The 288,358-nt window shown below is 42.5% G+C and overlaps 3 protein-coding genes across 9 annotated transcripts in view; 1 reads left to right on the top strand and 2 right to left on the bottom strand.

The window, feature by feature from the left end:
• Window positions 1–31,406: 31,406 nt before the first annotated feature.
• On the bottom strand, window positions 31,407–33,131 carry LOC139153845 (tigger transposable element-derived protein 1-like). The gene has a single exon (XM_070728266.1). It carries the CDS (start codon window positions 33,129–33,131, stop codon window positions 31,407–31,409), a length of 1,725 nt encoding a protein of 574 aa, XP_070584367.1.
• Window positions 33,132–45,558: 12,427 nt separating this feature from the next.
• VWC2 (von Willebrand factor C domain containing 2) lies at window positions 45,559–213,328 on the top strand. 2 transcript variants are annotated; one of them, XM_070729908.1, is made up of 5 exons: window positions 45,559–46,035; window positions 48,743–49,527; window positions 168,226–168,355; window positions 211,190–211,388; window positions 211,856–211,943. In XM_070729908.1, exons 2-4 carry the CDS (start codon window positions 48,814–48,816, stop codon window positions 211,366–211,368), a joined length of 1,023 nt encoding a protein of 340 aa, XP_070586009.1. In that variant the 5' UTR covers window positions 45,559–46,035; window positions 48,743–48,813; the 3' UTR covers window positions 211,369–211,388; window positions 211,856–211,943. The 2 variants fall into 2 exon arrangements, with proteins under 2 accessions (XP_070586009.1, XP_070586010.1); XM_070729909.1 differs by lacking the exon at window positions 211,190–211,388 and having other exon boundaries at window positions 211,856–213,328.
• Window positions 213,329–270,186: 56,858 nt separating this feature from the next.
• ZPBP (zona pellucida binding protein) overlaps window positions 270,187–288,358 on the bottom strand; it is a 174,077-nt gene continuing 155,905 nt past the window's right edge. For all 6 annotated transcript variants that reach the window (XM_070727175.1, XM_070727173.1, XM_070727176.1 and 3 more), the window contains one exon: window positions 270,187–270,361. In XM_070727175.1, the coding sequence (XP_070583276.1) occupies window positions 270,267–270,361 (95 nt within the window). In that variant the 3' untranslated portion in view covers window positions 270,187–270,266. The remainder of the gene's footprint in view (window positions 270,362–288,358) is intronic.

Here is a 288,358-nt window from a genome sequence, read left to right on the forward strand (position 1 = left end):
GGAAAAAAATTAGAGGGAACACTGTTGAGAGGGTCATTCATTTATGGAATTCACTTTCAGAAGAGGTCGTGACAGATTAGACAGATTCATGGATGTAAATTCAAGTGTATCAGTGGTTATTGAAACGGATGTCGATGTGCCGCCTCTATGTTGGTTGAGGCAGGCAGGATTCCCTTGAGTACCATTTGTTGGGGGTCAAGGGAAAGGAAGGGTTTTGCCTTCTCTTTCTGCTCAAGATCCCCATGTACAATTGGTGGGCCACTGGAGTCCAGAATGCTGGACTCGATGGGCTTTGCCCTGATTCAGCATGGCTCTTCTTATGTTCTTATGCTTCTCCTTTCGTGCCTAAATGGCACTCTCCATTTTCGCCAAGGCCTGCTTTCTACCTGCCCCAAAGATTGCCACCACCTGCCACCTCTCTTTTGTTGTAAGCCTTTTTGCACCCAAAATGGCACTCCCTGGTGATCATGAGGTGCGTTCACCAGCTGGTCCAAAAATCGCTGCCACCCAACTTCTTGCTGATCTTACCTGATTTACGCCTGCCGGGGCTGCCTTCCTGCTGCTTCCAACAAAGTTCTCAGCTGCTGCTTCTGTTTTGATGCTCTTCTGCATCCCAACCGACGATCTTCTTCTGAGGCCTGATGAGGATCTTTGGAGAGATGTCTAATCTCCTCACACTGCCAGTGGCCATTTTGAATAGTGCCATGTGACCAGTGATCATTTTGAATGCATTAACTCCCCTTTTTCTGTCTCGGTTTTAATGATACTTATGATTGTGATATCATGTATTATATGTACCTTTATTATGTCTTGTATTTGTTGTGTTTTTGAAAGTATATATTTAGTAAAGATTATTTTTGTTAAAAAAACCTCTCCCCTGCCATGTGGCCCCAGGCCATTTTAGAGAAGTCACAGTGGCCATTTTGAAAGTGAAAATAAGGGTAGCGGCCATTTTGAGAGCCAATCTAGGCTGATAGCTCCCATCTTGGATGCCCTTGTGTAGACAACCACTTTGAACACCTGATGGCCGCCATTTTGGTAGCCATTTTGCATGCACTTTTGCATGTATGTACCTGACTTATAGTGAAGGCCATTTTAAGTGTACCCCATTATGTATAAAAAGGGGAAGAAATGGAAAAATAATAGTAACTTTCTATGTCTACTGAAATATACAGTCAGTGAAGTTATTGAATTTTATAACATTTAATAAATTAAATAACAGTAATTAATTGTATTGTATAATATAAATATTTCCACCTAGTTAAACTTATATTTACATATCTACACAGTCCAATATAATTTTCAATACTCTTCTTTGTTATTACTTGATTACATAAAGTTATTAAGATTTATGATCTGATCTATCTACCTGTCTTGGTTTATGTAGAAATTCTAGTATTATTATTGCTGGGAATTATTTATGACTGTTTTTTTTGTTTTTGTTTTTTTTCCTTTGTTTTTGGATGAATTGTAAAATCTTGGTTACTTACATTTGACGAGTTTCAAACACTTACAATCAATGAACTCCAAAGAACTGAATATATATATTTAATAACCCTTACAATTTTTCAATGTTATAACTGATCTATTTGTATCTTTGTAGGAATATTGTATTGACAATATAGATTTATCTTATAATATTCAGATATTAATTTAGGCTTTGTTTGGAAAAATTTCCTTTTGGAAGTTTGGAAAAAAGTTAGAAGAAAAGGGGGAGATTAAATCTAGAGAGAAGAAAATCTCAAGAAAATTTTGCTATAAGACCCTCAAAACCTGTTTAGGTCTAAAATAAGCACAATATTATTAAGAGTGGAAGGAAACAAAAAAGTCATTACTAAGTGGGACTCCTGGTGGGAAATCTTAAAAATGACGAGTCTTTCTAATCTAACTAGACTTGGATCTGGGAGAAGACCGATTAACCAGTCTACTTCTGCCATTCCGAGCCCTTCCTCTCCAAGATCTCTTGAGGATATGCTTCCCAAGGAAAGATCAAATTCATTCAAGGACCTACAGAGTATGATGTTACAAATGCAAGATATGATGTCCAAAAATCACAACGATATTAAAGAAGAATTAGGGGAGGTCAAGAACGATACAAGCGAGTTAAAAGAAAGAATTCAAAATATGGACAGGAAACACGAAATTTTTCAACAGCAAATATTAAAACACGAGCAAAAATTCAAGATTTAGAGGACAGAATAGTTCAAGATCACAGATGTATGGAAGAAATGAATGAGAGATTAATGAAGGCAAATAAAGAGCTGGAATTGTCAGTGATCCAGCTAGAATCTGAAAAAGCAAACCACTTTCTCCGCTTTCAGAATCTGAAAGAGGAAAGAAACGAGGACTTGCCCGACACTATGGCTGACATTCTTCCCAAAGCCTTGGGTACAGAGAAAGAGGTTATGCTTAATGAACTTGACGAGATATATCAAATTAACACCAACTACGTGAGATGTCACAACCTGCCCAAATAGGTCCACGTAAAACTCGTTAAAAAATCAGTGAGAGACAAATACTTCACAGAGCAAGGGAAGACCCCATAAAACATAAGGGAAGGCAATTAGTAATTCTTAAACAGGTGCCAAAAAAAGTCAGAGACTTGCACAAGCCTTACTCCTTTTTGACCTCTAAACTAACCAGGCTTTAGATGGTTAGTTCCAGAGGGTATCTTAGTGACATGGCAAGAAAAAAGAATAAAAATAGATAACATAGCCAAAACAAAATAATTTTTTGAGCAAAATTTTAACAACGAACAACCACCAGAAAACAAAATTCTAAATGATGCTAGAGATGGACCAAGACAGATAGAACAGAAGACCAGGAATGGAAACGACAACAAGAGATAGTAAATAAGATAAGGGAAGTAGACGAAAGGACTGGATATTTAGTAGAGCCTAAAGAACTACGAAGTACTAGACCTAAGAACAAGTAAGACAACCTCGTAGGAACTATCTTAGGGATGGAAATATACTCGGCAAACGTTACTGGGTTAAATGCTCCTAAAAAGAGAAACAAATTCCTCAATAAATTAACTAAAAACAACTTAGATATAATTGTCTTACAGGAGGTGAATATTAAAGAAAAATTTAAACACCTTCTAAAAAAAAGATAAATTGGGCAATTTATTTGTTTCACTAGCACAAGGAAAAAAAGAGGAGTAATTTTTACATAAATATAAATATCAAGGCAATTTTTAAATACAGTAATACCTTGTCTTACAAACTTAATTGGTTCTGAAACGAGGTTTGTAAGGTGAAAAGTTTGTAAGACGAAACATTGTTTCCCATAGGAATCAATGTAAAAGTAAATAATGTGTGCAAACCCACTTTAAGGCTTAAAAAAAGCAGCAAGCAGACAAAGTGAAGGCTAATGGAGTTGAGGCGGACAGCGAGGAGAAGTGAGGAATGGAGGTCCTAATGAAGGCTAATGCCACCCCAAATCGCTCCCAAATCGCTCCCCCAAAAGCTTTGTATCTTGCCCCAAACCTCTCCAAATATTGCTCCCCCAAAAGCTTTGTATCTTGCCCCAAACCTCTCCAAATATCGTTCCCCAAAAGCTTCGTATCTTGCCCCAAATCTCTCCAAATATCGCTTCCCCAAAAGCTTCCTTTCTTGCCCCAACTCTCTCTCAAATTGCTCCCCCAAAAGCTTCATATCTTGCCCCAAACCTCTCCAAATATTGCTCCCCCAAAAGCTTCGTATCTTGCCCCAAACCTCTCCAAATATCGCTCCCCCAAAAGCTTTGTATCTTGCCCCAAACCTCTCCAAATATCGCTCCCCCAAAAGCTTTGTATCTTGCCCCAAACCTCTCCAAATATTGCTCCCCCAAAAGCTTTGTTTCTTGCCCTAAATCTTTCCAAATATTGCTCCCCCAAAAGCTTCATATCTTACCCCAAATCTCTCCAAAAATCATTTTAGCAGTGAGATGTGGTGAAGGAAGCGGCAGGCTAGGGGGGATTTTGGCAGCAGGATGGGGTGGCTGCAGGGAGCAGAGGAAGCGGAGGGCTAGAGGGGAAAGTGCCAGGGAAATGGGGCAGCTCCTGCGTTCCCCACTTCAGGTGCAAGCAAAAGGAGGGGGGAATTCCGGTGGGGAATTCCCCTGCAAGCAAATGGGAAATCCCGGTGGTGACAGTCACAAGGCAGGGGAATCCCTTCGGCAGTCAGATAGCTCATGCACAGTAGGAGAGCCCACGGACCCGGGCTCAGGTTCATAAGATGGAAAGAGTTTTTAAGATGAGGCAAAGAAATCTTAAACCCCGGGTTCGTATCTTGAAAAGTTAATATGATGAGGGGTTCGTAAGACGAGGTATCACTGCATAAAGATTTAGAGGGGAGAATACTAATTGTAGAAATTCAAATTTTTTAATTAAAAATTATATAACATAGTTAGGGAATTCACAAAAGAAAATGTATGTCTGATGAGAGACTTCAATGGAATAATTAGTAGAGAATATGACTACAAAAATGGGGGACTAAAAAAACAAAAGAAAAAAATCTTACCAAAAGCCTTTTTTGAAATAATTAAAGAATTTAAGCTAAAAGACGCTTGGAGAGAGAGGAACCCCCAAACCAAAAAAATTACTTACTATTCTAATAGTCAAAAATCTTGGTCAAGGCTAGATATGTTCTGTACTATCCTGAAAAGGCAAAAAGTCGATAAGTAGATGGACATGCAAAAAGTCAATTCTAAAACAAGAAACCTTCAAACAAAAATTAGGAAAATTTTATTTTCAAGAAAACATTAAAGAACATACTAACCTCCAAAACTTATGGGATACATCAAAAGCGGTAACTAGAGGTATAGCAATATCCTATATGGCTAAAGAATATAAAAAGAAGAACATAGAAAATGATAAATTGGAAGACGGTGACCAGAAAATCGAAGGCAAACTCCAAAAAATCCTCAAAATTCTGAACTAAAGCATCAGATGCTTTTAATTAAACATAAGCTAAATTTGATTGAAAACGATAAATTAGCACAACAGATTAAAAACAGTAAACAATACTATTTTGAAAATGCAGATAAACCCAGCAAATGGTTAGCAAATAAGCTTAAATGACAAAAAGGAAAAAAACTGATTAATTGCCTTAAATCGGAAGATGGAGAGATTTGCCATGATTTGGGGAAAAAACAGATTGCAAATGATTTCTGCACTAAATTGTACGAAAATCAAGACCCAAATGATGAGACTCAAGATTTAATGATACAGGATATATTTACACGAACAAACCTCCCTAAAATTCCACCAGAAACAAAAATGCTACTAAATAAAAAGATTACAATGACAGAATTAGAAGAATCAATTAAAAGGCTAAAAAATAACGAGGCACCTGGCCCAGATGGTCTTCCAAATGAATTGTATAAATTTCTTCCAAAAGAAGTTGTAGAATCTCTTTTAGAGCTTTATAATGAAGTTCTGGAGGAAGGAAAAACTCAATCTTCATGGAAAGATGCTAATCTAGCGTTAATAGCAAAAAAAAGATACTGATTAAACCGATATTGCTAACTATCATCCCATCTCCCTTCTAAATGTGGATTACAAATTTTTTAGTTCTATTCTTGCTAACAGACTTAAAATTTATCTAAATTAATTAATTCATTCAGATCAGAACGGATTTCTCTCAGGTAGACAATTAAAAAACAATATAACAATTATCCTAAATATATTGCAATATTAAGAACTTCACAACAAAAAACAAATAACCCTAATTTTTTTAGATGCACAGAAGGCATTTGATAATGTTTCTTGGAAATTTATGGTGAAACAATTAGAATTTATGGATTTTGGTACAAAATTTATAAATGCAATTAAAGCAATTCCTATGGGAAAACAATACGCTCACATTATAATAAATGACGATGCTTCAACAAAAATCAACATTCAAAAAGGCACAAGACAATGTTGTCCATTATCTCCCCTCCTTTTTATCTTGACTCTAGAAGTCTTAACTAGAATAATTAGAAACAACGAAGAAGAAATAACTGGGCTAAGGTGTAAAAAAGAAATGTATAAACTCCAGGCCTTCGCCGACTATCTGGTGTTTATACTAGAAGACCCAATGGAACCAGGACCGAATCTTTTAGAAGTATTGGAAGAGTTTGGCAAAGTGGCAGGTTTAAAAATTAACAAAACCAAAACGAAAATGATAGTTAAAAATATGAACAATATACAAAAAACAACTCTCGCCAAAAAGTTAAATTTACAAATAACTAAAAAGATTAAATATTTAGGAATAAACATAACAGCGAAGGTCTCTAGCCTGTAAGAGGACAATTATGACAAATTGGTAATCAAAATTAAAAAAGATATAGAGAAATGGCATAAATTGCAAATTTCTTTTCTTGGAAGAATAGCAACAATTAAAACGAACATTCTACCAAAAATAAACTTCCTCTTCCAAACAAATTCATTTGGCAAAATAAACACCCCAGGATAAGCTTAAAATATATGTTAGATAAAAAAGAGGATGGAGGATTGGCAATACCAAATTGGGAAGACTATTATCATACCTCATCTCTTGCCTGGATCCAAGACTGGATGCAACTATCTAATAAACATCTACTATCTCTAGAAGGGCATGACCTCCAATTCGGTTGGTATTTTTACCTATGGGAAAACAAAACAAAAATCCATAAATATTTTAAAAATCATCTTATAAGAAAATCCTTGCTTATAACTTGGCTGAAAATTAAAAATCAATTCTACAAGGGTATACCGACTTGATATGCACCTCTCAAGGCTCTTGTTCACCCGAACTTTAAAAAAAAGTAGTATAATTAGATATAAAGATATAATCAGAACAAATGGAGAAATAAAAAGAAGGCAAGAAATAGCAGATGAGGGTTTCAATACAGAATGGTGGGAATATTTGCTAATTCAATCAAGAATTGTTAAAGATAAAAACTCAACAGGAACAGAGAAAGAAAAACCCTTAGATAAAGTTCTAAAGTTCTAGGGGCACAAGACAAATTAATAAAAAAATTATACTGCTGTCTATTAAATAACAAAACAAATTTATGCAAAATAAAAACCAATATGGATAAATGAAACTCTAATTTTAAATCAGAGATAAAAATGGAAGAATGGCAACTGCTATGGAGTAGGAACTACAGATTAACTTTGGCAACATCCTATAAAGAAAATCTAATCAAAATGTTCTACAGATGGCACAGCTAAACTAGCAAAAATCAACAAAAAATTATCACTCCTTTGTTGGACGTGTCAAAAAGAATACGGATCATACTACCACATATGATGGCAGTGTGAAAAAGCCCAGATTTTCTGGAAAAAATTTGGGATGTGGATTGATGAAATCTTAGAGATAAATCTAGAAAAAACTCCACAATGCTTCTCATTAGAGATTATTCACCAACAGTTTAATCAAAATTACATTTACCTGATTATTCATATCACTACTGCGGCAAGACTAGCTTTTGCCCAAACGTGGAAAAAAGAAGAAATCCCACAAGAAGAGTTAGTATCACCGTTCCCTGTAGGCTGCGCGCATGAGCGTGCGCGCACCCCAAAATACCGTCCCGCGCACCCTTTTCCATGGGCGCGCAGTCCCCATCCCCCTGCCAGCCCGTGGGGGGGTGGGGGCGGGGAGGCGCCGGCAGTAGAAGGCGCTGCCCCCGCCCGCCCGATCCGCTCCCTCTCCTCCTCTTCCGCAGAAAGAAATGCGTGGAAGCTGCCTACTTGAGCCTCGCGTTGCTCCACCCCACTTCGTCCTGCTTGTCAGGACGAAAATGATAGTTAAAAATATGAACAATATACAAAAAACAACTCTCGCCAAAAAGTTAAATTTACAAATAACTAAAAAGATTAAATATTTAGGAATAAACATAACAGCGAAGGTCTCTAGCCTGTAAGAGGACAATTATGACAAATTGGTAATCAAAATTAAAAAAGATATAGAGAAATGGCATAAATTGCAAATTTCTTTTCTTGGAAGAATAGCAACAATTAAAACGAACATTCTACCAAAAATAAACTTCCTCTTCCAAACAAATTCATTTGGCAAAATAAACACCCCAGGATAAGCTTAAAATATATGTTAGATAAAAAAGAGGATGGAGGATTGGCAATACCAAATTGGGAAGACTATTATCATACCTCATCTCTTGCCTGGATCCAAGACTGGATGCAACTATCTAATAAACATCTACTATCTCTAGAAGGGCATGACCTCCAATTCGGTTGGTATTTTTACCTATGGGAAAACAAAACAAAAATCCATAAATATTTTAAAAATCATCTTATAAGAAAATCCTTGCTTATAACTTGGCTGAAAATTAAAAATCAATTCTACAAGGGTATACCGACTTGATATGCACCTCTCAAGGCTCTTGTTCACCCGAACTTTAAAAAAAAGTAGTATAATTAGATATAAAGATATAATCAGAACAAATGGAGAAATAAAAAGAAGGCAAGAAATAGCAGATGAGGGTTTCAATACAGAATGGTGGGAATATTTGCTAATTCAATCAAGAATTGTTAAAGATAAAAACTCAACAGGAACAGAGAAAGAAAAACCCTTAGATAAAGTTCTAAAGTTCTAGGGGCACAAGACAAATTAATAAAAAAATTATACTGCTGTCTATTAAATAACAAAACAAATTTATGCAAAATAAAAACCAATATGGATAAATGAAACTCTAATTTTAAATCAGAGATAAAAATGGAAGAATGGCAACTGCTATGGAGTAGGAACTACAGATTAACTTTGGCAACATCCTATAAAGAAAATCTAATCAAAATGTTCTACAGATGGCACAGCTAAACTAGCAAAAATCAACAAAAAATTATCACTCCTTTGTTGGACGTGTCAAAAAGAATACGGATCATACTACCACATATGATGGCAGTGTGAAAAAGCCCAGATTTTCTGGAAAAAATTTGGGATGTGGATTGATGAAATCTTAGAGATAAATCTAGAAAAAACTCCACAATGCTTCTCATTAGAGATTATTCACCAACAGTTTAATCAAAATTACATTTACCTGATTATTCATATCACTACTGCGGCAAGACTAGCTTTTGCCCAAACGTGGAAAAAAGAAGAAATCCCACAAGAAGAGTTAGTATCACCGTTCCCTGTAGGCTGCGCGCATGAGCGTGCGCGCACCCCAATACCGTCCCGCGCACCCTTTTCCATGGGCGCGCAGTCCCCATCCCCCTGCCAGCCCGTGGGGGGGTGGGGGCGGGGAGGCGCCGGCAGTAGAAGGCGCTGCCCCCGCCCGCCCGATCCGCTCCCTCTCCTCCTCTTCCGCAGAAAGAAATGCGTGGAAGCTGCCTACTTGAGCCTCGCGTTGCTCCACCCCACTTCGTCCTGCTTGTCATCCTCCGTTGTGTTTTCGGGGGAGAGCGGCAGGAAAGCCCTGTGCTGGCAGGAAAGCCGGGTTTGCTTTCCGTGAAAGCAGCATGCCTTTTAAACACGCTGCTTTCCTGTACCTCTTTCCTGGGGAGGGTGGCCTCCTCCCCCCCCAGGAAAGAGTTGCAATAAAGCAGCATGTTTAAAAGGCGCGCTGCTTTCACGGAAAGCAAACCCGGCTTTCCTACCGGCACAGGGCTTTCCTGCCGCTCTCCCCCGAAAACACAACGGAGGTCCAGGATGACAGGCGAAGCGGGGTGGAGCAACGCGAGGCTCATGCTGGTGGCGGAAGACCTTTGTTGTGTTTTCGGGGGGGGGGCCAGGAGGACCTTCCTGGCTTTCCCGGGCAGCTGGCTTGAGCCTTGTGCCGGTCAGCAAAGCCGGAGACGTGAAGAGAAAGGAAAGAGAGGGAGGGAAAGAGGAGAGGACAGAAGGAGGGAGGGAGGGAAGGAAGGGAGAGAAAAGTGAACGAGAGGGAGAGAGAAAGGGAGGAAGAGAGGAAGGAAGGGGGAGATAAATATAAAGGGAGAGAGGGAGAAAGAGAGGGAGGGGAAGAGGGGAAGGAAGGAAAAGAGAGAGACAAAGAGAAAAAAGTGGAAGGAAGAGCGAAGAAAAGTAAGGAAGGGAGAGAGAGAAGATAGGAAGGAAGAGAGAGTGAGAGAGCAAGAAAGAAAGAGGGAAAGAGGGAGAAACACAACGTGTGTGGGGTGTGTGCGCGCGTGTGTGTGCTGCCTATGGTCCGGGAGCTGCAGTGTGTGCATGGAGAGATGAAGGGAAAGAGGGAGAAACGCGGGGAGAAACGCAGCATGTGGGGGGGGGGGCGCGTGCGTGTGTGCCGCCGATGGTCCGGAAGCTGCAGTGTGTGTGTGTGTATTGGGGGGGGGGTGTCGATGCTAAGGCAGTCCGTCTGTGGTGGGGCTGCAGGGCAGGCACAGCAGCACAGGGAGAAAAAGGGAATTGAGATAAAGAGAGAGGGAGAGATGAAGGGAAAGAGGGAGAAAGGAAAGAGGGAGGATGAGATAGACAGGAGGGAGAGGGGGGAAATAGGATAGAGAGAGGGAAAAGGAAGGGAGAGAAAGAGGGAGAAAGGCAGGGAAAGAAAGATAGAAAGTCTGGATGTACCAATAGGTATGGTTAATTTATTATATTTGATTTGTTCTAGCACCCACTTAAGCACTGCAAACTACCTAAGATTAGCCTCTTACAACAGCTATTGCAAATTATAAATCTTTCCCTCTAGAAATACCAAGATGTATTTGAGAATGGACAAAGACAAAGATGGAATGGTCATCATCAATGTGAGAGACAGATGTGAGAAACTGTAATGCGAGCCAGACTTTTTTGACTTATTAAATACATTTATGAATATATTGGATATTGATAATGTTTTTAATCTGAGACTGACAGACTAAACCTAAAGTTCTCAAATACATCTAGGTATTTCTAGAGGGAAAGATTTATAATTTGCAATGGCTGTTGTGAGAGGCTAATCTTAGTTAGTTTGGAGTGTTGAATGATTACTGTGTATTTGAAAATAAACTATTAAAAATATAGAATTATGACTGCAAGAACTCGCTCATGTGTGATAGCGCACGCCCACACTTACTTTATTTGTTTGTTTATTTGTTTATTTATTTATTTATTTATTTATTTATTTATTTATTTATTTATTTATTTATTTATTTATTTATTTATTTATTTATTTATTTATTTATTTATTTATTTATTTATTTATTTATTTATTTATTTATTTATTTATTTATTTATTTATTTATTTATTTATTTATTTATTTATTTATTTATACTTTTATGCCACCCAGTCCCAAAGAGACTGCCGCTCAGACACTATACTTTTCCGCCCACCCCGAAAAAAAATTAGAGGGAACATTGGCTAGTATTAGAAAAAAATCACTCAATGCACAGAAATTGACCCTTGAAATCAAAGGCAAAGAAGAATCACAATTTTATGATTGTTGGAATTTACTCTACCACTGGTTAGAAAATAGAAAAAAATTCTTGCTAAGTACATTGTGAACACTTAAGTATGTAAAAAAATTATACCTGATGAAAACTTAATAGAACAAATAAGCTAAAGTTATGAACTATCAAGTTAGACTATTATTTGTTTTCCATGTTACTTATATGTTTTACTTCTATTTTTTTTTTGTGTTATCTGAAAGAGATAAATTGATTTCTGACAATAACTATAACTGGGCTAAAGAAAATATACACAGTTTTAGAAGAATACATAGACTGGTCCTGTACTCGTCTACATTTTAATATATGTTTTTGATGTATTGTGTTTTGTATTGTCTTTTTTTCTTTCTGTATTATAATTGTAAATAATTTAAATAAAATTTATATTAAAAATACAATTAATGATTGAGCAACCCCCAATTGTTATTTACTGATCTATTGAGATAGTAATGATTTTAACTTACAAAATATGTTTTAAATGGAAAATCTGAATATTTATCATATGGAAGTTTGATTTAAGCAATTGTTTTGAAATAATATATGAAATCCCAATTATTAAGTAAAGTATAATTGTTCTGTCGAGCTCTCTGGTAGAATCCTCCCAAAAATGCACAGATACAATTTCACACACACACACACACACATTTGAAAATTCAAAACAATGTTCTTTATAATGAAAATTCACTTAAACCAAGCCCTCTTTTGGTATAGCAAAGAGCACTCATCTCCAAACAAACTGGTAATTTGTACAAGTCCCTTATCAGTTCTGTGATACTTAGCTTGCAGCTATGAGGCAATTCACAGTCCTTCTTCTTTCACAAAGTGAAACACACTTTGCTCTGGTTTAGTTTCAAAGTGGGGAAAAATCAGCACACCAAAGATCAAAGTCAGTAAAGCAGTCACGAAACACAACGATCAGATAATCCTCCACAATGGCCAAACCCACAGGCTGCTATTTATAGCAGCCTCACTAATTACCACAGCCCCACCCAACCACAGGTGGCCTCATTTTCTTTGATAATAATCTCTCAGTTGTTGTTGCCTATGCATCGCTCTCCGCATGCGTGGCTGTATCATTAACTCTTGTTCTGAATCCAAGGAGGAGCTAGATAATTGATCTCCTTCTGAGCTGTCTGCCACACTCTCCTCCTCCCTGTCACTCATGTCTTCTTGGTCAGAGGAGCCTTCATCAGCAGATTCCACCGGGGGCAAAACAGGCCTGCAGCATGTGGATGTCTCCCCCACATCCACAGTTCTTCTTGGGGCAGGAGCTGGGCCAGAGCTAACCACAACACCAATGATAATGAAGATTAAGATAACAGATTTGATTACATTCCTAAAGATATTTTAAGAGGTTTTTGGTTATGATAAAAGAAGGAATTTTTAAAAAGAGAGATTTTGGAAGGGGAGGAAGAATGGTGCAAGAAATAAAAAACATTTTGGAGGGAAAAGTTCATAATAATAACAACAACAACAGAGTTGGAAGGGACCTTGGAGGTCTTCTAGTCCAACCCCTTGCCTAGGCAGGAAACCTTACACTACTTTAGACAAATGGATATCCAATATCTTCTTAAAAACTTCCAGTGTTGGAGCATTCACAACTTCTGGTGGCAGGCTGTTCCACAGATTCATTGTTCTAACTGTCAGGAATTTTCTCCTTAGTTCGAAGTTGCTTCTCTCCTTGTTTAGTTTCCACCCATTGCTTCTTGTTCTGCCCTCAGGTGCTTTGGAGAAACTAGATATACTCAGTTCCTGCAACCATTCTTCATATGTTTTTTTTATTCTCCCACAAAAACAATTTTAAGAAGCTATAATAGAAGAACATTCCATTTTTATAAGTTACCAGTAGCCACTGTATTTTCCACCCTAGGTTATATTTGAGTCAATAAGTTTTCCCAGTTTTTGTGGCAAAAGTAGGTGCCTTGGCTTATAATCGGGTTGACTTATACTCGAGTATATACGGTAACTATATTTCTGTATTTATCTGCTCTCTATGATGCAGATTCACCAACAGTCAGCATACAAATCCCCAAGAATTCTATCTTCCAACTGCCACACCTGGCCACAGACCAATATGCAATTTAGCTCTTTCTCAACATTCCATCCCCTTTTTCCATGCTATATGCTAGCAGGCACTAGACCCCGGAGAGCTCCTTTGTTTACTGAGGAACTCCAGGAGTTGAAACGCCAGAAGAGACATCTAGAGAAGCGGTGGAGGAAAATCTGAGTCTAATCGAACATTTGTAAGAGCTCATATTAAGACTTACAAAGTGGCGCTCAAGGCGGCAAGATGCATGTATCATGCCACCTTGATTGCACCAGCGGAATCCTGCCTGGCTGCCCTGTTTAGGATGACCCACTCCCTTCTAAACGGGGGGGGGGGGGACTGGGGAGCCCTTGCAGGGTAGTGCTGAGGACTTTAATACATTTTTCAGTGATAAAATTGCTCAGATTTTTGACCCAGATTGGAATGCAGTGTCCTTGACCCAGATTGGAATGACCCAGATTGGAATGCAGTGTCCACTGACAACGAATCAGTTGAGGTGACAGGGGCCCGTCTTTGTCCATCTGTCTGGGAGGAGTTTGACCTGGTGACACCTGATAAGTGGACAAGGCCATTGGAGCTGTGAGTTCCACCACCTGCTTGCTGGACCCATGTCCTTCCTGGCTGGTTTTGGCCAGCAGGGCGATGACACGGAGCTGGGTCCAGGAGATTGTCAATGTTTCTCTGATGGGGGGGTCCTTTCCGGCTCCCTACGAGGAGGCACTTGTGCACCCCTTCGTCAAGAAGCCTTCAATGGACCCAGCCGCACTTATAACTACTGTCCAGTCTCCAACCTTCCCTTTATGGGGAAGGTTGTTGAGAAGGTGGTGTTGCTCCACCTCCAGTGGTCCTTGGAAGAAGCCGACTAGGCCCTCAGCAGTCAGGATTCAGGCCCGGCTACAGCATGGAAAGTGCTTTGGTCATGCTGATGGATGATCTCTGGTGGGCCCAGGATAGGGGTTTATCTTGACCTCTCAGCGGCTTTTGATATCAGTGACCATGGTATCCTTCTGTGCCTTCTTTGAAACAACCAGTGGAGTATTATTATCCTTGGAACAAACTTCCAGCAGACATGGCTGGTAAATCCACAGTAACTGAATTTAAACATGCCTGGGATAAACATATACAGTATAGATCCTAAGATAAAATACAGGAAATAGTATAAGGGCAGACTAGATGGACCATGAGGTCTTTTTCTGCTGTCAGTCTTTTATGTTTCTATGTTTCTATGTTTCTATGTATTGGTGCAGGCTCTGATTGTGGAGCAGTGGCTTTTGGGTTTCTTTCTTCTGACCTACTCATGGAAGAACCATCAATATCCACGAGTAGGTTAGTTGCAGAAACAGGCTAGATTGATCTCCCTCTCTTTTGCTAGTACATACCAGCCATGGAGGTATGACTCTGGAGACATTATAGTTCAGCCTAACTTGGAAGCATTCAATTTGCATGTCTTGTGACCAGTCAGTTAGCCTACAGGCAAGGTCTTGGGTGTAGGTGGCTACCAGTCAATAATCCTGGCTTATGGTCTTGATTCATATTCTGGCTTTTTGTTGGCCAAGGAATCTTCAAGGAATCTTCAAAGAATCTTTGGAGCACTGTCACAAATCAGTATAAGTATTGTGGTAGTTCTGCCAATGCCATGCTCCCACACCATACTTTGGACCCTATGGCTGGTAAGTCTGGCCTGTCTTTTTACATATATGTAAGAATTATCTATAGAATCTAGGCATATAAGGCCTAGATACATTAAAAAAAAACCCACTCTTATTAGAGTACTGAACTTCCAAACTTTGGACCGTGGGCCTTGCCAGAAAATGCAAAAGAACAGAAAAACATGTTTATATCCTGTATCAGAGATGAAGAAATCCTATATAAGATGAACAACTTGATGGATTAATCTAGAGAGTTCCGAGGAACTATGATGAAATTGGAAGCAAGACAACCCCATATGTGGACAAATAATGGACAGGAAGGAGGGGTGTAAACAAGATGTAATAAACCTATATAAGATGATTCTTGTAATTAGGTACCTTACATTCAGAGGTATACGGGTATTCTTCCCGTGACTTCTCCGGGTCCCTGTATGATACTGTATGATCATGCCGGAAAATTAGTTTTATGTCATGTTATGTTTGTTATATGTTTGGGCTAAGAAAAATTCCAATTGGAGGACAAAGGTACTTCCTCTTTAACTTCCACATGCAGCTTTCCCAGTTTCTGTGTGTGAAAGTCACCCAGAGGGTTTCTCATCTCATTCCTCTTTCTTGCCAATCCCCAATAACCATAGGGGTTTCAGCTGGTTGTCGAAAGCTTTCCCCACCCCCAAAATCAGGGAGGTCTATTCTACCATGGAACTCATCACCACCACTTACACCACCACTTACACCACCACCACATCACCACCGCTTCAACCTCCTTCTGATCACTCTCATGAACCAACATCATTCACACGGTCCCCACAGGGATCCTCTGGTAACCAATATTGTAGTTCTAGTGTGTCAGGCTTGCCACACTAAGAAAAATTCCCAGGGAAAAAAGACTCAATTCCATTTGGTTGAAGTGATAGGTTCTTTTACTAAGAATTAGTGGTTACAGCATAAACAAACTAAAACTCTAGTTTCCATACAAAAGATTACAAAAGTTTCCCCTTCCTCCCCCTTTGATTCTAATAATTATTAATAATTATTATATTTAATAATATAATAATAATTGACTTGAACCAATCTTGTATTAATTGTGGTTTTAATGTAATTCTTGATGGGGGTGGGTGAAGATTATCTAAATGTTTACATCTAATTAAGTTTTGGTATGTCTGAGGGGTGAATGACTGGAGGAGTCTATCTCTGGGGGAGAGGACAGGAGCATACCAGTGCTGACTGGGAGAGGCAGATATGGCGGGAGCTGAGGACTGCTCTCGGGGAATGAGGGGTTACAGCTTGAAAGTGATCCCTTGTTCTGGCTCCTCAAGCTCATTCCATGGTACTGATGATAGACAAAATCCGGACCCTGGGCTCAGATTGCTACTGCTGAATGCCGGGTCAGTTGTGAATAAGGTTCCCTTCATGCAGAATTTACTCATGGATGAGGAGGCCGCCCTGGCATGTGTGACCGAGACCTGACTGGGTCCCAAGGGAAGTGTTCTTCTTTTGGAGATGTGCCCAGCCGTGTTTCATGTGTGGCATCAGCTCTGACCCCAGGGAAGGAGTGGCAATCATAGCCCATGAGACCTTCGGCCTATGCAGGCTCACTGTACCTGAGTTAGCCAGTTGTGAGTCCCTCTTTGTGTAGTTGGATCTAGGGGTTTAGGTGGGCTTGCCTCCCAGCTGTGTGACAATGGTCCCGCCTGCGCTACTCGAGGGTGTAGCCGGATTGGCGGTCAAGTTCCCTAGACTTATAATCTTGGGAGACCTCAATGCACTGTTACTCAGCGAATCCTCTGGGTTGGTGCAGAAGTTCAGGGCTTTCATGGCAACCATGGACCTGACCCAGATATTCAGGGTCCAATGCATGGGGGGGGGGACACTGCCAACATGATATTCCTCTTAGGGCAGTTGTGTAATGATCTGAATTTAAGGAGTTTAGACATCTCACCTTTGTCATGGTTAGATCATTTTCTGCCATGGCTTGATTTTAGGGCTCCAATCTTCCATCACAGGGAGGCGGAACCGATTAGGTGGTTCCATCCCAGCTTCCTGATGGACCCAACAGGCTTTCAGAGGGTGCTTAGGGAAATTCCAGATTTGCTTACACACAATTCGTCTGAGTCCCTTTTAACAGACTGAAATATGGCTGAAAGAGGGGCTCTAGACTGAATTGTGCCTTTGCGACCTCTCTCTAGCAGCAGACCCAGGAGATCTCCTTGGTTCACTGAGGAACTCAAGGGGATGAAGCACCAAAAGAGATGTCTAGAGAGACAATGGGGGGCTAGTAAATATGGATCCAACTGAACACTTCTAAGTTCTTATATTAAGACTTATTAAGTGGCAATCAAGGGGGCAAAATCTGCGTTATCTTTCTGACTTGATTGCATCAGCAGAATCCTGCCCAGCTGGTTCCTATTTAGGGTGACTTGTTCACTCTTTAATCAGGGTGGGGGGAATGACGTATCCCTTACAGAATAGTGCTGAGAACTTTAATTTGTTTTTCACTGATAAAGTCACTCAGATCAGGACGGACCTGGACTCCAATTGGAATGCAGTTTCGACTGACAACAAGTCAGTCAAGGTGACAGGGACCAATCTTAGTCTGGTTAAATGGGAAGAATTTGGCCTGAAGACATCTGATGAAGTGGACAAGGTCATTGGAGCTGTGACTCCTCCACCTGTTTATTGGGCCTGTGTCCCTCCTGGTTTGTTTTGGCCAGTGGGAAGGTGACACAAGGCTGGATCCAGGTGGTTATCAATAATTCGTTAATGGAGGGGTATGGCCCATCTCCGTTGAAAGAAGCAGTGGTGCATTCCATCCTCAAGAAGCCTTCCCTGGATCCGGCTATTTTAAATAATTACTGTCCAGTTTCCAACATTTCCTTTTTGGGGAAAGTTGTTGAGAAGATGGTGGCACTGCAGCTCTAATGGTCCTTGGAAGAAGCTGATTTTCTAGGCCATCAGCAATCTGGTTTCAGGCCCAGCTGCAGCACCGAAACTGCTTTGGTCACACTGATGGGGAACAACAATTTTGTTGTTTTAAATCTGTGGCTTGTTTTCAACTAACTTTTGACCTCTGGATCCAAAAATATTCACAGTTTTTGTCTATCACACCAACTTTTAAAGTTGCAGCATACCTTCAAAAGTTATTCAAATTGTATAACTTTTGTTATGAAGTAAAATAAAAAATACCAAATATACTATTCACAAATAATAATTTTATTCATACAAAGGCTATAATAGTTACTGCAAGTTAAATTGTGTTCATACAAATATAGTTGTTTTTTAATTGAACAGTAATTATACATATTAAAGTAAAAAATTTCACTTATAACTTTTTATGGAATGCTTAATCTGTAGACATTCTCACTTGATGCTCCAACAATAGTCAACTATCTTATGTACATCCCATCTACTTTGATACCATGCCTCCACGACCTTCAAATATTGGTGGAATCGCTCACCCTGCTTATCACTGACCACACCAAGATTTTCCAGGAATTTAGCAAAATGGCTATGTAAAAAATGCAATTTGATGCTCATGTTGCCTAATTAACTATATTATATATATATAAGGTGTAGAGAATAAACTTGACATGGTAGAAGAAAACTAACTACCGTTTTGAAACCAGCATGCCTAATTAACCATAAAAAAGCTCAAAAATAAAACTCAACAGAAATTGTGTTACAAATTGTTCCCCAGTGTAATCTCTGGCAGGCCCAGGATATGGGTTATTCCTCTAACCTGGTGCTCCTTGACCTCTCAACGGCTTTTGATTCCATCGACCATGGTATCCGTCTGTGCCAACTGGAGGGGTTGGGAGTGGGAGGCACAGTTCTGTGGTAGTTCTCCTCCTCCCTGTCTGGTCAGTCGCAGTTGGTGTTGGCAGGGGGTCAGAGGTTGACTCCTAGGTCTCTCCTTTGTGGGATCCCTCAGGGGTTAGTCCTCTCCCCCCTGCTGTTTAATATCTACATGAAACCACTGGGTGAGATCATCCAATGACATGGGGGGAGTTACCACCAATATTCCTTCTAATTTCTTTTGGTATAGTGTCTGAGCGGCACATTAGCCCTACATGGCATCGGACCAGAATACCTCCGAAACCACCTTCTGCTGCACGAATCCCAGTGGCCGATTAGGTCCCACAGAGTTGGCCTTCTCCGGGTCCCCTCTGGAACCAACTCCCCCCAGAGATTAGGACTGCCCCCACCCTCCTTGCCTTTTGTAAGTTATTAAAAACTCATCTTTGTCGCCAGGCATGGGGAAACTAACACACACCCCAATTGTCAAGGCTGGTGTATGGTTTGATTGGTTGTGTGATTATTTTATTTTATTATAAGGGTTTTAAATTGCATTTTAAAATTGGATTTGTTCACTGTTTATGCTTATACAAGTCCTCGGAGAGGGGCAGCATACAAATCTAATAAATTATTATTATTATTATTATTATTATTATTATTATTATTAGGTGAGTCCTTCAGGACTGGACGGCATAGAAGTAATAATAATAGACCTTTATTACAGTCAAATACCATCAATATAATAATAATAATAATAATAATAATAATAATAAAAGAAAAAAACAGAACATCCAAGAACCGTTTCAGATTCTTAGAATCTAAACATTTTAGTATCTCTTTGATCCTAGTAGCAGATTCTTGGGTGATAAATGTAGTCCTTGACTTATAGCAGTTCGTTGACCATCCAAAGTTGGTTGTCACCCAAGTCAACAAAGACATGATAGGTGTTGAGATTCTTGGACATCTGGAGACAAATGACTTACAAAATTCATGACTTTTGGCTGACCAACCAAAATTGACCCATTGTAAATATATAAAAGATGTACATATCTCGCTATGATGAATCACTACTGCTGCTGCGCAGAATCTGGCCACTTGTGCTGTAATTATGGCCTGTTCATCTTTAAGCAGCCACTGGAGATAGGTAGTGTCTGAGTGGCCAGAATACCTTGCAATTAGTGACAAAATATGTTTTTTCCTAATGTCTGTATAAAAGGAGCATCTCAGGAGCTTGTGTCCCTCAGTCTCCACATCTCCTGACCTACAAGGGCAAAATCTTTCAGTGAGTGGTATTATTTTGTACTTGCTGTACAAAATAGCAGATGTAAGCGCATGGCACCATATAAGAGCAAATGCTTTTTGGTGGTTTGCTGATTCCAGCTGTCTAAGATATCTGGTAGGAGCCACAATATATCTAGTGGCATCTGGGGCCAGAAACAGCAGAGCTTTATTTAAGTCCTCCTGTCTCTCGATGTCCTCCACCCTTGCTAGATCATAGTTCATCTCAAGTATTGAAGTTGGGGAGAAGCCTAATTTGTGAAGATTGAACTCAACAGCCTTAATCCACGAGGAGGAAAATTCGTCATGAAGGATTAATGGAGCAAGACCTTGCGGAAAAAAATTAAGCTTTAACCACATATTTAGAGATGCTATACAGATTCTTGCTTCGACTTTTATCAATCTAGTCTCCAGGCACAGAAGTACGTTTGAAACGCAATGTGGCATCTGGAGAATTGCTCTAATAAATTTGGATTGAACTATTTCTAGTGGTGTAAAGTGTAAAGCTGAAGCTGGCGGTCCAAGCAAGGACCCGCAAAGAAGCTGAGCTAGCGACTTGGCCATAAAAAGCTTAACAGCAGCAGGAACATAATAACCTCCCTTTGTGCAGAAAAAAATTGAGAATGGAGCTTGCTGATCTTTGGCCCAAGGCAGCTGCATATTCTCCATGTGCTTTCCTTGAGCCATTGGCCTGAAAGACCACCCCCAGGTATTTGAAGGTGGTTACCTGGTACAAACACATCTTTCCTCCTGTTATAATTAGCTCTCTCATATTCTGGCTACAATAGATGACCACAAAGTAGAGCCTAGCAATTTGCTACCCATACATAGTGGCTCTATTTATTTGGAAAGATATTACAAATTGTAGATTGGTATTTTCAGGGAAGATTTGAATCCTACTATCCTTTCTTCAAAAAAAATAAGTACTGTATTCAAATTTTTGATGATGATCATTCTTCAATCCCATTTTTTATCTATTCAACTGTCTTTCAAGATGGTATAGATATATAGTTCAAGATGATATATAGTTCAAGATGATATAGATAAGGAAAATGAAAAAAACCCCATGTTTTCCTCATCAAAATTTCTTCTCATATATTAGAATATTCTTGTTTGAATAAAAATGATACTATGATGGATTAGTTATAATATATACTAAAAAAAATGGTATGAAAAATGCCGACAGCAGTTGGAAGAGAGCTATCTTTTTAAACTACTGCGGCTCAGAAATCTATGCTTTAGCTCAGACCTTAACCGACCCGCTACCGGCCAACTCGGTTTCCTGGGACATTTTAACCACTAAATTGACATCTCACTTTAAACCTACCAAGCCGGCCATCGTGTACAGGCACCAATTCTCCCGGATGACTCAAATCGAGGGAGAAACGATCAATCAATATGCTACACGCCTTCGCACTGTAATGTCGAAATGCAAATTTGACAACCCTGAGTCAAGATTGATAGACGCTTTAATTTTCAGAATGAGAAAAGTGTCTGTTCAGAACAAACTCCTCACTGAAGATGAGCCATCTTTACAACAGGTCATTAAGACTGCGCAAACCACGGAAGTCTCTGAAGCTGCAGCCGCAGAATTAAAGCACAATGACAAATTGGAAGTTGTTTCCAAGATCGAGAGTTCACCATTCCGCCAAGACATCACGGAGGAACCAAGCATCCCAATCAGCTCGGAAGTGTCATGTTTCCTGCTCAGAGCTGACCCAGTGAGACAGCAGAGACAACTGAGGCAAAGTCATCTGTGCCCTGGTTGCCGAGGAAACCACCTGCGTCCGAAGTGCCCATTCAGAGAGTCGTTTTGCCGCCATTGTGATCACCGAGGGCACATAGCCGAAGCCTGAAGAGCGGTCTTTCCAGAGGAAACCATCTCCACCCAGTGACAACCCCACCAGCAAGGCTTGTCGTGGCAAAATCGTGATTACCGCTCTCCTCGTTTTCCTTTTAGAGGTTCCCAAAGAAACACAGGGACTCCCAAAGAAAGCCAGGACTACACGCGAGGTAATTTTAACTATACGGTTAATAGCACCATGACCCGAGACTCAAAAAAAATTATTGTTCCAGTGCATATTAACAATCACCCTTGCCAAATGGAATTGGACACTGGGTCTAAATTTACCATAATGCCTTGGGAAAAGATCAAACTTTATATGCCTAATCTTACCAAAGCTCACCTAGAGCCTATAACTGCGTTAATCAGGGATTTTCAAGGGGGGGGGCAATTCCTATTTTGGGCAAAACAATTGTACCTGTATCTTTTAAAAATGTCAAATGTAACTTGCCTTATTCTTGTAGTCTCAGGGCTGAGGCATACACTTTTGGGGCTAGAATGGATGACCCCTTTGGGTATTACTATGACAGGAATTAACAAAATAAGTCAAGTGACCACCCCAAACTTTTTAAGAGAATTCCCTGAGATTTTCAACCCCACTTTGGGATCCTATAGAGGCCCACCTATTTCCTTTTCTTTGGACCCTAAAGTGCCACCCACTAGACTTAAACCACAAAGAGTCTCCTTACCATTATTACCCAAACTGGATCAACAACTAGACAAGCTAATAGCTCAAGGCATTCTAGTACCGGTAGACCATACACCATGGGAAACTCCAATTGTAACCCCTTTAAGACCGGATGGGTCATTAAGGGTCTGCGCAAACTATAAATCTACCCTCAACAACAACAACACCCTTACCCAATTCCTGTAGTTCAACAACTACTTCACTCTTTGGGGGAAGGGAAAATATTTGCTAAAATCGATTTAGTGCAAGCTTGTCAACAGTTGCCCGTGGACGACGAAACCGCACTTGCTCTGATAATAGTAACGCGCAGAGGTGCTTTTAAGTGCACCAGATTAGAGTTTGGGGTCAGTGTGGCCCCTGGAATATTTCAGAGTCTCGTGGAGAGGCTACCTTTTGGCATTAAAGGGACCATACCATATTTGGATGATATATTAATATCAGGGGAAAATCAACTTCAGCTAAACCAAAGAATAAGGGAGGCATTAAGGAGATTACAACAAAAAGGGCTTAAAGCAGAAAAATGTTGGGGGGGGGGAATGCACAGCGTAGAGTTTTTGGGATACAGAATTGATGGTGAGAGAATTCACCCCACCCCAGAGAAGATAAGAACAATTCAGGAAGCCCCTGAACCCCAGAGCAAAACAGAGCTCCAAGCATTTCTTGGCCTTCTTAACTTTTATTCTGTTTTCTTAAAACAGAAAGCTACAGCAGCTGAACCTCTCCACAGATTATTCCAAAAGGGGACACCTTGGATGTGGGGGGATGCAGAACGCAGAGCCTTTGTCAAAATAAAATAATTATTATCATCAAACAGCGTAGTAGTCCAATATAGTACAACATTGCCGGTGAGATTGACATGTGACATGTCACCGTATGGGGTAGGAGCTGTACTGGCCTATGTGCTACCTGATGGCACGGAAGCACCAATAGCGTACTTCTCCAGAACATTATCTAGAGCTGAAAGGAATTATAGCCAATTGGATAAGGAGGTTCTAGCCCTGGTGGCTGGAGTCAAGAAATTTCATAATTATATTTTTGGCCGAAAATTTGAACTCATAACAGAGCACAAACCATTATTGGGGTTATTGGCTGAGAACAAACCTACACCCCCATTCATATCTCCCTGGTTAATTAGGTGGACTATTTTTCTTGCTGGATATAATTACAATCTTAAACATAAAGGGGATAAAGACATAAATCATGCTGACGGCCTGAGCAGATGCCCAATGACATTAACCATGGAGGATCCAGGTCCAGCATCTGACATATTACTGTTAGAATTAGAAGGCAACCCAATCACTACAGCAAAGGAAGTAGCTGAACACTCAAGGCTAGACCCAATATTACAAAAAGTTGCAAGTTATGTGTTGCAGAGGTGGCCCAACGATATTAGTGATGTGGATTTAAGAGATTTCAAGAACAAACAACAAGAACTATCCTATTTAAGGGGGTGCATTTTGTGGGGAGACAGGCAGGGCCGCCATCAGGAATTTTGGGGCCCCATACAGCCTAAGTGTCTGCCCCCCCCATTTTAAAACTACTTTATTTTGCGACATACCAATTGTGTATTAAATTTACCTTTCACAAAAAAAATTTAAACCCTGCCACTACAACAAGGTACACTTGTTTGACAGATTAATAATATGAGTCATTTTGTTAAATCTTTTGGTCAAGTATGTTTATTACTATAGTGCAAATATGACATCATAAAGGAAAGCACAGTGAACTGTAAACATATACAAATATTTCGGCTGCTATCTACTCTTTTAAGCAGGAATCCCAAGTGTAGGAAGATCTCCATATCGTCAAAAATGCAATACAGTAATTCTTCAGATCTGAGAGTCCCAAAACTCAGAGACACTCATGTCTCATGTCTCATGTAGCCAGTTTCTTTCCATCCAGATCCATACTCTCATTCAGATCCATATTCTCCAGGCTCTGGGTAAACTCTTAAATTGCATCATTTGCCAAGCCTGCCCTTTCCATTAATAAAATAGAGTTGAAGAAAACCTTTGAAAAAAATAATATTTTTAACTTGCAACATCTACAGAGTATATTTGTGTTGGGGATGAGGTTAAAATCTACAAGATGATGGTGCAGGTTAACTCTTTTGCTATGTGTCAATGCTGCATACATATACAAAAGGGACAGAACTTAGATTGTGACAACCCCCACAATCCACTCAGCACCTTTTAATCCCAACTGAAGCAAATCAGATCAAAGCAGTTGCTTTTAAAGACATCATATTAAAAGGTTCTGACATTTTAGAATGTCCAGCTTTACTTACATTCCACTAGTCCACCTGGATGGGCATAGCCAATACATCACTCACTTCCACCAGTCACATGACCCCCAAGCCACACCTACCCAGCTGGTCATTACGGCAGAGAACCGGTTGTTAAAAACCATCAGGAACCACAAAACCCTTTTGACATCTCTATCTCTGTCCCCCTCCCCCTCCCCCTCCCTCCCTGTATCTTTCTGTCCTTGCCCTGGCTGCTTTTCCATCCCCCACCATTGACTTTATCTTCTCAGGCCAGGCGAAGAGTGACTAAGAGGGGAGGGGGAAGGGTGGGGTCAACCAGTGGTAGGATCATCCAACAGGGAGCCAGAGCAGAGGACCCAAAGAGCCCCATGCGGCTCTGGAACTGCAGATTGCTGACACCTGTCCTAGATCTAGAGTCTTAAGCAAGGGATGGAATACCTTTCTGGATTAATTCTGGATTGCTTCTTCAGATACTTCCTGCAAAGCAACATGATCTCAGTAGACAAGACTAGGACTCTTGCATTTGATAGCCTATGGTCGGATATAATCTGGCCCAGGAAAAAGAGTCTAGGTTTTAAATCAAGAAGCTCATGGCCCCTTTCTAGCCCTACTCTTATATCCTTATCTCTATATAGACTAACAGTAAATGTCTACCAAATTTTCAACAAAGATATTTAATTGTCCATAAATATTACTGTCATTTTTCCTCCTGTTTATGGATGGATGGAATTTATTTATTTATTTATCCAATACACAAATATATAGGAAGAAAATAGATATGTGGTAATATATATAAGGGTAAAAGTGAACTTAGAGGAGAGGATATATGAAAGGAAGAGAATATATATGATAGGTGAAAGAAAGGAAAGACAGGGGACGAAAGGCACACCAGTGCACTTATGTACGCCCCTTACTGGCCTCTTAGGAACCTGGAGAGGTCAATCGTGGAGAGTCTAAGGGAGAAATGTTGGGGGTTAGGGGTTGACACTATTGAGTCCGGTAATGAGTTCCACGCTTCGATAACTCGATTGTTGAAATCATATTTTTTAAAGTCAAGTTTGGAACGGTTCGTATTAAGTTTGAATCTGTTGCGTGCTCTTGTGTTGTTGCGGTTGAAGCTGAAGTAGTCATTGACCGGTAGGACGTTGCAGCATATGATCTTGTGGGCAATACTCAAATCGTGTTATAGGCGCTGTAGTTCTAAGCTTTCTAGGCCCAGGATTGTTAGTCTATTTTCGTAGGATATTCTGTTTCGAGTGGAGGAGTGAAGGGCTCTTCTGGTGAAATATCTTTGGACATTTTCAAGGGTGTTGATGTCTGAGATGTGGTATGGGTTCCAAACAGATGAGCAGTAGTCTAGGATGGGTCTGGCAAAAGTTTTGTAGGCTCTTGTGAGTAGTGTGAGATTGCCTGAGCAGAAGCTGCGTAGGATCAGGTTAACAACTTTAGTAGCTTTTTTGGCGATATAGTTGCAGTGGGCTTTAGCACTTAGGTCATTCGATATTAGTATTCCAAGGTCTTTTACTGAGTGTGGGTTAGCAGTGAGTGATTGTCTAGTATTCCCAGGTGATTGATCCTAGAAACAATACAGCTTATCCCACCGAGAATTGCCCAAATTCTTGATTTTATGTTTGTTCTAGTAATATTCTACACACCGACTTCACAATTGAAAGTTATGACACATTTTGGCTGTTAGAGAAGCTACATAATCACACAAGTAGACCATAACCTACTACTAGATAAAGTAAAAATATTTGGGTTATACAGCAACACTACCAGATGGATTTGAAACTGACTGACCAACTGCACTTGTTGGGGTTCAGGGGAAAGGGAGGGTCTTGATTTGATTTGATTTATTAGATTTGTATGCTGTCCCTCTCCGGAGACTCGGGGCGGCTTCTCTTTCTGCTCAACATCCACATGGACAATTGGTGGGCCACTGTGTGACACAGAATGCTGGACTCGATGGGCTTTGGCCTGATTCAGCATGGCTCTTCTTATGTTCTTATGCACTCAACGTGTAGTGCTCAATGGAATTGTATCTATCTACATGGAGGGAAGTAACCAGCAGAATATCCCAAGGTTCTGTTTTAGGTACACTACTCTACAATATCTTCATCAATGACTTGGACGAGGGGATAGATGGGGAACTCATCAAATTTGCAGATGACACCAAACTGGCAGGAATAGCCAACACTCCAGAAGATAGGCTCAAGATACAGAAGGATCTTGGCAAACTTAAACATTGGCCGCTATCTAACAAAATGAAATTCAATGTTGAAAAAAGAAAGGTTCTACATTCAGGCAAGAAAACAAAATGCACAGGTACAGTATATTTGGTACATTATTCAACAGTAGCAATTGTGAGAGGGATCTTTGAGTCTTAGTGGACAACCATTTAAATATGAGCCAGCAGTGTGCAGTAACTGCCAAAAAAGCCAATACAATTCTAGGATGCATTAACAGAGGGATAGAATCAAGATCACATGAAGGGTTAATATCACTTTATAAGGCCTTGATAAGGCCACACTTGGAATACTGCATTCAGTTTTAATCGCCACAATACAAAAATATGTTGAGACTCTAGAAAGAGTACAGAGAAGAGCAACAAAGATGATTAGGGGACTGGAGGCTAAAACATATGAAAAACGGTTGCAGGAACTGGGTCTGTCTAGTTTAATGAAAAGAAGGACTAAGGGTAACATGATAGCACTGTTCCAATATCTCAGAGGTTGCCACAAAGAAGAGGGAGTCAAGCTATTCTATAAAAGGGTAGAACAAGAAGCAATGGGTGGAAACTAAACAAGGGGAAAAGCAACTTAGAACTAAGGAAAAATTTCCTGACAGTGGAACAGCTTGCCTCCAGAAGTTGTGAATGTCCCAACACTGGAAGTTTTTAAGAAGATGTTAGATAATCATCTGATAATAGCTGTAAATAAAACCCGATGTTCCCAGAATTAACTTTATTCATAAGATTATGATAGCAACAACTTGACCTTAGTTTTACTGGAACTATAGAATAATCATATAATAACCGCTGATGTTACAGGCCGTATAACTATATAAAGAAGGAACTGTGAGGATAACAGTTCAAAAGGGACAGGCACTTCCGGTTGTGACGTTGCCCTGGTGCCCTGCTTTTCTCATCTGCTCTGAGAAAGCTGGGCTTTTGAAGGGTTTTTTTGGCTGCCAAACGGGGCGATCGCAGACCTGAGGACCTGGGATCAAATAGGGGAAACTCCAGTGCAGCTGAGGGTGTGATCGGCACCCCCCCTAGACATTGGGGAACCCCCTTTGCCAACCTTCAAAGAGATCGGCCTTCACAGACCGATCCAGAAGCGCGACGTCTTTGACTCATTAGCGGAAGCTGTGAGGACGACTTAGCAATAAGATCGAGTGACAGAAAGAAACAAAGAAGAGGGAATCGTGAGTGATTAAACAGTGAGTGATTAAACAGTGGGTGGTTAAGAAAGCACCTCTTTCAGAACTTTGATTGCTGGGGGTTTCCAAAAGAAACAAAAAACATCGCTGGAACTACTTTGCTTTTGCCCTCCTGTACCTTTAAGGCTTTAAGCCTCAAACCTCCCACAGAGAAGACAACGTGAGGCAGGAGAAATTGCATCAGAAAGCACTGCAGCACCACAGAGTGTTAAGATCTAGCTGGAAGAGTGAAAGATTTTTTGAAAGTGAAGAAGGATTGTGAAAGTGTTGGATTACATTTGCTAAGCTGATACAGAAGAAAAGGAACTGAAAGAGACTTGAGTCAGAGGTACTGAAGATATAAAACAGGCATATACTTTATTAAAATCCTCTCCCTTTATGTCTTCGTGCTCTTTTGACTTGCCTTCTATCTGATTGCCCCACTGACATTTTTCTTTTCTACCGCCACATTTCAATCCAGACTTTCCTTTAACTATTTTGTTTTCAAAGTGACAACTACTAAAATATTTGGATTCCTTACTACAACTGGACTTTATTTTTCCCCCACCTCGAGACTATTTGGATTATACTAACTTTGAGCCTATTTGAACTGCACCAGTTACAGTGATCCCTCGAGTTTCGCGATCTCGATGTTCGCTAAACGCTATATCGCGAGTTTTCAACCCGGAAGTAAACAACACCATCTGCGCATGCGTGCCCTTTTTTTCTATGGCCACGCATGCGTAGATGGTGGAGTTTCCCCACCGGGCTGAGCGGCTTCCCCTGGGTCTTCCCCCTCTTGCCCCGGTAAGTGGCGCGAGCAACGGCGTGGGCGCGCGCGCGGGGCCCGCTTCCCAGCTGGGAAGCAACAACACCAACCGGGTGGGTGGGGGAAGCCCCGGCGGCGCGCGCGCGAGGCCCGCTTCCCAGCTGGGAAGCAACAATACCAACCGGGTGGGTGGGGGAAGCCCCGGCGGCGCGCGCGCGAGGCCCGCTTCCCAGCTGGGAAGCAACAATACCAACCAGGTGGGTGGGGGAAGCCCCGGCGGCGCGCGCGCGAGGCCCGCTTCCCAGCTGGGAAGCAACAATACCAACCGGGTGGGTGGGGGAAGCCCCGGCGGCGCGCGCGCGAGGCCCGCTTCCCAGCTGGGAAGCAACAATACCAACCAGGTGGGTGGGGGAAGCCCCGGCGGCGCGCGCGCGAGGCCCGCTTCCCAGCTGGGAAGCAACAATACCAACCGGGTGGGTGGGGGAAGCCCCGGCGGCGCGCGCGCGAGGCCCGCTTCCCAGCTGGGAAGCAACAATACCAACCGGGTGGGTGGGGGAAGCCCCGGCGGCATGCGCGCGAGGCCCGCTTCCCAGCTGGGAAGCAACAACACTAACCGGGTGGGTGGGGGAAGCCCCGGCGGCGCGCGCGCGGGGCCCGCTTCCCAGCTGGGAAGCAACAACACCAACCGGGTGGGTGGGGGAAGCCCCGGCGGCGCGCGCGCGGGGCCCGCTTCCCAGCTGGGAAGCAACAACACCAACCGGGTGGGTGGGGGAAGCCCCGGCGGCGCGCGCGGATAAGCAGCAGCAGCGAGGCGGCGGGGAAACCCCAATCTTCGGCTCCTCGCTGCTGCGGTGGAAGTAAAAACACCATCTGCGCATGCGCAGATGGTGGTTTTACTTCCGCACCGCTACTTCGCGAAAAATCGATCATCGCGAGGGGTCCTGGAACGGAACCCTCGCGATGATCGAGGGACCACTGTATAACTATTAATCATAACAACTATAATCTAAAGACTATTTGATAGGACTGATAGACTAATTAATTGCTGGGCTGAGGACTGATAGACTAATTAATTGATGGACTGATTGACGGAGGACACCAGACCGATCGACAAACTGAAATAAACAGATTTAATAAACTATTTTATTTCTACACCTCGATTAAAAAATCTACTTGAATACCGGCGGAATAATTCTGTGGAATATTTTTGAAATGTTTTAAGCTTCAAACATACTGAAGACAACTCATTGAAAAAGATAAGAAAACGACCTCATCAACTGTTTAATAAATTAACTTTATAAGCAATTATAATAATAGTTCACCCCCATTTAAAGTGATAATTGTATTTACTTACTATCTATTCTCTCCTTTCTTTTATTCTTTTTTTATTTTCTCTGTACTTAAATAATTCAGATCAATATAGTAAAAGATTTAGAAACGTAGTAGTAATATAGTAGTAATATATATATATATTTCTTTTTTGCATACTTCATATATTTAATTAACTGGAAAAAACTTTATTTTATATAATATTCCTGATATAGTCAATTACTAATTAGATTGCTACTTTTCTTTTTATACAAAATATATATATTTTCCACACTTTCTTCTTCTTTTCTAAATCTACTCTTCCTCTAAACCTATTATTTTATACTTATTCTCTTACCTACCTTTTATATAGAACATTAATTAATGAATTGTTTGAATCTTTACTAGATAAATTTATTTTGTAAATACTAATATTAATTAGAAATTGAAATAGTTGTATTGAAACATTTATAATTGATTCTATATAGATATTAATAGTAGAACTTTCATAGATTAAAACCAATTAACAAAATATAAAAATTCCTCCTAATTGATTGTATAACGTAACTTAATATAGAATATTGTGTTTCCTTTTTATATTTAATATATTATAGATAAAATTATATCTACTTAATAACATAATTTATTGTGTTTTCTTATATATACTATAGATAAAATTGATTGATAAAACTGAATGTCTTATTCTTCTATTCTATATATACAGTGGTACCTCGAGATACGAGTTTAATTCGTTCCGGACCTGTGCTCTTAAGTCGAGCAGCTCTTATCTCGAACGACTTTTCCCCATAGGAATTAATGTAAATAATTTTAATTGGTTCCAGCCCTCAAAAAACTCACAAAGTTAGTCTAAATTATGCAAAAATACATGTTTTTAATGAAGAAATGTACATGTACATATAAATGAATAATGAAGTTTCTTTCACTTAACTTGTAAACTTTCTTAAACTTTTAAATTTACATATGTACACAGTAGCCTAATCATCTGTTTTTGCCTTTTTGGCTGCACTTTCACTTGGAGCAGCTCTTTTTGTAAGAAATTTGTCCAATGACATCTGCTTTTGCCTGCTTTTCAAAATGTTGCGAAAGTGAGTCAATGAGGTGTCATTGAAAAGTGCTGCTGAACGACTCGTGGCTACTTTCTCTGGGTGATTTTTTTCCACAAAACTGACAACGTTCTCCCATTGCGCTAGCATCGCTTTTATCTCACTGGTAGGAATGGCTTTCTGTGGTTCCTGTACCTCTTCCTCACTGCTGCTCATCTCTTGGGTCATCTCCATCTGTTGCATCTCATGGAGCGCCTTCAGGTCCTCTGTAGAGAGCGGTTCTTCATGCTCTTTGACAAGCTCATTGATGTCACCCTCGTCTACCTCCAGACCCATACACTTACCGAGTGACACAATCTCCTCCAATGGGGTGTCAGTCTCGGTGATGTCCTCGGTCTCACCCTCGGGCTCAGCAGAGTCCCTTGGTGCAACAGCAGCAGGCCACAACTTCTTCCACGCCGAGTTCAAGTTTCGCCTTGACACTTCTTGCCAGGCAAGGTCAATGATGTTAAGGCAAGAAACGATGTTAAAATGATCCTTCCAAAACTCACGCAGTGTCAAGTTGGTGTTCTCTGTTACATCGAAACATCGGCGGAACAGATGCTTCATGTACAGCTTCTTGAGGTTAGCTATGACCTGCTGATCCATTGGTTGCAGGATTGAAGTCGTGTTGGGTGGGAGAAAGACAACCTTCACAAACTGAAATTCTTCAAGGATGTCCTCTTGAAGAGCAGGTGGGTGGCCTGGAGCATTGTCAAGCAGCAGTAAGGCTTGTAGGGGGAGTTCATTACTCAAAAGATATTCCTTCACCGTAGGACCAAAAGCAAGATTTACCCAGTCCACAAAGAACTGCCTCGTTACCCATGCCCTTGCATTGGAGCGCCACAGGACATGGAGTCTTTCCTTTAGAATTTTGTGCGTCTTGAACGCGCGAGGATTCTCCGAATGGTACACGAGAAGTGGCTTCACTTTACAGTCACCCAACGCGTTTGCACACAATGCAAGGGTTAGACGGTCCTTCATGGGCTTATGTCCTGGCAGGCTCTTTTCCTCGGCAGTAATGAAAGTCCTACGGGGCATTTTCTTCCAAAACAGCCCAGTCTCATCACAGTTAAAGATCTGTTGAGGGACATAGCCTTCTTTTTCAACCAGGCTAGCAAAACGCATAACAAACTCCTCCGCTGCCTTGATGTCTGCACTCGCTGCCTCCCCATGCCTAACCACTGAGTGAATGCCACTTCTTTTTCTGAACCTGTCAAACCACCCATGGCTTGCCTTGAACTCATCTGGATCTCCCGACGAGGATGGTTCATTGCTCTTTAGATCGGAGAATATCGCACGTGCCTTCTCGCTGATGACCGCCTCTGTTATTGTATCTCCGGCCAGCTCCTTTTCTTTTATCCAAATTAGCAATAACCTCTCCATCTCTTCATGAACAGACGTCCTAAGTTGGGAAATTATCGTCGCACCTTTTGCTGCTTTTACACCTTTAAGGATGTCCTTCTGCTTCAGGATTGTACAGATGGTGGACGTGCTGCGTTGGAACTTCCTCGCAAGATCAATAACACGAGTCCCTTTTTCGTGCAAATTAATGATCTCCTGCTTCGCTTCTATGGATATCAACATCTTCTTCTCAGCGGCCTTTTTTGGAGCCATCCTCGCTCTAAACACCGACACCACCGAGACAACTTAGGAAGTTCGGCTCCTATCCCGAATTTGCCTGCAAGCAGAAAAATTAAAATCAGCCAAGTAAGAAAGTTTTAATGCCAACACTTAGAAGGTCCTATTGGTCAGCACTTTGGCCCACAAGCCTATTTGCTCCTTCTGGGGGAAGCCTCTGACCATCCTTTGATAGGACTAGAATTAGAGAAAGTGGATGTAGAAATCCTATTTATTCTATGGTCTCAGAAATGGAGTGCAGAATGAATAAATCATTAAAGGTGATGTTTTTTCTGACCTTGTTAGGCCAAGTCAGGAAATGTAGACATTACAAGAACTTATTGTTATTAATAAGATGATAAGCTGAGAGTTTTCCTTCCCTTCCTCTTTTTACCCAAAACAATCAACATGGCAAACTTTATTCAACTTCTCTGCCACCCAATCCTGTAGGACAGAGGTCCCCAACCTTTTTTGCACCAGGGACCGGCTTTAAGCTAGACCAGTTTTCCATGGCCCGGTGGTGGTGGGGAGCAAGCTGTCAGCAGCGCCGTAAAAGGGGCAATCAAGAGAGGAATGGGTGAATGAATGGACGGAGGGTGGGTGGGAAGGAAGGAAGGAAAGAGGGAAGGGACAGGAACAGAGGAAGGAAGCAAGGAAACTTATGAAAGGGGAGAGTAAGAGAGGAAGGAGTGAAAGAAGGGAATGAGGGAGGAAAGAAGGGAGGAAGGAAAAGGAAAGCAAGAAATGGAGGGAGGAAAGGAAGGAAGGAAGGAGAGAAAGCAAGAGAAAGAAAGAAAGCAAGAGAAAGAAAGAAAGCAAGAGAAAGAAAGAAGAATGAAAGCAAGAGAGAAAAAGAAAGAGAGAAAGCAAGAAAGCAAGAGAAAGAAAGAAAGCAAGAGAAAGAAAGAAAGAAGAATGAAAGAGCAAGAGAGAAAAAGAAAGAGAGAAAGAAAGAAAGCAAGAGAAAGAAAGAAGAATGAAAGAGCAAGAGAGAAAAAGAAAGAGAGAAAGAAAGAAAGCAAGAGAAAGAATGAAAGCAAGAGAAAGAAAGAAGAATGAAAGAGCAAGAGAGCAGAGAGAAAAAGAAAGAGAGAAAGAAAGAAAGCAAGAGAAAGAAAGAAAGCAAGAGAAAGAATGAAAGCAAGAGAAAGAAAGAAGAATGAAAGAGCAAGAGAGCAAGAGAGAAAAATAAAGAGAGAAAGAAAGAAAGGCAACTTCAAAGAAAGGCTCACTGAGCATCTCTCACTCTCTCTCTCTTTCTCTCCCCCCTCTCCCTCTCTCTTTCCCTCCCTTCCTTCCTTCCCTTCTTTCTCTCTCTCCATCCCTCGCCCTCTGACTTACCTCCCTTGTTGCTGAACGGACGAGCGCGGCCTTTTTTTGTTCCCGCCTCTCGCAGCGAAAGTGCTCCGGTTTTTTTTGCTTCCCCCCCCCCCGCCTCTCGCAGCGAAAGTGCTCCGGGTTTTTTTGCTTTTTTCCCCCCGCCTCTTCCACAGCGAAATTGCTCCGTTTTTTTGCTTTCCCCCCCGCCCGCCTCTTCCACAGCGAAACTGCTCCGTTTCTTTTGCTTCTGCACCCCCCGCCTCTTCCACAGCGAAATTGCTCCGTTTTTTGCTTCCCCCCGCCTCTTCCACAGCGAAATTGCTCCGTTTCTTTTGCTTCCCCCCGCCTCTTCCACAGCGAAAGTGCTCCGTTTATTTTGCTTCTGCACCCCCGCCTCTTCCACAGCGAAAGTGCTCCATTTTTTTGCTTCCCCCCGCCTCTTCCACAGCGAAATTGCTCAGTTTTTTTGCTTCCCCCCGCCTCTTCCACAGCGAAACTGCTCCGTTTCTTTTGCTTCTGCACCCCCCGCCCGCCTCTTCCACAGCGAAATTGCTCCGTTTTTTTGCTTCCCCCTCCCACCTGCCTCTTCCACAGCAAAAGTGCTCCATTTCTTTTGCTTCTGCACCCCCAGCAGAAGCCAAGGACTCACCAAGAGCTGGATACGAGCTGAGAAGAGCCGGGCTGCTGGCTTGCTTTGCTTCCTTCCCGAGCTGATGCAGAGCCGAATAAAGCATCATGCCCCCCCTGACGCTTTTGGCGGCAAAAGAGCCCAGCGTCGCTTCGGAAGCCGCCGAAAGCGTCAGGGGGGGCGTGACGCTTTATTCGGCTCTGCATCAGCTCGGGAAGGAAGCAAAGCAAGCCAGCAGCCCGGCTCTTCTCGGCTCGTATCCCGGATTTGAGCTTGGGAGTCAAGCAAAAATGTCTCTCCTCTCCCAGCTCGTATCTCGGAATCCTCGTAAGTAGAGCACCTCGTATGTCGAGGTTCTACTATACTTTACTTCTATCCTATACATTAAAATCTCAGGGTTTTTTTTAACTAATTTATTAACACTCTTTAACCTTTAAATAAAATTAAATAAATTAATCAATTAATATATTAATATATGCTTAAAGATACTAATACTATTCTACTCTCTATACCTATTTAAATAACTCTACTAACCCAAGAATTGAATTGAATACTACTTCAAAACATAACGTGAAATATCGAACAATAAATTTGAAGATGTCTACAACAAACCAAACAACAATAACAAAAGCATGGAAAAAGAATACCACACAATCGGCAACATCATCTGCCCAACGTCCACCAGAGGCAACTCCTACAGACAAAACAACACCGCCTCAAGCCTCACAACCACCCCAGAATATTACAATGGCCTCACTCTTCGAAATGATGACAAAGATGCAAGAATCCATCGATCGCAACCACGAATCAATGTATGGAACCATGGGAATAATGCGAGAAGATATTTAAAAAATGCAGGATAACCTAGGCAGCCTAGACGAACGCGTTGGAAAACTAGACAACGAAGTAGAAATAGTACAGGAAATAGTAACCACAAATGGTCAAAAAATTCAAACAATAGAAGAAAAAAATGAACGAACAGAAACGCGCCTGCAATTTACAGAGGCCAGAGTAGAATACATAAACAAGAATTTAGAAGAGGCAGTGATGAACCTAGAGATGGAAAAAGCTGCCTTCTTCCTGCGATTTCAAAATGTGAGAGAAACGGATGAGCAAGATCTTCCACAAATCATGTCCGAAATACTTTCAAAAATTACTGGAAAAACAAAACAGGAAATGTTAGAACAAATTGATGAAATATATTGAGTCTCTACCTCGTTTGCACGCAGACACAGACTACCTCGTGAAATACATATAAGATTTACAAAGAGAAGTATATGAGATGAAATATATAGAACAGCAAAAGAAAATGTAATCTCACACGGAGGAAAAGAAATAACAGTACTAAGGCAGATTCCCAGACGAGTACGAGATAAACGTAAACCCTACCAATTTCTAACATCCAAATTAAACAAAAATAAAATTATGTTTAAATGGCTGATACCAAAAGGGATACTTATAACCCTACTGGACAAGAAATATAAAATAACGACACCGGAAAATGCAAAGGAATTTTATGAAGAATTATTAAAACCCCTCGAAGAAAGATTCTCAAAAGAAATAGAGGACAAAGATATAACAAATACCGAAGAATCAAGTTTAGAAGATATCATCCCAGAAAAAGAACCAGAAACAATACAGACCGAGGAAAATGACCCACAGAAACTACAAAACAAACATGAGAGACAAGGACCGATCACAAGGGCACGAGCTGAAACCAAAAAATAAAAATGAGAAAAAATTAGATACCACAACACAAAAAGATGACATTACTATATTCTCAACGAATATTAATGGATTGAACTCAGTTAGAAAAAGAGAAAAATTTTTCCACAAACTCCTAAGCCACAATTTTGACATTACATGTCTACAAGAAACACACATCGTAAAAAAAGACATCACGACCTTATTACTCCCAGGTCTTGGCGAACTTTTTACTTCATCAGCACTAGTTAAAAGAAGAGGAATAGCAATATACGTTAAAAGTCAACATAAACCAAAACTTATATATGAAGAACCCAATGGCCAAATTTTAATAATACAAATAACGATAAAAAATGAGCAATTAACAATAATAGGAATATATGCACCCACTATTAATCAACCAGCATTTTACACACAATTACATAAAAAAATTCTAGAATTAAATCTAACAAATTTCATTATAATAGGTGACTTTAACGCGATACACAACAAAAATAAAGACCATAAGAGTAGCAAACACCACTGTTCTCGAAAAATCCTCCCCTCTACATTTGATCACCTAACATACGAATTTGCCCTTAAAGATATATGGAGAACACACCACCCAGAAAATACACAATACACCTTTTTTTCATACCCACATAAATCCTGGTCACGCATAGATATGGCTTGGTCCAATTCTTATCCTATAAATCAAATAAGAGAAATAAAAATTTTACCTGCCACATGGGCTGATCATAATCCTATACTACTAACTCTCAATAACCAGACCCCACAACGTACAAAAGATGGACTATGAACTATTCCACCATAAATGAAGAACATTTTAAAACTAAAATACAAAATGAACTACCACCTTTTATAATGACCAACTGCGAAGGAGATACAACCTTACAAGTAGTTTGGGATGCAATGAAAGCTTATATATGTGGAATATATATATCTTACTCAGCCTACACTAACAAAAAAAAAAAGAGAAACTTAACAACCTTAACATAAAACTACAGGAAGCAGAAACAACATTACAGCAATATCCGGATGACCCAGCAACATTAACTAAAATCAAAACCATAAAACATGAAATAAACCTAGAAACTCAACAACAACTCACTGCCAAATATAAAACCCTAAAGCAACTAAATTTTGAATCCGCTAATAAACCTGGTCGATGGTTGGCCTTTAAATTGGCGCAACAAAAAGCTGACAAAATTATAGAATCTCTTTATGATAATTCAGGGCTACTGAAAACAAACACAGAGGAAAAGAAAAACAAAATACAACAATACTATCAGGACCTATATAAATCAGATAAACCAGATAACTTTGCAATCAAAAAATATTTAGCCTTAAATGAAACATTTCAGATAACAGAGGAAGAAAGAAAAAAACTAAATAGAAATATTACCTCTACAGAAATTAAATTGGCCATTGCAAAACAACACAATAATAAAACACCAGGACCTGACGGTATTCCGTCAGAATTCTATAAGCATCATCAGGACATATTAGAGCCAATAATGCTAAACTTATATAATCAAGCATTACAACAAGGCAAGCTTCCGAAAACATGGTCCGAAGCCTACATTACTATCATACCAAAGGAAAACAAAGACAAAAAATATTTAGAAAACTACCGACCAATCTCACTACTAAATACAGACTATAAAATTCTCTCATCTATAATTGCAGAACGCTTTAAAAATATATTAAATAATATTATACATCCGGACCAAAATGGATTCTTACCAAAAAGAAATATAAGCAATAATACCCGAATTATACTCAATACCATAGAATACTACAACGAAAATCGCGATAAACCAGTGGCACTCATGTTTATTGACCTGAAAAAAGCCTTAGATTCCCTCTACAGTGATCCCCCGGGTATCGCGATCCCGATAATTACGAACGGGCTAAATCGCGATTTTTCAACCCGGAAGTCAAAACACCATCTGCGCGTGCGCGCCCTTTTTTTTATGGCCATGCATGCGTAGATGGCGCCGGGCAGATCAGCTGCTGGGCGGCTTCCCTGGGTCTTCCCCCTCTTGCTGGCGGGAGGGCGAGCAGCGGGCATCAGCGAGGAGTTTCCCCACCGCCCACGCAAACTCCTCGCTGCCGCTCGCCCGCCCTTCGCCCGCCCACACCGTTCGCTCGCGCCGCTTCCCAGCTGAGTCCTGAAGCGAATTGGCTTCAGGACTCAGCTGGGAAGCGGCGCGAGCGAACAGCGTGGGCGGGCAAAGGGCGGGCGAGCGGCAGCGAGCAGTTTGCGTGGGCGGCGGGGAAACTCCAATCTTCGGCTCCTCGCTGCTGCTGCGGAAGTAAAAACACCATCTGCGCATGCGCAGATGGTGTTTTTACTTCCACAGCGCTACTTCGTGAAAAACCGATCATTGCGAGGGGTCCTGGAACAGAACCCTCGCAATGATCGGGGGATCACTGTATTGGGAATATTTTATATTACAAATCCAACACATGAAATTTGGAGATAATTTTATTAACTTTATAAAATCTATTTACTCCCAACAAACAGCAAAAATACTTTTCAATAAAGCCATCACAGAAGAAATAACAATAACAAGAGGAGTACGCCAGGGATGCCCTTTAGCACCTCTAATTTTCATATTAGCTATGGAAACATTTTTTAAAAATATAAGAAACAACGAACAAATAAATGGACTTAAAATAAAAAAGGAACATTTCAAAATTCAAGCGTTCGCAGACGATATAGTACTTATAATCCAAGACCCCCTTAAATCAGCCCACATTCTAATGAGTGAAATCCATAGATTTGGGGAAATAACTGGTCTTAAAATCAACCTTGATAAAACTCAAATTATAAACAAAAACATGACAAAAGAACAAAACTCAATGTTGGAACAAACCCTTAATATAAAAATAGTGAAAAAAACCAAATATTTGGGCATCACAATCTCAGCGAACAACAATACTCTGAAAAAAGATAATTATGACAAACTCACACAGGATACACAAAAAGATTTAAATAGATGGACAAATTTAAAATTATCATTGATGGGTAAAATTGCAGCAATAAAATCAAACGTTCTTCCCAGATACCTATATTTATTTCAGGTAGCTCCAATTAAGTTAAATAAATCGTTTTTTGAACAATTGCATAAAATGATTAGATAATTCATCTGGACAAAAAAAAAGGCAAAACTAAAACTAAAAAACTTGCAAGATCACAGATCAAGGGGAGGCTTTGGGCTCCCCAACTTTTATCTTTACTACCAAGCCACTATTTTAACTAAAATTAAAGATTGGATAATATTACAAAATACAAGATTACTTTCACTAGAAGGATTTAACTTACAATCAGGATGGCATACATTCTTAATGGTGGAACCAAATAAAATTCCAAAACACTTTAAAAATCATCATATTAGAAATACACTAATATCGACATGGCAACAGATTAAAAACAGCTACTACTTAGCAATTCCAAAATGGCTATCCCCCAATGAATCTTTCACGTACCAGACCCCCCTTTCAGTACCAAAAATAATAACTTACTCTAAATTATTAGATCCCAATGATAATATCCTCACTAGACAACAACTACAAGATAATGGAATACCCATAGATTGGTTTACATACATACAAATAAACACAAAATATAAACAACACAAAAGTACATTTGGCTTTCAAAATACAAACCCTATCGATTTAATAATATTTGGACCCAATATAAAAATGATCTCTAAACTATATACCTATTTGTTAAAACAGGATACCATAGAGGAACAAGTGAAAGGGTCAATGATTGCATGGACACAAAACTTTGGATACACAATAACACTTATGGAATGGGAAAATATATACACAATTAACTATAAAATGACGCTGGCTGTGTCCTACAAAGAAAATCTTTACAAAATGATATACAGATGGCATCTTCCACCAGCTAGGCTTTCTAAAATGTACCCAAACGTATCTTCTTTATGTTGGAAATGTAAAAAAAACCAGGGAACATATTATCATATGTGGTGGACCTGTACATACGCCCAAAAGTTCTGGACACAAATTAAAAAAATAATGGACCAAGTCATATTGACAAAGATCATAATTAAACCAGAGTTATTTCTTCTGGGCATTTTTAGACAGAAATTAAGTAAAGAAGACAGATACCTCACTATTCAAATACTAACGGCCGCTAGACTAACTTATGCACAACATTGGAAAAAAGAAGACATCCCGACAAATCTAACTATCATTAGTAAAATTATGGAATGCGCAGAACTAACAAAATTAACAATGGAAATTCAAAACAAAAATGATTCAGAGTTCTACAAGGCCTGGGAGAAATGGTTCAGATGGCTATCCAACCCTAAAGATGACAAACCAAAAAATAATCAAAATCGCTTAACATAAACTAAAATTAAGATACGTATAACCAAAAAACGGACCAAAAACAATTCAATCCCTATCTGAGTTCAATCCATTTGATAACTACTAGAAATGTACTAATATCACAACTTACGATAAACTTTCACTAACAAAAACAACAAATATAATTAATCTAAGTCGTCACAACTTAAACGCCTGCTTGGTTGCAGGTAATATTTCTTACTTTCCTATCTCTCTTCTCTTTCTCTTCTCTCCCTCTCCTTTTTTCTCTCTCTTTTTTCTCCCTTTTTATCGTTTATTTTCCCACATTATTGTTGGGTTACCAAATACTACAGCTATAAAATATTTAAGAAAGAACTCTCAATACAAAATATTTACATATGGACAAATATCTGAAATGTATATGCAATAATATATATAAGCTGTGATATAATAATACTGTCTACCCCACTCCCTTCCTACCTTCTTTTTTCTGTATCCCCATTTCCCTTTCCCCCCGTTTTATTCCTTTTTGTATAAATTAATAAAGTATATTTTTAAAAAAAAAACAGTTCAAAAGGGACGGGGGTGGTGTTTGTTATGTTGTGTTGTTTTGTTGCTTGTCTTATAAAATGCAAATACAAAATTTAAACAAACAAATAAGTATATTGTAAAATGATAGATTATATACTATCTTATTTTTTTAACGTTTACATAATAACTACCTTTAAAAAAAAATCATCTGTCTGAAGTAGTGTAGGGTTCCTGTCTAAGCAGGGGGTTGGACTAGAAGACCTCCAAGGTGCCTTCCCACTGTTATTCTATTCTAATTATCCAGGGGGTTGTGTAGTTATCAGTGGTATTAAAATAGGAGCTGTTAAAAAAAAACCCAAATACAATTTCATATTGCTTCACATCTCAATATCCTTTTCGATCTAGTTTTTACGCCCATCGGTGAACGCAGGTCTGAACGAGCCCGTGGTATCCAAGTTAATTTCAAAGTACACTGCTCAAAAAAAAGTGAAGGGAACACTTAAACAACACAATATAAACTCCAAGTTGTCAATCAGCGTTGCTTCCTAAGTGGACAGTTTGATTTCACAGAAGTTTGATTTACTTGGAGTTATATTGTGTTGTTTAAGTGTTTCCTTTATTTTTTTGAACAGTGTAGATAGAGCAGGAGGTCTCCAATCTTGGTGACTTTAAGACTTGCGGACTTCAACTCCTAGAGTTCCTCAGCCAGCGAAGCTGCCTGGGGAACTCTGGGAGTTGAAGTCCGCAAGTCTTAAAGTCGCCAAGGTTGGAGACCCTCTGATAATACAGGTATTCTATCGTTGTATAAGTTACAACCGGGTTCTGAAGACCAGCCCTACACGACAACAAGCCTCCCTTCTTTTGCTTTGGGAAGGCGCCTCGAGTTTCCCTCACGTCCATTCATCCGGGTTATTTTTCTTTTACCGAAGGGAAGCTCTGATTGACGGCGTTACCTCAACCCACCTGTTGCCAGAAGTTCTCCCTTCCCGGCCGGCCGTGGGTCGAACGTCCGGGCGTAGCGCACATGGCCCCCAAAAAGGCGCCCAGCCGCAATAGCGCCCACGTGTACTCCAAGAGGCGGCGGTGGAGGGGGCGGGAGAAAGCCGAGAAGAGGGGGAGGGGTTGTCTATCAAGGCGGAGGAAGGCGGAGCTTGGCAAGTCGGAGCGACGGAAGCGCCAGCCAATTAGGGGGCCCTGCCCCAAATGTGTCAACTTCGGAGAGCTGTTCTGCTACGCGAAGTTGCCACTGGCGGCGGCAGGGATTTCAGTGGGAGCGATGGAAGCCGGTGAGTGGGGTAAAGGTAGGCAGCCAGCAAAAGAGGGAGGGTACAGACTGGGCATGTGCAAGGAGCCGCTGACTGCGGGCCCCCCAATTTGTTCAATTTGCCCGGGCCCGTGACGGCACTCCCAGTAGTACCGGTCTATCGGCGGCCCTGGAGACAGGATTGTTATTCCATTTAATCTGAGGAACAAGGTATTAGAATTGTTGCACATGGGGCACCCTGGCATCATACGCATGAAGAGTTTGGCCAGAGGACATTTGTGGTGGCCAGGCCTGGACGCTGATATTGAAAAATGGATAGCCACCTGTGACCCCTGCCAGGAATCCAGACCAAATCCCCCTAGAACTTCTCCAGTAGAATGGGAGGGGCCAAAAGGACCGTGGTCTAGGATCCACATTGATTATGCAGGCCCCATGGGAACACATTCCTTCCTAATAGTCGTGGATGCCTATTCCAAGTGGGTAGAAATCATTGCCATGAGAAACACAACATTGGGTGCAACCATTAAGGCCCTGCGCCACTTATTTGCAACACACGGTTGCCCTGATGTATTAGTGCCAGATAACGGTCTACAATTTACGTCAAGACAAATGGAAGTGTTTTTAGACCAGTTAGGTATCAGACATGCGCTTATATCACCTTTTCCCCCTAATGGATTAGCAGAATGTTAGGGTGGCCAAAGAGGCTCTGAGGAGATCAGAACCAGGGGAGGTACAAGAATGTTTAGATCAATTTTTGTTGACACAACATATCACTCCAAACGCAAGAACACAGAAAAGCCCTGCTGAACTTTTAATGAGTAGAAAATTGAGGTCCCCATTAGATCGGTTACATCCATTATATTGCGAAGATAGAGATGTTCAGGTAAATCCAGAAAGATGCATGGTTATTGGGCAGACTATATTTGCAAAGAATTTTGATGGTGGGTTAAATTGGTTGAAAGGAACTGTGGTACAACAAACGGCTCCAGAGACATACTATATTCGTTTGGAGGATGGCCGTATGTGGAAACGGCACATTGATCACTTAAGGAGGCACCTGGAACAAGCGACCTCTCAACACCCAGAAATAAACTTGGACACTAACCGGAATTGTCAACCTTCAATTCCCACAGAGAACGCGAACAGAGGGACGGTACAACAAAACAGATACGGATCGAACAGTATGAACATAGACATTTACTTACTGAGTCTGCATCGTCCATCCAGCGATGCGGGAATGGCATCCCAGGAGGCCGGCGGCGTGTCTGCAGACTCTATACTTGGAACTGTTCTGCTGGCAAGGCCGGGGATGGCCAGTGAAGCCGCTGATGAGCCAACCTCCGCTTCAGCCGATTGCCAGGACTCAAATGATCTGCGCAGGTCTGAGAGAGAAGTACGCAGACCAAGCAGATTGGATGACTTTGTCACATGGCTTTTGGAGTGACCTTGTGTTGAACCAAGGAGGGAGGGGTGTTGAATATTCATTGGCATGATGTAAATAGTTGAGTCATAGAATGTTGAATGGTGATTGGTTTAAAATGCCGGGGAAATTCAAATACGCGGCAGTTACTTTGAGCGGGAAGAAACAATATATAAAAGCCAGAAAGCTGATACTGTTTCAGTTGGCACCTGGGTTACAACTCGCATAGCAACTCTGTTTCTGCTATGTCGAGAATAAACGCTACTTTAAACTGACTCAGTATTTTTCACCTTCCCTACCCAACACTCAACATTCACTTAGGTGGGATAGTTGGCTACTTTTTATTAAAAACAAAACATGGAGATCAGCACAATTTTGTCTTTAAGATAGAGTGGGTTAAGAAAGAAAGAAAGCATAATTTAAAGTAATGAATGAATTGGGAACAGTATTTATCTACAATACCATCTAAATTGTTGCACTTTAGGTGGCATGCGTTTTTCTTATACTGATGTCTCGTTTCCAACAAAATGTTCCTTCTTGAAAAAATAATAGAAAGGACAGTGTCCGTGCTGCCGTCTTTCTCACAATTCCTTCCGGTCGTCTTGCCTAACGGGCAAAGCGCTGTAGACCAGGGGTCCCCAACCACCGGGCCGCGGACCAGTACCGGGCTGCGGGGCATGTTGCACCGGTCCGTGGAGTCAGCAGCTGCCGGCCCTCATGCTGCCACCCCCTCCCTCCAGCGCTTCGCCTCCCGCCGGGCAAGAGGCCTCCGGAGGCAGGGTCTGCCGGCCACAGGACGATGGATGGGACAGAGGGGCGGGAAGGACCGAGAGGCTCAAGCCTCTTTTGGCGTCTGCCGTGGGGCGCTTTTGGCTGGGGGGAGGCAGGAGGGCCAGCCTGACCCCCTCTCTCCAGCGCTTAGCTCCCGCTGGGCAAGAGGGCTTGGGAGGCAGGTTCTGCCGGCCACAGGACGATGGCGGGAAAGAGGGGCGGGGAGGACCAGCACCCCCATGCTTAATCCCGCCCCCAACCACGCCCCTTTCCGCCCCCACTGGGCCATAGAAAAATTGTCTTGCTAAAACTGGTCCCTGGTGGAAAAAACGTTGGGGACCACTGCTGTAGACTACGATTTCATCATCGCTATCAGTCCCCTCCCAGAAAAAAGCCTCCTCCCGCCGCTTCATGAAAGCGGGAACCCGGAACAGGCGTGCTTGCGGACATTATTTTTCAAAGCAACTTTTACCCCTGGCAACCCCGACCGGTCATTCATCCATGGGGCAAAGAATGACGTTTCGGCAGCAGGCAGCAATTCCGGACGTCGTGCAAGTGGCCGAGAGAAGGACGAAGCCACTCAAAGCGGAGGGAAGCGCATTTCAAGCTACCCTTTTTATGCGGATGGAGGAAGGAGGTGGCAAGCGTGGCTGCAAGGAAATTATAATGTGAAAACGTCAGGGAGGAACCTGTCTTTGCACTCGGGTAACTGAGGTCGAAGCTTCGTTTTTTAAACCAAGAAAAGTGGGCAGCTGGTGGGAGATACGACCCCAGTTGCTGGTGGGTCTTCCTTTCGGACAGAGGATGTGAGACAAAAGACGAGTTGCTTGCTTTCCCGAGCTGAGGAGCAGCTGGCTAACGGGTCTGGAACGAGGCGAAGGAAAGGATCTGCCTAGTAAAGGCTATGCAGTGGAAGGTAAAGAGAGGAAGAGCTTGTCCGATCCTTTGGGGCGCCAGTCGTAGCGGGAACTTTTGCATTGGGGATGGGTAGGGGGACGGGAAAGTTGCAGTGTATGTATACTGTATGTGTGCAGCCATGAAGACAAAGCACTAAGCTTAACTTAACATTATCATGTGAAGACTTAATGCCATCCTTGCCTCTGTCTGTTTGCTCATCCTCAAGCTTCCTTGATATGAGTATTTGGTGGTGTTTACTTTAAAAAAAAAAGCCATGTCGATTGTGCTTTATAATGAAGATGAATACAAAATGGAGGGGGTAATCTTCCCAGAGAGTAAGATATATGAGCTTTTGATTTACAGTATATTATTTGCTAGATTTTCTGTCTTATTTCTATCGTAATAAAATTTAACATACAGTATTTAGATCTCAGATAAAAACTAGGAGTCTGATCGAGCCTTTCCATAATAAAGCATTTTACTACAAGCTATAAGCTTTTGAGAAACACATCTCATTTCCCTAGGCACTTGGAAAATCTAGCAAACGGCCTAGACATTGGTCTAGATCTTTTTAATATATATATAACATATATATCTTTTAAACATATAACTTATATTTACTTATCTAAGTGAAATATTAATATATTTTTCTAGGCTGTGTATGATATTCCATGTTAAATAATTTCAGCAAAGTGGTTGCCTTATATGATTTTTTTTTGGTGTGTGTGTATACAGTACACACAGATTATACTTGCACACACATAAACATACATATATACAAATATTGTTGCAATATTTCATGATCCTAACAAATCTGATGGATTTTCAAGTGTTTAGGTGTACAGTTTAGGAGGAATAACATATTCTGGAAAGTATTTTTTAATCAAATTCATGAATGTTCCTCTAATTTCATTAAGATATCTCTCCTCAACCCGATCTTACTTTTGAAAAATTGAGTACCTCAGTTTGAAAGACTTGTTGAAAAGAAATACTCTTTGGAACTTCCTTCATCAGGATAGGGAACTCTTTTCACACTGCAATAAATATTTTTGTCTTTTAAGGTTTTGTTTCTGCACCCAATTGCTTAAGTATAAGCTTATGGAACAACAGGATACTGGTAATTTCTGAATACATAATACCACATAATGCTGAAATCCAGAAATTTAAGATAAGATTGCTAAATGTAGTACTATTTACTACGATCATTTAAAATGATTCCTTGCCTTTTCTCAGCATCTGTTTATATGTAATAAGGTTTGCTTTCTTTTTTTAACAAAATAATTTTTTCTGTACTAAAAGAAGTTTTATGGGTTATTAACTTAGATGTCCACTGAGAATCTATAGTATATTCAGCAGTAAAGTGTAGAAAATATTGATTCAAATGATTATTTTTGGGCATATTTTTAAAAAAATATCCATTGAGATAATTTGTTATTACAAGAAAAAGGCCATGTTTTATAAACCAAAGTATTGTGGGGTGAAATACATATAAAATCGCATATTTATTTTACTCATTGACTTGCATAACAAGAGAGAAAGGGAGAAAGAGATGACATTTCATATACGGGTGTATGTTTTGGAATTTACAAAAATCAAAGTGCAAGCAAAAATAAAATATTGATAAATTTATAGTGCTTGTTCTAAATTCTCCTATGTTCTGGATAATGTTTATTTTTGTTTATATACATACAATTTTCAAAAAAGCAAATTATTATTCTCTCTCGCTGTCTCAAACACACGCATGCACACACACACACACATATATATACGCACACACACAAACCAATATTTTAAAGGTAAATTCATTATCTTACTTAGAATTTATTACTATTATGAGGCAATTGTATCCCTTCAATTTCTTCCCTTGGTTAAAGTACTACTTTTAAATATTTTTGTATTGACTTCTAAGTATTATATTGATTTTCTTCCCCATCAATATATACTTACTAAAAGGGCAAATTTCTCACTCTGCTTCTTTTTTAAAAAGTTACTTAGTTAGCTGTTTAAACTATATAGATGGGCAATTAATTTTGCCATGGGGCCACATGAGAAATTGGGATGGTTTTAGAGGGCCAGACTAATATAATTAACTCAGTTCTACCCAATACTGTAAAGGCCCCAGACCCTGGCCTGACCTAAACACCCAGACCCACTCTACAGACCCCTCATTGTTTGCTTTATGGCAACATGGTGCACCACAGTCACTGCGCTGGGGTCTTTGTGTGGTTTCTGTGCTCGGCCGCTCTCGATAGGAGGTTGGGGCCTGCTCCAGTGCGAGGATGAAAGAGCTCACCGCGTCTTCCGGGACTCCTCCGGTTCCTGCTTTCCTCATGATTCATCAGGAAAGCAGGAATTGGAGGAGTCCCATCAGACATGGTGACCTCTTTCATCCTCGCGTTGGAGTGGACTCTACGGGCCAGTCACAGATAGTGAGCGGGCTGGTCTCAGACAGTGGGTGGGACGGATGCAGCCCGCAGGCTGCCCCTTGCCCAGGTCTGATATAGATCCTTATTCCCTCTCAGATGTGGGAAACAAGTTGAAAAGCAATTTATTCAGGAATGGCCAGCATGTCCATAGTTAGGTTATAATTTGAAACTAAATCTTTAAGACCTAATGTTTTTCTTGACCTGCTTTTCATTTTATACATACTGGATAAAGACTACATATACTGCTTTCTATATAAAAATGCAGAATTATTTGAAGTATCCTAACTCATCTCTTCCCAGGGACTGTGTATTGACTGGTCGACATCCTTCAATTTGAATGAAATATGTTTTGTACGGCTAAGATGCCTTAGATGATGCCTAGTAATACTACAATGGCAATTGGGGCACTTTCTAGTTCCCTTCTTGTGACATGCTGCCTGATGGTTGCTTTGTGTAATTCTACTACACCATTGGAAAAACTATCCAAGGCTCAAGACAAGCAGGAGATAAAAACAAGTGAGGAAAAAATATATCAGTCATCAGTCCAGGAAAGACAGAATCATGGACCAGAAAAAATGAATGAAATGACTATGAATGGAAGAGAAGAAGGCACCAGGGACAGGAAAATCAAAGGCAACAGAAATAAAGAATCTTGGACAAAGCAAAAACAATTTTTGAGTATTCAGGCAACAAGTAATAATAAGCTTGGGAACCTTGAAGTTCATAATCAGATAAAAGATATTGAAGAGGAACTTCCTGCTGCTGAAGATTTTTCCGTCTTAGATATTATTGCTGATATCACATCTGAACCCCCAGAGGAATATGTTTATCCAGACTACCGTGGAAAAGGCTGTGTGGATGAGAGTGGCTTTGTTTATGCAATTGGGGAGAAATTTACTCCAGGACCCTCTGCATGCCCTTGTCTTTGTACAGAAGAAGGCCCACTATGTATTCAGCCAGAATGTCCTAGACTCCACCCTCGCTGTATTCATGTTGACACTACTCAGTGCTGTCCACAGTGCAAAGAACGTACAAATTATTGCGATTTCCGTGGGAAAATATACCAGACACTGGAAGAATTCATGGTAAGGCAACATTGTTTGTGATGAATTAGAGACTGTTCATTCATTGTTGATCAGTTCTTCCTATTGACTTGTGTATTCTCAGTTATGGAATTATTATCATATCCTTCTCTTTTTGTATTTTAACCACTACAAAAACAACCTACAATGTTAACTGAAATAATATATTTAACAGGAAGGCTATGACTAGTTTCAATTATTTGATTTTATACACTGTACCAACTACCGAAGTCACATAATTCTAGATATGTCATTCATAGTGGTATCAGTGCCTTGTTACCAGAATATGTTTTAAAAGTATTAAAACATATTGCTCTGGGAGGAGAATGTTTTACTTATTCTAGAAATTTTGCAAATATTTCACAACTATTTCCCACAAATAAGAGTTATGGAAAAATGTATTTTAGGTAACACATTATATTGATTTATTTTATCAATTTCCTTATAAATGGGTGGCAGACTTTTATAATCATACTTATTATGGGGGTAGTAAAATACTAACATTAAACTGAGAGAATATGGGAAATATAATCAAACTCAGCATTTATCGCTGATAAAACTTTCTCGAGAGACTAGTTTAATTATCCTGAAATACAAATGTAATTTATACTTGCATGCATACTGACTGATTGTGATTTGAGACGCAATCAAGAAACATATTTTAGATCAAACTGTGTTCTTAGGTAATTACATTACTTAGTACTGGAAAAGTACAGTGATACCTCATCTTACAAACTTAATTGGTTCTGGGATGAGATTTGTAAGGTGAAAGGTTTGTAAGACAAAACAATGTTTCCCATAGGAATCAATGGAAAAGCGATTAATGCGTGCAGGCCCAAAACTCACCCCTTTTGCCAGTCGAAGTGCCCGTTTTTGCACTGCTGGGATTCCCCTGAGGCTCCCCTCCATGGGAAACCCCATCTCCGGACTTCCGTGTTTTTGTGATGCTGCAGGGGGATCCCAGCAGTGCAAAAATGGGTGCTTCGCTGGCAACGGAAGTCTAGAGGTGTGGTTTCCCAGCGAGGGGAGCCTCAGCAAAATTGCAGCATTGCAAATACATGGAAGTCCTTGAAACCCCACGTCCGGACTTCTGTGTTTTTGTGATGCTGCCATTTCACTGAGGCTCCCCTCGCTGGAAAACCCCAGCTCTGGACTTCCGTTGCCAGTGAAGCACCCGTTTTTGCACTGCTGGGATTCCCCTGCAGCATCACAAAAGCATGGAAGTCCGGAGGTGGTGCTTCCCATGGAGGGGAGCCTCAGGGGAATCCCAGCAGCACAAAAACGGGCGCTTCGCTGGCAACAGAAGTCCAGAGGCAGGGCATCCCAGTGGCGGCTTGGGTTTGTAAGATGAAAATAGTTTGGAAGAAGAGGCAAAAAAATCTTAAACCCTGGTTTTGTATCTCAAAAAGTTTGTATGACGAGGGGTTTGTAAGATGAGGTATCACTGTATAATTTGTTTGTGGAGGATTGCATTGTATATAGTTTGCTTAAAGCCCATTCTGTCTGTCCGTCCGTCCGTCCGTCCGTCCGTCCATCCATCCATCCATCTATCCATCCATCTATCTATCTATCATCTATATCATGCAGTAATCCTAATTTTTAACTAAGAGTAATGGAATAATCAGGATTATCGTATTTTGGTGTATAAGACGCACTGGTTTATAAGACGCACCTAGATTTTAGAGGAGGAAAACAAGGGGGAAAAAAGCATTCTGAACCAAATGGTGTAGTATTATATTGTTTAATAAAATACCAGTGTAGCAGAATACTTTTTACAACCATGTATAGTTTTTAAAATGGTATACTTTTTAAAACTATGTACACCTTTTACAGACTTCAAACTTGACAGCTTCAAGACTTGTGGACTTCAATTCCCAGAATTCCTCCACTAGTCATGCTAGCTCAGAAATGGGAATTGAAGTCCACAAGCCTTAAACTTGCCAGGTTTGAAGACCTTTGCACTCCTAACCTCTAACTCAGGTGTCTTCAAATTTGATAGCTTCAAGACTTGTGGACATCAACTGCCAGAATTCCTCCACCTCATGCTAGCTCAGTAATGGGAGTTGAAGTCTAGAAGCCTTAAACTTGCCAGGTTTGAAGACCCTTGCACTCCTAACCTCTAACTTAGGGGTCTTCCAACTTGCAGCTTTAAGACTTGTGGACTTCAGCTCCCAGAATTCCTCTACCAGTCATGCCAGATTCAGCTCTCCTCCTGGTTCTCTCCCCTACCATACCCACTGCTCCTCTAGCTGGACTTAGAGCTGGCATCACTCTGCAACTGCATGACAGCTCCAGGCTCTGAAGACATAGCAGCCAGGAATAGGAAGCCAAGACCAGCTGAGGAAAATCTGAGAAAGGCTAAGCACCTGGGATCGGCTGGAGTGTGAGTTGGACTGGGGATAGCTAGCTTTCCACCAGGTTCTTTTTTTTTAAAGAGAGAGAGAGGTAAGGGAGTGGGTGAATAACCAGCTTCTCTAGAGAAAGAAATGTGTATCTCTCATTAATTGCAGTGTAATTCTGTCTTTCTGTCTTTACACTGCAATTGATGGGAGATACACATTTCTTTCTCTAGAGAAGCTGGTTATTCGCCCACCCACCCCTTTCTCTCTCTCTCTCTTTAAAAGAAAAGAACCAGGTGGAAAGCTAGCCACCCCAGCCAATCCTAGGTGCCTAGACTTCCTCAGATTTCCTTACAAGTAGAGCAATGGAAAAAAACCCTGCAAAGACTTAGGGCTTGAAAACATTCTTCACAGAGAGTAACAATGAAAAAGCTTGGGTGCATTAATAGCACCTGGTTAGGGCTGGAAAGAAATATCTGGAGCAAGTAAAGCAATGAAACACCCCCCCTACAAAGACAGTTTGGAATAAATTCTTGGCAGAGATTAGCAATGAAAGAGTTTGCAAGTGGTAAGAGCTGCGAACATCGTTAGCACCTGGTTAGGGCTAGAAAGAAGCTTTTACTCAGAGCAAGTTTGAGTAATGAAACAAACCCTGCAAAGATTTAGGGCTTGAAAACATTCTTCACAGAAAGAAACAATGAAAGACTAAGGAATGGAAGGCATGTAAAAGATGAATTGCATAAAACATTATAGGGAATGCAGGAGAGAAATTCTGGAATAGAGTGAGGAGGAATGGGGAAATTATATGTTTGCATGATAGGGAAATGGAATGCAAGCTGATGTCTATGTAAAGGGATGGTGTCAATCATTATATTATGTGAGAAAAGCTATAGTCTTTTGGGAGGAAGTAGCAATTCTGAGAAATCATGAGAAAGAAAAAAAAAGAAAAACATGAGAGCTGATCCCAAAAATATTTGTATTGGACAATGAGAAAGAGAATTTATCATAATTTGTCTATAAATTCTTAATGGGAAATTTAAAAAAATCTTGTTGGGTGATCTTGAGCTAATTTTGAGTAGAATGATTGTCAAAGTATCTTGGTTTTATTGAGTTTATTTTCTGTGAAATGTTTATCTAGCTTGGCAATTGATATTTAGATTTGACCCACCATCATAAACTTGTTTTCCTCAGCAATATATTTCACCTTAAAAGAGATTAGAATTACTTATTGCTGAAGAACCAGCTGATATTGGAAAGTTTAGATTCATCCAATATAGCCAAGCTTTTTTTCTGATGAAATGTCAACAGTGCAAACAAGAAATGTGTGAGTTTTCTGACATGGGCAGTACTAAGGAAGTACAGTGGTACCTCTACTTACTAACTTATTTCGTTACGTGACCAGGTTCTTAAGTAGAAAAGTTTGTAAGAAGAAGCATTTTTTCCCATAGAAATCAATGTAAAAGCAAATAATGTGTGCGATTGGGGAAACCACAGGGAGGGCGGAGGCCCTGTTTCCTCCCAGGAGATTCCTACAAAGGCCCCATGGAGGCTTCTCCCTGCATTTTCTGGTTACAGTTTCGGAGGCTCGGGTTTATAAGTGGAAAATGGTTCTTGAGAAGAGGCAAAAAAATCTTGAACACCCAGTTCTTATCTAGAAAACTGTGTAAGTAGAGGCGTTCTTAGGTAGAGGTACCATTGTAATGAACCCTCTTTACATTCATTTTCCGTTTTTGTGAAATATAGATTGCATTATCTAATTTAGAAATTATAGGCATAATTTGAATTACCACTCTGTAGGAAGTGAGAAGACTCTGTTCAGTAGGAGCATGGCAAACTTGAATAGAAAGTTTTAAAACTGAATGCTGTTGGGAGTTTTTTAAAAAAAGCAAAATCTTATGATACTGTATTGCAGAAGTAAAAAAGAGTAATGCTACTAGAATCCATTACAGTGATCCCCCGCTCGTTGCGAAGGTTCCGTTCCAGGACCCCCCACAACGAGCGGGTTTTCGCGAAGTAGCGCTGCGGAAGTAAAAACACCATCTGCACATGTGCAGATGGTGTTTATACTCCCGCAGCGCTAGCGAGGAGCCGAAGATTGGGGGCGGCGCGGCTGTTTTAAAATGTCGCCGCCGGCATGGGGGGCTTCCTAGCAGCCCCCCAAACCCGGGTTGGGGTTCCGGGGGGTGCTGGCAAGCCCCCCATGCCGGCGGTGACATTTTAAAACAGCCGCGCCGCCCACAATCTTCGGCTCCTCTCTAGCGGGCAGGCAGGCGGCGGACAAGCCGTTCGCTGCGACAGCCAGCGCGGAGAAGCCGTTCGCTGGCGCTGGCTGTCGGCGCTTTTGAGCTGAGTCCCGGAGCGAATTCGCTCCGGGACTCAGCTCGAAAGCGGCGACAGCCAGCGCGGAGAAGCCGTTCGCTGGCGCTGGCTGTCGGCGCTTTTGAGCTGAGTCCCGGAGCGAATTCGCTCCGGGACTCAGCTCGAAAGCGGCGACAGCCAGCGCGGAGAAGCCGTTCGCTGGCGCTGGCTGTCGGCGCTTTTGAGCTGAGTCCCGGAGCGAATTCGCTCTGGGACTCAGCTCGAAAGCGGCGACAGCCAGCGCGGAGAAGCCGTTCGCTGGCGCTGGCTGTCGGCGCTTTTGAGCTGAGTCCCGGAGCGAATTCGCTCCGGGACTCAGCTCAAAAGCGCCGACAGCCAGCGCGGAGAAGCCGTTCGCTGGCGCTGGCTGTCGGCGCTTTTGAGCTGAGTCCCGGAGCGAATTCGCTCCAGGACTCAGCTCAAAAGCGCCGACAGCCAGCGCCAGCGAACGGCTTCTCCGCGCTGGCTGTCGCCGCTTTCGAGCTGAGTCCCAGAGCGAATTCGCTCCGGGACTCAGCTCAAAAGCGCCGACAGCCAGCGCCAGCGAACGGCTTCTCCGCGCTGGCTGTCGCCGCTTTCGAGCTGAGTCCCGGAGCGAATTCGCTCCGGGACTCAGCTCAAAAGCGCCGACAGCCAGCGCCAGCGAACGGCTTCTCCGCGCTGGCTGTCGCCGCTTTTGAGCTGAGTCCTGGAGCGAATTCGCTTCAGGACTCAGCTCGAAAGCGGCGAGAATGAACGGCGTGGGCGGGCGAAGGGCGGGCGGCAGCGAGGAGTTTGCGTGGGCGGTGGGGAAACTCCTTGCTGATGCCCGCTGCTCGCCCTCCCGCCAGCAAGAGGGGGAAGACCCAGGGAAGCCGCCCAGCAGCTGATCTGCCGGGCGCCATCTACGCATGCGTGCCCATAGAAAAAAAGGGCACACATGCGCAGATGGTGTTTTGACTTCCGGGTTGAAAAATCGCAAATTACCCTGTTCGCAATGGTCGGGGACGCAATAACCGGGGTATAACTGTAATTGTCTTCTTAATTTATTGGTGAATAGTTTAGCTCAAAATTCATAGTCTTTTATTGTGATTTTAATAAGTGGAATATAAGCAAGTATCTATTAAAAAAATAATCAAGCCAGTTTAGTGGCTAAGTAGTTGTCCACCTTCAAAACCAGTTGGGTGACTGTGGGCCAGTCATTCTCTCAGTCCAAGTCACTTCACAGCGTTATTGTTCTGAGGAAAATAGGAGGAGGAAGGAGTAGTGGTGTGTTTTCTGCCTTGAATTAAGTAGGATAAAAATCTTTAAAAATGTTGATCTTCATTTTGCAGACTAAGCTAGATCCTAGAAAGAGAGAGGGATGAAACTGGCTGTTTTGTTTCTCTTGAGAAAAAATGACAAAGGTAGTGGGTATGAAAGCATTCAAATGGTTTCAAAAAATGGCCGTTACCTGTTGTTTCCCCAAAGTACAGCACAGAGAACAGTTTATAGTTCAGATCAATTTGACAATGGAACCAGTTACTGAGGGATATGGTGAGTTCCATTTCTTTGGATATGTTCCAATGGAGGTTGGACAACCATTTACTTAGAATTCTCTAAATTGGACTCGTACACCAAGGAGGAGTTAATATATATTATAATTTGTCAGTTAAGCCCAAATTTTCATTTAATTCTGTTAAACAGAATTAACAAAAAGAAAAAAATTCAATAACTATCTAGAAAGATCATCATTTGTGTAACTGAAACTCTTTATCATTTTAATTTTTAGTATTTTGAGGTTTTCGAGTTCTAGGAGAACTCAAACTGCCTAATAATGTGACAGTTGTTCCAAACTTATCCATATCTAATCAGTAGATGAACCTAAGCACATGGGGCATTTATTTTTTATTTTTTAAAAAGAGTATTATTGCATACCATCTGTCATTTCTAATTAACTGTAGATAACCTGCAATACTGAATTGTTTAGCATTAGTAAGAATTTAAAAGTGCAGCAGCAACAGCAGATTTTAAATAAACAGCAGATTCTTGAATAAAGAATATATACGTAGATAAAAGAAAATCATTTTAGTGTTCTGTATTATTATTATTTGCATTATTCTTCATAGTTCTTCCGCCCCCCACTAATAGAGTCACTGGGGCAGAAGTTGAGGATAATATCTCATAGTTTTGTGGTTTGAGATAGAAAGTTATTTGGTGTGTGGGACGGATAATGTATGTAAAATACATGAGCAGATAAAGAGCATTTGAAGAGTGTTCGGAAACTTCAGATTGTGCAGAATGCAGCTGCGAAAGCAATCATGGGCTTCCCTAGGTATGCCAATGTCACACCAACACTCCACAGTCTGCATTGGTTGCTGATCAGTTTCCGGTCACAATTCAAAGTGTTGGTTATGACTTATAAAGCCCTTTATGGCATCGGACCAGAATATCTCCGGGACCGCCTTCTGCTGTACAAATCCCAGCGACCAGTTAGGTCCCACAGAGTTGGCCTTCTCTAGGTCCTGTCGACAAAACAATGTTGTCTGGTGGGACCCAGGGGAAGAGCCTTCTCTGTGGTGGCCCCGACCCTCTGGAATCAACTCCCCCACCCTCCTTGCCTTTTGCAAACTCCTAAAAACCCACTTCTGTTGTCAGGCATGGGGAAATTGATTCCCCTGGACCATTTCTGTTTTATGTATGGTCTGTATGATTGTTTTTTATATTAAGGGTTTAAAGGGGGCAGAGCCAACTGTGGAGCAGGGTGGATGATGTGGAGCCGAGTTCTGTCTAACACCACCACTCTTTAGGTATTGATCGGTCCTTTGGGGGCCACAAATCCTTCGTGAAAGGATCTGAAGACAGGGGGGTACTGTTAGTCTGGTTTCTGGAGCGGTGGCTCGACCGATGGAGCAGTTTTCCTCCTGGAAAGGTCATGTGCCTTAAGAATAGGAGTGTCATGGCGGCCTAGAGTACTCCTGGTTGGAGAAGGATGAGCAGTAACCTAGTGAGGGTGATCGTGGTGACAGATCTGGCTTTAATACACACCAGGAGTGGATGGACATTGTAAACGCACCAGTGAGTTTAACCTTTAGGAACTGTGCTATTTCAAATCTCTGAATTGCTGCAAGGGTCTTATGAGGGAGGAGGGAGAAATCACCATCTTTCCCCTCCGTTAGTTTTGAGCTTTCACCGACAAGATGATTGGAAGATTTAAAAAAAGTGTCTTTTAACTCTCATCTAAAAAGACCGTCGCTTTCCTAAGGGAGAAATAAGAAGATTTAAAATAATTCCTTTCACTTTTCTTTTCAACTCATGATGGTAGGATTACAGCGCTAAAGAAGATCCCAGATTCTTTTTCTTTTCTTCCCTTAAGCAGACACAGCGTGATTAAGTGATTAAGCATAACTAAGTGATTGTTGCCAGAAACCACAGGAGGTTAAGCAGAGGTGCTATTCCCCTTTGAAGCTTTCTGGTTTCCAGTGGGGGAAGGAGGGTGGAATTACAGCTCCACCGGACTACGGTGAAACATCAGAAAATATAGAGAATATAGAAACCTCCCACGTCAAGTCAACAACCTGTTTTGGAGGTGAGGTGTCCCTGCTTCTGGAGACCTTGGGTTCGGCGGTGTTCGCGGCATTGGTGAGCTGTTTGGCCGCGAACCCGCCTGGAGCCGGACTGACAGAGACGCGGCAGAATGGCGGCTGCTGTTTGCAGCTGAGCCGTGTTGTGCTGTCGGGAGGGAGCCGGAGGCGCCGGACGGCCCGTCTGCAGCTCATTTGCAGCCCGGTGGCTCGGAGGGTGAGCATTTGGGATTTGGCTCAGGAGTCGGCTCGTCCCAGCTCAGGGGGTCCTTGCTGCCCCCCTGCTCCGCGGCGCTTCCGTTACCCCCCCCGCTCCGCGGCGTTTATTTTGCAACATCTTGGCCGCAGCGACTTTGTCGAGGATAGGGGGGCTTAGAGCTGTAGAAGGAACCCTGTGCCCAGCCTGCCCAGCCTGTGCCTTGCCTGTGCCTTGCCTGGGAGGATCCCGTTGCCCCCGGCTCCGCGGCGCCTGCTTTGGACTGTCATCGCCACGGAATTTGCTGAGGAATCAGCTGGGGCGCGGAAAATGGCGGCCGCAAATCAGATCGAAACTACCTGCAGCCCTTTTCTCTCTTTTCTTCACCGAGTTACAACCTTCAGAGACTGAGAGCTTCAGAGACTGAGAGGCTGAGCTGAGCTATCGAGCCAGCCAAATTGAAACAGCCAGACCCACCAGATACACTAAGTGGTCCTGAGACGCGGGAACACCGAATGGTGGGGGTGTTCGGCGTCAAAAGACCAGCCAAGTGGGGAACCGCAGGAGGAGGAGAGAGAGGAGACAGAGGGCTATGGGAAAACAAAGAGGCCAAGGAGGAGAGTACCATTATGACCACCAAAGGAGCATACTGTGGCTGCATGAAGGTTTGGAATGCCAATTTGGCTATTGCTGGGAACACAACAGACTGGGCATGTCAATTTATGAGATCTATAGTAATGAGACTGCTGCAAAACTACTGGGAACCAACGGAGGGCCGACCAGTGCGGTTTGGAGGCACTGTAAGAGTGGATGGGACAAGAGAGAAGGAAGATCTGAAATCATCATTGACACTAAGGACTCTGAGAGACAGGGAAATTAATTTAATAACCAGCATACTCGGGATAAGGACGTTCTACCGCCCCTTCTCTGAGGAGTGGGGGAGATATAGAATGACTCTTGACTCTGAGCAATTTGTGACTTTACTACCTGAGACCTTGGTGCTGTTGTTATTTGCTGCTGACTGGGTTCATTTTAATCAACTGAATTGTTACACTATTACCTATATTTTATATATTCTATATTATCTATTTGTATTTACTTCTTTTATTAGTATTTTAACCGTAGTATTTTAATTATAATTGATTTATATTTTAACTAAATTATTGGGGGGGTGTTTTATTGATGGATAACTGGGATGGGCATAGGGTGTATGGAGCAAATGATTGGTATGGATGGGGTGGATGGGATGGGTGGGGTCATAGTATGGGTGAAATGAATGGGAGTGATGTAAATAATACACTTGGCCAACCTGGCGCTGGAGAGGCAGGAGGGGGAGGGGCGGCTATCTCTGGGGTGACAGAGGGTCAGGATATCTCAGTGCTGCTGGGGAGAGGCAGATATGGCGGGAGTCACGGAGCTAGCCGTTACAGGGGAAGGAGGGATCGTTGCTTAATAACGATCCCTTGTTCCGGCTCCGTGAGCTCAACCCAGAATACTGGTGATGAGTGTAAATCTGGCCCTGGGCTCAGGTTGCTGCTACTCAATGCCAGGTCGGTGGTAAATAAAGCTCTCCTCATCCGGGATCTGATCCTGGATGAGGAGGCCGACCTGGCATGTGTAACTGAAACCTGGCTGGGCCCAGAGGGAGGAGTTCCTCTCTCTGAAATTTGCCCAGCTGGGTTTCAGATATGGCATCAACCTCGACCCCGGGGAAGGGGGGGAGGAGTGGCTATTATAGCCAGGGAGAGCCTTTGAATGCGTAGACTCGTTGCTCCGGAGATTGCGGGTTGCGAGTCCCTCCTGGTGAAGTTGGACTTAGGGGTTCAGGTGGGCTTGTTTCTCATGTACCTGCCTCCCAGCTGCGTGGCACAAGCCCTGCCTGTGCTGCTCGAGGAGGTAGCCGGGCTGGCGGTGGGGTTCCCTAGACTTATTGTCTTGGGGGACCTCAACCTGCCGTCGCTCGGCGAATCCTCTGGACTGGCACAGGAGTTCATGGCCACCATGGCAGCCATGGACCTGACCCAAGTAGTTCAGGGTCCGACTCATGAGGGGGGGCACTCACCCGACATGGTATTCCTCTCTGAGCAACTGAGTAATGGTCTGAGACTAAGGGGCTTAGAAGTGTTGCCTTTGTCATGGTCAGACCATTTTCTACTGTGGCTCGACTTCCTGGCTCCAATCCTCCCCCGCAGGGAGGCGGAACCAATTAAGATGTTCCGCCCCAGACTCCTGATGGATCCAGATGGTTTTCAGAAGGCGCTTGGGGTTCTTCCAGATACACTCGTCCGCAGCTCGGCAGAGTCTCTGGCTGAGGCCTGGAACAAGGCTGCAGCGGAGGCCCTTGACCGAATTGCGCCGCTGCGACCTCCGTGGCACTAGACCCCGTAGAGCTCCATGGTTCAACGAGGAGCTCCGGGAGTTGAAGCGCCAGAAGAGACGTCTAGAGAAGCGATGGAGGAAGAGTAAGTCCGAATCCGATCGAACACTTGTAAGAGCACATGTTAAGACTTACAAAGTGGCGCTCAAGGCGGCAAGATGCGCGTATCATGCCGCCTTGATTGCATCAGCGGAATCCCGCCCGGCCGCTCTGTTTAGGGTAACCCGCTCCCTTCTTAATCAGGGGGGAGTTGGGGAGCCCTTACAGAGTAGTGCCGAGGACTTTAACACGTTTTTCGCTGATAAAATCGCCCGGATCCGGGCGGACCTCGACTCCAATTGTAATACAGAGTCGACTGACAACGAGTCAGTCGAGGTGACTGGGGCTAAACGTCTTTGTCCAGCTGTCTGGGAGGAGTTTGACTTGACGACACCTGATGAAGTGGACAAGGCTATTGGAGCTGTGAGTTCCGCCACCTGTTTACTGGATCCGTGTCCCTCCTGGTTGGTTTCGGCCAGCAGGGAGGTGACACGGAGCTGGGCCCAGGAGATTACCAACGCTTCCTTGGGGAGGGGAGTTTTTCCATCACTCTATAAAGAAGCGCTCGTGCGCCCCCTCCTCAAGAAGCCCTCCCTGGACCCAGCCGTGCTTAACAACTACCGTCCAGTCTCCAACCTTCCCTTTATGGGGAAGGTTGTCGAGAAGGTGGTGGCACTCCAGCTCCAGCGGTCCTTGGAAGAAGCCGATTATCTAGGTCCTCAGCAGTCGGGATTCAGGCCCGGCTACAGCACAGAAACTGCTTTGGTCGCGTTGATGGATGATCTCTGGCGGGCCCGGGACAGGGGCCTGTCCTCTGCCCTGGTGCTTCTTGACCTCTCAGCGGCTTTCGATACCATCGACCATGGTATCCTTCTGCGCCGGCTGGAGGGGTTGGGAGTGAGGGGCACTGTCCTTCAGTGGTTCTCCTCCTACCTCTCTGGCCGGTCGCAGTCGGTGTTAGTGGGGGGTCAGAGGTCGACCTCCAGGTTTCTCCCTTGTGGGGTGCCTCAGGGGTCGGTCCTCTCCCCCCCTACTATCTAACATCTACATGAAACCCCTGGGTGAGATCATCCAAGGGCATGGGGTGAGGTATCATCAATATGCCGATGATACCCAGTTATACATTTCCACCCCATGTCCAGTCAGCGAAGCAATGGAAGTGATGTGCCGGTGCCTGGAGGCTGTTGGGGCCTGGATGAGTGTCAACAAACTCAAACTCAATCCAGACAAGACGGAGTGGCTGTGGGTCTTGCCTCCCAAGGACAATTCCATCTGTCCGTCCATTACCCTGGGGGGAGAAACATTGATCCCCTCAGAGAGGGTTCGCAACTTGGGCGTCCTCCTCGATCCACAGCTCACATTAGAGAAACATCTTTCAGCTGTGGCGAGGGGGGCGTTCGCCCAGGTTCGCCTGGTGCATCAGTTGCGACCCTATTTGGACCCGGAGTCACTGCTCACAATCACTCATGCCCTCATCACCTCGAGGTTCGACTACTGTAACGCTCTCTACATGGGGCTACCTTTGAAAAGTGTTCGGAAACTTCAGATCGTGCAGAATGCAGCTGCGAGAGCAATCATGGGCTTCCCCAAATATGCCCATGTCACACCAACACTCCGCAGTCTGCATTGGTTGCCGATCAATTTCCGGTCACAATTCAAAGTGTTGGTTATGACCTATAAAGCCCTTCATGGCACCGGACCAGAATATCTCCGGGACCGCCTTCTGCCGCACGAATCCCAGCGGCCAGTTAGGTCCCACAGAGTGGGTCTTCTCCGGGTCCCGTCAACGAAACAATGCCACTTGGCGGGGCCCAGGAGAAGAGCCTTCTCTGTGGCGGCCCCGGCCCTCTGGAACCAACTCCCCCCAGAGATTACAACTGCCCCTACCCTCCTTGCCTTTCGTAAGCTACTCAAAACCCACCTCTGCCGCCAGGCATGGGGGAATTAAGACTTCTTCCCCCCCCTAGGCTGATACAACTGTATGTATGGTATGTTTGTACGTATGTTGGTTTTATACATTTAGGGGTTTTAAGTTAGTTTTTAGTATTGGATTTTTTACTGTATATTGTTCATGTATATTGTTCATGACTGTTGTTCGCCGCCCCGAGTTTTCGGAGAGGGGCAGCATATAAATCCAATAAATTGAATTGAATTTAATTGAATTGAAGCGCTGCTGACCGAGTAGACTATACTTTTTTTCTTTACTGAGAAGTTTCTAGGTTTTGTCACTGTGGACTGCGGATTACTACTGCGTTTTGTGGATTTGTCGATTTGTGGATTGCTATTGCCTTTTACAGATATCAGTGGACTGTGGGTGATATATGGACATTGTAAGATCTATAGGGGACATACGGAAGATAAGAGCTTGATGGAACTTTAAAATAAGCCAGGATACTCAAGACTTTACTGGAACTTTCTGGAACTTTGCACTATTTTCTGTCTACTTCAGGCTTTATATACTTCTTATCACCTACAACACTGATATACTACATACTGGAATGACTAATCAACTCTGCGGTTAAAGAAAAATAAATGAATTGTAAGAACATACACACACACACACACACACACACACACACATGACGGTCTTGGTATGTTCGGGTTTCTTCCCGTGTAGGATTTGGAAATTTCTGGCAACGTTTCGACGAGGTCACACTCATCATCTTCAGGCTGGTGTTTCTGTCCTTGTTCTTTTTTCCCCCCCAATTTTTTAATTAATTTTCATAAAATAGACAGACACACATACAAACATTAAACATAAAGTGGGGGTGTATTTCCCCCGCTTCTTTTGAAAGTATACATTCAAGTATAGAAAAAGAATACATAATTGAATATATGTTAAATGTTAAAAGGTCTAGTAATTTTGGGTTAAGGTTTTACAAATCTTAAGTACAATGTAAATATTAGGTAAAATTCTTAATATGTAATATAGCATAGTCATCAAAAAATACCTTTAATGTAATCTTGGCTACTATACTAAGATACCATATTCATCAAACAAAACATTTAAACTAATTTCAACTACTATACATATATAGACCAAAATTCTTAATATGTTACTTATACATAAACTACTATATCATAATCATCAAAAAATGCATTTAAACTAGTATTAATATTGTTATCACCTAGGTAAAAACAAATACAAAAAATTAACTAAAAATAGATGTATATATCCTATTTTTTCTTATCTATCCATTTATAAACATTGTTCCATGTTTCATAAAATTTAGTATCTTCTTGATCATTTAATCGTCTTGTCATCATGTCCATTTCAGCGCAATCTAGTATTTTAGGTATAACTTCTTCTTCCTTGGGGATTTCCTCCCCCTTCCAATTTTGCGCATATATTATTCTAGCCGCAGTTAATATGTGTATAATTAAGTAAAGAATTTCTTTCTTGTAAGTCTGATTGGTAACTACTAATAAATAGAATTCCGGGGTATTATCTATATCTTGCTTTACTATTTCTTTTAATATTTTCTCAATCATCTTCCAATATATTTTAGCTTTACCACATGTCCACCATTGATGGTAATAGGTTCCTATATCTTTCTTACATTTCCAGCATAATGGGGATGTTTTGGGAAACATTTTTGCTATCCTATTTGGTGGGAGATGCCATCTGTAGAACATTTTGATCTGGTTTTCTTTTAATGAAACTGATTTAGTCATTTTCCAGTTATTAATCCAAACTTTCTCCCATGTGTCTATGTCTATTTCCTTGCCAATATTTCTGCACCATCTTATCATAGTATCTTTTAAAGTCAACTCTATATTTTTATGAGCAATGAGAAATTTATATATTTTCCCTATCATTTTTATTGGATTAGTAGTAATTAGATTGCTTAAAAGATTCTTACTTTTATTAAAAATATAAAGAGTTTTATCCTTCTGGTATCTAGATCGAATCTGGGCATAATGCCACCAATCTATTATTATCCCTTCTTCTTGTAATTTAATCCTAGATTTTAGCTTCATCTGGTCGTTTAGTAGTTCTTTATATCTATAAGTTATTTTCTTGTCTTTTATGGACTTTGGATGCGTTATTGCTTCTAGGGGAGCTAGCCATTCTGGGATATTTAAGAAGTGATTTTTCTTTATGTCTTTCCAGACTTCTAGTAGATACTTCCTTAATGTGTGCCTTTTAAAATATGAATGATTTTTTTCCTTGTCATACCCTTCCTTGTCATGCCATCCAAGCATGAGATCATGTCCTTCTAAGTTTAATATTCTTTTGTTCTCTAGAGTTATCCACTCTCTAACCCATGTTAATGCGGCAGCCTGATAATATAATTTCCAATTTGGAAGGCCAAATCCTCCTCTTTCTTTGATATCTTCTAAACAATTTATTTTTATCCTTGCTTTTTTCCCTTGCCATATAATTTTTTTAACTAGGTTTGTTAAAGTTTAAAAAAAAATTCCCCCTGGATTTATTGGAATTACAGTACCTGGAAGAGAAATAAAACCTTGGGTAAAATATTCATCTTAATTATTGCAATTCTTCCTAAAAATGATATTTTCAGGTTATTCCACATTGCTAAATCTTTTTTAATTTCTGTTAATAATTTTGTATAGTTATCATTTTTTAATGTTATTGTTTTCGCTGTTAAATTTATTCCTAAGTATTTTACTTTTTTTACAGTCTTTATTCCAGAAATGCTTTGTAATTTGATTTCTTGTGTTTTGTTCATATTTTTAGTTAAAAAATATGTTTTGCTTTTGTTTATCTTTAAACCTGCTACCTTTCCATATTGTTCAATAGCTTGCAGTAAAATAGGGACTGTTATTATCGGTTCTTCAATTATGAACGTTAAGTCGTCTGCAAAGGCTTGGACTTTATAAGTTTCATCTCCTACAGTTAAGCCTTTTATTTTAGGATCCGCTCTTATTTTAATTAATAGAGTTTCAAGAATCATAATAAATAGCAATGGTGATATAGGGCAACCTTGACGAACTCCCTTATTTATATCAAGTGTTGGTAATTGATTATTATTCAATATTATGTTGGTTGTTTGTTTTGAATATATAGTATCTATTAAGTTAACAAATTTTGGGCCAAATCTCATTTTATTTAATTGCATTTTTATGAATATCCAATTAACGTTATCAAAGGCCTTTTGAGCGTCTAAAAACATTAAAGATGCTGTCTTACCTGGATATTGTTCATAATACTCTAGTGTATTTATTACTGTTCTAAGATTATTTTTAATTTGTCTCCCTGGTAGGAACCCATTTTGGTCTTGGTGTATTATTCCATTTATAACTCTTTTGAGTCTGTCTGCATAAATGGCAATAAATATCTTGTAATCTACATTTAATAATGATATGGGCCTATAGTTTTTAATTTTTTCTGGGTCTGTGCCCGGTTTGTGTATTAAAGTTGTCAGTTATTCTGACCAAGATTTAGGAATTTTACCCTCAAGTCTACATAGATTGAAAGTTTCTAACATGTGGTTTCTTATTGTTTCATTTTCTATCTTGTACCATTCTGCCGGTATGGCGTCTGGGCCAGTGGCCTTGTTGCTTTTCTGTTTTTTAATTGTTGTTAGGAGTTCTTCCATTGTTATTGGTCCCTCCATGGTGGCCTGTTGGTCTTCTGTTATTTGTGGTAATTTTGAAGCTTGTAAATAGTTAAAGACTTCATCTTCACTAACATTATCTTTGGCATATAGATCTTTATAAAAATTATACACAATGTCTGCCTTTCCTTCTGTATCATATTTTATTGTACCATCTTTGTCTTCTAGTTTTTTAATTAATTTTGATTGACTCTGTTTTCTAAGTTTATATGCTAGCCATCTGCCTGGTTTATTTGCATGTTCAAAGTAGTGTTGCTTTGCTCTTTTAATTTTTTCAGTTATTTGGTTTTGTTCTATGATTCTAATTTTATGTTTAATTACATTTATTTCTGTTTTTAAGTCTCTGTTCTTAATGTGTTGCTGTGATAAAAATTATAATTGTTTTAATTCATTTATTATTTGTACATATTTTAATTTATTTTCCTTGTTATATCTTGCAATGTAGGATATTGTTAATCCTCTTATATAAGCTTTAACTGTATCCCATAAGTTCTGTGGCGTAGTGTCTGAAGTTTTGTTGATTTCAAAAAATATTTTTAATTCCTTTTCGATCCAATCCTTATATTTCTTGTCGTTTAATATGTTTCTATTCATCCGCCAATTATTCTGTTTGTTATTCATTCTCATAGAGACCACTATTGGATTGTGATCAGCCCATGTATTAACGTCTATCTCTACCTCTCTTATTTGTTCTGCAACCGTTTTTGATGCCCATACCATATCTATTCTTGTCCAAATTTTATGGGGGTTAGAGTAGAAAGTATATTGTCTCTTATGGGGGTATCTTTCCCTCCAAATATCATTTAACAATAGTTCCGCTTTCATTTTTTGAAAAGTACTAGGTAGCAAATTCCTTCTTGTTTTTTTCCTTTTTTTCCTTTTATTGTTACCTCCCCCCCCTGAATGGTCTAATTGTCTGTTCGCAATAGCATTAAAATCACCTATTATTAATACATTTTCAATAGCTAGGTCTATTATTGTTTGATGTAAATTTTTATAAAATGTCATTTGATCTTCATTAGGAGCATAGATAGAAACAACAGCTAAAGGTCTAGGTTCAATATCAACTTGTACAATCAATATTCTACCCTCATTATCCTTAAATATTTGTTTGGAATTTATAGAATTCTCAACATACATCACTACACCTCCTTTTTTTTGATCTGCTAATGCAGCATACATTTTTCCAATTTTGGGATTCAACAGTAATTTTTGGTTATTTTTTTTTAATATGCACTTCTTGTAATATTGTAATTTGAGCGTTTTGATTTCTAATTTTAGAAAAAATTTGTTTCCTTTTCCTTGGTTCATTAAGTCCATTAACGTTTACAGATTTTTTTAAAAAAATCTTTACTTATTGTCATTTGATAGGTTTTTTGGTTTCTCGCTGAGGTTGAACTCTTCTGGCACCTTGGTCCTGCTCTATTACCTGAGCAGTAGCCCCCAGATCTTCTTCTTGCTGGGTTGTTAGTTTTTCCCCTGGTTGTTGTTGAACTGGTTGTTGTTCAACCACTTGTTGCTTATTTGTATAGTCCAGGCGGCTGATGCCACTATTTTCAAAAAAGTACATAGCTTGTTCTACATTTTCCAATTTGTATCTTGTAGAGCGCCATGTCAGAGAAAGGCCTTGTGGAATAAGCCAACGGTAGGTTATATTTTCTTTGATCAAAATTCTGGTTAGAAAGTGGTAATCTCTTCTGCTTTCTCTGACACTTCTTGGAACTTGTTTTAATATTTTTATTTCAACTCCTTGATGTTGGAGTTTGGCGTTTCTTGACCAATGGAGTATGTCATCTTGCAGAGCTTTTCTTGTAAATTTGATGTGTATCTCTCTTGGGAGGTTGTGGCGACGAATGTAACTATTCGAAGTTCTGTAAACTTCATCGATTTCTTTCAGTAGTGCTGTGGGATCCTGTTGGAGTATTCCTCCAATAGTTTCAGCCATAGTCATTTTTAAATCTTCATCTTTTTCCTCTTTTATATTCTGAAATCGAAGTCCATACGAAGCTCGTTGCATTTCCAACTGAGTGATTGATTCATCATATCTTCTATATCTTGCATCAGCTCTCCCTTCAAGGTAGTCCATTCTTTTTTCATTTTTGTCAGATTTCTCTTCAACTTTTTTAACTCGGTCATCACTTTCTTGTAGTGTTTGTTGAATGTCCTTTATCTGGTCTTTCATTTCTCCCATATCAACTTTCAATTGAGCCATCTCCATTTTAAATTCTGCCAAGTCTGCTTTTATAGCTTCTCTTTGTTGTGTTGCATCCTCTTTTATGGCCTCTCTTTGTTGGGTGGCTTCTTCTTGGGATTTAAACATAAAGTCCTTCAAAGTATTTAAAGTTTCTTGTAGTGTTGCAAAATTAGACTGCATTGTTTTATCTTTGTCTTTGTCCTTGGTAGACATGGTTAACACCTGGTGCGACGGGGAAGGATGCGGTGACCCTTGTGGGGAGGGAATTGTTGCTGTAGTTTGTTTTTTAACCGTTTTAACAAAGGTTGAGGTATTTGACATTGTCAAATTTGAATCCACTCTTTAAAATTTAAATTAGTTTAAATTAATTTCAATTTATATGTAGTAGAAGGAAAAGAATTCCTATAAATTCCAAATCTGTTCAATCTATTTTGTTAACAATTTCCCTTGAAATATGACTATATATACCAATTCAATTACCAACAAAATTATTGTTATTTTTAAAACTTTAAATATGCAATGCCAAAAGGAGCAGGTGTAAAACTTTTTTTTTTTTAGAAATAAGTGAAAAGTAAGAGTTAAAAATAAGTAGTCTGGTAGGAGGGCAAAGTAAATAAAAGAAAGGAAAAATATTAGCTATTCATAAAAAATAAAAGAGAGAATGGAAAAGAAAAATTATGGAAAAAAAAAAGGAGAGGGAGAGAGGAGAGAGGAGAAAATTAATAAGAGGAATGGAGAAAATTGTTCTAGGGGAAAGAAAAAAAAAGGAGGTGATATTTTAATTCAGCTAATTAAAATAGAGCAGGGAACCAAGGTTTGTTAGCAATGCATATGTTTCAAATCAGGTTTCTTTTAAAACTAGCAGTGCACAGAAGAAAAGAGAAAGAAAAGAATCAAGGAGAAATCAGGAAAAAAAAAAGAATAATTATTCAAGAAACAATATCAATATTATATACTTATGTTCTTCTTATAGGTCCAGTAGTTGTGTTGGAGAGTAAAGGATGCAAATCCAAGTATCAAAGGATAAAGTTATGTTTAATTCCAATTTCAAGTTCAAAGGGAAAGTCAAATTAGTAGTTTTCTTGTGCTTAAAATGAAGTCAGTTTATTTTCCAAGTTCAAGACAGAAGCAAAGAAGCAAATCCCAAGATGGAGTCAGGTTAAAATTCGTACAGCAAGGCAGATGTTAAAAAGTTCTCAGCAAATAATCCAAAAGCAGTCAGCAAATAATCCAAAGACGCTCAGCAAGTAATCCAAATAGGTTAATCCAGGAGTAAATAGTCCAAAGGAAAGGTTTCAGTTCCTTCTATTTTCCATTTATTTTGTAATTATTGGGTTATTTCATTATTGTGAAAAAAGACAACAAGATGAGAAAAAAGGCAGCAAGACTGTGTTCCTCCGCTGTCAGAATTTTACCCCGGAACACTATATTTTTAGCGATCTATCAAAAACAAATTCTAATCATCATTACAAATTTCCTTTAGCAATTTAAATATTCTAAATAGTCATATCAAGTTTGAATTATTTTATTAATCCATAAAGTAAAAAGAAATATTTTTTAAGTTCCAAAGTTCAAGTTCAAGATGGAAAAAATGAAAGTGAAAAAATTAGATCCGGCTGTTATTTGCGGATGAATCCAAAAAAGGAAAAAACTTTCACCTTCGCCTTATTGAAAAGGAAAAAACTTTCACTTAGAACTTTCGCGATCGAGTCTTCTGCTTTTAAACATGGAACAAAAAGAGGTTTTTTTACCTTAGGTCCTTTCTCTGGTGTATTCTTTTTCGGTCAAATTAATTTTGATACTTTCGTTTCTTGAACTTTTTCTTGCTTCCCACTGGGTGAGGGGAGAAAGCGCTGGCCGATCCTCCTATGCAAGGAAGATCGGTTCTCCCGTCTCCGAAGCTGCGGGGCGAACCGCTGCCTCCGGAGTCTCAGCGACGGCTCCTCGGGCAGAGGGGAGCCCCCTGTTCTGGGATCGGGCCATCCGAGCCCGATCCGGCCGCGATTGCGACCTTCGGAGGGGGTAGAAGGGATCTCAGGGCAGAGCTCTGCCAAAGAGATCCCGCTGCGGTCTCCTCCAGACCGGAAGTCCGTTTCTGTCCTTGTTCTAAGGTGAACACTGCGAGTCCTGAGCTGCCTTCCTTCTATAAATACTGGTGGCTGGGTGTGGTTTGATGGCTCAGCAATTGCCTGCTGTGTAGAAACTTCCTGGTGAGTCAGTGGGGTAACATCTGGGGTCGTTGATGTAGCTGAAGTATGCTGATTAGTTAATGCTTGTTGATTAGGCGTGATATCCTGAGTAGTTGGAGCTTGCAGGCTATTTGATTGTTTTGCAATGTGTGTTCTGAGTCTAGTTTCAGTTTTTATGGCTGGGTTACTTTTGAGGGCTGGTTTCCAGATGTCTGGTAAGCGGGAGGTATCATCCCGCTTGTTCATATTTTGGGGATGTTTTTCTATCTCGATGGCTTCCATGATTATTCTTTTGCTATAGTGTTCTGTTTTGGAAATTAATTTAGTGCTGTCAAAATCAATTTCATGTCCTGTAGTTTTGCAGTGTTGGAAAAGGGAGGAGGTTTTTTCTTTTTTCCTTAATGCATTCTTATGTTCTGCAACACGTGCATTTACTCTCCTGTTGGTTTGTCCAATATATGTGGCTGGGCAGATTTTACATGGTATTTGATAAATTTGATTTTACATATTTAAAAAGAAATTGGAGAAGTAAGGAATGACATGACTGAATTAAAGGAGAGAATGCAAAACATGGATAACAAGCACGTGTTTCAACAACAAATCCTTAGACACGAACAAAAAATTCAGGAATTAGAAGACAGACTAGAACAAGATCATAAATGCATGGAAGAAATAAACGATAAACTAGTCCAGGCAAACAGGGACCTAGAAAATACGGTAATTCAGCTTGAAATGGAGAAAGCAATCCATTATCTCTGATTCCAAAATTTAAAGGAGGAAAAGAGTGAGGACCTTCCAGATATAATGGCGGACATCCTATCTAAAGCCCTGGGAACTGAGAAAGAAGAATTGCTCAATGAGCTAGATGAAATATACAGAATAAATACTAGCTACGCCAGGCGCCATAATCTCCCAAAAGAAGTGCAATTTAAATTAATTAAAAAATCAGTCAGAGACGAAATTCTCCACAGGGCCCGAGAAGACCCTATAGAATACAAGGAGAGACAATTAGTGATCTTGAAGCAAGTCCAAAATGCATTAGAGATCTACGCAAACCATATGCCTTTCTGTCTGCCAAACTAACCAGACATAATATTAACTTTAGGTGGCTAGTCCCCGAAGGAATTCTGGTGACATGGCAAGACAAGAAAATAAAAATTGACACAATTGATAAGGCAGAAGACTTCTATGAATTTTTTTTAAATGATGACCAATCACTAGATACGAGAAACCAAACGGAAGTAAGAGATCCCCCTACTACAATTAACCACGGGATTTGGTCGAGCTGCCTGTTGTCTACAGCTTGTTTACAGCTTGTTGTTCACAGTCCCGCAGCACGCTGCCTGCTGTCTGAGCTCAGCAGAGATTGTTTTTATTCAGCGTGGAAAGATCTTGCTGCACCCTTCTCCGTGGCATTTGTTTCAATCTATCTCAGCCGCGGAGATTTTGTGGAGGAAGCAGCTGGGCTGCGGGAAATGGCGGTTCCCCTTGATTATACCGGGAGGCTGTAGCTGAGACTGGGGGGAGAGATTGATACTGAGAAAAGCGGAGCCTTGAAGGGAGGAGAGAACGAGGAGAGACGGGACCGTGAGGCGAAGGTGACGCTGGTTGGAGATGCTGCTGCTGGGACGACTCCCCCCCCCCCATGAACTAAGGACGCTTTTGAGCTGCTTGGTGGGAGCGCCCAAGCGTCGGAGGCTCTACTGGGTGAAAAAAGACCTGCATGGAAAGATTAGACTGGATATTGCTGTTGAGGAGGAGGAGGTGGTGGTGGTCCGTGAGAGGAGCGTGGAGACTGGGGGAGATGTCGAAGCGATATCGAGGTGAAAAAGAGAGTTTTTGGAGGCCATGCAGTGGGGTCTGGCAGACAGAGAACTGGAAATGTCGCTCGGAAATCAGCGATGTCATCGGAGGCCACCGAGGAATGACCAGCGAGGGGCGAGGGTCCTATGAGAGCCAAGAGACTGGTGATGGAACTGAGGGACTGAGAAGAGACCTGGGAGACATCATAGTGCTAGAAAAAGGGGTGACTAATATCAAGAAGAGATCCTTCCTTTTAACCAGGTTGAGATACTCCCCTGGGACCCTGAACACTGTTACAATCCAGAACTTCCAATTAAGAACTAATTAAGAATTTAACACTATTATTGCTGACTAATTTCCAATATTTTTTTTTATATTTTCTATATTTTCTATATATATATATTATATTTATAGTTTTTAAATTTGATAAATTTAGATATTTTTCTTACTGTATTTTAATAATCAAGTTAATCTATTTTAATTATTACTAATTTAATCTTAATATTATTGGGGGGCTTCTTAATGAATGGATGACTGGGGTGTATGTAATATTGTGCATAGGATGAATGATTGGTGTGAGTGTGATGGTTGGAGTGGGTGTGGCTGTGGTATGCATGAGATGAATGAAAATAGTATGAATGACAGTTTTGGCCCACCTGACGCTCGGGAGACAGGAGAGGAAGGGGCACCGATCTCTGGGGTGGCAGAGGGTCGGAATATTCCAGTGTTGCTGGGGAGAGGCAGATATGGCGGGGGCCACAGAGTTAGCCATTCCAGGGGAACGAGGGATCGTTGCTTAATAATGATCCCTTGTTCTGGCTCTGTGAGCCCAATCTTGGGCACTGGTGATGAGTGTAACTCTGGCCCTGGGCTCAGGTTGCTGCTGCTCAATGCCAGGTCGGTGGTAAATAAAGGTCTCCTCATCCGGGATCTGATCCTGGATGAGGAGGCCGACCTGGCATGTATTACTGAAACCTGTCTGGGCCCGGAGGGAGGTGTTCCTCTCTCTGAAATCTGCCCAGCTGGGTTTCAGATATGGCATCAACCTCGACCCCAGGGAAGGGGGGGAGGAGTGGCTATTATAGCCAGGGAGAGCCTTTGCCTACGTGGACTCATTGCTCCGGAAATTGCGGGTTGCGAGTCTCTCTTGATGAAGTTGGACTTAGGGGTTCAGGTGGGCTTATTTCTCACGTACTTGCCTCCCAGCTGCGTGTCAAAAGCCCTGCCTGTGCTACTCGAGGAGGTAGCCGGGTTGGCGGTGGAGTTCCCCGGACTTATTGTCCTGGGGGACTTCAACCTTCTGTCACTCGGCGAAACCTCTGGGTTGGCACAGGAGTTCATGGCCACCATGACAGCCATGGACCTGACTCAAGTAGTACAGGGTCCGACTCACAAGGGAGGGCACGCACCTGACATGGTATTCCTTTCTGAGCAATTGAGTAATAGTCCGAGACTAAGGGGCTTAGAAGTGTTGCCTTTGTCATGGTCAGACCATTTTCTACTACGGCTTGACTTCCTGGCTCCAATCCTTCCCCGCAGGGAGGCGGAACCAATGAAGATGTTCCGCCCCAGACGCCTGATGGACCCAGAGGGCTTTCAGACGGCGCTTGGGGTTATTCCAGAGGCACTCGTCCACAGTTCGGCGGAGTCTCTTGCGGAGGCCTGGAACAGGGCTGCTGCGGAGGCTCTTGACCAGATTGCGCCTTTGTGACCTCTCCGTGGCGCTATACCCCGTAGAGCCCCATGGTTCAACAAGGAGCTCCGGGAGTTGAAACGCCAAAAGAGACGTCTAGAGAAGCGATGGAGGAAGAGTAAGTCTGAATCTGATCGAACACTTGTAAGAGCTTTTATCAAGACTTACAAAGTGGCGCTCAGGGCGGCAAGATGCGCGTACCATGCCGCCTTGATTGCATCAGCGGAATCCCGCCCGGCCGACCTGTTCAGGGTGACCCGCTCCCTTCTTAACCAGGGGGGAGTTGGGGAGCCCTTGCAGAGTAGTGCTGAGGATTTTAACACGTTTTTCGCTGATAAAGTCGCTCAGATCCGGGCCGACCTCGACTCCAATTGTAAAACAGAGTCGACTGACAATGAGTCAGTCGAGGTGACCGGGGCACGTACTTGTCCACCTGTCTGGGAAGAGTTTGATCTGGTGACACCTGATGAAGTGGACAAGGCCATTGGAGCTGTGAGTTCCGCCACCTCTTTACTGGATCCGTGTCCCTCCTGGTTGGTTTCGTCCAGCAGGGAGGTGACACGGAGCTGGGCCCAGGAGATTACCAACGCTTCCTTGGGGAGGGGAGTTTTTCCAACACTCTATAAGAAGCGCTCGTGCGCCCCCTCCTCAAGAAGCCTTCCCTGGACCCAGCCGTACTTAATAACTAACGTCCAGTCTCCAACCTTCCCTTTATGGGGAAGGTTGTTGAGAAGGTGGTGGCACTCCAGCTCCAACGGTCCTTGGAAGAAGCCGATTATCTAGATCCCCAGCAGTCGGGTTTCAGGCCCGGTTACAGCACAGAAACCGCTTTGGTCGCGTTGATGGATGATCTCTGGCGGGCCCGGGACAGGGGTTTATCCTCTGTCCTGGTGCTCCTTGACCTCTCAGCGGCTTTCGATACCATCGACCATGGTATCCTTCTGCACCTGCTGGAGGGGTTGGGAGTGGGAGGCACTGTTCTTCAGTGGTTCTCCTCCTACCTCTCTGGCCGGTCGCAGTCAGTGTTAGTGGGGGGTCAGAGGTCGGCTCCGAGGTCTCTCCCTTGTGGGGTGCCTCAGGGGTCGGTCCTCTCCCCCCTGCTATTCAACATCTACATGAAACCGCTGGGTGAGATCATCCAAGGGCATGGGGTGAGGTATCATCAATATGCTGATGATACCCAGCTTTACATCTCCACCCCATGCCCAGTCAACGAAGCGGTGGAAGTGATGTGCCGGTGCCTGGAGGCTGTTGGGGCCTGGATGGGTGTCAACAGATTCAAACTCAACCCGGATAAGATGGAGTGGCTGTGGGTTTTGCCTCCCAAGGACAATCCCACCTGTCCGTCCATTACCCTGGGGGGGGGGGAATTATTGACCCCCTCAGAGAGGGTCCGCAACTTGGGCGTCCTCCTCGATCCACAGCTCACATTAGAAAACCATCTCTCAGCTGTGGCGAGGGGGGCGTTTGCCCAGGTTCGCCTGGTGCACCAGTTGCGGCCCTATCTGGACTGGGACTCATTGCTCACAATCACTCATGCCCTCATCACGTCGAGGTTCGACTACTGTAATGCTCTCTACATGGGGCTACCTTTGAAAAGTGTTCGGAAACTTCAGATCATGCAAAATGCAGCTGCGAGAGCAGTCATGGGCTTACCTAGGTATGCCCATGTTTCACCATCACTCCGCAGTCTGCATTGGTTGCCGATCAATTTCCGGTCACAATTTAAAGTGTTGGTTATGACCTTTAAAGCCCTTCATGGCATTGGACCAGAATATCTCCGAGACCACCTCCTGCCGCACGAATCCCAGCGACCGATTAGGTCCCACAGAGTGGGCCTTCTCCGGGTCCCATCAACTAAACAATGTCGGTTGGCAGGCCCCAGGGGAAGAGCCTTCTCTGTGGCGGCACCGGCTCTCTGGAACCAACTCCCCCCGGAGAATAGAACTGCCCCTACTCTTCCTGCCTTCCGTAAACTCCTTAAAACCCACCTTTGCCGTCAGGCATGGGGGAATTGAAACATCTCCCCCTGGGCATGTTTAATTTATACATGGTATGCTTGTGCGTATGTCTGTTAGTATATGGGGTTTTTAAAATCTTTAAATGTTTTAATTAATTGGATTATTTATGATTTGTTGCACTTGTTGTGAGCCGCCCCGAGTCTTCGGAGAGGGGTGGCATACAAATCGAAATAATAAATAAATAAATAAATAAAATAGTAATAAATGACTAGAAGGACAGGAATGGTTCAAGCAAAACGAGATAACTGATAAGGAAAAATAAGTTGATAGAAAAGATGGCTACTCAGAAGGTCCAAAAGAAATTAGTAGAAGAGCAATTAGACCCAAATATAGATAACAAAAATACTATCCCATTAAGAAAGACAAACTTGGGAATTGAAATCTACTCCGCTAACACAAATGGCCTAAATTCACCAAATAAAAAAAATAAAGTTTTTAATAAATTAACCAAGAGTAATTTAGACATAATTGCTCTACAAGAGGTCTATGTAAAAAATAAATTTGAACACTTGCTTAAAAGAGACAAATTGGGAAATCTGTTCTCATCATTAGCACATGAAAAAAAGAGATGAGTGATCTTCTTTATTAATCCTAATATTCAAGCCTGTCTAAAATATAAAGATTTGGAAGGTAGGGTTCTGATAATTGAAATTCAGAAAGACCAAGAAATTATAACCTTAATCAATATATATGCCCCAAATGAAGGCCAAGATAATTTTTTTAAAAAATTGCAGACTATAATTAGAGACTATGCCAAAGAGAACATATGCATGATGGGTGATTTTAATGGTATAATCAATAAAGATCTTGATTATAAAAATGGAGGTAATAAAAAACAAAACAAAAGAACTCTCCCAAATTCTTTTTTTGACTTAATCAATGAATTCAAACTTAAAGACAGTTGGAGAGAAAAGAACCCACAAATAAAAAAAATTACCCACTATTCTAACAGTCATCAATCGTGGGCAAGATTAGATATGTTCTGGACAACGATGAAATTTAACACACAAATGGAAGCAATCAAGATAGATCCCAATTTAGCATCTGACCATAATGCATTAAAAGTAATCTGGAAAGGCCAAAAACAATGTTATAGATAGACATTTCAGAAATTGATCCTAAAGCAAGTGGATTTTAAACAAAAACTTGAAAAAGAAATAATTTTTTTCTTTCAAGAAACTGTAAAAGAACATACCAGTCTACAAAACCTCTGGGACACAGCCAAAGCTGGGACCAGGGGAATCACAATTTCATATATGGCCAAAGATTATTAAAAAAAGAGAGCAAAAATTGAAAACTTGGAAGAGGAATACAGAATATTAGAAGAACTACAAAAACAACCACAAAATGTCGATATAAAAGAGAAGATGTCTTGGACAAAACACCAACTAAACTTGGTAGATAATGAAAAACTAGCCAAACAAATAAAAAGCACTAAACAATTTAATTTTGAAAATGCAAACTAACCTAGCAAATGGCTAGCTAATCAACTTAAAAAGCAAAAAGAAAAGAAATTAATAAATTGTCTCAAAACAGAAGAAAGGGAATTGTATCACGACCTAGAAAAAAAAACCCAAATTGCTAAGGACTTTTATAGTAAATTATACAAAAATGAAGGAAATAAAAATGAGAAAATTCAAGAACAAAAAATACAAGATATTTTATAAAATACAAGATCTTCTTAAGATTCCTAATGAAACTAAAGAGTTGTTAAATAAGGAAATTTCAATTACAGAATTAAAAGAGACAAAACGCAAAATATAAATAAAGCTCCAGGACCAGACAGTCTCCCAATTGAACTTTATAAAGTCTTACCAGACAAAGCAATGAAGCTTTAGAGAAAGGTAAAATACCATTGTACTGGACAGATGCAAATTTGGCCTTAATAGCTAAAAAAGATACTGCCCCTATCGAAATTGCAAATTATAGGCCTATTTCTTTACTAAGTGCTGACTACAAATTTTTTAGTTCTATACTAGCCAGTAGGATCAAATGATATTTAAACTATTTTATTCATCCGGATCAAAACGGTTTCCTTCTGTTGTGGTTGGCTCTGGCCCAGCTCCTGCCCCAGGGAATGGGGAGGTGGATGCAGGGAAAACTTCAACATGTCACAGGCCTGTGTTATTGCCGACAGAATCAGTTCAGAGTTTAGTTTCCTCGGAAGAAGAAGAAGGTGGGAGTGACTCGGCAGAGGAGGGCTTGGCACACAGCCAAGGCAGTCAATCTTCCTTATCTTCTATTGCTTCAGATGATGACATTTTGGACCCATGCAAGCGCAGAATTATGCGTAGAAGAGACCAAGTAAGAACATATTACAGGAAATAAGGGAGGCCACCTGTGTTTGGGTGAGGCTCCAGTAATTAGGGCTGCTACTATAAATAGCATGTGGGTTTGGCCATTGTGGAAGAATATCTGTTGCAGTTTCGTCAGGAAACTTGTGTGCTAGACTTTGTTGCTTTTTCACGCCTTTGAAACCAAAGCAGAGCAACATGTGTGTGTGTGTGTCTCCCTTCGTTGGAAGAAGAACGGGTGTGAAGTTTCTCCACAGCTGCTGGCTAAGTACTTAATGACTGCTTAAGGGAAATTGTACAGACTACCTGGTTGTTTTGGGTAAAGTGCTCTTTGCAATACAAAAAGAGTGCTTAGTTTATTTTGACTTTTGTGATAAAGAACATTGTTTTGAATTTTCAAATGTGTGTGTGTCTGAAATTTGTACCCTTGAATTTTCGGGAGGCTCCTATCAGAGAACCTGGCAGAACACCTTCCATGTAGGCAATTAAGAAATAACATTAGGATGATAATAGATATTCTTGAATATTACGATGTCCATAGTGAAAAGCAAGTGGCTCTAATCTTTTTAGATGTCCGGAAGGCCTTTGACAACGTCTCTTGGAATTTTATGCTTAAACAATTGGAATACATGGAATTTGGTAAAATTTTTATAAACGCAAACAAAGCTATGTATACTCAACAATCTGCTTATATTATTATAAATGGAGACCGCAACAACTAGAGTTAATATCCGGAAAGGTACAAGGCAAGGCTGTCCCCTCTCTCCTCTGCTTTTTATTTTAACGTTAGAAGTTCTTACTAGAATTATTAAGAAAAATGATGAGATAAAAGGACTAAATTGTAAAGAAGAGTCATATAAATTACAAGCATTTGCTGACGATCTATTATTCATTGTAGAAGATCCGTTTGATTCTGGACCAAAACTGCTTAAAATTTTAGATGAATATGGCAATGTGGCAGGACTTAAAATTAACAAACTTAAAACTCAAATAATAGTTAAGAATATGAAAGACTCTCCAAAAACTAATCTATCTGCAAAACTAGGTATACAAATAACCAAAAAAGTTAAATACCTTGTGTTGTGGTTAGCTCTGGCCCAGCTCCTGCCCCAAGGAATGTGGAGGTGGATGTGGGGGAGACATCCAAATGCCACAGGCCTGTTTTGCTCCCAGTAGAAGTGCAAATTAAAATGGCTTTTTCCTGCCTTTTATACTTCCCAGTCTAATCCTGCCCCAGCCTAATCTGATTGGTCTGTGTTTGAAAACAAACTGCCAAAAAAATTGTCTGTTACAGTCAGTTATATCTGCCCCTTCTCCTTGAATTCAAAAAATGCAAAAAGCAAAACGCAAAAAGTAAAAAGCACTACCTTCTTCTCTCCTTCCCTGTGATCTGAAAGTGCAAATTAAAATGGCTTTTTCCTGCCTTTTATACTTCCCAGTCTAATCCTGCCCCAGCCTAATCTGATTGGTCTGTGTTTGAAAACAAACTGCCAAAAAAATTGTCTGTTACAGTCAGTTATATCTGCCCCTTCTCCTTGAATTCAAAAAATGCAAAAAGCAAAACGCAAAAAGTAAAAAGCACTACCTTCTTCTCTCCTTCTCTGTGATCTGAAAGTGCAAATTAAAATGGCTTTTTCCTGCCTTTTATACTTCCCAGTCTAATCCTTCCCCAGCCTAATCTGATTGGTCTGTGTTTGAAAACAAACTGCCAAAAAAATTGTCTGTTACAGTCAGTTATATCTGCCCCTTCTCCTTGAATTCAAAAAATGCAAAAAGCAAAATGCAAAAAGTAAAAAGCACTACCTTCTTCTCTCCTTCTCTGTGATCTGAAAGTGCAAATTAAAATGGCTTTTTCCTGCCTTTTATACTTCCCAGTCTAATCCTGCCCCAGCCTAATCTGATTGGTCTGTGTTTGAAAACAAACTGCCAAAAAAATTGTCTGTTACAGTCAGTTATATCTACCCCTTCTCCTTGAATTCAAAAAATGCAAAAAGCAAAACGCAAAAAGTAAAAAGCACTACCTTCTTCTCTCCTTCTCTGTGATCTGAAAGTGCAAATTAAAATGGCTTTTTCCTGCCTTTTATACTTCCCAGTCTAATCCTGCCCCAGCCTAATCTGATTGGTCTGTGTTTGAAAACGAACTGCCAAAAAAATTGTCTGTTACAGCCAGTTATATCTGCCCCTTCTCCTTGAATTCAAAAAATGCAAAAAGCAAAATGCAAAAAGTAAAAAGCACTACCTTCTTCTCTCCTTCTCTGTGATCTGAAAGTGCATTTTGGCTTGTTTAAAACCTTGGACTTAGTGACTCAAACATTTTGGTGGTTGTGAATCCAAGATGATGTTCACTCGTATGTTGCCACATGTGAACGGTGTCATGCGGCCAAGTCAGCCACAGGAGCCCAGCCAGGATTATTACAGCCATTGCCAACACCCACGAGGCCATGGGGAGCTGTGTCCATGGACTTTGTCACACACTTGCCTCCCTCAGCGCGGTTCACCTCAGTCATGGTGGTGATAGACATGTTGACAAAAATGGTCCATTTCATCCCCTGTCGCCAGGTACCCACATCCCATGACACTGCTAAATTGTTTTTGCAACATGTCTTCTGGATCCATGGACTTCCAGATCAAGTTGTGTTGGACCGAGGAACTCAGTTCACGGCACAATTCTGGAAAGAGTTTAGGTCTGCTTTACAGGTCCAAGTGTGTTTTGCTTCGACCCAGCACCCTCAGACTGATGGGGGAACAGAAAAAACCATTGGAATTTTGGAACTATACCTGCGGTGCTTTGTGTCAGACCGGCAGGCTGATTGGTCACGTTTCCTCCCGGTAGTGGAGTTTGCATTTAATAACTCCCGGCATACCTCCATAAGACTCACACCATTTGATGCAAACTATGGCTTCTATCCTCAGTTTTCCCCGTTAACCCTGTTAGATTGCCTGGTCCCCGCAGCAGAGGACTTCTTATCGGAACTGCAAGTGGTTCATGAGATGGTGAAACAGTATTTGATTAAGGCCAAAGAGGACTACAAATGGGTGGCGGACCGGTCCCGGCGGGACGTCCTCCTGTTGGCTGTTGGTGACCAGGTGTTATCCACCAAACACATCGCTTCGGAATTACCTTGACATAAACTCGATCCACGCTTCATGGGCCTTTTCCCGATTGAGACGGTCATCAATCCGGTGGCCTATCGGTTTACGTTGCCTGCCAACCTGCGTGTTCACCCCGTTTTCCACTGTTCCCTTTTGGTACCTGTTTCTTCTGAGTGCCCACTTCGTCCCAGTGTCCCTTTGTTGTCTTCCCCCTGTGTTTGAGATAATCTGCCCGAGGTCATGATCCATGCCATCCAGGACTCCCATTGGGTGGACGATTGTTTTCAATATCTTGTGCAATGGGTGGAGGGTGAGCCTGAAGATTGTTTGTGGGTGGAAGCTGCCCTGGTTGATGCTCCCGTCCTGGTCCTGGCGTTTCATGCACAATTTCCACAGAACCCTCGTCCCTTGCGCTGGAGCCAGGGGAGGGGCCTTCCGGGAGGGGATGGTGTTGTGGTTAGCTCTGGCCCAGTTCCTGCCCCATGGAATGTGGAGGTGGATATGGGGAAGACATCCACATGCTGCAAGGCTGTTTTGCTCCCAGTAGAATCTGACGACGAAGTCTCCTCTGACCAAGGAAGCGTGAGTGACAGGGAAGAGGGGAGTTTGGCAGACAGCCCAGGAGGAGATCAATCATCTGTATCATCCCTGGATTCTGAACAAGAATTAATGACACATCCACACATGCGTAGAGTGATGCATAGGAGACAACAAGTAAAGGATTATTACAAGAGAAAATGAGGCCACCTGTGGTTGGGTGGGGCTGCTGTAATTAGTGCTACCACCAGCAAAAGCCTCAGCGGTGGGGCGCGCCGCTTGCCTTTCGGCATCAGCGCTCCCCCCTCCATCACCAGCAAAAGGCTCAGCGGTGGGGCACGTGCTTGCCTTTCGGCATCAGCGCTCCCCCCCTCCACCACCAGTAAAAGCCTCAGCGGTGGGGTGCACCACTTGCCTTTTGGCATCGGTGCTTCCCCCTCCACCACCAGCAAAAGCCTCAGCGGCAGGGTGCACCGCTTGCCTTTTGGCATCGGCGCTCCCCCCTCCACCAGCAGCAAAAGCTTTAGCGGCAGGGCGCACCGCTTGCCTTTCAGCATTGGCGCCTTGCCTCCACAGGCAGCAAGAGGCTTGGTGGTGGGGTGCGCCGCTAGGCCACTTGCCTTTTGGCAACCTCTTGTCCGCGCCCCCCCCATGGACGCTTAGAGGCCTAGCAGCAGGCCGCGCCACTAGGCCTCTTAACTTTCCACGGCCCCTGGTCATGGCCCCCAACCCCAGTGCCCCACGGACGCTTAGAGGAGAGGCCCGGCAGCGAGCTGCGCTGCCAGACCCATTCCCCCCGGACAATTTTCTTACCTTACCCGGAGTTGAAGTTGGAGTTGTAGTAGTTGCTTGTTTTCGGGTTGTTGTTGTTGTCACCGAAGTCACACTTTGTGCCCTGTAAGAACCGTTCATATTCCAAAATTTCTACTTTGTTTAGCAATTACTTATATCAATCTCTTATTTATTGTCAATTACAGAAGAGAAAAGTTTTAAATCTATAATACTGGTAACAGAAAATAATATTTAAAAAAGGAAAGAAATATCAATTCAATTCTATTAATACAGTAAATAATTAAGGAAAAAGAAAGGAGAAAAAAAAAGTTCAATCTTTTAAAATCCAAAGCTTATGGGGGGGACCAGGTGGAGAAGGGAAAGAAACAAAACTTCTAACACATAATTAATAATAACAAAAGAAAGGAAGACAATAATTCTAGTGGGGAAGGGTAAGGAGAAAAGAGAAAAACTTTTAAGAATTATTTAAGAAAAATTATTGGAGAATTATTTATTTTGTTTTAAAAGAGTAAAAAAGTGAGGAAGTAATAATAACAATAAAAATTAAAAAAAATAGAAAAAAGGGAAAGAGAATATCAAAATCCAAAAAAAGGGGTCAAAAAACCCCTCCTAATAAGTCCAAATAGACCAAATATTAATTATGCTTTAATGCAAATGTCCAAAAAGAAAAACTCCAAAGCCAATATCCAATGTAATATCTATAATGTCCAAATAAAAATAAAAATAAAATAAAATCCACGTCTTCTTATTATATAAAAAGAAAAAAATACTGGAAAAAGAAAAAAAGATCCTCACACCTCTGATGTCTGGTTAGAAAAAATAGTCCCACAAATTCTGAGAAAAAGAGAAAAAAGAAAAAAAAGAGAGAAAAAAATAGAAAGATTGAATAAACAGTCCAAAATTTATTCCAAATAGTTAAAGTTTTAGTGAAATTTCATTCAAATGAAGTGATTTAAATTCAGTTCAGTTTATTCAGCTCATTTATTCATGTATTCAATTCATTTAAATATTCCTACTTCATCCAATTTGACTAATTAGCAATTCAGTCTTTTATTACTATTTTAAAAAATATAATATAATTATAAAAATATGAGTAATAAGAGAAAAAAACCCACACTATAGTCTTAAAATTCAAAAGAGAAAAATATACTATTAAAGTTAACAAAGACAAGTAGTTCCGGCCATTTTTCTTCTGATCATATGGATATCACTTACAGTTTTTTTTACTTTGTTTATGTTCGCCTTTCAATCTGGGATCTTCTCTTTTCAAGCTTAATCGTTAAAATACCAAAGGATTGTCTCGTGGTGCTGTCGATCTTTTTTATCTATTGATCTGCTTCTTGGTAGACTTCTTTATTCTATTTTTTGACTTCCTTCTTTTGGGAACTGCTATGGCTGCGCCCAGGCAGCCGCCTGGATGCAGCTCTCCATTGATGCAGCTGCGGGGCTTTCCCTAGCCCCCGGGGCTGCGGCGATCTGTCCCGGGGGATCCAGGAGACCCCCTGTCCTGGGCCGACCCCTCCAGGTGTGGGCACAGCACAAATTGCGCCCTGCAATCCTGGAAAGGTAGGATGTGGAGACAGAGCTGTGCCTCCGCACCCCCGACGCTGTCGTGCTCCAGCCGGAAGAACCAGAAAAATAATAAAGCAACGAGCCCAGATGCAATACCAGTAGAATTTTATAAGTTAGATATAGAAATACTTTTTAAAAATATGTTTGAGATTTATAATCAAATAATGGCAGAAGGTATATTACCTAAAACATGGTCAGAAACATTAATAACCTTAATACATAAAGTAGGAACAGAAAAAGAAAAAATTGAGAACTATAGACCAATTTCATTGTTAAACGTAGATTATAAAATTTTTATATCAATCTTCGCTAACAGGTTTAAAAATATTATAAATGATATGATACATAGTGACCAAAATGTTTTTTACCAGGAAGACAAATTAAAAATAATTTAAGAACAGTAATAAACACATTAGAATATTATGAACAACATCCAGAAAAACAAATGACGCTTATATTCTTAGATGTGAAAAAAGCATTTGACAACGTAGACTGGAATTTTATGAAAATACAATTAAATAAGATGGAGGTTGGAACTAAGTTTTTCAATATAATAGATGCCATATATTCTGAACAAACAGCTAAAATCATAATAAACAGCGAGCTGACTGAAAAAATAGCAATACAACGAGGAGTAAGACAAGGTTGCCCAATATCACCATTGTTATTCATCTTAACCCTGGAAGCACTGTTGATAAAAATAAGAGCAGACAGGGAAATAAAAGGACTGAAGATAAAAAAAGAGACTTATAAAGTACAAGCATTTGCAGATGATGTGGTCTTAATTTTAGAAGATCCCATAAAATCTATCTCAAGGTTAATAAATTTAATTGAAGAATATGGGAAAGTCGCAGGACTAAAAATAAATAAAGAAAAGACACAGATACTAACAAGAAACATGACAGAGACACAAAGAAAACATTTAGAAGATTTATCAAATATGAAAATTACAAAAAAGGTGAAATATTTAGGGATATGGATGACCTCTAAAGCCATATCTTTAAAAAACAATAATAATTTAAAATTATTAGGTCAGATTAAAAAAGACTTAGAAGTTTGGAATAATTTGCAATTAACATTGGTGGGAAGAATATCTACAATTAAAATGAATATCCTCCCTAAAATTTTGTTTCTTTTCCAAGTTATTCCAATAAACCCTGGATCGAAGTTTTTTATGGAATTAAATAAGATAATAAAAAAATTCATATGGCAAGATAAGAAACCAAGAATAAAACAAAATGCGTTAGAAGATCGTAAAGAAAGAGGAGGACTTGGCCTCCCAAATTGGAAATTATATTATTATGCCACCACCCTAACATGGATAAAAGAGTGGTTGACCTTAGATAATCAAAGGTTACTTAACTTAGAAGGCCATGATTTAATGGTGGGTTGGCATGCCTTTATATGGTATGATAAGATTAAAACACATTCATATTTTAAAAATAATATAATTAGAAAAGAACTGATTGATGTATGGACTGAAATAAAGAAAAATCATTTCTTAGTAATGCCAGAATGAATCTCACCCATAGAAGCTATTACACATCCGGATTTAGTAAAGGAAGGTAAGATCTGGAAATATAGCGACTTACTGGACAATCAATTAAAACTCAGAACACAACAAGAGTTACAAGATTTAGGTATTGATTTAGATTGGTGGCAATACATACAGATTAGTTCCAGATTCCACCATATAGAATTTCCGAAATGTTTCCAACTGTCTCACCTGTATGTTGGAAATGTAAAAAAGAAATTGGTACATATTACCACGCATGGTGGACATGTTCAAAGGCAAAAGAATATTGGAACAAAGTAGAGAAATAGATAAATGAAATAACAAAGGAGAAGATTAAAAAATCTCCTGAATTTTTCTTATTGAGTATTTCAAACATTAAGTATAAAAAATAAATTTATTATTTAATAATACATATATTGGTTGCAGCAAGAATTACACTTGCGCAGAAATGGAAAGAAAAGGAAATACCAAAGGATGCAGAAGTTTATAAAAAAATTATGGAATGTGCAGAATTAGACATGATGACAAAACGCTTGAATAATCAAGTAGAAACAGAATTTTATAAAATATGGGATAAAGTATACGAATGGTGGAACTTTAAAAATAGTATTAAAAGTTAAAGTAACAAGAAATTAGAACTACTTGAACTTATTGTTTTGAAATTTTATAAGATAGAGTGAAACAGTTTAAAAATGCTTATAGTATGATAAAGCTAGATGTGCTATTCACTATATTATATTTTTTGAATAAGTATTTTATAGATAAAGAAATTTAATTAAGATAAGAATATAGAGTTAAATTCAACAAGTATCTAATATATACGTGTGCTATTTCTGTATTGATCTGATCACAGTTAGGTTTTTACTTTTTGTAGTAGTTAGACTTCTAAGATAAGCGGAGCAATGGCAGCTCCTTGAGTGCTTAATGTTGTATGTCTTTGTTTGTCTTTTAAAAAAAACAATAAAAATTAATTTTCTAGATAAAATATTTACTGGACCACAGGAAAAATTAATTAAATTTTTTTATTCCTGCCTTATAACTAAGGAATTAGATACAGCCAAAATAAAAACTAACATTAAAAAATGGAACTATGATCTTAAACAAGAAATTAAATCTGAAGAATGGCAACTTATGTGGATCAGGAATTTTAAAATGATGCTAGCTATTCCATATAAAGAGAATATAGTCAAAATGTTCTATATGGGTCAGTGTTTTTCAACCAGTGTGCCTTGGCACATAGTGTGCCGCGAGACATGGTCAGGTGTGCCGCGAAGAAGGAAGCTCAGGTTCCGGTCTCACAACTTTTTGCTGAGAGAGAGAGAAAGAAAGAAAGCAAGAGAGAGAGAGAGAAAGAGAGAGCAAGAAAGCAAGAGAGATAGGAAGAGAAAGAAAGAAAAAAGAGAAAGAGAGAGAAAGAAAAAAGAGAAAGAGAGAGAAAACAAGAGTGAGAGAGAAAGAAAACAAGAGAAACAGAGAAAGAGCGAGAAAGAAAGAAAGAGAGAAAGAAAGAGAGAGAGGAAGGGAGAGAGAGAGAGAGAAATGAGCAAAAAGGGGAGGAAAAAAGTGAAATGAGAAAATGATTGAGACAGAGAATGAGAGGAAAGAGAAACAAAAGAGAGAGAGAAGTGACTCTTGATTTAAAGCATATGATAAAAAGCACCCAAAGAATAAGAGAGAATCCCCCCCCAGCCCTCACCTGTTTTTGGAAATGGTTCAAGAGTGTGTATACACACACACACACACACACACACAAGGGGGAAGGAGACAGGGATGGAAAAAGAGAGGAGAGTGTCTTAGGGTGTCATTTTGTGTCATTTTGGTTGGTGGTGTGCCCCAGGATTTTGTAAATGTAAAAAATGTGCCGTGGGTCAAAAAAGGTTGAAAATCACCGCTATAGGTGGCACACCACCCCTATAAAACTAGCAAAAGTAAATAAAAAATTGTCTCCCACTTGCTGGAAATATCAAAAAGAACAAGGCACTTATTTCCACCTTTGGTGGCAAGGTAAAAAATTGAAGGTTTATTGGAAAACAATTGGAATTTGGCTAGATGAAATCCTTAAATTAGATAAAACACCAGAATGCTTCCTTTTAGGTATTTTAAGACAGAAACTGGGGGGGGGGGGGGAATCATATTTATCTAGTTATCCATATTACTACAGCGGCCAGATTAGCATTTGCGCAATGGTGGAAAAATGAAGATATACCTCAAGATGGATTAATAATAGAAAAAACATATGAACACTTATTGAATACTAAGGGAGGCATAAAAACCAGGGAAAGACTTAAAAATGAAGGCATAGAAATAGATTGGATGTTATATTACCAAATACAAAGTAGATATAAAAAAGATCTAGTAGAATTCGGAATAAGTAAAAAATTAAATGAAATAGATAAAATTTTAACAGGCCCCGACAAGAAATTTATTACCAAAATGTATAACTATCTACTAAATTACGAAAACATAGAAGATATAGTTAAACACAATAAGACAGCGTGGATGACTAATTTTGGCTATGCTATCCAATTGGAAGACTGGGAAAAATTATGGAAAATAAATTATAAGATAACACTATATCTTACAAAGAAAATCTATACAAAATGTTTTTCCGTTGGCACTACGCCCCGGCAAGATTAGCTAAAATTCATACTAATACGAGTAACAAATGCTGGAAATGTAAAAAAGAGGTAGGAACCTATTATCACATCTGGTGGCTGTGCGCAGAAGCAAGGAAATTTTGGAACCAAATTCAGATCTGGATGGAAGAAATATTAGGTTATAAATTAGAGTGGAAACCTGAAATGTATTTACTAGGAATAATTAGAGGACAACACAGTAATGAAAATTATTATCTTAATAATCCATATATTAACTACAGCAAGATTGGCATTTGCGCAAATTTGGAAGCAAGAAAAGACGCCAAATGAAGAGATGGTAATTAAAAAAATATTAGACTGCGCTAAATTAAGCAAATTAACGAACGAAATGCAAAATCAACAAAATAAAAACTACAGAGTATGGGAAAAATTGTACAACTGGATCGAGAGAGAAAAAGAGTAACTAGCAGTAAAAGACTATTATGTACAGTAAATGGAATTGTAAAAAAATCAATTTATGTTTTATGTATATAGGGAAATGTAAATGTTTAATGTTAAATGTCTGTGTGTTGGTTTGTCAAAAAACTCAATAAAAAAAAGGCAGTGGTCCATGAAGAGGTCTTCTTGTGCTACAGGACAGCAATTTGGTGACATGACTGAAAGGCCAGGGAGAGCTGATGCACTATTTTCCCTATTTTTTTTTTACCCCCAGCTTATCTGTGCCCCTAAATTACTCTGCCTTTTATCTCCACACCCCAGAGAAGCTTTCATTGGAAGATTTACCTTTGTCCTTACTGCTGCTGTCTCTCTTGTCTATATTTATATGCCAAATAAAAATACTTTATTATTCAGAAAAAATTAGAAATTGTGCAGAAATGACTAAATTAACACTGGAACTTAGAAATGATGAAGAATCTGTGTTTTATAAATGCTGGGACCCCTTTTACCACTGGTTGGAAAAAGAAAAATCCGACCAATAACTGCTTAAAACGTATTACACATTTGTATGTATATATTTAAAGATAATAGTCTGGTGTTTAAATTGCTTCAGTAAAGGATTGAAATATGTTATAGACAAAAATTAAACCTATCCTCTTAAAATATTTTTATGCTATGTTACACTCAATTTTACTTCTTATTTATATATAATGTAATTTTAGTTATAAGGTAATGGGCTATAGAGAATATTTAGAGCACAAATTTCTGATACAGATCTGCCGTTCACCTGCCCGATTTTTATTATTTGTTCATTATTATTGTATACTGTTCAATGTTTGTCTTCCCCCCCCCCATTTTTAATTTTCTTTTCTTTGTCCAATAATGTATTGCTATTTGTATTGTTGTTGTGTTTATTGTATATATTCTTGTAAATAAAACTATTATTAATATATATATATATATATTAAGGGTTTAAAATTTGTTTTAATCATTGGATTTGTGTTGTGTCCTGTTGTGAGCTGCTCTGAGTCTTCGGAGAGGGGCGGCATACAAATCTAATAAATAAATAAATTTGAGAGAATACATGAGGATTCTCTATACTGGGGAACGGGGGCAGTAGTCAGGTGGGTAAGTTTGCTGTCCTAGCCAATCAGGATTGAGCCATAAATCTTTTTAAACACAGCTGGATCCGCCCCTTTCCCAGATTTTGCTGGGTCCTTGTCGTAATAGGACATGTGGTTGGTTTCTCTCACCTAAGGTCTTCTCTTAATTCCTTTCTTGTCTTCTCTGCTGTTTCATTTCGTTTTCATTCCCCCACCAGGTGGCTCCAAAGTTCTCCAAGTGATCGGATCTCTTCAAAACAAATGCCAAGTCAATATCTTTTGTTTTCCTTCATCTCATCTTCCCCCCTCCCTTCCCCCTCCCTTGAGGAAGCCTTCCTCTTACAGCCTACAGGTAGGCTCCACAGATAGGATTAGGAAAGGGGGATGGATTTAAACGTGGTGAGGGAATCTCCACGGCCAGGAAATCAGGTGGCAAGTATTTTGCCTTGCCGCCAGCAGTTTTTTAGTTTTGGTTTCCTCTCGAGCTGCCTGCTGTTTAATAAAGCTGCTTTATTATTTATTTATTTATTTATTTATTTATTATTTGGATTTGTATGCCGCCCCTCTCCGAAGACTTATTTCAATACTGAGATACTCAAGGACAAACTTTGCCTTCATCCTGCCCATAGGGCCGTGTTTTTATTTACAATTAGTGACAGTTTGTTCTTTTGCAATCCAGTCCCTATTGCGTCAAAAAAAAAAAATCTGCGCTAACGGTTGCAACCATGTGGACTGCTTGGCACCAGCCCTGTAGTAGCCTCCGAGCAAGTCGCAGCCAGACTCGACAACATGCTCTTCCCACTAGGCCCTCATAAGTGGGATTCATAGTAAACATATTATTTTTATTTCTAGGAACATAGAGCTACTTATAGTTCTACAAGGGCCTAGTCTCCTGCACTCTCTTATCCTTCTCTCTGGAGAGTCTTCAGAGTAATAGAAGGTTGCAGAGGCCTCCAGGACCAGAGGCTTGGGGCAGCCATTCTACCTGGCTATAGGGTTTTCCTTTGGCTCTCCTGGACCTAACCTATTAGTTCTCATGGCTTCCAAGAACCCTAAGCAGAATCCCACAGGGAGACACAAGATCAACAGGCCTACAGAGGATAAAATAGAATCTTCATCCCTACTCCAGACCTCTTCAGCTCTAGAAAAGGATAGAATATCCACAAAACCCACTAGAGCAGAAAAAAGGAGATATAAGGCATTGCAGAAATTATGTGACAAATTTGCAAAACAACAAAGGGTGCAAGAGCAGTTTCATACTAGATCTCCTAACACCGCAGATCCTTCAGATCAGCTAGCCTCAGGTGAATCCAATTTAGCATTAGATGAACCTAACCTGAATAGGCCTCAACCTGACCTCTGGGTCTCAGGTGCCGAAGGTATGGAGGTTCAGCATGTCCCCCCCATCAGGTTCAGTCTTAGACCAGGAACCTAGGGTAGACTCCTACCTTGCAGACTCTCCCTCTGGTTTCCCCTGATTTCCAAGCCACGATAGCAGCAGCTCTTTCCCAAGCAACTGATCACTCAATATCCCTTCCACCTCTTCAGTTCCTCCTCCTAGATCATCTAGAAATCCTCAGATTTCTGCCTCACAAAGACACATTCCTGAACCAATGTCAGTGGGAAATTCCTCTGCAGATGAGGAGGATGAAGAGAAGGACATCCTCACAAGAGAAGATCCCTTTCAAGGTCTTTCAGACGATGAGAATATCCTGGCCAAGTTACCAGTATATTCTACAATCTTTCCACCTCACTTACTCAAATCTCTGCTCCATAAAGCATGCATCACCACAGGCTTAGATTCCCAGGAACTATCTACAACAACTCCACCTTCCAAGGAACAGGAGACCTGTCCATTCTTCTGTGAAGAACAAAAGGACACAGATCACATTCCATGCCTCAACTATTTCAGGATGCTCTTCTAAAACCTCCCCAGCAGCCGATCTGGCCCCATCTTCTAAAAAGAAGAAATTCTACCTAGTAGCTCCTTCCTTGGATGACCTACTGTCATTTCCTAAGATAGACAAACCTATCAAGGCTCTCCATTCAGCCGCAACCATGCCAGATGAGGCTGAGGAAGTTATGAAGGTTGAAGACCATAGGCTGGAACAAATGATAAAAGTCAATTAGCTGACAGCTGGGCCATCAAAGCCACATCTTCAGCATCCTTCTTCGCCAGAGCCATGCTTCCATGGCTACAGCAAATTCAAAACCACATTCTACCCAATGACAGGACATTAACAAGATCTTTGCATCTGTGCAGTACGTGGCAGATGCCACTCTTCAGGCATCCCGCTTCTCAGCCAAGTCCATTGCAGCCTTGGTTGTAGCCAGGAGACTCCACTGGCTTAAACCATGGCAGGTGGGAGTCCATCAAAAATGGCAACTGGCAATAGACCCCATCAATCGCAAAGGTTTGTTTGGGGACATTCTCGATCCTGTTCTTACAGAAACAACAGAGAAGAGGAAAATTCTGGGGCCTACAACCAAGAAGCCCCCCTCCAAATACAAATAATCCTTTTGGTGTTCCTTTCGCCAACCTGATCAGAATTTTACCTTCCAAAGATCAGCAGCTCAGTATAATTCCCGACCTCAAAACCAGTCAGATCGAGCTCTAAGGCCAAAAGAGGTCAGAGAGGGAACTTCTCCTCCAGACCCTTTAAGAGATCCAGATGGTTAGTCTCCAGGCATTCTCATAGGTGGGCACCTTGCCTGGTTCCTACTGGCTTGGTAGCAATCCTCCAATGATCCATGGGTCCTAACCACGATTCAGTGGGGTCTCTCCCTAGAGTTTCTTTCCATTCCCTGAACCATTTCGTTTCATGTCCAGTTCCTAGAACCAGAAATTTCCGAATACTGATGGATCACCTCTTCTCCATCAGAGCTATCCAAAGGGTTCCCCACTCTCAGAGAAGGATAGGCTTTTATTCAATCCTTTTTGTGGTTCCCAAAACCTCGGGGGGTGGGGTGGGGGCTGGAGGGACATATTAGATTTAAAGAATTTGAACCAGTACATCAAGTACCAGAAATTTAAAATGCACTTTCTAGCATCTATCTTAGTTTCCCTTCACCCCAGCAACTTTATGGTTTCCTTAGACCTGACGGAGGTTTTTCTTCATATTCCAATCTTTAAGGGCCTCTGGTTTGCTTTCATGAGCCGCCATTTCCAATACAGGGCCAAGCCCTTCAGCCTTTCGTCAGCCCCCAAGGTTTTCACTAAAATTCACTAAAATTCTAGGGGCCCTAGCAGCTTACATTCAATCTTTCCCTATTCGCATCCAGTGCTACCTGGATGATATTCTAGTGCATGCAGCCTCTAAGGAGCGGACACTCTCAGATCTTCATATCACAATGGTCTTGTTACAAAGTCATGGATTTTCAATTAACTTTATAAAGAGTCACCTGGTGTTCTCTACAATCACCCAACATTTAGGAACCCAAATAGATTCAGTCCAAACTATAGTTTCCTTGTCTCAGGACAGACAAAACAGTATCAGGGGGTTAGTTTGGCAAATAAAAAGGGCAAAAAAGGCACCTATTGCCTTCCTGTCATCCCTTTTGGGCAAAATGGTTTCATTTATAGGTATCACCTCTTGGGCTAGATTTTATGCTAGGGACCTTCAATGCTTACTGTTACCCTTTCAGAGAACTGGACAGAGCACTTCCCGCCGCATCATCCTGATTCCTCAATTCATGATACAGTCTTTCTCATGGTGGCCATCTTTGGCATTAGCCAAGGGTACACTCTTCAAGATCTCAGCACAGATAATCATCACAACATATGTCAGTCTTTCAGGTTGGGGACACATTCAACATGGCTTAGGGCATGCGGAGGGCAGAAGAAACCCACCGTCCCATTATTTGGCTCAAACTCAGGGCAGTGGACTTAGCCCTGAAACAGTTCCGCCCTCATGTACAGAACAAGCATGTCCTAGTACTCATGGACAACATGGCCACCAAGAGCCACATATACCACCAAAGGGGGACTCACTCCAGAGCCCTGGTCTGTGGGTCTGTGGGCAGACAGACATTTCCATATATCAGGGAAACTCAATCTTCAAGCAGATTGGTTATCTCACAGAACCATAGGTCCAGGGGAATGGAAACTCCTCTCTTCTCTATTCAACCAAATTTGCCTCAGATTTGGTCTCACTGCAGTCAACCAATTTGTGACCACAATCAATTCTCAATTACCCCACTTTTTCTCTGGTTCCCTTCCCCAGGAATGGAGGCAATCAATGCCCTGATGAGTCCATGGCCACAAGAACTACTTTATGCCTTCCCTCCAATCCCAATTCTCCTGGACCTCATCCACAAAATTATTATGGGAAACGCCCAGGTAATCATAATTGCTCCTCATTGGCCAAGGCGTGCATGGTTTGCAGACCTCCAAGTGTTGTCCATCGAGACTTCATGGCGACTCCCAGTTTCGGTGGACATGCTACAACAGGGAGCATCATTCCACCCGGATACAGATTGGTTCCACTTGATCACATGGAGATTGCCGGAGAGACTTAGAGTTCCAGGACAATGATCCCAATGCCATAGTGGTCATGTAAGCCTCTAGAAGGCCATTTACCAACTGCATATATGGACATACTTGGTCAAAATTCTGTGGGTGGTGTCTACAAGAAGGTCTTTCACTAATCTGCATCCCTCTCCTAAGAGTCATCACATTCCTCATGCGAAGTTTTCACCAAGGCATCTCAGCCAACAATCTTCACAGACAATTGGCTGTGCTATCCTCTGTGCTAGCAGGTCCAAGAGTTTTCCTGCAATTCAAGAACTGCTCAAAGGGATATCCAATCTCTGACTCCTGATTATTCATTGATACCCAATGTGAGACTTTCTTTGAGTACTGTCACCCCTCGCTTCTTCCCCATACGAACCTCTCAGAGGCTTCTCTAAGACATCTTTCTTGCAAAGTTGCATTCTTGGTGGCAATTACTTCAGCTCGGCAGATTTCAGAACTGGCACCTCTTTCTCTCAGACAGCACCTACGCCAATTTCATCCGGACAAAGTGGTTTCAAATGTCCTTCTGAAGGTAAACTCTATATACCATAGAATGCAAAATATTACATTCCCATCCTTCTGCACTAGTCCTGAATACTGATTGAGCATCAGGTGGCACACATTGGATGTTACCAGAGCTCTATGCATCCACATAGAGTGCACTAAAATGTTTCGTAAGTTCAAGGCCCTTTTCATTGCCTACCATTCTTGGTCTTTAGGCAACAAGTTATCCTCAACAATTTTGGGCAGATGGATAAGAAACACCATTGCCAAGGCATATGAATCTGCTGCCATGCTCACTCTACCCGCAGCACATCACTGCTCACTCTATCTGCAGCGCAGCAATGTCAGCAGCATGGGCAACTCAAGCAGCACTAGAAGTGTGTTAAGCAGCCAACTAGTCTTCTCCCAACCCATTTATTCACCGCTACAAAATAGACTCTTACACATCCGCAGACATGGCCTTTGGTTGGAGGGTGCTTCAGAGTGTAATCACTCATGACTTATGAGGGTTATTCCTTCCCTATTGGGACAATCTCTTTGGTATGTTTCACATGACCACTGCCCCTGTTCCCCAGTATGGATAATAGGCATTGGATACTCACCTGAATGCTTCTTTTCATACGCAGAACAGGATAGTAGTCACCTCTCTCCCAATGATTACTTTTCCATTTCTACTATTCTAACCTTCTTTCTACAAGGCTGAGAGTTGACTCAGTTGAAAGCCAACACGAGCCAAGTCTACGGATTTGCAAAATCTGGGAAAGGGGCTATATTTTAAAAGACTGCAGGTTTGGTCCTGATTGGCTAGGACAGCGAGCTTACCCACAAGACTGCTGTCCCCGTTCTATGTATGAGAAGAGGCATTCAGGTGAGTATCCAATGCCTATTGGATTGTTCATTTGGGATGATGGTTATCGTAACTAATAAAGAGCCAAAGTATTTCTTTACTGTTAGCTTTTAATTTTATTTTAATTGCCTATGCTTAGATTCTTTAGATTACTTGCTATTATTATTGTAAGCTAGAAAATTGAAGGATAGACAACATCCAGGCATGCCCAAGTGGCATGATAGCACTCTGCCATTCAAAATGGTGTGTGGGGGTTGATTACAATATATGACCTTTGATTTGTGACCAGGGGTGAGCTGCTGGCCGGACGGTGTGGAACACTGTTCCACTGGTGAAAATGGACGTGCATCTCCATTGCCGCCCACCATGCACGTGCTGTGCACATGTCTTGTTCGTGAGATTCACCTTCTGCACATATGCAGAAGCCAAATCTCATCGCCCCAGCCAGCAGCAACAGCATCCCCCAAGCTCTGAACAAGTGGCCTGCTGTGCTCTCCCATACCACAAGTATCTCTCGAAGCAGCGATGGCAGCTTCCCCGAGTGAGTCGTGGCCTGAAGGAGCACAGCACTAGAGGCCAGCCCAAATCCACTGCTGCTCAGAGGGCGAGGGGAACAGACAGAGTGCCCCTTCACTGAGTGAGGTCCTCCCTCCTTCTCGCCCAGTTCTGCACAGGTAAGACATTGCAGATCACAAGGGAACGAGGGAGTGGTCTTACTTGTGCAAAAGGATTGGAGGGAGGATGTCGCTCGAAAGAGAGGCGCTCTGCCTATTCCCCTCGCCCTCCGCTGCTGCAGCCAATTTGCCGAGTCCGGCCTCCCAGAACTCAAGAAAGAATGAGACGCTGCGCCTGGCTGGCCAGCTCCAGCAATGCAGGAAGGTAGCAGTGCAGGGCCTGGGCCAGGCACCACATGCGTAGCTTCTCACACTGGCGGGTGCTTTGTTGCTGCCTGCTGGCCAGCCCTGTCTGCCCGTCAGGTCCGCTCGCCTACCAAGGAGCCGCAGGAGTTCAGGAAGGAGACTGACAAGGCACTGCTGACCCTGCCCTTGGCCAGGCAAGGCAACAGGAGATCCGCCAGAAAGCAGGACCATGGCTGGGGCGGCTTGGTAGAGAGTACAGCTGCGTGGCCGGAGCTGGGGGAGCTGGGGGAGAGGCGCTGCTTTTCAGTTGCTTTCCTTAATCTCCCTCCCACATTGTCACCCGCAACTCCATAGCAACCTGGCTTGGCTGCCAGGCTGAGCACCCAAAGCATGAACTTTTGGCAAAGCTCCCTCTGCGTTCAGAAAGTCGGCTTGGAAGTTCCCTGCAACGCAGCCTCTCCTGCTGGAGGAGGGTCTTTCTTCTCCCCCTCCTTTTCACCCACGATCGCAGGAGAAGAATGAGGCTTTAACTCAACTTGGGGGACGTATGAGGATGAGGGATAACCATGGTATCCTTAGCTGGAGGGGTTGGGAGTGGGAGGCACTGTTCTATAGTGGTTCTCCTCCTACCTCTCCTGTCGGCCGCAGTCGGTGTTAGTGGGGAGCCAGAGGTCGACCTCTAGGTCTCTTCCCTGTGGAGTGCCTCAGGGGTCGGTCCTCTCCCCCCCTCCTATTTAATATCTACATGAAACCGCTGGGTGAGATCATCCAAGGGCATGGAGTGAGGTATCATCAGTATGCTGATGATACCCAGTTGTACATCTCCACCCCATGTCCAGTCAGCAAAGCAGTGGAAGTGATGTGGCAGTGCCTGGAGGCTGTTAGGGTCTGGATGGTTGTCAACAGTCTCAAACTCAACCTTGACAAGACGGAGTGGCTGTGGGTTTTGCCTCCCAAGGACAATTCCATCTGTCCATCCATTACCTTGGGGGGGAATTATTGACCCCCTCGAAGAGGGTCCGCAGTTTGGGCATCCTCCTCGATCCACAGCTAACATTAGGGAACCATCTTTCAGCTGTGGCGAGGAGGGCGTTTGCCCAGGTTCACCTGGTGCACCAGTTGTGGCCCTATTTGGACCAGGAGTAACTCCTCACAGTCACTCATGCTCTCATCACTTCGACTACTGCAACACTCTCTACATGGGTCTACTTTTGAAGAGTGTTCAGAAACTCCAGATCATGCAGAACGCGGCCACGAGAGCTATCATAGGGCTACCTAGATTGCCCCATGTCTCTCCAACACTCCGTGGCCTGCACTGGTTGCCGATCAGTTTCTGGTCACAATTCAAAGTGTTGGTAATGACCTATACTGCCCTATATGGCATCGGACCAGAATACCTTTGGGACTGTCTTCTGCCGCACAAATCCCAGCGACCGATAAGGTCCCACAGAGTTGGCCTTCTCTGGGTCCCGTAGACTAAATAAGGACGTCTGGCGGGCCCCAGGGGAAGAGCCTTTTCTGTTGTGGCCTCGGCCCTCTGGAACCAACTCCCCCCCGGCGATTACAACCGCTCCCACCCTCCTTGCCTTTCATAAGTTACTAAAGACCCACTTATGTCACCAGGCATGGGGGGACTGAGATATCCCTCAGGCTTATACAGTTTACACATGGTATGATTGTGTTGTGTGGTTCCAATGTTGGGTTTTAGAATGTTTTAATATTATTTATTTATTTATTGTTAGAGTTGAAAGGGACCATGAAGGCCATCGAGTTCAACCCCCTGCCCAAGCAGGAACCCTATAGTACACCAGTCAAGTGGCAGTTCAATCTTCTCTTAAAAATGTCCAGAGTGTTGGAGTTCACAACATCTGCTGGTAGGTTGTTCCATTGGTTGATCGCTCTGACTGTCAGGAAGTTCCTCCTTATCTCCATGTTGAATCTCTACTTGGTCAGCTTCCAGCCATTGTTCTTCGTCCGGCCCTCTGCTGCCCTGAAGAATAAAGTGATCCCCTCCTCTCTGTGACATCCCCTCGTATAGTTGTAGACTGCTATCATGTCCGCTCTGGCCCTCCTTTTCTCTAGGCTATCCATGCCCAGTTCCCTCAGTCTCTCTTTGTAAGTCTTGGTTTCCAATCCCTTAATCATCTTGGTTGCTCTTTTTTGCACCTTTTCCAGAGTTTCAATGTCTCTTTTGAAGTGTGGTCGGACCAGGATGTAGTAGAGTGGTATTAAGACTTCCCTGGTCTTGGAGTGTATTCCCCTGTTGATGCAGCTTAGGATTGTGTTGGCTTTTTTAGCTGCTGCTGCACATTGTTGGCTCATGTTTAGTTGATTATCCACCAAGACCCCGAGGTCTCTTTCGCAGTCGCTACTGCTAAGAGGGGTTTCTCCCAGGTTGTATGTATCTCCAGGGTTTTTTCTGCCTAGGTGAAGGACTTTGCTCTTGTCGATGTTAAACATCATTTTGTTGGTGTGGGCCCACTGTGTTAGTCTGTCTAGGTCTTTCTGTAATTTGAGCCTGTCTTCTAGGGTATTGGCTACCTCCGCAAGCTTGGTGTCATCTGCGAATTTGATCAGTTGCCCTTCTATTCCCTCGTCCAAGTCGTTGATGAAAATGTTGAAGAGCACAGGGCCCAGGACTGAACCCTGTGGTACCCCACTGCCTACGTTCTTCCATGTGGATTTGGAATCACTGAGGACAACTCATTGGGTATGGTTGGTCAGCCAGCTATTGATCCATCTGCATGTGTTGCAGTTTACTCCGCATTTTTCTAATTTGTTGATTAGGAGATAGTGGTCAACTTTGTCGAAAGCTTTGCTGAAGTCTAAGTATATGAGGTCCACCGTGTTGCGCTGGTCTACTGATTTGGTTATGGTGTTGAAAAAGGATATGAAATTGGTTTGACGTGATTTGTTTCTGACAAACCCATGTTGGCTGTTGGATATTATCTTGTTTGTTTCCAGGTAGTGGCAAAGCTGTTTTTTTAATTATTTTCTCCAGTATTTTTCCAGGTATTGAAGTCAGGCTAATAGGTCTGTAGTTGCTTGGATCCGTCTTTTTCCCTTTTTTGTGGATGGGAACTACGTCCGCTCGTTTCCAGTCTTCTGGTAGGTCTCCAATGGCCCAAGATTTTTGATAGATGAGGAGAAGAGGTTCCGCTATGGTGTCTGCCAGTTCTTTTAGGACTCTGGGGTGGAGTCCGTCAGGTCCCGGTGATTTGTACTCGTTAAGCTCCCTCAAGTAGTCCCTAATGGTAGCTTTGTGTTGAGTTCAGTTCCGGGGCTGTTATTTGCAGTTAGGTTGTAGGTTGGTTAGTTGGTGATTCCTTTATGTGTGAAGACTGATGTAAAGTAGGTATTGAGCAGCTGTGCTTTGTCTCTGTTGTCGGTGATTTCATTGCCATCTTTGTTTTTTAGTATAGTGACTGTTTCCTTGATTTTTTCCTTGTTGTTTATGTGGTGGAAGAAACTTTTTTTGTTGTCGTTAATTTTCATTGCGAGGTGCAACGTATTAGATTTGTTACACCCACTATTTTGTCGTGAGCCGCCCTGAGTCTACAGAGAGGGCCGGCATTCAAATCTAATAAATTATTATTATTATTATTATTATTATTATTTATTATTATTAATGTTACTAACATTGCAATAAATTAATAGACCTTTAGTATTGTATTAGATTTAGTTGGTTTGTTTGAACTTTGTTAGTACAATCTGTGTATGATTTTTTTTCCTTCTGTACAGATATTTTCTGTCGTGTTAAGAGGCATTAATAAAGAGCCCAGCTTTTGAAGGACACAGTTATACTTTCTACAAGCAGACACATCAAAAAAGAATAATGCACTTGATTTTGTTTGGTTAAACTTGTCAAAAGTTTAGGAGGCAAAAAAAAAGTGGAAAAAGCAGACTAAATTGAGAAACATCTTTTTAAAAATTCATGATAGGTAACTTCAACAAATGTAGACAGGTATCTTATTTTCAAAATATAACTTTACCAAATTTTCATAAGATTTTGATGGTAGGTAGCAATGCTTCTAAGCCCCTTAGTCTCAGACCATTACTCAATTGCTCAGAGAGGAATACCATGTTGGGTGCGTGCCCTCCCTCGTGAGTTGGACCCTGTACTACTTGAGTCAGGTCCATGGCTGTCATGGTGGCCATGAACTCCTGTGCCAGTCCAGAGGCTTTGCCGAGTGATGGCAGATTGAAGTCCCCCAAGACAATAAGTCCGGGGAACTCCACCGCCAACCCGGCTACCTCCTCGAGCAGCACAGGCAGGGCTTTGACACGTAGCTGGGAGGCAGGTACGTGAGAAACAAGCCCACCTGAACCCCTAAGTCCAATTTCATCAAGAGAGATTCGCAACCCGCAATCTCTGGAGCAACGAGTCTACGTAGGCAAAGGCTCTCCCTGGCTATAATAGCCACTCCCCCCCTTCCCTGGGGTTGAAGTTGATGCCATATCTGAAACCTGGCTGGGCAAATTTCAGACAGAGGAACTCCTCCCTCTGGGCCCAGCCAGGTTTCAGCAATACATGCCAGGTCGGCCTCCTCATCCAGGATCAAATCCCGGATGAGGAGAGCTTTATTTATCACCGACCTGGCATTGAGCAGCAGCAACCTGAGCCCAGGGCCAGAATTACACTCATCACCAGTGCCCAAGATTGAGCTCACGGAGCCAGAACAAGGGATCGTTATTAAGCAACAATCTCTCGTTCCCCTGGAACGGCTAACTCCGTGGCCCCTGCCATATCTGCCTCTCCCCAGCAACACCGGAATATTCCGACCCTCTGTCACCCCAGAGATTGGTGCTCTCTCCCCTCCTACCTCTCCAGCATCAGGTGGGCCAGATCTATCATTCATACTATTTCCATTCATCTCATCCATACCATAGCCCCACCCACACCAACCATCCCACTCATACCAATCATTCATCCCATACCCATTGTTACATCCACCCCAGTCATCCATTAATTAAAACCCCCCGATAATGTTAAAAATAGATTAAATTAGTAATAATTAAAACACTAATAAAATATATCGAAAAATATAAATATAAAATAGAAGATAGAAAAAGTTCATAGTAAAGTGCTAAAATATAGGAAATTAACCGGTCATTTATATTTCTATCTTCCTATTAAGCATTTTCAATATTTCAATATATAAGCTAGATATACAAAAATCCAAAATTTAAAAATGGCAAATAGTATTACAAAATCATACAGAAAATCTTGGGTACCTTGCTCTCACTAACATAAATTGGAATGAATTAAAAAGCAAAATAGGTGAAATCTTATTGAATATACAAAATAATTGATTTCAAAGCAAAAGTATACACAAAATAATTGATTTCAAAGCAAAAGTATAAATAATTAAATAATTAATACTTCCAGAGAAAAGTTGGCATTGAAGAAAGAAGAACATAGAATTATTTTGTAATCATGGATGTCATATGTTTTTTGGAGTTCCTGTTTGATATTAAACTTTGAAATCTGCCTAAATATAAATCAGGGGTAGGCAAAGTTGGCTCTTCTATGATGTGGATTTCAACTCCCAGAATGTTTAACTCCCAGAATGATTGGCTCCCAGAATGTTCAACTCCCAGAATGATTGGCTCAGGAATGAGCAGAGGTGGTGTAATGGGTAGAGTATAGTACTGCAGGCCACTAAAGCTGACTGCTAGATCTGCAAGTCAGCGGTTCAGATCTCATCACCGGCTCAAGGTTGACTCAGCCTTCCATCCTTTAAACCTGCTGTCCTGTTCGGGTCTGTGAGACCCGAAATCAAAGTTTGAGACCCTGTAAAAAATTTTCCCTGCATATCTGAAACTTGAAATTTCATGACTTTTCATCATTTCAGGGGTTCTCTCTATGAGAATTTTTTTTTGGGGGGGGGGTTTCTTTCTTGCTGAAAAAAAAGTCACACTTGTTCTGTTCCTGGGTCACCCTGACCCGGACCGCGAACTCTTCATTTGAAGTGCTTATGTTTGGTCAATTTGAAAACTTTTTTCACTTGGAAAGTAGTCTGAACATTTCTGCACACAATGATATGAAAATTGAACTGAAAAAAATTATGCATATTGCTTTATTTTAATTATAAAAGGCAGACCTCCCCCGTTTTTGTGAATTTTTTTTCCAATTTATAGATAGTTTAGTTTGCAAAATGTGTTCAATTTTACTAAAGTTGGTGTGGGATTGGTAGTTTGAACATTTCTGAATATAAGAAAAATATAAATGAACTGAAAGAAATGATTCTTATTGGTTTTTTAAAATAAGAAATAAGCCCTCCCCCCCCTTGGCTGCTTGCAAACATTTTCACTTTATATATTTTTAGGCTCCAAATCCGAAATATTTTAAATATCTTATGCATTCATTTACTCAATTTAACATTGCTGATCATCAAAACGATATTTGTGGGGGTGGGGGCTAATTTTTTTCTGGGCAAAGAAAAAAATCATGTTGACTCTGCTTCGGGTCGTATACGACCCGGACCAAAATGGTTTTTTTTAGGTATTTGAATTTGGTCTTTTTGAAAACTTTTTCCACTGGAAAACTAGTTTGAACATTTATGAACGTAATGATATGAAAAATGAACTGAAAAAATTGAGGCTTATATTTTTATTTTGATCAAAAAGCCCCTCCCCCATTTTTTCTGAATTTCGTGTCAATTTATATTTTTTTAGGCTACAAATCTCTAAGGCATTTCCCCCCAAAAGTTTTGATATACTAAATTGAACAATCCTGAACATTAAAAAAATAGAAATGAACTGAAAAAAAATGATTCTTATTTGTTTATTTTTGCCACAAAAGGGCCACACACCCCCTCGGCCTTAAAAATAATTGAACACGGGGGGGGAGAGACTTTTATGTGCAAAATAAACAAATATGCATCAACATTTACAGTTCAATTTTCATATCATTATGTTCAGAAATGTTCAAGCTACCAATCCCGCACCAGGTTTAGTAAAAGAGAATGCATTTTGCAAGCAAAACTATCCATAAATTGGAAATTATTTCACAAAAACGGGGGCGCATTCTATCAGCAAAATAAACCAATAAGCATTACTTTTTTCATTTCAATGTGTGCAGAAATGTTCAAACTTGTTTCCAAGTGAAAAAAGCTTTCAAAAAGACCAAATATAAGTACCTAAAATGAACAATTTGCGGTCTGGGTCAGGGTGACCTGGGAACATAACATCAGTAAGTTTTCTTGAACAGAACAGCAGGGCTAAATTAATTAATTAATAATAATAATAATAATAATAATAATAACAACAACAACAGCAACAACAATAATAATAATAATAATTCTGAGAGATGAAGTCCACAAGTCATACAGGAGCATCTTTCCCTACCCATGATATAAATAAAACAGCTCAATGCTGATATTTGATATGAATACAGTGGTACCTCGTGATACGAACCCCTCATCATACGAACTTTTCGAGATACGAACCCAGGGTTCGGAATTTTTTTGCCTCTTCTTACAAACTTTTTTCACCTTACGAACCTGTCGCCGCTGCTGGGATGCCCCGCCTCCAGACTTTCGGGTTGCAAGCCAAGTGCCAGTTTTTGCGATCCTGGGATCCCCTGAGGCTCCCCTCCATGGGAAACCCCACCTCCTGACTTCCGCGTTTTTGCGATGCTGTAGGGAAATCCCAGGAGGGGAATCCCAGGATCGCAAAAACGGGCAGAGTAGGGGGGAAAAAAACAGGAAGAAAAGACTCATGGAGCTCAAGAGAGGAGAAAGGTGTGGGGAAGATGAGCAAAGTGGGGTGGGCAAAAACGGGAAGAAAAGACTCATGGAGCTCAAGAGAGGAGAAAGGTGTGGAGGAGATGAGCAGAGTGGGGTGGGAAAAAATGGGAAGAAAAGACTCATGGAGCTCAAGAGAGGAGAAAGGTGTGGGGGAGATGAGCAGAGTGGGGTGGGAAAAATGGGAAGAAAAGACTCATGGAGCTCAAGGGAGGAGAAAGGTATGGGGGAGATGAGCAGAGTGGGGTGGGCAAAAATGGGAAGAAAAGATTCATGGTGCTCAAGAGAGGAGAAAGGTGTGGGGGAGATGAGGATAGTGGGAGGGGACAAAAACGGGAGGCAGGGACTCATGGAGCTCAAGAGAGGCTCTTTTTACCCTGCTTCGTTGGGACTCCCTCCCCCCACTCTGTTCCCCTCAGCTTTGTCTGGCCACCGCTTTTTTTAAAAAGCCTTAATATTTTGGATTCTGCTAATGGGCATTATTGGCTTTTCCATTGATTCCTATGGGAAACATTGTTTCATGTTACGATCTTTTCACCTTACGAACCTTGTCCTGGAACCAATTAAGTTCATAAGATGAGGTATTACTGTATTCTTAATGTTGCTATCCTTTAGAGAACTAGTTCATAATTCAAAATTGTTTTAAAATATTAATTGTCTTATTTTCTCAAAGGTGACAAGTAAAAAATGTAATAAAATGGTAGCACCAGAAACAGAATTCTTGATGAAATAGTAAATGCTATGGACATTGAGGATGAAGAATGAGGTTCTGGTTAGGACTTCTTACATGTACTCCTATATTTATTATTAAGGTTTATTAAGGTGGATTTTTTTGGCTTTAAAAACAAATGCTTTCTGTATCCAATGAATATGTCCATTAATATTAGAATAATAATAATAATTATGTATGCTGAGAGCATATGCACCAAGACATATTCCTTGTGTGTCCAATCACACTTGGCCAATAAAAAAATCTATTCTATTCTATTCTATAACAAATTTCTGAAATTAAAATACTGTATACATTTATATTAATTACACAGAAAAAATGCATAAATGTGGTACATGTTTATATATAAATAGAAAGACATTGTTTAGAAAATGTAAAATTACAAGATAATGTCTCTGAAAAAAAATTATTTCATATATGTCTAATAATTGGAGCCCTTCAGATAAAGTTGTAACAAATAAACTCTATATTGATATACAAAATAGAATGTACATTATTGGAGTGAAATGTTTTCATAATTAATAGTATATATTGAATGCATAAAATCCAGTTGGAAGTTTATGAATGAGATAATTTATTTTTGTGACACAGTCATGTTGTTCAAGTCAAATTATTCTTAAAAATAGTTTTATTAATACTATTTGTACTTGCTATAACCAGTTAACAAGTTCAAAATAACATGGAAACACAGAAACTGACCTCAGTGCTGTTGTGGAGAAAATAGATGGAGGAAAGAATATATTTGCTGTCATGAGTTATTTGTAAAAATAATAATGGTGAGATACAAACAAACAAAGAATTTTTCTTTAGTAAGCAATAAAATATTGACAATGTTGCTATTCAAAATAGCATTGACTGATGTCCCCTCACACTTCATCAAGTCCACAAAGTTTAAAGTTTTTAGTCATTGTGATGCTACAGAATAGTCTACCTATGGAGAACAGCATTCTCACTTTGTTGGCCTTCTGAAAATTATTAAAATTTTGCTCTTTAAAATTGGAGATCCAACAGCAGTTATATCCAGGATAAACTTGACTTTAACTGGAAAATATAATTTTAAAGGCATCTGAGAGTTAAGCCGTATAGGGTTTTATAGATCAATGAAGCTAAATAGGGAGACAGTTCAGAATCCAAAACACTGTTGTAATCGGCTCCTGGGGCAAATGCAAAACAGTGATTGAAGCACTGGACACCTCAAGTTTCAAAGTAGACTCAAAGATATCCCTATATAGAGTAGATTGCAGTACTCCAAACTCACGAGGGCCAGTTAACAAGTTAACACCAGTCCATTTGTTAAACAGAGGTGAGCAAGGCCTTTTCCTCATTGTTCTCTATACCACCTCCCCACTGGCCATGGCCTCCATTTACCCAGGAGATAGTAGCAACAAACTCAAAGTCTACCAGGGAGCTCTTAACTTTGCTAGGGTACAGGCCAACCTGAATCTCAGCATAGCAAGGTATTGTTCCTGTCAGCATTTCGAACTCTAAACATAAAGAACCAAGTCATTGGCAAATGTGAGCAGTTTTATCAATGATGTGCTGTATAAACTAATAATAGTAGCTATCTAGTAGATAGCTGCATGCTGCTCTCCCCCAAACAGGGGGTTGATAATCTTGATAAAGCTATCAGCCTATTGCTTGGTAGTGCAATAAGGGGAAAGTAACTGCTTTACCTCTCTTATTCCTATAGTAAAGGTTTTATCTTCAAATGCCATCAATGGTCACTGAAATTCAATGTAGTATTTTTCCTTGGGTGCTGCAGGCATTGCTTCATTTCCACAATTCTTTTAAAAACCAAAAAAATCATCCAGTAGCAGCCATTTGGAAATAATTACATCAGGCACTCACATTATCTAGAAATTATCTAGAAAATTCTCCAAGTGTCCATTGGAACCCATGCAGATACCTGGGGTGCTTGGGATGGACTATTTTAATAGTCTTGTTCATACCAAAAGCACATGTGGGAACCCACAGTGGTGGGTTTCACATTTTTTTTACTGCCAGTTCTGTGGTTATAGCTTGGTGAGCATGGCTTGGTGGAAATGGTAGTGGAAGGATAATGTAAAATCTCCATTCTCCATACTGGGGAACGCGGGCAGTAGTCACGTGGGTAAGCTTGCTGTCCTATCCAAGTCTGCAGTCTTTTTAAATACCTCCAGATCCGCCCCTTTCCCAGATTTCACTTTGTCCTAGTCGTTGCAGGACGTGTGGTTGGCTTCTCTTGAATCAGGCCTCTTTAACTCCTTTCCCATCTTCTTTGCTGCTTTACTCTTTGCTTCTTTACTCCACCAGGTGGTTCCAATCACAGACCTATTCCAACAAATTCTAAATTAGTTGTTTTAATGCTATTTTTCCCCTCCCTTTGTTCCTCCAATCCCCCCTTCCCCCTCCCTTGGGAATGGGATTTTTTCCCTATTCATAACCTCTCAAAGTAGGCTCTGTAACAACAACAGGAGAAGGGGGGGGGGAAGTTTAAACGCGGCAAGGAATTTCCTTTCCCACAGCCAGTAAATCAGCTGGCAAGTGCTTTGCCGTGCCAGCGGCGGGTTTCGATTTCCTCCACAGCTGCTTGCTTTTTAACAATTATTGCGAAGACAAGGACAGTTTTGGTTTGTCCTGTCCACAGGGTTGTATTGGAGTTGTTTCTTTTAGTTATTGGCACCTTTTAAATTTTGTGATCAGGTCCATATCACACCAGAAAGAATCCTTTCGCGCTAATGGTTGCAACCATGTGGACCGCTTGGCACCAGCCCTGCTATAGGCCCCAAGCAAGTCGTAGCTAGCCTCGACAACACGCTCTAACCACTAGGCCCTCATACGGGGATTCCTTTAAATTACCAGAATAATTTCAATATTGGAGCTTTTCAGATCTACAAAGGCCTAATTTTCCTACACTCTCTTACTCTTCTCTCTGGAGAGTTTCCAGAGGAATAGAGGCCTGTAGAGGCCTCAAGAACCAGAGGCTTGGGGCAGCCAGGTCATTGGGCTATAAGGGTTTTTTTCTTTGGCTCTGCCTTCCTGTGACTAATCAATTAGTACCCGTGGCATCCAGGAACCCTAAGAGGAGTCCCACAGGGGGCAAATGCACCCAGAATAGCAACAGGCCGACAGAGGAGGAAATACAACCTGCGTCCCTCTTCCAGGCCCCTGCAGCTCTAGGTAGGGATGGAATAGCTACCAAACCTACTAGAGCAGAAAAAAGAATGAATGAGATATTGCAGAAATTACATGACTTATCTGCAAAATGTCTAAGGATTCACATTAGTTGTCCTGACATAGGAGATCCTTCTGACCTGCCAGCTTCGGGTGAATCCAGGTTTAGATAAACCTAAACTGAACAGACCCCAACCTGATCTTTGGCGCTCAGGTACTAAAGAAGAGGATAGTCAGTAGGCTCCCTGATCAAGGCTTAGCCCAGGAATCCAGGGTAGATCTTCCTGCCTTCCAGCCTATCCCTAATGTACCTCCTGATTTTCAAGCCATGTTAACGGCTCTATCTCAGACTATTGATGCTAGAATTCTAGCTCTCACTGTTCCTTCTACATCTTCAGCTCCTCTCAGACATCTGTGAAATCCTCACAATTCCATCTCACTCAGGCGAATTTCAGATCCAATGCCAGTGGAAGATTCCTCATCTGAAGAGGAAGATGAGGAGGACGAAGAGCAAGAAATAGCTAGAGAGGAACCCTTTCAAGATCTTTCGGATGACAAAGATGTCCCAACCAAGGCATCAGTATATTCCACCATTTTTCACTGCATTTATTCAAATCACTTTTACACAAAACATGGGTGGCCACAGGACTGGATTCTCAGGAACTAGATATAACAACTCCTTCTTACAATCAACAAGAAACCTGTCCCTTCTTCTCTGGAGAACAGCAGGACAAAGATGTCAACCCTATGCCCAAACTATTTAAAGATGCTCTACTGAAACAATGGATTTCTCCAGCAGTTGGCCCGGCCCCATCATCAAAGACAAGAAATTCTACAAGGTAGCACCTTCTTATGACAAATTACTGACATTCCCTAAGGTTGATGAATCTATCAAGGCTTTACATTTAGCTACAGCCATGCCAGGGGAGGCTGAAGAGGTGATGAAGGCTGAGGACCACTGGCGAGAGCAAATGCTGAAGAAAAGCCACTTGGCCAGCAGCTGGGCTATCAAGGCCATGGCTTCTGCATCCTTTTTTTGCCAGAGTTATGCTACTCTGGCTACAACAAATCCAACACCACATACCACCCGATGACCTCCATGGTCAACAACACTTTAACAAGATCTTCGTATTTGCACAATACGTGGCGGACATCACTCGTCAGGCTTCCAGATTTTTGCCAAATCCATTGCTGCTTCGCTGGTAGCCAGACTCCACTGGCTCAAACCTTGGCAGGCAGGAGCCCATCAGAAATAGCAATTGGCAGTAGGTCCCCTCAAACACAAAGGATTGTTTGGATACCTTCTTGAGCCTCTCCTCACTGAAGCAACAGACAAGAGGAAGGTCCTAGGGCCGACTATCAAGAAAAACCCATCCAAGTATCAACAATCCTTACAGTGCCCTTTTGCCAATCAGATCAGAATTTCACCTTTCAAAGGACACCAGGTCAGTATAACCCCCGACCTTGAAGTCAGTCAGATCGGGCCTTCAGGGGCAGGTCCAACAGAGGACAACAAGGGAATTCCTCTTCTAGACCCTTTAAGAGATCCAGATGGTAGGTGTCCAGATATTCCCATAGGGAATATCTGGCCTGGTTCCTACCAGCCTGGCAACATTCCTTCAAAGACCCATGGGTCTTATCCACAATCCAATGGGATCTCCAAGTAGAGTTCCTTTCCATTGCCCTCTCCAACTTCATTTCCTGGCCGACCTCTGGGTCCAGAAATTGATGACTTTTGATGGAGGATGCCATCAACCACCTTCTCTCAATCAGAGCTATTCAGCCTTTTCCCCACCCTCAGAGGGGAATATTTATTTATTTGATTCTTATGCCGCCCTTCTCCTTAGACTCAGGGCAGCTTACAACAGGTTAGCAATAGCACTTTTTAACAGAGCCAGCATGTTGCCCCCACAATCTGGGACCTCATTTTACCCACCTCAGAAGAATGAAAGGCTTAGTCAACCTTGAGCCAGTGATGAGATTTGAACCGCTGATCTATAGATCTACAGTCAGCTTCAGTGGCCTGCAGTACAGCACTCTACCTGCTGCGCCACCCCGGAATAGGCTTCTATTCCATTCTTTTTGCTGTTCCCAAGGCTTCAGGGGGCTGGAGGGCCATTTTAGATTTTAAAAGATTAAACCAGTACACTAAGTACTGGAAATTAAAGATGCATTCTCTAGCATCTATTCTAGCTTCCCACCATGCCGCAGACTTTATGGTCTCCTCAAACTTGACAGAGTCTTGCCTTGATATACCAATTCTCAAAGGTCACAGACAATTTCTCCGATTCGCATTCAAGGGTCACCATTATCAATACAGGGCCATCCCCTTTCGGTTGTCCTCAGCCCTCAGAGTTTTCATCAAACTTCTTTTTTTTTAAAAAAAAATATTTTTATTGATTTTTCATAAAATAGACAGACAAACATACAAACATTGAACACAAAATGGGGATACATTTCCCCCGCTTATCTTGAAAGTATAGATTCAAATACAGAAAAAGAATACATAATTAGATATATGTTGAATATTAAAAATTTGCTAAATTTGAGTTAAAGTTTTTCACATTTTTACTAATATATGTATAAAACCAAAATTCTTACTATATTACTTATATATAAACTAATTCTTATATATAAACTAATTCTACCATAGTCATTAAGCGATAAATTTAAACTGTTAGTATTGATATTACCCAAATAAAAACAAATGCAACAAATTAACTAAAAATAGATTATATATCTTATTTTTTCTTATCTATCCATTTATAAACATTGTTCCATGTTTCATAAAACTTAGTATCTTCTTGATCATTTAAACGTCTTGTCATCATATCCATTTCAGCGCAATCTAATACTTTTGCTATAACTTCTTCTTTGGGGATTTCCTCCCCCTTCCAATTTTGCGCATACGTAATTCTAGCCGCAGTTAATATGTGTATAATTAAATATAAAATTTCTTTCTTATAAGTCTGATTGGTAATTCCTAATAAATAGAATTCCGGGGTACTTTCTATTTCCTGCTTTGCCGTTTCTTTTATTATTTTCTCTATCATCTTCCAATATATTTTAGCTTTACCACATGTCCACCATTGATGGTAATAGGTTCCTATTTCTTTCTTACATTTCCAACACAATGGAGAGGTTTTAGGAAACATTTTTGCTATTCTATTTGGTGGGAGATGCCATCTGTAGAACATTTTAATTTGGTTTTCTTTTAATGATACTGATTTGGTCATTTTCCAATTGTTAACCCAAACTTTCTCCCATGTGTCTATATCTATTTCTTTACCAATGTTTTTGCACCATCTTATCATATTATCTTTTAGGGTCAATTCTATATTTTTGTGTGCAATAAGGAATTTATATATTTTCCCTATTGTTTTTGTTTGATTAAAAGTAATTAAATTGCTTAACAAATTTTTGTTTTTATTGAAAATATAAAGTATTTTGTCTTTCTGGTATCTAGATCGAATCTGGGCATAGTGCCACCAATTTATTGTTATCCCTTCATCTTGTAATTTAATCCTGGATTTTAATTTCATTTGGTCATTTAATAAATCTTTATATCATATAATTTTTTTATCTTTTATAGATTTTGGGTGTATTATTGCTTCTAGAGGGGCAAGCCATTCTGGAATGGTTAAAAAATGGGTTTTCCTTATATCTTTCCAGACTTCTAGTAGGTATTTCCTTAATGTATGTCTTTTAAAATATGAGTGATTTTTCTCCTTATCATACCATATGAAGGCGTGCCATCCAAGGATAAGGTCATATCCTTCTAAATTTAATATTCTTTTATTTTCTAGGGTAATCCAATCTCTAATCCATGTTAAGGCGGCCGCCTGATAATATAATTTCCAATTTGGAAGTCCAAATCCTCCCCTTTCTTTAATATCTTCTAGACAATTTATTTTTATCCTTGCTTTTTTCCCTTGCCATAAAAACTTTTTAACTATGTTTGTTAAATTTTTGAAAAAAATGCCCCCTGGGTTTATTGGGATTACCTGGAAAAGAAATAAAATTTTAGGTAAGATATTCATCTTAGTTGTTGCCACTCTTCCTAGAAAAGATATTTTCAAGTTATTCCAAATTTCTAAATCTTTTTTGATTTCTGTCAATAATTTTATATAGTTATCATTTTTATAGTTATTGTTTTAGCTGTTAACCAAATTCCTAAGTATTTTACTTTTTTAACAATCTTTATTCCAGAAATATGTTCTAATTTGGTTTCTTGTATTTTACTCATATTTTTGGTTAAAAATTGTGTTTTACTTTTATTTATCTTTAAACCTGCTACCTTTCCATAATGTTCTATTGTCTGCATTAATATTGGGACTGTCTTTATCGGTTCTGCAATTATAAAAGTTAAGTCATCTGCGAAGGCTTGGACTTTGTACGTCTCGTCTCCTACGGTTAGGCCTTTTATTTTAGGGTCTGTTCTTATTTTGATTAATAAAGTCTCCAAAGCCATAATGAATAGCAATGGTGATATAGGACAGCCTTGGCGAACTCCCTTGTTTATCTCAAGTGTTGTTAATTGTTCATTATTCAGTATTATATTCGTTGTTTGTTTTGAGTAAATGGCATCTATTAGATTAACAAATTTTGAACCAAATTTCATTTTGTTTAATTGCATTTTTATAAATATCCAATTGAGATTATCGAAGGCTTTTTGGGCATCTAAGAACATTAAAGATAATGTTTTCCCTGGGTGTTGCTCATAATATTCTAACGTGTTTATGACAATTCTAAGATTATTTTTAATTTGTCTACCTGGTAAAAAACCATTTTGATCTTGGTGTATTATTCCATTTATAACTCTTTTGAGTCTGTCTGCATATATAGCAGTAAATATCTTATAATCCACATTTAATAATGATATAGGCCTATAATTTTTAATTTTTTCTGGTGCCGTACCCGGCTTATGAATTAAAGTTATTAATGATTCTGACCAAGATTTAGGAATTTTACCCTCAAGTCTACATTCATTGAAAATTTCTAGCATATTATTTCTTATTGTTTCATTTTCTATTTTATACCATTCTGCCGGTATAGCATCTGGGCCAGTGCCTTTGTTATTTTTTTGTTTTTTAATTATTGTTAGGAGTTCTTCCATTGTTATTGGTCCAGTCCATAGTATTCTTTTGGTCTTCCATTATTTGTGGTAATTTTGAATGTTCTAAGTAATTAAAAACTTCATCTTCACTGATATTATCTTTTGTATATAGTTCTTTTAAAAAATTATTCACAATGTCTGCTTTTCCTTCTGTGTAATATTTTATTAAGCCGTCATTATCCTCTAGTTTTTTAATAAGTTTTGATTGCCTCTGTTTTCTAAGTTTATATGCTAACCATCTGCCTGGTTTATTCGCATGTTCAAAATAATGTTGTTTAGCTCTTTTTATTTTTTCAGTTATTTGATTTTGTTCTATCAATCTAATTTTATGTTTAATTACACTCATTTCTGTTTTCAAATCTCTATTCTTTATATGTTGTTGTGATAAAGATTCTAATTGTTTTAATTCATTTATTAGTTGTTCGTATTTTATTTTATTTTCCTTGTTATATTTTGCTGTGTAAGATATCGTTAGTCCTCTAATGTATGCTTTAGCTGTATCCCATAGGTTTTGTGGAGTAGTATCTAAGTTTTTATTAATTTCAAAAATATTTTTAATTCTTTTTCAATCCAATCCTTATATTGTCTTTCAAAATGTTTCTATTCATCCGCCAATTAACCTGTTTATTTTTAGTTCTCATATGAACTACCACAGGATTGTGATCAGCCCAAATGTTGACATCTATCTCGACCTCTTTTATTTGCTCAGCAATTATTTTTGAAGCCCATACCATGCCTATTCTTGTCCAAATTTTATGGGGGTTAGAGTAAAAAGTGTATTGTCTCTTGTGGGGATGTCTTTCCCTCCAAATATCATTTAATAATAATTCCAGTTTCATTTTCTGGAAAGTACTAGGTAATAAATTCTTACTTCTCTTCTTACTTTTGTTATTCCCCCCCCCGAGTGATCCAATTGTCTGTTTGTAATAGCGTTAAAGTCACCAATTATTAACGTATTTTCAATATTTAACTCTGTTATTACTTGATGCAATTTTTTGTAGAATGTCATTTGATCTTCATTAGGGGCATAAATTGAAACAATTACCAGGGGTCTAGGTTCAATATCAACTTGTACAATCAAAATTCTACCTTCATCATCCTTAAATATTTGTTTGGAATTTATAGAATTTTCAACATATATCACTACTCCTCTTTTTTTTTGGTCTGCTAATGCAGCATACATTTTTCCAATTTTTGGATTTAATAATAGTTTCTGATTACTTTTTTTAATATGCACTTCTTGTAGTATTACTATTTGAGCATTTTGATTTCTGATTTTGGAAAAAAATTGTTTCCTTTTCCTTGGTTCATTAAGTCCATTCACATTAACGGAAAAGATCTTTAAGTCTTTACTTGTCATTTGTTTGGTTTTTTAGTTTCGCGCTGAGGTTGAACTCTTCTAGCGCCTTGGTCCTGCTCTACTGTCAGAGCGGTGGCCCCCATGTCTTGCTCCTGCTGGATTGCTAATTCTTTCACAGGTTGCTGTTGTACTGGTTGCTGTTGGGCAGTTTGTTGCTTTGCTGATTGATCCAGATGACTTATGCCACTGTTTTCAAAAAAGTCCGTTGCTTGCTCCAAGTTTTCCAACTTATATCTTCTGGAACGCCAGGTCAATGCTATCCCTTCTGGAATAAGCCAGCGAAAGGTTATATTTTCTTTAATCAAAATTCTGGTTAGAAAATGATAGTCTCTTCTACTTTCTCTGACACCTCTTGGGGACTTGTTTTAATATTTTTATTTCAACTCCTTTGGGTTGTAGTTTGGAAGTTCTTGCCCAATGCAGTATGTCATCTCGCAGAATCTCTCTCGGGAGATTGTGGCGACGGATGTAGCTATTTGAAATTCTGAAAACTTCATCGATTTCTCTTAATATTTCTGTAGGATCAACCTGGAGTATTCCTCCAATAGTTTCAGCCATAGTCATCTTTAAATCTTCATCTTTTTCTTCTATTATATTCTGAAATCGTAGCCCATACGAAGCGTGTTGCATCTCAAGGTGAGTGATTGATTCATCATATCTTCTGTATTGTGAGTCAGCTCTGCCTTCAAAGTAATCCATTTTCTCTTCAATTTTAACAGTCTTTTCTTCAACTGTTTTAACGCGATCTTCACTTTCTTGTAAAGTTTGTTGCATTTCCTTCATCTGCGCCTTCATCTCTCCCATGTCTGCTTTCAGCTCAGCCATCTCTGTTTTAAATTCCGCCAAATCTGATTTTATGGCTTCTCTTTGTTGTGTTGCCTCATCCTTTATAGCCTCTCGTTGTTGGGCTGCATCTTCTTGGGATTTAAACATAAAGTCCTTCATTGCATTTAGGGTTTCTTGTATTGTTATCAGAGTAGGCTGCAAGGATTTGTCTTTATCCTTCTCCTTGGTAGACATAGTTACAGATAAAACTTGGTGCGTCGGGGAAGGATGAGGTGAACCTTGTGGAGAAGAAGTTGCAGCTGCTGCTTGTTTTTTAACTGTTTTAACATAGGTTGAAGTGCTTGACATTTTCAAATTTGAAATTGCTATCAACTTATATTTAGTGAAAAGAAGAAAATCACTATAAATCCCAAACTTGTTCAATAAACTTTGTAACCAATTTCCCTTGATAAATAACAATATATTATTACCTAATAAAAACCACAAATATGTTGATCAACAAATATGTTGCTAATAAAATTCACTGTAAATTTCCTTTTAACTTTAAATTTAAAAAAGCCAAAAAAGAGGAAAAAGAATATAATACTTTTTAAAGAAAAGAAAAGAGAAGAAAAGTGAATGAAAACAAAATGAGATATCTAATAATGAATAAAAAGAACAAGGGAGAGTATCTGTTAGAGAATAAAAAAGAAGATGAGTAAAAATATATCCAAAAAAAGATAAAAGAAGGCAAGTATAAGAAGGAAAGAAAAGAAGGAAAAGGAGAAGAAATAACAAAGAAGGGTTGTCTTGTGGGAGAGAGAAACAACAAGAAAAAAGGGTTTTTTAGTTTAGTTAAGGTAGAGCAGGGAACCAAGGTTTATTAACAATGCATATGTTTTAAGTCAATATACTTTTAAGAACAACAATAGAACAACAATACAGAAAAAAAAGGAAAAAAAAGAATTAATTTGAGGAATAAAATATGGATATTATATATTTATAATCTTCTTATAAATCAAGTGGTCTTTGTTAATGAAGGATGTTGTAGATTCAGTAATGTCAGGAAATAAGCTTCTATGCAATTATTTTCTATATAGTTCCAATTTTCCAGTTAAAAGCAAAGTCAGATTTGTGGTTTTCTTTTATTTTAAAATGGAGTCGGTAAGTGTTTCACAGTAAAAAACAAATGCAAGCAGATTCTCCGTTGTTTAAGGCTTAAAATGGAGTCAGTTTATGCTTCACAGTGCCAGGCAGGTAGAAGAAAAGTCTCCACAAATAATCCAAAGGCAATCAGCAAGTAATCCAAAGGTGGTAATCCAAAAACAGGCAGACCAAAAAAAAGGCTAAATATGTTCTTGTAGCTTTAATATGTCAATTAGTTTTATTTTCCATTTATTTTCAAATTGATAGTTTATTTCATTTTATTGTTGTAGGAAAGAGCAGAAAAAGGAAAGTAGTAAAAGTGTTCTTTATCCCTCCGCTGTTAAAATTAGAGCCCGGGATACGATGTTTGCTGATAGTTTAGAAATCCCAAATTCTATTCATCTTTGGAAGTTAAATCTTTTTTAAAGTCATATCAAATTTGAATTGTTTTATTAATCCTTCAATATTTTTAATAGCTCAAAAATTTAAAGATTCAAAGTTCAAGTTCAAAGTCATAAACGAAAGTGAAAAGAAATTAGATCCGGCTGTTACTTGCGGTTGGATACAAATTCTCAATAACTTTCCCTTTCGCCTTGTTGAAAAAAAATAACTTTCACTTGTAACTTTTACAATGATCCAATCCTCCGTTTTTAGACATGAAACAATAGGTTTTTACCTTGGGTTTTCTTGTTTATTGTATTCTCTTTCAGTTCAGGTATGCTGCAAATTGTCTTCACTTTCTTTCGTCTTTTCCTTGCTTCCCGCTGGGTTTGGAGAGATCGCACTGGCCGATCCTCTGGGGAGAGGATCGGTTCTCCCTTTTCCGAAGCTGCGGGGCAAACCGCTGTCTCCGGAGCTTCAGCGACGGCTCCTCGGACAGAGGGGAGCCCCCTGTTCTAGGATCGGGCCATCCGGACCCGATCCGATCACAAACCGCGACCTTCGGAGAGGTTGAAGGAGCCTCGGGGCAGAGCCCTGCCGAAGAGGCTCCGCTGCGGTCTCTATCCAGACCGGAAGTCCGAGTTTTCATCAAACTTCTATGGGGCCCAGCCACTTACATTTGTTCCTTCCCCATTCACATCCAGTGCTATCTCGATGATATTCTGGTTCATGCAGCCTCTAGAGAGCACACACTTTCAGACCTCCACGTCACCATGTTTCTTATTACAAAGACATGATTTTTCAATTAACCTCACTAAAAGCCAATTAGTCATTCAAAATTTAGGAGACCAAATAGATTCAGTCCAGATCATTGTTTCCCTATCTCCAGACAGATAAAACAGCATCAGGGAATTAGCTAGTCAGATTAAAAAGACAACAAAGGCACCTATCGCACTCATGTCCTCTCTCTTAGACAAAATGGTCCCATGGGCTGGACTTCATTCCAGGGATCTTCAGTGGCTACTGTTACCATTTCAGAGAGCCAGACAGGATTCCTCCTGCCGCATCATCCAAGTTCATCAATCCATGATACAGTCGCTCTCATGGTGGCTATCCTCAGCCATAGCCAAGGGCACGTTCTTCAAGATTCCTCCACAATCATCACAATGGATGCCAGTCTTTCAGGTTGGAAAGCACACTCAACATGTATGATGGCCCAGGGCTTATGGACAGCAGAGGATTCCTGTTGCCCCATCAATTGGCTAGAAATCAGAGCAGTTTACCTGGCCCTCAAACAACTCTGCCATCACATTTGGAACAAACATGTCCTAATCCTCACAGACAATATGACTACCAAGACCCACTTATGCCGTCAAGGAAGGACTCACTCCAGAACCCTAAGGTGAGAGTCCATGAGGCTGGGCCTGTGGGCAGAGAGACATTCCAATCTCTCTCAGCAGACCACATATTGGGAAAACTCAATCTCCAAGCAGATTGGCTACCCCGCAGAGTAATAGATCCAAGGGAATGGAAACTTCTCCCATCTTTATTCAACCAAATTTGCCTCAAATTTGGTCTCCCCACAGTCGACCTGTTCATGGCCACAATCAACTCACAGCAACCCCACTTTTTCTCCCGGTTTCCATCCCCGGGAGCAGAAGCAACCAGTGCCCTGAGGGGCATTGCCCATGGCCACAAGAACTTCTTTACACCTTTCTCCCAACTCTAATAATCGCAGATCTCATTCACAAAATTCTATTGGAAAAGGCCCATGTAATTGTAATTGCTCCTCACTGGGCAAGACATGCTTTGTTGGCAGATCTCCAAGCTCTCTCCATCAAGTCCCCATGCGACTCCCCATTTCAGACGACATGCTGCAACAGGGAGCATCCTTTCACCCAGATCCAGATTGGTTCCATTTGACCGCATGGAGGACTATGATCCCAATGCCATAGTGGTAATGCAAGCCTCCAGAATGTCTTTCACCAACCGTATATATAGTCATACCTGGTCCAAGTTCTGTGAATGGTGCCTACAGGAAATTATTTCTCCGATCTGCATTCCACTTCCCTGAATCATCACATTCCTCATGCGGGGATTCCACCAAGGTCTCTCTGCCAACACTTATTACAGGCAAGTGGCCGCACTTGCTTCTGTACTCGCAGGTCCTGAGTTATCCTGCAATTCAAAAACTGCTCATCCAACCTCCGTCCCCTGATCATCCATCGATACCCAACCTAGGACTTTCTTGGTGTGCTGTCAGCCCTCATGTCTCCTCCATACAAACCCCTTAGAACGGCCTCCTTATGACGCCTTTCGTGCAAAGTAGCGTTTCTGGTAGCCATTACATCTGCTCGTCAAATTTCAGAACTGGCAGCACTTTCTATCAGACAGGACTTATGCCAATTTCATCCGGACAAAGTAGTCCTCAGATCTTACCTTCCTTCCAAAGGTAAACTCTGTGTACCACAGAACGCAAGACATCACACTTCCATCTTCTGCACCAGACCTGGCCACCAGTTAACCATTAGGTGCCACACTCTGGATGTTAGCAGAGCACTACGCATTTACATACAACACACTAAATCATTCCGCAAGTCTGAAGCACTTTTCATTTCCCACCACCCTCGCTCTTTAGGCAACAAGATATCATTGACAATATTGGACAGATGGATAAGAAGTACTGTTGCCAAGGCATACAAAACAGCTGCCCTACCAGTACCAAAAGGCATTGTAACCCATTCTACCTGTAGCGCAGCAATATCAGCGGCATGGGCAACGCAAGCATCACTTGAGGAAGTTTGTAAAGCAGCCACCTGGTCTTCCCCGAACTCATTAGAAACATAGAAACATAGAAGACTGACGGCAGAAAAAGACCTCATGATCCATCTAGTCTGCCCTTATACTATTTTCTGTATTTTATCTTACAATGGATATATGTTTATCCCAGGCATGTTTAAATTCAGTTACTGTGGATTTACCAACCACGTCTGCTGGAAGTTTGTTCCAAGGATCTACTACTCTTTCAGTAAAATAATATTTTCTCATGTTGCTTTTGATCTTTTCCCCAACTAACTTCAGATTGTGTCCCCTTGTTCTTGTGTTCACTTTCCTATTAAAAACACTTCCCTCCTGGACCTTATTTAACCAGTTAATATTCATTCATTCATCTCTACAAGATTGACTCTTACATATCCGCAGATGCAGCCTTTGGCTGCAGAGTGTTGTCACTTATGACCTATGAGGGTTACTCCCTCCCTATTGGGACACATCTCTTTGTTATGTCCCACATGACTACTGCCCCTGTTCCTCAGTATGGAGAATAGGCGTTGGATACTCATCTGAACGCCTCTTCTCATATGTAGAACGGAACAGTAGTCACCTCCCTCCCTATAATTATTCTTCTTTCATCCTTTCTAACTTATTTCTACAAGGTAGAGAGTCGATTAAGTCTAAAGCTACCAGGTCTACGGATTCGCGAAATCTGGGAAAGGGGCGAATCTGGCAGTATTTAAAAAGACTGCAGGCATGGTCCTGATTGGATAGGACAGCGAGCTTACCCATGTGACTACTGTCCCCGTTCTATGTATGAGAAGAGGCGTTCAGGTGAATATCTAATGCCTATTCTGACCGCATTCCAGTGGAAGGTTACTGCAAAATCACCATTTCCTGCCAATCAGCTGGGACTCTAGATGCTTAGAATAGATGGGGCAGAGCCAGCTAGGGATGATATTTACCGGTTCTCCGAACTACTCAAAATTTCTGCTACTGATTTTCTGGATTACTCAAAATTTCAGCTACCAGTTCTCCAGAACTGGTCAGAACTTGCTGAAACTCACCCCTGGACTTGCCCCAATTGGTATTCTCAGGAAAACAAAATTCTTCTGTTTCCCCAAGCACAAGTCTCTCCCCACTCGACCAGTTCACCGACAGCCAATGAGATGGCTGCTTATATATTTGGGTCAAGATTATTGGAGACAAACCCATAATCCTAACACCAAATGACAAATTATTTCAAAAGATATGTTTCCTAAAGAACTTTTCATCATTATCTCACCTCTGTTTGAAGCACCAGTTCTGACGTGACAAATACAATTTCATTCACTTGAATGATTTTGTGCTCTGTAGTTGCCCAGAAAATTCTTAGTAATATCCTTGAATGCTTTACAGATAATTTTCTCTGTCCCAGTAACAGATCTTTGAACTATTTGTCATTTATGACATGTCTGATTTGTGGATCAACAAAATACCTTCCTTAATCCTGACATCAGTTACACTTGGAAACCTGGGCTCAAATAATGAAAACTTTCACTGTCCTTGTACACAGAACCTTTCATCGGTCTGAATTTCATGTAAAGAGAATTTTTTTTTTGGTCAGGTCAACAATAGAATAGAATAGAATTCTTTATTGGTCAAGTGTGATTGGACACACAAGGAATTTGTCGTTGGTGCATATGCTGTCAGTGTACATGAAAGAAAATATACATTTGTCAAGAATCATGAGGTACAATACTTAATTAATTAATTAAGTGGTTCATGTGCTACATTTTTCTGTCCTAGAACAAATTCCTTCCCAGTGGTCTTTTTTTTAATGCAATGTTGTATGACTGTCCATTCGCATAAATAGCAACAGTACATAGTATATCTGAGTGGCATTCCAAGCAGTAGAGCCATAGATTTCCATAGATATTCCAGTTGTATTTGGCATATTCAACAACAGTTCTATGTATTTGTATGTTTCTTTCATGAATGCAACATAGCTAACAGGTATTGAAGAGTATATACTACCATTATATAAAAACAGAAGACTTTTATACATGGTATGTGATCAGTTAAATTACAGGTTATGTTTGTGATTAGCAGCCTAAAACCTATACATCCAAAAATGTTCAGAAAACAAAATCTTTCTTGTCTAATATAATTAATATCAAGAAATCCTGCATTCTTCTCTTCCTAGAGGGCATGTATGTTGAAGTGATTCAGCATCAAAAGTGGTGCTTTTACATTAGCTAAGATATAATGTTGAGCAGGTATATGGGCAAGAATTCCACTGAGCAGCAGCAAGTTTCTCAACTTGTCTTTGCTGCTTAATTTAACATATTTGTATTTAACATTCAGGTATATATATTCTTTCACTATAACCTCAGAAGCAGAGATCCTGGTTATAAGTAAGTTTTCTCTCAAGGTCACTGCTGCGTATCCCTAGTCTTAGTATTCAAATTATTGAAGGACTTCAAGAAAGTCATATTACCCTAATCCACAAAAATTACCCTCATCCAATAGATTCACCAGGTCTGCAGATTCACACATTATCAAACCATGAATTAATTAATTAATTAATTAATTAAGTAGTTCATGTGCTACATTTTTCTGTCCTAGAACAAATTCCTTCCCAGTGGTCATTTTTAAAAAATACAACATCTGTATTTATTGATAAATACAACACCTGTGTAAAATATGAATTAATTAATTAATTCATATTTTACACAGGTGTTGTATTTATCAATACAACTTGAAGCTGGGATCACCAGTGATCTAATCATGGTGATCCAGTTAAGAAGCAGATGAAGATGGGATGAAGATTAATACTAGATTGTTGAACTTATTCCGACATGGCAAACCAGGGTCTTATTCACCCTGGGATAAATGGGATACATGTTGCAACTGTTCCACTCATGTATTTCGATATTCAGCATATCCATTGTTGTGGTTGGCTCTGCGCCAGCTTCTGCTTCAAGGACTGTGGGGGTTGATATTGGTGAATCCTCCCATTATCAGAGGCCAGTTTTGCTGCTGACTGCTTCTGACAGCGAAGCGTCTGTAGAAGATAGTGAAAGTGAAATGGGATCCTCAGAAGAGATAATTGCAGGCAGCTCATTAGATAGTCACCACGTGAATGATTCATCATCATTATCATCAGAGGATTCGGAAGGGGAGACATTCATTGATGTGCGCAGACGCAGGGCAATGTCAAGAAAATAGCAACTGCGTAAATATTACAGGAAATAGGGGGGATCACCTGTGGCTGGGGTAATTAGGCTAATGGGGCTGCTGTTAAATTGCCAGCATTCTTGCATCTGGGCATGGAAGTTTATCCATTCGATGAAGGAGAGAAGTGTACTTTGAATCAGGATTCTACTAGGACTATTTGAACTGTTTCCAGGACGTTTTGGACTACATAATAATAATAATAATAATAATAATAATAATAATAATAATAATAATAATAATAATAATTATTATTATTATTATTATTATTATTATTATTATTATTATTTATTAGATTTGTATGCCATCACTCTCCACAGACTCGGACCGGCTCACAACAATAATAAACAGTATACAATAAACAAATCTAATATTTTAAAAAAAGAAATATCTAAAAGCCCATTATATGAAACCATACAACACAAGCATACCATACACAAAACTATATAAGCCTGGGGGAAATATCTCAGTTTCCCCATGCCTGGCGGTATAGGTGGGTCTTAAGCAATTTACAAAAGACAAGGAGGGTGGGGGCAGTTCTGATCTCTGGGGGGAGTTGATTCCAGAGGGCTGGGGCCGCCACAGAGAAGGCTCTTCCTCTGGGGCCCGCCAGATGACATTTTTTAGTCGATGGGACCCGGAGAAGGCCAACTCTGTGGGACATTATCGGCCGCTGGGATTCGTGCGGCAAAAGATGATCTCAGAGGTATTCTGGTCCAATGCCATGTAGGGCTTTATAGGTCATTACCAACATTTTGAATTGTGACCGGAAACTGATCGGCAGCCAGTGCAGGCCACGGAGTGTTGGAGAAACGTGGGCGTACCTACAATAGCTCTCGCGGCCGCATGCTGCACGATCTGAAGTTTCCGAACACTTTTCAGAGGTAGCCCCATGTAGTCGAAACTTGAGGTGATGAGGGCATGAGCGACTGTGAGCAATGACTCCCTGTCCCCTCTCGGCTCTGAGACAATTCTCCTAACCATTGTGGCGCCAAGAATTCTAACAATTGGCTTGGTGCTGCATAGCCTACTCCAGCGTTTGATAGCTTAACAGGCCTATTTGAAGTTTCTGTTTTGCCTGGCAGTAACGAAGGAGGAAGGGGGACTGACTGACTGTCCCTTTCTTTTGGAGCAAGTATCAATTACAATCTGGATTAACTACTTTACCTTGGATGCTTCAGATTTCAAATACATCAGACTGCTAGCTCACAAATTAGATAATTAGGTTTATTTTCAAACATTATCCTCTAACATCAAGAAGAGGCAATAGTTGGGCAATTTATTTTCAGTCCATTTTAGCCTGCTAGTGACTTCAACCTTAAGGGAGACTTAGCCTTGACTCATCCTCTAGGATACATAAACCTTTCATAGGATCTACCGTATTTTTCGCTCTATAAGACGCACCTGCTGATAAGACGCACCTAGATTTTAGAGGAGGAAAATAGAACAAAAATATTTTGAGCCAAAAAGTAGCTATCACACATGAGCAAGTTCTTGCATCCATAATTCTATCCTTTCTATGTCTTCCTCCCTCTTTCCTCCCTCCCACTTTCCTTTCTATCTCTCCCTCCCTCTTTTCTTTCTATCTTTCCCTCCCTCTTTCCTTTCTATCTCTCCCTCTTTCCTCCCTCCCTTTTTCCTTTCTATCTCTCCCTCCCTCTTTCCTTTCTATCTTTCTTTCCCCCTGCCTTTCTCCAAGCCCTTCCTTTTCCCTCTCCCTAACTACCCCCTTCTCCCTCCTTTCTATCTCTCCCTCCCCCTTTCTCTCTCCCTTCCTTCATCTTTCATTCCCTCTCTCTCCATCCCTCTTCCTTTCTCTCTTCCTTCCTCCCTCTTTTTTGTTCTTTCTCTCTCCCTCCTTCCCTCCCTCTATGTCTTTCCCTCCCCCTTCTTCCCCCCTCTCTTTCTCTTGCTTTCTTTCCCTGTCTTTCTCTCTTGCTTACTTTCTCGCTTTCTTTCTCATTCTTTCTCCCCTCCTTTCTCTCTCTCTCTCTTTCTCTCTCGTTCACCACGCCGGCAACAGAGAGAAAAAGAGAGAGAGAGAGAGGGAGAGAGAGTGGAGGGCGCCGTTGTCTTCGCCTCTTCCCGACAGCTCTGCAGCGAAGAGGAAACAGTCGCGCACCGCCCCCCGGGAGCCCAGCCGATTTTTGGAGCCGTTTTGTTTTCAGCTGGGCTCCCAGGAGGCGGAGCATGGCCGGGTACCGTGTCTTCGCCTCCGCGCGCTGCCTCCGCCCGGCCGAGAACAAAACGGCTCCAAAAGTCGGCCGGGCTCCCGGGAGGTGGTGCGCGACTGTTTCCTCTTCGCTGCAGAGCCACACGGAGGCGAAGACACGGTGCCCGGCCACGCTCCGCCTGCCGGGAGTCCAGCTGAAAACAAAACGGCTCCAAAAATCGGCTGGGCTCCCGGGAGGCGGAGCGTCGCCGGGCACCGTGTCTTCGCCTCCGTGTGGCTCTGCAGCGAAGAGGAAACAGTCGCGCACCACCTCTCGGGAGCCCGGCCGACTTTTGGAGCCGTTTTGTTCTCGGCCGGGCGGAGGCAGCGCGCGGAGGCGAAGACACGGTACCCGGCCACGCTCTGCCTCCTGGGAGCCCAGCTGAAAACAAAACGGCTCCAAAAGTCGGCTGGGCTCCCGGGAGGCGGTGCGCGACTCTTCAGGGTTGGGAAGAGGAGAGGCGGCGACAGAGGGGGGACACTTTTGGTGAGTATATCGCCGCCCCCCCTCTGCTCCAGCGCCTCCCCCCCCCTCCCTGCCTGCAGCTTCGCTCCATAAGACGCCGCTGATTTTTCATCCTACTTTGGGAGGGAAAAAACTGCGTCTTATGGAGCGAAAAATACGGTAATTAAGGAACCTTTCTCTACCTTTGTTTTTCCTATTTCTGCCTTTCTTTCACTATGGCTGACCCCATTCCCCTTCAGCTCCAAAGGCTGGAGGCAAGAGAACCAAAAAATCCAACAAACCACAACAAGAGGACCCTGACTCTCTCTCCATCTTTTCTGACTAGAGATGGCTCAACCTCCTCATCCAAAGTTGAGAAGGACAAGGACCGGGCCTTACAGAAGATACATGAGAGGGCAGCCAGAGACCTTTTTCCCACTCCAGGTGCTCCATCTGACTCAGACCAAACTCCTCGCATGGCCACCAAGGATCCCTCTCTGTTGGCTGCCAGCATTTGGGGTCTAGTAGGTATGCCTAACCAAAACCTAAACCAAGAAATTTCTAGACAATCTGTCCCGGTGTTGCCCACTGTAGTGATTGTACCACCAGCCTTCCTGCCTACCTCCAGTCAGCATACAGCTGTTAAATCTACCTGCAATGGATCCAGTTCCTCCCTCTCCCCCTACCTTTGACCCCTCTACCTTCCAGAAATGGATCGAGGCTACAGTCCAACCTCCAACTTTCACACCTTGGCGACTGCAGTGCCCCCCAGAGCATCTCAGGCTTCCACAGCTGCCCTCCTTCCTCAAACCATCTCTGGTCCCAGGGCACTTCAAGATCTCTGGTCAGACTCCTCTGATAAGGACTCGGATTCGTCGGAGGAGGACCATGGGGAAGAGGCCCCTATGGGTTTCTCAGACAATGAGGGAACAGCTCCTAGTCAACCAGTGTCTGAAGGCCCGGATGGCCGCAGGCCTCACAGCCTCACCTGCACAGGCCCAGCCATCAGCTTCTCAGGTGGAAACCCTTTTTCAGTCGTTAACTGAGGAGCAGGGCTCCCCCTCTATTTTTGGACACAGTCACAAAACAGTGCTTAAATCCCGCAACGGGTCCTACCCCTTCCAGCCTGGAGAAGAAATTCTTTAACATGGCATCAGAGCTCACGGCCTTTCTTGAACCACCCATGGTAGACAGACCTATCCTAGCCCACCACTCTTTGGAGAATCTCCCAGGAGAGGCAGATGAGCTCCTTAAGGTAGAGAATTGGAAAATTGACCAAGTTCTTCAGAAGAACCATCAATCCGTTGTGTGGGAAACTCTAATTCTCCCTTCTTCGCTAGAACCATACTCATCAATATCAGACAGCTGCAAGAGCATCTCCCGGCCTCTGACACCACAGCTCAACAAACCTTAAATAAGCTATTTGCCACATGTTAACTGCTTTCCGATACTACTCTCTATACATCTAGATTCATGGCGAAAACAATGGCCTCTTCCGTGGTAGCCAGATGGATCACTTGGCTAAAGAAGTGGACCGTCGATATTAAGCACAAGTGGCATTTTGCCTCTGTAGAATACAAAGGAAAATCCCTATTTGGTGACATCCTTGACCCTTACCTTATTGACTCGAAGGACAAAAAGAAGATTCTCCCTTCAACCCAGAAGAAGGCCGCACAGTGACCATCCCCTCATTTTCGTCGGCCATTTTGTCAATTGAACCAGTCTTTCTCTTACTACAAGGGAGCCAACCAGTCGGGCTACAAGCCTCGTACCAACCAGGACAACAACTCAAGAGGCAGAGGCTCCAAGCGTCCCTTTTGTGGTTCCACCGGAAACTGCCAGGGCCGAAGTGGTAGGTGGCAACCCTCCCCCTAATCTGTCCTCTGTCCCCATCGGGGGTCGTCTTGCCAGATTTGCCTCCATTTGAACCAAGACATCTTTGGACTTATGGGTCCTAGACACAATCAGGTCTGGTTTGCATCTGGAATTTCTCCTTGGAGGGAGGAGTCGACAGTCAGGATGGGTTGTACTCGCTCGTCAGAGGCTTGTCCAAGTCATAGAAGTAGAAAATGCTGGAACTGCCCACAGGCCCAGTTTTTCTGACTCGCCTCTAACACCTCGTGGCAGCACAATCTATTTTGACTGTGACTTCTTACAAATTCATCTTCATTAGGTTAGTAATTCAAAATTTTAATCAGTTTAAATTGGTCCTGAGAAAGCAGTAGGGTGTGGTGGCCCTTTGGTACAGCCCTATCTGCTGGTGGGTAGGGCCCTGGGTCCTCCCCACCCTCCTGGCTCTGTTTGTCTCCTTCAGCCATTAGGGCTGCCGCGGAGCCACTCGCAGGCAAGCCCTAAGCCTGGTGAGGGATCCTGGCTGGTTACAGTCTGATCCTCTTTGCCAACATTCTTCCTAGCCAGAACATGCAAGCCCTCACAGTGGCCTCTTGCCCCGGTGCTGGTTACAGCTCCAGTGGTGTTATTTTATTTTATTTTTGTTTTCCTCCCTGAGAGTGGGCTTCTGGCCTCGCGCCAGATTTTCCAGGCGATCGGCAGGAGAGCAAGCCGATTGCTTTCTCTCTCTCTGTCCCGGTGATGCAGGAGCAATTGCCTGTTTACTAGAATCCCAGGCCTCCTCGATTGGCCGTTGCTAGTTCACCGAGTGATGCAGCGAAGCCTTAAGCCCGAACACATTCGTGATTCTTTATTTTCTGGGCTTTTGTTTGCATTATTGGGGCTATTTAGAAGAAAGAGAAATTTTCCCGTTAACAGCTCTCATTTTTTGGCCTTACTTCACCTGGGAGACTAATGCCTGGAGTCCCGCCTAAACCCTAATGGTCCCAAGCAACTCCAGGCCTTTGGTGCCATCTTCTGGCCTAACCCTACGACGGTCTCAGTCGTTTTCCAGGTGGCTGGGAACGCCTAGGCTCTAGGCTTAAAGAAGGAGAAAATCATATATTAATTTAAGAGCCCCTTTGGGCCTTTCCTTTTCCAAAATTAGAGGCTAGGTTATTGTTAATCTATTTAGCCTTTTTTTGCAAGAGACAACTGTTCCTTTTGTTTACCTAGCTTAACACTTTCAACAATTTCTTCTTTCACCTTTGTCTTCTTTTTCCCTTACAGACCCCTGCAAGGGGATTCTGTTTTCCCTAATTTTCCCACTGTTTTTATCCCTTTTCCCTCCCTTTCTATAGGTCCTATCATGGCAGACCTAGTTAAAGCAGGAGGGAAAAGGACCAAAAAATCTGTCTGGCCTCAACAGGAAGATCCTGACAACATCACCTCTATTACAGAAAGCAGGGATCAACCTTCTAAAGTAGAGAAGCATAGGGATCAAACCCTACAACGCCTCCATGAGAAAGCAGCCAGGGCTCTTTCCCCTTTACCCATAATTCCTGACCAGGCTCCAACTACAATTACTCCTACCGGGTCTGCTGTCCCTCTGGCTGCTAGCATTTGGGGTCCAGCTGGCTTGCCAAATCAAAATTTGAACCCGGAGACTACTAGACCTCCAGTCCGGTTCCGGTGGAGGCAGAGGGAGGGAGGATTTGCTGCTCCGCCGGACCATGGTGAATAATCTCGAAAAATATAAGAAATTGTACACTTGGCTCAGCAGCTCATCTGCAGTCCGGAAGGTGAGCATTTGCTGCGCAAAGATGTCAATGCCCCACTTTCCCGTGGCGTTTTTTGTCTTCTTCACTGAGGAGACTTGTCGGATTGATCAGCTGGGAAGTGGTAATGGCGGCCGCTAGTTAGATCGCAGCTGCCTGTCATTGGCTGCATGTTGCCATCCTTTGTAGCTGCACTCGAGAGATGGGGAGATTTGGAGCCTGGAAGAGAGCACCCTTCAATAAGATCCTGATGCCCTGCTGCTCCGCGATGTTTTTCTGGCGGATTTTCATCGCAGAGGTACCATTGAGAAGGCTGAGCACCATCGAGAAGGCTGAGCAGGACAGCCGGACCTTCATCACTAAATCTGGTCCTGGGATGCTGTGGCACCAAATGGTGGGGGCGCCTGACATCGGAGGAACTATTGTGAGGGGAGACACTGCCCAGGGAGAACAGGGGACATTGGAGGGCAACTGAAGTGAATGATAGGAGCCAGGAGGGACACAAAGTTAGGGTCCGAGGAAATAACAACTAAGCCATATGGACATGGACTGGGGGTGCTGGTCAGGGGTCATGGCCAGCACTTTAGTGATTTCTTTTCCACAGAGACTTGGACATTTGCTATGTGGATGCTCATACTAAACTCTTTAAGAAGGTATCTATTTTAGAGTCTGGCACCATCTTTCTGTTGACTGCTTAAGAGCTGCTGATTGACTGTTTTTTCTATATTTTTATATTTAGCTATTCTTATATTTACCTGTTTTATTTTTATGTTTAATTAATTAATTAATTAATTAATTGGCAATTAGTGTTTTAATTAATCTATATTTTAAAATTCATTATTGGGGTTTTTAGTGATGGATGTTTTTAACTATGAATGAATGGAGTGGAATAAATGGGGGTGGATGGGAGGGTGGGGGTGGATGGGATGGGGTGGGTGGGTAGGTGGGATTATAGAATGTATGAGGTGAATGGATATGGTATGAATGAAATTCTTGGCACACCTGACGCTGGAGAGGCAGAAGAGGAGGGGGCACCTATCACTGGGGTGATAGAGGGTCAGAATATCCCAGTCTTGCTGGGGAGAGGCAGATATGGCGGGAGCCATGGAGCTAGCTGTTCCAGGGGAGGGAGGGATCGCTGCTTAGTAGCGATTCCTTCTTCAGTCCCCATTAGCTCAACTCAAGGCATTGGTGATTAGTGTAATTCTGGCCCTGGGCTCAGGCTGCTGCTACTCAATGCCAGGTCGGTGGTAAATAAAGCTCTCCTCATCCAGGATTTGATCCTGGATGAGGAGGCCAACCTGGCATGTGTGACTGAAACCTGGCTGGACCCGGAGGGAGGAGTTCCTCTCTCTGAAATTTGCCCAGCCGGGTTTCGGGTATGGCATCAGCCCCAACCCCAGGGAATGAGGGGAGGAGTGGCTATTATAGCCAGGGAGAGCCTTTGCCTGCATAGACTCGTTGCTCCAGAGATTGCAGGTTGCGAGTCTCTCCCGGTGAAGTTGGACTTAGGGGTTCAGGTGGGTTTGTTACTCACGTACCTGCCTCTCAGCTGCGTGTCAACAGCCCTACCTGTGCTACTCGAGGAGGTAGCCAGGCTGGCGGTAGGTTTCCCCAGATTTATTGTCTTGGGGGACTTTAACCTACCGTTGGTCGGTGAAACCTCTGGGCTAGCGCAGGAGTTCATGGCCACCATGACAGCCATGGACCTAACTCAAGTAGTTCAGGGTCCGACTCACGAGGGTGGACACACACCTGATATGATATTCCTCTCGGAGCAATTGAATAATGGTCTGAGACTAAGGGGCTTAGAAGCATTGCCTTTGTCATGGTCAGACCATTTTCTATTGCGGCTTGACTTCCTGGCTCCAATTCTTCCCCGCAGGGAGGCAGAACTGACTAGGAGGTTCCGCCCCAGATGCCTGATAGATCCAGAAGGCTTTCAGAGGGCACTTGGGGTTATTCCACATACACTCGTCCACAGTTCGGCAGAGTCTCTTGCTGAGGTCTGGAACAAGGCTGCAGCGGAGGCTCTTGACTGGACTTGCGCCATTGCAACCTCTCCATGGCACTAGACCCTGTAGAGCTCCATGGTTCAACAAGGACCTCCAGGAGTTGAAACGCCAGAAGAGACGTCTAGAGAAGCGATGGAGGAAGAGTAAGTCAGAATCCGATCGAACACTTGTAAGAGCTCATATTAAGACTTACAAAGTGGCACTCAAGACGGCAAAATGCGTGTATCATGCTGCCTTGATGATTGCATCAGCGGAATCTCACCTGGCTGCTCTGTTTAGGGTGAGAAGGTTGTTGAGAAGGTGGTGGTGCTCCAGCTCCAGCGGTCCTTGGAAGAAGCCGATTATCTAGGCCCTCAACAGTCAGGTTTCAGGCCTGGTTACAGCATGGAAACTGCTTTGGTCGCATTGATGGATGATCTCTGGCGGGCCCAGGACAGGGGTTTATCCTCTGTCCTGGTGCTTCTTGACCCCTCAGCGGCTTTCGATACCATCAACCATGGTATCCTTCTGCGCCGGCTGGAGGGGTTGGGAGTGGGAGGCACTGTTCTTCAGTGGTTCTCCTCCTACCTCTCCAGTCGGTTGCAGTCAGTGTTAGTGGGGGGTCAGAGGTTGACCTCTAGGTCTCTCCCTTGTGGGGTGCCTCAGGGGTCGGTCCTCTGCCCCCTGCTATTTAATAGCTTCATGAAAACACTGGGTGAGATCATCCAAGAGCATGGGGTGAGGTATCATCATTATGCCGATGATACCCAGCTGTACATATCCACCCCATGTTCAGTCAACAAAGCAGTGGAAGTGATGTGCCGGTATCTGGAGGCTGTTGGGGTCTGGATGGGTGTCAACAGACTCAAACTCAACCCTGATAAGGCGGAGTGGCTGTGGCTTTTGCCTCCTAAGGACAATTCCATCACCCTGGGGATGGAATTACTGACCCCCTCAGAGAGGGTCCACAACTTGGACGTCCTCCTTGATCCACAGCTCACATTAGAGACACATCTTTCAGCTGTGACGAGGGGGGCATTTGCCCAGGTTTGCCTGGTGCACCAGTTGCGGCCCTATTTGGCCTGGGAGTCACTGCTCACAGTCACTCATGCCCTCATCACTCGAGGTTCGGCTACTGTAACGCTCTCTACATGGGGCTACCTTTCAAGAGTATTTGGAAACTTCAGATAGTGCAGAATGCAGCTGCGAGTGCAATCATGGACTTCCCTAGGTATGCCCATGTTACTCCAACACTCCACAGTCTGCATTGGTTGCCGATCAGTTTCCGGTCACAATTCAAAGGATATCTGCCGCACAAATCCCAACGGCCGGTTAGTTCCCACAGAGTTGGCCTTCTCCGGGTCCCATCAACTAAACAATGTCGTCTTGCGGGACCCAGGGGAAGAGCCTTCTTTGTGGCAGCCCCGGCCCTCTGGAACCAGCTCCCCCCAGAGATCAGGACTGCCCCCACCCTCCTTGCCTTTCGTAAACTTCTTAAAACCCACCTCTGCCGTCAGGCATGGCGGAACTGAGACATCCTCCCTTGCCTATGTAGCTGTATGTATGATATGTTTGTGTGTGTGCTTTTTTATATACTGGGGTTTTTAGGCTTTTTAATGTAAAATTGTTATTTTAAACTTTAATATTAGATTTGTTACTGTATATTGTTTTTATCACTGCTGTGAGTCACCCCGAGTCTGCGGAGAAGTGCAGCATACAAATCTAATAAATAATAAAAATAATAATAAGTTCCTCTATCTCCTACGATTCTCCTTGTTCCTCCAGTTCAAGTTGGTCCTTCCTTAGGAGTCTCTCAACAGATACCCCAAGCGATGCCACCTCCAGAGGTCCCTCCTTCCTCTTCAATGACCTTTGATGCATCAGTCATCCAGAGGTGGATTGAATCAGCGGTTGAACGCAGTGTTGACTTTAAGCTTAGCACCTTGCCCACTGCCATTCCTTCTAGACCAGTGGCTCCTCTTCCCCTTTCTTCCTCCACCCTCAGACCTACCCAGGATTCTTGGTCTGATTCCTCAGATGAGGATTCAGATTCTTCAGACAAGGAACCCTTACCTATATCAGTGGCCTTATTCCCAGCTGAGCTTTTTTCTATCATTTTGTTGAAGGCTTGTACAGCTGCTGGGCTCACGGCTCCGCCCGCTCAAACCCAACCTTCTGCTTCCCAGGTGGAACCCCTGTGGAATCCTTACACGGAGGAGCAAGACGTGATACCGGCTCCTCCCCTCTTCATAGAGACCATTACTAAACAATGCCTGAACCCTGCGGCAGGTCCAGCTCCTTCTAATCTAGAGAAATTTTTTTTAATGTGGCTTTGGAGCTCACCTCCTTCCTAGAACTCCCTGCCATAGACTTCTCAGTCCTTGCCTTGCATTCCTCAAAGAACCTACCGGGAAAGGAGGAGGAGCTCCTAAAGGCAGAAGACCGTAAAATTGATGAACTCTTGCAGAAAAGCCATCAATCGGTTGCTTGGGCAATCAAAGGAGCTGCAAAGGAGCTCATCTATATCAGGCAGCTGCAGGAACAGATTCCGGCTTCTGACATTTTGGTCCAACAAACCCTGAACAAGCTGTTTGCCGCCTGTCAACTACTTGCGGATACTACTCTATATATATCCCGGTTTGCAGCCAAGACCATGGCCTCCTCGATAGCGGCCAGAAGGATGACCTGGCTCAAGAAGTGGCAAGTGGATATTAAGCACAAGTGGTGTTTTGCTACAGCAGAATACAAGGGCAAGAACCTTTTCGGTGACGTCCTAGAGCCCTTCCTCATCGACTCTAAGGACAAAAAGAAGATCCTACTCTCGAGCCAGAAGAAATCTTCCCAATGCCCATCTCCTAACTATCGCCGGCCCTTTCATCAGATTGAACAATCCTTTTCCTACTACAAAGGACCGACACAGCAGAACTACAAACCTCACAATTTCCAGGATAAGAATTCTAGAGGCAGAGGAACCAAGCATCACTTTCGCGGATCTGCAGTAAACTGTCAGGGGCAAAGAGGTAGGGAGTGATATCCTCCGCCCTGATCCCCTACATTTCCAATTGGCGGTCGCCTAGATAAGTTTGCCTCCCAATGGTCCGCTACTTCTTCAGACCCCTGGGTTCTCAATACAGTTGCAAGGGGTTTACATTTGGAGTTTCTTTCCCCTCCCCCCTCCTTTATTGCCTGCACTATTTCCAAAGATCCCTTTAAGAGGGCCCTAATGGACCAGGCCATCCAGCACCTGTTAGATATTCGAGACATTTAGCCCGTCCCCTCTGAATTTCAGGGCCAAGGTTTTTACTCTATCCTTTTTATTGTTCCCAAGGCCTCGGAGGGCTGGAGACCAATTCTAGATTTCAAACACCTTAAACTGTATTTAAAATATCACAAGTTTAAAATGCACACTCTTAAAACTATCTTAGCCTGCATCAGAAGGGAGACTTCATGGCTTCTCTGGACCTGACTGAAGCCTAACTCCATATCCCCATAGCTAAGGAACACCTTAGGTTCCTTCGCTTCTCCTATGCGGAAAAGCATTTTCCGGGCCCTTCCCTCTGGCCTATCCTCAGCTCCCCGGGTTTTCACCAAGATTCTATCAGTTTTAGCTGCCCATCTCAGATCTATCCCCCCTCGAATTCCATTTTATTTGGATGACATCTTGGTATTAGCGAAGCCCTTTAATCAAGCTCAGAACCACTTGAATACCACAGTCGAGGTCCTCACGGCTCACGGCTTTTCTATTAATATCCAGAAAAGCCATCTCACTCCTGCCACTCCATCCTTCATTTGGGTACAGTTATCAACTCCTCGGTGGGCTTAGTAAGTCTCTCCTGTGAACGGATAAGTAGCATTAGGGAGTTGGCATCCCAAATCCAGGGCGACCCCTTCCCCACCCTCTCTTTCCTTTCTTCCTTGTTAGGGAAAATGGTTTCCTGTTTTTCCATTGTCCCCTTGGCTAGACTCCACTCTCGAGACCTCCAGTGGTTTCTACTTCCCTTTCAAAAACTTGGACAGGCTCACTTACCAACCTTCTGCTCCCGGCCTTCTCACTCTTCAGAACACAGATGGCACATGCTTGATGTGAGGAGAGCTCTTCGTATTTACTTGAGAAAAACACGGCCCATCAGACAAACTGAGGCCTTGTTTATTTTCTTCTCCCCTCAAAAGATCGGCCTCAAAGCATCCTCATCCACCATTGGTCAATGGATCCGTGGGCCATTGCCAAAGCCTATGATGTGGAGTGTGTCCAGAGGCCTCTGAGCATAACCACCCACTCCACGAGGAGTGCGGCCACTTTGGCGGCCTGGGCCACTCAATGCCCCCTGGAGGATCTATGCAGGGTGGCTACCTGGACCTCTCTCACTCCATTTATCCGCCACTATAAGATCAACAAGTTTGCCTCAGCACAGGCGGCCTTTGGCCGGAGGGTCCTACAACAAGTAGTGGAAGTTACCCCTCCCTCGGGACAATAACTTTGACATGTCCCATCCTGACTGTCGACTCCCCCCTCCAAGGAAAACAAGCGTTGACTCACCTGATACGCTCTTTCTCTTGGTAGAGGAGTCGACAGGTACCCCCATTCCAATTTTCCTTAGGCTTATCTCCCTTCTTCTTAGTTTGTTTTCCCTATTCAATGTAGAGCTACTAAAGTTCCTGTATATAGTTCAGGTTTTGAATTGACTGAATCTAGGAGTCTGAGTTTGTGCTGCCACTCTGAGTCAATGTTTTCAGTTACGTCATCAAAACTGGGCCTGTGGGCGGTTCCAGCATTTTTATACTTCTATGACTCGGACACGCCACTGACGAGTGAGTACAACCCAACCTTACTGTCGACTCCTCTACCAAGAGAAAGAGTGTATCAGGTGAGTCAACGCTCATTCTCTCCACCCCTCCTTCTTTTTTTATTTCTTGCTCTGTTCCCAGAGACCAGTAATAAAGACTCTGATGGAACAGGCCATCCAGCAACTGCTGGATATCTGGGCTATTCAGCCTGTCTATCAAATTTTGTGGACAGGGCTTCTACTCAATTTTATTCATAGTCCCAAAATCCTCAGGGGAGTGGAGAGCAATTCTAGATCTCAAATGTCTCAACCTTTTCCTTAAATACCATAAATTCAAGATGCACACACTCAAGACTATTTTTGCCTGCATTAGGAAGGGTGACTTCATGTCATCCTTACACCTAACAGAAGCATATCTCCATATTCCCACAGTCCGGGAGCATCAGAGGTTCCTACATTTCTGCTACGCAGGGAGGCATTATCAATAGCCTTACCATTCGGCCTATCCTCGGCCCATGTGTATTCATGAAGGTACTTTCAGTCTTTGTAGTCCATCTTGGATCTGTCCCTATCCTGGTACAATTCTACTTGGATGATATCCTCATATTAGCCCAATCCTTGCCCCAAGCTCAGGCTCATTCTTGGCTGACATTCTATTGGCCCATAGCTTTTTGATTAATTTCCAGAAAAACCAACTGATCCCCTGTACATCTATTCTCCATCTAGGAACTGTTATCAACTCTACCAAAGGTTTAGTTAGTCTTTCTCCAGATCACATCAATAGCATTAGAGAATTGGCCTCCCAAATTCAGGATGATCCTTTTCCACCCCTCTCTTCCCTTTCCTCCCTGTTAGGGAAGATGGTATCTAGTTTTTTCATAGTCCCTAGGGCCAGACTCCGTTTTCGGGACCTTCCTTCCATTTCAAAAGTTGGGCAAGACCCACCTGGCAAGATGGATCCGTCTTCCTCCACAGATCCATTGATCCCTAATGTAGAAATCTGTTGCCATCAAGCAGGGAACACTCTACCAAGCCTCCCCAACCTTAACCATCACCCCCGACACCAGTCTGTCAGGCTGGGAGGCCCACTGCAATGACCAACAGGCACAGGGCCTCTGGAATCCGAGCCAAGTTTCCTGTTCCATCAACTGGCTAGAATTGCACACAGTGTTTTTAGTGCTCAAGAGCTTCAACACCCTCATATCTGGCCAGAACATTCTTATCCAGACTGACAATATGGCCACGAAGGAACACATCAACCCCCAAGGGGGCACCCGATCCAAGACAATCATGGCGGAGGCCAAGAAAACCAGCCTCTGGGTGGAGAGGCACCTGTCCTCTCTCTGATCAGAACACATCTCGGGCTCGGACAATGTCCAGGCAGACCCAGGCTGGTGCCACTTGACCGCCTGGCTTTTGAACTGAGCGTCCTGAGGAGTCAAGACTTTGACAATGATGTAATTGATTACATTCACCAAGCTTGAAGAGCTTCAACTGAATGTATATACTTCTCAACATGGCAGATTTTCTGAACCTGGCGCAATTCTTAAGACCTCTCCCCAATCCACATTCTGCTTTCCAGAGTCCTCAGATTTTTGAAACAGGGCCTAGACAAGGGCCTTTTCCCAAATACTATCCAGCGTCAAACTGCGGCACTCTCTTCGGTCATTGCTTGTGATCACTGGACATCCTTGGTGTCCAGATTCCTCAGGGGCATCACTAACGTTCACCCTCCTACCATCCAATGCTTCCCCACATGGGACCTCCCCAAGGTGCTTCATTCCTTGACAGAGCCCCCCTATGAGCCCTTATGAGAATCATCTCTTTAATACCTATCCTTGAAGGTGGCTTTCCTGATAGCTAACACCACTGCCAAGCGAATCTCTGAATTGGCAGCTTTATCGATAAGAGAGGACTTGTGCTACTTCCATCAATATAAAGTGGTCCTTCGCCTCGACCCGACCTTTACTTCCAAGGTCAACTCGTCATTCCACAGAGGCCAGGACATTATCCTGCCAATCTTTTACACCCGACTGTCCCATCCTTTGGCGCATAGGTGGCACACACTTGACGTGAAGAGAGCTCTCCGGATTTACCTGAAGTGAACCCAAGCCATTAGACGGTCTGAGGCCCTGTTTGTCAGTTTCTCGCCTCACAAACTAGGGCTCAAGGGCTCCCCCACCTCCATCGGATGATGGATCTGCGGGGCTATTGCCAAGGCCTACGACGTTGAGAGCATACAGAGGAAACTGAGTATCACAGCTCACTCTACCTGGAGTGCTACCACTTCAGCGGCATGGTCCACCCATGGAGGAGCTAGGCAGAGTCGCCACTGGACCTCTCCTACGCCCTTCTTCCGCCACTACAAGATTGACAAATTTGCATTAGTGGCAGATGCTTTCAGCTGCAGGGTTCTACAAAGGGTAGTGGAACATACTGATTAATCCCTCCCTCGGGACAAAAACTTGGACATGTCCCATCCTGACTGGTGACTCCTCCTCTCCATGGAGAATGAGCATTGACTAACCTAATACGCTCTTTCTCATGGTTGAGGAGTCACCAGTCAGGTCCCACTCTTCTATCATGGAACCTATCTTCTATCCTCTCTCTTACTCTTATTTCTTTCTTACTCACAGCAGTTAGAGGGTTATAGCTTGTTGCTGTAGTCTTGAGTTTATTCCTTTCAAACCTTTAGCTTCAGGTTGTGCTGTTCACACCAAGTCAATGTTTCAGTTTCAGTTTATATTCAGATGAATATAAAAGCACTGGAACCGCCCATAGGCCCCAGGTTTTTTTTGATGAAACTGAAACATTGAGTCAGCCACACCTCTGATGAGTGAGTACAACCCATTCTGACTGGTGACTCCTCAACCATGAGGAGTCACCATTTTCCTCCATGTATTTAAAATTTAGTTTAGTTTGTCATTGCACATGATACAACGAAATTAAATGCCATCTTAAATAACTTCAAAATAAAAAAGAGTCAGATTATTATAAAACATGGTACAAATGGTACAAATGGACTACAGCAAAAAAATGCCTATCCTTCATTTCTTAAAAGTAATAAATTTACCTCATCTTTGACCGTTCTAAATGTCAATATTATTTATTGATACAACAATTCCAAATACCGACAACGTCTAATCTGTTTCTGAAGATACATTTTGGCAACATATCTCTCTTTATTCATCTTTAAACCTATTTGAAATAATCACTAATACTATACTATTCTGAGAGTTACATACTACTCATTTAAATTTATACTTAACTTCTATATTTCTTTATATTCTTCTATACTCTCTTATTATACACACCCACTATTGTACTATACTACTTTGTCGTATCTCCTGAAAACATCTGCAATTTCGCAGAGTCCCCTTCCCCCACGCCCTATGTACCCAATTTCTCTCTTATACTTTCTTTTCCTCATTATTTCCCCTTTATTCTTCAATTTTCTCTCCTTACCTTTGCTTCATACAAATCAATTATATGTACCTATTCCTAGGCAGTATGTATATGCCTATCTGGACTTCAGCAAAGCCTTTGATACGGTCCCACATAAAGAGCTGATAGATAAATTAGTGAAGATTGGACTTAATCCCTGGATAGTTCAGTGGATTTCAAGCTGGCTGAAGCATAGACATCAGAGAGTTATTGTTAATGGCGAGTATTCTGAGCAGACAGGTTACAAGCGGTGTGTCACAAGGGTCTGTTCTGGGTCCTATTCTTTTTAATATGTTTGTGAGTGACATAGGGGAAGGTTTGGTAGGGAAGGTTTGCCTATTTGCCGATGACTCTAAAGTGTGCAATAGGGTTGATATTCCTGGAGGGGTCTGTAATATGGTAAATGATTTAGCTTTACTAGATAAATGGTCAAAGCAATGGAAACTGCAGTTTAATAGAAACATAGAAACATAGAAGTCTGACGGCAGAAAAAGACCTCATGGTCCATCTAGTCTGCCCTTATACTATTTTCTGTATTTTATCTTAGGATGGATATATGTTTATCCCAGGCATGTTTAAATTCAGTTACTGTGGATTTATCTACCACGTCTGCTGGAAGTTTGTTCCAAGGATCTACTACTCTTTCAGTAAAATAATATTTTCTCATGTTGCTTTTGATCTTTCCCCAACTAACTTCAGATTGTGACCCCTTGTTCTTGTGTTCACTTTCCTATTAAAAACACTTCCCTCCTGGACCTTATTTAACCCTTTAATATATTTAAATGTTTCGATCATGTCCCCCCTTTTCCTTCTGTCCTCCAGACTATACAGATTGAGTTCATTAAGTCTTTCCTGATACGTTTTATGCTTAAGACCTTCCACCATTCTTGTAGCCCATCTTTGGACCCGTTCAATTTTGTCAATATCTTTTTGTAGGTGAGGTCTCCAGAACTGAACACAGTATTCCAAATATGGTCTCACCAGCATTCTATATAGCGGGATCATAATCTCCCTCTTCCTGCTTGTTATACCTCTAGCTATGTAGCCAAGCATCCTACTTGCTTTCCCTACCGCCTGACTGCACTGTTCACCCATTTTGAGACTGTCAGAAATCATTACCCCTAAATCCTTTTCTTTTGAAGTATTTGCTAACACAGAACTGCCAATACAATACTCAGATTGAGGATTCCTTTTCCCCAAGTGCATTATTTTACATTTGGAAACATTAAACTGCAGTTTCCATTGCTTTGACCATTTATCTAGTAAAGCTAAATCATTTACCATATTACAGACCCCTCCAGGAATATCAACCCTATTGCACACTTTAGAGTCATCGGCAAATGTTTAATGTTTCCAAATGTAAAATAATGCACTTGGGGAAAAGGAATCCTCAATCTGAGTATTGCATTGGCAGTTCATAGAAACATAGAAACATAGAAGTCTGACGGCAGAAAAAGACCTCATGGTCCATCTAGTCTGCCCTTATACTATTTTCTGTATTTTATCTTAGGATGGATATATGTTTATCCCAGGCATGTTTAAATTCAGTTACTGTGGATTTATCTACCACGTCTGCTGGAAGTTTGTTCCAAGGATCTACTACTCTTTCAGTAAAATAATATTTTCTCATGTTGCTTTTGGTCTTTCCCCCAACTAACTTCAGATTGTGTCCCCTTGTTCTTGTGTTCACTTTCCTATTAAAGTTCTGTGTTAGCAAAAACTTCAGAAGAGAAGGATTTAGGGGTAGTGATTTCTGACAGTCTCAAAATGGGTGAGCAGTGTGGTCGGGCAGTAGGAAAAGCAAGTAGGATGCTTGGCTGCATAGCTAGAGGTATAACAAGCAGGAAGAGGGAGATTGTGATCCCCTTATATAGAGTGCTGCTGAGACCACATTTGGAATACTGTGTTCAGTTCTGGAGACCTCACCTACAAAAAGATATTGACAAAATTGAACGGGTCCAAAGACGGGCTACAAGAATGGTGGAAGGTCTTAAGCATAAAACGTATCAGGAAAGACTTAATGAACTCAATCTGTATAGTCTGGAGGTCAGAAGGAAAAGGGGGGACATGATCGAAACATTTAAATATGTTAAAGGGTTAAATCAGGTTCAGGAGGGAAGTGTTTTTAATAGGAAAGTGAACACAAGAACAAGGGGACACAATCTGAAGTTAGTTGGGGGAAAGATCAAAAGCAACGTGAGAAAATATTATTTTACTGAAAGAGTAGTAGATCCTTGGAACAAACTTCCAGCAGACGTGGTTGGTAAATCCACAGTAACTGAATTTAAACATGCCTGGGATAAACACATATCCATTGTAAGATAAAATACAGGAAATAGTATAAGGGCAGACTAGATGGACCATGAAGTCTTTTTCTGCCATCAGTCTTCTATGTTTCTATGTTTCTATGTTTCTATAGTTTATCTTATCTGTTATGAAATATAACGCTGATTATAAGATAACGATTTCAATGGTAAAGACAACTTTCTGTATAGTTTAAGACATACTGCACTAATATGTAATTATATTTTTATGTTGCTACATCCTTTTTGACCTTATGGATCCCCCTTTTCCCCTTTCCCCTTTTTACTTTTGAAACTTAATAAACTATTCTTTTAAAAAAATAAAAATAAAAACACAAACATACATCCTTTACATTCTGTATAATGGAAATTGAAAACCCAATATTGCACTATACCATAGAATTCAATATGGTTATTGATCTGGGATAGAAGCTGTTTTTCAGTCTATTTGTCCTTGTTTTTATTATCCTGTACTGTCTACCAAATGGTAATAGTTCAAAAAAAGAATGTCCAGGATGAGATGGATCTTTAAGAATGTTTTGAACTTTCTTAAGCAGAAGAAACTTTAAAGTTCCTCCAAAGAGGGAAGAGGGCAACAAGTGATTCTCTGGGCAAAGGCATTGACCCTCTGCTGTGCTGTCCTATCTGCCACAGTGCAGTTGGCAAACCATATACAGATGCAGTAGATTAAAATTTATTTTATTTATTTTTATTTTATTTATTTATATTTATATTCCAATAGGGCTCAGTGCGGCTAACAATAATCATAAATACTAAAAGCAATAAAAATTACAACAATAATAAAGCAACAATGCCACACATAAACACAGCCATTCCTAATTCCAGGCCTTCCAGAAAAGCCAGGTCTTAATGGCTTTCTGGAAGACCAGTAGGCAATAAGACGGATCTCTGGAGGCAGTTGATTCGAAAGGATTGGAGCTGCCACAGAGATGCCTCTTCTCTTCTCTGAGGTCCCAGCAGATGACCCAGAGAAGGCTGACCCTGTGGCCCTTACTTGTCACAGCGAGATATGAGACAGGAGGCGGTCCCGTAAATAATCTGGCCCTGAGCCATTTAGGGCTTTAAAGGTGATAACCAACACCTTAAATTGCGTCTGGATCCTGACTGGTAACCAATGTAGCTTGCGTAAGGTTGGAGTGATACAGGCTTACCTTGGTGCAACCATTATTGCACATGCCACTGCATTTTGCACCAGCTGAAGTGTGAAGACAAAAGTTCCATGTCAGCAGTTGGCAAACCACATTGACCTGAGCTACGTGCCAACACACACTTCCTCCAATACACATCCTTATCCGTTGTTTATTTGGCTACTGACAAAATCATAAAGGCAGATATTGTCTATGAATGATTGAGCGTGAGGATAACACAAATTGATCACACATCTTGCCAATACCTATCATACATGCTGGAAGCTAATGGCAGAATGTATACTTATCTATAATAACCAATGAGGGTGGAAGGGAATAAAAACGGATGTACGTGGATAGTTCGGGGTGCCTTCCCATGAAAGAAACTTCTGTCTACTTGTCTTCATTTCACCGTCATCACATCTGGTGACCCCAATATGATCTCACTGTACTCATTTGGCCGGACAAGCCTAGGTGCACTACAGCGAACCTCACTCCCATTTTTGTGTGTAGGGAGGATTGTCAACTCCGCAGAAGCTTCATGCAAAAGAGTTGCACAAAATATTACAAACTAGATATTTTATTTATTTTTTTATTTGATTTGATTTGTTTGTTTGTTTGTTTGTATGCCGCCCCTCTCCGTAGACTCGGGGCGGCTAACAACAATAATAAAACAGCATATGACAAATCTAATATTTAAAATAATTAAAAAACCCTTAATAAAACCAAACATACACACAAACATACCATGCATAAATTGTATAGGCCTAGGGGGAAAGGAATATCTCAATTCTCCCATGCCTGACAACAGAGGTGGATTTTAAGGAGCTTACGAAAGGCGAGGAGGGTGGGGGCAATTCTGATCTCTGGGGGGAGCTGGTTCCAGAGGGTCGGGGCCGCCACAGAGAAGCCTCTTCCCCTGGGTCCCACCAAATGACATTGTTTAGTCGAAGGGATCCGGAGAAGGCCAACTCTAATAATTATATGTTATTCTATTAAGATCTTGAGAATAACCTAGTGTTAATTAATATCCTATTTAGTGTAATTGGTTTTTTATATTGTTTTTCTTTTTAATTGAATCTATATTGAATTTTTAATAATTAATATTTTAGCTAATTTTTTAGAAGGGGTTTTAAAACTAATGAATTATTGGGGTGGGTATGATGATATGTATGAAATGAATGATTGTTATGGGTGGGCTGGGTGGAACTTTGGCATGGATGAAATAAATGGAAATGGTATGAATGACTTGATTAGCCTACCTGACACAGGAGAGGCAGGAGGGGAGGGGGCACCGATGTCTGAGGTGGTAGAGGGTCGGAATATTCCGGTCCTGCTGGGGAGAGGCAGATATGGCGGGGGCCACAGAGCTAGCCGTTCCAGGGGAACGAGAGATCGTTGCGTAATAACGATCCCTTGTTCCGGCTCTGTGAACCCAATCCTGGGTGCTGGTGATGAGTGTAATTCTGGCCCTGGGCTCAAGCTGCTGCTACTCAATGCCAGGTCGGTGGTAAATAAAGCTCTCCTCATCCGGGATCTGATCCTGGATGAGGAGGCCGACCTGGCATGTGTCACTGAAACCTGGCTGGGCCCAGAGGGAGGAGTCCCTCTCTCTGAAATTTGCCCAGCCGGGTTTCAGATATGGCATCAGCCTCGATCCCAGGGAAGGGGGGGAGGAGTGGCTATTATAGCCAGGAAGAGCCTTGGCTTGCGTAGACTCGTTGCTCCAGAGATTGCGGGCTGCGAGTCCCTCCTGGTGAAGTTGGACTTAGGGGTCCAGGTGGGCTTGTTTCTCACGTACCTGCCTCCCAGCTGCGTGTCACAAGCCCTGCCTGTGCTACTCGAGGAGGTAGCCGGGTTGGCGGTGGGGTTCCCCAGACTTATTGTCTTGGGGGACTTTAACCTGCCGTCGCTCGGTGAAACCTCTGGACTGGCACAGGAGTTCATGGCCACCATGACAGCCATGGACCTGACCCAAGTAGTACAGGGTCCGACTCATGAGGGGGGGCATGCACCCGACATGGTATTCCTCTCTGAGCAACTGAGTAATGGTCTGAGACTAAGGGGCTTAGAAGTGTTGCCTGTGTCATGGTCAGACCATTTTCTACTGCGGCTTGACTTCCTGGCTCCAATCCTTCCCCGCAGGGAGGCGGAACCGATTAAGCTGTTCCGCCCCAGACGCCTGATGGATCCAGAGAACTTTCAGAAGGCGCTTGGGGTTATTCCAGATACACTCGTACACAGTTCGGCAGAGTCTCTGGCTGAGGCTTGGAACAAGGCTGCAGCGGAGGCACTTGACCGGATTGCGCCGTTGCGACCTCTCCGCGGCACTAGACCCCGTAGAGCTCCATGGTTCAACGAGGAGCTCCGGGAGTTGAAACGCCAGAAGAGACGTCTAGAGAAGCGATGGAGGAAGAGTAAGTCCGAATACGATCGAACACTTGTAAGAGCTTTTATTAAGACCTACAAAGTGGCGCTCAAGGCGGCAAGATGCGCGTATCATTCCGCCTTGATTGCATCAGCGGAATCCCGCCCGGCCGCTCTGTTTAGGGTGACCCGCTCCCTTCTTAATCAGGGGGGAGTTGGGGAGCCCTTGCAGAGTAGTGCCGAGGATTTTAACACGTTTTTCGCTGATAAAATCGCTCGGATCCGAGCGGACCTCGACTCCAATTGGAATACAGAGTCGACTGACAACGAGTCAGTTCAGGTGACTGGGGCACGTACTTGTCCACCTGTCTGGGAAGAGTTTGATCTGGTGACACCTGATGAAACGGACAAGGCCATTGGAGCTGTGAGTTCCGCCACCTGTTTACTGGATCCGTGTCCCTCCTGGCTGGTTTCGGCCAGCAGGGAGGTGACACGGAGCTGGGTCCAGGAGATTGTCAACGCTTCTTTGGGGAGGGGGTCCTTCCCGTATCCCTACAAGGAGGCACTTGTGCGCTCCCTCCTCAAGAAGCCTTCCCTGGACCCAGCCATTCTCAACAACTATCGACCAGTCTCCAACCTTCCCTTTATGGGGAAGGTTGTTGAGAAGGTGGTGGCGCTCCAACTCCAGCGGTCCTTGGAAGAAGCCGATTATCTAGGTCCTCAGCAGTCAGGATTCAGGCCCGGCTACAGCACGGAAACTGCTTTGGTCGCGCTGATGGATGATCTCTGGCGGGCCCGGGACAGGGGTTTATCCTCTGTCCTGGTGCTTCTTGACCTCTCAGCGGCTTTCGATACCATCGACCATGGTATCCTTCTGCACCGGCTGGAGGGGTTGGGAGTGGGAGGCACTGTCCTTCAGTGGTTCTCTTCCTACCTCTCTGGTCGGTCGCAGTCGGTGTTAGTGGGGGGTCAGATGTCAACCTCTAGGTTACTCCCTTGTGGGGTGCCTCAGGGGTCGGTCCTCTCCCCCCTACTATTTAATATCTACATGAAACCGCTGGGTGAGATCATCCAAGGGCATGGGGTGAGGTATCATCAGTATGCAGATGATACCCAGCTTTACATCTCCACCCCGTGTCCAGTCGGCGAAGCAGTGGAAGTGATGTGCCGGTGCCTGGAGGCTGTTGGGATCTGGATGGGTGTCAACAGACTCAAACTCAACCCGGATAAGACGGAGTGGCTGTGGGTTTTGCCTCCCAAGGACAATTCCATCTGTCCGTCCATCACCCTGGGGGGGGGGTCACTAACCCCCTCAGAGAGGGTTCGCAACTTGGGCGTCCTCCTCGATCCACAGCTCACATTAGAGAAACATCTTTCAGCTGTGGCGAGGGGGGCGTTTGCCCAGGTTCGCCTGGTGCACCAGTTGCGGCCATATTTGGACCGGGAGTCACTGCTCACAGTCACTCATGCCCTCATCACCTCGAGGCTCGACTACTGTAATGCTCTCTACATGGGGCTATCTTTGAAAAGTGTTCGGAAACTTCAGATCGTGCAGAATGCAGCTGCGAGAGCAATCATGGGCTTTCCTAAATATGCCCATGTCACACCAACACTCCGCAGTCTGCATTGGTTGCCGATCAGTTTCCGGTCACAATTCAAAGTGTTGGTTATGACCTATAAAGCCCTTCATGGCACCGGACCAGAATATCTCCGGGACCGCCTTCTGCCGCACGAATCCCAGCGACCAGTTAGGTCCCACAGAGTTGGCCTTCTCCGGGTCCCGTCAACTAAACAATGTCGTTTGGCGGGACCCAGGGGAAGAGCCTTCTCTGTGGCGGCCCCGACCCTTTGGAATCAACTCCCCCCAGATATCAGAGTTGCCCCCACCCTCCTAGCCTTTCGTAAGCTCCTTAAAACCCACCTCTGTCGTCAGGCATGGGGGAATTGACATGTTCCTTCCCCCCTAGGCTTATAAAATTTATATATGGTATGCTAGTGTGTATGATTGGTTTTAACTTGTGGTGTTTTAAAATTAATTTAAATATTGGATTTGTTTACATTGTATGGCGATTGCTGTGAGCCGCCCCGAGTCTGCGGAGAGGGGCGGCATACAAATCTGATTAATAAATAAATAAATTAATAAACTCTGTGGGACTCGTTGCCGTTGTACCAACACTGGAATTCTCTTCCGTAATTATTTAGGTTAAAGTTCATTATCACAACCCCACACCCACAAGTGCATCGCATGTACCAATCTGGGGAAGGGAGTGCTGGCTTCTTTCCTTGTTCAGTCGATCTAGGACTCTGCACAAGGAATGTGCCGTTGTACCAATCTCTCTCTCTCTTTCTCTCACTCCTCCCATATCCCTATCGCTGTTACAGTGTCAAGTGGCCTGACAATGGATTCACACATTCATCAATCCTCACTTCAGATTTTCTCCACTCCTTGAACACTTGTTACCTTGCAATTTTTCCACCCAGAAGTCCCAATATAAACTCTTAAGATCAGATGCAATACACAAAGGTTTCTTACAAAGCCAATTACAGGTGCAAAATGATGAAATGGATGCATTTTGGCCACTCTGTCTTTCATGTTTTATAGCAGTGGCTGTTCTATCCCGTGCTTTTCAGATTGAAACAAACAACTAAAACCCACGATTTAAGCTTTGAATTACACTTTATTTAAAAAAGCAACAGTAATGAGCAGAATTCAATCTTTAAAAGTTTATGGAATAGATTTCCTGGCTGCAAAGTTATTAGATAGGTTTCTTGGAAAGGCGCCAGTTTCAGGGCTAATGGCATTCCAGAAAGATAAGACAAGCTATGAGTCATGGAATATAAAATTCAGCTCACCACAGGCAGGCATATCCAGAGTAATGGACGGACAGATGGAATTGTTCTTGGGAGGTAAAACCCACAGCCACTCCGCTTTATAAGGGTTGAGTTTGAATCTGTTGACACCCATCCAGACCCTAACAGCCTCCAGGCACTGGCACATCACTTCCACTGCTTCATTGACTGGACATGGGGTGGAGCTGTACAACTGGGTATCATCCGTGTACTGATGATACCTCATCCCATGCCCTTGGATGATCTTGCCCAGCGGTTTCATGTAGATATTAAATAGCAGAGGGGAGAGGACTGACCCCTGAGGCACTCCACAAGGGAGAAGCCTAGAGGTCGACCTCTGACCCCCCCCCCCCACTAACACCGAACTTTTCTCACAAAGGCAAAGCTGACGGGGGTTAGTTTAAGTGATTTGGAAGATTTAGTAGGAGAAATAGGATGTCAGGGTCCTTGGTATCCAGAGGCTGGAATTCTGGATCTGTAAGACTGGATTAGGATAGGGATAGATTTGCAAGTGCCACAGCACATGGCTATACAGCATTTTTAAAAAATTATTATTATTATTATTAATTAATTTATTTTAATTGGATTTGTATGCCGCCCCTCTCCGCACACTCGAGGCGGCTAACAACAATGATAAAAACAGCATGTAACAATCCAATTAATAAAACAACTAAAAACCCTTATTATAAAACTAATCATACACACAAACATACCATGCATAACTTGTAATGGCCTAGGGGGAAGGAATATCTTAACTCCCCCATGCCTGGTGATAAAGGTGGGTCTTGAGTAATTTGGGAAAGACAAGGAGGGTGGGGGACGTTCTAATCTCTGGGGGGAGTTGATTCCAGAGGGCCAGGGCCGCCACAGAGAAGGCTCTTCCCCTGGGGCCCCCCAAATGACATTGTTTGGTCGATGGGACCCGGAGAAGGCCAACTCTGTGGGACCTTATCGGCCGCTGGGATTTGTGCGGTAGAAGGTGGTTCCGGATGCACCAGGCAAACCTGGGCAAACGCCCTCCTCGCCACAGCCGAAAAATGATGTTTCAATGTCATCTGTGGATCGAGGAGGACGCCCAAGTTGCGAAACTTCTCTGAGGGGGTCAGTAGTTCCCCCCCCAGGGTAATAGACGGACAGATGGAATTGTCCTTGGGAGGCAAGACCCACAGCCACTCTGTCTTGTCTGGGTTGAGTTTGAGTTTGTTGACACCCATCCAGGCCCCAATAGCCTCCAGGCACTGGCACATCACTTCCACTGCTTCGTTGACTGGACATAGGGTGGAGATGTATAACTGTGTATCATCGGCATATTGATGATACCTCACCCCATGCCCTTGGATGATCTCACCCAGCAGTTTCATGTAGATATTAAATAGCAGGGGGGAGAGGACCGACCCCTGAGGCACCCCACAAGGGAGAGACCTAGAGGTCGACCTCTGACCCCCCACTAACACTGTGCGACTGACCGGAGAGGTAGGAGGAGAACCACTGAAGAACAGTGCCTCCCACTCCCAACCCCTCCAACCGGCCCAGAAGGATACCATGGTCGATGGTATCGAAAGCTGCTAAGAGGTCAAAAAGCACCAGGACAGAGGATAAACCCCTGTCCCGGGCCCACCAGAGATCATCCATCAACACGACCAAAGCAGTTTCCGTGCTGTAGCCGGGCCTGAATCCAGACTGCTGAGGACCTAGATAATCGGCTTCTTCCAAGGACCGCTGGAGTTGGAGCGCCACCACCTTCTCAACAACCTTCCCCATAAAGGGGAAGTTGGAGACTGGACAGTAGTTATTAAACTCAGCTGGGTCCAGGGAAGGCTTCTTGAGGAGGGGGCGCACAACTGCCTCCTTATAATGGGCCGGAAAGCACCCTTCCCCAAGGAGGCATTAACAATCTCCTGGGCCCAGCTCCGTGTCACCTCCTGGCTGGCTGAAACCAACCAAGAGGAACACAGATCCAGTAGACAGGTGGCGGAACTCACAGCTCCAATGGCCTTGTCCACTTCATCAGGTGTCACCAAGTCAAACCCCTCCCAGACTGATGGACAAAGACATTTAGCCCCAGTCACCTCGACTGACTCATTGTCAGCCGATACTGCTATGCAATTGGAGCCGAGATCAGCCCGGATCCGAGCGACTTTATCAGCGAAAAATGTGTTAAAGTCCTCGGCACTACCCTGTAAGGGCTCCCCAACTCCCCCCTGATTTAGAAGGGAGCGGGTCACCCTAAACAGAGCAGCCAGGCGGGATTCCTCTGATGCAATCAAGGCGGCATGGTACGCGCATCTTGTCGCCTTGAGCGCCACTTTGTAGGTCTTAATAAAAGCTCTTACAAGTGTTCAGTTAGATTCAGACTTACTCTTCCTCCATCGCTTCTCTAGACATCTCTTCTGGCGTTTCAACTCCCGGAGCTCCTCGTTGAACCATGGAGCTCTACGGGGTCTAGTGCCACAGAGAATTCACAAAGGCGCAATTCGGTCAAGAGCCTCCGCTGCAGCCTTGTTCCAGGCCTCAGCAAGACTCTGCTCAGCTGTGGACGATTGAATCTGGTAAAATCCCAAGCGCCCTCTGAAAGCCCTCAGGGTCCATCAGGCGTCTGGGGCGGAACCTCCTAATCGGTTCCGCCTCCCTGTGGGGGAGGATTGGAGCCAGGAAATCGAGCCGCAGTAGAAAATGGTCTGACCATGACAAAGGCAATGCTTCTAAGCCCCTTAGTCTCAGACCATTATTCAATTGCTCCGAGAGGAATATCATATCAGGTGTGTGTCCACCCTCGTGAGTCGGACCCTGAACTACTTGAGTTAGGTCCATGGCTGTCATGGTGGCCATGAATTCCAGTGCCAATCCAGAGGAACCGCAGAGTGACGGCAGATTGAAGTCCTCCAGGACAATAAGTCCGGGGAACTCCACCGCCAACTCGGCCACCACCTTGAGCAGCACAGGCAGGGCTGTTGACACGCAGCTGGGAGGCAGGTACATGAGTAGCAAGCCCACCTGAACCCCTAAATCCAACTTCACAAGGAGTGACTCACAACCCGCAATCTCAGGGGCAACGAGTCTACGCAGGCGAAAGTTCTCCCTGGCTACAATAGCCACTCCCCCCCTTCCCTGGGGTCGAGGCTGATGCCATATCTGAAACCCGACTGGGTATAATTCCGAGAGAGGAACTCCTCCCTTGAGGCCCAGCCAGGTTTCAGTCACACATGCCAGATCGGCCTCCTCATCCAGAATTAAATCCTGGATGAGGAGAGCTTTGTTTACTACCGATCTGGCATTGAGCAGTAGCAGCTTGAGCCCAGGGCCTGGATTACACTCGTCACCAGTACCCCGGGTTGAGCTCACGGGACCGGAACAAGGGATCGCTTTTAAGCAGCGATCCCTTCTTCCTCCAGAATGGCTAGCCCCGTGACTCCCGCCATATCTACCTCTCCCCAGCAAGACCGGAATATTCTGGCCCTCCACCACCCCAGAGATAGGTGCCCCTCTCCCTCCTGTCTTTCCATCGCTAGGTAGGCTAAGTTCAACATTCACACTATTCTCATTATTCCTATACATATCATCCCATCCACCCCACTCATTAATTTAATACAAATCAGCCCTCCCACCCCAATCTTCCAACCTTGACCCTCCCCCCTCATTCAATTCATATATATCATTCCCACCATTCCACCCTTGCCATTCATCCATCCTTAAAAATCCCCACAATAATTTAATTAAAAAATTAATTAATATAAAATTAAACTTATTAAAATTATATTAATTATTAAAAATATTGGTAAAATATTTCAACTGGTCAATTAATTAATCAATTCAGCCAAGTTCATCTGATCTAAAAAGTGAGTTCAAAGGATTTATTGTTATGGCAGAGATGTAAGAAAGCTATAGAAATTATGGAGAGTCACAATTTCAAGGCACTATCTCCCCTTCTTTCTTTGCTTCCTGAGTGGAGTGAACTTCCTTTTCCTCTGCTATATTTTCAGCTTAATTTGCCAGTCCCCACTTCATTTTTGCCGGTGTTTAGCTTCCCAACTACGTCGCTGTCCTCCTGTAAGTCAGGAGTGAATGCTACAAGTTTTGTTAGGGGCGCAGTTCACACAGACAATGTTGAGGCCAGAATGGAATTTTTGAAGAAGTTGGCCTTTGAAAATGCTACTGCATTAAATCAGAAGACAGCAGAAATTAGTAGAATCTCCCTCCTTCTCTCATATTGTCTTATAATACTTTGCAAATAGTGCCTCCTAAGGCTTCAGTGCGTCACATGAATGTTCTCCAGTGGTAAAAAATACTGGTCTGATTCAAAAAATGCAAGATGGAGAATTAGAAAAAGATCAGGGTTTTGATCTTGATCAAGAAAATACTCGAATATCTATTGATGCAGTTAATGCAGATGTAAAAAAACTGCATCAAGTTTACAAATTTAAGGAATTCAGAAAGTTCCTCTGCTAGTAAGCCAGCAGACATTTTTTCAAGCAATCAACAAAAATCTAAGAAAACATACACTGATTTCATTAATCACTTGCAAAATGCTTTAAAGCCTCAAATTGATAACCAAGAAGCACAAATTGCATTAATTATTAAGTTTTCTAAAGAAAAAGCTACTTCTGAATGCAGTGAAAATATCATAGGGTTAGGCAAGAATGGGCTGCAATGATTAAAATTTATTTTAGTTAGAAACATAGAAACATAGAAGATTGACGGCAGAAAAAGACCTCATGGTCCATCTAGTCTGCCCTTACACTATTTTCTGTATTTTATCTTAGGATGGATATATGTTTATCCCAGGCATGTTTAAATTCAGTTACTGTGGATTTATCTACCACGTCTGCTGGAAATTTGTTCCAAGGATCTACTACTCTTTCAGTAAAATAATATTTTCTCATGTTGCTTTTGATCTTTCCCCCAACTAACTTCAGATTGTGTCCCCTTGTTCTTGTGTTCACTTTCCTATTAAAAACACTTCCCTCCTGGGCCTTATTTAACCCTTTAACATATTTAAATGTTTCGATCATGTCCCCCCTTTTCCTTCTGTCCTCCAGACTATACAGATTGAGTTCCTGAAGTCTTTCCTGATACGTTTTATGCTTAAGACCTTCCACCATTCTTGTAGCCCTTCTTTGGACTCGTTCAATTTTGTCAATATCTTTTTGTAGGTGAGGTCTCCAGAACTGAACACAGTATTCCAAATGTGGTCTCACCAGCACTCTATATAGCGGGATCATAATCTCCCTCTTCCTGCTTGTTATACCTCTAGCTATGCAGCCAAGCATCCTACTTGCTTTTTCTACTGCCCGACCACACTGCTCACCCATTTTGAGACTGTCAGAAATCACTACCCCTAAATCCTTCTCTTCTGAAGTTTTTGCTAACACAGAACTGCCAATACAATACTCAGATTGAGGATTCCTTTTCCCCAAGTGCATTATTTTACATTTGGAAACATTAAACTGCAGTTTACATTTCTTTGACCATTTATCTAGTAAAGCTAAATCATTTACCATATTACAGACGCCTCCAGGAATATCAACCCTATTGCACACTTTAGAGTAATCGGCAAATAGGCAAACCTTCCCTACCAAACCTTCCCCTATGTCACTCACAAACATATTAAAAAGAATAGGACCCAGAACAGACCCTTGTGGCACACCGCTTGTAACCTGTCTCTGCTCAGAATACTCGCCATTAACAATAACTCTCTGATGTCTACGCTTCAGCCAGCTGCAAATCCATTGAACTATCCAGGGATTAAGACCAATCTTCACTAATTTATCTATCAGCTCTTTATGTGGAACTGTATCAAAGTCCAGGTAAGCAATATCCACGGCACCACCTTGATCCAATACCTTTGTGACATAGTCAAAGAAATCAATGAGATTAGTCTGACATGATTTGCCTTCAGTAAAGCCATGCTGATTTGGGTCCAATAAGTTATTGTTTTTTAGGTGCTGATTTATCCTCTTTTTCAGTAGAGTCTCCATCATTTTAACTATAACTGAAGTCAAGCTAACTGACCTGTAGTTACCAGCTTCTTCTCTACTGCCCTTCTTGTGGATAGGCACAACACTGGCCATTCTCCAATCCTCAGGAACATCTCCTGTTAACAGGGATTGGTTAAACAAATCACTCAGGGGGGTAGCAACGACAGATCTGAGTTCTTTAACAACTCTGGGGTGGATGCCACCTGGACCCATTGCCTTATTTATCTTTAATCATTCAAGTTCTTCTAAGACATCAGCTTCTAAGATCACTGGAGCTGAATCCGTACAGCTGGAAGCAATGCTATATCCCTCTATGGTATTATTTTGTAAGGTGTCTTGAGAAAACTGAACAGAAGTAGCTATTGAAATGGTCAGCGATCTCCTTATTCCCATAAATGCATGTATTATTCCTGGTAGTAAGCTTCGTGATGCCGCAGTTTTTCTTCTTCCTATCACTAATATATCTGAAGAAGATTTTATCCCCCTTCTTTACAGATTTGGCTATTTCTTCCTCTGTTGAGACTTTAGCAGCATATATTATCTGTTTCGCCTTCTTCTGTCTCATTTTATACACCTCTCTATCAGCTATACTTCCAGACTCTTTATACCTCCTATAGGCAGCCTTTTTTTCATTGACTATAACCCTTACATCATTGCTAAACCATAGCAGTTTCTTCTTCGTTTTACCTTTAGTTATTTGTCTTACATACAGTCCAGTGGCTTTTAAGATGGCCTTTTTTAATACAGTCCACTGGGTGCTCGCTCCTGCCATTTTATCCCTCCTCTTTAATTCATTATTTAAATATTTCCCCATTGCATTAAAATTTGTTTTTCTGAAATCCAATACTTTGGTTGCAGTGTAGGATTGCTCACAATCAGTTTTTACATCAAACCACAAACATAGATGGTCACTGCAACCTAAATTTTCTCCCACCTTGACCTCTGAAACCCAATTCCCATTCGTAAAAACTAAATCTAGAATATTCTCCCCTCTAGTTGGTGTCTTAACCAGCTGTGCCAGAGCTGCTCCTGTAAAGGCCTCTACTATATTCTTACTTTTGCATGTAAGGGCACTGGGGATATTCCAGTCAACATCAGGCATGTTGAAATCACCCATAACCACAATATCTCCCTTCACTGCCATTTGGGTAATTTCATCCACCATCTTGTTGTCATATTCCTCAGATTGCCCTGGAGGCCTATAGATCACCCCAATTCTAATGACAGAACCTTCTTTATTTTGCATGCAAATCCAGAGAGTCTCCAGATCTTTACATGTATTTTGAATTAGTGTTGTTTTTAGACTTTCATTAACGTAAATGGCTACTCCACCTCCCCTTCTCTCTATTCTATCCTTCCTATACAGTGTATATCCTGGTATGGATATTTCCCATTCATTAGAATCCTTAAATCATGTCTCAGTTATGGCAACCAGATCCAAATTATCTCTAGATATTATGGCCATTAACTCACAGATCTTGTTGCTCAAGCTTCGAGCATTCGTGCACATTACCCGAAGTTAGAAATATAATTGGTGTTGTACTTTTTGAAGGAACATTAAGGAGGGAATTTAATAAGAAAATGTAACTGGATGACAAAATTAGAAAAAAACTTTTGCAACTTTTTTGATGATTGATATTAGTTACTAAAAAAAATACCGCATTTTATTCATGGAAAATTAGATGACACACTGTATTGTTTGAATTTATGTTGAGAGAAAAAAAATTATCCCCTCCCCAAAAGTCCTTCCTTCCTCTGCCCCTCCATTCATTTCATTCTGCCTCCTTCCTTCCTTATTCCCTACATTTCTCCTTCCCTCCCTCCCTCCTTCCTTCCTCTCCACTTCGCTTTCCCACCCTCTCTTTGCTTTTTCTTTCTCTCTCTCTTTTCCCTCTTTTCTCCCTCTCTCATTCTCTTCCTCCAGGTCTACTCTCATTTCTGTGTACTTCTCCTTCTCTCCCTGCCTCTTTTCTCTCATTTGTTTCTCCTCCCTTTTTGTTCTCATTTCTCTCACCTTCATTTCTGTTTTTCTCTCTCTTTCCTCTCCCTTTTTCTTTCTCTCATCGTAATCCAGAAGCAGGGGCTGCAGCACCCGGAGGGAGGCATGAGAAGAGGCAGGTCCTCTTCCAGTAGGGTATGTGGCTGTGGTGGGGCAGGCAAAGAGCCATTTTCTTTGGGGAGGGGCCATGTGCCTCGGGGAGGGGAGGCTGAACGTGAGCTTTAAAGAGAAAGGTGGAGAGAGGGTGAGGCAAGAGCTCCGGTTTGGGCAGTGCTGTCAGCGGAGCAACAGGAACAACCACTCCTTTTTCCCCACAGGATATATGCACACTCCTGTGGCACTGCCCAAACTGGAGCTCTTGCCTCACCCTCCCTCCGCCTTTCTCTTTAAAGCTCACAGCGGAGCGCTCAGCTCTCCCTCCCGGCACATGGTGGAACGCAGAAGTTCCCCCTATCCACCAACCAACTCCTCATTGTTTGGTGTTTTCTATTGAGGGGGGTGGGAGGAGAGCAGCGTCGTGGCACTTTCAGCCCTATGAACAGGCATCGCTGAGAGTTTTGGTGAAGAGGGGGAGTTGTGTGTGTGCAGCTGTGAATGTGTGCAGCTGTGAAGGGGGGAGGAGAGAGAGAGAGAGAGAAACCTCGGCAAGGAGTTTGGGACTTACTCCACTTCGCCTCCTCCTCCTCCCCCCCAGGGTGGCGTTAAGGCTTGCGCCGCTCTGAGCAATGAGCTGCTAGTTACGGCTAACACCCGCATGGAGCATGAGCAAAAACCACGGGAAGGAAGACCCCGCCTCGGCCTTGGAGAGGACTAGAAATGGGGCCATGGTTCTTTAGTTTCAGTGCTGGGCCTCGTGCTATAAAACGCCCCCCACGCCCTGGGCTTTAGTGCTTGGCGTGTTCAAGAGCGCACTGAAGCTCGGTGTGCCACTTCTTTCTACTGCTTTAAAGCGCCTGAGTTAGAAAACCATTGCTTCGTTTCAGGGCTACAGCCGAGCCCTCATAGTAGCAATACTGCCTGAGGGAGAGGCTGCTTGAGGGAGAGGCTATGACAGGTGCAGAAGTTCACCCTGAGGGAGGAAGCTTAGAGTCACCCTTCCCCTATCTGGTGCCAGGCGCGTGGGTTGGGCGGCAGTGTTCCCTCTAACGTGAGTTGTGCGCTATAGTGCAGGAGATTTGAGATGTCTGTCCACGAGTTTCCAATTCCAGCGTGGAGGTCTGACCTCTGCGCTGGAATTGGCAATTAGAATAAGGTGACCAGACCTTGATCATTTGTCCCGACTCCAAAATGCAACGTGATTTTAAAACTGACTGGATTGGATTTCCACCCTCGAGAGAAAGAGAAAAAAGCCCAACCAGTTCATTTCCCCCCCTCCCTCTGACTCCAAAATGCGGTGTGACTTTAAAACTGACTGGATTGGATTTCCACCCTCGAGAGAAAGAGAGAAAAGCCTGGCCGGCTAGTTTCCCCCCTCCCTCTGATTCCAAAATGCGGCGTGACTTTAAAACTGACTGGATTGGATTTCCACCGTGGGGAAGGAGCGGGGAAGAAAGAAGGAGAGAAAAGTATGGCTTTTTTTAATTGGATATTGTATTTTTTAAATTCTCATTGAAGGTATTTGTAATTGCTTCTAAATGATGTTGGTTTTGCTTTTGCAAAAAAAAATAAATCAAAACAACCTCCTTAGGTGCAAGTCAGCTGAAAGTCTTAGTGAGACTGAAGGTAGATAATTCATTAACAATCAAGGCATGTCAAACTGATCTGTGTTTCCTGAACTAGATACTGGATATTGGATACTAGATGTAGACATTGTTTATGGTTATTCCCAGTTTCTTGAAGTATTGTCTACAAGGTGGGAAGATGTTCCTCTAAAGAGATGTCTCTTGCGGCTTGTACAGATATTTCAAAATGTGAAACATTTTCTAACAACCAAGATGGAAGGGACGTTGGAGGTCTTCTAGTCCAACCCCCTGCTTGGGCAGAAAACCCTACAGACAAGTGGGTATCCAACATCTTCTTTAAAACTTCCAGTGTTTGAGCATTCACAATTTCAAGAGGCAAGTAGTTCCATGGATTAATTGTTCTCACATTCACTCCTTGCTTCTAAGTTGCTTCTTTCCTTGATTAGTTTCCATCCACTGCTTCTTGTCCTACAGGTACTCTGGAGAATAACTTGGCTCCCCCTTCTTTGTGGCAGCCTCTTATTTATATTGTAAATAAGCTGTCTCAGACAGTTCTCTTAAAACAGAACTCTTATAAAATTTAACATTAAGTAATATCCTAATATACATTTTGAAACTTTGAACAAGAGGAATCAGTATGATACTTTAGTGACTGGACAGATATTTAGCAAGATATTTACAGTGATCCCCCGATCATTGCGGGGGTTCCGTTCCAGGACCCCCCGCAACGAGCGGGTTTTCGCGAAGTAGCGCTGCGGAAGTAAAAACACCATCTGCGCATGCGCAGGTGGTGTTTTTACTTCCCAGCAGCGAGGAGCCGAAGATTGGGGTTTCCCCGCCGCCCACGCAAACTCCTCGCTGCTGCCGCGCCCGCCGCTCACCTGCCCTGAAAGGGAAAGCCCCCCCAGGCCGGCTCCGATCCCCCAGGCCGGCTCCGATCGTTTTAAAACAGGCGCGGGGCTTCTCCGCTGACTCCTGGCGAACTTCCCCGCTTTAGGAGTCAGCGGAGAAGCCCCGCGCCTGTTTTAAAACGATCGGAGCCGGCCTGGGAGGGCTTTCCAGCAACCCCCGAGCCCGGGTTGGGGGCTCGGGGGTTGCTGGAAAGCCCTCCCAGGCCGGCTCCGATCGTTTTAAAACAGGCGCGCCGCTTCTCCGCTGACTCCTGGCGAACTTCCCGGGCGAAGGGCGAAGGGCGGGCAGGCGGCGAAGGGCGGGTGAGCGGCGGGTGGCCGGGCGAAGGGCGGGCGAGCGGCGAACGGCGGGTGGCCGGGCGAACGGCGGGCGAGCGGGTGCTTGGGGGGGCTTCGCCCTCCCGCCAGCAAGAGGGGGAAGACCCAGGGAAGCCGCCCAGCAGCTGATTTGCCGGGCGCCATCTACGCATGCGTGCCCATAGAAAAAAAGGGCACGCATGCGCAGATGGTGTTTTGACTTCCGGGTTGAAAAATCGCAAATTAGCCTGTTCGCAATGGTCGGGGACGCAATAACCAGGGGATCACTGTAATAAATTCCACTGCCGGTTGGCATTTATAGCCAAAGAAACATGCAAACAATTGTAGCCTCCTGTTAAAATGAAGCCTTCTATGAACATAATATACTAGTTGGGAGCAAATATACCTTTGTATTTACGCTCATAAATTAGTTTGATTAACAAAGAAGATAAAAACAAGGTTATCATGGTTAACATGGTTTCTTGATGGTAAAAGATATATTTAGGCAGGGGTCCCCAAACTTTTTACACAGGGGCCAGTTCACTGTCCCTCAGACTACTGGAGGGCCGGACTATTAAAAAAAACTATGAACAAATCCCTATGCACACTGCACATACCTTATTTTAAAGTAAAAAACAAAAGGGAATGTACTATTTAGAGGGGGGGAAGAAGTCTGAAATTCATATATATTTATGTTTTGTTTTTAATTTAATTTTGTTGTTTAATATTAGGATGTATTAATTTGTAAAATTGGATTAGAATTTTAGAACTATATAGAATTACATAGGTAAAATTAATGGAAGATACATAGGATAAATAAGGGGTTTATAATATGTACTGTATAGTTTTATGAGTTTGCATTATGAATTTAAAATATACTTGGAAATGTAGAGGATTGATGAAAGTTAATAATAGTAAATGCTAAGTGCCTGAAAAGTAATTGAGCTTGGAAATATTGAATGAAATTATAGAAAAGTAAATATGGAAATATATTAATTGATGCATTGGTGTTCAGATAGATTTTCATAGTATTATTAGATTACTATAATACTATGATAAATATTTAATAAATTCCCTTCTTTTTTATTAAAATAAATTAATAATAAAACAAAACCAAAATCTATTACTATTAAAACTAAAACAACCAGAAAAACCAAAAACACAACTATTAATAAATCCATGCTTTAAAATCTTCATTTTTGGTTTTTCTGGTTGTTTTAGTTTTAATAGTAATAGATTTTGGTTTTGTTTTATTATTAATTTATTTTAATAAAAAAGAAGGGAAATTTTTTTTCCTAATTAGGGAAAAGTTGTGTAAGGATTTTTTGTTTCTTTTAAGAAGAATATATAAAAAGGAGGAGTAGGCATGATGGCCTATCTGGATTTATAAGAGGATAATGATATTAATTGAAATAGAAAATAACAGAATAACATAGTGGGAAGAGACGTTATTGTGCCCCAAGACTGAGCCACAAATAATTACGCAATAAGGTGTCTTGGGTGACATCTGTGAAAAAAAGTCAGGCGCTCAAGCATGAAAATTTATTTGGTCCTCAGACAGAGCTTGAGAAGCTGGGCGGGACTCAGAGCCCACGGGGGTTTCTCCCCGGCCAACAGTTTGGGAGGGGCAGATCAGCTGTCGGGCGGGGAGAAATGGCATCAGCTCCACCGCACGGGGTTTGAAAACCCTGCACAGCGTTTGGTTTTTGCTTGCGTGGCCGCGCAGCTACACACACAATGATTATAAGTCTAGTTGCATAAGGTATTCTGATCCGAGTGGAGGAATGGAGAGCTCTTCTAGTAAAGTATCTCTAGACATTTTCTAAAGTGTGGGTTCCAGATAGATGAGCTGTATTCAAGGATTGGTCTGGCGAAGGTTCTTTATGCTCTGATTAGTAGTGTGAGATTACTAGAGCAGTCTTTTTGGCGATGTTGTTGCAGTGAGCTTTGGCACTTAGGTAATTTGATATGAATACTCCAAATATTACAAGGTTTTTTTACTTTTAACTCTAGAAGTGAATGGGGAGCATATAACCAATATTCTTTTGGTGAAAAAAAATCCAGGGCTGAGTAAAATTAGGAGCAAGATCTTCAGCTGATCTCTTGACACAGTTCTTAATTTTTTAAAATTTGTGAATTCTAACCCAAATAAGATTTGAAGATAAAAGGCACTGTCTTGAATTGGAGAATCATTTGATTGAAATAGTATAGGTTTCCCTGTTTTGAGTAGGTTGGGTTAGAAGATCTTCAAGGTCCCTTCCACCTCTCTTATTCTGTATTAGGCTAGATAGTTATGCTATTATTATGCTTATACTTATTTCAGTGTTACATAGTCCCTTTAAATAATTAGGTATTTAATTAATTAGGTATCTGCATCCAGCAGGAGATCCCGGAGCATCTTTAAATGAAGTTTGAAATAAGTACATATCAATAATTCAATTATGTTATTAACTGAATGGATGAGTGCTGATTGGATATCACCAGGGATAATTAGCTAGGCCCATGATGGCAAACCTGTGGCATGCATGCCACAGGTGGCATGTGGAGCCATATCAGAGGGCACATGAAACTTTACCCTATGTCAGCTCCTGCTAATTTCTGGCCTTGGGAAAGGCCATTTTGTCCTCCTGATGCTTCAGGGAAGCTTCCCTGATACCTCAGTGCAAAAAACAGCACAATGGCAAAAGGGAAGTACATTTTTCCGAACTCCCGGTTTGCTCATTTGGGTGTTTTTTTCACGTCCCAGGCTTTAGTGAGGCCTTTGCACAGGTACAGGGACAAGGGGGGATTGTGCACATGTGTGGGGGCATTGCGGGGGTGTGCATGTGCGGAAGGGAGTGGTGTGGGCATCTGCATGCATACTAGCACACCCATACACCCCCTTTTGGGAAACAAACCAAGAAAGATTCACCATCACTGGGTTAGGCTATTCTATATTAACCAAACTTGGACACGGGGCCTTCTTCTCATTGATGGCATGTATGAGCATAGAGAATTCCTGGATTATAGAACAGCTCTCAAATGAGATCTCTCTTTTTTTAGAAAGGCTCAATCAGAATAGAGGTGGAAGGGACTTTGGAGGTCTTCTAGTCCAGGGGTCGACAAAGTTGTTCAGAATCTAGGAGCCAGCCAAAAAATTTAGGAGCCAGAATTTTTTTTAAGCAAACTTGGTTTTTTGCCGAGTCTCCACCTGACATCGCTTTCACCCCCTCCCCCCCGGCGCAGGCCTGGCTCCGCCGAGCCGGCTCTGCTGTACTCCCGTCGGGATCCGAGGGGAGACCGTTAGTCAGAAACCGAAACAGAGAAGAAGGAAAGGGAGACCGGGCCGGGGACGCGGGTGAGGGGGGGAGGGGGGAGGAGGGGTTACTGGTCGGAAGTCACCGCGCACGCGGCCGGAGGAGGAATGAACAAAACCTCACGCCGGGAGGGGAGGGGCTTCCGCTTCTCTCCGAAGGCGGGTGAGCGGCCAAGATCGGAGCGTCTGTGTGCGGTGGGGGGGAGTGAAGGGGTTCGAGTAGGAGGCGGAATGGAGGCAAGGGGGGGAGGGAGAGACGCACGCAAGCGCAGGGGACGCTGGGAAAGCAGCTCGCTCCGAGGTTGATGGGCGGAGCTACGGAAGCCAAGATGTACCATTTCTGGGCGTAAACACAAGGCGGGAAAAATATACTGTATACCAGTGATTTTCAACCTTTTTTGAGCCGCGGCACACTTTTTATATTTACAAAATCCTGGGGCACACCACCAACCAAAATGACACAAATCTAATAAATAAATAAATAAATAATAAATAAATATATACATACATACATACATACATACATACATACATACATACATACATACATACATAAATAACCCCCTCATATATACAATCCCATGTAACATCCCCTTATAAATACAGTCAATCATCAATCATCCCTCCTGAAATTTATACCACTGTCTCATTTATGGGTACTTCTCCTGTCTTTCCCCCTTTTCTCTCTCATGTTTCTCATTTCTCTCTCTTCCTCCCTTTTTCCCTCATTCCTTCTCCCTCTCACTTCTCCTCTTTTTCCATCCCTGTCTCTCTCCCCCCCTTATGTGTGTGTATGTATACACACTCCAACCATTTCCAAAACCAGTTGAGGGCTGGGTTTTTTTTCTCTTTTATCCTTTTCAAAAACAGGTGTGGGCTGGGGGGGGGGGGTTTCTTATTATTTGGATGCTTTTTACCATATGCTTCAAGAATCACCTCTCTCTCTCTCTCTTTTGTTTCTCTCTCCTCTCATTCTCTGCCTCAATCATTTTATCATTTCTCCTTTTTTCTCCCCTTTTTGTTCTCATTTCTCTCACTCTCCTTTCCTCTCCCTATCTGTCTTGCTTTCTCTCTCTCTTGCTATCTTTTTCTCTCTCTTGTTCTCTTATTTTCTCTCTCTCTCTCTTGTTCTTTCTCTCTCTCATGCTTTCTCTCTCTTGTTCTTTCTCTCTCTGTTGCTCTCTCTCTTATTTTCTCTCTCTCTCTTTCCTTTCTCTCATTCCCTCTTTCTCTCTATCCTTTCTATCTCTCACTCTTTCCTTCTCTCCCTCCCTTTCTCTCTCTTTCCATTCCCTCTTTCTCTCTATCCTTTCTATCTCTCACTCTTTCCTTCTCCCCCTCTCTTTCTCTCTCTTTCCTTTCTCTCATTCCCTTTCTCTCTATCCTTTCTATCTCTCACTTTTTCTTTCTCTCCCTCCCTTTCTCTCTCTTTCCTTTCTCTCATTCCATCTTTGTCTCCTGGGGCTGACTGCGCCTGCCCTGCACCCCCCACCACGGAGGGAAAGCATTTGGCATCGGCACCGCCAAACCCCCCCCCCCCCTCCACAAGCAGCAAAAGCCTCTGCGACTGAGCCGGAAGGCAAACGGTGCACCCCGCCGCTTAGGCTTTTGCTGCTCCTGGGGGGGGGAGGATTTTCTCCTCCCCGCCCCCCCGGCAGCCAAACGTCGCTGGTGCAGGAAAGCAGCGTGTTAAAAGGCGTGCTGCTTTCACGGAAAACAAACCCGGCTTTCCTGGCAACGGAGGATGACAAGCAGGAAGAAGCGGGGTGGAGCAACGCCAGGCTCAAGCAGGCAGCTTCCGCGCGTTTCTTTCAGCGGAAGAGGAGGAGAGGGAGCGGATCGGGTGGGCGGGGGCAGCGCCTTCTACTGCCGGCGCCTCCCCGCCCCCGCCCCCCCCCAGGCAGGCAGGGGAATGGGAACTGCGCGCCCATGGAAAAGGGCACGCAGGGGGGTATTTTGGGGTGTGCGGGTAGCGGCGGCGGGCAATAGCCGGGGGGCGGCTTCTGCAAGTGGGAGCTCCAGGGCTGAAGCCTCAGCCCTGGAGCTCCCACTTGCAGGAGCCACCTCGCGGCACACCGGTTGAAAAACACTGCTGTATACACATACAGTACAGCAGGCAACATTTTCTAGGCGCCAGACAACATTTTCTAGGCGCCACTGGCGACCAGGCGCCTGGGTTTGTCGAACCTTGTTCTAGTCCAACCCCCTGCTCAAGCAGGGGACCCTATACCCCTGATGGCGAACCTACAGCATGCATGAGACTTTACCCAATGTCACTTCCAGCATTAACTGACCCAGATTAGATCCTGCTATATCCTGGGATATATGTACAGTAGTACCTCATGATATGAACCCCTCGTGATACGAACTCCTTGTGATACGAACCCCGGAGTTTGGACATTTTTTGCCTCTTACGAACTTTTTTCGGCTTACGAACCCACTGCAGATCGTAAAATGGCGCTCTGCTGGGCGGCGCCGCCTGGCTGTCACCTTCTGAAACAGCCGGGGGGCTTTTCGGTGTTCTCCTGAATGCTGAACCCGGAAGTCCGGGTTCCGGTTCCGGAAGCCACCGAGAAGCGTGCGGCTGTTTTTCCGATCAGCAGCAGCATTTTTAGCCGATCAGGAGGCTGGAAAAGAGGTGGGGAATCCCAATAGGAAATTCCATGGGCAGAGCTTTGATGTCACGAAGACGTCCTTCCTGTACTCACATGTACTCACATTTATGTCAATGTATTCACATTTATGTCAATGTACTCAATTATGACAATGTACTCACATTTATGACAGTTGCAGTGTCTTGGGATTATGTGATCATTTTTCTGTAACTTTCTGACAAGCAGCAAATTGGGAAGCCAGATTCACTTTTACAATTGTGATATTAATTTAACAGCTTCAGTGATTCAATTAACCAATGTGATGAGAAGTTGCAAATAAAGCAAAATTTATTTAACAAATTTAGCAACATAAATTTTGGGTTCAATTGTGGAGATAAGTTGAGGACTATCTATATATAATTTTGCTGTATTCCTTGAGTCATCACTCTACAACTAATAATAATAATACTAATACTAATACTAATAATAATAATAATAATAATAATAATAATAATAATAATAATTTATTAGGTTTGTATGCCGCCCCACTCCGTAGACTCGGGGCGGCTCACAAAAACGATATACAGCGTAACAAATCTAATAATTAAAAGAAAACATCTAAAAGCCCATAATTTAAAAAACCATACAACACAAGCATACCATACATAAAACTCTATAAGCCTGGGGGTGATGTCTCAATCCCCCCATGCCTGGCGATATAAGTGGGTCTTAAGTAATTTATGAAAGACAAGGAGGGTGGGGGCAGTTCTAATCTCTGGAGGGAGTTGATTCCAGAGTGCCGGGGCCGCCACATAGAAGGCTCTTACCCTGGGGCCTGCCAGATGACATTGTTTAGTCGACGGGACCTGGAGAAGGCCAACTCTCTGGGACCTTATCGGCCGCTGGGATTCGTGCGGCAGAAGACGGTCCCGGAGGTATTCTAGTCTGATGCCATGTAGGGATTTATAGGTCATTACCAACACTTTGAATTGTGACAGGAAACTGATCGGCAGCCAATGCAAGCCACGGAGTGTTGGAGAAAGATGGGCGAACCTAGGTAAGTCTACAATAGTTCTCGCAGCTGCATTCTGCACAATCTGAAGTTTCTGGACACTCTTGAAAGGTAGCCCCATGTAGAGAGCGTTGCAGTAGTCGAACCTTGAGGTGATGAGGGCATGAGCGACTGAGCAATGACTCCCTGTCCAAATAGGGCCGCAACTGGTGCACCAGGCGAACCTGTGCAAATGACCTCCTCGCCACAGCCGAAAGATGAGGTTCCAGTGTTAGCTGTGGATTGAGGAGGATGCCCAAGTTGCGGATAATTGCAATAATTCCCCCCCCCCAGGGTAATGGAAGGACAGATGGAATTGTCTTTGGGAGGCAAAACCCAGAGCCACTCTGTCTTGTTTGGGATGAGTTTGAGCTTGTTGACACCCATCCAGACTCCAAAAGCCTCCAGGCACTGGCACATCACTTCCACTGCTTCACTGACTGGACATGGGGTGAAGATGTATAACCCCATGCCCTTGGATGATCTCACCCAGCGGTTTCACGTAGATATTAAATAGCAGGGGGAGAGGACTGACCCCTGAGGCACCCCAAAACGGAGAGACCTAGAGGTCGACCTCTGACCCCCCACTAACACCGACTGTGACCGACCGGAGAGGTAGGAGGAGAACCACTGAAGAACAGTGCCTCCCACTCCCAACCCCTCCAGCCAGCGCAGAAGGATACCATGGTCGATGGTATCGAAAGCCGCTGAGAGGTCAAGGAGCACTAGGACAGTGGACAAGCCTCTGTCCCGGGCCTGTCAGAGATTATCCATCAGTGCAACCAAAGCAGTTTCCATGCTGTAGCCGGGCCTGAAACCTGACTGCTGAGGGCCTAGATAATCTGCTTCTTCCAAGGACTGCTGGAGTTGGAGCGCCACCACCTTCTCAACAACTTTCCCCATAAAGGGAAGGTTGGAGACTATAGTTATTAAGCATGGCTGGGTCCAGGAAAGGCTTCTTGAGGAGGGGGCACACAAGTGCCTCCTTGTAGAGAGCCAGGAAGGACCCCCTCCTCAAAGAAGCATTGACAATCTCCTGGACCCAGCTCCATGTCATCTCTCGGCTGGCTGAAACCAACCAAGAGGGACATGGATCCACTAAGCAGGTGGTGGAACTCACAGCTCCAATGGCCTTGTCCACTTCATCAGGTGTCACCAAGTCAAACTCCCCCCAGACTGATGGACAAGTATGGGCCCCAGTCACCTCAACTGACTAATTGTCAGCCGACACTACTATCCAATTGGAGTCGAGGTCTGCTCGGATCCGAGCGACTTTATCAGCGAAAAACGAGTTAAACTCCTCGGCACTGCTCTGCAACGGTTCCCCAACTCTCCCCTGGCTCAGAAGGGAGAGGGTCACCCTAAACAGAGCTGGCGGGTGGGATTCTGCTGATGCAATCAAGGCGGCATGATACACGCATCTTGCTGCCTTGAGCGCCACTTTGTAAGTCTTCATGTGAGCTCTTACAAGTGTTCAGTTGGATTCGGATTTACTCTTCCTCCATCGTTTCTCTAGATGTCTCTTCTGGCGTTTCTACTCCCGGAGCTCCTCGGTAAACCAAGGAGCTCTCCGGGGTCTAGTGCCATAGAGAGGTCACAACGGTGCAATTCGGTCAATAGCCTCCATCGCAGCCCTATTCCAGGCCACAGCAAGAGACTCTGCCAGGCCACAGCAAGAGACTCTGCCGAGCTGTGGACGAGTGAATCTGGTAAAACCCCAAACGCCCTCTGAAAGCCCTCTGGGTCCATCAGGCGTCTGGGGCGGAACCACCTAGTTGGTTCCGCCTCCCTGCGGGGGGGGGGGGAATTGGAGCCAGGAAGTCAAGCCACAGTAGAAAATGGTCTGACCATGACAAAGGCAACACTTCTAAGCCCCTTAGTCTCAGATCATTACTCAATTGCTCCGAGAGGAATACCATGTCGGGTGCGTGTCCCCCTTTGTGACTCGGACCCTGAACTACTTGAGTCAGGTCCATGGTTGTCATGGTGGCCATGAACTCCGAATCCGACTGAACACTTGTGCTAACCCGAAGGAACCACCGAGTGACGGCAGATTGAAGTCCCCCAGGACAATGAGTCCGGGGAACTCCGCCGCCAACCCAGCCACCTCCTCGAGCAGCACAGGCAGGGCTGTTGACATGCAGCTGGGAGGCAGGTATGTGAGCAACAAACCCACCTGAACCCCTAAGTCTAACTTCACAAGGAGGGACTCACAACCCGCAATCTCAGAAGCAACGAGTCTACGCAGGCAATCTCAGTTTGGTGGACCTCAAAGATCTAGCAGGGAATAAAAGTTTGAGAATTAAATGAAGAATTTTCAGCTCCTTAACCTTAATACACTTTGATTTATTTTTAGGTTTCATCTTGTGAGAAATGTCGATGTGAAGCCAATGGTGAAGTAATGTGCACGGTGTCTGCTTGTCCTCAAACTGACTGTGTGGACCCTGTATATGAACCTGATCAGTGTTGCCCCATCTGCAAAAATGGTAGGTAATAGATGTCGGAAAGAAAAACTTACCGGCAGAGCACTCAGCCTGTTAAAACTGAAGTAAGGCTTTCCGGAGGTCGATGGACATTAAAGCACAAGTATCCATATTAAAATGAATCAAACATTTATTAGAAAAAGTAGAAAAAATAAGTTTAGCCTGGAGCGGCTGAAAGTGCGTCTTACATCTCTAAAAGACAAAGACCAGAATGGCTGCTAATAGCTTCTCTTCCTGCAAGGAGGAGGAAGTGAGAAAAGCAGTGTTACATCATAGAGAGGGAGGAGCTACATTAATAAACAGAGTTAACTATCTAACTAGAGGATGTTTCTTAAAGTCTTTGGAGGCTGTCAATCCACAGCGTGACACCCCTTCTTTGGCAGTCATCGGAGACATAAGGGACATCAAGACATCAATTCACTTAAGGCACATTTTGTTGGAGAGGTATTCATGTTGATCAGCTGGCAACGGCTTATTCAGCAAGTCAGCGATCTGGTCGGTAGTAGGTACATACTGGATTTTCACGAATCCTGCTTTCACACACACTCTGGTATTTCTATACCGGATGTCAATGTGCCGTGAACGAGCTCCAACACATTCAGCTTCAGCAATATATGTGACTGAAACATTATCTTCCATGATAACAATTGGTTTCTTTGGACATTCCCAAATACTATCAATGAGAGCAGAAACATAGGTTAATGCATTACAACAATCAGAAACACATGCATATTCAGCCTCAGTTGAAGAGCAAGAAATAAACTTCTGCTTCCTAACTTTCCAAAAGATAGGACAACCATTTAAAAACAGTATGTAACCAGAAGTACTTTTTCGTGTTTCTACATCACCTCCCCAGTCAGCATCTGCATAACAAATAACTTCAGGGTACTTATCATGTTTCGGCTCAAGGAACAACTTCATGTCCTTTGTAAGCTTCATGTATCTCAACAGTCTCTTTATGCAAGACCAGTGGAACGTGGTTGCCTTGCCAACGTATCTGGACAGTAGATTCACACTCAGTGAAATGTCAGGTCTTGTCCAACTGCTGATGTATAGTAGCGATCCAATCACTGAACGATACAGCGTTTGGTCCTCAAACTCAGGATGTTCTTCTCGGGCTAACCTGTAAAAATCAGTCTGCATAGGGGAACGACAAGTGTTCGCATCAGACATGTTACAATTTTGCAAAAGCTGGTCAACCTTACTTTCTTGTGAAAGAGAGAACCCCTTCTCAGTTTTTTCAATCTGAACACCTAGATAATCATTAATATGTCCTAGGCTTTTTAAGGTAAAAAAGACCCTTAGCAAAAGTTTTACTCATGCGTTCATTGGGACCAATGTAAACAATATCATCAACATAAACAAGAACAATTTCATAAGTCTTACCTTGCCCTTTTGTGAACACGCATTCATCTGAGACGGACTTAATAAAGCCCATTGAATTTAGCTTTTGAATTAAGTGGCGATACCACATGAGGGTGCTCTGTTTCAGGCCATAGAGAGACTTGTGCAGGCACCAGACATCACCTTCTCGGTCCTGGAACCCGGGAGCACTCTTGACGTAGATCTCTTCATTCAGATCAGCGTTCAAATAGGCAGTCTCTACATCGAACTGAAAAACCTCTAGATTCAAAGCAGTAGCAGTGATCAGGGCAATCTTGACACTCTCATTTCTGACTGTGGGTGAAAATGTGTCAGTGTAGTCATCTGGATAAATTTGAGAGAATCCTTGAGCTACGAGTCTAGCTTTGTACAGCTTTCCTTCATTAGGTTTTTGTTTGACTTTATACACCCAGCGTGTGCCAATGACTTTCTTGTCTGTTGGAGGCTCCACCTTTTGGAACACCTTAAGTTTCTTTAAACAGTCCAGTTCACGTTCCATAGCCTTATACCATTTCTCTTGTTCAGATTCAGGCAAAAATTTAATCTGGTGAAAATGTTCAGGTGGAAGTGTAAGATTGTTACATAAGAAAGAAAAAGGAGATTGAGATACTTGCTGTGCAAATCTCTTTGGAGGAGTTCCCTTGGTGGTTCTCTTTGAATGCCTTGGAACCTTGGTCCATTGTTCATCATCATCTCCATCTCCAAGTTCATCGTCAGAGGTCTCCTCTGCGACTGTCGAAGACTGTTCATCATCTGGAACATCAGGGTCATCTGGACAGCTGCCTGAGAATCAGGTTCCGCCATACCATCATCCTTAGGAAAATAAACTGAAGTATCATTACTATGTATACTGGACCAATTAGTGTCTTCCTCAAATTTGGCTGAATTAGAAATAACAGCTCTATGGTAAGTGTCAGCAAATTTGTAGTACTTAGAGCTTTCATCAAAGCCGATGAATCTCATTCTTTCTGACACAGGACCTCCTTTTCTTCTTTGGTCAAGTGGAATGTTAACAGTGGCATAACAACCAAAAATGTAGATGTTTTGAACATCAGGCTTCTTACCATGAAGCAAGTAATAAGGAGTCTCTTGTATTGCGCTACTCCATGTTCTGTTAACAATGTAATTAGCATACCTTAATGCTTCGCCCCAATATGAAAAGTCCATTCCTGCATCCTCAAGAAGACAACGAAACATTGTCTGCAGAACTCCGTTCCGTCTTTCAGACACACCATTATGGGCAGGAGAGTGAGGAGGAGAGGTCTGTTGACGTATTCCATTCCTTTTCATCCATCCAAGGAACTGTTGGGACGTAAATTCTCCACCACGGTCACTTTGAATGCGCTTGATCCAGACATCTATTGGGTAAGTACCTCTGCAGCAAAGTCTCTAAAGACCTGAAACGCCTCAGATTTCTGTTTCATCAGAAAGACAAAACTATAACGTGAGTAACTGTCAACAACAGTTAAGAAATACTTACAGTTACCTTTAGTAGGCCGAAATAGACCGACAACGTCGGTGTGGACCAATTCAAAAATGCGTGATGACAATCTAAGAGCAAACTTAGGTATTGGAGCTGTCTTAGATTTTGCTGTGTTACACACTTTACAATCTAGATGAACTTTGCAAGCACCATCAACTTTGAAACCATCAACAAACTCAGGCATCTTTGCTAAAACAGGGAAAGAAGCATGCCCCAAGCGACGGTGCCATCTGTGAACACACCTGGAATGAAAAGATTTGTTTGTTAATACAGGTTTAACATTTGCAACAACATTAGGAACCTCGGAGACTTCATTGGCTTTAGGAGCCTCTAAATCTATGGTTGCACCAGGTTTTCTCTCTGGACCTGTGCTTTCGCCCTTTGGAAGTTTTATACTTACATCATCCTTAGGTGTAGGTTTAGGTTTTAAGTAATAAACTCCTCTAATAGGAATACCAGTGGCAAGGATTTTGCCATCCCTCATAATGTAAGATTGTGAAAGTTCATGGGTTACTACAGTTCCTAATTCTTCATTCAGGCGATACACGCTGAGAATGTTGTTCTTGGCACTTGGAACGTAGAAAACATGCGAGATGTGGCAGTCCAGTTCTTTGACGTAGACTTTTCCTTCTCCTTCCACTTTGCAGAGGTATTCTGCAACTCCAAACACCTCTTTGACATCTGTCTGGTGGAGTTCAGTGAAGAATCCCTTCTGGTATGCGATGTGCACCACTGCTCCGCTGTCTAAAGTCCATAATTGACGTATGTCGTAGAGTGGACTCTTGTCAGGAACAGTTTTGAGGAGGAGAGTGTTAACATAATTGATTAATTAACTGACCAATTGAAATATCTTCTACCTATATTTTTATTTTTATTACTTATATTTATCTATATTTTTAATAATTAATATTTTAATAATATGAACTATTAGTTTTATATTAACTCTTTTTAATTAAATTATTGTGGGGATTTTTAAGTGGATGGGAGGATGGTAGTGATGACGTGAATGAATGGGACTATTTTAGTAATTATTGGAATGAATGGAGTACTGTGAATGAAAATGAATGGGAGGGGGTGATAGATGGAATGGAGTGGGTGGGAGGGATTATAATATGTATGGAATGAATGAATATGACATGAATGGAATTTTTGGCACACCTGACGCTGGAGGGGCAGGAGGGGAGGGGACACTTATCTCTGGGGTGGCAGAGGGTCAAAATATCCCGGTCTTGCTGGGGAGAGGCAGGTATGGCGGAAGCCATGGAGCTAGCCATTCCAGGGGAAGGAGGAATCGCTGCTTAGTAGCGATCCCTTCTTCAGGCTCCATGAGCTTAACTCAAAGCACTGGTGATGAGTGTAATTCTGGCCCTGGGCTCAAGTTGTTGCTACTCAATGCCAGGTCGGTGGTAAATAAAGCTCTCCTCATCTGGGATCTGATCCTGGATGAGGAGGCCGACCTGGCTTGTGTGACCGAAACCTGGCTGGGCCCGGAGGGAGGAGTTCCTCTCTCTGAAATTTGCCCAGCTGGGTTTCGGGTATGGCACCAACCTCGACCCCAGGGAAGGGGGGGAGGAGTGGCTATTATAGTCAGGGAGAGTCTTGGCCTGCGTAGGCTCATTGCTCCAGAGGTTGCGGGTTGCGAGTCCGTCCTGGTGAAGTTGGACTTAGGGGTTCAGGTGGGCTTGTTACTCATGTACCTGCCTCCCAGCTGCGTGTCAACAGCCCTGCCTGTGCTGCTCGAGGAGGTGGCCGGGCTGGCGGTGGAGTTCCCCGGACTTATCGTCCTGGGGGACTTCAATCTGCTGTCGCTCGGCGGTTCCTCTGGACTGGCACAGGAGTTCATGGCCACCATGACAACCATGGACCTGACTCAAGTAGTTCAGGGTCTGACTCACGAGGGTGGGCACGCACCCGATATGATATTCCTCTCTGAGCAACTGAGTAATGATCTGAGATTAAGGGGCTTAGAAGTGTTGCCTTTGTCATGGTCAGATCATTTCCTACTGCGGCTTAACTTCCTGGCTCCAATCCTTCCCCGCAGGGAGGCGGAACCAATTAGGAGGTTCCGCCCCAGACGCCGGATGGATCCAGAAGGCTTCCAGATGGCGCTTGGGGTTATTCCAGATACACTTGTCCACAGTTCGGCAGAGTCTCTTGCTGAGGCCTGGAACAAGGCTGCAGGGGAGGCTCTTGACCGGATTGCACCGTTGCGACCTCTCCGCGGCACTAGACCCCGTAGAGCTCCATGGTTCAACGAGGAGCTCCGGGTGTTGAAGCGCCAGAAGAGACGTCTGGAGAAGCGATGGAGGAAGAGTAAGTCCGAATCCGATCGAACACTTGTAAGAGCTCATATTAAGACTTACAAAGTGGCGCTCAAGGCGGCAAGATGCGCGTATCATGCCGCCTTGATTGCATCAGCGGAATCCCGCCCGGCCACTCTGTTTAGGGTAACCCGCTCCCTTCTTAATCAGAGGGGAGTTGGGGAGCCCTTGCAGAGTAGTGCCGAGGATTTTAACACGTTTTTCGCTGATAAAATCGCCCGGATCCGAGCGGACCTCGACTCCAATTGTGAAACAGAGTCGACTGACAATGAGTCAGTCGAGGTGACTGGGGCTAAACGTCTTTGTCCATCTGTCTGGGAGGAGTTTGACTTGGTGACACCTGATGAAGTGGACAAGGCCATTGGAGCTGTGAGTTCCGCCACCTGTTTACTGGATCCGTGTCCCTCTTGGCTGGTTTTGGCCAGTCGAGGGGTGACACGGAGCTGGGTCCAGGAGATTGTCAACGCCTCCTTCGGGGGGGGTCCTTTCCGCCACTTTATAAGGAGGCGGTTGTGCGCCCCCTCCTCAAGAAGCCTTCCCTGGACCCAGCCGTGCTTAATAACTACCGTCCAGTCTCCAACCTTCCCTTCATGGGGAAGGTTGTCGAGAAGGTGGTGGCACTTCAACTCCAGCGGTCCTTGGATGAAGCCGATTATCTAGGTCCTCAGCAGTCTGGATTCAGGCCCGGCTACAGCACGGAAACTGCTTTGGTCGCATTGATGGATGATCTCTGGCGGGCCCGGGACAGGGGCTTGTCCTCTGTCCTGGTGCTCCTTGACCTCTCAGCGGCTTTCGATACCATCGACCATGGTATCCTTCTGCGCCGGCTGGAGGGGTTGGGAGTGGGAGGCACTGTTCTTCAGTGGTTCTCCCCCTACCTCTCCGGTCGGTCGCAGTCGGTGTTAGTGGGGGGTCAGAGGTCGACCCTGAGGTTTCTCCCTTGTGGGGTGCCTCAGGGGTCAGTCCTCTCCCCCCTGCTATTTAATATCTACATGAAACCGCTGGGTGAGATCATCCAAGGGCATGGGGTGAGGTATCATCAATATGCCGATGATACCCAGTTGTACATCTCCACCCCATGTCCAGTCAACGAAGCAGTGGAAGTGATGTGCCGGTGCCTGGAGGCTGTTGGGGCCTGGATGGGTGTCAACAAACTCAAACTCAACCCGGACAAGACGGAGTGGCTGTGGGTTTTGCCTCCCAAGGACAATTCTATCTGTCCGTCCATTACCCTGGGGGGGGGGAATTATTGACCCCCTCAGAGAGGGTCCGCAACTTGGGCGTCCTCCTCGATCCACAGCTCACATTAGAAAAACAGCTTTCAGCTGTGGCGAGGGGGGCGTTTGCCCAGGTTCGCCTGGTGCGCCAGTTGCGGCCCTATTTGGACCGGGAGTCATTGCTCACAGTCACTCATGCCCTCATCACCTCGAGGCTCGACTACTGTAAGGCTCTCTACATGGGGCTACCTTTGAAAAGTGTTCGGAAACTTCAGATCGTGCAGAATGCAGCTGCGAGAGCAATTATGGGCTTCTCCAAGTATGCCCATATCACTCCAACACTCTGCAGTCTGCATTGGCTGCCGATCAGTTTCCGGTCACAATTCAAAGTGTTGGTTATGACCTATAAAGCCCTTCATGGCACCGGACCAGAATATCTTCGGGACCGCCTCCTGCCGCACGAATCCCAGCGACCGGTTAGGTCCCACAGAGTTGGCCTTGTCCGGGTCCCGTCGACTAAACAATGTCGTCTGGCGGGACCCAGGGGAAGAGCCTTCTCTGTGGGGGCCCCAACCCTCTGGAACCAGCTCCCCCCTGAGATTAGGATTGCTCCCACCCTCCCTGCCTTTTGTAAACTCCTTAAGACCCACCTTTGCCGTCAGGCATGGGGGAACTAAAACACCTCCCCCTTGCCCATGTTGTTTTGTTGATTGATTGACTGTGTGCCTGTTTTTTATATATACTGTTTTTTATGAGATTATTAATTTAAATTGGAACTGGATGGGTGGGCATTGGATTTGGTATTGTGTACTGTACTGTTTTTTATTATTGTTGTGAGCCGCCCCGAGTTTGCGGAGAGGGGCGGCATATAAATCCAATAAACCTAACCTAACCTAACATAAACACTTTTCTCACCTTTGGAGTCTTTGGGAGTTGGCTTAGCAGTCCCGGAACTCTTTCCTCTGGATCCTTTCTTCTGGACTCCCTTGGGTTGAGTTGGATACGTGGGAGAATCAGATTCGCCAGATTGAACACTTTGCAAATCGCTAGACTTACGAGTGTCATCTCTCTTGGATTGCTTCTGGCGTGTGTATCTCGGCATGCTAGTTTTCTGTTGACCTCTCTTGGCCAAGCTAGGCTTGTATGTAGCTGACATTGGTCTAAACCTTGTGTGCAGCAATTGTTCTTCTTCAATGAGCAAGTTACAGAGTCTCTGTGTAGTTCTAAGGGCCAATGGGTAGCTGCTAAATCTGAAAACAGCCTCCTTCCATTCAGGAGTACTTGGCTTGAACAATTTTCCAGAGTCTATAGACATCAGAATGAAGAGCAGTCCTATCCTATAGAACCATGCTTTAAAGCTGTGCCCATTTCCCTTCAACATGGACTCACCTTTCAGAATTGATGAGGTGATTGCTTGCCTTGTAGATGTAGCCGGCGTGGCTACTTGTGGCTGCTGCGGTTGGGCCACAGCACCCAGAGGCAAGGGTAAAGGCTGAGAAGGTTGGGCTAGTGGCAGACGAGGATTCAGGACTGGTGGTATCTGTTGCGGTACAGAAGTAGCTGAAGTTAGAGGAGGTGCATCCCAGTCTTTGGAGGCTGTCAATCCACAGCGTGACAATAGATGCAATTTTTTGTCCTTAAGTCCTTCAACCCTTCCCCAACCACAGTGTTACATACAGTCATTAGCTAATAATTACATTCCAAAAACATTTTTGTCTACACATGATCCAAAAGTATAAAGCTGAGCAAATGTTAGCATAATTGAAATACAGTGGTCCCCCGATTATTGCGAGGGTTCCGTTCCAGGACCCCTCGCAATGATCGGTTTTTCGCGAAGTAGCGGTGCGGAAGTAAAAACACCATCTGCGCATGCGCAGATGGTGTTTTTACTTCCGCCGCAGCAGCGAGGAGCCGAAGATTGGGGTTTCCCCGCCGCCCACGCAAACTCCTCGCTGCTGCCGCGCCCGCCGCTCGTCTTGTCCGCCCGCCGCTTGTCCGCCGCCTGCCTGCCCGCGCGCCCGCCCTTCGCCCGCCCACGCCGTTCGCTCGCGCCGCTTCCCAGCTGAGTCCTGAAGCGAACTTCCGCGTTTGGCTTCAGGACTCAGTTGGGAAGCCGCGCGGCTGTTTTAAAACGTCGCCGCCGGCATGGGGGGCTTCCTAGCAGCCCCCCAAACCTGGGTTGGGGGTCCGGGGGGTGCTGGCAAGCCCCCCATGCTGGCGGCGATGTTTTAAAACAGCCGCGCGGCTTCTCAACTGAGTCCCGAAGCCAAACGCGGAAGTTCGCCTTTGACGTTTGTCTTCGGGGCTCAGTTGGGAAGCCGCACGGCTGTTTTAAAACGTCGCCGCCGGCATGGGGGGCTTGCCAGCACCCCCCCGAACCCGGGTGGCCGGGCGAGCAGCGAGCGAACGGCGGGTGGCTGGGCGAACGGCGGGCGAACGGCGGGCGAGCGGGTGCTGGGGGGGCTTCTCGCCCTCCCGCCAGCAAGAGGGGGAAGACCCAGGGAAGCCGCCCAGCAGCTGATCTGCCCGGCGCCATCTACGCATGCGTGGCCATAAAAAAAAGGGCGCGCATGCGCAGATGGTGTTTTTACTTCCGGGTTGAAAAATCGCGATTTAGCCCGTTTGCAATGATCGGGATCGCGATACCCGGGGGATCACTGTATGCCAAAGTCTTAGTGTATGTCCAGAGAAAGAATTGCTTCAAAATGACCTAGGGAAACCAAGGATGAATAAAGGAAAGAAAACATATAGGAGAACATGCCTGTCTAGAACAAAGAATATAAATTTTGTGGAATGGCTGATTTTTTTAAAAAATCATGTATTATGTTTGAAGTATATAATAAAAGATTATTGATTTTTACAGATTGATATAAGAATATATTGCATATTTTTCTGGTTTAAGTATTCAGTTGAGTATAAAATCTGGATATGCTATCTGTGCTAATTTATACAATTCGTTTAAGTTTCCTTGTCATTATTATCATCTTCCAATATTTTCAATCTTATCTTATTTATTATATTTCATAATATAATTTTATAACAACTACAGGTTTTTTATTACAGGTACCCCTCAATTTACAATCATTAACTGAGCCCAAAATTTCCATTGCTAAGCAAGACAGTTAAATGAATTTTGCCTCATTTTACAATATTTTTGGCACAATTAAATGAACCATTGCAGTTAGTAAGTTAACAACACAGCTATTAAATGAATCAAGCTACCTCACTGACCTTGCTTGTCAGTAGATCATAAAAATGATGCCAAACCCCCAAGTACTGCAACCAGAGGGGGTATTGACTTACTTTCCCTATCGGTTTGCAAATGTGAGCATGCACTCACCTTTATGTTCTAATTTTTCAGCATCACAAGGTTTATTTCAATGTAATGGTATGTGAGTATGACCTTGGCATACAAGGGATATTGTCCAAGGAATGGTTAAGTAAGAGAGGGCATAACCCTCAGGTGCACAAAGGGCAAAGAAACCTCCTTATCTTTTCAGATCATAGAAGAAACAGCAGGAGATTCGTATTATCAGACTTGCAAGATTCCATTAATCTGTTTCTAAAATTATCTTCACCTGGTTATGTTTGCTTACCTGGGAAACATTCAGTTGTTTATTCTGTAGGTCCTCTAAGATATTCTTTTTGCACATCAGTCATTTTTAAAAATATCTTTTAGGCATAGTCTAGCCATAGAAGCAGAAAACATTGCTAACATTGCAGCTGCTATTTCCTGTCCCCATTTTTCATTTATCTCCTGGAGCATTTCAGCTGTCATATCGTTTCTGTCATTTTGACGCAATGCGAACCAAAGGCAAAAGGCAAACCTGTCTCTCTTTTTTTTTTTCATGCTTAGAATCTTTAATCCCTTCTGCTATCCAATTTCTGGAATCATAAAGTCTTGATTTCCTCTTATGACTTATTTAGGTAGACAAAGCAATTTAGCTCCCACGGTCATTCCATGTCAAGTGAACCAATGATTTTTACCTCTATATTTTTAATTCTTTTGAGACTTTGTTATTTGGTAATAGTGTGTCAAAGAATGCAAAATGTGAAGGAAAAAATTGTAGTTCGGAAAAAGTGCGAATTGATGGTGAGACCACACTTGGAGTACTGTGTACAGTTCTGGTCACCGCACCTCAAGAAGGATATAATGGGACTGGAAAAGGTGCAAAAAAGGGCAACAAGAATGATAAAGGAAATGGAGCACCTTCCTTATGATACCAGGTTGCAATGCCTTGGTCTCTTCAGCCTTGAAAGATGGTGTTTAAGGGTGACATGATCATAGTGTATAAAATCATGCATGGGATAGAAAAGGTGGATAGAGAAAAATTCTTTTCTGTATCACACAATACTAGGACAAGGGGGCACTCCCTAAAGCTCATAGGTAAGAAAATGAGGACAAATCAAGGGAAATATTTCTTCACCCAGAGGGTCGTTAGTTTATGGAATTCACTTCCAGAAGTGGTCGTGACAGCTGTCAGCCTTGATAGCTTCAAGGCAGGATTAGACAGATTCATGGATGCCACTTGTATCGGTTATTGAAACTGATGTCCATGTGCCGCCTCTGTTGGTTGAGGCAGGCAGGATTCCCTTGAGTACCATTTGTTGGGGGTCAGGGGAAAGGGAGGGTCTTGCCTTCTCTTTCTGCTCAAGATCCTCAAGGACAATTGGTGGGCCACTGTGTGACACAGAATGCTGGACTCGATGGGCTTTGGCCTGATTCAGCATGGCTCTTCTTATGTTTTTATGAATTTAGATGTTGCCTGCCTTTACATTTCTCCTCATAACTTAGGCTAGAAAAAAGATAGAGAAACAAAATGAACACCATTCTACTCAGAATGGTACAGGCTTTCACCAAATATGTCACAAGAGTATCTTTGTTAATATTGTACCCATGTAAACGCAAACACAAACATTTAAAATGCATTTCCGAAAAAAAGTTTTGTTTAAAAATTTCCAAAAATGCGTGCTCCTAGCCACATTTGTTCCAACATTCAAGTTGGGATCGCGATGGAATCATATTTAAAAATATAACTATTAAACAGTGTCAATTTGAAAATCTTGAATTCAGATCTGTTCAGCCTGTGGTCTAAAAGCATGGAATCTATATTTACTAAATAATTCATGATTTTTAGATATTACTGTATTATTTTATTAGGTTACAGCTTAGAAGCAGGAAATGATAGAGGAGAAATGGGGTAGACAGTGAGTAAATCACTGCTTGCACTACTTTTTGATCACTGCAATAAACGCAGCATTTACCACTCTTTATATAAAAAAGCTCCCATCGTTTTCACTAGCAATAAAAAAAACTAATGCAGATATAGTGAAAACGTGGTAGAAAAATACTACCAAAACCACAGTGTTTGTCCACAGGCAGAAAAAGCTATGTGTGCGTTAGCTGTAATACTCATTTTATAGTAGTACAGTTATATCTCAAGTGTACTGTAAATCTTTATTTTTATTACCCATCTTCCTTACTTAGCAGCCATTGCTGTGTGAGAAAAATACAGTTAATATTGCTTAATATTAACTGTATTTTTCTCACACAGCAGTGGCTGCTACTTCTCAAGGAACAGCATCTTAGAATATATGCTGTTGCAATCTTTTTGAAAAAACTGGACACACAACAAGAAAAAATCTTAGGCCGGTACAAGATTGGATGTTTCATATAAATCCATCAATCAATGCAGGCATGAACATTTGTGACAGTTGTAGAAGGCTACTTGCAAAAGAGAAAAATACTCTTACATAATATATAATATATGTAATACATAATAAAATATATAATATAATTTTAAAAATTGTTACATGTATAAATACCGGTAGGTGTAAACAATATTGGTTCTTTTAATGTTGTTTTTAACATATAATTAGGATGTGACTATATTTAGAAAATCCCACATGAGGATATGATAACCTTTTATTCTTTTGGTTTATTCAATGTATTCAGGTTGAAAATGCTGAGCAAGTTGTGTTATGGTTAAGATGTATTTATTCTTGCACTTACGGTATTTGTTTTTTGTGTTTATTTACTGTTGCATATAAACACTGAATTCAATAAGTTGTAATTTGAAAAGAAAAAAAGAAGACACTCACACAAACAAAATCAGATGATTCAAGGCTTTAAAAAAATTAATTAATTAATTAATAGGGTTAGGGTTCCAAGTTGAATCCCTATACAAATATAACCAAGAACACAAGTAACACACAGGCATTTTTCCCCAATTTTAAAACATTTGTTTTTTCACAGTTGCACATCAAAATTTTGAATTTGATTTCTCCGAAACAAAATATAAAGAAACATAGTCTTGTGACATATCAAATGAAAGCCGGTACCGTTCTGAGAAAAATGATATCTCTCACACCTCTTTATCTCAATTCTAGCCCGAAATAAAATTCACGCCTTTTCAAAACTTTAGAAGTCTGTAAAAAATTAACTGATGAAGAAAAAAAATCAAACTTTTAATCTGTAATTAACTAAAGTAGTACTTAATAAAAAATAAAAAAATCTAAAGACGTAATGTAAAAAAAATCATATATCATCACTTGATATCCGGGACCGTCTTCTACCACACAAATCCCAGCGGCCAATAAGGTCCCACAGAGTTGGCTTTCTCCGGGTCCCGTTGACTAAACAATGTCGTTTGACGGGCCCCAGGGGAAGAGCCTTCTCTGTGGCAGCCCCAGCCCTCTGGAATCAACTCCCCCCAGAGATTAGAACTGCCCCCACCCTCCTTGTCTTTCGCAAATTACTTAAGACCCACCTGTATCACCAGGCATGGGGGAATTGAGACATCACCCCCAGGCTTTTATATTTTATGTTTGGTATGTGTGTGCTGCAATGGTTTTAAATGATGGAGTTTTAGATGTTTTTAATATTAGATTTGTTTCATTGTAATATTGTTTTATTATTGTTGTGAGCCGCCCCGAGTCTTCGGAGAGGGGCGGCATACAAATCTAATAAATAATAATAATTATTATTATTATTATTATTATTATTATTATTATCCAAGACTTGATAAAGTCTTTTTGCAAAATTCTTAATACTACAAATTTGCCTGGTACATAATTGTTTTAAATTAAAAAAAATTACTGCAAACCCAGTGTAATCATTTTCCCTAATCTGAAATCAAATAATAACATGGCCATATCATATTAATCAATGAATTTTCAACAGTTTACACCTCCAGGAAATAAAATCTGATGTCTATCCATTCACATATCTGGGGAGTCTAGTGTACCCTAAATATATTCTCCAGTATGCTGCCTGGAGAATCCAAGCATGGGTTATCATTTCATCTGATTGGCCAGGGACTGAGTAGCAATTTCTTTGGCTATGCCTCTTCCTCCAGCCGACCTCCAATTTTTCAACTCAGTCAGCCTAGAGGAATGCAGATTGAATTGCTTCTGATCATTGTTACTGGTTCATTGCATTAAATTTAATTTAATTAGGATTTAATTAGAAAAAATGTTAAATTGAAGAAAATTAAAAACTTGACTGGAAAAGTGCCTGGCATGTTTGTGTGAGGTTTGCCGCCTCCACGCCCAGTGAGGCGCTGAGATTTCCTTGTAGCTGTCATTAGGGAGATGTTGTGGTTGGCTCTGGACCAGCTCCTGCAGTGGGGAATTTTGATGTTGATTTATGAGAATCCTCAGTTTATCAGAGACCTGTTTTGTTGCCAGCGAAATAGGACAGTGAAGCTGGCTCATAATCAGGGGCAGACATTGGGAGAGAGGAAACAGACAGGGAGATGGGTACAGCCAGCCCACTAGTCAGTGCTCCAATTAGTGAGTCATTAGAATCAGAGGAGGACCCACTTGTGAATGCCCATGTGCGCAGGCTTGTGGCAAGAAGGGAACAGTTGCTCAAGCGTCTCAGAAGATAAGTGTGCACACCTGTTCAAGGGGTAATAATGTTAATTAATTTGTGATAAATATGGGCATTGGGAAGCATGGGCTGTGGGTGTTTATCCATTTGGGAAAGAGATATCTTTGGAAGAAGATTGCTAGAGCGTGGAGAGCTCGTAATATTCAAGGACTTTTAGTGAACTTTGGACATTTCATGGTTAAAGAACATTTTAGTACTTTTGGCTTGTGTGGCTGAGTGGATTTACAGCTGTGTTATCTACTCTTTTGTTTTGGCACACTTCTGTATCCAAGGACTTTTGGGTGAGAGTAATTTGACTCTTCTTGAAGCTTGTGTTTTCAAGAAGGTTATATAAATTTGTTTAATTCCTTTTTGACTGTGTGTGTTTGAAACTTACTCTGAACTCACTGGGGGCTAATTGCCAGTAGCCCTGCGTGACAGGAAGAGAAGTTTGCAAAGCCAATATACTTGAATAGACTGTACCACAAATAAAGTATTTAATGCTTCTTTAAAAATTCTTTACCCTTATCATACATTAATTCCCCTTCAGAAAGAATTTTTTAAAAAAATCTTAAATATTAATTAATTACTTTATCATCCAAATCTTACAAGATATCATAACCATGTCATTCCCAAGGAAAGAAAGAAAACCAAATTATATCAATTAAATCTATTTAATTTCTATCATTACATATCAGCACAATTTATTAGAAGATTATTCAATTCTTAATTAAAATATAATATAATAATGTTCCCTACTCTATTTATATTTTTTCACTGTACCCAGTGTAATCATCTTCCCTAATCTATTTTATGTTTTTACTGCAAACCCAGTGTAATCATTTTCCCTAATCTGAAATCAAATAATAACATGGCCATATCATATTAATCAATGAATTTTCAACAGTTTACACCTCCAGGAAATAAAATCTGATGTCTATCCATTCACATATCTGGGGAGTCTAGTGTACCCTAAATATATTCTCCAGTATGCTGCCTGGAGAATCCAAGCATGGGTTATCATTTCATCTGATTGGCCAGGGACTGAGTAGCAATTTCTTTGGCTATGCCTCTTCCTCCAGCCGACATCCAATTTTTCAACTCAGTCAGCCTAGAGGAATGCAGATTGAATTGCTTCTGATCATTGTTACTGGTTCATTGCATAAAATTAAATTTAATTAGGATTTAATTAGAAAAATTGTTAAATTGAAGAAAATTACCAACTTGACTGGAAAAGTGCCTGGCATGTTTGTGTGAGGCTTGCCACCTCCACGCCAGTGAGGCGCTGAGATTTCCTTGTAGCTGTCATTGCTGAGAGGGCAGGCATGATAGACCTCAGCATAGCAAATCCACCTCGGAAGTCCCGAGGCTTCTCTCTGTAAAAAGCCTCTGTATCAGCTGGCTGCTTGGAGCTTCAGATTTCAGAGATACTGTGCTGATTGGCTTGCTGATACGTGGCCATTGTGTGGGCTATTTTTTCCTGCAGTTCCGATGGGCTGGAAGCAGTGTGCAGTTAGGCTTCAATAGCCTTGCTAATGACTAAGACTTTGGTCAGAAATCTTCCACCCTTTTTTTCCATGCAAGCAGCCAAATTGCCAGCATGCAGACATGAGTCAGTGAGTGCTTGCAGGTGTAAGTGACCATATTGTTGGTTTTGTGACAAAACTGCTGCTGCTGCAATAGACTGCTCTTGTTCAGCTCTGAAATTTCAGGTTTTGACCTGGCACCACCCCTAATTGTTGTGAGATGCAGTGAGTACTACTGATCCCTACCAGGGATAAAAATCCCTTCCTTGTGGGTGTGAGCTGGAAGTGTGATTCATCATTATTGCAGCTGCAGCTATTATGGTTGAACGAAGGGGTTCTATCAGCAGCAGTTCTGTGATTCTTCCACCTCTCACAGGATGGATGGTTGTTCACAACCCAAAAGGGCTAGGAAGCGGGTAGAGGGCCCTTCTACCAGGTCCAAATTCTCTCATTTCAACTATTTTTCTGAAGATGAGGGAACCTCTCCTCCCTTCTGACATTACAGAGGGACTTAAGACTAAAGACAGGAAAGCAGAGCTGTCCGCTTACCAAACTAATCAGGCAGCTGCTTGGGCTATTAGACCACTTTTTTTTTTAACCAGGATCTCTCTTTTATGGCTCCATCAAATGCAGGATAGGGGCTCTCCTGATGATGTCCAGTTGCAGCTAAAGCTGAATATATAGTGGATACAATCAATGTTGTTAAATTTGCTTCCAGGGCCTTTGCTTCACCTACTGCCTCCAGATATCTGTTGTGGCTTTGCCAGGGGCAAGCCGACAGAGAATCCAAAGACTAGCATCAGCCCCATTCAAGAGACTAGCATCAACCCCATTCAAGGATTGACAGCTTTTTGTAGAGGTATTCGATCTGATCTTATTTATTTATTTATTTATTTATTATTTAGATTTGTATGCCGCCCCTCTCCGCAGACTCGGGGCGGCTCACAACAAAGTGAAACAATTTACAACAAATCTAAATTACAGTTTTAAAATATTTTAAAAACCCCATTTTCTAAACAAACATACATACAGACATACCATTCATAAATTGTATATGCCCGGGGGAGATGTCTCAGTTCCCCCATGCCTGACGACAAAGGTGGGTCTTAAGGAGCTTACGAAAGGCAAGGAGAGTAGGGGCAGTTCTAATCTCCGGGGGGAGTTGGTTCCAGAGGGTCGGGGCCGCCACAGAGAAGGCTCTTCCCTTGGGGCCCGCCAACCGACATTGTTCAGTTGACGTGACCCGGAGAAGGCCCACTCTGTGGGACCTAATCGGTCGCTGGGATTCGTGCGGCAGCAGACGGTCTCAGAGATATTCTGGTCCCGTGCCATGAAGGGCTTTAAAGGTCATAACCAACACTTTGAATTGTGACCGGAAATTGATCAGCAACCAATGCAGACTGCGGAGTGTTGGTGAAACATGGGCATACTTAGGTAAGCCCATGACTGCTCTCGCAGCTGCATTCTGCACGATCTGGATTTCCGAACACTTTTCAAAGGTAGCCCCATGTAGAGAGCATTACAGTAGTCGAACCTCGAGGTGATGAGGGCATGAATGACTGTGAGCAGTGAGTCCTGGTCCAGATAGGGCCGCAACTGGTGCACCAGGCGAACCTGGGCAAACGCCCCCCTCGCCACAGCTGAAAGATGGTTCTCTAATGTGAGCTGTGGATCGAGGAGGACGCCCAAGTTGTGGACCCTCTCCGAGGGGGTCAATAATTCCCCCCCCAGGGTAATGGAAGGACAGATGGACTTGTCCTTGGGAGGCAAAACCCACAGCCACTCCATCTTATCCGGGTTGAGTTTGAGTCTGTTGACACCCATCCAGGCCCCAACAGCCTCCAGACACCGGCACATCACTTCCACTGCTTCGTTGACTGGACATGGAGTGGAGATGTAAAGCTGGGTATCATCAGCGTACTGATGATACCTCACCTCATGCCCTTGAATGATCTCACCCAGCGGTTTCATGTAGATATTAAATAGCAGGGGGGAGAGGACCGACCCCTGAGGCACCCCACAAGGGAGAGACCTCGAGGTCGACCTCTGGCCCCCCACTAACACCGACTGCGACTGACCGGAGAGGTAGGAGGAGAACCACTGGAGAACAGTGCCTCCCACTCCCAACCCCTCCAGCTGGTGCAGAAGGATACCATGGTCGATGGTATCGAAAGCCGCTGAGAGGTCAAGAAGCACCAGGACAGAGGATAAACCCCTGTCCCGGGCCCGCCAGAGATCATCCATCAACGCGACCAAAGCAGTTTCCATGCTGTAACCGGGCCTGAAACCCGACTGCTGGGGACCTAGATAATCGGCTTCTTCCAAGGACCATTGGCACTGGAGTGCCACCACCTTCTCAACAACCTTCCCCATAAAGGGAAGGTTGGAGACTGGACGGTAGTTATTGAGTACGGCTGGGTCCAGGGAAGGCTTCTTGAGGAGGGGGCGCACGAGCGCCTCTTTATAGGAAGATGGAAAGGATCCCCTCCCCAAGGAAGCGTTGACAATCTCCTGGACCTAGCTCCGTGTCACCTCCCTGCTGCCGAAACCAGCCAGGAGGGACACGGATCCAGTAAGCAGGTGGCGGAACTCACAGCTCCAATGACCTTGTCCACTTCATCAGGTGTCACCAGATCAAACTCTTCCCAGACAGGTGGACAAGTACGGGCCCAGTCAACTCGACTGACTCGTTGTCAGACGACTCTGTTTTCCAATTGGAGTCGAGGTCCGCCCCCGGATCTGAGTGATTTTATCAGCGAAAAACGTGTTAATATCCTCGGCACTACTCTGTAAGGGCTCCCCAACTCCCCCCTGATTAAGAAGGGAGCAGGTCACCCTAAACAGAGCGGCCGGGCAGGATTCCGCTGATGCAATCAAGGCGGCATGATACGCGCATCTTGCCGCCTTGAGCGCCACTTTGTAAGTCTTAATAAAAGCTCTTACAAGTGTTCGATCAGATTCAGATTTACTCCTCCTCCATCGCTTCTCTAGACGTCTCTTCTGGCGTTTCAACTCCCGGAGCTCCTCATTGAACCATGGAGCTCTACGGGGTCTAGCGCCACGGAGAGGTCGCAAAGGTGCAATCCGATCAAGAGCCTCCGCTGCAGCCTTGTTCCAGGCTTCCGCAAGAGACTCTGCCGTACTGTGGACGAGTGTATCTGGAATAACCCCAAGCGCCGTCTGAAAGCCCTCTGAGTCCATCAGGCGTCTGGGGCGGAACATCTTAATTGGTTCCGCCTCCCTGCGGGGAAGGATTGGATCTTGGTGGAAGGGAAGAGCAAAAGAAAGATTTTGCCTCATTCGTATAGACGAGCAGACCTTCCAAAGAAGGCAGTCCTTTTGTGGATCTGACTCAGGCTTTTTGACCTTCTACAGAAGGCAATCCTTTTGTGGATCTTACTCAGGGTTTTTCACTCAACCCTATCAGTGTCAGTACTCCCACAATCCTGACAGACTTCAAGACAAATCATCCTTTCAGGACAGGGCTCATCAACCTCAATTTAGAAAGCCCTTCTATAGACCCAGCAACCATCTGTACAGGCATAATAAGTGATTCACAGTCACAAATTCCCTTTGGGTGCAGGTTACAGGAATTTGCCAACCAAGGGAGAGAGACAACTACAGCTGTATGGGCGATACAAACTGTGCGGCTCAGGCTCAGCCTGGAATTTACATCCTGCCTTCTGCATCGATTTGTCTAATGTCCTTTCCAGAGATGTCACAAAGAGAACCTTCATGCTGGCTGACATTCAACATCTGAGGGAAATCAAGGCGTTAGAAAAGGTCCCAAAGGACTAGGAGAGAAGGAGTTTTTATTCAGTTCTGTTCCTTTTTGGGGGGCTCAGCAGACCATTTTGAATTTAAAGGACCTCAACTTGAACATAAAGTACAGAAGGTTCAAAATGCAATCCCTGTTTATAATCCTGGGTTGCATCAGGAAAGGAGACTTATGACCTCCATAGACCTAAAGAAGACATATATCCTTGTGCCCATCAGGCAATCCCACAGGGGGTTCCTCAGATTCACTTATGCTGGCCACCATTGGCAATAAAGGGGTCTTCCCTTCAGACTATCCTCAGCCCCAAGGATTTTTACCAAGCTCCTGAATGTTATACCGTGTTTCCCCGAAAATAAGACACTGTCTTATATTAATTTTTGCTCCAAAAGTTGTGCTATGTCTTATTTTCGGGGGGTGCCTTATATTCTGATTCTTCCCCTTTAATTCTTGGAGTGTTGGTACGCTCCACTTGAGGAGCCTTACTGCCGCCAATTTTGCTGTCGACGATTTCGCCACTGCCGGGCCCCTCAGCTGTTTGGTGGCCCACGTATCTTCTGTTGGCCGCCACGGGGGCAGGAGGTGCAATCTCCGGATGGGCGGCGGCCAACAGAAGACACATGGGCCGCCAGACAGCTGAGAGGCCTGGCAGCAGCAAAATCGGCGGTGGCATCCCAAAAGCGGAAGAGCAGCTCCCGATGCTGACCAGCCCAAACCGTCGGCCCCCTTTGCTGCTGCAGGCGGGTAGCCGCCCATCCGTTGGGCTGTCTTCTGCCTTTGGATCTGGAGGCACGCCCATGGCCACCGAGGGATCCTCCCCAATCGGCGCCGGCGCCTAAAAAAGACATGGGATCATCTTGATGCCCAGAGCATGAACAGACCTCTCTCTCTCTCTGCAAACAGGGAGGGGTAATTAGCCCTCCAACTCATTTTCCCCAAAGGGGGTCAGACTAGATTTATTTTATTTATTTATTTATTTATTATTTAGATTTGTATGCCGCCCCTCTCTGCAGACTCGGGGCGGCTCACACCAAGATACAACAATTCATGACAAATCCAAATATAATTTAAAATATTTAAAAAGAACCCCATTTTACTAACAAACACACACACAAACATACCATGCATAAATTGTACATGCCCGGGGGAGGTGTTTCAGTTCCCCCATGCCTGACGACAAAAGTGGGTTTTAAGGAGTTTACGGAAGGCAGGGAGAGTAGGGGCAGTTCTAATCTCTGGGGGGAGTTGGTTCCAGAGAGTCGGGGCCGCCACAGAGAAGGCTGTTCCCCTGGGGCCCGCCAACCGACATTGTTTAGTTGACGGGACCCGGAGAAGGCCTACTCTGTGGGACCTAATCGGTCGCTGGGATTAGTGCGGCAGAAGGCAGTCTTGGAGATATTCTGGTCCAGTGCCATGAAGAGCTTTAAAGGTCATAACCAACACTTTGAATTGTGACCGGAAATTGATTGGCAGCCAATGCAGACTGTGGAGTGATGGTGAAACATGGGCATACTTAGGTAAGCCCATGACTGCTCTTGCAGCTGCATTCTGCACGATCTGGAGTTTCCGAACACTTTTCAAAGGTAGCCCCATGTAGAGAGCATTACAGTAGTCGAACCTCAAGGTGATGAGGGCATGAGTGACTGTGAGCAATGAGTCCCAGTCCAGATAGGGCCGCAACTGGTGCACAGGCGAACCTGGCCAAATGCCCCCCTCGCCACAGCTGAAAGATGGTTCTCTAATGTGAGCTGTGGATGGAGGAGGATGCCCAAGTTGCGGACCCTCTCCGAGGGGGTCAATAATTCCCCCCCCAGGGTAATGGACGGACAGATGGGATTGTCCTTGGGAGGCAAAACCCATAGCCACTCCGTCTTATCTGAGTTGAGTTTGAGTCTGTTGACACCCATCCAGGCCCCAACAGCCTCCAGACACCGGCACATCACTTCCACTGCTTTGTTGACTGGACATGGGGTGGAGATGTAAAGCTGGGTATCATCAGCGTACTGATGATACCTCACCCCATGCCCTTGAATGATCTCACCCAGCGGTTTCATGTAGATATTAAATAGCAGGGGGGAGAAGACCGACCCCTGAGGCACCCCACAAGGGAGAGACCTCGGAGTCGACCTCTGACCCCCCCCACTAACACCGACTGCGACCGACCGGAGAGGTAGGAGCAGAACCACTGGAGAACAGGGCCTCCCACCCCCAACCCCTCCAGCCGGTGCAGAAGGATACCATGGACGATGGTATCAAAAGCCGCTGAGAGGTCAAGAAGCACCAGGAAAGAGGATAAACCCCTGTCCCGGGCCCGCCAGAGATCATCCATCAACGCAACCAAAGCAGTTTCCGTGCTGTAACCGGGCCTGAAACCTGACTGCTGGGGACCTAGATAATCGGCTTCTTCCAAGGACCTTTGGAGCTGGAGCGCCACCACCTTCTCAACAACCTTCCCCATAAAGGGAAGTTTGGAGACTGGACGATAGTTATTAAGTACGGCTGGGTCCAGGGAAGGCTTCTTGAGGAGGGGGCGCACGAGCGCCTCTTTATAGAGTGTTGGAAAAACTCCCCTCCCCAAGGAAGCGTTGGTAATCTCCTGGACCCAGCTCCGTGTCACCTCCCTGCTGGCCGAGACCAGCCAGGAGGGACACGGATCCAGTAAACAGGTGGCGGAACTCACAGCTCCAATGGCCTTGTCCACTTCATCAGGTGTCACCAGATCAAACTCCTCCCAGATAGGTGGACAAGTACGTGCCCCAGTCACCTCGACTGACTCGTTGTCAGTTGACTCTGTTTTCCAATTGGAGTCGAGGTCGGCCCGGATCTGAGCGATTTTATCAGCGAAAAACGTGTTAAAATCCTCAGCACTGCTCTGCAAGGGCTCCCCAACTCCCCCCTGGTTAAGAAGGGAGCGGGTCACCCTAAACAGAGCGGCCGGGCGGGATTCCGCTGATGCAGTCAAGGCGGCATGGTACGCACATCTTGCCGCCTTGAGCGCCACTTTGTAAGTCTTAATAAAAGCTCTTACAAGTGTTCGATCAGATTCAGACCTACTCCATTGCTTCTCTAGACGTCTCTTCTGGTGTTTCAACTCCCGGAGCTCCTCGTTGAACCATGGAGCTCTACGGGGTCTAGCGCCACAGAGAGGTCACAAAGGCGCAATCCAGTCAACAGCCTCCGCTGCAGCCTTGTTCCAGGCCTCCGCAAGAGACTCCGCCGAACTGTGGACGAGTGCCTCTGGAATAACCCCAAGCGCCCTCTGACCCCCTCTGAGGTCCCCTCCATCTCTACCATTCTGTAACAGTCTCCTTCATGAGAAGGGGGTCAGACTAGAACTGTTGTTTGTTTGTTTGTATGAAAGAGTGAACTGTCCCATTCTTTCCTTCCCAAAGTAGCATTTTCTTAGGACCGTTCTGATTGGATGGTGGCGAAGTGTCCCATGTGGCCAAAAGGCTGTGGCTGAATGGATTTTTGTGACGAAAGGGCTGAGGCGAATAGCTAGGGGCCTTTTGGCAAGGAAGATAATATAGCAGCCTATCAGCTGCTACGGAAGAAAGAGCTTCATCCAACTGGCGGAGGCAAAATGTCCTCTGCCACTGGGAGAGTGGGGAATGGATCTCTGATTCTATACCATCACTAATTGGATCAGTCTTGGGGAAAGGAGCCAAACCAATGCAAACTGTGCTGCCTAGCCCCTAACCCTGCAGCTGACCAATACCATTGATACCATGACTGATGGTATCAAATGCTGTTGAGAAGTTAAGGAGCACAAGGATGGTTGCACCATCACCATCCCACTTTAGCCAGAAAGTCACACCCACAAGTGTGATCAATGCTGTCTCTGTCCCACAGCAGCTCAGAAGTCCATAAAATTTGAAAGAAAAAAGTCCATAAAATTTGTTTCATACAGGAACCTATGGGGTTGCCACTTTGTCTAAAAAGGGAAGATGGGAAGCAGGGTGAAAATTGTTTAGCCAGGTAGTGTCTTAAGGAGGGAGCAAATAATGGCATCTTCAAAAGGCTTTGGGAATGTCTCCTTTTGCAGTGAGGAATTTATCACTGCATGAGGCCACCCTCCACTATTCTGAAGGCTTTCACAAACCAGGAGGGATAAGAGTCTAATTAACAGGTGGTTCCACTGACGAGACCTAGAACGCTACCCACTTCCTTAAGTCCAACAGGATCAAGTCATTTCACCAAGCAAGGTCTTTCCTGAAGCATCTCAGTGAAGACCTACACCACCTTTAGATCTACCTGGGGTTCTTCTATCTCTTTTTGACTTCCTGTTTCCACCCTCTCTTCTGCTATTAATTCATCATAAAATTCCTGTGCCATTAGTTCATTATTTACTTTTATTTTTTTCCCCTTCCATGTAATAAGCATCCCCTCCGGAATTAACCATCTGAAGGTAATTTTACTTTGATTTAACAAATCTGCCAACGGTCGGTATCCCCTTCGATTGTCCCTTAATTTTTTTGGGATTTGCTTAAGAACTCTGATTTCCTTCCCATTATGAATTATTGCTTCGTCTTTTGTAATTTTCAATATTTCATTTCTAATCTCCTTTTTTACACATCTCACGTGTACTTCCCTAGGAAGCTTATGTTTTCGGGCGTAGTTAGTGTTCACCCTGTAAATCTCATCTATTCCATTAGCTGTTTCTTGTTTATCTTTTTGTAATATATTAGCTATCATTTCTGTCATTGTCTCTACTAAATTCTCATCTTTCTCTTCTTCTACATTTTGGAATCTGACATAAAATTCTGCTCTATCGACCTCAAAATTAATTATTGATTCTTCTAACTCTCTATTTAATTGCATCAATTTATCATCCATTGTTACTACTTTTTTGTCATTTTGTTCTACTTTCTTTTCAATTTGTTCTATTCTTCTTTCATTTTTTTCCAAAATTTGATGGATTATTTCAATTTTATTATCCATTTTTTGCATATCTTCCCTCATTGCCTCATGGTTCCTATCTAATTTTTCCTCCAGTTTGAGCATTGTTTCTTGAATTGCCATTAATGCCTCCTGCGTTGTTTGTGGGGTGTTGCTAATATTACCAGTACTGCTGGCCTTTTCTGTTGCTAACATGCTAACTATTGATTTTTGGGTTGAGGGGGAGCCAGATGGGTTTTTTGTATATTTCTGGAAAGTTGCCATTTTAATCTTTTTAATTGATTATTAACTTGAATGTCTAATATTTTCTTAGAATCAGATGAGTCTAATATATAATGCGCAGTTAGACTTTTAATATTGAGCTACTTGTTGATGAGCTGTTATTGTTATTGTTCTTTTCTTATATTCCCCCCCTTTTTCCCCCCTCTTCCTTTACTCCAATAGATCAGTATAATTCATACAATGTAATTCAATATATTCAATAGTAATATTAATATTATTAAGCTAATATATATATTCTAAGTATAGATATTGTAGATATGTTATAGCTGAGATAGAAATAGAAATACAGATTAATTACTTATTTCGTTGTATCGTTAATACCATTCACTTCATAGGAATTCAATTCATCCAGAAAATAATAATAATCAGCCCTTCTATTTGTTGTGAGGTTTTACCTAATTCTTCGTCCTTAGATTTTTAAGTTCACATTCAGGTTCGGTATATCAGAGTTCAATCAGAGTTCAATCAAGGTTCAATCAGAGTTCAATCAAAGTTCGGTCAAATTTCTTTTTCTTCCGCTATAAATAGCAAGTCATCTGTTAATCCGTTAATCAGGGAGAAAGTTAATTAGTAAATCAGTTAGTCAGTTTTTTCGATTTAGGGAAGGTAAAGAGGAGAGAAAAGAGATATAAATAAGTGCTTAATTAAGCTGACTTCCTCCTCCCACAATGTTCCTCTTCTCTGCACCTTCTTTTGACTCTTCCCGCTTATCTCGACAGCTTCTGCAGGCTCCTTCGTCACTTCCAAGCACACTCCACCGCTGCTGTTTATTTATTCCTTTGGTCGTGGACCTCAGATCTTTACCGTTTGTTCTTTAAACTTCTTTAAACTCTGGAGCACTTCCTCCCTTTTCCGATCTCTCAGCAAGCTCCGTATCTCCGTGTCTCCGTCACTACCGCTGTTTCCGCTGATTCCGTAGTCCCTGCAGTCTCCGTCGTTTGGCTCTTTTTTTTTTTCAAAAATTAGTATTCTCCACCGTTTCTTTCAGTCACAAAACTTCTTTCAGTCACAAAACTCACAAACAGTTGTTAAGTTATTTAAGTTGTTTTTCAGGTTTCTCCTCCACGGGGTGCTTGTTAGTCCACTCCTGTTGTTTTAGGTTTTAACTCCAAACGTCTTCCGGGTCTTCCAGGTTTCTCAGTAGAATTTTTTTTCTGTCTTTTCTCCCACACCGCTGAGTAGCCGCTAACCAACTTTGGTGGGTCCCACGCTACTGCTCTCTCTCTCTTAACTTAATCTTCCATTTGACTATATATATTTTTTGTCATCATACTTGGGTTCTTCTTCTTTGTAAATAGGATTATAGTTACACTCTCTTGCTTCCTCTGTTACGCTGGGCTGTCACAGCACTAACGTCACCATGTTGTTTGGTGACTCTCTTGCTTCGAGGTTTGCGAGGTTCTCACTCCTACACACGGGGTGCTTGCTTCACACCTCCGTGCTAGGAGGAACCCTCGCTACTTCAGCCACCTCTCCAACGTGGTTGCGTCGAAATTCTGCCAAATTTCAACCCCCCGAACTGCAAAATCAGGCCTGGGAGAGCGGAGCTCTGCTCTCGCACGCCTGCTCGCCGTAGACCCGCCCCCGGAAGTCCTGGTATCAGGGCACATTTCTTGTGCAGAATCCTAGATCGACTGAACAAGGAAAGAAGCCAGCACTCCCTTCCCCGGATTGGTACATGCGATGCACTTGTGGGTGTGGGGTTGTGATAATGAACTTTAACCTAAATAATTACAGAAGAGAATTCCAGTGTTGGTACGATGGCAACTAATCCAGACATGGCTTTGATAATAAATCAAACTTTCTGTAATTACACAGCAGTGGATTGTGATGTATTTCTCAGATGCTAGTTGGTTCGCTGACAACAGATACACTCTCCTTTAATCTTCAAGGAATGGAAATGAAAGAATTAACCAAGAGCCTGAACAAGGAAGAGCTTGGAATTTGCCACCCCCTCCCCTGGAGGATCCAGCCAGAATCCAGCAATTCAGAGGTACAGGGGGGGAGCTCCTGCATTAGAGAAAAAAGGTCAGGCTGAGATGAGGAAGCCAAATGCAATTTATTCTCCGGAGTTTGGATGGGGGAGCTGCCAGTGAATTCCTGAAAGTCCCCTTCCCTATGAGGTCCCGAAGTTACCTTTTTACACTGCAGCAGCAAATAATGCTGCTTTCCACGCTCAACCATCCCATACTCTAAGCGTATTGAGACAGAGAGAAATCTTCCTATTGCACCAAAGAAATTTCCCTGTAAAAAAGTCTCAAACAGCCCCCCACCCCGTTCAGCTACTTCTCAGATTACAATGAGCCAGCTGCGGTGCAAAGCTGAGATTGGAATGCAGAAATGTGGCCGGCCTGAACTGCTTTATGAATTGCAATATGAGGGGGCCACCCAGAGGAAAAGGGTAGAAAAAATCCAGAGGAAAAAAATCCAGATTTTCCATTTAAAGCAATAAGGCAAACCTGTGAAAGTTTTTGTGGCTGCTTTCCAGAAAATTGCATGCAACTTGAGGGGGTGGCCAGAAACCCAATTGATCCGTATTTTCAAAAGTGCCCTTGATCCAGAATTGAGAGAGGCTTGTGAGAGGCAGGGGGGAGGAAACTGGACCATTCAAGATTGGTACGTCAATGCGGTCACTTTGGGTGAAGTAATTCCTGCTGAGAAGAAACCTTCCCTCCCCCACACTTATGCACCAGATAATTTTTTGAGACATTGCTTTTCCCCTTGCCGGCCGGGGCTTCCTTGCTCAGGGGCCAAGAGGGGAACAAATTGCTATCGATATGACCAGAATGGGCATAAGGGGACCAACTGCTTGACGCCCCTCTCTCCCCCTAAATCCGAGCCATGCCAAGTAGCAGGAAGAGAATCTGAAGAAGCCCCTCTGTAGGGTCGCTGGGCCTTTCAAACAACAGAGTTGTGGGCTCCTGAGGACTTCATTGAGGGTAAAGACCCCATTCGTTCAGAGACCAGCCCCGATTGGGATGAGGAGCCTGGTGGAGAAGATGACCCAATGGTGAGTGAGCCCATCCATCCATTACTCGTTAAAGGATTAAGGTGATGACCACGGGGGAGCAGGAAGAATTACAGGCTCTGATAGACATAGAGTGTTCGAGGTGTCTTATCAGTAAAGCCATAGTGGAGAAGTTAAAAATCCGGAATAAGCCTTTGGTGAAGGCCATCCGGTTCTAACAAGTGGGCGGCTCTCTTGTAGGCAGAGTTCCCGCTATGCTCCTGACTGAGTTAGTGGAGCTGTAGATAGGCCGACATCATGAACTCTTGAGATTCATAGTCGTCCCCAAGATGTCGGATGCAGTCATATTGAGTTTGGCCTGGCTGGACAAATGGACCCCCACCATCCACTGGGAGGGTGGATATCACAAACCTTTCCTCCCTTTGGGTTCCAACCCTGTTCCAGATACTGACAGGAGAAAACCCCTCCCCGGGAGGAGCCAGATGGGTCTCCAGAGGGTGCCCTTGGAATACAGAGACTTGGGAAAAGTGTTCAGTGAGGAAGATTGCAATGAACTGCCCCCTCACAGACCCACTGACTGCGCTATAGAATTTCTCAAAACCTAGAATGTATGCAATGTCACCGAAAGAATTGGAAGAGCTGAGAAATTACATCGACACCAACTTAAAATGGGGATTCATCCAGCCTGCAAAATCCAGGGTAGCAGCCCCAGTCCACTTCAAGGAGAAGGACGGAGGGGCTTGTCTTGTGGTCAATTACCGAAACCTGAACTGTGTGTGTGTGCAGAACACGTATCCCCTCCCCCTCACGAAGGACTTGCCATCTAGCCAAGGGGAAGTATTTTACCAAGCTAGACTTAAGGGAGGTATATTATCACATCCAAATAAAGGAAGTGGATGAGTGGAAAATCACTTTCAACTGCCCATTAGGGAGTTTCCAATTTCGGGTGATGCCATTTGGCCTAAAAGGAGCTTCTGCTATATTCATGCAATACATAAATGAGGTTCTACACGATCACTTCTACAACAGAGTTCTCGTGTACTTAGATGACATTCTTATCTACAGCCTGAATCTCCCTGACCACGTCAAGTTGGTGAGACAAGTTTTGAAGAAACTTTTGGCTGCTAAGCTCTATGTAAAACTTTCCAAATGCGAATTTCACCAGACATCAGTAGACTACTTGGGATACCTCATATCTAGCGAAGGCATAGAAATGGACTCAGCCAAAGTGAAGGCTGTGTTAGATTGGCAAGCTCCCCGCACACACAAACAACTACAGAGTTTCTTAGGCTTTGCAAATTTCTACTGGCACTTCATTTCAGCTTTCACTGAGGTTGCCTTGCCCCTAACCGAACTACTAAAGACCGGGTCAGTCCCTACTAAACCCAGACTGTCTCAGCCAATCAGGTGGATGATGGAATACCAAAAGGCTTTTGAAAGGCTCAAAAGACTTTTTGTAAAGGAGCCAATCCTGCAACATCCTGACCCTGAATGGAAGTTTGTGATCCAGTCAGATGCCAGTGACGTGGCAATAGCTGTGGTGTTATTACAAGACAATGGGAAAGGACAGTTACTGCCTTGTGCATACCTTTCCAAGAAGCTAACTCCCACTGAGAGGAGATGGGCCATTTGGGAGAAGGAAGCATATGCTGTTCGTGAAGCGCTGGGGACATGGAGGCAATTTCTAGAAGGCAGAGCTATTCCTTTCGAAGTATGGACTGACCACAAAAACGTTGAAGTGTTAAAGACTCCTCGGAGGCTCTCTCCTAAGCAAGTACAATGGGCCCAATACTTTAGACGTTTCAATTTTACTCTGAAACATATCCCAGCTGGGAAGAATTATATGGCTGACGCTCTGTCATGAAAACCACAGTACAATAGCAAAAGAGAGGAAGAAGTACATCCAATCATCCCATGTCTCTCCACCCCCTCTCCTGAAGGTGAGGAGAAAGCTGCGCCTGTCCTCACCCAAGACCAACACAGGAGACAGTCTTCACCAGGAAAAGGGGAGTGGGAGAAAAAATTGAAGTCAGCTTTCCCAATGACCTGTGGTTCAACAACCACAAAGAAATCCTAACACTGAGGAAAGGGTTGGCTTGGAAGGGAACCAAACTGTATGTGCCTGCCAGCTTGCGATTAGATATTCTCCAATGGAGTCATGACTCCAGACTAGGGGGCCACTTCAGGTTCCTGAAAACATTGCACCTGGCGCAGAGACAATTTTGGTGGTCCAGAATGAGAGCAGAAGTTGAAGATTATGTGAAAAGTTGTGCCACCTGCACCACCAGAAAGCATAGGCTTGGAAGACTCCCTGGATTACTGTAGCAAGTAGCCAGCCCTACTAGGCCCTGGAAAGAAATAGTGATGGACTTCATAGTAGAACTCCCTGAGAGCAAGGGAAACAATGTTATATGAACTGTAATTGATTTATTCTCCAAACAAACCCATTTCATCGCTTGTTCAGGACTATCTACTGCCAGACACTTGGCGAAGTTATTCCTAAAGCACATTTACAGATTGCATGGAGTCCCCTGCAGGATCATATCAGATCGGGGGGGCCAATTCACTACCAGATTCTGGAGAGAATTTATTTGCACCAAGGACTTAGTTCTGCGTTCTACCCTTCCACAAATGGAGCAGCAGAGAGCGCTAATGCCCTAGTGGAACAATACCTTAGATCAGCGATCCCCAAACTGTGGCCCGCTGAGGCCATTTATCCAGCCTGCAGGTCAGTGACAGGAGCACAGGATGCGTCCGCATCCTGTGGTCCTGGCCACTGTTCCCTTTAGCAACTAGGGGAGCTGAGCATTGGAGTTGGGGAGGGGAGCGGCAAGGAAAGTGCGGGGAAGTCTTGCACCAGCAAAGGTTCACGCGTGTCTGCGCACATGAGCTCCCCATTCTACTGCCAGCTGACCATGCGCTTGGGAGGGTGGGGAGGCTGAGCCCATCCACCGCGAACTTCAAAGAGGCTCGGCACTGGCCCATCCACAGCGGGTGGTGCCGGGAGCTGCAGTGGTTCCCTCTCCTTCTCACTGAGGCACCTCCACATTCGAAGCCAGAGCGACAGCGGTGAGAACGTCCCCTTGATTCATCTCACTCAAGGTAAAGAAAGGCCTGCCAAAAGCTGAGCCGGGCCCAACACACACACACACACATAAACGGACACACCCGCCTCTTCCTCCTCTTTGAGTTGCCGTCTCCCGTTTTCTGAATGGGGATTGAATAGGAGTCCGGGGTCAGAGGGTGGAGGCTTGTTGGGTGAGTCCTCCACGGGAAGAGAAGAGGGAGGGTGAAAAAGGGAAAAGAGACAGAGAAGTGGAGAGAAAGAAAGAAAAGGGAAAGAGAAAGGGGGAAAGAGAAGTGGAGAGGGAGGGAGGGAAGGAAGGAAGCGGGAGAGAGAAAGAGGGAGGGAGGAAGAGATAGCAAGAGAGTGAGAAAGAGAGAGCAAGAGAGAGCAAGAAAGAAAGTGAGAGCAAGAGAGAAAAAGAAAGAGAAATAAAGCAAGAGGGAAAGAGAAAGCAAGAGAGAGAGCGTGAGTGAGAGAAAGAAAGCAAGAGAGAGAAAGAAAAGGAGAGGAAGGAAACGGAGGGATGGAAGTAAGTAAGGAAGAAGAAATGGAGGGAACAAGGACGGAAGAAAGGAAGGGAGGAAGGAATGGAGGGACGGAGGAAGGAAGGATTTTTTTGGGGGGGTGTAATTTTTTAAAAAAAATTCTCTCAACATACATTCAAACAATACAGTGTACCATTTAATTTTCCATGAATAAAATGCGGTATTTTGTTAGTAACTAATATCAATTATCAAAAAAGTTGCAAGGTTTTTTTTCTAATGTTATCCAGGTACGTACTTTTTTTAAAATTAAATTCCTTCCTTAATGTTCCTTCAAAAAAGTACCGCACCAATTATATTTCTAACTTATTAATCATTATGCCAAAGTGCTTCCTTCTTTCTTTACACATTTTTCTATAAACCAAGAAAACCTTGTATAGCCAATCAGATGTTAACAAAAGAAAATTAAAAAGAAAACATAAACATATATGAATTTCAGACTTCTTCCCCCCCTCTAAATAGTACATTCCCATTTTTTTCCCTTTAAAATAAGGTATGTGCAGTGTGCATAGGGATTTGTTCATAGTTTTTTTAAATAGTCCTGCCCTCCAACAGTCCGAGGACAGTTGCCCCCTCTGTAAAAAGTTTGGGGACCCCTGCCTTAGATGTTATGTGAGTTACCAGCAGAACGATTGGGCTGAATTGTTGCTTTTCGCAGAAGTAGCTTGCCACAATTCTGTACACAGTAGCATGGGATAACTCCTTTCCAGGTTACCAGTGGTTGAGATTTCATTCCCATGCCGGAACTACCTACAGAACCTCCCTCGTCCATCACGTTGGCGGAGTGGATGGAGAAACTGAAGAGAGGATGGGAGGACACCAAGAAGGGGCTGGTGGTGGCATTGCAAGCCTCTAAGAAGCAAGCAGATAAACAACGATCTCCCCAACCCCCTTTTAGAGTGGGAGATAAGGTTTTCCTATCTACCAAGTACATTCAGTTGAGGTTGCCTAGCAAAAAGCTAGGTCCAAAATTCCTGGGCCCTTTCCCAATTGTCAAAATAACCCAGTCACAGTGCAGCTTGCGTTGCCTAGAATCCTAGGGCGGATCCACCCTGTATTTCACTGCAGCCTGCTTAAGCCAGTGATCGGGTCCAACGTTAGGCCACACGAACAGCCGCCCCCTTCCCCTGTTGTGACTCGGGGAATCCTACTATGAAGTGAAATAATTGTTGGATTCCCACATTTTTAGAGGGAATTTACAATACCTCATTCATTGGAAGGGATACCCTCTATCAGAGTCTACCTGGGTAAAGAGTCAGGATGTCAAGTCTGATAGGTTAGTCAGGCAGTTCCATGAGAATTACCTGAATAAACCAAGGGTTCCCGGAGGGAGGAGGTAGAATGTTTTTGAAGCAGTACTGTCCTGATGCTTTATTGTTCCAGGAGATGGGGGTTTGGGGAAGGGGGGCTGCCTGTCAGGCCACCTGACACAGTAACAGCGATAGGGATATGGGAGGAGTGAGAGCGAGAGAGAGAGAGAGAGATTGGCATCAGGGCACATCCCTTGTGTAGAGTCCTAGATTGACTGAACAAAGAAAGAAGCCAGCACTCCCTTCCCTGGATTGGTACCTGTGATGCACTTGTGGGTGTGGGGTTATGATAATGAACTTTAACTACGGAAGAGAATTTCAGTGTTGGTATGATGGCAACGAATCCAGACATGGCTTTGATAATAAATCGAAATTTCTGTGTTTACACAGTAGTGGACTGCGATTTATTTCTCCGATGCTAGTTGGTTCTCTGACATCCATACAAGGAGAAGCCAAAAGATTTTGTGTGTGAGCTGCTTGTCACAAGGAAACCAACAGATTCTAGAAAATCTATGGACAAACCTCAAGTAGAGTATCGGAAGCTGAGAAAGAAATTTTAAGTCCCCAGCCTCAGACAGAGCCTGTCACCTCTCCCCCTTATTGCAATGTATTACAATATTCAAATAGAAACAAAGATCAGAAAGGAAAGAACAAAGGTAGGTGAGAGAGGGTGTAAAAAAAAAATCATGGCCTGACATGGCCTATTTTAGTGCAGCAGACTAAAAAATAAAGCTATAGCCTTAATGTTTTGCTTCACAATTCAAATACAAGTCATTTCTGTAACAACAAAGCTAATCTAATCGTCAAAGCTTAAAATCAAAGTTTCATTTTTTTCTGTTTCGAGCATAAAGTCCCAGAAGTGGTTTTCAAATACAAACAAAACTGAGTAAGTTGTTTAATTAAAGCAGTCAGTTTTGCCAACTTTGCTACCTACATAATTTTCCATCATTTTTTCTAATATGGGAATTTATGTGTCCTTCCATTTTTGTGCATACAGAATAATCAACATTGTCAATATAAATAATATGTTCCAAATTTTCTTTCTTTATCTAACAGCTCAAATGGAAAAATTACAGTTTCAGTATTTTATTTATTTTAAAAACCTTGTGAAGATGAAGAACTAGTCTTAATATTTCCTTGCTTTATTATAAGCTCAACAGAATTAACTGACAAGAATATGGGATATTCAGTGGACAGCAACTTAAGTATGAGCCAATAGTGAACTGCAGCTACCAAAAAAGCCATGCAGGCTTAGGCTGCATCAGCAGGAATAGTATCAAGATCAAGTGAAGTGTTACTACTGCTTTATACTGCTTTGGCAAGACCACATTTGGAATACTGTATTCAGTTATAATCATCTTGATACACACCAAAAAATGTTGAGATTGAAATATTTGACAGTTACAAGAACCTGGTACTTCTAGTTTAACAAAGAGGATTAAGGGTGATATCATAGTAGTTTTCCAATATTTTGAATGGCTATCAAAGAGAAGATATCAACGTATTTCCAAGGCACCCGAGGGCAAGACAGAAAATAACAAATGGAAATTTGTCAGAGAAAGAAAACAACATAAAAGTAAAGATAAATTTCCTGATAGTGATAAAATTAACCAGTGAAATTGGTTCCATTAACAGCTCAAATGGAAAAATTACAGTTTCAATATTTTATTTATTTTAAAAACCTTGTGAAGATGAAGAGCTAGTCTTAATATTTCCTTGCTTTATTCAAAGCTCAACAGCATTAACTGACAAGGATCTGGGATATTCAGTGGACAGGAAATAACAAATGGAAATTTGTCAGAGAAGAAAACAACATAAAAGTAAAGATAAATTTCCTGATAGTGATACAATTAACCAGTGGAATTGTTTGTCTCTAGAAGTGAGTCTTTTTAAGAAGAAATTGGGCAGTCATTTGTCTGGAATGGTATAGCATCTCTTACTTGAAAACTACAGTGGATTAGAACTACAGTGTCCTGTCCAATTCCTTTTTTTTTTTAATTATTAATAGAGTTGAAAGGGACCGTTAGGTCATCGAGTCCAACCCCCTGCCTGAGCAGGAAACCCTACAGCACCCCAGCCAAATGGAAGTCCAATCTCCTCTTGAAGGTGTCCAGAGTTGGGGAGTTCACCACCTCCCCTGGCAGGCAGTTCCATTGGTTGATCGCTCTGACCGTCAGGAAGTTCTTCCTTATTTCCAGGTTGAATCTCTCCTTGGTCAGCTTCCAACCATTGTTCCTCGTCCGGCCCTCTGGTGCCCTGGGGAATAAAGAGACCCCCTCCTCACCGTGGCAACCCCTCAAGTATCTGTAAACTGCTATCATGTCCCCTCTAGACCTTCTTTTTTCTAGGCTGTCCATGCCCAGTTCTCTCAATCTCTCTTCGTAAGTCTTGGTTTTGAGTCCCCTAATCATTTTGGTTGCTCTTTTTTGCACCTTCTCCAGAGTTTCGATGTCTTTTTTGTAGTGAGGTGACCAAAATTGGATGCAGTACTCCAGGTGGGGTCTGACCAGGGCATAGTAGAGTGGTATTAGTACTTCCCTGGTCTTGGAGCGTATTCCTCTGTTGATGCAGCTTAGGATTGAGTTGGCTTTTTTGGCTGCTGCTGCACATTGCTGACTCATGTTTAGTTGATTGTCCACCAAGACTCCAAGATCTCTTTCGCAGTCACTACTGCTGAGTGGGGTATCTCCCAGGCTGTATGTATGTCTAGGGTTCTTTTTGCCGAGGTGGAGGACTCTGCATTTGTTGGTGTTGAACCTCATTTTGTTGGTATGGGCCCACTGTGATAGTCTGTCTAGGTCTTCTTGTACTCTGAGCCTGTCCTCAAGGGTGTTGGCTACCCCCGCCAGCTTGGTGTCATCTGCAAATTTTATTAGTTCCCCTTTTATTCCCTCGTCCAGGTCGTTGATGAAGATGTTAAAGAGTACAGGACCCAGGACAGAGCCCTGTGGTACTCCACTGTCTACTTTTTTCCATGTGGATTTGGTGCCGTTGAGGACAACTCGTTGGGTGCGGTTGGTCAGCCAACTGTTTATCCATCTACATGTGTAGTAATCTACTCCATTTTTTTCTAGTTTGTGGATTAGGAGATTGTGGTCGACTTTATCGAAAGCCTTACTGAAGTCCAAGTATATGAGGTCCACTGAGTTGCGTTGGTCAACTGACTTGGTTATGGTGTTGAAAAATGATATGAGATTGGTTTGGCATGATTTGTTTCTGATGAATCCGTGCTGGCTATTGGATATGATCTTGTTTGTTTCTAGGAAGTGGGTAAGTTGTTTTTTGATTATTTTCTCCAGTATTTTTCCAGGTATAGAGGTCAGACTGATTGGTCTGTAGTTACCTGGGTCGGTCTTTTTGCCTTTTTTGTGGATGGGGACTACGTCAGCTCGCTTCCAGTCTTCCGGTAGGTCTCCAGTGAATCCAGGATATTTGGTAGATGAGGAGGAGTGGTTCCGCTATGGTGTCTGCCAATTCTTTTAGGACTTTGGGGTAGTCCCTCACTGTGCTTTTGTCTATGTTGAGTTCGGTTCTGGGGCAGTTTGTTGCAGTTAAATTGCAGATTGGTTGGAGGGAGGTTCCCTTTTGTGTGAAGACTGATGCAAAGTAGGCGTTGAGTAGCTGTGCTTGGTCATTGCTATCTGTGATTTCTCTACCCTCTTCGTTTTTTAGTGTGACGATTGTTTCTTTGATTTTTTTCTTATTGTTGATGTGTTGGAAGAATCTTTTTTTGTTGTCTTTGACTTCCGTTGCAAGGTGTTGTTCATATTGTGCCTTTGCTGTTTTTATTTTTTGTTTGCAGGAACTGGCTGTTTGCTGATATTCCGCTTTGGTTATGAGTCCTTCTTTCCATTGTTTGTACTTAGCTTTTTTTCCTTTTATGTCATCTGTGAGGGCTTTGTTTAGCCATGCAGGTTTAGTTTTGGTTTTCCTGTTTTTCCTTTTCATGGGGATTGCATTGTTTTGGGCGTCTATGATGCTGTTTTTTAGGATCACCCAGGCTTCCTGAGTGGTTTTTCCTTCTAAGAGTTCGTTCCAGGGGCATTGTTCAAGGTTCGCTCTGAGCTTGTTAAAGTCCGCTTTTCTGAAGTCTGGGACTGTAGTGGTGTTGGGTATAGTAGCTAGTGATTGCACTATGTTGAATTTGAGGATGACGTGGTCGCTCTCTCCCAGTTTCCCTTCTTCTTCTGTTCCCTCTATTGTTTCTTCCCTGTTTGTTAGTATTAGGTCTAATATAGCATTCCCTCTGGTTCCTGTTTCAACTTTTTGGGTTAGAAAGTTGTCAGCTAGACTGGAAAGAAATTTGGCAGACTTTCCGCTTGGTGCTGAGTTAGTTTTCCAGTTGATGTCTGGGTAGTTGAAGTCCCCCATTATTGTCGTGCTGTGTTTGTTGCATATGTCTGTTAGTTGGCATGTGAAGAGGTCGTCCATTGTGTCTGTTTGATTGGGTGGTCTGTAGTATACTCCAATTGTGGTGTTGCTCTTTTTTTCTTTTATGTTGACCCATATGATTTCTAGGGGGTTATCATCTTTGATTGGATGTAGTTCTGTGGCAGTGTAGTGGTCTGTTACTTTGTATTCTGAAAATCTAAGAGAGACAGCACTTAATGGCATGTAAACTTATATATCACTTCACATTGCTTTACAGCCCTCTCTGATTGATTTACAGAGTCAATATAATTCCCCCAACAATCTGGGTCCTCACTTGGAAGGATGAAAAGCTGAGTCAACCCTGAGCCAGTGAGAATTGAACTGTTAAACTAATGGCATTTTTTGTTGTTATAAATTTGAATTACAAAATTTAAAATGGGTTAAGGAATATTTGGAATATTAATTATTTCTAGGTATTGATTTTAATTAAACAAGTATCTACTTGGGAAAGTAGACTGTTAACTTTCTTAAGAGGGCTAATTTTCTTAAAAAGATGAGTGAAAGGTGACAATAGAATGATGGAGAGCTGGATGGATATAAAGAGTTAAGAAAATATTTCACATTTTTGTTGCTTTAATTTTTTGAATTACAAGTTCAAGGAGAGAAGTGGTTAATATTGGGAAATAAATAATAGGAAGGAAAGGACTGTCGACAGAACAAATCTGAATTTTTTTTCCAGAGACTGTATGAAGGATGATGCACAAATCTGAAAATACTTATTTATCATTAAAATTTATATAATTACCCATTTTATAGACAACAATATTGTAGCACCTGTAATTTCATTGACTGAATCCATCCAGGGAGATTTGATTTTATTTGAAGGGAGGAGGAAAAGAATTTACAAATACAGAAAAGATCAGTATAAATTTACAAATACAGAAAAGATCAGTATAAATTTAAAGTATTTGAAATATAAAAGAGCAAGACATAAACAATAATTCAATAAATGAAAACATATTTAGAAAGTGTGAGATTACTGAAAAAGACTAAGAATAGCTATAAAACAATCTAGTGAAGATAGAAAGAGTAGTGTTGTTGAAGCCCTAAATATTTTTTTTTCAAAATAGGAAACGTGGATGTAGAAGTGAACAAGTTACACAGACTTAACACTAAAGAATGAAAAGTTAAGACCTGTACTAAGACTGTGGACTTTATCAGGAAGAAAACGAGAAACCAGTTTCTAAGGAAACTTCTTAACATTAAGCTTAGGATATCAGAATAAGAGAAATTTTTTTTATCTGAAATAATATTGTATGTTCTTTATAAAATACCTGACCTTTTGTGGCCTTTTTTGGCTGAAAGTGAACAGAAATTATTTGATGATTCTTGGATTTGCCGATTGAAAAGGATGGGAAGAAGCCTTAATGTAATCTTAGAGAATAGAATGATGCTAAGTTCGTTTGTAACTATGTCATTTTTAAAAATAGCCTTCCTTTTCTCATTTTAAAATTTTCTGCAGTTTCTCCTTTCTTTATCTCATTTTCTATACTCTATTTTTCTTGGGTAAAAATGTCTACATAAATTTGCCCAATTTTCCCCAAAACTCATTTTTAGTTTTTCATTTATCACAATTTCCTGGAAAACATTAATTCACAAGACACAACAACTGTCAGATTTCTTATATCATTTTCTTTAGCTTAATTTCAAAAATGTCAGTTTATTAATTCATGTTATCCACTCTTACACAATTATAGTATTTCATATGTTTTGATCATTAAGAAGCAAGGGTATGGATCAGTGGTGAAATCCATTTTTTAAACTACCAATCCTGTGAATGTGGCTTGGTGGTCGTGGCAGGGAAAGATACTGCAAATTTTCATTCCCACCCCACTCCAGTGTAGTATTTCTTGTGTAGGTCAAAGGTCATATTGAGGGCATGCCCAGATGTGACCTGAAACCGCACATGGATTCTTGGTTCACATAATGCTGTTAGCATAAGTTATCATGTGTTTTGCTCAGGCATTATAGTTATGGATTTCTGGGTAGGCCTGGAAAGTTCAGGGAAAGATCATGTTGTCAGGAATGGTGATCTCATCAAAGGGATGAATGTGCTAGCTGGTACATTAAACAAATTCCTTTGCCCAGCTTATTTTTATGTATATTAATTGGATGAATTGTACTATTGTGTTTTTGTATATGCTGTGTGTTTTGCTGGCGTGTCTCAACCGCCCGTAATTACAGGGTAATTTGTCCAGAAAGACACACACCACACGATAGAAGGAAAACCCAAAAGTCTTTATCAACAGAAAAACAGAAACAGCTCCCTTTTTAAATTTTAAACGGATTTTCTGGTGCATACATGGCACAGGTTAAATGCAATCCAAATGCTCACCCAATAACTGGGAAATTGAGTCCAATTCTAAAGTCCAGAAAGGCCACACACAATCTTGAAAAGCAAAAACCATGATCTTGGCGAAACTATGAATCAGATAAACTGCCATGAGGCTAAAACAGCAGGCTGCTCTTTTATCTGTAGCACTGATTACAGCAGCCCCAGCCAACCACAGGTGGCCTCATTTATCTCCTGTAATAATCCTTCAGTTGTTGTCTCCTATGCATCACTCTACGCATGCGTGGATGTGTCATACATTCTTGTTTAGAATCCAGGGATGATAAGGATGATTGATCTCCTCCTGGGCTGTCTGCCAAACTCCCCTCTTTCAAGTCACCCCCACCTTCTTCTGAGGAAACTTCACTACCTGCCTCTGCCGGCAATAAAACAGATCTATGACATGTTGATGTTTCCCCTGCATCCATCTCCACATTCCTTGGGGCAGGAGCTGGGCCAGAGCCAACCACAACACTGTGAGTCCTCGGAGAGGGGCAGCATACAAATCCAATTAAAGTAAAGGTATATTGTTTTCTAGTTCACCTTCTCAACGGAATGATGTACGAAGGCATGCTTTAACACTTATACACAAGGACTTTTGTTTTGCCATGCTATGGGATGGTGGAATGCATTTACATTTAAATCTCTTACACAATCATAGTATTTCATATGCTTTGATCATTAAGAAGCAAGGATATGGATCAGTGGTGAAATCCACTACCGATTCTGTGAGCGCGGCTTTGTGAGCATGGTGTGGCAGGGAAAGATACTGCAAAATCTCCATTCCCATTCCACTCCAGTGTAGTATTCCTTGTCTAGGTCAAAGGTCATTTAATGGGCATGTCCAGATATGTCCTGAAACCGTAAGTTAAAGCATAAGTTACCATGTGTTTTGCTCAGGCTTTGTAGTTACAGATTTCTAGGTAGGTCTGGAAAGGTCAGGGAAAGTTCATGTTCTCAGGAACAATTATCTCATCAAAGGGATGAGCGTGCTAGCTGTTACCATTAGACAAATTCCTTTGCCTAGGTTTTTCACAAGCTTCCTGTAAACTCCTATTATACCTGCAGCGTTATCTATGATATGTTGGCATGCTTATGAATTACAACATCATGTAGAACTGCGCATGTATATTGGTTGGATAATGTCATAGAGCAGTGTTTCCCAACCGGTGTGCTGCGGCACACTGGTGTGCCGCGAGACATGGTCAGGTGTGCCGCAAAGAAGGAAGCTCAGCTTCTGGTCTTGCAAATTTTTGCTGAGAGTGCGAAGAGCAAAAAGTTGTGACACCAGAAGCTGAGCTTCCTTCTTTGCGCCTTCCAAGTTTTCCGACAGCTGCAGCACCCCGCTTGGCTGGAGCTTCCCTGGCGGTGGCAGGTGAGCTTTGGGGCCCGGCGGGAGGGTGTTGGTAGTAGGAGGGCGGCGGCAGCAGCGGCACCAGGCAGTAGCCGTGGGGCGGCGGCAGGGCGGTCAGCTGTGAGGCGGAGCTCCGGAACGGAGGCACTGACGGCGGCAGCTGGACATGTTGCTGTACGCCGTACATGCTGGCATTGCATGACTGGCACTTGCCTGCTGGCTGGGCTGGGACAGAGGCTCCAGCCCCACGCCCATGCCCAGCGCAACGCCAGCATGTACGCCATCTAGCAACACATCCAACCGCAGCCATCGGTGCCTACATTCCGGAGCTTCACCTCAAAGGTGACCACTCTGCCGCTGCCCCAGGCCTACTGCCCAATGCTGCTGCTGTGACGTGGTGTATGAGAAAGAAAGAGAGAAAGAGAGAGAGAGGTAGTAAGAGAGAGAAAGAGATAATAAGAGGGAGAGAGAGAAAGAGAGAAAGCAAGAGAGAGAGAGAGAAAGAAAGAGAGAGTTAGCAAGAGAGAGAGAAAGGGGGAAGAGAGAAAGAAAAAGCAAAAGAGAGATAGCAAGAGAGAGAAAGAGATAGTAAGAGAGGGAGAGAGAAAGAGAGAAAGAAAAAAGAGAGAGACAGCAAGAGAGAGAGAGAAAGAGAGAGGGAGAGAAAGGGTGAGAGAGAAAGAGAGAGAAAGCAAAAAAGAGAGCAAGAGAGATAGCAAGAGAGAGAAAGAGATAGTAAGAGAGGGAGAGAGAGGGGGGGAGAAAGAGAGAGAAAGCAAAAGAGAGAGAGCAAGAGAGATAGCAAGAGAGAGAAAGAGATAGTAAGAGGGAGAGAGGGGGGAGAGAAAGAGAGAAAGCAAAAGAGAGAGATAGCAAGAGAGAGAAAGAGATAGTAAGAGAGGGAGAGAGAAAGAGAGAAAGCAAGAAAGAGAGAGAGAGAGCAAGAGAGAGAGAGAGAAAGAGAGGGGGAAGAGAGAGCAAGAGAGAGCAAGCAAAAGAGAGAGAGCAAGAGAGAGAAAGAGATAGTAAGAGAGGGAGAGAGAGAAAGAGAGAGCAAGCAAAAGAGATAGATAGCAAGAGAGAGAGAGAGAGAGGGAGGGAGAGGGGGTGAGAGAGAGAGAGAAAGCAAAAAAGAGAGAGAAAGAGAGAGATAGCGAGAGAGAAAGAGGGAGAGAGGGGGATAGAGAAAGAGAGAGAAAGCAAAAGAGAGAGATAGCAAGAGAGAGAGAGCAAGAGAGAGGGAGAGAGGGGGGAGAGAGAAAGAAAGAGAGAAAGCAAAAAAGAGAGAGCAAGAGAGAGATAGCAAGAGAGAGAAAGAGATAGTAAGAGGGAGAGAGGGGGGAGAGAAAGAGAGAGAAAGCAAAAAAGAGAGAAAGCAAAAGAGAGAGATAGCAAGAGAGAGAAAGAGAGGGAGAGGGGGGAGAGAGAAAGAGAGAAAGCAAAAAAGAGAGAGAGAAAGAGAGAGATAGCAAGAGAGGGACAGAGAAAGAAAGGGAGAGAGAGGGGGAAGAGAGAAAGAAAGAAAGCAAAAGAGAGAAAGAGAGAAAGCAAAAAAGAGAGATAGCAAGAGAGAGGGGGGAGAGAGAAAGGGAGAGAAAGCAAAAGAGAGAGAAAGAGAGCAAGAGAGGAGGAAGGAGGGAGAGAGAAAGACATAGAGGGAGGGAAGGAGGGAGAGAGAAAGAGAGCAAAAAAGAGAGGAAGGAAGAGAGAAAGAGGGATGGAGAGAGAGAAAGAAGGGAAGGAAGGAAGAGAAAGAAGGAGGGAGAGAGAAATAGTCCGAAAGGGAGGAAGAGAGAGATTTTTTTTGTCCAAACATTTTTTAGCCGCCCCCCCCCCCCCCGCTCAATGTTCCCCAGGATTTTGAAAATATGAATAATGTGCCGCGGCTCAAAAAAGGTTGGGAAACACTGTCATAGAGAACAAAAGAATTATAAAAGGGGGAAATCAGTTAGAATAAGTTGCTGCTCTTTGGCTTCTTGGCCTTTTCCACTAATAAAGTAAGGTCTTTGTCTTTTTTCACTATTGCAATGATCTCCGTCTATCTTTGAATCCTTCAATCAACACATCACTCCAGGGGAAGGATATTACAAAATACCCATTCCCGCTCCACTCTGGGGCCAGCCAGAGGTGGTATTTACCGATTCTCTGAACTACTCAAAATTTCTGCTTTGGTTCTACAAACTACTCAAAATTTCCACAACTAGTTCTCCAGAACTGATCAGAACCTGCTGGATTTCACCCTGGCATGGATAATGTTTACTGACACTGATGTGGTATTTAAGCTTTCAAATGATATTTTTAATAAAGATAAAGAATAGCCTGGTTATCAATTGAAGTATTTAGACCAATATGTCAATTGAGTGAATATTTAGATCACTATGTCAATGAAAGCCTACTTCTCATACTATTGTATTCATGTTAGCATTTTTAAACTAGAAATGATGTTGCAAGCTAGTATATTGTTGCTTGCATTTTTTCAACAAGGAAATATATGGAAAACTAGTATACATTTGGCGACACCTCATCCTGAATCATGTAGAAATAATTTCATTAGTATTTTAGTGTACAGCGTATTCATTTTTACAGCTTTTTGTCATAGGTCAAGCAGAAAAAACAATCTACTTAAGAACACAGAATGAGGTTTTAGATATGGGAGGAATTTCAGTTCACCTATCTATGTATGCCAGCCAATCTCATAGAATCAGGGTCATATGAAATACTTCTTTTTCTTTTGTTTTAGGGCCCAATTGCTTTGCTGAGACCATGGTTATTCCAGCAGGTCGAGAAGTGAAGACGGATGAATGTACTGTATGCCACTGTACTTATGAAGAAATTACTTGGAGAATTGAACGACAAGCTATGTGTACCAGACATGAATGCAAGCAAATTTAGATCTACTAATCTAGGGAATCAGGATATTTTTATAATATATTTAAATGCAGCAGATGATTTGGTAAAAAACAAGAATCTACTACAATGGATGATATTGTTGAAGATTAAGTGGGCATCAAATACTTTGTTTTTGACAAGGAGAAATTATTTGTCAACATTAATGCTTAAAATATTTATGTCACTGTAACTGTTATATTTCCAAATGAGTACTTTACAGTAGACTCACAGATTATATTATTTCTACAATGCCATTAGTTTAAATTTAATGTTTTATATAGATGATACTAAACGAAATAACATAAATGTTTGACTGTCTTCTTGCATATCTGACCATGCATAAAATAAATAATGTTTGTTATATTATATAGACTATTTTTATGAAGAAACAATAGGCATAGAAAAGGTAAAAAATAGATACTATTATAACACTTAAATTTGCAAGGAGTGAGGTGCTTACCTATTTAACGCAACATGACATTTGTTATTGACTTCAGTGATTTTTGTCTGCACAGAAATATGCATACAATATGTGCTAATATTTCTTTACTATTGAAATATTATGGCATGAATATAAAGTAATCTGAGAGCAAATGGACTACTTCATAATCTGTTGGATAATTTTTATATTCTGTTACAAGAAATTTAGTCTACCAGTAGTAATCTGGAAATATAAGATGTATTTTCTGTGGTTAAGCATTTAATGCATATGAATAAATTATATAATTTATGTTTTTTTTCTATTTTAATTTAGTTGAAATTATTTTTCCTATTGACAAATATCATATGACAAATATATATCTTGTTTCAATTGTAAAGTATATAACATGACATGTGGCATTTCCACTAACATATAAATTATTTCTGAAAAAGCAAATTATCAGTCATTTGCAATCGAAGTGCTCCATGACATCTTTTTCAATAATTCAAGGCACAGAGTTTAAAATATTACAGTTCTTAATTTGGAAAATTATTAAATTCTGCAAAATGCTAGCAATTCTTGTCTATAAAAATGACATTTTTAAATGAAACCCAATTAAGAAGTATTTTTAAGCATTTAATTAATTTAGCCATTTTCCCCAAATATCTCAAAATAATTTACTGTTATTAAAATAGATAAATCTGTAGAACTAGTATTTTTTTTAATTTCAAGGCTAAAGAATTGATATAATCCCAGTGAGAAATAGCGTTTTTCAAATATACCTCAGCTCTTGACAAAAGTGGAAAATATTCATTTTTTGAATTTGCTTATTAAATAACTTACTCATGACTGTTTCATAAATAAATTTATGTTCAGTATTTTGAATATTTTTGAAAATGGTAAGGTGTTTCTTATTTATGTATTTTCATGATAAAATAGTGATATAAATTTTCCGAACAATTTACCTTACAAATTCATAGATTATGTTAAGAATGCAATAATAGTAAGAAGTAATTTTTGTATTACCTTTCCAAGGGGGAGAATCATGTTAAATTCAAGATTTTCTTAGTTAAGATAATTAGCATGTTCAAAACTGGACTTGGTCATTTTCCACTAGAAAACACAGGTAACTAGAAACACAGCTAATACAATATTGATCCAATGTGTCAACTCCCTAACATAATAACAGAATTGGAATGGACTTTGGAAGTCTTCTAGTAAAACCTCCCGCTCAGACAGAGACCCTGTACCATTCCAGAAGCATGGCTGTCCAGTCCCTTCTTAAAAACCTCCAGTTAATGAGCACTCACAAATTCTGAAGGCAAGCTATTTCATTGGTTAATTGTTAGGAAATTTCTCCTTAGTTCTAGATTGCTTGTCTTTTCTTCTGATACTTCAGAAAATAGGTTGACTCCCTCTTCTTTATGGCAGCCTCTCAAATATTAGAACACCGCTTTCATGTTATCCCTAGCCCTTTTCACTAAGCTAAACATATTCCATTCTTGCAAATGTTGTTTCTACGTTTTAGCCTCCAGCCCCCTAATCATCTTTGTTGCTCTTCCCTGCACTCTTTTCTGATTCTCCGTACTGAAGGGGCGGAATTTCCACCAACAGGATCTACAACCATACCTGGTCTAAATTTCACCAATGGTGTACGCAGGAAGGTCTCTCCCCCATGTGCATTCCCATTCACAGAATTGTATCCTTCCTCATGAAAGGTTTTCATCAAGGCCTCTCAGTCAACACCATTCGGCGTCATCTAGCAGCCCTATCTTCAGTCCTGGCAGGACCCCGCAGACAACCACTTTGTTCATTTCCTGAAATACAAGAACTGTTAAGAGGCATCTCAAACCTCAGGCCCCCCACTGTCCATAGATATCCATCCTGGGACCTACCTCAAGTTCTGCATTCCCTTACTCAAGCTCCATACGAACCCTTAAAGTCATCGTCCTTCTTTTCTCGTGGTGATTATGTCTGCCCAACGCATCTCAGAACTGCCCTTTCCATTCGGCAACACTTGTGCCAATTTCATACAGACAAAGTAGTCCTCCATCTGGATCCCACCTTTCTACCAAAGGTCAGCTCCATGTTCCACGGATCCCAGGACATTGTATTGCCTTCCATCTGCTCCAACCATAACCACCATCTCGCCATCAGATGGCACACACTGGATCTCACCAGAGCCCTGTGGATTTACATCCAATGAACCAGACCTTTTCGTAGCCTACCACCCCAGATACCTGGGAACCAAGGCGTCGTCAACTGTATTAGGCCGTTGGATTCGAGGGGCAATCTCAAAAGCACATGAGTCAGCTTCCCTCAGCGTACCAAGAGGTATCATGGCACATTCTACAAGAAGTGCAGCCACGTCAGCCGCATGGGCAACTCAAGCCCCTTTGGAAGAAGTCTGCAAAGTGGCCACTTGGGCCTCACCAAATTCCTTCATAAGGCATTATAAAATTGACTCTTACACTTCAGCAGATACTGCCTTTGGCAGAAGAGTCCTACAATCTGTTATCTCTCATGATAGCCAAGTAATCCCTCCCTAGGGACACATCTATTGGGTATGTCCTACGTGACTGCTGGACCCGCTCCTTCAGTACGGAGAATAGGCATTGATTGCTTACTTGAACACCTCTTCTCATACACTGAGTGGGTACAGCCACTGTTCCCTTTAAGGTGCGTGCCTGTGTGGGTACACACAGAAAAATACCCCCCTGTGCAGCTTTTTCAAAGGTTGCCCAGCTGAGCTGGGCATCGGAGTTGGGGGCGGGGAGTGACAAGGTTTTTCTTCATTTGAAAAACTGCACACTCCCCATTCCACTTTGCCCCCGCCAGTTAAGGGAAAGATGGTGGTGTCCACCAGGCACTTCCGCCCTTTCTCTGAGTAATTGAGGCTTGGCCTGCACTGGAAGGGAAAGGGGGAGGCGGCGGCAGCGGACAGCCCCCAACGCGGCAGCAGAAGAGGAGGCGAAGCTCGTGCTTCGGCTACACCCGGGGCCGAGTGGGCTGAGGCTAGGCCCATTGCCTCCAGCTCCAGGGGGCAGCCCCAGCGTGGCAGCGGGGGAGGAGGATACGAAGTCCGTTGCCAGGGAAACGGCGCATTTGAAATTTAAATTAAAATTAAAATTATAAATTTTGAAATACTGAAATATGGAAACACTGAAATAATTAATATAGAGATGGGTTATGGTGTTTTCCCCCCTTTATTTTTGTATTTTCTTGTTTAGGAAGATTGATATTAATGATTATTATAAATATACTGATTTATAAGGAGGAGAGAAGTGGAGTAAAACCAGTGTTGAGCCAGTGTGAAGAATATAAGAAAATAATATTAGGGAATTTAGGGTATAGTTAATAGGTTTTTTATCAGATATAATCAGCATGGAATAAGCACAGAAAATGGATTTAAAAATGCAATGAATTTAGATGGATAATTAATGAATTCTTATTTGATGCAAAGTATTTTGAAATAGAATTAACTCACTGATTTAAAAATATAAAAATCGTTAATCTAGAAGATATGGAAGAGTATGTTTGATATAATTTTTAAAGATGATACTTATATAATATACTGTACTGACTATTGATAATAGATTTTAGGGACCATTAGAATACTCAGATTATAATTTTTGAAAAGTGTACTAATTTATAAAAAGGTATAAATTAATTTGGATTTAAGAGGGGGAAACTTTCTTTTGGGATCATTATAATTAGAATAGGGCATGAGAATTCCGCTGGGTATGCAGCGATAATATTAGAGTAGGGCACAAAGATATATAACTTGATTCCAGTGGGTTTTTAGAGAAGTTTCTTTTTCACTGATTAAATTAGTTTTTTTTTAATGTATAAGGTAAGAGAAAGTATTATAGAAACAATAATTGATTATAGAAATTATTAAATTATAGAAAATATAGATTACAATTTTAGAAAGGCGTACTAAGGGTTGAAAAGTTATAACTTGAATTAGGATTAAAGAAAGGAAATTTCTTCCTTTTAGCTACCGGGATCAATAAATTTAGGCTAGGGCATGATGCTTCTGCTGGGCATGCAACGATAAATTTAGATTAGGGCATGAAGATTTAGCTGGGTATACAGCATTTTATTTTGGAGTTGATTCCAGTGGGTTAATAGGGGATCCTTCTTTTCTTGTTTCTCTCCCCCTTCTATCTTTTTTTATTTCTTTTTTTTAACACTAGATTTATAGATACATGGTTTAAAGTGGGTTGGAGGTAAATAGGGGCTTATGATTGAATGTTAAGGTTCCACGAAATCCATTGGTTTTATATGAAGGTAGGATGTGAAGTGGGTAAGAAGTTTTCTTTCTTATCTCTTCCTCTTTTTCTTTCTCCTTTTTTTTGGTTTGCACTCTTCCTTTCCTCTTATCGGTTTTTTTTCTCTTTCCTTTTTCTTATTTCCTTCTCTCTATAAACTTTTTTTCCTTATTATTCTATCTTCTTATTTTTAAACTTTGTTTTTTATTTTTTAGTTATTTTTTACTTGTTTATAATTCTTATACAAAGGAATTATTAATTAGGTTTTGTAATTTGGCTAATTGGGCATTACTATTGCTTGTTGCTGTTGTTTTTTTCCCCCCTTGAGTCTGTTATTGGAAATTTCTTGGTGTTTTTTTAGAGATTTCTTATTAATGGGCGCTTATTATGTAAAAATATTTTTAAATATACAGTACATGAAAATTGACATAGAAGAGAAATGGAGAAATTTGAAATTTTACAGCCTAATCATCTTGAGATATTTAAAATGTAGAACAGCTTAAAGGAGGTTTTAGTTAATAGCATACTTGTACAACATAAGAAACTGAGCAGCTATTTTTTATCCAGATGTCAAAGGTTAAGGAGGTAGCATTGGTTTTTGCATACCATAATTTGTAAAATTGATCTATTGTAAAACAACCTGATGTTATTGGTATTTTTTTATTGTATTGTGAATGGAGAGAAAAATAATAAAAATTCTTTGCAAATCGGTGTTCTCATGATGCACTGCCTGGCTTCTGCTGAATTGGGTTGCAGGTGGCAGGAATCCCTGCATCCCATTGGATAATTTCTCAGAGAGTTCTGAAGCCCTGGCCTCTAAGACTGTTTGGAGAGTCAACTCTTTTCTGGCCAGACCAGTTGGTCTAGCAACAGGTCATCTAGGTCAGTGATTTTCAACCTTTTTTGAGGCGGGGCACCTTTTTTACATTTACAAAATCCTGGGGCGCACCACCAACCAAAATTACACAAAATGACACTCTAATGCAGTACATATTATACATATAATTAATAATGTAGTTTCTAAATGTATTTATACTCACTTAGTGTGAAACCTGGGCCTGTTTCAATGAACACAAAAGGGGTATCCTGGCAGGAATGGTAGTTTGGGGACCCATGTTTAATTTCCCCACGGCACACCTGACCATGTCTCATGGCACACTAGTGTGCCGCGGCACACTGGTTGAAAAACACTGATCTAGGTCATTGAATTTGCAGTTGAGGGCAGCAGTTCAAAGGTCAGCCATGTATTTATTTATAGATTCCTTCCTTTTGTGCCTGCTGACAGAAAGTGTGCTGCCTTGCGAGGCACGATAGTGCCAGGGAATAGAGGGTTTTTAAAATTTTTCTAACATCATCTCCCAATGTTCCCTCTAATTTTTTTTCGGTGTGGGCGGAAAAGTATAGTGTCTGAGCAGCAGTCCCCTTGGGACTGGGCGGCATAGAAGTATAGAAGTATAGATAGATAGATAGATAGATAGATAGATAGATAGATAGATAGATAGATAGATAGATAGATAGATAGATAGATAGATGATAGATAGATAGATAGACCCTTCTTTTTTATTAAAAGAAATTAATAATAAAACAGCCAGCAAATTCAAAAACATAACTATTAATAAAAACAGGGTTTTTTCCCTCTGTTATTATTTAAGTGCTTTTACCATATGCTTTAAATCAAGAATCACTCCTCTCTCTGTTTCTCTCTCTTTCCTGTCATTCACTGCCTCAATCATTTTCTCATTTCTCTTTTTTCTCCCCTTTTTTCTAATCATTTCTCTCTCTCTCTTCCTTCCACTCTTCTCTTTCTTGCTTTCTCTCTCTTGCTTTCTTCCTCCCACTCTCTCTCTCTTGCTTGATTTCTCTCTCCCTCTCCCCCCTTGCTCTCTCTCTTGTTCTCAATTTCTGTCTCCTCTCCTTTCTATCTCGCTCTGTCTGTTGCTCTCCCTCTATTTATCTATCTCTCTTCTCTTTCTCTCTTTGGCTTTCTCTCTCTCTCTCTCTCTTGCTTTCTTTCTCTCACACACACTTTCTCTCTCATTCTCTCTCTCTTGCTATCTCTCTTTCTCCCCCCTCTTTCTCTCTCTCTCTTTCTCATTTTCTCTCTATCTCGCTCTGTCTGTTGCTCTCTCTCTCTCTCGTTCTCTCTTTCCCTTTTTCCCTCTCTTCCTTTCTTCTCTGTGGAGGCCGGCGAAGGTTTTTCTTAGTTTGAATGTTCCAGGTGGGCTGGCAGGGGCATGGGGAGCGCGCACGTGTGCATGCGCACCCAACATTCAAACTAACCTTCACCGGCCTCCACTGTGAGAAGAACGCCTGCCCCACCTCTCCTGCAGCCCCTTTGCTGACAGCCCGGGATAAAAGCGTTCTCAGCGAAGGGACTGCGAGAGGGGCGGGCGTTCCCAAAGCATTCGGAGCAGCTAGTGGCTGGATCAGGAGGACAAGAAGTCACAGCCGCCAGCGCCGCTGCAGCCACCGCTGCGGGAGGAGTCGCACCCCAAGGCAGGAAGTGGAGGAGGAGAAAGAGGGGCGGATCGGGTGGGTGGGAGGGGGGCAGCGGCGAGAAGCCAGGGGCGTGAGGGGGCCGGAGGCACTGGGGGGGCAGGGGCGACCGCGGCTCCTTGTGCGGCCTTGGAAAAGGGGGGGGGGTTGGGTGTGCGGCCGCACGGCCATACACCTTAGAGGGTACATTGACATCTCCCATGGTACTGTGTAGATCACCTGAGGCATCTCAAGCTGTTGCAAACATCTCCTGACTGCAGGAGCTGAGAAAATTGCCTAGTTTTGGGGAGCTGGACAGCTCTGTGAAGTCATTAGCCCTCAGCACGCATTCAAACATGTGAGGTAATCTGTTAAATCCCTGATCCAGGTTTCTGTCGCTGACTCAAAAGGCACAAATGCTGTTAAGTCACCATCCTAACAAGGACAGCTTGTCGGTCGTGATTGCCTGCAACTTTATCAGAATTTGTTGCAAAAATTAAAAGCAAAAGCAAACACAGATAACTGATTCAGCTGGATTCATTAACTTCTTTATAAATACAGTTTTATATATGCATGTATGTGTATGTGTGATTTTTTGTTGAGTCACCCTAGTACATGGAAGGAGCTTCTCAGTTTCCTTTTTGCCTCTCAGCCCCACTAGGGGCCATATTCCAAGGCAGATAAGCTTTTTATAGCTGACAACTATATAAGTGTAACATATTTTTGCTGATAATGCTCTCTTCCTTTTCATTGTCAGCAAAAATAGGTTACATACATACATACATACATACATATGAAGGCATATTCGGGTTTCTTGCCATGTAAGTTTTAGAGATTCCTGGCAACGCTTCAACAAGGTCCCACTCGTCATCTTCAGGTTGGTGCTTTCGGCTTTGTGCAAGGGTGAACAAAGTGTGATATGAGCTGCCTTCCCTCTATAAATACTGGTGAGTAGGTGTGGAGTGCTGGCTCAGCTGCTGCAAGCTGTGTTGGAACTTCCTCGTTAGTTGGTGGGGTAACACCTTAAGTAATTGATGCAATTGATATATGCAGATTAATTGATGTTTGTGGATTAGGAGTGATATCCTGAATAGTTGTGGCAGTTGGAGGCTGCAGACTAGTCAGATGTTTTGTAATGCATGTGATGTAACATCCCATGTTTTTGTTTGGCTGCGAGTTTGTGGTCTGGTTATGTGTTTATGGTGTGTCTGTTTTATGTGCATGTCGGAGGGGATGTAGCAGTTGGAGGTGCTTCTGTGGTTTGCCTTCTGCGTGGTGGTTGTATTTGGTCTGTAGGATAGGTGTGGGTTTTCGGTCTCGTGAAGATGATGGTGATGGCGTCCTGTGTTGTTCTGGGTCTGGTGTAAGTTTTCATGGCTGTGATACATTTGTTGATAAGGGCTAGTTTCCAGATGTCTGGTAGGCAGGAGGTATCATCACGTTTATTCATATTGTGGGGCTGTTTTTCTATTTCAATGGCTTCCATGATTATTCTTTTGTTGGTGTTGTGTATACTCCCTTTCAGCCTGGGGAGTGCACGGATTCCGAAGGAGAGGAAGAAGATCGTGACATACTCATGAGTTCAGATGAATCAAATGGGCAAGATTGGAGATGGGTTAACCCATGCTTCAGACACCACCAGAAAAGAAGTTAGAGAGAGGAGATTTTAGGATGTTAGAGAGTGAGGAACTAATTAATTAATTACCTCACATCCGGGTATGAACGGAAGAGAAACTGATTACGTCAATCTTATGATACTAAGATGGTTTCTTTCCAGTTACGCTTCGGCACGTAAGCAAGTGATTGTGTGATTTATAACATGTTTTTATGGCTCTTCGCTAATACTGATTAGCCCATAAATTTTAGAATGACTTGTGGAATGTTTTGAAGTTACTACTGAGATAATATGCCTAACTGCTTAAGAGGGAAACAAGAATGAATGGCACTGTGCAATAGCAGCTGTGTTAATGAAGAGTAAAGGGAAAATAAAAAATGTAGCACTGCCTATGGAGTATCATTAATGGATGAACTCCACCGCCTATTAATTAAATAATTAAAAGTCAATATGGTTTCACCCTACTCCAATATGACCTGTTCAGATCAGAATCTTCCAGCAGTGAATCTTTTATTGTTTCTAAGACTAAATTGTGCCTTTCAACTACATCATTCTCTGCTGCTGTGTATGGATTTGTGCACCTGTGTTTATTCCCAAATGTCTCAATCATTGTTGAAAATGTGTTGACATGAATTCTGAACCTCTGTCAGTCTGCAGCTGACATCCCTGTTGCTTATACAGTAGAACCTCGACATACGAGCTGCTCTACATACGAGTATTTTGAGATACGAGCTGGGAGGGGAGAGACATTTTTGTTTGACTCCCGAGCTCCAATTCGGGATACGAGCCGAGGCAGGAGCCGAGCACTGGCCTGCTTTTTGTTGTTTTGCCCCGCCGCCGCCAGGCGGCTCTCCCCGCTCCGCGCCCCCTTTATCTCTGGGTCTGCGGAGGGAGGGAGGGTGGGTTCCGGCCTTCCGAAGCGGCGCTGGGCGAAAGGGGGCAGGTGGGCAGCGGCGGAAGGTGAGAGGTGCCTCTTCGATCTGCCGGAGAGCCGGAGAAGGGGGCGTCCGGACCCCCCACCCCCAGCAGAAGCCAAGGACCCCCCAGAGTGGGGCGGCAGGCGAGGCGACTGCCTCTCTGCTCGCCAAGTGCCGCGGGGAAGTGCCGCTCGCCAAGTGCCGCTCGCCAAGTGCCGCTTTCCTGCTTCCCTTCCTTCCTTCCCGCTGATGCAGTTGCAGAGCCACTCGAGGTGGCTGCGGGAACAAAGCGTCGCGCCCCCCTGACGGCGTTCGGCGGCTTCCGAAGCGACGCTGGGTGAAAGAGGGCGGCCAGCAGCGGCGGAAGATGAGAGGTGCCTCTTCGCACGCTCGATCTGCCGGAGAGCCGGAGAAGGAGGCACCTCTCGCCTTCTGCTACTGGCCACCCGCCCTCTTTCGCCCAGTGCCGCTTCGGAAGCCGCCGAACGCCGTCAGGGGGGCACAACGCTTTGTTCCCGCAGCCACCTCGAGTGGCTCTGCAACTGCATCAGGGGGAAGGAAGGAAGCAGGAAAGCGGCACTTGGCGAGCGGCACTTGGCGAGCGGCACTTGGCGAGCGGCACTTCCCCGCGGCACTTGGCGAGCGGAGAGGCGGTCGCCTCACCTGCCGCCCCACTCTGGGGGTCCTTGGCTTCTGCTGGGGGTGGGGGGGTCCAGACGCTGTCAGGGGGCGCGACGCTTTGTTCCCGCAGCCACCTCGAGTGGCTCTGCAACTGCATCAGCGGGAAGGAAGGAAGCAGGAAAGCGGCACTTGGCGAGCGGCACTTCCCCGCGGCACTTGGCGAGCAGAGAGGCGGTCACCTCGCCTGCCGCCCCACTCTGGGGGTCCTTGGCTTCTGCTGGGGGTGGGGGGGTCCGGACACCGTCAGGGGGCGCGACGCTTTGTTCCCGCAGCCACCTCACTTGGCTCTGCAACTGTATCAGCGGTGGGAGCCGGACCCGGCTGCCGCCCCCCCCTGCTAGCTGATTTTGATTTTTGGGCTTGCACGCATTAATCGCTTTTCCATTGATTCCTATGGGAAACAATGTTTCGACTTACGAGCTTTTCGACTTACGAGCCTCCTCCCGGCACCAATTAAATTCGTAAGTCGAGGTATTACTGTATCTTCTTTCTACAGAGCTTACCCATAGCTTAAACTTCTGTAGAACTTTTACTCTTTAGTTAATAGCAGAACCCAAACCTGCTGTAGTAATCTAAAATGACCAGCACATATTTTGTGAAGGGCTACCAAAAGTTTTACTACCGCATTGTGGGGGTGGCTAATGCAGGATGCCCTGCATTTTCTTTCAACATCTTTCAGTGCAAATTGAGTGCTCTGGGGTGGTGCTCCATTTTTGCTACCCACTGCATCCCCCCCCCCAACTGGGCAGTAGCCCACCCCTAGCCCAACCAAATCTGCATGTATCAGCTCTAGAGTTTTTGTTGTCTGCCTTGTGTTACTCTTGTTTACTGGAATTACCTTGGACTTTGATGCTTTGCATATTGCACAGTTCAAATATGCCTTACATCCCTTTAAATTTAATCCTTCTGCAATCTGTTCCATTTGTTGCAAAACTCTGAAGCTGGCATGGCCAAGCCTTCTGTGAAAGAGATAAATACATTATTTATTTATTTATTTATTTATTTATTTATTTATTTATTTATTCAACTTCTATGAATCATGCTCTGCAACATTTCTAAATGTCTGCACACATTGAATCTTTTGTTCATGTAACACATAAAGATTATCCTCTTTTATGCTCTGTGCATATACTTGACCATTTCTCTTTATGAGACACCTCACATTTTAAAATGTAGTCTTAAATCCTTGCTTGTCTAGAGACACTTGGCAAATTATGATCCATTTCAGATACACACAATACATCATTAAGCCTCATTGTAGATATGGAATTTGCACATTGCCTCTTTCAACAGATCTACCAATATCTAGAAACAAAGCTATAACTACATGCCAAGCATGAGTTTGTTAAAATAGATCATGCCAAACCAAATAGGTAGGTGAGAAAAGGGGGGGATTCCCTTTTGCTCTTTCAGTTTTGGGACAACCATGTTCCGCTCCTTTCGCCCAATCTGACAGGACCAGATTCAAATTTCTCACTTCTTGACCATAAGACAAAAATACTCACTCTTCCTCCCCTATCACTGTAGTTTTTCGGGTGCAATGGCCTTAGAGTCTTTGTGTATATTTCCTTTTTAAAAAATGTTTTATTTGTTAATTTTGAAAATAATTACAATAATTTTTATCGATAATTATCACAATAATTTTTTTACAGATCAATGCCCATTTCCTTGTTACATTTTAATATTTAATTATCATTATTACAGTATATTTCGTATTTATGTATTTCTCAATTTTTGTATGCCCTTGCACATTTTATCACAATACCTATTCTCTATCCATTTGTACCAGTTGTTCCATGTCTCATAATATTCAGAATTACTTGTTCCCTTTCCATCATCATTTTATCAATTTCTGCACATTTATAGATTTAGTCTGTGGTATTATTTTCTGCTGGAATTATTTTGTTTTTCCAAAATTGAGCATACAATATTCCTGCTGATATGCATCATTAGGTACTGTGTTCTCTATGAGTTTTTTTTTTTTACAGATTCCTAGCAGCATACATTCAGGGTGAATTCTATTTCTTCTCTTATTATCTCAGATAGCAATTTGTGGATTACTTTCCAAAATCCTTTCATTTCACAAGTGAAAGAAGGTGCCCATTTCCAACATTTTGCATTTAAATTTGGATATATTTTAGCCAATCTGGATGGTACCTAATGATGCATATATAATATCTTATAATAATTTTATTTAATTGCAGCAGATTTTGTTATTTTACAATTTGTGTTCTAGGACTTCTCTGAATCGGCCAAGTGTACGTTGTACCCAATATTTTTCACTCATGCGATCATGGGTTCTTTGACCACTTCTTTTATCTTGTCCATTTCTAATAGGTATTGATATATATTTGATATTATTTTTTCATCTAGTCCTGTCAGAATTTTATCTAATGGTTGAGGGTTTATGTTTATGCCTGTGCCTTCCCTTTCTTTATTGTATCTAGATTTAATCTGGGTGTATGGCCACCAATCTATTTTAAAATTTTGTTCTTCCAATTTTTCTTTGCTTTTTAGTTTTTCATTTGGATGTAGAATATCACTGTATTTCAAAGTTTTTATAGAGTTGATCACCTTAGGATAGATTACAGCCTCCACGGTTGATAGCCATCTTGGTATTTTTATGTGATGTTTCTTTTTTATTTCCTGCCATGTTTTTACAAGTGATTTCCTAATTAGGTGCTGGTTGAAAGTAGTTTGCAGTTTCAAATCATCTTTCCATAAATGTGCATACCATCCTGTTTGCATACCATCCTGTTTTAGATTAGTATTATTTTGTTGGATAAGTTTATCCATTCCTTGGTCCAACCTATGGAGGCTGCATTATAATAGAGTTTCCACTCTGGGAGCCCTAGCCCGCCTCTGCCTTTACTAACCTGTAGGTATGAAATTTTGATCCTAGGTTTCTTGTTTTGCCAAATGAATTTTATTATATTTCTGCCGAATTCCTTGAAAAACTTTGGCTCTAAACCAGTGATGACAAACCTAGGTGGCACGCAGAGCCATATCTGCTGGCACACAAGCTGTTGCCCTAGTTCCAATGTGCATGTGTGTGCCAGTCAGCTGATTTTGGCTCTTACACAGGCTCTGAGAAAGTGTTTTTGGCTTCCATAGACCTTCTCGGGGGATGGAAGAGAGCGTTTTTACCCTCCCCCGGCTCCAGGAAAGCCTTTGTAGCCTGGGGAGAGTGAAACATGAGCCTACTAAGCCCACCAGAAGTTGGGAAACAGTCCGTTTCCAGAGGCCCTCGGAGGGAGAGCTGTTTTCACCCCAGGCATTGAATTATGGGTATGGGCACTCATGCATGAACGATAAGTCACGCACACACTCTTTCGGCATCCAAGGGAAAAAGGGTTTACCATCACTGCTCTAAACTATAGCAGCAGTTTGGAATAAATATAAGTATTTAGGTAAAATTCTCAGTTTTATTACTGCTGTAATTTTCCCCATTTTTCAAAGTCCTGCTTTGTTTGTTGCATCAGCTTATCAAAATTATCTTTTTTGATGGATTATTTGTTATAATTAAACCCAGATATTTGATCTTTTTAGTTGTTTGTAAGTTTAACAGTTTTTAAAATCCCTCTTCTTGTCTAAGTGTCATATTCTTTGTCATCAATTTGGTCTTTTGTTTGTTTGTTTTTAATCTGCTGATTCTCCAGTTTTCTCAATTTTTTTAATTAATTCCTGTCCTGATGTTGTTGGATCTTCTAAAAATAATACTGTATCATCTTCATATGCTTGCAGTTTTTAATCCTCATCTTTTATTTTAGTTCTCTGGCCGACTGGGAGGTATAGATGTTCTCTTATTATTTTTTCAAATTTGTCACTAAATTTTAATTTTTTGGTCAAATCTAATAGGTATCGCCAATTTACATTGTCAAATGCTTTTTGTGCATCCAGAAAGGCAAGGGGTATCTGCCTTTCTGGATGTGCTTCATAGTATTCCAAAATATCAAAAACAGTTCTGATACTGTATGCACTGTATGTCTTGATGGTAAAAATCCATTTTGGTCCAAATTGATAATTTTGTTTAATACCTTTTTTGTTCTTTCAGCCAATATAATCATACAAATTTGTAATCAGCATTCAGCAATGAAAGTGGCCTATTATTTTGAATTTGATCTTTCTTGACACCTTCTTTCACAATTGTGGTAATATATGATTCCCTCCACATTTCAGGTATTCTGGCTTCCTTGAGTATATCATTATAAAATTTCAAAAGCATGCATTCAAATGTGTTGCTTATTTTTTTTAATAGAATTCACCAAGGAATCTGTCCAGGCCCGGAGATTTATTGTTTGTTTTTTTCAGAGTGTATTGTACTTCTTGTATAGTTATCTTTTTATTCAATATTTCCTTGTCTTGTTCTTCTATTTGTGGTAGCTTTATTTTATTTAAATATTTCATTATATTTTCTGTCTTTATTGATTCTTGTCTGTATAGCTCTCTATAATATTTGTATACTATTTCCTTTTTATTTTCTTTAGAATGTTGCATTTCCCCTGTTCTGTTAAGTAACTGATATATTCTTTTGTTGCTTTTTTCTTTTAATTTTATGTGCCAACCATCTGCTGGGTTTGTTAGCTGTTTCGAAAATGTTTGCTTGGCTTGTTTTAATATCTCTAATGTAATCTCATTGTTCTATAAGTTTATTTTATGTCTTGCTTCCATCAATGATTTATGTGATTTGTCATCTTTAGCGTCCTGCTGTAAAATTCTTTCTAATTCATTTTTTTTGTTGTATTCCTCTTTCTCCTTTTTGCTGTGTAAGATATTTTACCCCTCTTATCTTAAGTGTATTCCATAGATTTTGTGTGGTTGTTGGCTGTTTCTTCTCCCCTATCATAAATAACTCAATTTCCTTAGAGATCATTTTGTATATTCCTCATCATGGAATAATTCAATTCAATTCAATTTATTAGATTTGTATGCCGCCCCTCTTCGAAGACTTCGTGTTAAATGTCCATCTCCTTTATTATCTCTTTTCCCTCCTCACCATATTACTGCAAGTGGATTATGGCCCGTTCATGTGTTTGGCTCCATTTCTCCTGATTTAATTTTTTTGTATATTTCTTTATCCATACAATATATATTCTTGAGAATGAATTTTGAGGAATGGAGTGGAATGTGAATTGTTTGTATCTAGTGTGTTGTGCTCTCCAGATATCCATTAAATCAAGTTCCTCTGTATATTATTAAATGTATCTGGTAACATTGTTCTTTTTATTTTGCCTTTTCTCCCTGCTATGTGATCTATTTGTGGATCTATTACCCCATTGTAGTCCCCTATTATGCAAATATTTTTGTGATTTATAAGTAATAGTTCTTCATGGTTTTTTAAATATTTGTTTTGGTTTTTTGTTTGGTGCGTATATATTAACTAATATAATTTTCTCTCCCCCAATCTCAACTTCAAATATTAGGTATCTTCCTTTGGGATCTCTAATTATTTCTTTAGATTTTATCTCTTTTTTAACATACGTAACCACTCCTTTTTTCTTCTTTTCACCTAATGACGCATATAACTCGCCCAATTTTGAATATTTCAGGTATTTTTAATGGGATTGCTTTATGTGCACTTCCTGCATACATACTATCTCTGCTTCTTGTCTAATTTTGAAAATATTTTTCTTCTTTTATAAGCATTGTTCAGCCCATTGATATTTATCTATATTAATTTAATTTCTGTTTGCATTTCCTCCTAGTTCTGCCTTTTCTTTCTTCTATTTACTTGCCACCACTGCTCTCTGTGATCTAGTTTAGCTCTCCCTTCTTTTTTCTTCTTTCTGTTTTTGTACTCCTTCTCTAGCTCTTCTTTACTTGATTCAAATCTTTCTCCACTCTCCATTTCTTCTTTTAATCTTGTCAGTTGTTCATATATTTCTTGAGCACATTATTGTGTGTCTATTTTGACTCTCCTCCCCTCCAGATTTATCATAATTCCTTCCAGAACAATCCATCTGAATGTAATGTCTTTTTTATCTAACACAGAATCTAGGGATCTGTACTCTCTCCTTAAGTCTCTGAACCTTCTAGGGACTTGCTTGAGTACATTTATTTCCCTACCTTTATAAGTCTGTTTCCCATCTCTAGAGGTATATACCCTGTCTCTAGTTTTCTTTCTGGCAAACCTCAGGTGTATCTCTCTTGGTAGTTGATACCATTTGGCATAATTAGTTTGGATCCTGTATGTCTCATCTATTTCATGTATCACTTCTTCTTGGCTTCTTGGATCCCTGCTACTATGTTAATTATTTCTCCCAGATTTTCTTCTTTATGTTCAACTATGTTTTGAAATCTTAAAAAATGTGATGATCTGTCCATCTTGAGATGGATCAGAAAGTTTTCCAGTTCTTTATTTTTTATTATTTTATTTGTTTTGTCATGTACTATTGATGATATAAAAAAATATAATATTTATATACATGATACTAGTAAAAGAGAAATAAGACAGGGGACGGAAGGAACTCTAGTGCACTTATACACGCCCCTTACTGACCTCTTAGGAATTGGGAGAGGTCAACAGTGGATAATCTAAGGGTAAAGGTTTGGGGGTTGGGTGATGATACTACAGAGTCTGGTAGTGTGAGTTCCATGATAAACTACTCGGTTACTAAAATCGTATTTCCTGCAATTGAGTTTAGAGCAGTTTACTTTAGATTTGTATAGGTTGTGTGCTCATGTATTGTGTTTGAAGCTGAAGTAGTCATTGACAGGAAGAACATTGTAGCAGATGATTTTATGGGCTATGCTTAGGTCATGTTTAAGATGATGTAGTTCTAAGCTTTCTAAACCTAGGACTGTAAGTCTAGTTGCGTAGGGTATTCTATTACGAGTGGAGGAGTAGAGGGCTCTTCTAGTAAAGTATCTCTGGACATTTTCTAGGGCATTTATGTCTGAAATGTGGTGTAGGTTCCAGACAGATGAGTTGCATTCAAGGATTGGTCTGGCAAAAGAGGTTTTTTTTGGGGGGGGGGGAAGATTTTTTTAAATTTTTCTCTCCAGTCATGTGTACAGAAAAAGAAAATATCATTAATTTTAAGTTATATTACAATTTTACAATTTTGGTATACAGTGATCCCCCGATTATTGCGAGGGTTCCGTTCCAGGACCCCTCACAATGATCGGTTTTTCGCGAAGTAGCGCTGCTGAAGTAAAAACACCATCTGCGCATGCACGATCTTTTTTTTTTTAAGGCCGCGCATGCGCAGACGGTGGGGCGACGGCAGTTCGGAGGCTGGCAATGGTTATTTTTCATGCCGGCCACCCCCTCCAGTCCAATTTTAACCTGGTTTTTTTGCCCTCTCAAGCTGCTAGCTCTCAGTGAGAACACTTGTCACTTATGATTTCCCATTCCAATTTGAACCTGGTTTTTTTTGCCCTCTCAAGCTGCTAGCTCTCAGTGAGAAAACACTTGTCACTTATGATTTCCCATTCCAATTTGAACCTGGTTTTTTTTGCCCTCTCAAGCTGCTAGCTCTCAGTGAGAACACTTGCCACTTCTGATTTCCCATTCCGATTTGAACCTGGTTTTTTTTTTGCCCTCTCAAGCTGCTAGCTCTCAGTGAGAACACTTGTCACTTATGATTTCCCATTCAGATTTGAACCTGGTTTTTTTTGCCCTCTCAAGCTGCTAGCTCTCAGTGAGAACACTTGTCACTTATGATTTCCCATTCCAATTTGAACCTGGTTTTTTTTGCCCTCTCAAGCTGCTAGCTCTCAGTGAGAACACTTGCCACTTCTGATTTCCCATTCCGATTTGAACCTGGGTTTTTTTTGCCCTCTCAAGCTGCTAGCTCTCAGTGAGAACACTTGTCACTTATGATTTCCCATTCCAATTTGAACCTGGTTTTTTTTGCCCTCTCAAGCTGCTAGCTCTCAGTGAGAACACTTGTCACTTATGATTTCCCATTCAGATTTGAACCTGGGTTTTTTTGCCCTCTCAAGCTGCTAGCTCTCAGTGAGAACACTTGTTACTTATGATTTCCCATTCAGATTTGAACCTGGTTTTTTTTGCTCTCTCAAGCTGCTAGCTCTCAGTGAGAACACTTGTCACTTATGATTTCCCATTCCAATTTGAACCTGGGTTTTTTTGCCCTCTCAAGCTGCTAGCTCTCAGTGAGAACACTTTCCACACTTCTGATTTCCCAGTCCAATTTGAACCAGGTTTTTTGGCCCTCGTGTCCTCCTTCCATCCCTCCCTCCTTCCATCCCTCCCTCCCTCCTTCCCTCCCTCCTTCCTTTTGTAAAAAGCACCTAAACAATGACAGAATAAAAACCCCCAGCCCTCACCTGTGTTTGAATTTCATTCACTCAGTCATTCATTCATTCTTCTCTATGCCACTCAGTCCCAACACTTTCAACCCACAAATTACCATTTCCCATCCCCTTAATGTACTGTACTGTACCTCTACCTGTACCTGTACTGTACACATTGAATAACACACTTAGTCATCCTGATAGAAACAATAACAACATTTATTTACATTTTTACATTTGGGGGGGGGGGGTTACCATAACTAGGATAAATCGGGATCTTCTTCTATCACCATGTCTACAATGGATGCTGCAGGTGATGGTGTGGCAGACCTCTTGGTTTTCGTGACAAACATAGTTATGGGCAGTTGTTGGCGTGTTTTCTTTTGCTTGGCTAACATGGCTCTGTATGGTGCAATGGTGTTGTCAAGGGAGGCCTTAAAGTGTATAGAGTGAGTCATGTTGGGATCCCAAAGTTCCGCCATGCGTTGCAGATGTGCAGCAGTTCTGTTCATTTCTGCAAGCCGCTCAAGCGTTAGGCCAACATCTTCTTCTTCCTCAGATTCTTCAGCTCCCTCTACCTCCTCTTCTTCACTCGCTGACCTGGTCAGCTCCTCCAGATCTTTGTCTGTCAGCGGTAGGCCATGCTCATCAAGCAAACCATTGACTTCCTCTGGTGTCATGTCAACGAAGCCTTCTCCACCCAGTGCCTGTGCCAGCTTCACAGAGTTCTGGACTGCAGCATCTTGAATTTCTTCGGGAGCAAATCCCCTGTGATAATTCACCACTTCTGGCCACAATTTCCTCCAGCAGGCATTCATTGTCTGTGACTTCATATCCATTAAGGCACTCTGAATGTTCTTCAGACAAGATGCAATTGTGTACTGACGCCAGTAGGCCTTCAATGTGAAGTTTTGATCAGCATCCATTGCTTCCACGATGCTTCCAAGAGAATTGCGCGTGTACAGTGCCTTAAATGCGCGGATAATACCTTGATCCATCGGCTGGATAAGCGATGTGGTGTTTGGTGGCAAGAATTCGACTTGTACCCCATCATGTTCATGTGCCAGGTCATCATGGCCTCCAGCATTGTCCATTAGGAGAAGCACTTTGAAATTGAGTCCTTTGGCAGCCAAATAATCCTTCACCTGTGGGATGAAGCACTGATGAAACCAGTCCCGCGTGAGGGGTTTGTAATCCATGCTTTAGGATTATGCATCCAGTACACTGGCAATGCATTCTTATTTCTGTTCTTGAGGGCTCTTGGATTTCATGACTTATAAATTAGCCCTGGCTTCAGCAAAAAGCCTGCTGCATTCCCACACATGATCAAAGTCACTCTATCTTTCATAGCCTTAAAGCCAGGGGCTTTGGCTTCATCTTGCATCAAGAAAGTCCGTGAAGGCATCCTCTTCCAGAACAGGCCTGTTTCGTCCATGTTGAACACCTGTTCTGGAAGGTAGCCCCCTTCTGCAATTAGATCTTTAAACGTGCGCCGGACAAAGTTTTCAGCTGCACCTGTATCTGCTGAGGCAGCTTCTCCATGCAATGACACACTCTTCAGGCCATAGCGCCGTTGAAATCTGTCAAACCACCCTTTGCTTGCTATGAATGTGGCTGGGGCTGAAGAAGCAGAAGATGTTGATGGCTGGGGGTCATCAGAGTCAACAACACCTTCATCTACAGAGAATGACAGGAAAGGGAGAGAGAAGTGACTTGAATGAAAGCATACAGTCCTTCCATCCCTCCCTCCTTCCATCCATCCCTCCCTCCTTCCATCCTTCTCTCCCTCCCTCCCTCCTTCCCTTCTCTCCCTCCCTCCTAACATCCCTCCCTCCCTCCTTCCATCCCTCCCTCCTTCCATCCCTCCTTCCTTCCATCCCTCCCTCCTTCCCTCCCTCCCTCCTTCCTTAAAAAACACTTAAATACAGTATGTAATGACAGAATAAAAAACCCCAGCCCTTACCTGCATTTCCCTCATCTGCATCGCCTCCTTCTGTGTCTTCAAGACGGTTGTACAATTGCTGCGCCTTGGTTCGTATAGTGTTCGTATCCAAAGCAATGCTCTTTTTTCGGCAGTCTTGTACCCACACAGACAAAGCAGCTTCCATCTTCATAAGGCGTTTGTTTCTAGGCGTCACTATTCTTTTTGCAGCCTTGTTGAATGATATCAGAGAAGTTTGCCTTATCTTCTTCTCATCTTTCCTAATGTATCGCACAGTCGATTCGTTGATCCCATAATGCCGACCAACCTCTACATTAGAACGTCCCGCTTTCAGCATGTCCAAAAGTACAATCTTCTCCTTGATTGTCAGCATCTTCCGGGTCTTTTTAGCATCGCCGGCTCCACTCCGGGTGCAACGTTTAGGTGCCATCTTCCACGAAGTCTTCACAAAGAGCTCCAAGAAACAGATCCAAGGAACAGATCCAAGACACAGATGCAAGACACGCAAGCTCCAAGAAACGGCTGCAAAAGTTGCAAAAGTTTCCAAGCAAAGCAAAGCTGAGCAAACAACACTGATTGGCCGAGATTTCTGTCCATCAGCAATGACAACGGTGATTGGCTGAAATTTTGCTGTATCACCATTGCTGGGCAAACTTATTGCAATGGCAAAGCTGATTGGCCGAGATTTCGGCCAACCAGCAATGCTACACGTCAGTTTGGTGATGACGCGTGACGTCATCGGGCGGGAAAAACCACGCATGTATTTTTAATTTTTTTTTTTTTGGAAAAATCATGATATAGCCTGTATAGCGTTTCGCAACGATCGAGATGGTATCAATTGCTGAAAAATCGCGATTTAGCCCGTTCGCAATGATCGGGAACGCGATACCCGGGGGATCACTGTACATTTAACCAATGCTACCTCCTTAATATTTGACATCTGAACAAAAATAATTACTCCAATTTCTTATATAATAACAAAAAAATCATCACTGTAAGCCCAGTGAAATCATCTTCCATACTCTAATTATAACACTTTCAATCCAATAAGATCATCATACCCTATTCTAAGAATTTTTTTTTTAATCGATTTTTTAATTAATTTTTCATAAAATAAACAGACACACATACAAACACTAAACATAAAGTGGGGGTGTATTTCCCCCGCTTCTTTTGAAAGTATACATTCAAGTACAGAAAAAGAATACATAATTGAATATATGTTAAATGTTAAAAGGTTTAGTAAAATTTGGATTATCAAATCTAATCATTTTCCATTTCACTTTTGATCATATTATTTCATAATTCCAAATTTTTCCCCACCAAAATAGTTTTATGAATCTCAAAAATATTTTAGTTAAACATTATTACATATACAACTCAATTAAAATCTTAATATTTACATTAATCATTAATACAAATCTTCCCTACCAAACCTAAACATTTTCAATTTCTCTTTTAATAATATTATTTCATTATTCCAAAATTTTCCCCACCAAAGTAGTTTTATGAATCTCAATAATATCTACATATGCAACTCATTTAAAATTTTAATCTTTACATTAATGATTAATACTAATCTTCCCTACCAAACCTAACCATTTTCAATTTCTTTTAATAATATTATTTCATTATTCAAAAATTTTACCCACCAGAGTAGTTTTATGAATCTCAAGTATCTTAATTGAACAATATTACATATACAACTCAATTAAAAACTTACTATCAATGTTATTTCTATGTATCATCTTGTTTTAGTTTTGTCTTTCCCCCCCCCTTGTTGAGCAAACACCAGATTCTGAAAATCCTCATTCGATTTGATATCAAACTCAATCCAACCTGACTTTAGATAAAGTGTATATCAGAATAAAATCTGTTAAAACCGCGGCCGCCATATGCCGCATACCAACAACTAAAGAAATTTCGAACTGTTAAGAAACAGTTCAAGGGGGGGGGGGTATGGGTGAAGGAAGGGCAAGAATGTACAAAACATTTAGACAGAAAGTTTAGAATTTATGCTTAATTATTGAGATAATAACCTCTTTATTTTGAAATGACATGGATTATCTGTACAAAATAATTAAGAAAATAAGCACAATGATTGTATAGTTATATGTATATGTCAAAACAGTGATGTAAAATAAGATGTATATGCTCTTCCTTTTTTATTTTTGTAATATAATAATCTCTAAAACCCCCCCACAAAAAACCCCTTAATCTTTAAGTAATCCCCCCCTGCATCACAGCAAATTCTTTCTTGGAATTTCATTACACTTTCCTTATAATAAAGTCCAATTAGAGTCTAGTTTAAATTAATGGTCCAATTAAAAAAAATAAGTGTTCATTTAAGTCCCTTAGTATAAATCTTCTTCTTTGGAAATCCTATCAGTGTCCATATTTCTATTTCATGTTCCTTGATCCATACTTGCCCAGATGTGACTCCAGTCTGTCTCCAATCTATCTCCACTGAGATTGTCCAGTATGTCTCCAATCTATCTCCAATAAGATTATCCAATATGTCCTTTAGACTATGTCCAATATCTCCTCCCAGCTTCAAAAAGATTTCTTCCAATTAGCCATGTTCCAAAACAAAGCTGGGAACAATGTTCTTTCAACAGTATAAATAGATAACAAACCGCTTCCATCCTTCCAACGAAAACAAATATAAAACCATCTGGTACAAATGTGCATCGTGGAAACTCCTTGTAATGATTCCTTCGACCGAAAGGTGGCAGTAAATTATCACGATTAATTATTCTCTTCAATTGTTGCAAAGGGAAGTGATGTCGTCAAGAAAAGAAAATACCTTAATAAATCCAAATAAAATCCCAATTCAAGCTCCGAATTAAATTCTTTAATATCCTCCAAGATGGTCAAATCCTCATTTCAGATGATTACAAAGACGAAGAGAACTAGCGTTAGGGAATAAATATTAAGGTGAGGAACGGGTTAATTAATTAAGTAATTAATTCATCACATCCGCGGGCCAGCAGAGAAGAAGGGCAGAGTTTTCAATTTTGCTATAAATCAATATGGACGTGCCGTGCTGTGGCTGTGAAGTAAGCTATGCTCTTTTGTGTCTTTTAACTGTTGTTTTTATTAGTCTGGACTAATGCTGCCTAGCCATAAATCTTAAGATAAGGGAGGAGTGCTCGGAGGAGGCTTTTATGTTTTTTACCACTAAAGAATGAGATAAAAGTGTTTGCCTGCAAATGGCAATGGTAATGGAAGACAGAAGAAATAAAGATGATATTTTTTGCTTTATAAATCTCTGCATTCAGCAAGCCTTATTTCCAATTAACCAAGGTTCTCGTGGAAATCAGAACAGTTTGTATTTGAGATTGGTTTTGTATTTGAGATTGGTTTTGTATTGGATTTAGGAAGTAAGAGGTGTGCTTCCCTACTCATGGTTGGTGGTACAGTGGAACCCCGACATAAGAGCTGCTCTACTTAAGAGCAACTCGAGATAAGAGCTGGGAGGGGAGAGATATTTTTGTTCTACTTACAAGCCCAAATTCGAGATACAAGCGCCAAGGAGCTGTCTCCTGAAGCCAAACGCTAACTTCCGCGTTCGGCTTCAGGAGACAGCTGCGAAGCGGCGCGCGTGTTTTAAAAGGTTGCAGCCGGCCTGGGGGGCTCGGGGGGGGTGCTTGCAGCTTTCTTTCTTGCTCTTTTTCTTTCTCTCTTTTACCTTCCCTTCTATTTCTTCTTTTCTTTCTCCTTCCCACCTTCTTCCCTCCCTCCCTCCCTTCACTCATTCCTCTCTTACTCTCCCCTTTCATAAGTTTCCTTGCTTCCTTCCTCTGTTCCTGTCCCTTCCCCCTTTCTTTCTTTCTTTCTTTCTTTCTTTCTTTCTTTCTTTCTTTCTTGCTCTTTTTCTTTCTCTCTTTTACCTTCCCTTCCTCTATTTCTTTTCTTTCTCCTTCCCACCTTCTTCCCTCCCTTCCTTCACTCATTCCTCTCTTACTCTCCCATTTCATAAGTTTCCTTGCTTCCTTCCTCTGTTCCTGTCCCTTCCCCCTTTCTTTCTTTCTTTCTTTCTTGCTCTTTTTCTTTCTCTCTTTTACCTTCCATTCCTCTATTTCTTCTTTTCTTTCTCCTTCCCACCTTCTTCCCTCCCTCCCTCCCTTCACTCATTCCTCTCTTACTCTCCCCTTTCATAAGTTTCCTTGCTTCCTTCCTCTGTTCCTGTCCCCTCCCTCTTTCCTTCCTTCCTTCCCACCCTCCGTCCATTCATTCACCCATTCCTCTCTTGATCGCTTAAAGCCGGTCCCTGGTGCAAAAAGGGTTGGGGACCTCTGTCCTACAGGATTGGGTGGCAGAGAAGTTGAACATATGTAAATTTAAAAGTTTAAGAAAGTTTACAAGTTAAGTGAAAGAAACTTCATTATTCATTTATATGTACATGTACATTTCTTCATTAAAAACATGTCTTTCTGCATAATTTAGACTAACTTTGTGAGTTTTTTGAGGGCTGGAACCAATTAAAATTATTTACATTAATTCCTATGGGGAAAAGTCGTTCGAGATAAGAGCTGCTCGACTTAAGAGCCCAGGTCCGGAACGAATTAAACTCGTATCTCGAGGTACCACTGTACTTGGGAGGTCGATTTGTTGTTGAGGTATGGTAGGCTGGAAGATGTAGGATGGATTGTGGGTCTTGAATTTGAGGCAATCAGCACAGTAATCTATATATAAGTTTGTTTCTCCAAGATCTAGTCGTCTCTTAAGTTCTGCCCATAGTTCAGGGGACCGGATACATTGTAGGAGAGATAGATCTGGTCTGGATCTAAGTTTATTGTAATTATTATTGTTTCTGGCAATGGAGTTTATGGTCTTGATGAATTGTTGTTTGATGGGCTCCTTTTTGCATACCACTTTGCAGAATCAGGGGGGCACCAAGCCATCGCTATACCTGTGCTCAGGGCCATTTCTGGTAACTTCTATGATATATTGAGGGGCAATTGTTTGTGTATGCTGGTTGCGGATGATTTGTCATATTTTTGCTAAGTCAGATTCATTGTTTTCTTGTAGTCCGAAAAGGATTGCATTCTGATGTTTTTGTTCACACTCCATGGCAACTTTGATGAGGGTGGGGATATCAGAGGTTCAGTTGGTAGGTCTTTGTGGTAAGGGTAGTGGTTGAGGTGGTCTTGGTGGAGTATAAACTGGTGGTGGTAGAGTGATATAGAGCATTTGGTTTGATAGGTTTGCATTACTCAGTGCTTGGATATTTTTCTCCATGGATGCGAGACAGGGTTCAAGGTTTTTGAATGTATGCTTGTTAGATTTTTGTGGTTGCTTTTAGGGTGTGGATCTCATCAGACATGCTAAAGAGCATATCCACTTTAGGAGGATCAGAAATGAAAGGACTCTTTATTTCTAACTCCTTTCATTTCTGATCCACCATTTCATTTTTTTCCCATTTTGCTCTGATTTTCTCTACAATGCTTATTCTTTGTTTGTTCTTTTGTACAAAAGCCTGTAGGATTTCTATCTTATTGTCTAACTTCAGTACATCAGTTTTTAGTTCTGTGTGGTTTTGCATTATAAGGTTTTGTAGTTTCAACATTGTTTCCTTTACCATATTCAGTGTGGTGTTCATGTTTTGCATTAATATTGCTCCTCCTTTGTCCTTATCCATCAGTAACATGTAATCTATCTGTCTCTGTATTGCCGGTGAAGAAAGACTAGTAGATGGCACAGGAATTGCTTTTTTGCCTCCTCTCAATGTCATGTTTGATGGGTTTGGTTTTGCTGTTCTAAGATTTTATAAATTCTGTTCCAAATAACCATATAAACCTTTTATTTTATTTCACTTTGCGTATGGCTTTATTAATTTAGGTGGGGGTTTTTGGTAATTTTTAAAATTTTTCTTCATAAAAAGCTTTTTCAATACAATTTAAAATAGTTTCATAATACAATAAAAATAGTATCGAGTTAGTAAGTCAAATTATAATTAATCACCCCAAAAAGATTTATTAGTTCCCAATTAATTGCTTCCTGTGTCAATCCAGTCCCCCCAGAACCTTGACCTTTAATTTTGTCATCTAGATATCTGATTTTCTTCTAATTGAATTCAACTTTGATTTCCTTTAATTTAAAGTTTACTAAAAGATAAAGATTAATATATTTATCTTTTAGTAATTCAGGTATGCCTTAGTGCCTATCCCTCCTTCTTAAGCATTCTCCAAAACCCTTACAAGAAAAAAAGAATACTTTATCAACTAAGAATATAAAAAGAAAGTTATAATTCAACAAAAAGGAGGAAAAAGGAAAAAAAGGAAAAATGAGAGAAAAGAGAAAGAATAAAAAAACCCCAAACTCTATTGTTATAACAATGAGAACATTAACCAATCCATTATTTTAAATCTTCAATTTATAATTATCATCATATTATAATCATATTTCATTCCAAATAGTAATCAATTATTATTCAAATATTTATCACTTTGTTGTCATTATCTTTCCTAATCTTTCATAATTTCAATAATCCAGTGATCTAGATAATCTAACTATTTCTATATAATTCTATGCTTTAGTAAATTTTCATAAATTGAAATATAGCTTAAAACAACAGCCAAATAGATCTAACTACAGCATTTCATAATTAGTACATATTTAATAATCTATCATCCCTCCTCAAGATACCAACTTTGTCAGTCTTCAGGGCTTTTATTTCTTATCATTTTAAACTCCCATATTTTCTCCTTTCCTCTCTTTTTACCAAAATATAATTTTTTTTTTCATTTCCATTCTAATTTCATTCTTACTCTGTCATTTCTGGGGTGCCAGATCATATCTATTCTTCATTTTATTAGTGCTTAATGTATTGTTTAAATCATTGATAATATGACCATCAACTCCATCAACCCCTTCTTCAATCAAACCATTTTCTAATTCATTTATAAAAACCATTATTTCATCAGTGTTATGTCCTTTAATCTGTTCCTTTTGAGAATGCCCCTCTAATGAGTCTTTTCTATTTCCATTTCTCTGATGCTCACCCTGTGTTGAAGGGTGTTGAAGGGTTTTGTTGAAGGGTTTTGTCTTCTTCTCCTTCAATTTCACTACAATCCTGATTAAAACTTTCAATGGAAAAAACGGTGTTGTTATTTCTATTTTCTTCCTTCCATTCTTGGATTTCTTTAAGTATATCTTTGAACAAATCTCTTTTGTCTTCCATATTTTGCAGTTAGTACAGTATATCAAAAAACTTTATCCAGATGTTCAATTAACCCAATTAAGAAGCCAAAATTGTCCAAAACAAATTATATCCTTCACTTTATTAATTTAGTTAATGTATTTAGAGTTACTATTGTTGTATATCTTAATTTACTATTAAGGAAGCTAGTTAATAGTAAATTAAGATATATTCATATTTAGTGCTAGCCCAAATTCTGCATTTCTTAAGCCTTGGCCCGTATATTCTGTGTTTATAATCTATGCCTTGCTTCCGGTGGAACATAGCTGCGCTAAAACACGAAAGGACATGAAGACAGGAAAAGGACATGGCTTTGATCTATCTATGGGGCATAGATAGATCTGCCACCTGCTCTCAAGGCACATAGCTTCACACATGAACCCACATATTAACCGCAAGTTCCTCCTTTTTTTTGCTGTCACAAATTCTGCATCTTCTACATTGTACAGTGATCCCCCGCTCGTTGCGAGGGTTCCGTTCCAGGACCCCCCGCAACGAGCGGGTTTTCGCGAAGTAGCGCTGCGGAAGTAAAAACACCATCTGCGCATGTGCAGATGGTGTTTTTACTCCCACAGCGCTAGCGAGGAACCGAAGATTGGGGGCGGCGCGGCTGTTTGCCGCCGGCATGGGGGGCTTCCTAGCAGCCCCCCAAACCCGGGTTGGGGGTCCGGGGGGTGCTGGCAAGCCCCCCATGCCGGCGGCGACATTTTAAAATAGCCGCGCCGCCCCCAATCTTCGGCTCCTCCGCGCTGGCTCTCGGCGCTTTCGAGCTGAGTCCGGGAGCGAATTCTCTTCCGGACTCAGCTCAAAAGCGCCGATAGCCAGCGCTAGCGAACGGCTCCTCCGCGCTGGCTCTCGGCGCTTTCGAGCTGAGTCCGGGAGCGAATTCTCTTCCGGACTCAGCTCAAAAGCGCCGATAGCCAGCGCTAGCGAACGGCTCCTCCGCGCTGGCTCTCGGCGCTTTCGAGCTGAGTCCGGGAGCGAATTCTCTTCCGGACTCAGCTCAAAAGCGCCGATAGCCAGCGCTAGCGAACGGCTCCTCCGCGCTGGCTATCGGCGCTTTCGAGCTGAGTCCGGGAGCGAATTCTCTTCCGGACTCAGCTCAAAAGCGCCGATAGCCAGCGCTAGCGAACGGCTTGTCCACGCTGGCTCTCCGCGCTTTCGAGCTGAGTCCTGGAGCGAATTCGCTTCAGGACTCAGCTCGAAAGCGGCGAGAATGAACCGCATGGGCGGGCGAAGGGCGGGCGGCAGCGAGGAGTTTGCGTGGGCGGTGGGGAAACTCCTCGCTGACGCCAGCAAGAGGGGGAAGACCCAGGGAAGCCGGTTGCCATCTACGCATGCGTGCCCATAGAAAAAACGGGCACGCATGCGTAGATGGTATTTTGACTTCCGGGTTGAAAAATAGCGAAGTACCCTGTTCGCAATGGTTGGGGACGCAATAAACGGGGGATCACTGTATAACCCTTTTTTTACTTTCTGTATAAGGAAACGTTGACAACTAGTATCTGATTGGCTCATATCGTGTGTTTTTTGTACTCATTTGGAAATGTATAAAGAGCCCTGAAAAACAATCCACAGGGTTCAGACATTGCTTTTCTATCTTCTGAACCTGATGCATGCATCAAATAAATCTGAGTTATGTGATCTCCTTGTGGTCTCCATTCACTTGACTGGTAACTGAGTTTTGCCGCAACACTATCTGACAGTAGTAACCTGTAATCAGGTAATGTTTGAAAATATAGATATTTTAGAGCAGACAGTTATCCACAATCAATCAATTAGCAATAAACAAGAAACAATCCTTATATATAATTAAATTAATTCTATACAAAACCTTTAGTTAGGAGTTAATTGATTAATATCCACAAAGCTATAAATATCGAATAATATATAGGAATATAAAGCTGTAAATTGTCCGCAATGAATCAATTAACAATAAACATTAAACAATACTTAAATATAGGTAATATATCTACTGAAAGACAATTAATTAAGAATTACTAACTTAATACTGTAAAACTGTAAATATTATAAATTATAAATGCTATGATTGCTATAGGTCTTAAATATTTAAATGTAAATACTTTAAATAGGGTTTATAATATTTAATTAATTAATTAAACTATATTTAATTAATTCTTACAGAACTGTAGATATTATGAATACTATAAAATATTATAAAATGCTATAAATACTATGAATGTTATGAGTATAAAATATTATATTTGTGTGTGTGTGTGTGTATAATATACAGTACAAATTATACAGTATATTATAAATACAGTATTATATGAGTACTATTGAAACCAAAGCGGAATATCAGCAAACAGCCAGTTCCTGCAAACAAAAAATAAAAACAGCAAAGGCACAATATGAACAACACCTTGCAGCGGAAGTCAAAGACAACAAAAAAAGATTCTTCCAACACATCAACAATAAGAAGAAAATCAAAGAAACAATCGTCACACTAAAAAACGAAGAGGGTAGAGAAATCACAGACAGCAATGACCAAGCACAGCTACTCAACGCCTACTTTGCATCAGTCTTCACACAAAAGGGAACCTCCCTCCAACCAATCTGCAATTTAACTGCAACAAACTGCCCCAGAACCGAACTCAACATAGACAAAAGCACAGTGAGGGACTACCTGAGGGAACTCAACGAATACAAATCACCAGGGCCAGACGGACTTTACCCCAAAGTCCTAAAAGAATTGGCAGACACCATAGCGGAACCACTCCTCCTCATCTACCAAATATCCTGGATTCACTGGAGACCTACCGGAAGACTGGAAGCGAGCTGATGTAGTCCCCATCCACAAAAAAGGCAAAAAGACCGACCCAGGTAACTACAGACCAATCAGTCTGACCTCTATACCTGGAAAAATACTGGAGAAAATAATCAAAAAACAACTTACCCACTTCCTAGAAACAAACAAGATCATATCCAATAGCCAGCACGGATTCATCAGAAACAAATCATGCCAAACCAATCTCATATCATTTTTCAACACCATAACCAAGTCAGTTGACCAACGCAACTCAGTGGACCTCATATACTTGGACTTCAGTAAGGCTTTCGATAAAGTCAACCACAATCTCCTAATCCACAAACTAGAAAAAAATGGAGTAGATTACTACACATGTAGATGGATAAACAGTTGGCTGACCAACCGCACCCAACCAGTTGTCCTCAACGGCACCAAATCCACATGGAAAAAAGTAGACAGTGGAGTACCACAGGGCTCTGTCCTGGGTCCTGTACTCTTTAACATCTTCATCAATGACCTGGACGAGAGAATAAAAGGGGAACTAATAAAATTTGCAGATGACACCAAGCTGGCGGGGGTAGCCAACACCCTTGAGGACAGGCTCAGAGTACAAGAAGACCTAGACAGACTATCACAGTGGGCCCATACCAACAAAATGAGGTTCAACACCGACAAATGCAGAGTCCTCCACCTCGGCAAAAAGAACCCTAGACATACATACAGCCTGGGAGATACCCCACTCAGCAGTAGTGACTGCGAAAGAGATCTTGGAGTCTTGGTGGACAATCAACTAAACATGAGTCAGCAATGTGCAGCAGCAGCCAAAAAAGCCAACTCAATCCTAAGCTGCATCAACAGAGGAATACGCTCCAAGACCAGGGAAGTACTAATACCACTCTACTATGCCCTGGTCAGACCCCACCTGGAGTACTGCATCCAATTTTGGTCACCTCACTACAAAAAAGACATCGAAACTCTGGAGAAGGTGCAAAAAAGAGCAACCAAAATGATTAGGGCACTCGAAACCAAGACTTACGAAGAGAGATTGAGAGAACTGGGCATGGACAGCCTAGAAAAAAGAAGGTCTAGAGGGGACATGATAGCAGTTTACAGATACTTGAGGGGTTGCCACAGTGAGGAGGGGGTCTCTTTATTCCCCAGGGCACCAGAGGGCCGGACGAGGAACAATGGTTGGAAGCTGACCAAGGAGAGATTCAACCTGGAAATAAGGAAGAACTTCCTGATGGTCAGAGCGATCAACCAATGGAACTGCCTGCCAGGGGAGGTGGTGAACTCCCCAACTCTGGACACCTTCAAGAGGAGATTGGACTTCCATTTGGCTCGGGTGCTGTAGGGTTTCCTGCTCAGGCAGGGGGTTGGACTCGATGACCTAACGGTCCCTTTCAACTCTATTAATAAAATAAAATAAAAATAAAAATAAAAATAAAATAAAATATATGAAAAGTAAGTACTATTGCAGTAAGACTTTAACAGTAGCTTTCCCAACAATCCTTGTCCTATAAGATAACCTAAATTACACTTTGTAGAATTAATTTATTTTGCTTAGTCTAGTCAAGGACCATATATTTTTACTTATATTGAAGTAGTCTTCTGTGTTTCTTATAGATTTATGCTCTCAGTTGTACTTTTGTTTCCTTTTCAGTGTTCTTGTCAAATCTATAGAGAGCAAATATCGAAACAGAAGAAAATCCCCTTTTTATTTTTTTATTTTAAAAAGATAACTAAAGTCCTTCAGTGGGGTTCTGTGACTTTCTAAGTGTCTCTCTTCCATGTCTTTCTATTGCCTCCGATTTGCAAGAAGCTGCTCAGAAGCTGCCGAGCTGGAAAGCTGGAGGAGCCATTGAGGGTTTTGCAATCTTTAAGCATTGTTCTTTGCTCTGTTTATTGTTAGAGTTGAAAGGGACCATGCAGGTCATCAAGTCCAACCCCCTGCCTGAGCAGGAATCCTACAGTACCCCAGCCCAGTGGCAGTCTAATCTCCTCTTGAAAGTGTTCAGAGTTGGGGAGTTCACAACCTCAGCAGGCAGGTTGTTCCACTGGTTGATCGCTCTGACCGTCAGGAAGTTCTTCCTTATTTCTAGGTTGAATCTCTCCTTGGTCAGCTTCCAGCCATTGTTCCTTGTCCGGCCCTCTGGTGCTCTGGAGAATAGAGTGACTCCCTCCCCTCTGTGGCAACCCCTCATATACCTGTATACTGATATCATGTCCCTTCTGGCCCTCCTTTTCTCTAGGCTATCCATGCCCAGTTCCCACAATCTCTCTTTGTAATTCTTGGTTTCAAGTCCCCTAATCATTTTGGTTGCTCTTTTCTGCACCTTCTCCAGAGTTTCAATGTCTCTTTTTAACTGTGGTGACCAGAACTGGATGCAGTACTCCAGATGTGGTCTGACCAGGGTGTAGTAAAGTGGTATTAATACTTCCCTGGTCTTGGAGTGTATCCCCCTGTTGATGCAGCTTAGGATAGTGTTGGCTTTTTTGGCTGCTGCTGCACATTGCTGGCTCATGTTTAGTTGATTGTCCACCAAGACTCCAAGATATCTTTTGCAGTCACTACTGTTAAGTGGGGTTTCTCCCAGGCTGTTTGTGTATCTAGGTTTTTTTTTTTACCTAGGTGAAGGACTTTGCTCTTGTCGACGTTGAACATCATGTTGTTAGTGTGGTCCCATAGTGTTAATCTGTCTAGATCTTTCTGTATTTTGAGCCTGTCCTCTAGGGTGTTGGCTACCCCCGCCAGCTTGGTGTCGTCTGTGAATTTGATTAGTTCCCCTTCTTGTCCAGGTCATTGATGAAAATGTTGAAGAGTACAGGGCCCAGGACAGAACTCTATGGTACCTCACTGCCTACCTTCTTTCATGTGGATTTGGAGCCATTGAGGACAACTCATTGCGTGCGGTTGGTCAGCCAACTATTTATCCATCTGCATGTGTTGTAATCTACCCTATTTTTTCCTAATTTGTGGATTAGGAGGTTGTGGTCAACTTTATCAAAAGCTTTGCTGAAGTCCAAGTATATGAGGTCTACTGCGTTGTGTTGGTCTACTGATTTAGTTATGGTGTTGAAAAATGATATGAGGTTGGTTTGGCATGATTTGTTTCTGACAAACCGATGCTGGATGTTGGATATAATGTTGTTTGTTTCTAGGTAGTGGCAAAGTTGTTTTTAAATTATTTTCTCCAGTATTTTTCCAGGTATAGAGGTCATACTGATTGGTCTATAGTTGCCTTGGTCAGTCTTTTTACCTTTTTTGTGGATGGGGACTATGTCAACTCGTTTCCAGTCTTCTGGAAGGTCTCCAGTGGTCCAGGATTTTTGATAGATGAGGAGAAGTGGTTCTGCAATGGTGTCTGCCAGTTCTTTTAGGATTCTGGGGTGAAGTCCGTCTGGCCCTGGTGATTTGTACTCATTGAGCTCCCACAAGTAGCCCCTCATTGTGTTTTTGTCTATGTTGAGTTCGGTTCCGGGGCTATTTGTTGCAGTTGACTTGCAGGTTGGTTGGTAGGTGGTTCCATTTTGTGTGAAAACTGATGCAAAGTAGGCATTGAGCAGCTGTGCTTTGTCTCTGTTGTCTGTGATTTCATTATCGTCTTCATTTTTAGTGTAGTGACTGTTTCCTCAGCAAGACAATGCCCCTGTTCCGCTCTGTTGTTTTTGATCTCCGGTATCTCCGATGTCCCTGCGCCACTCTGTTTGCCCCTCCGATTGCCCCAGTTTCTTCCCTGGTGGGCAAAAAAGATTGAGTTTCAGATCTCCTTAAAATCCAAATGGCTTGGCTATTTTTTAAACTCTTCTGGGTGCTCTCCAAGCTTCTTCTTTAAGAAGATTCTCTCAGTCAAATTGCAACGTCATAAACTGCGCTTTTTACTCCACTCTCTGCTTTTCTCTCTATAATCTCCAATCTCTCCGCTCTGCTCAACAGCTGATTGTCAGATATTCTTCAGCATTTCTCAGATCTCGCTTTTCAGAAATATCACATTCAAAGTTCTTAGAGATATATTCCGATCATACTTAGGAGCTCTCATGATTCTTTAGTCTCCATGTCAATTTCAGCACAGGTCAATCTTTTTATCTCATCCTCAACCTCACCACCTCCACTATTCATCTATTTATTTATTTATTTATTTATTTACTTACTTACTTACTTACTTACTTACTTACTTACTTACTTACTTACTTACTAAATTTGTATGCAGCCCTTCTCCGAAAACTTTGGGTGGCTCACATGATACAGTGTAAAAATAAAGTGTATAAAACAAATCTAATACATTAAAAAACTACAGCTAAAAACCCAATATATTAAGCAATCAACCAATTCAATCACACCATGCATCACATTTATTGGTCAGGGGGTCTAGATCTAATTACCCCAGGCCTGATGATATAGGTGAGTCTTGAGACTCAGAGAAGGCTCTTCCCCTATGCCCCGCCAAACAACATTGTCTGATTGAGAGGACCTGGAGAAGGCTAACTCTCTGGGACCTAACCGGCTGCTGAGATTTATGCAGCAGAAGGCGGTCCCGAAAGTAATCTGGTCTGATGCCATGTAGCGCTTTGTAGGTCATCACTAACATTTTGAATTCTGTCCGGAAGCCAATTGGCAACCAATGCTGTCCGCAGAGTGTTGGAGAAACATGGGTGTATCTAGGAAGACCCTTGACCACTCACACGGCTGCATTCTGCACGATTTGACCTTTCCGAACACTTTTCAGAGGTAGCCCCTTGTAGAGAGCATTGCAGTAGTCGAACCTCGAGGTAATAAGCAATGTTCCCTCTAATTTTTTTCGGTGTGGGTGGAAAAGTATAATGTCTGAGCAGCACATTTTCATGCCTGGACGTGGATCAGTTAGAAACCCGGTTAAGCGAATCTGGCTTCTCCCCCCCCCCATTGTCTTTGCTTGTGAGACAGTCGCAAAAGGGGATCATGTGACCTCAAGACATAGCAACGGTCATAAATATGAAACAACGGCCAAGTTTTGATCATGTGATCATGGGCCTGCTGCAACGGTCGTAAGTGTGAAAAAGGGGCATTAGTCACTTTTTTTCAGGGCCATTACAACTTTGAACGGTCAGTAAACGAACCCTTATAAGTCAAGGATAACCTGCCTTCCTCCCCTAGATGTTTTCATTGGAGCTTCAAAATGGACTCCTGATCTGTTTCTAAAAGAGTGCACTGGTCAGACAGATAATCCTCAACTTCTCTTCTGACCCCAATGGAGGCCAACATTTCTATCTCCTGAGTAAGATGATTATTGAGTTCTGCCTCACTTTACCATCTTTCTTGCCACAGTTGGCGGTGGAGTTCCCCGGACTTATCGTCCTGGGGGACTTCAATCTGCCGTCGCTCGGCGGTTCCTCTGGACTGGCACAGGAGTTCATGGCCACCATAACAGCCATGGACCTGACTCAAGTAGTTCAGGGTCCGACTCACGACGGTGGGCACGCACCCGATATGATATTCCTCTCTGAGCAACTGAGTAATGATCTGAGATTAAGGGGCTTAGAAGTGCTGCCTTTGTCGTGGTCAGATCATTTCCTACTGCGGCTTAACTTCCTGGCTCCAATCCTTCCCCGCAGGGAGGCGTAACCAATTAGGAGGTTCCGCCCCAGACGCCTGATGGATCCAGAAGGCTTCCAGATGGCACTTGGGGTTATTCCAGATACACTTGTCCACAGTTCGGCAGAGTCTCTTGCTGAGGCCTGGAACAAGGCTGCAGGGGAGGCTCTTGACCGGATTGCGCCATTGCGACCTCTCCGCGGCACTAGACCGCACTAGACTCCGCGGCACTAGACTCCGCGGCACTAGAGCTCCATGGTTCAACGAGGAGCTCCGGGTGTTGAAGCGCCAGAAGAGACATCTGGAGAAGCGATGGAGGAAGAGTAAGTCCGAATCCGATCGAACACTTGTAAGAGCTCATATTAAGACTTACAAAGTGGCGCTCAAGGCGGCAAGATGCGCGTATCATGCCGCCTTGATTGCATCAGCGGAATCCCGCCCGGCTGCTCTGTTTAGGGTAACCCGCTCCCTTCTTAATCAGAGGGGAGTTGGGGAGCCCTTGCAGAGTAGTGCCGAGGATTTTAACATGTTTTTCGCTGATAAAATCGCCCAGATCCAAGCGGACCTCGACTCCAATTGTGAAACAGAGTCGACTGACAATGAGTCAGTCGAGGTGACTGGGGCTAAACGTCTTTGTCCATCTGTCTGGGAGGAGTTTGACTTGGTGACACCTGATGAAGTGGACAAGGCCATTGGAGCTGTGAGTTCCGCCACCTGTTTACTGGATCCGTGTCCCTCTTGGCTGGTTTCGGCCAGTCGAGGGGTGACACGGAGCTGGGTCAAGGAGATTGTCAACGCCTCCTTGGGGAGGGGGTCCTTTCCGCCACTTTATAAGGAGGCGGTTGTGCGCCCCCTCCTCAAGAAGCCTTCCCTGGACCCAGCCGTGCTTAATAACTACCGTCCAGTCTCCAACCTTCCCTTCATTGTCGAGAAGGTGGTGGCACTTCAACTCCAGCGGTCCTTGGATGAAGCCGATTATCTAGGTCCTCAGCAGTCTGGATTCAGGCCCGGCTACAGCACGGAAACTGCTTTGGTCGCGTTGATGGATGATCTCTGGCGGGCCCGGGACAGGGGTTTGTCCTCTGTCCTGGTGCTCCTTGACCTCTCAGCGGCTTTCGATACCATCGACCATGGTATCCTTCTGCGCCGGCTGAAGGGGTTGGGAGTGGGAGGCACTGTTCTTCAGTGGTTCTCCTCCTACCTCTCCGGTCGGTCGCAGTCGGTGTTAGTGGGGGGTCAGAGGTCGACCCCGAGGTTTCTCCCTTGTGGGGTGCCTCAGGGGTCGGTCCTCTCCCCCCTGCTATTTAATATCTACATGAAACCGCTGGGTGAGATCATCCAAGGGCATGGGGTGAGGTATCATCAATATGCCGATGATACCCAGTTGTACATCTCCACCCCATATCCAGTCAACGAAGCAGTGGAAGTGATGTGCCGGTGCCTGGAGGCTGTTGGGGCCTGGATGGGTGTCAACAAACTCAAACTCAACCCAGACAAGACGGAGTGGCTGTGGGTTTTGCCTCCCAAGGACAATTCTATCTGTCCGTCCATTACCCTGGGGGGGGGGAATTATTGACCCCCTCAGAGAGGGTCCGCAACTTGGGCGTCCTCCTCGATCCACAGCTCACATTAGAAAAACACCTTTCAGCTGTGGCGAGGGGGGTGTTTACCCAGGTTCGCCTGGTGCGCCAGTTGCGGCCCTATTTGGACCGGGAGTCATTGCTCACAGTCACTCATGCCCTCATCACCTCGAGGCTCGACTACTGTAACGCTGTCTACATGGGGCTACCTTTGAAAAGTGTTCGGAAACTTCAGATCGTGCAGAATGCAGCTGCGAGAGCAATTATGGGCTTCTCCAAGTATGCCCATATCACTCCAACACTCCGCAGTCTGCATTGGCTGCCGATCAGTTTCCGGTCACAATTCAAAGTGTTGGTTATGACCTATAAAGCCCTTCATGGCACCGGACCAGAATATCTTCGGGACCGCCTCCTGCCGCACGAATCCCAGCGACCGGTTAGGTCCCACAGAGTTGGCCTTCTCCGGGTCCCGTCGACTAAACAATGTCGTCTGGCGGGACCCAGGGGAAGAGCCTTCTCTGTGGGGGCCCCGACCCTCTGGAACCAGCTCCCCCCTGAGATTAGGATTGCCCCCACCCTCCCTGCCTTTCGTAAACTCCTTAAGACCCACCTTTGCCGTCAGGCATGGGGGAAGTAAAACACCTCCCCCTTGCCCATGTTGTTTTGTTGATTGATTGACTGTGTGCCTGTTTTTTATATATACTGTTTTTTATGAGATTATTAATTTAAATTGGAACTGGATGGGTGGGCATTGGATTTGGTATTGTGTACTGTACTGTTTTTTATTATTGTTGTGAGCCGCCCCGAGTTTGCGGAGAGGGGCGGCATATAAATCCAATAAACCTAAACCTAAGTTGTTAAGTGATCCCCTGAAGTTGCTTGTCAGAAGATATATCCCAGATATATGAATTTAGGAATTGCTGATCTGTTTTAATAAAGTTAGAAGTAATGATTATAATAAGATATGTAGTAGGTGATACTGATTTGGATTAATACATAAATGGAATTGAATTTGGAATTGTTGGGGAAATTAATGATGTTAATGATTTTTAATTGATTCAAAATAGAGATATTTAGATTTTTTCCCTTTTTTTCTTTTCTCAAATTGACTGAAATTTAAAATTAATAATCAACTAAGAAAAGTAGATAAGTATTCATTGGCTAAATGGTAGATGGATGAAATAATTTTTAAATTTGGGATTAGGTTAATGTACTATTCAGATGCGGGGAAGAAGTTTTCTTTTGTTAACATCTGATTGGCTATACAAGGTTTTATTGGTTTATAGAAAAATGTATAAAGAAAGGAAGGAAGCACTTTGGCATAATGGTTAATAAGTTACAAATATAATTGGTGTACTTTTTGAAGGAGGGGATTTAATTAAATGAAAATGTATATAATTGGATGACAAAATTAGAAAAAAAAACTTTTGCAACTTTTTTGATGATTGATATTAGTTATTAACAAAATACTGCATTTTATTCATGGAAAATTAGATGGCACATTATATTGTCTGAAAGTTTTTTAAACCCCCTTCAAAAAAGTCCTTCCTTCCTTCGTCCCTAGATTCATTTCATTCTTCCTCCTTCCTTCCTTCCTTCTTTCCTCCCTCCCTCTCTTCCTTCCTTGTTCCCTCCATTTCTCCTTCCTTCCTTCCTTGTTCCCTCCATTTCTCCTCCCTTCCTCCCTTCCTTCCTTCCTCTTTCACTTTCTTTCTCCCTTCCTCTTTCTTTCTTTCTTTCTTTCTTTGTCTGTCACTCTGTCTGTCTGTTTGTCTGTCTTTCTCTCTCTCTTCATCCCTCCCTCCCCAGGGTTGAAATAGAGTCCATTTTAAAGTCGTGCCACACACCATGGCCGAGTCAGGGGGAGGGAGGAGGGAGGAGGATGGGGGAAGGAGCCAGCTGGGTCTTTCGCACTGAAGGAGCTGGCCAGAAGGACTGACATGGGACGGGAGGCGGAGGAAGAAAAAAGCTTCCCGAGTTGCCGAGGCTTGAGAAATGCCCGGTCAGCTCTCCGCTGCTTTGGCTTTTTTCTACTGGCTGCTGGCTCCGCCTACCTCTCCAGAGAGCGTCCTGCCTCAGCGGGAAATCTACTCAGGGTCTGTCTGCAGCAACACCGGTAAAAAACAGCCCACTCTTGCTCCTCATATTGGCTGGTTTAGATGGGGCTTCCCACAGCATCACAGCCGCCTGGCCTCCACCTCATCCTCGCCGTGGCTGGAGGTGACGGGCGAAGGCTCCTCATCTTCTGCCATGCCTTTTGCTGGAAAAGAAACCCCTGGGCATGTATCTGAATTGAGAGGGTGTCTAGGCTTGTGGGGGCAGCCTGATGGGAGATAACTGTGGTGGTGACTGTTGCATCGGTCCAACTGCGGTGTGGAGGTATGTTAACATGTGCGCAGCTGCACATGGGAGCAGCTTAGAGGGAACATAGGTGATAAGAGCATGAGTGACTGTGAGCAAGGACTCCCTGTCCAGGTAGGGCCACAACTGGTGCACCCTGTCCAGGTAGGGCCACAACTGGTGAACCTGGGCAAATGCCCCCTCACCACAGCTGAAAGATGATATTCTAAAGTCAGCTGTGGATTGAGGAGGATGCCTAAGTTGCAGACCTTCTCTGAGGGGGTCAGTGATTCCCTCTCCGCAGGGTAATGGACGGACAGATGGAAGTGTCCTTGGGAGGCAAAACTCACAGCCACTCCATCTTGTCAGAGTTGAGCCTGAGCCTGTTGGCACCCATCCAGACCCTAACAGCCTCTAGGCACTGGTACATGTAGATATTAAACAGCTGGGGGGAGAGGACTGACCCCTGAGGAACTCCACAAGGGAGGAACCTAGGGGTTGACCTCTGGCCCCCCCCACTTACACCGATTGTGACTGGAGAGGTAGGAGAATCACTGTAAAACGGTGCCTCCCACTTCCAATCCCTCCAGTTGGCACAAAAGGATACCATGGTCGATACCCATGTAGAGAGCATTGCAGTAGTCGAACCTCGAAGTGATAAGGGCGTGAGTGATCATGAGCAAAGACTCCCTGTCCAAGTAGGGCCACAACTAGTGCACCAGGTGAACCCGGCCGAACGCCCCCTCGCCATAGCTGAAAGATGGTGTTCTAATGTTAGCGGTGGATCGAGGAGGACGCCCAAGTTGCGAACCCTCTCTGAGGGGGTCAATAATTCGCCCCCAGGGTGATGGACGGACAGATGAATGTGTCCTTGGGAGGCAGTACCCACAGCCAGTCCGTCTTGTCTGTATTGAATCTGAGCCTGTTGGCACCCATCCAGACCCTGACAGCCTCCAGACACCGGCACATTACTTCCAAGCTTCGCTGAGTGGACATGGGATGGAAATGTACAGCTGAGTGTCATCAGCGTACTGATGTAACTCACCCTATGCCTTTGGATGATCTCACCCAACGGTTTCATGTAGATATTAAACAGCAGTGGGGAGAGGACCGACCCCTGAGGAACCCCACAAGGTAGGGACCTAGGAGTCGACCTCTGACCCACCGCTAAAACTGAATGCAGTACTCTAGATATGGTCTAACCAGGGCATTATAGAGTGGTATTAACACCTCCCTTGTCTTGGAGTGTATTCATCTGTTTATGCAGCTTAAGATTGTGTTGGCTTTTTTAGCCGCTGCTGCACATTGCTGGCTCATGTTTAGTTTGTTGTCCACTAAGACTCCAAGATATCTCTCACATTTCCTGCTGTTCAGAGTGTTTTCGCCCAGTTTGTATGTGTGTTTTGGGTTTTTCTTACCCAGGTGTAAGATCCTACTTTTTTCTGCATTGAACTTCATTTTGTTTGTTTGGGCCCACTGCACTAGTCTGTCTAGATCCCTCTGTATTCTGAGCCTATCTTCTGGGGTGTTGGCCACTCCCGCCAGCTTGGTGTCACCTGCAAAATTGATTAGTTCCTCTTCTACTCCCTCACCTAAGTCATTAATGAATGTGTTGAAAAGTACTGGGCCTAGGATTGATCCTTGTGGTACCCCACTACTGACTTCTTTCCATGTGGACCTGGACCCATTTAGGACTACTCGCTGGTTGCGGTTGGTCCGCCAGTTGCCAATTCACCTAGTAGTGTTGCTGTCTATCTCACTTTTCTCTAGTTTTCGGAGTAATAAATTGTGGTCAACCTTGTTGAAAGCTTTGCTGAAATCCAGATATAAGTCCACTGTGTTGCTTTAGTCAGTTGATTTGGTCACAGTATTGAAGAATGAGATGAGATTGGTTTGGCAAGATTTGTTCCTGACTCTAGGTGGTGGCAGATCTGTTTATTGATTATTTTTTCTAGTATTTTTCCAGGTATTGACATAAGGCTGATCGATCTGTAGTCTCCTGGGTCTGTTTTTTTGTCTTTTTTATAAGTGGGGAACATGTCGGCTCATTTCCAATCGTCTGGCAGTTCTCTTGTCTGCCATGATCTTTGGAAGATGTGATAAAGTGGTTCGGCAATGACCTCTGCTAGTTCCTTTAGGACTCTGGTCCTGGAGATTTGAACATGTTGAGTTCTGACAGATGGCCTCTTACTGTCTTTTTGCTGATGTGGACTTCCTTTTTCCACGGTAAGGCAAAGAAATTTCACCTTGGCAAATATCGGGGAGCTGCAGCTTTGGAGGCTTTCAGAAAAAAGGCCCCACCATTTGTTTTCCCTTCTGTACCCCTCCCTCCCCCCACACACAACTCCCATCCTGGATCATGAGAGGCTCATCATTATCCCACTCGATCTCCTTCCTTCCTCCCTCCCTTCCTTCCTTCCTTCCTCTCTAAAAGGGAGCCTCTGATTGACTTTCAGCAAAGGATCCTGTGCACCCAAAAGTCTGGGGTCTATGGACTTTTGGGCCCGTTCAGTGAAGGGGCTGGGATAGAATGGCTGGGATGAAGAACTGGGGTTGTTTCAGCCAAGCAGAAAAGGCAGCACCCAATGTCTTGGGGCAGAACACTAGGGACCAACCTAGCGAGGAAGTGAAAAGTCCCATTCCAGATGCAAAGAATGTGTTGAGTAGTTCTGCTTTGTCCCTATAGCAATTAAATTTTTCTATTAAACTATATTCCTTTTTTTTCCAGTAGCCTCCGAATTCCTTCTTGCATATGCTTTTTAAAAACTGTAAATGTTTCCAGACACATACTGTCCCTATCTTTCTAATTGATATATTCTTAATCCTTAGAAATTAACGGGGCGGGGTCAAGACTTCCGGGGCGAGGTCATGGCAGAATGGAGTTAAGGAGGTGATCGCAGGCATCTAAGATGAAAAAACCTCAGGCTAAGTACATTAGCCCGAGGTTTTTTCATCTTAGATGCCTGCTTAAAGGCATCGCTAAACCTTGTAGAGGGGAGGAAAAAGAAGGGGAGTACTGAAGGCAACGTGGACGAGCACATGGCCCAGAGCCATGGCAGCCTAGTAGATCAGTGAGGGAAGACAATGAGAGAGAAAATAGTGTGCTACCAGGGGATCGGAAGGAAAGCAGCCAGTAGCAGAGACGCAGATGAGAACAGGGCTCCTCAGAGAGGTGGTTAGAGAAGCTCCAAAATTGACGGAACAATGGCACTGAGAGGAGAAGAAGTGGTAGGAGCAGTAACACACAAAAACTACACAGGAAAAAAGTCTGTCTCATTTCTTCGAGAGGGGGTTGCAGTTTGAAATTGTGACAGGAGTTTTGGCATCTAAAAGCCTCCTAAAGCAGAATCTTAAGAACGAAAAAAGACAGGTAATCTCCTAGTCTGTGCTGGAACGTCTACTTGCTTAATTATTGTATTTGTATTTGTTCGGGAGTGACTATCAACTAACTGGACTTTGCTATTTTGAACTGTGCCATAGCCGAATGAACTGAGGGAACTGAGCAAGTGGACTTGATCAGAACTTCTCTTTCTTTGGATTCTAGTGAGAATTAAATGCATATACCAATATTGTGACGGGATTTTGAACTGACTTTGATCTGATTTGACTGAATTAAGTGACTGTAAATAATAGGAAGTTCACTGTAAGAGACCAAATATCTTCCTGGCAAAGGCACAATTTATGGTACTCATTGGAGTTGACTAACTTAGATATTCCTTTTCTCTATACCAACTATATTATCTCTTTTAACTTATTGTAGACTTTTCGTTGTATTAGTTCCTTGATTTCTCTGTTTCCCTTCACCTACTACTTAGGTATATTTAGATATTATATTAATATATTAGACCATAATAGGTAAATTATTATTTTTACTACTTTTACTACTTTTTTGGAGAAAATCTAATTTGTAATTAAGCACATTAACTGATTAACAAATAGTGATTGATTTTAAGGTGATTGAAATAATATATAGTGATTAATAAGGATTAAGTGATCAAGTGATTAAATGATTAGAGTGATATATAGATATAGATAATGAATATATAGAATGATTATTTGATTTTTGATATTTAATTAATTTAATTAATTAATATTTGATTAATATTTGATATTTGATACTCTATACCTAATATTTACAATTGAATGAATTGAATTGAGCTGATTTGATTTACTTAATATTTATATTTATATTCAAACATATCAACAAATAATTTAATAATTGCTATATATTGGTGCAATTACAATTAGTGATCTAGCGTTTGATAATTGTGAGATTGGATGAAGGCTTGGAACAACTTTGTAAAGATAGTTAACATTCTCAAACCCTTATGAAGACATTAAAAAAACCAATACCAACAACCCCACTTCCAACAGGATTCAAACAAACCCTAGAAATGACACTAATGGAAAAACAGGGACAGGGCCCAATGCTGCAGTCAATCCAATCTTCTTTAGATTTAATCCAAGAATTTATGATGGAGACCCAAGAGATGATGTCTAAAACCCAAGAAACAATGATACAAAACCAAGACCAAACGAATAGCAATTTTGAAATGATGAATGGGAATATGGAAGAGATAAAAGTACAAATGAAAAATATACAATAAGTAATAGACAATCATGACCTAAAAATAAAGACAATGGGAAATGCTATAGTGAGGACTAACTCAAAGATAGAAGAAACCGAAGGGCGATTAAGAGCAGCTAACAGAGAACTAGAAGGAGCAGTAGCAATGCTGGAAGTGGAAAGATCAGCGTTCTACCTACGTTTCCAGAATATTCCGGAGTCCAATGTAGATCTTTTCAAAAAAATGGTTGAAATACTAACAGAATTACTAGAAATAGATTAAGGATTCAAAAACCATATAGATGAAGTATACAGGGTGCAGACCAATTACGCCAGGCGTTTCAAACTACCAAGAGAAGTCCATATAAGATTCACAAGGAAAGCAGTAAGGGACAAAATATACAAAAGTACCAGGGGTGAACCATTGGTCTATAGAGGGAAAGAGATAATAGTATTAAAGCAGATCACAAAAAGGAGAAGAGAAAGGAGAAGAGATATCCAATATTTAACAACAAAACTAATTAGACAAGGGATTCCATTTAGGTGGTTAATCCCAGAAGGACTACTAATTACTTGGAAAGACAGAAAGATTAAAATAAACTCTTATGAAAGAGCAGATAATTTTATTTCAGAAAATCTAGAAAGAAACAGGGAGAGCAGCCCAGAAATTGACTCCCTGAGCCAGGAAGATAAAGAAATAGAAGAAAAAAGAACTAGGGGAAAATCAAAAAGAAGAAAGAGAAAAAATAGTCACTCGAGCAGCAACAAGAAGGCAGAAACAAGGCAAAACAAGTCAAAATATTTTCAGTTAACATTAATGGATTGAACTCTATAATTAAAAGGAAACAAACAATTACAAATTACAAATATAAAATGCAGATATAATTTGTTTGCAAGAAACCCATATTAAAAAGTCTGAAAATAAAATATTAGAATATCCTAAACTTGGTAAATTATTTGCAGCTTCAGTGGAAACAAAAAAGAGAGGTATTGCGGTGTACATAAAGGAATGGCTTAGTCCCAGGCAAATATATTCGGACCAGGCGGGTAGGATTCTAATTAAAGAAATTTCAATAGACCATAAAAAATAACTTTAGTTGTAATAGATGCACCAAATATAAATCAAAGAGAATTTTACAAAAAGCTTTATGAACAAATTAATATAATACAAGATCAAAATATATGTCTGATGGATGACTTCAATGCGATTGTGGATCCAAATATTGATTACAAAACAGTAAATAAAATAAATAAAAATAAAAATAGAAACCGATTGCCCTCTTTTTTTCTATGGTGGAAGAATTTAGATTTAAGAATGTATGGAGGGAAAGGAATAAACTCAAAAAACAATATACATATTTTTCACCTCCCCACAAATCATGGTCTAGAATAGATATGGTATGGACTAACAATGAGATAGAAAATAAAATAGGAAAAAAAATCAACATTGGGACGAACATTTGGACAGACCACCAACCAATATTAACTCTAAAAGGAACTGAAAGGGAAAATAAGAGATGGACATTATACGCTAATATTATATTAAGTTTATGGAAAAAGAGTTAACCTTTTTAACTCTTTAACTTTGGAATAACGACACCACAGCACAAAATCTTTGGGATACCACCAATCAATATTATATTCTAGCAGGAAAAAAAGAAATAAAAATAAAAAATAGAAGAAATACAGGATCAAATTAAAAAACTAGAAACCCAAATGCAAAATGACCCACAAAATGATACTGTCAGGCCGAAGTCTTCATGTGGAGTTAGAGAGTTCAGCCTGACACAACACAAGGGGGGATGGGAGGGGTAGTGAGTAGTCAGAGGGGAAAGTTACTAGACACAAGCAAAGATTCCTTTCTCCAATCCAAGGCCACCGTTTGTTCTGCCTCAACTGAAGAGAAGAGGAAGTTGATAAGCCTCTGCACACAGACTAGTTCTTGTGATGAACTTGTGGGTGTGGGGGTTGTAAGATGAACCTTAACCTAGGTGGGATTCTGGGAAGTATTCAGAATCTGAATGACAATGGTGTAGCTAACATGGTTCTGTTAATAACTCAAGCTCTGATTGGGAGAATTGGACTGGGACTTGGCTTATTTCTCAGATGCTATTTGGAATGCTGACAGATACCCTAAGCGAAGAAAGAGATAAATTAAAGCACAGGATTAATTTGGTTGTCCAAGAGGGTATAGCATCCCAAATTAGAATGGTAAAGCAAAATCATTTTGAACACGCAAACGAAATTGGTAAATGGCTGGTGTATGTTGTGGTTAGCTCTGGCCCAGCTCCTGCCCCAAGGACTGTGGATGTGGGGGAGACATCCACATGCTGCAGGCCTGTTTTGCCCCCAGTGGAATCTGCTGATGAAGGCTCCTCTGACCAAGAAGACATGAGTGTGACAGACAGCTCAGAAGGAGATCAATTATCTAGCTCCTCCTTGGATTCAGAACAAGAGTTAATGATACAGCCACGCATGCGGAGAGCTATGCATAGGCAACAACAACTGAGAGATTATTATCAAAGAAAATGAGTCCACCTGTGGTTGGGTGGGGCTGTGGTAATTAGTGAGGCTGCTATAAATAGCAGCCTGTGGGTTTGGCCATTGTGGAGGATTATCTGATCATTGTGTTTCGTGACTGCTTTACTGACTTTGATCTTTGGTGTGCTAATTTTTCCCCACTTTGAAACTAAACCAGAGCAAAGTGTGTTTCACTTTGTGAAAGAAGAAGGACTGTGAATTGCCTCACAGCTGCAAGCTAAGTATCACAGAACTGATAAGGGACTTCTACAAATTACCAGTTTGTTTGGAGATGAGTGCTCTTTGCTATACCAAAAGAGGGCTTAGTTTAAGTGAATTTTCATTATAAAGAACATTGTTTTGAATTTTCAAATGTGTGTGTGTCTGAAATTTGTACCTGTGAATTTTTGGGAGGAGTCTACCAGAAAGCCTGACAGAACAGTATAATCCTCCACCTTAGACACACACCGTTCCAGAGGGAAGTGTTTGGGATTGTTTGCTTCTCTTTTTTCTGGCCTTTATCTGATCCTGGCTGCTGGTATGGCAGACATCCAAGCCGTCTTCGACGCTTTGCGGTTGGAGATCCAAGGGCTGACTCAGACAGTGCAACAATTACAGAACCAGGTGGAGGCATTATCTCAGCAGCCTGTCTTTCCACCGGTGCAGCCAGCAGCTCCTGCCCCACAGCCCCTGCCAAGGAGGAAATGCTTTGTGGCTCTGCCTGAAAAATTCTGGGGTGACAGACACATGTTTGCAGCTTTCCTCAGTCAGGTGCAGTTGTTTATAAATGCACAACTTCCCCATTTTCCTAGAGATGCAGAGAAGGTGGTGTTCCTCTGCAGTTTGTTGGCCAGCCCTGCTGCTTCCTGGGTGTCTCCATTGCTGGACAGAGATGATCCGATACTGCAGGATTACATCGCCTTTTGCACCCAGTTGTGCTGGCAGTTTTCGGATCCGGTGCGGGAGCAGACGGCCACGAGGGCGTTGAAACAGCTGAAACAAGGTTCGCGCCCCCTAGCGGAGTATTTAAATGACTTTCATAGCCTCAGTGGACAGGTGCAGTGGAATGAGGCCGCCTTGATGGAAGTGTTTTAGGATGGCTTGTCAGAGACTATGCTTGATGAGCTGGTGCACGAGGCCCTGCTGGGCACCCTGGTGGAGCTGGAGCAGCACTGTTTGGCCATTGAGGCTCGTCTGCTGGCTCGAGAGGTGCGCCGGGCTGGACGGTCCTCCCCCCGTGTTTTGGGCGTCACGCCAGTGCCTGCTCCACGGCAGGGAGTGTCTGCTATGCCTGTGCCGACCCCGGTTCCTGTACCCCGTCGCTTCCTGCCTGCCCTGCCTCCTTGTCTAGTGGATCGTGCCCCTGCCGGAGAACCCATGGAGGTGGGCTTCGTGCGACCCCGTTTGTCCCTGGAGGAGAGAGCGCAGAGACGTGCGACAGGCCGGTGCTTCTATTGGTGGGGGACAGGACATTTCGCGCATGCCTGTCCCAACAGACGAAGGAGCACGGTTGCTGCCATCGTGTCGACTCCTCCCAGTCCAACTGTTGCCAAGCAGACTCTTGCAGGACAGCTCCCAGAGTCCACAACCCATGTTCCCACCATGGCTCCAGATCCCTCGATGGCTGTCCCCATGCCCCTAGTTTCCCCACCGGAGGTGCAGTCGGGAAACGAGGGCAGCCTGGCTTGGTGGCATCGCTAGGTCGGGCTGACATTTCATTGGTTAAAGATTCTTTGGCTAACGACCCCGGAACGTACCGTCACCTCATGATTAATGTCAAGCTCCTGGTGGATTGGCGTACTCAATCGATTTCTGCTCTTGCCCTCATGGATTCGGGGGCCACCACGAATTTCCTGGATGAGGAGTTTGCACAGAGACATTTGTTGCCCTTGTGTCCTGTGGACCCTCCGTTGACTGTGGAAACCATTGATGGGTGGGTGTTGTTGTCTGGGCCCATCCGTTTTCAGACCATGCTGGTGCGGATCAGCATTGGGACTTATGTGGAGGCATTACAATTTTATGTCATGCGGGGCCTCCATTTCCCTCTTGTCTTGGGGTTGTCAGGTGGTGTGGTCGCAGAACATCGTCACGTTTCCCAGTTTGCAATGTGTATACCACCATCGTCACATGTGTCCCGCGCAAGGGCCCGTTATCCCCGCAGCAGTGTTACCAAAGGGCCTCGCTGAGTTTGCGGATGTCTTTAATGAAAAAGAGGCGGACCGCATGCCGCCGCATCGCCCTTATGATTGTGCCATCGACCTGTTCCCTGATGCCAAGTCGCCAGCTGGTCGTTTGTACTCTATGTCGGAACCTGAACTAGTGGCCCTCAAGGAGTTCATAGATAAAAATCTGTCCAAAGGGTTCATCAGGCCATCGACCTCCCCTTTGTAGGCACCTGTCTTGTTTGTGAAAAAAAAGACTGGGGACTTACGTCTGTGTTGTGACTACTGGTGCCTAATCGCCGTGCGCAATCGCTATCCCTTGCCACTGATTCCGGAATTAATGGAACGTTTACGAGCTGCCACTGTTTTTTCCAAGATTGACCTACGTAGCGCTTACAATTTGGTTCGTATAAGGCCAGGGGATGAGTGGAAAACATCGTTTGGCATCCGATACGGGCATTTTGAGTATACAGTGATGCCCTTTGGACTCACCAATGCCCCGGCTGTTTTCCAGCATTTGATTAACGATGTATTCAGGGACATGTTAGACCATTTTGTGGTCATATATTTGGATGACATTTTAGTTTACTCCCTCTCCATGGCTAGTCATTTGGGAGATTTGCGCCGGGTTTTGCTCCGGTTGAGAGAGCACTGTTTATATGTTAAGCTGGAGAAGTGTCAGTTTCTGCAGACCACCATAAAATTTTTGGGTCATGTCATTTCTCCAGGGGGCATCGCTATGGACCCGGGCAAGGTGTCAGCACTAAAGACCTGGCAACCCCCAAAGAGAGTCAAGGATGTGCAGAGGTTGTTGGGGTTTGCAAACTACTATCGCATATTCATACCAGGGTTTGCCCAGTTGACTGCACCTCTCACCCAGCTGTTGCAAAAACAGGTCTCGTTCCATTGGGGTGCGGAGGAGCAGTGGGCTTTTGTAGCTCTTAAGGATGCATTCATGAAAGAGCCCTTGTTGCAACTTCCTGATCCATGTCGACCGTTTGTCGTTGAGACAGATGCCTCTGATGTTGCTGTGGGAGCTGTACTTCTCCAGACCCGTCCCGAAGGTGGTACCTTGTTTCCATGTGCCTACCACTCCAGAAAACTCATGCCCTCGGAAAGGAACTACACGATCTGGGAAAAGGAACTTTTGGCAGTCAAGTCGGCGTTCAAGACGTGGCAACATCATCTTGAGGGCGCCCGGCATCAGGTAGAGGTCAGAACCGACCATAAAAACTTGGAGTACCTGCAAACGGCCCGAAAGTTGAACCAACGACAGATACATTGGTTGTTCTTTTTTGCAAGGTTCAACTTTCAGATCCAGTACACACCCAGCTTCCAGAATCCCAGAGCGGATGCTTTGTCTAGGAAACCCGAGTTTCTGCATCCAAAAGAGCCGGCCCCAGTACAGACAATCTTGCCAGCAGCAGCGCTGGCTGCTACCCAGGACCCCGTTGACTTGCTGAGGCGTATCCATGAGATGCAGTGGGGGGATGGGTTTGTGGCACAGAGAGTGAGGGAGATGGTGCCCAATTCTCCCTGGACATTTGCTGAGGGACTGCTCCAGTACCGGGGGCAGTTATACATCCCAGCAGGGCCGCTTCGTGGATTGATTCTGTCCCAATGCCATGACAATCCTGCGGCGGGTCATTTTGGCCTGTTTAAAACCTTGGACTTAGTGACTCGAACATTTTGGTGGCCACGAATCCAAGATGATGTTCACTCGTATGTTGCCACATGTGAACGGTGTTGTGCAGCCAAGTCAGCCACAGGGCCCTCGCCAGGATTATTAGCCATTGCCAATGCCCACGAGGCTGTGGGGAGCTGTGTCCATGGACTTTGTCACACACTTGCCCCCCTCATCACGGTTCACCACAGTCATGGTGGTGATGGACATGTTGACACCACTAAATTGTTTTTGCAACATGTCTTCTGGATCCATGGACTTCCAGATTGAGTTGTGTCGGACCGAGGAACTCAGTTCACGGCACGGTTCTGGAAAAAGCTTATGTCTGCTTTGCAGGTTCAAGTGTGTCTTGCTTCGATCCAGCACCCTCAGACTGATGGGGGGACAGAAAAAAACATTGGCATTCTGGAACAATACCTCCGGTGCTTTGTGTCCGACCGGCAGGCTGATTGGTCACGTTTCCTCCTGGTAGCGGAGTTTGCATTCAATAACTCCCAGCATACGTCCATAAGACTCACGCCCTTTTTTGCTAACTCTGGCTTCCATCCCCGGTTTTTCCCGTTAACCCTGTTAGATTCCCTGATCCCCGCAGCAGAGGACTTCTTATCGGAACTGCACGCAGTTCATGAGATGGTGAAGTGGCCTTTAATTAAGGCCAAAGAGGATTACAAATGGGTGGCGGACCGGTCTCGGCGAGACGTCCCCTCGTTGGCTGTTGGTGACCAGGTGTGGTTATCCACCAAACGCATCGCTTTGGAATTACCTCGACGTAAACTGGATCCACACTTCATGGGCCCTTTCCCGATTGAGAAGGTCATCAATCTGGTGGCCTATCGGCTTACGTTGCCTGCCAACCTGCGGGTTCCCCCCATTTTCCACCATTCCCTTTTGGTACCTGTTTCTCCTGAGTGCCCCCTTCGTCCCAGTGTCCGTTTGTTGCCTCCCCCCTGTGTTCGGGATCATTTGCCCGAGGTCATGGTCCATGCTATCCGGGACTCCCGTTGGGTGGACGATTGTTTTCAATATCTTGTGCAATGGGTGGAGGGTGAGCCTGACAATTGTTCGTGGGTGGAGGCTGTCCTGGTTGATGCTCCTGTCCTTATCCGAGCATTTCATGCCCAATTTCCCCAGAAACCTCGTCCCTTGCGCTGGAGCCAGGGGAGGGGCCTTCTGGGAGGGGATGGTGTTTTGGTTAGCTCTGGCCCAGCTCCTGCCCCAAGGACTGTGGATGTGGGGGAGACATCCACATGCTGCAGGCCTGTTTTGCCCCCGGTGGAATCTGATGATGAAGGTTCCTCTGTCCAAGAAGACATGAGTGACAGGAGGGTGTGGCAGACAGCTCAGAAGGAGATCAATTATCTAGCTCCTCCTCCTATCAAAGAAAATGAGTCCACCTGTGGTTGGTTGGGGCTGTGGTAATTAGTGAGGCTGCTATAAATAGCAGCGTGGGTTTGGCCATTATGGAGGATTATCTGATCGTTGTGTTTCGTGACTGCTTTACTGACTTTGACCTTTGGTGTGCTGATTTTCCCCCTCTTTGAAACTAAACCAGAGCAAAGTGTGTTTCACTTTGTGAGAGAAGGACTGTGAATTGCCTCACAGCTGCAAGCTAAGTATCACAGAACTGATAAGGGACTTGTACAAATTACCAGTTTGTTTGGAGATGAGTGCTCTTTGCTATACCAAAAGAGGGCTTAGTTTAAGTGAATTTTCATTATAAAGAACATTGTTTTGAATTTTCAAACATGTGTGTGTGTCTGAAATTTGTACCTGTGAATTTTTGGGAGGAGTCTACCAGAGAGCCCGACAGAACAGTGTATAAATTAAAAAAGGAGAAAGAAAAAAAATATAAATTCAGCAATTAGAGGATGAGAAGGGAATACTCCAATTTACTTTAACAGGAAAAAAAGATAGCTATGAAATTTTACCAAGCATTATATCAGAAAGAAGAAACAAACAAACAAAAAAAGAATATAGGAAATCATTTAAAAGAATGTCAGTTGGAAGAGATATCTGAGCTCAGTAGAGAAATACTAGATAAAGAAATAACTAAAGATATTACTAATAGAATATAAAAACGTAGTGGAAATTGTTAAAGGAAACATGATTGGCCGGGCAAAGAACATTGGTCACGCCATACAAATGAATCAATGGGAAAAAATTTGGCTAACAAACTATAAAATGACCAAAGCCATTTCATATAAAGAAAATTTAATAAAAATGTTTTATAGGTGGCACATACCGCCAGCTAGACTAGCAAAGATGTACCCAAATCTCAAACCAAATTGTTGGAAATGTAGAGATAAAAGTGATACATATTTCCACATGTGGTGGACATACCCCTTAATTAGAAAAAATGGTATAAAATACCAAATTGGATAAAAGAAATGTTTAAAATTAAATTGGAAATGAAACTCAAAATATTTTTAGTTGGTATTGACAAAGCCATGAAAAAAGAACACTACTATCTGATACAGCACCTGATAACTGCAACAAGAATATGCAAAGCACAGTTCTGGAACAATGAAGCACTGCCAAAGGAAAGGAACTTGATCAAAAAAATGTTAGACTGTGCGGAAGCAGATAAACTGACACTGGAGCTTAAGGACCAGGAAGATACACGATTCCATGAGGTGTGGAAGGAATTTTACAGGTGGTTGAACCAAAGAATGAGTACAATAGAGTTAATAGTTTCTTGTAAGTGAAAAATATCAGCTCAAAATTCAATTGCCTCTACTTAAGAATCATTTTCTACTTAAGAACCTGAGCCCAGAAAAATTTCCCAGTACAAAGGCCCGGCCAGTTTCCTGCCATTCCTCCTTTAATCCCGGCCATCTGGACTACCAGAGGAGCCTTTTGGTGATGCTTAAGTAGACTTTGGCAGTCCAAAGCGAACGAAGCATTTTCCTTTCTCTTGGCACTTGGATAGGGAATAAATCTCTACCAGCACCCAAAGAAAAGAAATGCTCCCAGGAGTCAACCCAGCGAAGGAAAGGCGCTGGCTACAAAGTGAGCAAGCAAGAAGAGAGGGGAGCCCTCCAGCATGGGAAGGAAGAGGCAGCAGGTAGCAGCAGCAGCATCCAGTGCATGGGAGGCAGCCTCGCGCCGGGTGTATGGGAGGCGTGCGCTCCTCCTCGCTGTCTCAGAGTCCCTCTTTTTTTTTTAAGCCTTAAAGTTTACGATTTTTTTGATTCCCCTCACCTCACCTTCTTCCTTCGGCAGCGACTGTCCTCCTCTTCTTCCTCCTCCTCCTCCCACCCAAATTCCAAGCTTTTATTTTTTTCCTAATGGGTTTGCACGCATTATTTGCTTTTACATTGATTCCTACGGGAAAAATTGCTTTTACTTAAGAACGTTTCTACTTAAGAACCTGGTCACGGAATGAATTAAGTTCTTAAGTAGAGGTACCACTGTATATAGAAAACACACTATTATCTCTCAATTTATAACTCTTTTATTAAGTTTCATGTATATAACAGAAAAATTATAAAACTGAGACCTCCCACAGCAATATTTTGGTTGAAGTCAAACAATTAAAACTATAATGTGTTCATGAAAATCAGAAAGTAACTCTAATTATAATCAGTGGATACAATTATGTAGATAATATTTGAGGCAAATATTTGATCACTATTTAGCTGTCTGTCTGGTATTACATGGCTTTTATCAAGTTTACAAATGTAAAGGCTGTCAGGTTGATGAGTGAAAATCCATAGAATGTACAGGGGGTGGACAAAAAAATGGAAACACTTGACTTTTTGGCATCATGTTTGAACATGTTCAAATCAATCAAAACTTGACATATTTTAATGTTTTTTAAAAATTCTGTTATTTGATGTTTTTTTGAACTACTTTTTTTTTTTAACAGAAATTTAAGGAAATTGGTTATAACTTTCTAGAAATGGCAGACCTCTCAGACTTTTAAAGAGGCCAAATTGTTGGTGCTCAAATGGCAGGCGCTAGGGTAACAGAAAGTGCCCGAATGTTTGGCGTTTCAAGAGGTAATGTCTCAAAAGTAATGACTGCTTTTGAAAAAGAAGGGAAAACGTCCTCAGCCAAGCACAGGTCTGGTCGAAAGTCGAAGTGGTATGAGAGAGACAGTTGGACTCTAAAGCTTGTTAGAGCGGACCGCAAGACCACAGCTCCTAAAATCACTGCAGAGCTCAATAGACATGTACAGAATCCAGTTTCCACAAAAACTGTTCAAAGAGAACTTCACAAATCTGGATTCCACAGAAGAGCTGCAATTAGAAAACCTCTGCTCTCAAAGACAAATGTTTCAAAGCATTTAGAGTGGCGTAGAAATACCAGAAATGGTCCCTCGAGCAGTGGCAAAATGTGATTTTCTCTGACAAATCATTGTTTACCCTTTTTCCGACCTCCGGCCATATTTATGTCTGGAGACAGCCAAAAGAATCATTTCATCCAGACTTCCTTCTCCTAACTGTCAAACATGGCGGGGGTTCAGTGATGATCTGGAGTGCTATTTCTTGGAAATCCACCGTGCCAATGATTTCCCTTCATGGAAGAATTAAGCCATCACTATTTAGGAATTTTGGCCGACCAAATTCATCCTATGGTTTAATAACTGTTTACAGAGGGGGATGCCATCTTTCAAGATGATAATGCACCAATCCATAGTCGATTTTATGGTCGATTTTAAAGATTCAAGTAAGAAGTCAATTTCCACCACCATCGTGGTGCTTTAACTGAAGAATTTGCTAAAATTCCTTTGGAAACAATTCACAATTTGTATGAATCAAGACCTTGGAGAATTGAGGCTGTATTTGCTGCAAAAGGTGGACCAACACCATTTTAAAAGATATTTTGATGATTTTTCAAGGTGTTTCCATTTTTTTGTCCACCCCCTGTATTAGCCTAGAGGTTAATCCTCTGCTTTACAAGGCAGAAGCTACAGGATCAAATCCTAGTAAGGGTATGGCTGGCTGATTACAATAGTGTCTGGGGACTTTAGCTAACCTGGTATTAATTATGAGACCAATTTTGCATCAAGTGAAGATTGAACAGGTTCCTGACCAACCTTGTTGACAACCTTGTGCTACACACACACACACGCACACACACACATGTATCTACGTGTACGTACCATATTTTTGCTAATACAGAAAAAGTCTGTTTCTTTTTAATAGTTTTTCTTTTTAATAGTATATTCCAGGCATGAGTTTCATTCCCTCAATGTAGAGATGTAAAAATCACAGACACTAACACATGGTTTCTAGAATGCTTTGTCCATGTTGGAAATATCTTTCTGTGCTGAGCAGAGCTGTCTCATGTTGAGAAGTAAGCTCTCTCTCTCTCTCTGGGATCATGTTGTCTCCCTCTTGGACTAGCAGTTTATTCTTTTATAACCAGTTTTAAATATAAAACATTAATTCTTAACTTGACCTAGTTAATATCTAACACATAGCACACAGATAATCCTGTCAGGGCAGAGCACCTTAATTAGTTTTTGCCCTAAACCAGAAGTAGGCAAAGTTGGCTCTTCAACGACTTGTGGACTTCAACTCCCAGAATTCCTCAGCCAATCATGGGAGTTGAAGTCCACATATCATAGAAGAGCCAACTTTTGACTACCCCTGCCCTAGAAGGATTTCCTTCAACTAATCAAATGATTGAGTTGCTGTAAATAGGTACGTAGGCTTGATTCAATCATTGCTGATTTAACCTTTGCTCTTAGAGTAACTTTTGTTCTAGATACATAGAGAATATAATTTTATAGACTTAAATAATACAGAATAATGAAATGCTTTATTAGCAAAATTGATTTCCCACATCATTGCAATTATTGGTTATAACCTACACATAAAATTTCTGTAATTGCAATTATATCATACCTGCCTTTGTGTACTTGTTCTTCAAGTTTATTCTGCTTATATCCTAAACTTTGATTGTTTGTGTACAGTATAGGCATTTGAGTCCTATATTGCTGAACTGGTGTGCCACAAGGGTCTGTTCTGGGTCCTATTCTTTTTAATATGTTTGTGAGTGACATAGGGGAAGGTTTGGTAGGGAAGGTTTGCCTATTTGCCGATGACTCTAAAGTGTGCAATAGGGTTGATATTCCTGGAGGCGTCTGTAATATGGTAAATGATTTAGCTTTACTAGATAAATGGTCAAAGCAATGGAAACTGCAGTTTAATGTTTCCAAATGTAAAATAATGCACTTGGGGAAAAGGAATCCTCAATCTGAGTATTGTATTGGCAGTTCTGTGTTGGCAAATACTTCAAAAGAAAAGGATTTAGGGGTAGTGATTTCTGACAGTCTCAAAATGGGTGAACAGTGCAGTCAGGCAGTAGGGAAAGCAAGTAGGATGCTTGGCTGCATAGCTAGAGGTATAACAAGCAGGAAGAGGGAGATTATGATTCCACTATATAGAATGCTGGTGAGACCACATTTGGAATACTGTGTTCAGTTCTGGAGACCTCACCTACAAAAAGATATTGACAAAATTGAACGGGTCCAAAGACGGGCTACAAGAATGGTGGAAGGTCTTAAGCATAAAACGTATCAGGAAAGACTTCATGAACTCAATCTGTATAGTCTGGAGGACAGAAGGAAAAGGGGGGACATGATCGAAACATTTAAATATATTAAAGGGTTAAATAAGGTCCAGGAGGGAAGTGTTTTTAATAGGAAAGTGAACACAAGAACAAGGGGACACAATCTGAAGTTAGTTGGGGAAAGATCAAAAGCAACATGAGAAAATATTATTTTACTGAAAGAGTAGTAGATCCTTGGAACAAACTTCCAGCAGACGTGGTAGATAAATCCACAGTAACTGAATTTAAACATGCCTGGGATAAACATATATCCATCCTAAGATAAAATGCAGAAAATAGTATAAGGGCAGACTAGATGGACCATGAGGTCTTTTTCTGCCGTCAGACTTCTATGTTTCTATGTTTCTAACTTGGATATGCTTTCTACATCTTCTATTGCATTTGTTCTTCTTCCCATCACTTTCTACCTCATTGATTGATTGTCTTTGGGCATGTGCTTGAATTAAGTCCCAAAGACTTCCTAAATATTGGTCATCCTTCTCCCTCCTTTTTCATTTAACTACAGAAGGCAAGCCATTCCACTAATTAGTTGCTCTCACTGTCAGGAAATTTCTCCTTATTCTTTTTTGTCACATAGTATTCCTCAAATAAATGTAATAATTTAATATAAATATATAAACTTTTTAAAAAATCCTTTTATTTGGGTTGTAAAGTACAGGAAAGTTACTAAACATAGTGAAAGGATTATGTTAACAGTCTAGTAACAATGTTTGGCTCCATATGCCAGACTTCTGTTGCATTGAAGACAATGAGTTCCTTCATGAGGGTTGAATGTTCCTGGACTGCAAACCACTATGACAAAAGAAAGCAAACAAAACAAAACAAAACAATAATGTCATCAAATGTATTACAATTTTCTGCAAACAAATGAAGATTCCAAATTTAAAGCCATTAATTGCTTCAAGAAGTCTTTTCTACATGTGATTTTATTTCCTAAATTCAGGATTCAGATTCACAAAAAATGGTTTTTTAAAAAGAAATTAAAGGCAGAAGTAAACATAAAAAGTATAAAATTGCCATCATAGGTGAACAAAACTTTGAGAAGACTCCATCAGTTATCTGTAACATATTGTATATAACTAACATCTCTGCCCCATCCCATCATATTCTACAATTTATCTTCCACCATAGGAATCAATGTGAATAATTACAGATAAAGAACATCTGATATTGGATTTGCTGAGGTATTGTGTTGTATGTAAACTTAGATGTTTCACAGCTAGAAGAAAATAAATTATAAATTTTATAATGTTATGGATGTAGTATTGGTCATTATAGTTGCCTTGGTTTGTTATGCAGTTGTGTTTCCAATAATTCTTATGCACAAAGTTATTTAGACATGGTCGTTTAGTGATCTCTTCAGCAAATTAATGAACTTCAAAGAACTTTAGCAAATATAGAAAGATAGGGTGAGGGTCTGCACTGTTCATTTGCTTTCAAGATTAGGATCTTCTTGAGTCCAAATAATCCTCAATTTACAACCATTCATTTAACGGTCATTAGAAGTTACAACACCATTGGAAAACTTGTCCTCCCATTTATGACCATGAATGCATCCCTAGAGCCACTTCATCAAAATTCAGGCACTTGGTAAACACTATGTATTTATTTTGATTGTGCCATCCTGGGTCATATGTAACCATCCTAGCTTGAGCTGGTAGAATATCCATATTGCTGCAGGCACTTTATCACAACACCCCCACCTCCCACTGCACTCAAAGCATTGTCAAAGCCCCCAAGCAATGTTCTCTCTAATTTTTTTTTGGTGTGGGCTGAAAAGTATAATATTTAAGCAGCACATTTTCATACCTGGGCATGGATTGGTTAGAAGCCAGCTTGTTAAACAAATCTGGCTTCTCCCCACCTCCCCTATTGTCTTTGCTTGTGAGACGGTCGCAAAAGGGGGTCAGGTGACTTCAGGATACAGCAACAGTCATAAATATGAAACGGCAGCCAGGTTTTGATCACAGAATCATGGGACTGCTGCGAAGGTCGTAAGTGTGGAAAAAGGAGCATAAGTCACTTTTTTCAGGGCCATTGCGACTTTGAACGGTCAGTAAATGAACGGTTGTAAATCGAGGACAACCTACCTTTCCCCCCTAGATGTTTTCTCTGGAACTTCAAAATGGACTCCTGGTCTGCTTCTAAAAGAGGGCACTGGTCAGACAGATAATCCTCAACTTCTGACCTCAATGGAAGCCAACATTTCTATCTCCTGAGTAAGACGGTTATTAAGTGAGTTCTGCTTCACTTCATCACCTTTCTTGCCACAGTCATTAAGTGAATCCCTGCAGTTGTTTATTAGAAGATCCCAAAAGATGTTCACATAACCCTAGGACTTGGCCACCATCATAACTATGTACCAGTTGTCAAATGTCCAAAGTTGATCCAATAACCCCTTTATTTTTCTAACAAAGTCCTTACTTCCTCCGTCCCTCCATTCATTTCATTCTCCCTCCCTCCCTTTCTCCTTCCTTCCTTGTTCCATTTCTCCTTCCTTCCTTCCTTCCTCCCTCCCTTTCTCCTTCCTTCTTCCTTTTCTTCCTTTCTTCCTTCCAACCTCCCTTCCTCTCCACTTCTCTTTCCCTCTCTTTCCCTTTTCTTTCTTTCTCCCCACTTCTCTCTCTTTCTTTTCCCTCTTTTCCCTCTTTCTCATTTTCTCCCTCCAGGTCTCTCTCATTTCTGTGTACCTTCCCTCTCTTTCCCTCTCTCTCTCATTTGTTTCTCTCTCCTTCCTTTTTGCTCTCATTTATCTCACTTTCATTTGTTTTTCTCTCTTTCCTCTCCCTCTCCTTTTTCTTTTTCTCTCTTCTCTCATTTGTTTCCCTCTTCTCCCTCTCTTTTCTCTCTCCCTTCTCTCTCATTTGCCTCTATTTCCTCTATCTCATTCTTTCCCTCCATCATTTTCTCATTTCTCTCTCTTTCTCTCTTCCTCTCACTCATTCCCTCCCCTTCTCATTTCCTCCCTCTTTTTCCCTCTCTCCCCCTCCCCCCCGGTGTATGTGTTCACTCTTGAACCATTTCCCCAAAAAAGTGAGGACTGGTTTTTCTCTCTCTTATTCTTTGGGTGCTTTTTAACCATAGGATTTAAATCAAGAGTCAGTTCTTTATGTCTTTTGTTTCTCTCTCTTTCTTAATCTCTGCCTCCATCATTTTCCCATTTCTTTTTCTCTCATTTCTCCCACTCTTTCCCTTGCATTTGTTTTTCTCTTCCTTCTCCCTCTTTTTCCTTCCCTCCCCTTCTCTCTCTCTCATTTATTTCTTTTTCCTCTCCCTTGTTCTTTCCCTCCATCATTTTCTCATTTTTCTTTCTCCTTTTCTCTCTCACACATTCCCTTCCCCTCACTCCCCCTCTCTTTCACTCTTGTCTCTCTGCCTCTCTCTTTGCCTCTCTCACTTTCTCTCACTCTCTGTTTGTGTTTGTGTGACAGCGGGGATGGAGATTTTTTCCCTATTTCTACTGTCTCATCTCCTAGAAGCCTCCTCGGGCCTGTCCAGGAACCTCGCCAGGGAGCAGATAGGAGTGCAACAGCTTCCTTCTGGGGGGGGAATGGTGGTGGGGGGGCTCCCTGCACTTCTTCTTTCCAGGGCCATGTGGGGGCTTTAGCGCCCCTGCCAAGAAGAAAGAGCAGCCAGAGGATCAGCAGGGGTGGGCGTGGTCCCCAGAGCAGAGAGCCAGAGAAACCGGGCGGGGCTCTGAGCCCATGGGAGACCCCAGGTGGCTAAAAGGGAAACCTCTCCAGGCACCCCCTCACCATAGACACTGCAAGGCAGGTGGATTGGGCAATGCCAGTTGCAGCTGTCGAGCGGGGAGAAATAGCTCCCGGTTCCAGTGCACAGCATTGGAAAACACTGCGCGGCAGTTTGTTTTTGAGTGCGTGCCCATGCACCGTAGAGGGAACAGTACCACCAAGCTCCCGCCATATCACCACAGACTTCACACTATGGGCGTCCCTCCACCTTTTACCCTCTGCCTACCTCTATTCACTGCAGAACAAATCTCCCTGATTGATATTCGATATGGGACACTTAGTCACCTAGGATACACCAAACATTGGTGAAAGGAGAGCAGGAGGCTGCTTTACCCTGTGACCAGACAGCAGCCTGTTCCCCTGCCCCCTTATGTGCCATAGATCGCTGGTGGAAGGGTGCACCAGCCGGCCCTCCAGGGCAGGTTCAGCCTTGCATTCCTTTTGTAGATTTTTTAAAGTCAAATCCTCAATGATAAAAATAAGAGAATAGAAATAATTTGTTTACTTCTGACCCAGGATAGTATCTCTCAAGTCCAAAGCCTTTATCTACCTTTGGGCAAGAATGTTGATCATTATTTATTTATTTATTTATTTATTTATTTATTTATTTATTTATTTATTTATTTATTTGATTATTGAGATTTATAGGCTGCCCAACTCCTCCCCTTCTTTCAAAGTTTTCATAGATTCTAAAATATTCAGCTTTGACTCAACCTCGCAATTGGCAAAGAATTTTTTTATTTTTTCTCTCCAATCACATGTTTGTTTATGTTTATTTAGATTTGTATGCCGCCCCTCTCCGGAGACTCGGGGCGGCTCACAACAGAATAATAAAAAACAATTTACAACAAATCTAAATTTCTACTAAAAACATTTTAAAACCCCCATTTTCTAAACACACATACATACACACATACCATTCATAAATTGTATATGCCCGGGGGAGATGTCTCAGTTCCCCCATGCCTGACGACACAGGTGGGTCTTAAGGAGCTTACGAAAGGCAAGGAGAGTAGGGGCAGTTCTAATCTCCGGGGGGAGTTGGTTCCAGAGGGTCAGGGCCGCCACAGAGAAGGCTCTTCCCCTGGGGCCCGCCAACCAACATTGTTTAGTTGACGGGACTCGGAGAAGGCCCACTCTGTGGGACCTAATCGGTCGCTGGGATTCGTGCGGCAGCAGGCGGTCTCGGAGATATTCTGGTCCAATGCCATGAAGGGCTTTAAAGGTCATAACCAACACTTTGAATTGTGACCGGAAGTTGATCGGCAACCAATGCAGACTGCGGAGTGTTGGTGAAACATGGGCATACCTAGGTAGGCCCATGACTGCTCTCGCAGCTGCATTCTGCACGATCTGAAGTTTCCGAACACTTTTCAAAGGTAGCCCCATGTAGAGAGCATTACAGTAGTCGAACCTCGAGGTGATGAGGGCATGAGTGACTGTGACCAGTGAGTCCCGGTCCAGATAGGGCCGCAACTGGTGCACCAGGCGAACCTGGGCAAACGCCCCCCTCGCCACAGCTGAAAGATGGTTCTCTAATGTGAGCTGTGGATCGAGGAGGATGCCCAAGTTGCGGACCCTCTCCGAGGGGGTCAAAATTCCCCCCCCCCAGGGTAATGGAAGGACAGATGGAATTGTCCTTGGGAGGCAAAACCCACAGCCACTCCGTCTTATCCAGGTTGAGTTTGAGTCTGTTGACACCCATCCAGGCCCCAACAGCCTCCAGACACCGGCACATCACTTCCACTGCTTCGTTGACTGGACATGGGGGTGGAGATGTAAAGCTGGGTATCATCAGCGTACTGATGATACCTCACCCCATGCCCTTGGATGATCTCACCCAGCGGTTTCATGTAGATATTAAATAGCAGGGGGGAGAGGACCGACCCCTGAAGCACCCCACAAGGGAGAGACCTCGGAGTCTACCTCTGACCCCCCACTAACACCGACTGCGACCGACCGGAGAGGTAGGAGGAGAACCACTGGAGAACAGTGCCTCCCACCCCCAACCCCTCCAGCCGGTGCAGAAGGATACCATGGTCGATGGTATCGAAAGCCGCTGAGAGGTCAAGAAGCACCAGGACAGAGGATAAACCCCTGTCCCGGGCCCGCCAGAGATCATCCATCAACGCGACCAAAGCAGTTTCCGTGCTGTAACCGGGTCTGAAACCCGACTGCTGGGGACCTAGATAATCGGCTTCTTCCAAGGATCGCTGGAGCTGGAGTGCCACCACCTTCTCGACAACCTTCCCTATAAAGGGAAGGTTGGAGACTGGCCGGTAGTTATTAAGTACGGCTGGGTCCAGGGAAGGCTTCTTGAGGACGGGGCGCACGAGCGCCTCTTTATAGGATGATGGAAAGGATCCCCTCCCCAAGGAAGCGTTGATAATCTCCTGGACCCAGCTCCGTGTCACCTCTCTGCTGGCCAAAACCAGCCAGGAGGGACACGGATCCAGTAAACAGGTGGCGGAACTCACAGCTCCAATGGCCTTGTCCACTTCATCAGGTGTCACCAGATCAAACTCTTCCCAGACAGGTGGACAAGTACGGGCCCCAGTCACCTCAACTGACTCATTGTCAGCCGACTCTGTTTTCCAATTGGAGTTGAGGTCCGCCCGGATCTGAGCGATTTTATGAGTGAAAAACGAGTTAAAATCCTCGGCACTACTCTGTAAGGGCTCCCCAACTCCCCTCTGATTAAGAAGGGAGCGGGTCACCCTAAACAGAGCGGCCGGGCGGGATTCTGCTGATGCAATCAAGGCGGCATGATACGCGCATCTTGCCGCCTTCAGCGCCACTTTGTAAGTCTTAATAAAAGCTCTTACATGTGTTCGATCGGATTCAGACTTACTCTTCCTCCATCGCTTCTCTAGACGTCTCTTTTGGTGTTTCAACTCCCGGAGCTCCTCGTTGAACCATGGAGCTCTACGGGGTCTAGCGCCACGGAGAGGTCGCAAAGGCCCAATCCGATCAAGAGCCTCCGCTGCAGCCTTGTTCCAGGCTTCCGCAAGAGACTCCGCCAAACTGTGGACGAGTGCATCTGGAATAACCCCAAGCGCCGTCTGAAAGCCCTCTGGGTCCATCAGGCGTCTGGGGCGGAACATCTTAATTGGTTCCGCCTCCCTGCGGGGAAGGATTGGAGCCAGGAAGTCAAGCCGTACTAGGAAATGGTCTGACCATGACAAAGGCAGTATTTCTAAGCCCCTTAGTCTCAGACCATTACTCAATTGCTCAGAGAGGAATACCATGTCAGGTGCGTGCCCTCCCTCGTGAGTCGGACCCTTGAGTCAGGTCCATGGCTGTCATGGTGGCCATGAACTCCTGTGCCAGTCCAGAGGTTTCGCCGAGTGACGGCAGATTGAAGTCCCCCAAGACAATAAGTCTGGGGAACTCCACCGCCAACCTGGCTACCTCCTCAAGCAGCACAGGCAGGGCTTTTGACACGCAGCTGGGAGGCAGGTACGTGAGAAACAAGCCCACCTGAACCCCTAAGTCCAGCTTCATCAAGAGAGATTCGCAACCCGCAATCTCTGGAGCAATGAGTCCACGTAGGCAAAGGCACTCCCTGGCTATAATAGCCACTCCTCCCCCCCTTTCCTGGGGTCGAGGTTGATGCCATATCTGAAACCCAGCTGGGCAAATTTCAGAGAGAGGAACTCCTCCCTCTGGGCCCAGCCAGGTTTCAGTAATACATGCCAGGTCGGCCTCCTCATCCAGGATTAGATCCCGGATGAGGAGAGCTTTATTTACCACCGACCTGGCATTAAGCAGCAGCAACCTGAGCCCAGGGCCAGAATTACACTCATCACCAGTACCCAAGGTTGCGCTCACAGAGCCAGAACAAGGGATCGTTATTACGCAACGATCCCTCGTTCCCCTGGAACGGCTAACTCTGTGGCCCCCGCCATATCTGCCTCTCCCCAGCAACACTGGGATGTTCTGACCCTCTGTCCCCACAGAGATAGGTGCCTCCCCCCCCTCCTGCCTCTCCAGCGCCAGGTGGGCCAACTATGTTACTTGCATCCTTCCCATTCATTTCACCCATATTGTAACCCCATCCATCCCATCCATCCCATTCATCCCAATCATTCACTCCATACATACTACACCCTCCCCAATTGTCCATCATTAACCCCCCCCCAAAAAAAATTAGTTAAAATTATAGATCAATTTATAGTTAAAAATACTAAAAATTAAAATACTAGTAAAGATAATAGATTTACATAAAAATATAAAATATATAAAATATGGATAATAATGTAATGATTTAGTTGATTAAAATGAGTCCAATCTAATCAGTAGTATATAAAGTGTACATGTAGAGAATATAGGAATATAGGAGTTTGGTTAGCAGCAAAGTCCTATCAGTTCTCAGTTTCTAGTTCTGGATTAATATATGCAAAGTGACATACCATCAATATTGAAATACATTATAATAATCATTTTTTTAAAATTCGGTATTCATAATCCATCCAATGCTGCCTCCTTTACATTTGACATCTGGACAAGAATAGTTACTCAAATTTCTTACAGTATATGTATTTAAAAAGCTATTAGCTAATACAGTTTTTAGGCTGCTTCTTTTCTAGTCATATCTAATCATTTAGGCCATATCAATTTCATGTATATTTATTACTATTACTTTTATGGTAATTGCCCTATAACAAAGAAAATAAAGAAACAAAAATTCCTAATCATATCAACTAAATTGTAAATTTTATCTAACTGTTACAGAGATCAAGAGTATATCAATTCGCAGGGAGGAAAAGAGTCCAAAAAGTTTGTCACATATGTCCCAATAAACCCAATTAATAATATTACTTTTAGTAGGTAAGTTGAAAAATAAAAAGTAGAAGAAAAAAAGAGAAAGGGAAAAAAAGAGGAAAGGGGAAAAATACCTCCCCCCCCTTTTCTTTCATATATCCCTTATAAAACCCAATATAGTCATCATACCCTACACGATTTTATGGTTCAAAAAAAAAAAAAGCCAGTAAAATCCTCAAACCCTACTCTGTTTCATATCACTGTAACCCCAATTAAATCATCATACCCCATTTATTTATTAGCCAATGGAATCATCATTCCCTGCTCTAATTATATCATCATGCCCTATTTTAAAGAATCACTGTGAACCCAGTGGATTCCTCATACCCTACTCCAGCAATATCACTGTAAACTCAGTGAAATCATCATGCTCTATTCTATAAAAATAACTAAACTCAGTGGGATCATCGATAAACATATTCAATTTTGTGGGACAATAAACCCAGTGAAAATCTCATTCCCTAATGTAATGTAAATCATTGTAACCCCAATAGAGACATCATACCTTCTCTATTTATATCAGTATTTATAAATTTATAAAAAAATTATATAATTTAGAAATTATAATCCACATCTAATATAATCCATATAATTCCATAACTTCTATAATCAATATTTCACACTATCATTAATAACTTTTCTTTAAAAAATTAAAATCATCCATTATAATCATCATTATTTTTTATTTTCATAATTCTATTATTCCATTATACCATAATTCATCCATGTGCATAATTCTCATAATCTTTGTTTATTTTATACTTAATCCTTCTTACCTATAAAATTCCTTCTCAAAATTTTTCCACTTTTCTCCTACTAATTGTTGTGGTTAGCTCCTGCCCCAAGGACTGTGGATGTGGGGGAGACATCCACATGCTGCAGGCCTGTTTTGCCCCCGGTGGAGTCTGATGATGAAGGCTCCTCTGACCAAGAAGACATGAGTAACAGGGAGGAGGAGAGTGTGGCAGACAGCTCAGAAGGAAATCAATTATCTAGCTCCTCCTTGGATTCAGAACAAGAGTTAATGATACAGCCACGCATGCAGAGAGCGATGCATAGGCAACAACAACTGAGAGATTATTATCAAAGAAAATGAGGCCACCTGTGGTTGGTTGGGACTGTGGTAATTAGTGAGGCTGCTATAAATAGCAGCCTGTGGGTTTGGCCATTGTGGAGGATTATCTGATCGTTGTGTTTCGTGACTGCTTTACTGACTTTGACCTTTTGTGTGCTGATTTTTCCCCACTTTGAAACTAAACCAGAGCAAAGTGTGTTTCACTTTGTGAAAGAAGGACTGTGAATTGCCTCACAGCTGCAAGCTAAGTATCACAGAACTGGGACTTGTACAAATTACCAGTTTGTTTGGAGACCAGTGCTCTTTGCTATACCAAAAGAGGGCTTAGTATAAGTGAATTTTCATTATAAAGAACATTGTTTTGAATTTTCAAATGTGTGTGTGTCTGAAATTTGTACCTGTGAATTTTTGGGAGGAGTGTACTAGAGAGCTCGACAGAACACTAATATTAAGAATAATAGGAATAGTAATCATCCAAAATAGTCATAAACATTTTCTATTTTCATTATTCTGCTTTTCCATTTTTCATTATTTACCCCAAGAGTAATTTTAAAAATCATAACATATCTTAATTAAGAATTTTTACATATACAACTCAATTAATACTTTTCCATCTTGCTGAATGATTCCCCCTCCATATTTCTCATTCCTATCCCACAATCTGTATTTGTTTTCTTTCCCAATAGTTTCCCTATAATAAATTCCAATTAAATTTAAAATTCATCATTTAGTTCCCATAGATACAAATCATTGTTTTACAAAATCATATTCTTTTATAAATTTATAACTTTATCATAGTCACAGTCTTCTTCTTTAACAATACTACTGCCATCCATATATTCCATTTCCATATTCCTTACTCTATATTGCCAAGATGTATCTTTAATCTCTTTCCAATAATAATATCCAATGCATAATAATACTCAGGCTTTTCGAATGTTTGGTTTTATTCTTTTGCCAGTTGTATCACCATATCTCCATCAGTCAGTTCAATTGTCTCTTCTATCAAAAGTTCATTCATTCCACACAAAGGCTGATGGCATCCTTTCTTCTCAAAAGTAAACATATAACAAGCACATTCCATCCTCACAGCCAAAACAGATAAAATGCTCCACCACCAAGGCCAACATCTGTTTGAAACATAAGCCATAATTCTCCTTGCAATGACTCCTCCAGCCAGAGGATGGCAATCTTTTGTATCTTCCATTATCTTAATCTCTCCTTTTCACTCAGAAAGTATTTCTATTCATTTAATGTAAAAAAAAAAAATAACTTCCATAAAAATAAAAGAAGTTACTTTAATCTTCCAATTTAACAGTTCAAATTCAAAATCATTGAGCCTCTTAAAAAATCCAATCTTGAGCAATTTGCTGCGACCTAAAGCTTTTCACTATTTGCCCCATCACTGAATAGCCGCTTCCGCTCCCATTCCCAACTATTTAAGTTCCATTTTTAAAAAAAACAAATGTCAAGTCCCTTTTTGGCCATCATCACTCACCAGCACATCACTTGATCTTTTCCTTCAGCTTGCCAGTGCTTTGAATCATCCTCTTTCCAGGGGTTACTGCTCGCTTCAATCCTTGCTATACATTGTCTCTGCAGCTACTGTCGATTTAAGCATGGCAGCCTAGCTGACTTCACACCACCGCCGGCGCAAGACTGGGCTGGTATGTCAGATGGGGTATGCTGACCCCAAACCAGACCTCCGGCAGCATGCCCTGCATCACCTTCCTTTCAAGGAGGATCCTGTCTGGTTCTTAAGAACCAGAACCCCCAGATGGCAGGGATTTGGAGTCCCCCCATCGGCGAGGGAGAACTCTGTGCTGCCGCAGCCATTTGACCCGGCCCCTTCCTCCCAGCTCAACCTCACAATTGATGCACATGACCCAGATTCAATTCTGGTCAATCTCTCTTTTGTGATCCCAAGGATCCATTTCGCTAAAATTAATATTTAGCTACAGTTTAAATGGTTGCATTTTTCTTTAAAAAAAAAAAATTATTCAGAAAAGATTTTATTTGCCTAACTGCCTTGCCTCCCTATAACTAGACTAAGAGAGACCATTTAATTAAAAATATATGTTTATTGTACAAGTGAATAAATTAAAATAAATCAGAAAAGAAAGAACTAAAGTATGGAATTGCATTAAGAAAATGGAGCAAAATCTATGAGGAAAACAGGAAAAGCAGCAGTAGCAAAGCCTGTTGTGTTGGCCAGGAACTGAACCAAGGTCTCCCACATGGCAGACAAAAATTCTAACATTGAACCACCAATCCACTGTTGTGAAGAGTTGGATGATTTTTTGATTGAAATAAAAAAGGCATAGTTGGCCATGCTAGAAAACCAAAGTACAATAATGATTTAAAATATTCTTGTCAAGCATTTGATTTATAAAAATATATCTACCTGCTCTCCGCATGTATTTTATTTTTTTATTGTATTTTATTATTAGAGTTGGAAGCAGTGATGGGCTCCTACGAGAACAGTCAGGAACACAGTTCCGGTAGCAAAATTTGGAGCTCCTCTCCAGAGCACCCAATTTGCACTGAAAGATGTTGAAACAAAATGCATAAGCCATGCCCACAGTGTGGTAGTAAAATTTTGGTAGCCCATCACTGGTTGGAAGGGACCTTGCAGGTTATATACTCCAACCCTCTGCCAGTGCAGGAGACCCTACATCACACTAGTCCAATAGTAGTTCAGTCTAAAGCATAACCATATTAAGTCTCTAGTGTTGGAGCATTTTAAATGTTTTCTGTTCTGAAGGATAGCTTTATTTTTAGCTTGTAAATATTTATTTCTTTATTAAATTTGTATCCCACCCATCTGCATCTGAGAGCCTTACAGATTATGAAAAGACAATAGAAAAATAATTAAAATATTAACACTATGCAAATAAAAAAATTAAAACTGCAAACACACAAAAACAGAACTAAGGCACAATTCAAGAACCCCATGCCTCTGAGCAAGTGCAGAAGATTCCTTGCCCACCTATTGGATACATTTAGCGTTCCTTACTTGATGGGCTGAGTGGTTCTGCATCACTGCTATTGGGATTCAAAGTTGCCTCACTGGGCACTCATGAATCTCTCTCAGACACACATGTAATCTCGCCCCCTCTTCAGACCAGCTGTTGTCCATCAAGCTGCACAGAGGAGCAAGTGGAGTAGCATGGGAAACGTGAGCGTTCAGTGAGGTGCAACCAAATCCCAAAGGGAGCCCATCAAAAGAGAGGCGACTTTTGACATTTTGCTATGTGGAAGACTTTCCAAGTTTCTTCCAGGGGATGGAGATGGAAAGATCCAGGTATATTTGCTAGAGAAGACTGTGGGGGGGAGGAAGAGAATCAAGTGGCACATGAAGGTGCGCACAGTCCTGGCCCAAACACCCAGCCACAGGCACTCTCCCTGCACTGATGTGTGATGAGTTATCTTGCACCGCTAATTGTGCAGGATAGCAACCAGAGAAATTTGTCTCATAGTGAATCACATGATGCAATGCATTGAGACAGGGGACAAGGGATAGAGAAGAACTAGTGCCAGAGGAATGCTTGGGGCATCGAGTCCATGACAGTGCCAAAAGCATTTTAATTAAATGGGAAATGTAAAGAGGAATAAGGATAGAAACAACAATTTTGGATGATTGGATGAACAATTTTAAATCATTATCCAAATCATTTGCAACATACTGATCTGCACTCCTGTTTATCTGAATATGTCTTTTCTACTTAAAGAAAGCTTTGTTTAGATACAGGCTTTTCAGCTTATTCATAGTTTATTAAATTGAAAATCAGGCTGTTTATCAACTGATTCCCTACTTACTTTCTCTCATATAACAGAACTGAAATTATGAAAATGGAAATTATTAGCTAACGATTTCTATTTATGTCCATATCAGAAAACTATCGGTTAATCTTTGAAGAAAAGAAAATGGAAGCAAAGTATTCATATTCAAATTCATGACTCTTGAGTTCTTACATCAACATTGTTGAATGTGAATTAATCTTAGCCAGTTATTGTAAATATTTGTAGGGTTCTAAACCAAAATTTAGAACTACAACAAATTAATCATGTTATTTTAGTTTCTCAGGCAAAAAAACAAGGTATAAACAATGTCTGAGTGGGTAAACTGATACTTTTGAGATCTATGCTAAAAAGCAAGATTTTTTAAATATAATGAATAATTGCAAATCAATAGCCTCATAGTAACATAATATTCCTTGACACTATTTCAACCTGACAACAATATGCATCAAAAAACATTCTACTTCTATTTACAGGGGGAAACATAGGTAATATTAACTTAGGAAGGCTTAAATCTGAGCTTTAAGTTAGTGTTAATAAGGTTTCGCCTTGGAGCAATGGCTCAATTACCCTCTTACCTAATACATATGGTCACAATTCATATGTTTTATTAGCAATAGCACTTAGGCTTATATACCACTTCACAGTGCTTTACAGCCATCTCTAAATGGTTTACAGAGTTGGCATATTGCCCCTAACAATCTGGGTCTTCATTTTACTGACCTTGAAGCCTGAGTGAATCAGCAGATGTAGCCTGCAATGCTGCATTTTAACCACTGCACCACTGCGGCTCTTATTGTGCACATTCCCACTGTCCAATGTTATTTACTCGTGAACTTCATGCAGAGGAATTGTTTCCAGTTCAGGTTTGAAATGTGACAGAGTTTGAAAGTTTTTTGCAGAAGCCCTATCCCCTCGACAATGTCATATAAAAAAGGAATGTTTCCTTTCAATACTCAATCCAATAATCATCAGTGGATAGAATCCAACATTCTAAAGTTCAATCTGAATCAGAGGAGAGACTTCTTTTCAGAATTCAGATGAAGAATTAGTTGAAGACCCAGCTCTTAGTCTTAGTTGAAGACCTAGCTCTTTCTTATTTTAATCTCTAAAATGCATATAGCTGAAATTGCAATCTCACCATGAAGTAGGTAGTCTAGAAGAGTACCGAAGATAGTTTTTGACAGAGATTGTATCCTGCTCACATTACAATCTGAAGAAACAATGTCTTATTAAATTTGAAGGTACAGCCCGGCAAATGTACAAAAGCACACCTGTCAAAAATAAAACTAACGAAAGCACTATTTGAATATCACACAAGGACAGGGCAAGAATATTGCACCAGCTCATAGTACTAATGAATAACTGTCAGCCATTTCTGAAATTCTTTCATAAGACAGGAAATCGAGTCTGCGGAGAGGGGCGGCATACAAATTTAATAAATAATAATAATAATAATAATAATAATAATAATAATAATAATAAAATCAGCACTTAATTCTGCCACAAAAGCAACATCCTCAGATAGAAGATCAAACAGAAGGCACTCAAAAGCATTAAAAGTTCAGATGAGACAAACATAATTAAAAACAGATACCTTTATATTGATCTTGATAGTTCAAGGTAAGTTGGAGGCCATTGGCCTTGGCATGGTAAAAACTGAAAACCAAACAACAAACATACTTGACAGAATACTTTTATCTCACACATACGAGAATGAAGAGATAGAGTCAGCTCTCATAGGAGGGAGAAAATATAGGAGTGCCAGAACCTGGGGGCAGAATTTAAAAAGTGATAAACCTAGAATCCCTACATAGCCACATATGAACGATGCCCAATCTTCCTTGAATTCCAATGATTCTTATCTAATCCCAACCAGATTGTAACATTAGATAAAGGTCAATTCAAGAGAGGTAGAGCCAGGGGAGAAATGCTACTGGTTCTGACAGGTTCTGACATCTGGGTAGGGAAAATTTTGATTGGTTCAAAGTACCAGTAGGGAAAAATTTGATTGGCCAGGTCTACCTGCCCTCTCCCCCCCTCTCCCCCGGCCTATCTGCTGTTGTGAGTGATCCTTGTCAGCTTCAGGAAATGTCTGATTCTGAAGAAAAAGAGCTAAGTGCCTTAGTTTGTCCTGGGTTAGGGGGTTATCAGATGGTAGGGGAGATGGGAGTGAAGTGGACAGTGATTTAGAAGGACCTCAGGAGGCTGAGATTACTATGGAAAGTGGGTTACTGTCAGATAGTGATGAGTTATCACATAGCAAGTGGTTAGATACAAAATGTGGAAGAATAAGCAAAAGAAGAGTTGGAAGTAAGAGGTATTAATCTGCAGTTTTGTAGCTCTGTGCATTGATATGTCACTTCCAGTAGAAACCGGAAAAGAAGGCTATGGTCTGACAAGTGATTGACAAAGTATGGCATATGTTTCATTAGCTCTCTGAAAAGAAAGATAAATCAAGAGAGACTGTTCGGATGAGTCAGAAGCAGTTCGCAGAATGCTCTGTTTTGTGCCAGTAAAAATGTTTGCTTAAGGAGATTTATAGCCATTATCTCCCAGTTATTCAGAATGAAATGTTAACTGCGTCATAAAGCAATTAACTCCCTGCCAAGGGAGAAATTCCAGTCCTGCTGCTTTTGCTTGCTATTAAAATATATTCCATGTGTACAGTGATACCTTGTCTTACAAACTTAATTGGTTCCGGGACGATGTTCTTAAGGTGAACAGTTTGTAAGACGAAACAATGTTTCCCATAGGAATCAATGGAAAAGCGATTAATGCGTGTAAGCCCAAAATTCATCCCTTTTGCCAGCCGAAGCGCCCGTTTTTGCGCTGCATCGCAAAAACACCAAAGTCCTCGAAATCCCACCTTCGGACCTCTGTGTTTTTTCGATGCTGCAATTTCACTGAGGCTCCCCTCGCTGGAAAACCCCACCTCCAGACTTCCGTTGCCAGCGAAGCGCCCGTTTTTGCGCTACGGGGATTTCCCTGCTGGGATGCCCCTGCAGCATCACAAAAACATGGAAGTCCAAAGGTGGGGTTTCCCATGGAGGGGAGCCTCAGGGGAATCCCAGCAGTGCAAAAATGGGTGCTTCGCTGGCAACGGAAGTCCAGAGGCGGGGCATCCCAGCGGCAGCGGTGAGTTTATAAGGTGAAAATAGTTTGTAAGAAGAGGCAAAAAAAATCTTAAACCCTGGGTTTGTATCTCGAAAAGTTTGTATGACGTGGCATTTGTAAGACGAGGTATCACTGTATTTGAAGTGTTGAAGAGAAAATAAAAAGTTTACTTGTTTGAAGATTGAGTCTTTGGAGGATTTGTGGGATCAGTGGTGGTGCCCAGAACAGATTGTCAGAACACCACTGAAATCCATTGTGCAGCCGTTGTGTCATTATGGCGAATTTCAAGAATGATTTATTACTTTTGAACCAGACCGTGGCAGATCTCCAGAATCAGATAATTATGTTACAACAAAATCTGCCTGTAGCAGCAGCAGCACCCCTGGTCATAATACAGGCGAGAACAAAAAACTATTTAGCCCGGCCCAAGCCATTTGAAGAAGAGCGCAATAAGTTTATTCCTTTCTTGAAGCAGTGCAGAATTTTTTTTAATTCTAGCCCAGCGGATTTTGTCCTAGATGAGATGAAAGTCTCTTTCATTATATGCTTGTTAAATGGTCCTGCAGCTGAATGGGCATCTCCCTTGTTGGAACACCAGGACCCAATTCTACAAAATTATGCAAGATTTTGCCAGTTGATGCAATATGAATTTTCTCACCCCATGTGCATCCAGAATGCCACCATACGACTATGCCAGCTCTGTCAAGGTGCCAGATCTGTATCTGACTATATCTCTTAACTCCGGAACTTAGTTGCACCCCTGAACTGGAAATGTTCCAAGATGGTCCGTTGCCTAAATTCCTGACTGAAATCATGCACAGTCCAATTCTTCATACACCACCTGACCTGTACCAGTTATGTCTTGACAGTGAAGTCAGAAAGCAATCTACCCAGACCCATTTGATCAGATACCAGGGCCTGGTTATGGAAGGCAATAGACCAGTTCCAGATCTTCGCCGAGGACTTCAAACTAATGCCCCCATCCCGGTGCCAAGATGTGTTTTTCAGATGCCACCATCAGACCCAGGAAACTGCCCAGCTCTCGTAGCCAGAGATGAGCCAATGAATCAAGGCACTGCTAGACCTCGAATGAATGGAGCTGAGAAAACCAGACTTTGAACAGAAAGCCTATGTCTGTACTGTGGGGAATCTGGACACCTTGTCTTTGCCTGTCCCCAGAAGAAACATGGTGCCACAGTTCCTGCTCCAGTTCCAGCCCGTGGCCCAGTTCAATAGTTCCAGGCCACCCTACCAGGAAATGATCAGAGCCCAACCCAAAGGAACGGGCAGGTAACCAGCCGAGTTATTATTATTATTATTATTATTATTATTATTATTATTATTATTATTATTAGATTTGTATGCCGCCCCTCTCCGAGGACTCCAGGTTTCAGCTCTAAAGACGATAACCCAGGACCTTCAAGACACCTGATCTTAGCAACCAAGATAATTTTTAAAAACTCTCCCAAAATCCTCCCTGCTATTGCTCTAGTGCAGTGATGGTGAACCTTTTTTTCCTCAGATGCCAAAAGAGCATGCGCTATCGTGGATGTGTGAGTGCCCACACCCATAATTAAATGCCTGGGGAGGACAAAAACAGCCTCCCCCACCCCACGGAGGCCCGCTGGAAGCTGCCTGTTTTCCAATTTCTGGTGGGCCCGGTAGGCTCATTTTTCACCCTCCCCAAGTTCCAAAAGCTTCCCTGGAGCTGGGGAAGGGTAAAATGCCCTCCCCCATCCCTCCAGAGGCTCCCTGGAAGCCAAAAATGCCCTCCTAGAGCCAAAAATAAGTTGGCTGGCACACACATGCACATTGGAGCTGAGCTAGGGCAGAGGCTCGCGTGCCAGCAGATATGCCCATGCCATAGGTTTGCCATCACTGCTCTAGTGGATTCCGGAGCCAATACTAACTTAGAAACATAGAAACATAGAAGAAAAAGATGGAAAAGACCTCGTGGTATATCTAGTCTTATACTATTTCCTATATTTTATCTTAGGATGGATATATGTTTACCCCAGGCATGTTTAAATTCAGTTACTATGGATTTACCAACGACGTCTGCTAGATGTTTGTTCCAAGCATCTACTACTCTTTCAATAAAATATTTTCTAGTCATTCAAATGGTCAGGGATCTCTTTATTCCCATCAATGTATGTCGTATCCCCAGTACTAAGCTTTGTGATGCTGCAGTTTTTCTTCTTCCTATCACCAATATATCCA

The sequence above is a fragment of the Erythrolamprus reginae genome, chromosome Z, assembly GCF_031021105.1.
Source record: "Erythrolamprus reginae isolate rEryReg1 chromosome Z, rEryReg1.hap1, whole genome shotgun sequence".
Taxonomy (NCBI): Eukaryota; Metazoa; Chordata; class Lepidosauria; order Squamata; family Dipsadidae; genus Erythrolamprus; species Erythrolamprus reginae.

What these genes read in the sequence shown, in the direction of transcription:
- LOC139153845 (XM_070728266.1), bottom strand. Translation starts at nt 33,131, where the DNA reads ATGGCTCCAAAAAAGGCCGCTGAGAAGAAGATGTTGATATCCATAGAA.
- VWC2 (XM_070729908.1), top strand. Translation starts at nt 48,814, where the DNA reads ATGATGCCTAGTAATACTACAATGGCAATTGGGGCACTTTCTAGTTCC. An exon ending in AGACACTGGAAGAATTCATG is followed by an intron (nt 49,528 to 168,225) that starts GTAAGGCAACAT and finishes ATTTATTTTTAG; the next exon opens with GTTTCATCTTGTGAGAAATG. An exon ending in TTGCCCCATCTGCAAAAATG is followed by an intron (nt 168,356 to 211,189) that starts GTAGGTAATAGA and finishes ACATCACTCCAG; the next exon opens with GGGAAGGATATTACAAAATA.